At 35.9% G+C, this 288,358-nt stretch overlaps 13 protein-coding genes, 3 long non-coding RNA genes and 2 other non-coding genes across 28 annotated transcripts in view; 8 read left to right on the top strand and 10 right to left on the bottom strand.

The window, feature by feature from the left end:
- Nucleotides 1-91,767, bottom strand: part of jarid2a (jumonji and AT-rich interaction domain containing 2a) — a 96,875-nt gene extending 5,108 nt beyond the window's left edge. For both annotated transcript variants that reach the window (XR_012391635.1, XM_001345849.9), the window contains exons 1-17: nt 91,203-91,767; nt 59,658-59,781; nt 53,031-53,175; nt 43,974-44,143; nt 35,361-35,537; nt 27,753-27,907; nt 20,694-21,657; nt 10,987-11,465; nt 7,850-7,942; nt 7,635-7,753; nt 6,024-6,094; nt 5,791-5,905; nt 5,590-5,695; nt 3,145-3,327; nt 2,932-3,056; nt 272-449; nt 86-193 (exon numbers count right to left, since the gene is read on the bottom strand). Coding sequence is in view for 1 of the 2 variants with exons in the window: in XM_001345849.9 (XP_001345885.4) it covers nt 86-193; nt 272-449; nt 2,932-3,056; nt 3,145-3,327; nt 5,590-5,695; nt 5,791-5,905; nt 6,024-6,094; nt 7,635-7,753; nt 7,850-7,942; nt 10,987-11,465; nt 20,694-21,657; nt 27,753-27,907; nt 35,361-35,537; nt 43,974-44,143; nt 53,031-53,175; nt 59,658-59,781; nt 91,203-91,247 (3,357 nt within the window). In the remaining variant the exon portion in view is untranslated. The remainder of the gene's footprint in view (nt 1-85; nt 194-271; nt 450-2,931; nt 3,057-3,144; nt 3,328-5,589; nt 5,696-5,790; nt 5,906-6,023; nt 6,095-7,634; nt 7,754-7,849; nt 7,943-10,986; nt 11,466-20,693; nt 21,658-27,752; nt 27,908-35,360; nt 35,538-43,973; nt 44,144-53,030; nt 53,176-59,657; nt 59,782-91,202) is intronic.
- On the top strand, nt 91,300-92,875 carry LOC141378060 (uncharacterized). The gene is made up of 3 exons (XR_012391647.1): nt 91,300-91,445; nt 92,169-92,216; nt 92,802-92,875. It is a non-coding gene; the product is annotated as an uncharacterized lncRNA (long non-coding RNA).
- Nucleotides 92,876-98,666: 5,791 nt separating this feature from the next.
- Nucleotides 98,667-104,161, top strand: zgc:136493. Its single transcript, NM_001045249.2, has 6 exons — nt 98,667-98,896; nt 99,013-99,388; nt 99,477-99,648; nt 102,929-103,107; nt 103,185-103,281; nt 103,610-104,161. Exons 2-6 carry the CDS (start codon nt 99,016-99,018, stop codon nt 103,761-103,763), a joined length of 975 nt encoding a protein of 324 aa, NP_001038714.2. The 5' UTR covers nt 98,667-98,896; nt 99,013-99,015; the 3' UTR covers nt 103,764-104,161.
- Nucleotides 104,162-105,224: 1,063 nt separating this feature from the next.
- Nucleotides 105,225-112,379, top strand: pard6ga (par-6 family cell polarity regulator gamma a). 2 transcript variants are annotated; one of them, NM_001130659.2, is made up of 3 exons: nt 105,225-105,698; nt 107,297-107,519; nt 109,481-112,374. In NM_001130659.2, the coding sequence occupies exons 1-3, from the start codon at nt 105,633-105,635 to the stop codon at nt 110,383-110,385; spliced, it is 1,194 nt and encodes a 397-aa protein (NP_001124131.1). In that variant the 5' UTR covers nt 105,225-105,632; the 3' UTR covers nt 110,386-112,374. The 2 variants fall into 2 exon arrangements, with proteins under 2 accessions (NP_001124131.1, XP_073780580.1); XM_073924479.1 differs by lacking the exon at nt 107,297-107,519 and having other exon boundaries at nt 105,376-105,698; nt 109,481-112,379.
- Nucleotides 112,380-118,021: 5,642 nt separating this feature from the next.
- Nucleotides 118,022-125,201, top strand: adnp2a (ADNP homeobox 2a). The gene is given in 4 exon segments (NM_001098265.1): nt 118,022-118,271; nt 118,596-118,713; nt 121,714-121,806; nt 121,949-125,201. Coding segments are annotated over 3 exon segments (2,889 nt in total). The 5' UTR covers nt 118,022-118,271; nt 118,596-118,605; the 3' UTR covers nt 124,637-125,201.
- Nucleotides 125,202-130,875: 5,674 nt separating this feature from the next.
- rbfa (ribosome binding factor A) lies at nt 130,876-134,611 on the top strand. Its single transcript, NM_001089485.2, has 7 exons — nt 130,876-131,144; nt 131,232-131,262; nt 131,398-131,565; nt 133,534-133,646; nt 133,723-133,807; nt 134,012-134,088; nt 134,157-134,611. The coding sequence occupies exons 1-7, from the start codon at nt 131,128-131,130 to the stop codon at nt 134,521-134,523; spliced, it is 858 nt and encodes a 285-aa protein (NP_001082954.2). The 5' UTR covers nt 130,876-131,127; the 3' UTR covers nt 134,524-134,611.
- Nucleotides 134,612-137,568: 2,957 nt separating this feature from the next.
- On the bottom strand, nt 137,569-158,472 carry zfat (zinc finger and AT hook domain containing). 3 transcript variants are annotated; one of them, NM_001423169.1, is made up of 16 exons: nt 156,605-156,772; nt 155,383-155,544; nt 154,727-154,990; nt 153,157-153,333; nt 152,913-153,069; nt 149,976-151,234; nt 149,450-149,682; nt 149,285-149,369; nt 147,547-147,696; nt 145,838-146,011; nt 144,543-144,631; nt 144,325-144,463; nt 143,637-143,761; nt 142,191-142,311; nt 140,875-141,023; nt 137,569-138,384 (listed from the first exon to the last, which is right to left on the bottom strand). In NM_001423169.1, exons 1-16 carry the CDS (start codon nt 156,621-156,623, stop codon nt 138,157-138,159), a joined length of 3,531 nt encoding a protein of 1,176 aa, NP_001410098.1. In that variant the 5' UTR covers nt 156,624-156,772; the 3' UTR covers nt 137,569-138,156. The 3 variants fall into 3 exon arrangements, with proteins under 3 accessions (NP_001410098.1, XP_073781282.1, XP_073781281.1); XM_073925181.1 differs by lacking the exon at nt 156,605-156,772 and adding an exon at nt 158,298-158,472 and having other exon boundaries at nt 137,764-138,384; XM_073925180.1 differs by lacking the exon at nt 156,605-156,772 and adding an exon at nt 156,519-156,549 and having other exon boundaries at nt 137,764-138,384.
- On the top strand, nt 156,332-159,054 carry LOC141378064 (uncharacterized). Its single transcript, XR_012391652.1, has 2 exons — nt 156,332-156,907; nt 157,106-159,054. It is a non-coding gene; the product is annotated as an uncharacterized lncRNA (long non-coding RNA).
- Nucleotides 157,113-157,200, bottom strand: dre-mir-30b (microRNA 30b). Its single transcript, NR_030041.1, has one exon. It is a non-coding gene; the product is annotated as a microRNA 30b (primary transcript).
- Nucleotides 157,381-157,508, bottom strand: mir30d (microRNA 30d). The gene has a single exon (NR_030043.1). It is a non-coding gene; the product is annotated as a microRNA 30d (primary transcript).
- Nucleotides 159,055-161,089: 2,035 nt separating the features above from the next.
- Nucleotides 161,090-181,961, bottom strand: dync1i1b (dynein cytoplasmic 1 intermediate chain 1b). Of its 4 annotated transcripts, none has more exons than XM_005158117.5 (17): nt 181,799-181,961; nt 180,607-180,731; nt 180,411-180,525; nt 177,567-177,708; nt 174,843-174,902; nt 173,900-174,015; nt 171,710-171,796; nt 171,462-171,624; nt 171,128-171,227; nt 169,485-169,610; nt 168,915-169,061; nt 167,477-167,590; nt 167,253-167,386; nt 165,796-165,940; nt 165,558-165,698; nt 164,490-164,615; nt 161,090-161,688 (listed from the first exon to the last, which is right to left on the bottom strand). In XM_005158117.5, the coding sequence occupies exons 2-17, from the start codon at nt 180,712-180,714 to the stop codon at nt 161,575-161,577; spliced, it is 1,938 nt and encodes a 645-aa protein (XP_005158174.1). In that variant the 5' UTR covers nt 180,715-180,731; nt 181,799-181,961; the 3' UTR covers nt 161,090-161,574. The 4 variants fall into 4 exon arrangements, with proteins under 4 accessions (XP_005158174.1, XP_009290519.1, XP_009290520.1 ...); XM_009292244.4 differs by having other exon boundaries at nt 177,567-177,657; XM_009292245.4 differs by having other exon boundaries at nt 177,567-177,624.
- Nucleotides 181,962-183,787: 1,826 nt separating this feature from the next.
- On the bottom strand, nt 183,788-202,571 carry tbc1d31 (TBC1 domain family, member 31). 2 transcript variants are annotated; one of them, XR_012391636.1, is made up of 23 exons: nt 202,239-202,571; nt 202,001-202,147; nt 201,293-201,408; nt 201,034-201,212; nt 199,643-199,794; nt 199,403-199,562; nt 198,942-199,142; nt 198,198-198,365; nt 197,005-197,084; nt 196,747-196,893; nt 192,918-193,051; nt 192,674-192,807; nt 192,384-192,563; nt 190,367-190,599; nt 190,122-190,274; nt 189,893-190,028; nt 187,838-187,930; nt 187,455-187,595; nt 187,108-187,305; nt 184,844-184,989; nt 184,467-184,617; nt 184,189-184,281; nt 183,788-184,107 (listed from the first exon to the last, which is right to left on the bottom strand). XR_012391636.1 is itself a non-coding variant. In XM_689914.8 (22 exons), exons 1-22 carry the CDS (start codon nt 202,307-202,309, stop codon nt 183,962-183,964), a joined length of 3,213 nt encoding a protein of 1,070 aa, XP_695006.1. In that variant the 5' UTR covers nt 202,310-202,571; the 3' UTR covers nt 183,788-183,961. The 2 variants fall into 2 exon arrangements, 1 of the variants encoding a protein (XP_695006.1); XM_689914.8 differs by lacking the exon at nt 184,844-184,989.
- Nucleotides 202,572-203,731: 1,160 nt separating this feature from the next.
- On the bottom strand, nt 203,732-212,893 carry si:dkey-29h14.10. 2 transcript variants are annotated; one of them, XM_073925415.1, is made up of 6 exons: nt 212,813-212,893; nt 206,202-206,234; nt 205,971-206,103; nt 205,827-205,877; nt 205,443-205,577; nt 203,732-205,173 (listed from the first exon to the last, which is right to left on the bottom strand). In XM_073925415.1, exons 1-6 carry the CDS (start codon nt 212,852-212,854, stop codon nt 204,974-204,976), a joined length of 594 nt encoding a protein of 197 aa, XP_073781516.1. In that variant the 5' UTR covers nt 212,855-212,893; the 3' UTR covers nt 203,732-204,973. The 2 variants fall into 2 exon arrangements, with proteins under 2 accessions (XP_073781516.1, XP_001340673.1); XM_001340637.9 differs by having other exon boundaries at nt 205,971-206,234.
- Nucleotides 208,842-212,190, bottom strand: LOC141378059 (uncharacterized). Of its 2 annotated transcripts, none has more exons than XR_012391644.1 (5): nt 212,120-212,190; nt 210,790-210,891; nt 210,595-210,665; nt 209,203-209,387; nt 208,842-209,037 (listed from the first exon to the last, which is right to left on the bottom strand). It is a non-coding gene; the product is annotated as an uncharacterized lncRNA (long non-coding RNA). The 2 variants fall into 2 exon arrangements; XR_012391645.1 differs by having other exon boundaries at nt 208,899-209,037; nt 210,599-210,665.
- Nucleotides 212,894-213,330: 437 nt separating the features above from the next.
- On the top strand, nt 213,331-223,318 carry prelid3a (PRELI domain containing 3A). The gene is made up of 7 exons (XM_686634.8): nt 213,331-213,484; nt 215,499-215,667; nt 217,493-217,582; nt 217,704-217,774; nt 218,072-218,174; nt 220,588-220,664; nt 222,527-223,318. The coding sequence occupies exons 1-6, from the start codon at nt 213,453-213,455 to the stop codon at nt 220,648-220,650; spliced, it is 528 nt and encodes a 175-aa protein (XP_691726.1). The 5' UTR covers nt 213,331-213,452; the 3' UTR covers nt 220,651-220,664; nt 222,527-223,318.
- A 2,970-nt stretch (nt 223,319-226,288) lies between these two features.
- Nucleotides 226,289-239,597, bottom strand: fbxo32 (F-box protein 32). Its single transcript, NM_200917.1, is given in 9 exon segments — nt 226,289-226,942; nt 227,026-227,169; nt 228,965-229,147; nt 230,778-230,962; nt 232,958-233,051; nt 238,311-238,403; nt 238,484-238,533; nt 238,618-238,727; nt 239,359-239,597. Coding segments are annotated over 9 exon segments (1,071 nt in total). The 5' UTR covers nt 239,481-239,597; the 3' UTR covers nt 226,289-226,852.
- A 7,383-nt stretch (nt 239,598-246,980) lies between these two features.
- On the bottom strand, nt 246,981-253,484 carry klhl38b (kelch-like family member 38b). The gene is made up of 4 exons (XM_686705.9): nt 252,711-253,484; nt 250,306-251,659; nt 250,117-250,222; nt 246,981-248,785 (listed from the first exon to the last, which is right to left on the bottom strand). The coding sequence occupies exons 1-4, from the start codon at nt 252,734-252,736 to the stop codon at nt 248,496-248,498; spliced, it is 1,776 nt and encodes a 591-aa protein (XP_691797.2). The 5' UTR covers nt 252,737-253,484; the 3' UTR covers nt 246,981-248,495.
- A 12,235-nt stretch (nt 253,485-265,719) lies between these two features.
- lratd2b (LRAT domain containing 2b) lies at nt 265,720-267,158 on the top strand. The gene has a single exon (NM_001017837.1). The coding sequence runs from the start codon at nt 266,056-266,058 to the stop codon at nt 266,866-266,868; it is 813 nt and encodes a 270-aa protein (NP_001017837.1). The 5' UTR covers nt 265,720-266,055; the 3' UTR covers nt 266,869-267,158.
- Nucleotides 267,159-288,358: the final 21,200 nt, after the last annotated feature.

Here is a 288,358-nt window from a genome sequence, read left to right as displayed (position 1 = left end):
TTAAATTTTATGGGACCTTTAATACGTTTAGATTTTATCTTCAGATGCTACTTTAAAAAGTAAAGAGCGTCGGGTCATGAAGTACCTCAGAGTAGCGGAACATCATCTTGAGGCCGCGGGGAGACCTGCGTTTCTGGATGTAGCGGAGCGCACACTCCAGACAGAAAACCACATTATCACTCTCATGAACCACCTGTGGATGAACACACAGCATTCAGAACTCCTGCTTCGGCTCGTCACGTGTGTAATGAGCTTTACCGTGGTACTTTACCATAGAGAGGTAGCAGAGATGCTGGCACACTTGACAGCGTCTGTCGGCCGTGTCTTCAGTGAATCTGGAGCGCTGCTGCTTCCTCCTCTCTGTAGGAGATTCACAGTTTGTGCCGTATCTGGCAGACAGACGGAGCCCAGCCTCAAACAGCTCCCTGCGCTGGCGAATCTCTGCATCCCTGAACACACACACACACACACACACACACAGCAGCTTTACCCACAGCTAACACTATCTATTCTAATGTATGTTGGATCTTACGTTTTGTAGTAAATTTTCTGTAAAATGCTGGTGATAACATTTCAAATGTAAAAATATTAACAGATTTATTTTTTGTTATTAAATTTTATATTAAATTATTTTATAATTCATTAATATGAATGTTTTTATAATTATAATATATAATAATTGAGACGCTGTGGAGCAGTAGGTAGTGCTGTCGCCTCACAGTAAGAAGGTTGCTGGTTCGAGCCTCGGCTGGGTCAGTTGGCGTTTCAGTGTGGAGTTTGCGTGGATTTCCTCCGGGTGCTCCAGTTTCCCCCACAGTTCAAAGACATGCGGTACAGGTGAATTGGGTAGGCTAAATTGTCCGTAATGTATGAGTGTGAATGAGCGTGTATGGATGTTTCCCAGAGATGGGTTGCAGCTGAAAAGGCATCCGTTGCGTAAAACATGTGCTGGATAGGTTCTTTTTTGCGTGTTTCCATTACTTTTAATTTTTAAGTTTTAGTCATTTCATTCGTTTTTGAAAATGTATTTAATAATAAATGTTGTTCAATGTGTAATATATGTTTTATTTAAGGTAATTATATTTAATTATAATAATCCTGTTCTGTATTGGAGGTTGAGGAAAAATTATTATTATTAAAATATTATCTATTCCCCAGTAATTCTGTTGTTAAATCAGTATAATTACATTAAACTTTAAATGTAATCATTTTAAAATTGTACATTTTTTATTACTTTTTAAAAAATGTATTTAATAATAAATATTGTTCAAGGTGTATTTTACCTCTTTTACAAGATGTAAGATAAGCCGTTGGTGTCTCCAGAATGTGTCTAAGGTTTCAGCTCAAAAACCCATCAGATCATTTATTCTAGCCTTCAGAATCTGCCCATATTGGTGTTTGAGTATACTGTAGCTGTTTTGTAGCCTGTGGCTTTAAATGCAAATGAGCTGCTTCTTCCTGCCCACCATTCCCACATGCCTGCCTGCTTCTCATGCGTTATGTCAGATGAACAGCAGTCAATGATAGAGACAGACGTGGATGAAGCTGAAATACTATTCATTCGTCAAAAAGACCAAGTAAGTTAATTTGATGTATTTGTGGTGGAGTTTATTCAAGTCTTTCTGAAATGATGAGTCTCACACACCATTCAGCTGTGGTTATTGTAGCGGTTAAGAAATACAAGGCGTCTTTATTACAAACATGATCTGTTTTAAAAACGTTTTAAACTTATAAAAATCATAAAGAGTTGTAACAACTATTTAAATCCTATTTTAATCCTAGTTTATTTGAAAAAAAAAAAAAAAGTTTTGTGGACATGTTATTATAGAAACATGGCATCTGTCAATCAATTTTGTGGGTGGAGAAACCACAATCCTACATCACGTTGCGGTGGGCCTCAAAATGTGAGGGATTTTGATCCTATTTTACCATCAGTAAATTTAAAAAAAGAGTGTTTTTTATCACTCCAATATGACTGGACAAACTATACCTGCACACCGTTCTGTCCAAACAGCTTAAAAAAGGTGATTTTCATCATAGGTGCCCTTTAATTGTACTTTGACGAATGGTGTAATATATTTAATATGGACAATATTTCAATCTTTTAACGTATTAAAACATATTTTTAGGGTCTTCATCGAAATAGGATCTATCAGCAATTATAAGAAAGAAAAAAATGTGTGAATGTGCTCTGATTTGCTCTAATGAATAAATAGCACAGTGCAGTGGTCCAGCAGATCATAATACAAATAAATGTTTGTTAGTTCTTGTCTTTTTGACTATATTTCAGTCTGATCTTTTGTCATCAACGATACTGATTGCTGACCTCCATTCAGAGCATCTGCGATTAAGCTGTTTATTTACACTGAATGAAGAGACATCAAGCACTGACAACATGAACTGTGGGTCCGTCAAGTCACGTTGGGTCTGTTGCTTTGGCAGATGCTGAAAAATGTTCAACTTTAAGCACAACAGAAGTGTCAGCCAATCAGATTGCTTTACGCAAATATTAGTGCAGATGCTAGCTATCCCATACTGGAGAATAACGGTACATTCAAAGAATGATTGTTGCTGCTTGTTTAAACTACTTAATTAAAATAAGCTGGATCGACACAATTTATGAGTTTTTGGGGGGACAACTTTATTGTTTTATGTTCAGTCCACTTCAATTTGTAAAAACAATTAGGTTAACGTTATCCATTTGTTTTGGGACAACATAAAGGAACAGTGCGGAATCCAGCTTTTTTTAGTGTATAGATAAGATAGAGGAAAAGCTTGTTATCTCGGTTGGTAATTGCCCAGTACTTTATGATCAATATTTATACACTACTACTAATAATAATTAATTATAAGTCTTTTTTTGTGTCAAATTCCAAGATGGATGTGGTTGTTGTGACAATAAGAGTCCAGTGAGAGCAGATTTCCACAAACCTGAGATCTCTGAAGAGACTGGAGACGGCAGTCATGAGCTGCTTGTTGTCCCGCTCACATGTGGTGATCTGGTAGAGCAGTTTCTCTGTTGAAAAAGGCTCCTCAATACGACGCCGTTTCAGATCCTGCAAAGCAAACGCGGCACCCGAGTGTGAAAGACTGGCTAAAGCTCACTTCTGAAAGCAGCTGAATGAGAGGTAAAGTGTCAGTCACCTTAGCTGCCTCATAGCCCAGTTTCATCCACTGGAGGTTGGCAAAGTGCATGGTCTCTGAGACGCTGTAGCCACAACACACTTTAGCCACAAACGTCCCTGGGAAACAAACCATGAACTGGCCACTGTGTTGCACTGTCCGGTACACTTTCACCCCTTTACGACGGAGCACCTCTGGAGAAATCTGAGGAGGACACAGGAACATCAGCTCAAAACATTCTCTTTACAGATTACTGAAAGATGAACGACTTAAAGTGGATCTATTATGCCCCTGTTTACAACATATAATATAAGTCTCTGATGTCCCTAGAATGTGTATATGATGTTTCAGCTCAAAATACCACATAAATCTTTTTTATAACTCTTAGAAACTGCCCCTTTCAGGCTTTTGATCCAAATTGTGTCATTCTGGTCACTCTCACTTTCTGCTCTCTGCCCTCTTTTCATAAGTGGGAGGAGCTACAAATGCCAATGTGTCAGCATAGTGTCAGATTCAAAAACAAGACTAACGTCCTACGCTAATGAGGGAGAGATCGTTACATTCCCCCTCTGATGACATATAAAAAGGAGACTGTCGATGAGTGTTCCTGCAGACTGTTTTAAAACAGTTTATAAAAAATAAAATGAATCCATTTCTACCATTAGAGGCTAGCTTAATTTACACACTGTGGCCACACAATGGTTTAAACCCCTTACAAACTTGATTTTTGCATAATAGGTCCCCTTTAAGGAAACATATTTTGTGTTTCTGTAAAGAAAAATAAATGTCCTTACAATTAACTTGTAAGTGGGAAAAAATGATGAACCATGACAGTCATCCCCTTTTGATACAATCCAAGCGTGTGTAAGCACTTTTAGCTCAAAATTAATTCAGCCCCGGTGTTTCAGGGAATGATACAGGAAGTCATTTTTACCAACATTGATCAGGTTGTATAACCAAAGTCCTACTTGATGAATTACGATGATTTGTAATAGCATTAATACTGTAGATATGGACTAGTGTCTACTCACCGACTGAAACTAAGGTGTGCAGTATGAATGTAATTTTTGTATATTATCGTCTTTTTATATTTTACTTATCTTTTTTATTCATTTATTTTATTTATCTTTAGTATGGAAAGCGAATTTCCCTTTGGGATTAGTACAGTCTAAACAAAAAAACAAACAAACAAAATGATGGTTTTGTCATAAAATTGAGCAGATTACAAAATGTACTTCTTTCCCCCCTTACAGTGACAGTCAAGCGATTCTAAAATGTTATTTCTGTCATCAATTTCTGCAAACACAAACATATTTTGATTAAATGTCAATTTCTTTCATACAATAAAAGTCATGCAATGATTTTTGTTAATAACATTTCTGCAAAGCATAAGAGAGTATGTTTTGAAGAAAAATATGATGGTCAACATCAAGGGGTCCTGAAAATATACATTCTATCATCCAAATTTCAGTTTTCAGCAAAACACAAAAAGAATTTTTAATTCCTCACAAATAAATTCATTTACATCCAAGAAATGTATTTTTTGCCATCAATTATTGCAGAACACGAAAAAAACAATCATCTTTATTGAAAAAAATGTCTATTTCTTGAATACAGTGAAGAAGGGTTCAGAAATAAACGTTTGCCATTACATTTGAAGATTTTAACCCATTTGTGCCCAATATTTTCTAAATGTTTATGTATGTGGCCTTGCTAATAGTGTCCTATATGAACATGTTTTGCGTTTATTTTCTCCAGGCTTTAATTATTTTCTAGAAAATCGTATTTTAATATGTAACAACTATATTTGCTCGTGGGCAATAATGTTATTAGCACCCTCCAATAAAAAATTTGTGAACAAAAAATATTTTTAGTAACATGTAAATTGCCTTATTTAGGAGAGTTTGCCTCCATTTTGTATTCTGGAATTAGGGGTAGAAAGTTGAGATCCTCATGTGAAAGAAAGCAAATCAATTTCTTTTTTTCTTTCTTGAAATCTTTCATTTGGTCGTTTGCTTGCATGTCATTAGGAAAATAAACATGGATAACATGTGGAAAAATTACTTAAATTAAATGGAAAAGGGCAACTATATTTGCCAGGTGGTTTACATGGGTTACGAATACGAAAGTAAAACAAATGTGAAAACCATCAGAAACCATCAATATGAAAATGTGTATTGAAAGACATATATATATATATACATATATAACAAAGTAAAAATATACAACAAAGTAAAAACAACAAATAACTTTGTTAAAAATAACAAAGGTCTTAAAAATGTTTGTGTTTTTTTATGTGATTTACTTTAATATAGAGAATAATGTTCTTCATGGATCTTTAAACAATCTCCCTGTGTGTTCCAAAGAAAAAAATTGACATGCAGGCGAGTAAATCCTCATCAAAGAATGTGTATTTTGGCTGAACTGCCCCATTGAGAGAGAAAGTAAACAATGTTGATCTCTCACCATAATGTTCCTCTCCAGCATCTCCAGCCCTGGAGTGCCGTTAGCCTGTAGCAGTGTGTGAACTACTTTATCAAGTTTGGATTTCTCTTCAGCTGGAATACAGTACCTGAAGACAAGAAGCACAGTCACCATCAAACATGCCCAAACATTCTGCTCCACCCACCTTCATCTCATTTCTGGCAGCTGTAAATAAAGACTCACCAAATGCAGTCAGCACCAGTGTGTAGATAATCAATATACGGAAGGCTGTTCTGGTCCCGACACCAGCATGAGGTAGAAAAGACCATGCCTATGTTCAGCCAGGGGATGGTCACCCCTTCAGACAAACACACACGCACACATTCATTTCAGGATGATGATTTAACACTTGATCGTCAAGGTGTTTTATTGCATGCGTGGAATGTAAAGCTCTCAGGAAATGGTTGAAATGTTACCTGGCACAGCACCAAGATGACGTAAGATGGATCCTGAGTTATTGGAAAGGACATTAAGATTCCATCCATGCCTTGAGAACGAGACAAACAAATCAGGGGAAAGCAAACAATGTTTTATGCACAATGAATTTAATTAATGAACACTTTACAATAGATCTTATAGGATAGTTTACCCAAAATGCTAATTTTCTCTCTATTTTAATCAAACTAAACTTTTGTGAATTTCACTCTTCTGTTGAACAAGATATTCTGATGAATGCTGAGGGAAAACAAAGTAGACAAAGTGGAAACAAAAATTACAATAAAAGCCAACAGCTGTTTTTATCCCAGCATTCCTAAGTATACTTCCTGTGTGTTCGACAGAAGAAAGAAACTCAAACAGGTGTGGAGAAGGAGTTGTTTTAAACACATTTAAATGAATAATAATTGTATTTTATTGTGGTGTAATTTAGTTTAATTATACTACCAGACAAAAGTCTTGTCGCCTATCCAAGTTTTAGGATCAACAAATAATAATTTGACGTCTAGTTGATCATTTGGTATCAGAAGTGGCTCTCATGAAAGGCAAAGGCCTTTAGATCACGCCTATTTGATCAAAATAAAATATGATCATGCCTTGATTTTTGATTATTTATTCAGGACAACAAGGTCAGACTTTGGTGAGACAAAGGTCTTGTCACTTAACAGAAATAATGTACAGTATAGAATATAAAGTCATGCTGCAGTAGAAATAGGATTAATATTTTGTATGACTCCCATGAGCGCTTGGAGGACTGCATCCACACATCTCTGCAATGACTCAAATAACTTAGACCTCGGATTAATAAAGGGACTAAGCCGAAAAGAAAATGAATGAATAAACATCAAATTTCTCAAGAGTGATTTAATTTTTTTTAAGGGGACATAAATAATTCAGCTAATATTGTACTTTGAAGTAGCCCATGTGATTCAACAACTTCACACCAAAGAGAGCTGCGAAACCAGCAATTTAGTTACGAGGCGTTCGCTAAACACTGCAGACTTCAGCATCTGACAAGCAGAGAGGAGCAGAGTGTAAGCTTCCTTCAAGCTGTTGTATTCACGCCTCAATCTGTCATGCAGTTAACATTATTAATGCTAAAAGTGGATTCCTTGAATTATGGGGAATGATAGTTCTCTCATTTAGAGTGACAAAAACTGTAGAAACAGCCCTGGCACTGAGACACTGAATATCCAGAGTTTTATATAATAATAACTATTTGTCAATCATACTAAACCATCTCACACTCACACATGCTAGAATTAAATAAAATAGGTTACAGGCCAAATTGCCTGTAACACTTCTATTTACTCGTCAATGCCATTTTTTGCACATTTGGGACAGCTTGAGTGGTGTTCATTTTAGGCTGTATCAGTAATTTTTTGTAATCAGTGTAATTATAATGATCTATTTTTTCATACAGTACATCGTGATGTTACTGGATATGTTTAAAATGCTAACTGTGTTATGGTATTTTCATGTTAACAATGGTTAATATATTGTGAACTAACCTGAACTCTGATAATAATATAATAATAATATTAGCACCTACAATTTAATTGTAAAAATGTTGACCTTTTTTTAACTCTTACTTTGAAAATGGCTCAGACTTGCCCACAGGAAATCCACTCCCATGAGTCTTTGTGTCAACTCTTCCACAGTGCACAGCAACATGGCTTTCCTTTTCATCAACCAATCGCCAGTACTCCTTCTGTAGATGTTGACAAAAACAAGAATTATTATTAAAAGAAAATATACATTTCACAGATTTCCGCTCTTGAAAGAAAAATCTGGCAGTGAGACGCACCTCGACTTCAGCCGTGTCCGGCTCTTTGCTGAAGCACATGTTCATAGTGTTCCTGGCTGCCCTGAAGAATGTTGTCAAAGAGAATGATTTCCCCTGTGGATGACAGACAAACAGTGAGCATCTACAACAAACACTGACCATCATTTACAGCAGTGCTTCTCAACCACGTTCCTGGAGGACCACCAGCTCTGCATATTTTCCATCTCTTCTTATCCGAGGGTGTCCAAACTCCGTCCTAGAGGGCCGGTGTCCTGCTGAGTTTAGCTCCAACTTGCTTCAACACACCTGCCAGGAAGTTTCTAGTGTATGTAGTAAGAGCTTGATTAACTGGTACAGGTGTGTTTGATTAGGGTTGGAGCTAAACTCTCCAGGACATCGGTCCTCCAGGACTGAGTTTGGACACCCCTGCCTTAACCAAACAAACCTGATTGAGATCATCAGCTCATTAGCAGAGACTCAAAGAACTGTAATAGGTGTGAGACAAAGGAGATATCCAAAACATGCAGTTTTGGTGGTCCTCCAGGACTGTGGTTGAGAAATAGTGATTTGCAGGAAATACAAGTCACACCAGCTAAAAATTGAGAGAAAAACCCCACAGATAAGTTGCACTGGAGTTTCCACCTTATTTTGGCTTCTAATGTATTATATTGCTAGAAGTAAATAACAGATGGCTTAGTCCCTTTAATAATCAGGGGTTGCCACAGCGGAATGAACCGCCAACTTATCCAGCATATGTTTTATGCAGCGGATGCCCTTCCAGCTGCAACACATCACTGGGAAACATCCATACACACATACACTACGTCTATTCAGTTCACTAATAGCGCATGACTTTGGACCATGGGGGAAACCGGAGCACCCAGAGGAAACTCACGCCAACACGGGAGAACATGCAAACTCCACATAAAAATGTTAAATGAGTCAGCTGGGACTCGAACCCTCGACCGTCTTGCTGTGAGGCATCAGCGCTAACCACTGAGCCACCGTGCCTGCTACAAACATTTGTGTTCATATTTAAAATATATTATGAGTCATAAACAGACATTAATCTTTGACATATAAGAGAGGTCATTGTGCTTTACAACATCCTGATCATTTCAGAACTCAAAACGTTCAGTCCAAAGACACGGGCTTACTAATACAGTTCCAGATGACATCAGGAAATACTCGGTCGTATGTTTACTTCATTTTACTGCAATTTGTTTACTATGCACAACTCATTGCTGGGTTTTCACAAAGACTGAACAGGCTCATCTGGGTACTAAACTATGAAATATGTAATCTGTCAAACAGACGTGCAGAAGTTTGCATCAGTGGGCACACTGCAGTCCTGAGATTCAGTGGGTAATGTTGGAACTTGGAAGCAAATCGTTTTTGACTCATTTTTAGGTGGACCTGCAATATCAAGCAGCTGAAAATGAATGAGACTGGTAGTCTTTTCACATTTATCTGGTCCTTTGCACACTTATGGGAAGAATAAAGCAAATAAATACATTTGCACTTGCCATTAGGATTTTTTTTTTCAATCCGATCGCAAGTGTAAGATGCTAAATAAAGCTGCAAATGGTGCTTTAAATATTAAAGTTCATCCACTTTTGACCAATTCTAGAGGTGGTAAAAAATGACCAGATGGCTTTCATAGAGTAAATTGCTGATGTGGCTGAAGCTGGATTTATACTTTCGCCTGGCACTGCATCACACACCTCCGCTAACTGCGCGCACACCTCACAAAACAGACAAGGCTTTTTTACTTGCCGCATTTGCCATTGTGATATTCGTTAAAACTACAGGGGGCGGTCAAAAGGAACTGACAGTAAAGTCAGACGGATAAACAGAGAAGTAGAACGTTTCCGGAACTACATCATATTATTAATATCATTCAATACTTAAAACTAATAATTTTTTAAAATTCTTTTATTGATTATATAGATTTTTATAACCAAACAAATTTTTTTTATCAAACTTTGATGCATCACTTGCTTTTTTTCATGTCTCGGACAGTTTTACCTAATAAAGTTTATTAAAATTTTATTGACAACCGAACATGGGTTGCTCTACAAAAATATATAAAAATTATATATATATATATATATATATATATATATATATATATATATATATATATATATATATATATATATATATATATATAATTGTTATTTATTTATTATGGCAAGAATAAAAGCAACAACAACAACAAAAAAAACACTTAAAAATACAGATTTATCTTTTTGATTTAGCTGATTTTAAACAATTTAGAATTGTTGATTGATTTCAACAATTCACACATTACTTTCTGTCCTCTTCTTATGCTAAAAAAGGCAATGATGGTCCAACATTCCTGACCATTATTACCAATAAAGCCTAGAAAAACAGGCCATCAGTATATTGTAAACCGATAGGTTCAAATATTCCTTTCCAGCTATCAAAGAAATAATTTGTTCCTTAATTATATTTTTGTAACTATTAAATTGTTTTATATTCACAATTGTAATATATACAATAGTGTAAAACCTATGACTGAGGGAATAACATATTTCTGTAACTGCGTTCATTTCTGTAACTACGTGTTAATGGCCTCTTTTGTTTTTTAAAAACTTATTCTTCAGGTTTTTCCAAACTTTTTAACAAAAACTTTCCTCCTTTCCCACGGCTGTTGCTATTTCTAGCCAAGAATATTTGATCATCTGGTTATCTCTATGATCACGGATCATAAAGAAGCCTGTAGAGGTGTACTGTTTCAGACAAAATCTCTTCAGAGTGTTTCATATTCAACTCAAATTTCAATTCAACTCAAACATGGCACCGCGCGCACTGTTTGCTCAAGTCTCAAAAAATGGTGTGCGCACCGCCAGCCGAAATAATGTCACGTGCACCCAAAGCGAATTTCCACAATGATATCACACTCGCTGCGCGCACTCAAACGAACTAGCAGACGCATTGAGTATAAACCAAGCTTGAATGTGTTTGAACAGTCATAAAAACCTACTGTACTTTACCCCTAACACACCTGATAAATTGATGAAGAGACAAAATATAAGAATGAAGTGTTTCTGTTAAAGCTCATCACAAGTGGTCACATTGGTAATTCACAGTTCATAAAAATACACCTGCACCTAAAAAGACAGCACACATACCCTGTATATGCACTTGTGTTGTTCACTGATCATCCCTTCTTCCTCTCCTCTCTTCTCCAGTCTCTTCTGCCGGGTGCTTTTGGCCGTGGGGTCGAGCTCTCGGAGGTGTTCTCGCGCTCCGCTTCGGTGCAGCGCTCCGTTCACCAGTCCGTTTTTGGGCTCACAGCGAGGAAGCTGCAGAGCGGCATGCTGGGCTATGTCTCCCTGGCCCTCGAGGGGCCCGTTTCTTCTCTCCAGGGCCTCCTTCTCCGCCAGCACCTCCTTCTCCAGCTGTGCCCTCTGCGCTGGGGTCAGGGAGTCGTAAGACAGCAGGTACTGGCAGTAAGCCTCCTGGAGCTTGGCCAGCCGATCCTGAGCAGAGCGTGGGATGCCCAGCAAATCCGCCAGCCGGCCCCACGTCTTCAGGTCTGTCACTTGCTGCATGCCTCCCATTTCATTAATGATCTGGAAGAATCTGGCCAGGTCCAGCTCGCAGCCACCTAACAGGAAGCAGAAGAACACGCATACATCACCACATGTTGTTGTTGCTTAATTTTTAATGAACTTTTATTAAATTATTTTGTGCTTAGACTGATTAAACTCTTAACTGTCAGCTCCAGTTTTTGAGAATTATGTAAAAATGATATGTTCAACTTCAATTGTTGCAAATCTACGCTCGGTGCAGATTTAAGCTTGGTCTCATTTTAAATTAAAACACAAGTCAAAGTGTCACTAAAGTGATGAACCTATCATTACATTTATTTAAATAATAAAACAATAAATGTATATATTTTTTATTCATTTATTAATTTTCCTTTAGCTTAGTCCCTTATTTATCAGGAGTCATGACAGCAGAATAAACCGCCAACTTATCCAGCATATGTTTTACGCAGCGGATGCCCTTCCAGCTGCAACTCGGTACAGAGAAACACCCTCACACTCTCACACTCGCACACTCATACACCACAGCCAATTTAGTTCATCCAATTCATCTTGATGCATGTTTTTGGACTGTGAGGGAAACCCACACCAACATGGGAAGAACATGCACACTCAATGCCACTCACACCAGCAACCTTCTTGTTGTGAGGTGATAGTGCTAACCACTAAGCCACCGTGCACCCATATTTTATTATATTATATATAAATTAGTATGTATTTTACAAAATCAAAGCACACTATTTTAAGAAAAATTTACATTCCAAATTTGAAGTAATTATCTATTGGGTGCAGTACAAAACATCACCCCCAGATGACTTCCAGTCTCTACTGGTGAAAATATAAGGGCCCACCATTTTTGTAATAGTTTGAGCAATTTGAAGTTGAACTATATTTTTTTCATACTTCTCAGTTTTAGAGTAGTATGGGGAGTTCGGTAATATTAAAAAAATAAAATTATTAACCCCAGTTGAAAACCTAGAAAGTGTGTTATAGCTGGTGCTGCATCACTAATAACCTTTTTTCCATAACATTAAAACATGTTTAGAATATTTTTCCTAAAAATAAATTTAATTTTATACCCACGTATATAACTTTCTTTCTTAAGCCGAAGAGAAATTAAGCTTTTGGAGAAAAACATTGCAGGATTTTTCTGCATCACAAATGTACTGGGTTAAACATTCATTTGAAGCTGCCTAAATATGAATTGTGAACCTTAAAAATGGTCTATGTTAGGTCCTGATCAAATACATTTGACAAAAAATTTTATATTTTGCTTCAAAACCTTGATTTCCCTACAGCTGGAGAAATAAAATCTAAATTTTTAATGTCCCGGGCGAGAGTAAATAATCAGGAAAAATTCATTTCTGAACATACAGTAGCTAATTCAACACGTTCATCAACATTGCTCTGTACAAATGATGGTTGCAAAATCTTAAAACGGTGATAAAACACCAAAACCAATTTTTTTGAGATGCTGACAATTATATGTCCCATGTTGCTAAAAACACTATTAGGACCCATATATTTATTTTTTTGCGAAGTTTTGAGCAAATTCGTTCTTCTGGTTTAAAAAGAAATTTTGAAGCAAAGTCAAGGCGATGAGATCATTGTGTAAATTCCAGCGTGGAGATTGGTTGTCTGTACCGGCCTTTATAAAGTGACGTCATTGAGTTTTTAGCACATCAGTTCATTAATTGATGAGAAAGACTTGGTTCGAACCAATCAGCGCGCTCTACAGTGAACGAGGTACAACTTCATTAATATGCATGATATAGAATCAAAGACTCATTTTACCTGTTACAGTGTTCAGAGAGACGTCACGTTGTGTTACCAACTGTAATTTAAACAAATAGTAGAAGAATTGTTTGGAGACCTGGGTCATCAGTGTTGCGTTTATAAATGTGCCACAATGAAGGTTTTGTTTCTATTTCCCCACGATAAGAGCACAGCTCACATGTGGACCCACATGTGTGGATTACAGTGGTCTGCTACTCACAACAAAAAAATGTTTGTAAAAGAAACTTTTATTAAAAAAAGCAGAGGTTCCAGTTCATGAAAGTTAGTTAGTATCGTCAGCGGTACTCTTTCAGTTTTTAAAAACATACCTTAGTCAAAATGATTTAGTTACTAAGCTTACATTAATATCACTACAATATTATGGGCTGAAAATTCTCCACTTCCACACAGCTCTCCTATCCACTAAATGCTGCTCTCTGAATCACTATCTATCTCTCCTGCGTCTGTGTTTCTGCTGCCGCTGTGAAAATCATCTGTAGTGCACGTAACAAAACTCCCCTTTTCCTGCAAACCCTTCCCTGTTTCGCCACTCGAAACTCCAAAAAGCTAGACTCAACAATTTTCTTAGCTTTTCAAACTAGGGGTATGACAACAGCCTGCTGAGACAGGAGGGGTTTCATGGCCCTCTAAAGAAGGTTTTAAATTTACTAGCAGCTATACAATATTTATAATTTCGTTTATTGATATTTTATCTCTTAGATTATTGATATAGGATATATTGGTATACATTTTCATCGCCTCTTACTTCATATCAGTGTCTATTTGTCCCCTATAAGCAAGTCTAATTGTAATATGATGCAAAATGCAAAACTGCACAAACAGTTCTCTTTAAAGTCAAGTCACCTTTCCCTCTGATTGGACATTTCTCAGAACAGTTCACACAGAGAAAGCAAGCATTCCGTATAACTTTATAATGAAATGTGTGCACAAATACCACATTAGTCATGGCATTCAAATGTCTGGTCACTGTCTGAGTGACACACAGAACTAAAGAAGGATCTAAGGTTGGCAAGAAGACAGCAGCGCTTTCTGGCATTGCCTGACTATGCCTGTTCAGTCAACAAGAGGCCAGACTGAGTCGTCTATCTAGATAAAGTCTTGGCTCTAGATGAATTGTTCTATCTCATCAAAGGATGCTGACTTCGCTAGCGTGAGCTCGCTAATCGCTCCAAACTGGACAGATCACTGACTGAATGACCAGTAAATGTGAACTTAAAGGGATAGTTCACCTTCAAATGAACTTTTATTCACCATTTACTCACACTTAAGAAGTTCTAAACTTATAGATTTATTTCTTCTGTTGAACACAATACTAGATATTCTAAGGAATGTTGTTAAAAAAGCAGCCATTTTAGGATCAAAAATATTATGGAAGTCAATGACTGCTGCATTCCAAAATTCTTCAGAAAAGCTGCCTTTGTGTTTACAGAAGAAAGAATCTCAAACAGGTTTGGAACAAGTGGAGGATGAGTAAATGATCACACAGTTTCATTTTTATCGCGAACTATACCTTTAGAATACAACAACAGGGATGGGCAAAATTATATTGAAATGTATTTTAAAAATAAAATACTAAATATCTTAATTTTAGGTGTGTCAAAATTACAAAATACAGCAGGCACAATGTGTATCAAAATACAATATAGTATTTTATATTTTAAAAATACTACAAAATACTTGTATAAAGGAGCATGACATTTCTTTGCAAATCTTCCATCAATTAGACATATTCAATCAATCCCTTCCCCATTAAACTGACAGTAAAGTAAAGTGATAGTGAAGTAAACAATGTTTGATAGCAAATGTGGCCAAATGATAATTATACCTGTTAATATTTTTAAAGGGTGTTAAATTAAGAGTTCTTTTAAATGTGTAGTTCACAGAACATTTCAGTTTTTGGGGGCTATTGAATTCTACAATTCTCAATGTAAAAACTGTATACGAAGTTTTTGATTATTAAATATTTGTGTTGCATATGTTGTGACATCTTAAGGCCTACATCTTTCCTCTTCATGGACTCCAGGACTTATTTTTATGTTGTTTTAACGACAAACATTTGGCATCAGCAATCCATCCAAACCTGCTACTGTATCAGTATACTCTTTCTCCTAAGATTCTTTCAATACGACTTTAAATAGAAGAGTAAATAACATCCAAAGCACCAATCAGAGGGTGGATTTATATGATGTCTTGATGTAGATTTTTCACAAAGTATTTTACAATATTTTTAAAATACAAAAAAAAACAAGACACTGAAGAATTTTGATACAAAATATCAAGCCATTTTCATAAACCTTATCAAATACAAAATTACAAAAAACTATTTTGAATTTAAAAAAATACATATTTGAAATACATGCATCATACATACTGCCCATCCCTGACAACAAGTGAAGACAGATTAAATGCTACATATACATGTACCTGTATACAGAACAAAACACACTATGGAAACCCTTTACTTGAAGGGGTGTTTGAGTGTTCGTGTTCGAGTGTCATGAAACCTTTTTTATTCATGACATGACATGATTTTATGCATGTACTGTGAGTAAGGGTCATTCACTCAGTTATGGTGTCATTTTAGAGGTAAAGATGACATTGTTTGTTATGAAAACATGACAAAAACACAGCCTGTCCTTATCTTTGTCATGACTTGTCATAAATCCACATAAACATGAGAGTCATAAGTAGAGCTGCAACAACGAATGTCTGGCACTGAGCCAGAGAGAGCTCGCTCTGAGCACAGCTCTCAGTAAGGGACCATCGGAAAAGTGCTTCTTTTTTACATTTTTTTCGAAAACAAAACCAACTTAACCCCTGCTGAGAAAGAAGTGTCATATATTTACAATTATGCAGCGTTTTAACCGGCCAATACTTAATTTATGTTTTAGACATGTAAATTGAATCTACTCTTCTCTAAGCTCACCAGCCACTTATTGTATGTATTTGGGGAGTAACTGGTGAATTTACGTGCTGAATCCTGCGTCTTCTGCTTTTGATGAAAGAGGCAAACTTGCGACCGTAAGTAAACATGGCGACGACTAGTTCATGTTACAGATCACGATCACACGTTTATGTAAACTGGTTAAACTTCTGTTTGAGATTATAACTCATTAAGATTTTTTTTTTACTCAATTCACAAAGAATTTAACTTGTTTAAAGCAAACAATCACTTTATTTTGAGTTTTTTTTCTTTTCCTGAAAACAAGAAATTATTTCTTATGCTATTTCATGTGTCTAGTATTTATCTTGATTTAAAAATATTTGGATATTTGGATTGAAAACAGGACAAAACTGCTTAGTTTTTTTTTATTTTATTATTATTAACATTATTGATATTTTAACAGCTCAGGGATGAGCTTTTTTGAATAAACGGTTGGAAATGCTTTTTTAAAAAAATCTGATTTATCGATTAATCGAAAAAACATTCGACAGATTAATTGATTATTAAAGTAATCGTTAGTTGCAGCCCTAGTTATGAGGCAATTAAAATTTTGTCATGCATTTTTCTGATCAATTTTTCAGTGACCAAACTCTGTCTAATTATTTAGGAGCGTCATTAATATTTAATGAAATTTTAATGACAACTTCATCATGTACTACTGTCGTTAGAAAAATACAAAAAGTATATTAATGACACTGTTACAAAATTCATGACATATTTATAATGGCTTCATGGCAATCATTATGACAAGTTTTGTTGTCTTTGTAACATCAAGTCGTCGTGTCAAAGACAAAACATTTGACAATTTTAATTGTCAACATTTTAAGAGAACAAGTTGAGATAAACATAAAACTTAATCTTCAAAGCTGTTTTTTCCTCTTCTATTGTTATTTGAAATATAAAAAGCATATTTATTTATTAAGCATGGTGGCGCAGTCGGTAAAACGTTCGCCTCACAGCAAGAGGGTCGCTGGTTCGGCTAGGTTAGTTGGCTTTTCTTTGTGGAGTTTGCATGTTCTCCCTGTGTTCGCCTGGATTTCCTCCAGGTGCTCCGTTTCCTCCACAGTCCAAAGACATGCGGTAAAGGTGAATTGGGTAGGCTAAATTGTCCATAGTGTATGTGTGTAAATAAGTGTGTGTGGATGTTTCCCTGTGATGGGTTGTGGCTGCAAGGGCAACCACTGCGTAAAACATATGTTGGATAAATTGGTGGTTCATTCCGCTGTGCAACCCCAGATTAATAAAGGGACTAAGCCGAAAAGAAAATGAACGAATGAATGAATGAATGAATAAATAAAGCTAGTGCTGTTGGTATATATACTATATATATAAATGTGTTATAAACTTTGCTGCTTCAAAAAATGTTTGTGCCAGTGTTTGGTGCACACCAGCTGCTTTCCTAACACACATCTGATTTTGTACAGATTATATTTTGCAAACATTTAATGATTTTGCTCTGTCAGAAACATTGGATAATTCAGGAGATTCATGCTGCTCATTTCCTCCATGTAATTGATATATATTGCCAATATGAAAGCCATTGATATTTATTGCCAAATGCCAATAGATTCACGTAAATACAATATTGGCTGATACCAGTGCCTGATACATCAGTGCATAAATACAACAAAGGAAACGTATTTATGTATCTTGTTCATCAGCACAAAGACTTCTGGGGAGTTATAAATCATCAGACTGAGGTCTTTGGTGATGGTGAGCCACATTCACATATTAAACTGAAACAGCGGAGGGCAGTTTTGATCACGTCTTGTCTTCAAACACAAAAGTGAAAACATTAATGTCTTTGGACTACTGTGTTATTGTGGTAGAGCTGCCCTACAGTGAATCATATACTTCAACACTGACATTTCTATTGAACTGAACTGAATCATCACTAAACAAACCAGAACAATAGCAGCGTTCTGCTCATCAGTGTGCCTGATGTATTGAACTTGCTTCACTAAGATGAAACTTCCTCCCTGATTTCATATTATTGCTATAAACAGACACAATCTCCATTGAATAAAGTACTATAGAAATTAAATAACTTCACTTGACTGAGCTGTTGGTGTTTGATTTGATGGTCATTGTCAATGAAGCCACCCTGCAGGCCTGTGCCTCAAAACTACTGACACTGGCAAAATTTCATCTGAGGCGAAACTTTACTGCAACAGTCATCAATCACTATAAAAAAGACTTTAGAGTCTTTTTTATAAAAAGACTATTAAAAAAAACTATAAAAAAAAAGACTTTTTAAAGATTTAAAGTGCTTTTAAATGTGTATTTTTGTTCAATGTGTGATGAAATTTGAACTGAATCCTGAAGACAGTGTGGGACATATAGCAGCTCCTCGTTCTGTTTAAAAAACAGCTAATAGTGATATGTTTGATCACAGCTCTGCCAGTAAGAGTAGATGAGCTCAAGCCAATATAGCAATCTGCTTGTTAAAGGGCCATGACACCCCCCACTTTCTGTTAAAGTCTACTTCAGAATTTTTTCAAAAGATGCATGAATAATGGGCGTGGAGCTCTGCGAGCATCGGGCAGGATTGGGCGTGGCCAGCAGGGGAGAACGTGAGCGAACAACTGTTGTTGTCAGTTAGCTCACAAAATGAGACAAACAGTGAGGAGACGCATGAGTTTATAGTCTACAAAGTTAAAATGCAAAGAAATGAACAGTAATTTAAATGCTACATTTGTTATTCGTAATTTCATATACAGACAACCACACTTTATATCATTATAAAGATGTGTGTTCATGTAAACACTATAAATGAGGACTTCTCCCTCAATCCCCGTATCCAGCAGACTCAGTGCAGCAGGTCTCCTGACCTGTCTATTTTAACCATTAGCCCTGCTGGTAATCTGGAGGATTTAGGCAAACACAGCAGCACAGTGATGTGTCTGAATGTGAACAAACTCCTGATAAAAGACAGCGTGCGCCATTCTCTAATTCTCGTGCTGCTCTTCCGACAAAAATGCTAGCAGCACACACACAGCTTTGCTGTATGATCGGCCCTGACAAGATCGCGGGGAAAAACATGCAACAAACCCCGTGGATCATGGAAACAAACGCATATGAGCCTTCATGAATGGCTAAATACTGTGCCGTGGTTTCCGTGTCTCTCAGCTCGGGCTTGACACTGGCAGGTCTGGCAGGTCTCATGAATAATTAAGGAGCCGGCTCTTCTCATAGGATAAGAAAACTCCGCTATGAATAATAATGAGAAACCGACGTGTCATCATTGCACTTGCAGTACTGCGCTACGTCGCCGATTTTGATCCCGCCCCAAAAATCATTTTAAACCCGGAAGCTGAAATTAGCTGACAAAAGCTCAAAATTATCCAGTTTTCCCCACAATTAAAGTTGACAGGTGCTAACATTGTCTTAATTGGAGCTCAACACACAAACATCTGTTAATATAAAAAAAAGTTCTCCGGGGTGTCCTGAACCTTTTACTATAGTATAATGAAATATGGCTCCAAGCCGCTACTCATTTGAATTAAGAAAATATTCGTTTATGACCACTTTTTAGGCGGATCACACATTAAAGTGAATTTTATATACGATTATGGTGTACACAACCGTCTCTAGACTTGCCGCATCACAGACATCAATATTTTAACAACTTATAAAAAGTGAATCACTTTCTGGCCATCGAATATTAGGCAAGGATGTATATTTTACTATTGTGATTTTCAAAAGTATTACATCACTTTGCAAACGTTTATTACCATTTGTTTTGTCTCCCCATACATTTTGACAGAGCACTTGTAGCTGAAAGCTGCTTCGCGTGACTTCACACTTAACGAGCGGATAGTGCCTTGAAGTGTGCAGGGCATGTCAAATACTAGAAAGCATTTGATTGGTCAGAAGATTTGATGAGAAATTGAAGAATGAGATGATGTCAAAAAATGATCTATTTAGGTTAAGTTCCCCATCTAGGGAACTTCAACATTGCTTCTAACCAGAACTTCTGCGCTGGGGGAACACCACTTTTATATGCGTATTTATGCACATGTAAAATCAATTTAATTAAAAGAAGCAATGACGTCACCACATGCGTGCACGCAGCGACGTGAACGTCAGACCAATTTAAATTAGCTTGAAAGGAGTAACAGGCAGAAGAAAGTATGGCGGAAGACACAGTGTCTCGTTCTCTCTCGGGGAACTATGGTTACATTCGTAACCAGAGATGTTTTGTATGTTTATATCTTCTTAATGCGAATGTTATTAGTGTTTTGGAGCACACTAGTTTATAGATATCCTTAAGACTAACACACTGATACTAGCTTTATTTGGATTTCACTTGGACAAAGTGACCAAATCTTCTCCTGAAGAAACATCCACCATCCTGCAGAATTTAGGTACAGCCAGAATTCAGCAGACCTGAACAAGCTAATCGAGGTCTTCAAGATTCTAAAAAACTTCCAGGCAAGTATGTTTGGTGCAAGCTGGAGTTGAACTCTGCAGGATGTTTTAGACTCAGACTAGCACTATTGCACAGTGCCATCAAATGATATGGATTTAGTGCAACACTTCCTACCTATAAGTGGAGGCTCCTCCATGTTGATGCCTTGTGTCCGCAGGTGTCTCCTGATGCAGGCCAGCCGCTGTACATTGGGGCCCCAGCGTCTGCCCAGCTTGTGCACATGCTGCACGTATGAGACAAAGCGCATCTCCTCTTTAAGCTTACACTCGGGACGCCAGCCTGCTGGCGGAACAACCCGGAACAACCCAAACGCCTCGGCCTGCCCCCGTGCCAACTCCATAAAAGTCAACGGGTCATGAAACTCATGTGTGTTGGGATAAAAGACGGGCAGCTCCGTGATCTCGGCACTGCGCCGGCCTCGCTCCTTGGGCTCAGATGAGAAGGGCTCAGTCATATTTGAAGGATGGCCTTGTTTTAGAGCATTGCTTGTTCTGGGGGTCTCTGATAGTTTGGGGGAGTTGGCTGGTCTCAGAATGTCTCGTGTTGAGGTAGTGGGGCTGTTCTTGGCCAGAACGCTGGCTTTGCAGTGCATCTGTTTAGTGAACATGAGCTTCCCGGCCGATGCCCGTTTGGGCCGCTGTGATCCCGCCGGTTGCGGTCTGGCCTGCGTCTCCTGAGCTGCTTTCCTACTGCGGGTCTCCAAAGGAACCACGTGCACCTTGACCCTCTTCACCTCGACCTCTGCTCCGGCTAACTCCAGCTGCCTCTTTGACTGCCGAAGTCCGTTTCGTCTCGGGGGGAAAGTGTCTGTCCCACTGAGCCGTCCAGCGGTTGCTGGTGATAGCACCTGTTTTTGCATCTTGGCGTGGCTGGTTTGGGCTTTTCCTGAGTTGGAGGTCTGAGAGTGTGTGTGTGTGTGTGTGCTCAGGCTGAGCTTGGCCTCTTTGAGCAGTCTGGCTTTGGTGTACGTCACGTGGCCCTTGGGGTATTTCACAGCTTTGGTCGGGGGAGTTCGCAGTTCTCTCGTCTTTCGAGAACTGACGGCGGAGGCTCCCGATGTCCCGTTCATTTTGGAGGCCTAAGGGATGACAGAAAAGCTTCTTTTTAGTTCACTCACACACACAACAGTAAACATGTATATAAAACACATACTTCAAGCTGTTGTGTGTCATTTTTTACTTTTATCTAATTCAGGGCTGTTATGGAGTGCTGCTGTTAAAACCCAAAGACCAATTCCCTACTGATTCCCTCATTTTCTTTCATTTTTTTGGACTAAAATATGATAAATATTTGATGTTTTGCACTACATCATACACTGGACACATTTTATATCCTAAATGTTCTTATCTACGTATTTATTAAAAAACATGCATTTTCTACAAATTCGTTTTTTGTTTCGACAATTTGACTTCAAAATTAGAAAACCACTGGTTAATTTGTTTTGGCACCATGGCTGCAGAACCCTTTATGGGTGATAAGAAAAAAAATTCATTACTTGACATAAGAACTGAAATAAATAAAAGGCCACATTTCTCAATTCAATTTAGCATAATTGTTATATTAAAATAGATCAAATGTAAAATAAAAATAAAATAAAATAAAAAACAAAGTGCTTGGCATAACTGAGTACACCCCATTTTGAAAATTAATATTTTTCTCCATTTCTTAGTGAATATAGGCAATGCATTTTGTTGCATTTAAACAAAAACATTTATTAAACAGATATATTTATTACAATAATATTTGAATCACCAAACATATTTAAAAATTGAAAGATAATACAATTAAATTCAAGCAAAATATTGCAAAAAAAAATTACAACTTAAAAATTTTCAACAACATTTTTACAGATTTTTGCTTCTCTTGATTTTACCTCTTTTTAAAATTTATGTTTCATATTTTCCTATAACATATAAATTTGGGTGTTCTAGTTTTTGGCCTGTTATCACAAGTTATTTTTGTTAGATAAGCTCCAGATTTGGCTTCAGTATTGACTAATCTAATGTATTTGCACAAATATTGTACAGCTTCTTATTAAAAATATGAATTTAAAAGATAGATTTGTAAAGGGGTGTACTTCTATACGCTGAGCACTGTGTATATAACCCAATTCAATATTAATTAAAATTAAATAGGTATTTACCAAAACAAAACACCAAAACAAAAATTATATAATTTAAAATGTGGAAAGTTCGTAGAAAATGCACTTTTTGTATTCATATTGGTTTCATGTGATGAAAAATTGTAGGATTAAAAAAAAACATGTTTAAATTTTACTTTAATAACCACCATGTTCTTTAAAAGTAAGAATATACTTCCCTTGCATCTTAATATTTTTCTTTAGTAAAATAACAAAAAGAAAAAACACTTTTGAAATAAAATATTAATAAAAAATGGGAGCTACTAAACTACTTCAGCACAGAGGAAGTGTAAGTAATTACTGTAAAAGAACTGCAACCCACAAACTCCACAAAAATGTGTGTCATGATTTGTTCAGGATGGTGTCAAGCGCATAAACTACACTGCATTCCCTCCCAACCGAAAACATCATCGCTGTGTTGATAGTATCATATCAGCAGAACATGAATTACAGCCAAAACCTGAGAAGGCTGTTGTACAAGCATGCATCACTTCCTCAAATTCAACTATGTCCTCTTAGGAAGACTGTCCTGTTCCACTAGGGGGCTCAATGGAGCCGTTATTTCATTCTTGGAGGAACTCATGCACGTGACCCTGGCCATGTACTATGAATCCTCCATCTGCATGCGGTGGGGGATGGGAGGCGATTCATTTGTCTCCAAAAGCAAAGTTGCTGACAGAAAGCACAACAGTTCCACCAATAGCCCAGCACGCGGAGGCCCAGTCGGTGTTTACTGAAGCCGGTCAGAAAGCCGGTCGGTGTGTGGCACTTCCACACTCCACTGCTTTGGGCTGTGAGAGGGGGGTTGGTGGAGGACAGATGACATCATGTGTTGCTATAGGCCTGATGCAGGAGAGAGTCGGGACGGGTAAAGCTGCTCTAACAGCCCAAAGGACTCTCTGGCAGGAGGGGAGGAAATTTTGACGAACACTCAGCAATGGGTCTATAAAGTCTGCTGTTTCCTCAGTGTTCAGTAACGGTTGAGTTAGCAAAGGTAAATGACGAGATGTGCTTTGGGATGTAGCGCTGTAATGGTGTGTAAAAACAGGACATTGTGTTTTTGATAGACTGTTATGTGCTGTGTGTTATTGAAAACTGTTTATTTTACATAAGAAATTGTGAGCACCTAACAAGGGGCATCTGTGATCAATTCTGTTTTATCTTTATAGGACAAAAATTGTTTCAGATGTACAATTAATAATGTAGCAAACTCTTTTATCCAAAGCGACTTACAAACAAGGACAAAAGAAGCTCTTTATTGTTGTATCAAACATTGAAAGTACACTAATCACAATAATTCATATTACATTTATACCATGATTTACACTCAAATGTTATTCAGCGTATTAACAGTAATATAATAAATGTAACAAAGAAAAAAGCACAAAATCTATCCAGGCTTATTTAAAAAAGGAACGATTGAAGGTATATTAAAAGGCTAAATGTAGGATTTTTTTGCAATTTTAAATAGTTTTATTCTTTGCCACTATCATTCAAATCACTGGGATTTACTTGTTAGTCAACAAGATACTTTTAAGCATTTAAAATACACTAACCGGCCACTTTATTAGGTACCTTACTAGTACCTGGTTGGACCCACTTTTGCCTTCAGAACTGCCTTAATCTGGCATAGATTCAACAAGGTACTGGAAATATTCCTCAGAAATTTTGGTCCATATTGACGACAGCATCACGCAGTTGCTGCAGATTTGTCAGCTGCACATCCATGATGCGAATCTCCCGTTCCACCATATCCCAAAGGTGCTCTATTGGATTGAAGTTTGGTGACTTTGGAGGCCATTTGAGTACAGTGAACTCATTGTCATGTTCAAGAAACCAGTCTGATATGATTCGCAGCAGCCTGAACCGTTGATACAAGGCAGGATGGATCTATGCTTTCATGCTGTTGACGCCAAATTCTGACCCTACCATCCGAATGTCTCAGCAGAAACCGAGACTCATCAGACCAGGAAACGTTCTTTCAATCTTTTATTGTCTAATTTTGGTGAGCTTGGCCGAATTGTCACCTCTGTTTCCTATTCTTAGCTGTCTTCTGCTGCTGTAGCCCATCCGCCTCCAGGTTCGACATGTTGTGCGTTCAGAGATGCTCTTCTGTATACCTCGGTTGTAAAAAGTGTTTATTTGAGTTACTGTTTCTTTCTATCAGCTCAAACCAGTCTGGCCATTCTCCTCTGACCTCTGGCATCAACAAGACATTTGCGCCCACAGAACTGCCACAGACTGGATATTTTCTCTTTTTCAGACCCTTATCTTCAAACCCTAGAGATGGGTGTGCACGAAAATCCCAGTAGATCAGCAGTTTCTGAAATACTCAGATCAGCCCTTCTGGCACCAACAACCATTCCACGTTCAAAGTCACTTAAATCACCTTTCTACCCCATTCTGACGCTCGGTTTGAAGTGCAGCTGATCGTCTTGACCATGTCTACATGCCTAAATGCATTGAGTTGCTGCCATGTGATTGGCTGATTAGAAATTTGCATTAACGAGAAGGATAAATTTTAAATAAACACAGACTTTATTTCACATCTATTTTAATATTTTAGGTTTTTGTTTATTTGAAGTAGACACCTAATATGCATTAGTATAATTTAATTAATTATAAATAATATATTTTTTCTATTTTTGAAAAGACTTTACCCCCTAAGTCTGCAGCTAACAAATGCCATTTCTAAATCCAATATATATATATACAGCGCCATCATGGATGAGCAAATTCAATTTTACGTTCATCAGGGACTCAGTAAAGCTGAAACAGCACAATGACAGACCATTTCCACATCACGACCCTACGCCTGGGAAGGAAGTAACAACTTTATAGACGCAGTCACTATAGTCAATCTGAACATGTGGTCAGTTTCGCCGCTAGCCAGCTCGAGGGACGACTGAATGATTTTAGACAGATGCTGAAGAAAGGCTTTGCGGTTGACCACAGAAATTTTGAGTCATATTTCTTTTTGTCACGAAATAAGGTCAAAATTATGCATAAAGTATTTTTGTTATGTTGAGATCAGAAGTGGGTCACTATCCAAGAACTGTACTTAAGTAAAGGAGTAAGTTCTTACAGAAACCATTAGTCAAGTAAAGTTATTAGAAGATAAGATATGGGATGGGAAAAACTACTGAAACCAAAAACACAGAAAACACTGCCTCCTCGATACAAATATAATTGTATAAAAACAAAATTGCATTATTTGAACAGACAAAAATGATGTGAATATGCAGAAGTTTGTATTAAAAAAATTATGAGAGGAATGTTGCTCAGGGTAAAAAGCAAAAGTTTTGGCATTAAAAACATACTCAAGCACCATGGAATCTAGTCTTAAAAACACGTACAGTATTTTTTAAAAATGTACTCAGGTAAATTCAATGGACTACATGTAGCTTGTTACTACTAAACACTGGTTCATACTAAACAAAACATTAGGGTTGTTCTGGTTCTGATACTACTATCGGAGATGTCACCAATACCACAACAATGTTTGGCATTAGTATCAGCAAGTACCCTTAAACTAATATATTACTATTTTTTTAAACAACACATAGTTATGCCTGCTGTCCATTAGCTAACAGACAAATAATTGAGTTTTGTGTGACCAGTATAAGTTACTGTTGCACTTTTTTGTACTTTTGTATTAAAAACTGAAACGCTTTTATTTTACAAATTGGGTTATCATTTTAAAGAGATCAATTTCTTGTATTTTTCAAATAGAAGTTATTATATTCCTACATCACTGTCCAACACAACCTAAAATCAACCAAATACCAACGTAATTTGATGTTGTTACTGGGCGTCAAAATAAAGTTGTCCTTAGACGCTGGCTAGACATTGAATTTTGGTCACCTGACATCATGACCTACATCTAACCTAATATTAAAATGACTTACAATGTTGTGTGCCTGTGGTGGTATCTTAGATAGTAAAAAGTACTGTAGTTTACTGTAGAAGCAAATCATAAAAAAGTCAGAAGCACACCATAATATAAAATAATTCAGATAATTCATACAGGACTAGTTGAATTTACTGTACAGCTGTAAATACAGATATACAGGACCAGGTATCAGATCAGTAGCAGGTATCAGTACCAAGTATCGGAATCAGGAAGGAAAAAAAGAGTATCGAAATAAAAACATCTTTATAAAATGTTTCTACAAAAAAATGAAAAAAACAAAAACTAAAAATAAAATAAACACTACAACCAAATCAATTCAAACAAAAACACACTAAAACACAGAATGAAAATAAATACACCAAAACAAATGTCTAAGAAAACAAAAGGTAGAGAAATATTTACTTATTTATGAAGTTTATGAAATAACAATTTTTTAGAGCTGGGCAAAACATTTATTGTGATTAATCCCATTTAAAATAAAAGTTTATATTGACATAATATACAGTATGTGTGTGTACTCTGTATATTTATTACGTATATCTAAACATGCACATATTTGAGAAAATGCTTATTTATATTAAGATATATATGTTTATTATACTAATTATATATACATAAATATCTATGCAAAAAAGGTTTTGTATAGTTTTGTTTTATGTATTTTTGTTTATTACATGTAGATCATAAATACATACATACATATATATATATATATATATATATATATATATATATATATATATATATATATATATATATATATATATATATATATATATATATATATATATATATATATATATATAATAGACACACACATCTTTTGTCAATACAAACTTTTATTTTGGATGTGATTAATCACGATTAAACATTGCCCAACACTACTATTTATACATATTTTTTTGTTTTTGAGAGTAAAACAAAAAAGAAGTTCAATTTGAGCTGGAAATTTGCCAGATGCTGATTATCCAATCTGCAGTTGATTACATTAACTCCTTTTCTAGTGTAAAAAAAGGTGTAGATTTTGAGAAGAAAACTGTTTTTGAGACCACAATAAAATCCAACTGATGTATGTAATATCTATACAGAAAATGCGAAATAAAATAAAATAAAACCCTACCTGTTGTTTTTGTTCTTGCACTGCTCTGTTGGGTCGTAGATTGTGTGTAGTGGAGCTTCTAGCTGATGCTACAGGGTGTTTCTCCTTCCCGTCTTTCCCTCTGGCTCTCAGACTGCTCTCGCGCACCTCAGCAGCTCGTGTCTGTCCATTAAACACTGAAAGAGGAGAGAAAAACAGATCTGACATTCAGTATGATTTGGTAGTGTATGTGCTAGAGCTGAACAACATTAGAAAAAAAACTGACATTGTGATATTTTGTTTATTCTACAATATATATATTTATTTCGATACACTAAAAATTGAACCACTATGAGGTTTATTGTTACTGTTTGTAACCTTTTGATTTTAATTCATTTGTCCGTTTTTTTTACTGAATGTGGTCAGATTTCTTAGAATCAGTTTAAACCTGGTAAAATCGAATACTATTAGATTTAATCAGTTAAAAAACACGAATATGATATTTTTGACTGTTTTCTGGTGAGTTTAACAGGATTCAGGTACAGAAAGTCAATAAAATGCTTTTTTTGTTCATTTGATTACAAGTGGCATTAAATACAGTTATGAAAAATTCTAAATGTTTTGCACCGATTTCAGTCACACACAGGTAATCAAAAACACAAATGAGTGGATTGCTTTAACAGTGTAAATGCTAATGTGGTCAATTGTGTACAAAACAGACACAAAATACCAGCTTCACTCTTTCGACCTCATTCTTGAAAACTACAGAACAGATTGTTGAAGTGCACTGGACAGATGGGGTTTAAACTGTCCAATTAAAAAAAAATAAAAAATTATATATATATCAAATAAATGTTCCTTTAGCAGTCACAAACATTAGAGCATGCATGAAACCATTGTTTTTTAGGATCATTTTCTGTTCTCAGGCAATATAAAAAAACCTCTGGCTTCATAAATACCAGAATAATAAATGCAGCCTTAATAACATCTCTAAATGGGGTCACTGGTGTGGAGAAAACTAAATGAATGATTGAGCAAGTAAAAATCCAATGGTTAAATCATTGAAAATTTACAGCTACATATTTACCTTCTCTCTGAAAAAATTAATCAGTAAAAAAATCAGTATTTGACTATAAATGTTATTTTTCTAATTTTTTTGTATTTTTTTATTCTTAAGTACTCTAAATACTCTCTAGAATAAATTAATGTTTTTATCCATAAGTATAACTGATGTATTTAATTACAAAGTTCTAAAATACTTAAATGAGTTTAAATGTATATATAAATGTTAATTCACTCTATTAGAGTATACTCTATTTATTAGTAGTATACTTCAGTGGTTCTCAAACTTTTTTCACCAAGTTCACCTCAGAAAAAAATTGTCTCTCCAAGTACCACCATAATGACAGGTTTTAAAATACTGTAGTGTAGCATGCCTAATTAAGCAGCTGCAGCTCTGCACAGTTCAAAAACCAGGCAGATTAATTCCTGTTATAAAGAATATTTATTATTTTCACCACTTTAAACATTATAAATGATTTAAACATTAACTGTGCTTACAGGTAAAAAAAAAATTAAATGTGCTTCTAAAAATTAACTAAAAGTTGTACTGTATATAAAAAAGTAAAAAGAAAATGATCTACTTAAGTGTAAAGTATTAATATACAGTAGCCTATTCATCACAACCTGGAAATGTTCCTTGGACCTAATAAATATAGGCTAAATGTCATCATATTTATATAAAAATCTTTTTGATATTTTTTTAAATAGATGTTGCATGTTTTTATGACATATTTGTATATCTCTGAAATCTAAACATTAACTTGTATTTTTAAATATATGATTTGAACTTACATGTTTAAGTTAGATCTGCTTACTGTGCATTAGAGTAGGCTTTGTGTGCCAGAAAAGCAAGTCATTAAACCATAACTGTCAACATTGGCATGCAAAAATATGGAATATGCTCCGCTACAAATATGGTGAGGAGATTAGCTTCAAATGATAGAATACATAAAAAACATTAGAAAATTGAAAAATAAAATAAAAGGTTTAGCCTATTACAATCAATTTTCTGATCACATCGATGTTATTGCATGCGTCAAAGGGTTAAAAGTGTGTTAATTTTTTTTTACTTTAATTATTCATCAATTGGATGATTTTGTGCCTGTATACTGTGCGTGACAGTGCTTGATGGTCATATGCATTGAATTGACTGATAGTTTCCCTTCATGGTTACCAAAACCAGGTGATTTGGTTCTGTAGTGGAAAACGAGGCCAGTTTTGAGGCTTTCAGCTGAATGCTCCTGCTGTCTCTGACCACTCTGCTTTCCACTTTCTGTGCACTTGACTTGTAAATTACTCTTATAAAAGAAGACTGCCAAGCTACTAACAGAGTCTGCATAGAGGCCTGAATTTATGGGATTTTAAAGCTCAAACACTGTAACAGCAAAGCTGCTTATAGCCCTCAAACTAACATCAATAAATCACCAAAACAGTAACACAATTGCCACTAAAAGCGCCCACTTTTTTAGAAACAGCCGTGTTGTTTAAGACCTAAAGTTTTGATTCTGACTGTAAGAACAACTTAATATCGCATGAAAAATGTAGTCTAACAGATTTTCATTCTTCCCAAGAGCCACCCACATCGCAGTTGGACAAAAGCAGCAAAGATTTAGAAGTTTTGAGCCTCCATTAACTAAACAGATGGTGAACAGAGAGTCCAATGTTAACACTAAACAAGTATTGAAATGCTCTTTGGGTCACTTTGCTAAATGAACGCTTCTAGAGGGACCAACTTATCGCTCAAACAGTCTGGAGCTCGGCCAACGGCGCACATAAAAGTGTCATATTTAGCGTGTGGTCTCGTACAGTATGTAAGACGACGTGGCTCTAGTTTCGCTGTAATGTACGGATGCTCAACATGACTCCTTATTTCATTGCGGAGCACACAGAGTTGCCTCTCAACGCAATATCACACATACAGTCAATCCAAAATTAATTCAGACACTAAATATCCTTTTTTAAAATATATTTTTTTATATACTTTTTGTATGTACGTGAGTATAGCTGAATAAACTGAAATATTATATCTCAAATTTTGCAGAAACTGAACAGTCACTGCATGTTTCGCTAGAATGTGATTGACAGCAGCACGGGAGACTACAGGCAGCGCTGTAAAAAGTGATTAGTTGACCACTGCCTTAGTTATTAAACAAACTATCTGCATGATTATAAAAGTTAAGTCAATGGGTTTACTGATTTATTTACTGATTTATCAAATTGTTGCTTTTAAGTCAATCACTTTTCTGAAGTAGAGTAACTAATCGCTTTTTTGAGTGTGTTATTGAGGCCTGACAAAGTATTGATAGTTGTGTAAATATTGTCATTAATATTTTTGTTTGACTGTACTCCATTACATACTGCATCCTTCAATCAGAATATCTGACATTGATCATTTGTTCTGACAAAGTTCAACTCTTGAGTTCTAGTGCTATTTTATTACCATTTTAGAAACTATAGTGCATAAACTGTGTAATAAACTGACATGTTGAATGAGTCTGATTAGGTTTAGCTTTGGCTGTACAGACTGAATTGAAAATTGAAATGATGCTGTCAATTGGCAATTAGGTCAGACACGGGGCTAACTAATTAGGGCAATGAGATACAGATACAATGTTGCTGACCATTCTCAATAATAAAGTAGCCAAGCAACTATGCTCTTCATTATTATCAATATTACTCAAAAAGTTAATCAACAGCATCACAATATTAAATAAACGTATTATTAATGTTTTTTTAAGTGCCCATAATATCAATATTACTCATTATCATGTTGTATAGTATTACTGAATATCGCCATGCCTAAAGTGTACCTCATTTCAGTGCATAAGTGTCATCTTTTTATGACAAAGCAGGGTTTCTACAGGTTTCAGCAATTTTAAGACTTTTTAAAACCATTATGAATGAAATTTTATCCAATCTAAGTTAATTTTATAGTTGAACAAATTTATGAATACAATAAAAATAATTTAATAATAAAAAATTTAATAATTTATTTAATTCTATTCATGCTTCAAACTGACACCCAGAGTAGAAGCATTTTCGACGGCCAGGTCAGCTTCCTAGGATAACTTATAAACATACAGTATGTTATTGTAAGAAAAATAATTAAACCATTATTATGAATAGAATTAATAAAAGTTTTATTATTTATTTCGTATGGGTGTTGGCCAGATTTGGTAGCTAAACATAAACAAAAAGTAAACTAAAACCTGTTTTAAAAAGATTTAAGACACAACACAATATTTCAGTCAATTTAAAAAAAATTTTAAGGCCTCAAATTTGGTTTTTGAGATTTAAGACATTTTAAGACTTTCCAAGGCCCTGTGGATACCCTGCAAATTATTTAAAATTGATATCCCTTCTGTAAAACTTTAATTCTTTGAAAAATATCAAGTGTGCCTTTAGGGTGGGAATTTGTTTTTTCAGACCTTTAACAGTTTATTACATTTATTATTATTAAGATACTATGTGGCTTAAAGTGCAATTGAAAAACTTAACTAGGTTATTATATTAACTAGACAAATTAGAATCAGGTAAGTTATTGGACAAAAATGTTTTTTTCTGTGGACAATCTGTAGGGATTTTCGTAAAAAATAAAAATTTTTAATAATAAGTTTGATCTTAAAACTGTTTATTCCAGCCAAAAAAAAAAAAAAGACTTTAGCCAGAAGAAAAAAAAAACACTGTAAAAACACTGCAAAAATGCTTTTCTTAAATAATTTTATCACAAATCGAAAAACAAGATTATTTAGCTTATCCCATTGGCAGATTATTTTGCTTGATTTAAGAAAAAACTCACTTAATTTTGGCCTATTATTTCTTAAAACAAGACAATATGTTTTTTTTTTTTTTTGTCTAGAAAATGCTTCTTGATTTAAGAACTTTTAGATATTTGGACTAGAAACAAGACAAAAAAAAGCATTTTTTTTGCAGTGAATATCCTCACTCTGTTAAATATCACTTCAAAAATAACTGGAAAGAAAAGAAATTTAATAATAATAATATTAATTTAATTTTGACATCTACTGGATATTTATTGCAATCCTCCTACTGTTGCTTTGTATTTTATGATTATATTATGTATTTATAGTAATATGATTGATTGTTATTATGCTTAATGTGTTTAGTTTTCTCCTTCACCCTGAATGTATCTAAAAACATATTTCAAAACTGGATTCTGTGAGCCAAGGATGGCATGAATTTAAGAGAAATGTAAAATGCCTGAAAGCTGTTGCCAGTTTTGGAAATTAATGTCATGCTTCTCCTGGAGGTTGAATGTGACCTGAAGCCCCAGTGATGTGTGTGCCGGCTGTGTGTTTTGTGGACCCTCAGACGTGTGCTGAGTGTGTTGGGTTACTGGTGTTTCAGGTTACACTGCAGATTTTGCTGAGTGGGCAACAGGGTCCGGTTACAAATCCAGAGTCGAAAAAAAACGGGGCAAGAATGCAAAAGACGAGGACGAAGTGGCATTCAGCACTTTATTAAATGGATTCTCAGCTAAATTCAGCTTGGCCTGCTTTCATCTGTTTTCTATAATTAGGATGTGAATCTCAGGAGAAAGAGGAAAACAAGCACAGTGATCAGTGAAGTCATTAATAAGCAGACACAGCATATTTAATGTGAAAAATATTAATTATACAGATAAATAAAGCTAAAATAATTACATGAATCCGTAATATAGCACATTATTATAATATAACAACAACCTATCTTTTAACAAACATAAACATTTATTTGTAAGCAAATATTAAAGAAAAAACCAAATAAATAGTTCTTTCTTTATTTACACACTAACTTTCAAATGTTGTTATTATTTATTATCAAATGTGTAATAATATCATGTCATTTCAAATCACAATTCATGCTTCAAATAATTTTCCTTCGGCTTAGTGCCTTATTTATCAGGGGTCGCCACAGCGGAATAAACTGCCAACTTATCCAGCATATGTTTTATGCAGAGGATGCCCTTCCAGCCGCAGCCTAATACTGGGAAACACCCATACACTCTCGCATTCACACACTCGTACACTAATAATTTAATAACCATTTAATAATGAACCTATTACAGTAAAAACAAAACTATCTAATTTATAACAGAATTACACAAGTTTTTGCCTTGATTTGCTTACTGATGTCCTCTGCAAAGTCCTTTATGTGTAACAGTATTGAAAAAAGCAGATTATTTACCAAATTTACTTGAAACATTTCAGTTTGCTTTTTTGTAGCTAAAAAGGTTACGTCAAATTAGAAATGATGTTGTTAAAGGCAATCGCCCCAACCCTTTCCATCAATCTTAGGGTGCTTTCACACTGGTCCGCACCCGAGTTTGTTTGACGTCAGAGTTAAGTACGTTTAGCTAATAAGAACGTGTCTTCTGAACTCGGGTGCTCACCCATAAACCATACCCGAGTCCGCCTGAAAAAGGGGGTCTAGGGTACAGTTTGCGTGAACTCAGGTTTACTTCTGGTATAAATGCAACCGCACCAAATAACCGAAGTGAACCGCCAACTGTACAACAAACTACTGTTTTCATAATGTTCATCACATACGTTAATGTACCTTGGTGACAATCGGGACTGAGCCAGGGCAAACACAGTGATAATGTCTACCTGTCTCCTCCAAAAACAACTTCTGCAGAGAGATGTTGACAGACGTGTGATGTTCTGAACGTTTTAAATTTCTTTGCAGCAGACATATACGAGTCGCTTTTTGTTTGTCCAAGAGCAAAAGATTCAATAAAAGCAGAACGACCGCGATGTGCGAAATGTGGACGCCTTTCCATTTTGGTGCTTTGCTTTTGTGGCCGTCACCTAGCAACAGCAGCTCAATGACGCAAGCGTACCGAGGTTCAGAAGGAAAAAAGACAGTGTGAACACAAACCAACCGAGAAAGTGGCAAGGGAGGACAATCGAACTTGGGTTTGGTCTAGGCAATAGAACCAAGTGTGAAAATACCATTTCTCTCCTCTCAGATGGGATGGTGGGCCAAATCAAAGGTTACAATGGGCCAACTTTGGTCTGCGGGCCCTACTTTGGGCATCTCTAATCTAGAGTAAGTGTCCATTTTTGGAAATACTCACATGAAATACAATTCTGTGAGTTTTTTTAATATCAGCGTTTACTTTAATGGATGCAGCAAATGTTGAAATAATAAATATGTTGAACAAGATAAATGATATATGCCTATTTTTAAGATAGTAGAGTGATTAATCCATTTTTTAAAACTCTAATCTATTGACAGCCACACTGCAACTTTTGGATGTGAGCCCACAATGAATGCCTTGTGTTATATGGACGGTGCAGCACAAATGTATCTGACAGTGAAGGCTGTATATAGTCACGACTCATTAACTGTATGGTGTGGAAAAAGGCAGGATCATAACTCACCTCACCGGAGGCCTTAAATGGAACCAAATGTCCAGCCTGTCTGCTACTGGCAGCGCAATAATACACTACTACACACACTACATATTAAAATTGATTGTAAAGGGCTATTTTAAGGGTAAATGGATAATAAAATGCAAAGCTAGATCAGTTTGTAAGAGTAATTGTGCATGTTTGTAAATATTCTGCTGGTGTGGTGAAGTACCATGACCGTTGGCGATGCATTTGTTGGGTCCTTTGCTCTTGCGTGGAGTGGACTGGCAGGAAGCAGGGGCGTGGCTGGCACTTTCTTCTTCCTCTTCCTCATCCTCTTCCTCATCCACATCTTCATCATCTTTAGCGCTACCAAAGTATGTCATGTTGCTGGGCAGCGCAGAAGAGCCTGAGCCAATGAGAAACGGGGTAAAGGCAGAGTGAACAAGTGTCATGCAGAGAGAGAGAGAAGAGTGTGAAACACAGTGGTGAGTAAATCAGATTTTGATATGATTTAGTCTTCATATATGTTGGTTTGAAATGAGCCGATATTTTATTTTCGAAGAATGTAAATTCATACACTACAGTTCAGCTGAGGAGAATGGGATAGTACATTCAAAAAATGATAATTCACTCACTATTTACTCTCCGTCAAGTAGTTCCAAACCTTTATGAGTTTATTTCTTCTGTTGAACACACAAGAAGATATTTTGCTGAAAACTATTGACTTCTATAGTGGAAAAAATAAATACGGAATGGTACATGGTCAATGGTTACAGGTTTCCTACATTTTTATAAATATCTTCTTTTGTGTTCAACAGAAGTAAGAAACTCATAAAAGTTTGAAACATGTAAAGGGTGAGTATATGATGAGAATTTTCATTTTTGGGTGAACTGTCCTAAAGTTGTTTTTAAAGATGTTTTGAATCAACAAGAACAGTCACTGATTGAAAGAGTCTACAAATAAAACTCAATTCCTACAAGAAATCTCCAGTAAATAAATGTTGTTCTTTTATATTCTAGATATTGCCACAGTATAAAGTAAGTCCATAAAGTATTCATAGCGCTTCACTTTTTCCACATTTTTTTGTTATAGTCTTATTCCAAAATTAAATTAATTAATTTCATCAAATTCTACACACAACATCCCATAATGACAGTAGCAAATTTATTAAAATTAAAAAAAAAACTGAAAAATCACATGTACACATTGCCGTGAAGCTCTAAATTGAGCTTACGTAATATTCTGTTTCTACTAATCACTCTTGAGATGTTTCAGCAGCTTAACTGAAGTTCACATGTGGTAAATTCAGTTGATTGGACTTGATTTGATAGACAAGATTGTCTCTAGGCACAAGACTGGAGAATGTTATAGAAAAATTTCTGCTGCTCTGAAAGTTCTAATAAGCACAGTGGCCTCCATCCGTAAGTGGAAGATGTTTGGAACCACCAGGACTCTTCCTAAAGCTGGCCGGTCATCTAAGCTGAATGATCAGGGAAGAAGGGCCTTAGTCAGGAAGGTGATTAATAACCCTGATGGTCACTCTGTCTGAGGTCCAGCGTTCTTCTGTGGGGAGAGAAGACCCTTACAAAAGAACAATCATCTGTGCAGCAATCCACTAATCAGGCCTGTATGGTAGAGGCCAGGCCAGACTGAAGCCACTCCACGCATGGAATTTGAAAACACGTAATGGAGAAAACCAGTCATCAATCATCACCAGGCAAATACCATCCCTACAGTAAAGCATGGTGGTGGCAGCATCATGCTGTGAGTATGTTTTTCAGCAGCAGGAACTGGAAGACTAGTCATGATAAAGGGAAAGGTGAATGCAGCAATGTACAGAGACATCCTGAATGAAAACCTGCTTCAGATTGCTCCTGACCTCATACTGGGGCGACGGTTCATCTTCCAGCAGGACAATGACCCAAAGCACACCGCCAAAATATTAATGGAGTGGCTCTACAACTACTCGGTTTATGTGCTTCAGTGGCCTAGCCAGAGCCCAAACCTAAATCCTATTGAACATCTCTGGAGAGATCTCACTATTTACTCAACCTTGGGTGGTATTAAACATTTATTAGATTATTTTTTTCTGTTAAACACAAAATAAGTTATTAAAAAAACAGTTACTATAGACTGCCATAGTGAGAAAAAATTGACTATGGAAGTCAATGGCTACAGGTTTCCAACCTTTTTCAAAATATCTTCTTCTGTGTTTAACAGAAGAAAGAAACTCAAACTGGTTTGAGACAAGTGAATGATGACAGAATGTTCAGTTTTGGGTGTGCTGTCCCTGTAAAAACAGCATTAAATGTTTTGGGTGAACTAACCCTTTAAACCGAACCTAACAAATCTAAACACACCCTAAGATTCTGCGCAGACATTGTCTCTGAGATCACAAAAATGAGAAGATCGCATCTGAAAACTCAGCTGTGAGCATTTGTAGAGTGTGCAAATCTCTGTTTAACCTGACCATGTGCATGAGAGAGAGACAGAGAGAGCTGTTAATGTGATGGCGAGCCCAGTCCAGAGCTCATCTCATGTGTTCCTGATCCTCACTGAAGGGTTCAGCGCTCACAATGGAGAGCCTGTTCAGCTTTATTCCACATTCCCTCAACAGCCATTTATCTGCACCCGAGTCACTGGGTCTGTAGCGTTTGCATGTGCTGCAGCATGTGATTGTGTGTGTGTGAGTGTTTGGAGGAGGGGGTGGGGAAGACTGCTGAAATAGACAGGAGAAGCGGCCTGTCTGTTTTTGAATCAATCTTTTTGAATTCTCCAAACAAAGTAACTAATAGAGCGTTACATTTATACCACATCCTGATCCGATCTGCTGTTGTTTGAGATCAATGGAAATGAACTATGCGAAGCCTTATTAGTGACTGGTTATGAATGATGGGCTGCAATTTCCAGGTGAAATGAGAGCGGAGCTGAAACGGCGAAAGAAAGGATCTCTGGGCCCCCAGATTATGGAGAAAGGCTTTTTAGGCCAGTCCTCCATGATCAAGGGCTTTAATAAGGGCTCCCGGGGGCTTTGAGCGACCCGCTATTGTTCAGATCTCAAGAGGAAACCGAACGATTCTTCGATTCCTCTCTGATAATGCCAGGGGTTTTTAAGAGTGAATATTAATGAACGTGATTCTCATCTACTGTTCTGTAGCAATGCAGCTGATGTAAGTATTCAAGTGTCACTCTCATTAATTATCATGATGGATATAATCTGGCGAGAGGTCTGTGTTTAGTCCTTGTATTCTGTTATTTGCTCATGATGTCCTCTGATTTAAGTTTTTCCTCGAAGCGAAGTGTGACTTTGCTTCAGGATTGTTTTGAACCCAAATCTGTTTTTATATCTGTCACTCTTGGTTGATAGAGAATAAAATGGAGAGAGAGAGAGAGAGAGACCAGGAGAAAGAAGAGAGACATTATTCGTAATAGACTTGGATATGAGGAGTTACCGGTTATATTATATTATATTATATTATATTATATTATATTATATTTTATTATATTATACTTTATTATATTATATTATATTATATTATATTATATTATATTATATTCATTAATTTTCTTGTTGGCTTTGTCCCTTTATTAATCCGGGGTCGCCACAGCGGAATGAACCGCCAACTTATCCAGCAAGTTTTTATGCAGCGGATGCCCTTCCAGCCGCAACACATCTCTGGGAAACATCCACACACACACATTCACACACACTCATACACTGCGGACAATTTAGCCTACCCAATTCTCCAGCACCGCATGTTTTTGGACTGTGGGGGAAACCGGAGCACCCGGAGGAAACCCACGCGAAGGCAGGGAGAACAATAGACAGCAAACTCCACACAGAAATGCCAACTGAGCCGAGATTCGAACCAGTGACCTTCTTGCTGTGAGGCGACAGCGCTACCTACTGCGCCACTGCCTCGCCCCTATATTATATTATAACATATTATATTATATTATATTATATTATGTTATGTTATGTTATGTTATGTTATGTTATGTTATGTTATGTTATGTTATGTTATGTTATGTTATATTAATAGAAATGCTCTCGCTAAGTATAGTAGACATTGCTTTAATTATGTTGTTTTGTATTACTTTAAGTCGTTTGTGATGCAGAGACACACAGTCAAGTCTTTTGTTGAACAGATTCACCACTTTCGACGCTCATAGATGTGCATAAAAATCATCGTGCTGCACGTATTTGGAGGTTTTCTGATGGTATCAGCTTTTGTGCAGCGGGGGGTGGGGGGGTTGTATCTTTAATAAACTATGACAGTTTGCCTTCATTGAAAAGTAAGAATGATTAGTAAATCCATATGGATCAGTTCCTTAAAAGTGACGTCGCGTCTTCAGTTTTGCGTTCAGGCATGCTTTGCATTCAAAGTTCAAGCGTACCTCGCCAAAGCCCAACTAAACCACGCTCTGGTAAACCTCTTCCAACCAGGCCAAGACTGGCCAACTGAACCCTGCCTGAACTCGATATGGAGCAAACACACTTGTCAAACTAACCAGGAAATGCACCCGGGCATGGTTCTGATAGCCTAGTGTGAGTACATCCTAAAAGTTTTAGGGCTGCTAAAATATTTTATTCTGTCAAGAAAAAAACAACAACTCTTGTGCTCATCAAAGCTGGAAGAATGTGGTTACGAAAAAATAATACTGTGAAATATTATTACAAATGAAAAATAAGGCTTTATTTTTTTTAGAGATTTTCAAATGCAATTTATTGTTGTATTTCCAACAGCCATTATTTCAGTATTCTGTGTCATGGCATCTTTCAGATATCATTCTAAAATATTGATTTGGTAAATATTTGAAATGATTATTGAAATAAAAATATTTTTTTTTACAATTCATTAAATTTTTTTCATGAATAGAAAGTTCAAATATTGTTAAAATAAATGTAATAAAAATACAGAAGAAAAAGCTTTTAGGAGCAGACCCCAAAATAAAATGAAAGAAATAAAAGTGTTGAGTGGCCACTGATGAGTGACACCTCAGCATCTGGTGAATGAGAAACAGCAGCCACTACTGCGTCTGAATTACAGCTTATGACATCCTGCACATCAGCCTTGACTTATGCGACACTACAAGCTCTGCTTATATTTGAAAAATCCATAAACTCATCCGCACTCTAACATTTACGTGTGCACTCGGTTCTAACCCAATAACGAGAAAGGGTTTGATATGATGAGCGGGACGGATAGAGACGGGGAAGAGATGTTCTCATTTACATTCTTTATGTTTGAAAATCCATTAACCCACTTTGCCCTCAGCCAAGAGTCCATGGCAAATCCAATCAGTCTGTTCCCTGTCTTTACACAGCCGTGGGTGAGAGTAAGACGAGAGATGGAGAAAGTTAACCTGTTCAAAAGAGCCAGGGAAATGCGAGAAGGAATTTGGGGAGAGAGAATAAGTGAAAGTTTGACGTTAACTTAATTTGTATCTTCTTCCAGGTCTGCTCTGCCAGAAAAGATGAGGAGGAAAATATGACGAAGGACTGAAGCAGAATTTATATATTTTAGCTGTCACCAACGCAGACTGTGGTGGTATTATCGCTGTTTATATGCACAAATTTCTATTTAATTACAGGAGTTCTGCTCCCAAAAGTCAAAAAGTACATCAAAAGTGTAAGTGGAATAGTGGTCAAGTGTGGTCAAGTGTAAAGACCACAAGTGTGAGTATTTGGATGGGCCCACTCACATCATTCCTGAATGAATCAGCCTTCTGGTGAAATCAATTGAATCGGGACAAAGATATTGACTAGAAAACAACCTGGGATTTTCTAAATGTATAGGTCACTGCTTAGGACTATTTGAAAGGCAGCTCTAACAGCAAAAATAGAGCAGTATTTAAGCATTTTCACAAGTTAAATATACTTCTATACCTTAGATTCCTATAGTAACTGGTGTTCATCTGTAACCTGTTGGTAAAATCCTTACTCATCTGACAAACTCAATTTAACTGGCTGATAAAATATCAGACTTTGAAGAATTGTGAGTCATTTTAAAGTGGCTGAAACAGCAGGTTTCCTCAGACAGCAGGTTGTCCAGATGAAGGCTAAAGGCATGCAGACCCTTTCAGTTATGGCAAGTTGATAATTTAAATTTGTTTTATAATGTCACTGATTGTTTTAAGTCCCCAAATCCTTTTAATACCATGAAAGAAGTGTGAGAAAGTGTGAGAAGCCATAATAATGCAGAGGATGTCAGCGAGCAAGTGATTCAACACTGTAGCGGGAATTACTCACCGCTTCAGAGCTGAACAGAATAAAGATCTGTCTCAGCATACAACGTCTTGAATTTTAAGCTATCTTGGACTGAATTCAACCAAAAAAAAAATCAATAGGGCAGACTAACCTTTGATGAGCAGTGTGTTGTGTAAAATGTGTTTTTTATCACTTTTGGAAAAAAAAACCTGCATATTAGTAATTTAAAAGATTCTGTTATCATAAAAAAATCATCCTAATGTCTCGTGTGTGTCTCATGTGAATGCCAAGTGCCATCCAGTTAAAAACTAATGGATGCGACTGCACACACTTGACTAGAGACCCTGCACCCCACAAAAGTGTTTACTTGGTTTCATCATCCTGGAACGGTTTGTTTTTTATCATTGACAGAATATAGATTTGTTAGAGCACAATATTTTCAACGCAATCCTACAAAAATAAATAATGAAGTATTTTAAACCTTTAACCTGTAAGACAAAAAACAACCCACGGCAAGTGGTTAAAAGTAACTTAGTTCCGTGAAAAAAACTTTCAGACTTGGCAACCCTATACTTTAGTGATAAAAGCTTGTTTAATGTGTTCATTTAAAGAAATGGCCTGAACACATCCTGCTCATTTCTGACTGCTTCAGTCAATCTATAGAAACTTTAGTAGTAGTAATCATTCTTTGTGCTGAAATCGTTGCTGTTCTCTAATTTAAATCACTGTGTTTTCCACTAAATAAAAGGGTATTATTAAAAATTACTTTTTTTTGGTAGAAACTACTATAAAAACAGTTTAGTCCCAACAACAACAAAAAAACTTTGAACAAGACTATATTATTTCTGAAATAATCACGTGTTCACAAATTGTTTACCAATTTTTATCCACATAAGAAAAACGCTCAGAGAAAGCAAATTAAGAAAGTAAATATTAATCCTTAATGGATGTAAGAAATGTTTTTTTTATTTTTTATTTTTTTCTCCTGTTGCGCTCAACAAACAACCAAATAAACAGAGAAGTTTCTCATGACCTTAAGGTTATTTTTACACCTTTCTCCAAATATCAGGAGGTAAAATATTGACCCTCAAGCATGACCAAATGACCAGAGAAGGGTTGATCTTGACCTTAAGGTTAACTTTCCCCAAATTTCAGTAGGTAGAATATTGACTATCATGCTGACACTACAAACCTCAAATTTGTGCTTTGCAATCAGAATTAATGTGCACCTACAGTAGCTGAGAGAGAAGGTAAGCCTAATCAATTCACTCTTCTGTCTTACCTAATAGGCTGACCTTTGGCCAGCACCCACATTTTGACTTTAAAGGTGAGGGTTTCCTGCTGAAACATTGGAAACCCAGCTGTGGGATAAGTGCACATCACCCGGCATTCTCGGACACATGTGTTGGCTTTCTAATGTGACTGCAATGGGCTTCCCAGTCTTTGAAGAGGAAAATGATGGCACACCTCTGAGGTTGCATATACTTATATCAAATAGCTTGGGGTTTCATTATCTGTCTTTTTATTCATGTAATCCTTATTACTCATCTTCATTTCGCATTTTATATGCCTTTTATGTAATTTTGTTGTATTTCGATTAATGATATTCACGATTACGATTCATGATTATTGACTATTATTGTGATAATTGATATCAGCTGTGTGTACCAGCAATAAACAGTTGTATTGCTTGATTAGTATGGTGTATGGACCGTTATTGGTGCCTTCTCTTGTCGATTAGCACCACACTAGTCTCACTTGTATAAACACAAACCATGCTAAAACCTTTTTGGTATGCTGAAACATTTTACAAACATATTGTTATTATTATTTCTAAAGTTTGGGGCATAGAAAAATTTGGAAAGTGAATAATATATTTGAAGTGAATATATCTTTCATTGATCAGATTGTGCCACTAAATTTTTTCTTACATTAATTTTCACAAATTATCAAACTAAGAAATGTAGGCAAAGAGCCCTGGTTTAGTAAATAATTGTATGTTTGAGCAGCAATCAAGGTTTTTTTTTGTTGTTGTAGATAATATTTCAAACGTGACAGAGATTTGCATATGCAAGCCAATGCACGAGAGAACAGGCTCTTGTTTGTTTTTTACAACTTCAAGCACTGGTAACAAATTACCATGAGAATAGTTTAATAATGAATTGTTGCACTTGTAATTTCTAATTTTTCATAAATTCATCCATGTGCCACCTCTGAAATATTACTTAAATCATTCCTAATGTAGACACCAAACAAGCTCAAAACAAGCAATCTACATAGACGGAGCAAAATCTAAATTAAATTAGTACACAACCCCCACAATTAAACCTCACTGGACCAAAGTTTCACTCATGAATATTAAAAACACAACATAAACCAGACTTTATCTCTCATAAGCTGCAGTTCTTCCTTACCACTATAAACTTGACTTTCTCTCTTGAAGAGTTCAAAACGAACTGAAAATGTACGCCGGGAGCTCGTCCAAGGCACAAACACAGTAAATAACAGCAGCACACACCAGAGAGTCACCTAAACATTTGCCAGCAATAACCAAGACTCCCATGCGAGAGATGAATTCTGAAATCTGTAAACATTTGGAGAGTGGAGGGAGTGAAAAGATAAAGACCCACCTCTCAGACAGAGGAAGGTGAGGAAGTCTTCCGTTTTGGGTTTGCGTCGTGTGAGATGGTTGAGCAGGGCGGCAGGGGTCGGGCTCAGGGCGTCCAGCACCTTCAGCGGGGTGGCGTTTGGTGAGCACGGATGAGACTGAGCAAACTTCCTCTGAGCCTGCAGTCTTGGCCTGGTGCGAGGAACAGGGAATTAGGGAAATCAGAGGATTAGTTCTGCTAGAAATGAAAATGGCGTCATTATTTACGCATCAATCTGTCATTCTTCTTTTATTGAGCAAGTTTAAAGGCATTTATCGGTTGTTCTTTTCAAATCTGCTTCAGTAAATGCGAATCGAACTTTGCTTTTGTCTATGTCACACTAAAAGATTTCTCTGTTTTGAACAAAGCACTAAATAATAAAAACAATGTTTACCAGTGAATTTACTACAAATCATGTTTGACTACTTGTTTTCTTCAACCTTAAACTACCTCTTTTGCACTATATCTTGCTCAATATTGTTTTGTCTTAAGCAAAAATACTTGAGTTGTCTGTCTTAGGTTATGTCTATAGTTGAAGTATTCATTTAAAGTATAGGTTAGGACAGCACAATATATTGTTTGAGCATCGATACTGCAATGTGTGCATCCGCAAAAGTCACATCACAGGATTACATTATATATTAAAGATTAAAAGATAAAGAAAATATTATTTTAAATTGTTTATGCAATGAGGACCATGTTATTTTACATTTGATGTTCAAGTTCTGTACATGAATACTGTTAGACACCCCAGAAAACAATAAAGCAGTCATCGTTTATTTGGTTTTGCTTATAATTTATGCAGATACGTTGCATAGAAAAATACTTGATCACCCCAGTCGACCTAAATTAATGAAATCGTTTCAAATAGAGCTATTCAATTCATATAGTGGAATTATATTTATATTTTTTCTTTCACTTTCGCCAATTGGTGAAGTTTTGTTCCTCGACACTGTTGCCACTGACTTGCTTGGTTTGGGACTTGTGGAGCTGCGCATCGATGGATTTGCTCTTCAGTGTTTGGACTTTCAGCAGTGAAATATAAACCACACTGAACTGCACTAAACTGAACTTCAACTCTGAAAACTAGACTGACACAGTTTCAATCTACTAGAACTTCTAAAGCATCGTTTCCATCCAACGAGTCAAAGCGAACAAAATCATCACTTCCTGATTAACTGGCACCAAATATCAACAGTAAAAACTGCATTTGCTGCAGTAGGAGAAGCTGCATCAATCGTTTCTAAATGAATGCGCCTCAGAAGACAATCCTGATAAGCAGTGAGCGCGCAGTGGCGTTTGAGGGTGTCAGACGCGGAGCTAAGGCGCTCTTGATTCTGGAGGTCATTAATAATATAATAACATTAATACTGAAATGGTAAGGCGTTTTATAATGACCAAAACAACATTTCAGATGTTTTATAATGTGCTCAGCCTGACGTTTTATCCATTCACACACATTTTAAGCATCACATGATCTCTTTTAACAAAATCACATGACCTTTTTTATGACCTTTTTTATTAATGCGCATGCTGGAGTTTGTGCGGTAAAAGTGTCCATCGCAGTTTATGCGCATCTTTTCTTATCGAATAAAAAGTTTATCCTACCCAGCTAGGCGCATAAGTTTTTTATGCGCATTTTCAAAATTTATAAGCATCATGGCATTTCTATCAACTGTTTTTTTAATGCGCGTTTGCAAAATGCGCATAAAGTAGGTGGATGGAAACATACCTTATGTTAAGCTGTTTTGACACAATATACATTGTAAAAGAGTTGTAAAAATAAACAGGAATTGAATTGAATTATGCAATGTATATAGCAGAAAATCAAAATATCGCAATGTCAGATTTTTCCAAATATCGTGCAGCCCTAGTATATGTATTGTTAGTAATTATTATAGTTAGATTGATGCTCCAGTGTGTTACTTATGTATAGGTTTAAAATGGCTCTTACGTCCAGTGTTATGTTCATATATATGATTATGTATTTTGTAGCACTGTGGTCCTGCGAGACAACATTTAGTTATACAGTATGTCCACACATGTATTGGAATGACGATAAGGGCCTACTCACACTATGCCATCCGTACCGTGCCCAGGCCCGTTTCCCGGATCGTTTGAGAAGTGTGAGTGCGCTGAATCGCGCTCAAGCACGGTTCACTTGGCCGGCATAATATATTTGCAGATATCTCCAATCCGATTTCGTACTAGTACAATTGTAATTGCAGATATGTCTAATTGTCATTCTGACTAGTCTAATTATAATTATGACTAGTCAAAATATAATTAGAGATATCTCTAAATATATTTATGGATAGTCAGAACAAGGTTTAAATGCTAAAACGGCTTGCCATACGCTCTCACTCAGTAGCACAGTGGAGATTTCTCTAGTTATATCGTTTCAGTCGTTTGATATGCCGTCAAATATTTCGCCAAACAGTCCTTAGGGATGCGGGGACACGCAGTCATCCGCCACTTTTGGCGCTCATAAACAATCATAAAGCCCTCGTGCTGCAGGAATGAGGTGGTCTGCTGAAGGCGCGCAGCTGTCATGCTGTGAGGAGTTTGCGTCTTTAATAAACTACGGCAGTTTGCGTTCACTGAACAGTAAGAATGATTAATAAATCCATATCAAACAGTCCCTTAAAAGTCACGTCTCGCTTTCGGTTTTGGGCTTTGGCGCGTTTTGCACTCACACACAAGCGTACCGCGCCAAAGCCCAAGTGTACCGCGCTCAGGCACACCTCTTCCAACCGGGCCAGGGCCGGCCAAGTGAACCGTGCTTGAGCGCGATTCAGCGCACTCACACTTCTCAAACGATCCGGGAAACGGGCCTGGGCACGGTACGGATGGCATAGTGTGAGTAGGCCCTGAGTACGGCCTAAAGCTCTTAACAATGACAATTGTCATCTTGGAATGACAATAAAATTGACTTTAACTGGAGTTGAAGATGAGAAAAAATAATCATAGAAATTGAGAGGTTTGGTTTTCTTTTCTTTTTTATGCAATTTTGATATGTCCCTTTGATTCAAATTCATTCAATAATTTTCTTTTTAGCTTAATCCCTGTATTAATCAGAGGTTGCCACAGCGGAATGAACTGCCAACTTATCCAGCATATGTTTTACACCGCGGATGCCCTTCCAGCTGCAGCCCAACATTGGGAAACACTGTGGGGGAAACATGAGCACCCAGAGGAAACCCACACAAACACAGGGACAACATGCCAACTCAACTCAGAAATGCCAACTGACCCAGCCGGGGCTCGAACCAGTGACTTTCTTGCTGTGAAACAATCATGCTACCCACTGCGCCACCGTGACATCCCTTGATTCAAGTTGACACTTTAATTTAATTTTAATAGTGAATGTTTTATTGAGGCTGAAAACTAGTATACAAACTATTTTTATAATCCATAAAAGAGACGGAAACATTTATCTGAAGCCCATTTTTAAAACACAGCATGAAACCACATTTGAGTTTAAGTTTGCAGGCAGAAGGACAAATATATCAAGTAAATTACATTATGCTAATTTGTGCCTGTGAAGGAATGAATCGCTGTCATTTTAGAAGAATTATCGTAAGTAACATGCCGGGCCCTCCATATTTTTAAATAATTTTACCTTTCATTTGAAGCCTCGTGTTTTATTCAGTTTTATTTTAGCACTTAAGTAAAGAGTTTTGGGAATCCAACAAAAAACAAAACAAAAGAGGCAGAGTGATCTGAATCACACCTTTAAAAAAATATCCAATTCTACAACTTTCTGTACATTTTGGTTAGTAGAAAGAAGAAATTATTAGGTAAATTTAAGTGTCAATTTGAATTAAAGGGGTGGCACAGTGGCTTGGTGGTTAGGACTGTTTCCTCACAATAAGAAGGTCGCTGGTACGAGTTTGCATGTTTGTGTAGGTTTCCTCCAGTTGCTCTGGTTTCCCTCATAGTCTAAAGACTTGCACTAAAGGTGAATTGGATCCACTAAAATTGCCTGTAGTGTGTGTGTGTGTGTGTGTGTGTGTGTGTGTGTGTGTGTGTGTGTGTGTGTGTGTGTGTGTGTGTGAGAATGAGTGTGTATGGGTGTCTCCCAAAACTAGGTTGCAGCTGGAAGGGCACCTGGGGTCCGTTCTTCGTACCTCGCTTAAAGGATCTAAGATTATTTGGCAGATCCTGGATCTCGCTAATTTGGTTCTTCAAACAAGTTCGCAAATCAGATAAGAATGTCTGGATAAACTGATCTGAGATTGCTGCGTGTGTTGTGAAGGACAGATCTATCGATCCTCGAAATCATGATCAGCAATGCAACGATTGGCTGACGGCACAGCAGCGTAATGACATCATCTGATTAATATTCAATTATCCATGTGAGCAAAATTACATCAAATTAGCAGTAAACGGCTTGTTAAATATGACACGCAATAACCTTCCACATTTGTTGTGAGCTGCAGGCTTTACACTTTCATGTGTCAAGAGTATTCATCATGTATTTCAATGCAAATCAATGTATTTAGTTCTACATTTAGAAAAGATTTTCTTTATTATAGTAGCCGTTTTTTTAATCTGTGTAAAGAATAACTGGTTGTTTACAAAAACCTTTTCATATTGGTAAAGGTGTCTGCAACTTTTGTGAAGCATCAAATCACTGGCATATTAACTGTCAAAACATGTTTATGACTGCATAAATGTATTATTGCTTTTAAAAAAAGTCACATATTGTGCATTTCTATTATACACAATTTGTACTAAAGCGATCTAAAAAGTTCATATCAATAAGTTTTCTATTTGCACCACCAGGTGGCAGTCTTTGTACTTTCATTTCGAGGGTGCAGATTGCATACGTTTGATTAATATGTATAACTTAATTTATTTTATTAATGACTAAAACTTTATATATATGGTTAAAATATGTACCATTTTCCCAAGTGTATAACTACTGTAAGAAAATATCAGAATTGGGAACATACTTTCTGTATTATCTTTGCTTGAACTAAGCCGAGCTAATCCTGTTTATATGAATTGAACCTGCTCCCGATCAGGTTTGAGCTAGCAGAACTGTTGCTATGACAACAACTCTCGGATCAGCTTTGAAGAACGAAACAATCCTGGATCGTGCCAAATTGTCAATATCCAAATCCAGCTAACTGAGTAATCCACGTACGAAGAACGGACCCCTGATGTGAAACACATATGATGGAATAGTTGGTGGTTCATTCCGCTGTGGCAACCCCAGATAAACAAGGGACTAACCCGAAGAAAAATGAATGAAGGAATGAATTTTATTCAAAGAGACTGCATTACTGTATTTTCAGAAGACTTTAGAATCCATGAGAAGAAAGCACTTGAAATTGAAAAATAAATTCAGTTTATTTCAAGTAGGTATCACTGCAGCCCAGAGATGTGGGAGAGATTACACTGCAAGTAGGTTGGATTACCTCCAAGTGGGAGGGGTTTACGCCATAGATGGGCTGGGTTTAGGTGGTTTGGGTGAAGTAGACATTATTAAAACACATCAGGTTACTGTGAGGTTGGGTTTAGGGTTGGGGTAGGTGTAGACATTAATAAAACACAACAGTTACTGTGAGGTTGGGTTTATGGTCGGGGTAGGTGTAGACATTAATTAAACACAACAGTTACTGTGAGGTTGGGTTTATGGTTCGGGGTAGGTGTAGACATTAATAAAACACAACAGTTACTGTGAGGGTTAGGGTTAGGGTTAGGTGTAGATATTAATTAAACACAACAGTTACTGTGAGGTTGGGTTTATGGTTCGGGGTAGGTGTAGACATTAATAAAACACAACAGTTACTGTGAGGGTTAGGGTTAGGTGTAGATATTAATTAAACACAACAGTTACTGTGAGGTTGGGTTTAGGGTTAGGGTTAGTTGTAGACATTAATTAAACACAACAGTTACTGTGAGGTTGGGTTTATGGTCGGGGTAGGTCTAGACATTAAAAAAACACAACAGTTACTGTGAGGTTGGGTTTATGGTCGGGGTAGGTGTAGACATTAAAAAAACACAACAGTTACTGTGAGGTTGGGTTTATGGTCGGGGTAGGTGTAGACATTAAAAAAACACAACAGTTACTGTGAGGTTGGGTTTATGGTCGGGGTAGGTGTAGACATTAAAAAAACACAGCAGTTACTGTGAGGTTGGGTTTATGGTTGGGGTAGGTGTAGACATTAATAAAACACAACAGTTACTGTGAGGTTGGGTTTATGGTTGGGGTAGGTCTAGACATTATTAAAACACAACAGTTACTGTGAGGTTGGGTTTATGGTTGGGGTAGGTGTAGACATTAATAAAACACAACAGTTACTGTGAGGTTGGGTTTATGGTTGGGGTAGGTGTAGACATTAATAAAACACAACAGTTACTGTGAGGTTGGGTTTATGGTCGGGGTAGGTGTAGACATTAAAAAAACACAGCAGTTACTGTGAGGTTGGGTTTATGGTTGGGGTAGGTGTAGACATTAATAAAACACAACAGTTACTGTGAGGTTGGGTTTATGGTTGGGGTAGGTGTAGACATTAATAAAACACAACAGTTACTGTGAGGTTGGGTTTATGGTTGGGGTAGGTGTAGACATTAATAAAACACAACAGTTACTGTGAGGTTGGGTTTATGGTTGGGGTAGGTGTAGACATTAATAAAACACAACAGTTACTGTGAGGTTGGGTTTATGGTTGGGGTAGGTGTAGACATTAATAAAACACAACAGTTACTGTGAGGGTTAGGGTTAGGTGTAGATATTAATTAAACACAACAGTTACTGTGAGGTTGGGTTTATGGTCGAGGTAGGTGTAGACATTAAAAAAACACAACAGTTACTGTGAGGTTGGGTTTATGGTTGGGTTAGGTGTAGACATTAAAAAAACACAACAGTTACTGTGAGGTTGGGTTTATGGTCGGGGTAGGTGTAGACATTAATAAAACACAACAGTTACTGTGAGGTTGTGTTTATGGTCGGGGTAGGTCTAGACATTAATAAAACACAACAGTTACTGTGAGGTTGGGTTTATGGTCGGGGTAGGTGTAGACATTAAAAAACACAGCAGTTACTGTGAGGTTGGGTTTAGGGTTGGGTTAGGTGTAGACATTTATAAAACAAAACAGTTACTGTGAGGTTGGGTTTATGGTCGGGGTAGGTCTAGACATTAATAAAACACAACAGTTACTGTGAGGTTGGGTTTAGGGTCGGGGTAGATGTAGACATTAAAAAAACACAACAGTTACTGTGAGGTTGGGTTTAGGGTTAGGGTTAGTTGTAGACATTAATAAAACACAACAATTACTGTGAGGTTTGGTTTATGGTCGGGGTAGGTGTAGACATTAAAAAAACACAACAGTTACTGTGAGGTTGGGTTCATGGTCGGGGTAGGTCTAGACATTAAAAAAACACAACAGTTACTGTGAGGTTGGGTTTAGGGTTAGGGTTAGTTGTAGACATTAATAAAACACAACAGTTACTGTGAGGTTGGGTTCATGGTCGGGGTAGGTCTAGACATTAAAAAAACACAACAGTTACTGTGAGGTTGGGTTTATGGTCGGGGTAGGTGTAGACATTAAAAAAACACAGCAGTTACTGTGAGGTTGGGTTTAGGGTTGGGTTAGGTGTAGACATTTATAAAACAAAACAGTTACTGTGAGGTTGGGTTTATGGTCGGAGTAGGTCTAGACATTAATAAAACACAACAGTTACTGTGAGGTTGGGTTTAGGGTTAGGGTTAGTTGTAGACATTAATAAAACACAACAGTTACTGTGAGGTTTGGTTTATGGTCGGGGTAGGTGTAGACATTAAAAAAACACAACAGTTACTGTGAGGTTGGGTTTATGGTCGGGGTAGGTCTAGACATTAAAAAAACACAACAGTTACTGTGAGGTTGGGTTTATGGTCGGGGTAGGTGTAGACATTAATAAAACACAACAGTTACTGTGAGGTTGGGTTTATGGTCGGGGTAGGTGTAGACATTAAAAAAACACAGCAGTTACTGTGAGGTTGGGTTTATGGTTGGGTTAGGTGTAGACATTTATAAAACAAAACAGTTACTGTGAGGTTGGGTTTAGGTAGTTTGGATGAAGCAGACATTAATAAAACACATCAGGTTACTGTGAGGTTGGTTTTAGAGTTGGGGTAGGTGTAGATGTAAATAAAACACAACATGTTACTGTGAGGTTGGATAAAGAGTTGGGATAGGTGCAGACAACCATAAAGCACAATATTAGACTCCAAGGTATTAAATAAATAAAAACTCCAGCTTAATACAGCCTACTTGGAGCTCAAGTCCCACCCACTTGGTGCTGGCCGCGACTTCCGTTTATACCCTTCTCATGTATTTTGGTAGGTAGAAGGATAACTGTATCAAGTAAATTACAAAATCTGATGCATTCATTTGTGCATTAATATTCAAAATAATAAATCACTGTAGTTTCCTAAAAACAAACTTAAATTTATGTGTTGAAATAGGCCATTCCTTCTTTTATTGGATTCAATCTCTGACTTATTCCTCTTTTTTATATAAAATGCCTCTAGTTTAATAGCTACAGTTTATTGACTCAAAGTCCATAAAAAGGAAAAGGACAGAAGCACAATGATCTGAATCATTTGGTGGGAAAAGAGATGCTAATCTAATCATACAGAAGACCTGCGGAGGGAAGCACTTGGGTCTGATATATAAAAGCTAAGCAAAAAGCCTGACTGTGCAAGTCATTTTTAATTGGCCAAGAGCATATGTTGTGCTTTGATGCTTCTTCCAAGCACTTGATGTTCAAACAAGAATCAACCAAGCAGGATATCCATCATTGATTAGCTCAAAAACCAGTTACATTTTGCTGATGAACAATCACTGATTCAACCTAGAAAGAAACATTATATCTTTTACCACTGAAAGATACATAAAGGGATAGCATTTCAGTCCATTCACTGCTATTTTCCCACTTAGTTCATGAATGATGATTTATTCATCCATTAAAGCTCTTTTTAACCATGCACTAACACAGAATGACACAAAACCACAATAAAGTGCAGGTCTAAGTAAACTCACTTCTTCCTGGCAGGCCCGTCCATAGAGAACTCATGGTTGCGCTCTTTGCTCTGCACTGCATGCTGGGTCCGTTCTGACTTACAGCTTCCCACAAACAGGCCAGCTTTAGTGCCCGATCCATTCAGATGACCATTAGCAAAGGAGCCTGGGGAAGGAGATGTGGTTCAGATATAAACAGGCAAACATGAACAGAAAAGCAAACAAATTCCTCCATGCTGTTCTTAAGCCGATCTGTTCGCAAGAAATAAACTAATCCAAAGGGAGCAGAAACACTTTAAAATGTCTCTGAAATGGAGAAGAGGATTTTTCAAATCACTAAGTGTAAGCACTGTGGTGAACAAACATGAGTGGACACTCAGAATGAACTGACAGGAAATAAAGAGCAAAATCAAAGTGTGTATAGTGTCCTGTTACGTTTATCTAAGATTTCAGTGTTAAATTGGGCAAAAATAAAATAGATAAATAGAAAATAAATAGTTCATCTATCCCCTTACTGATTTCGCAATTGCAAAACGTGATCATTAATTGAGAATAAAAACTATGGATCTCACAACATGTATGGGGCCCTAGAAGAAATATAGGTGACACACCTCCTTTTTAAAATCGTACATTTTCGTACGACTGAGCTTCCACGAACTAGCCACTAAACTGACAAAACGTAAAATACTTATGGTTCCTCATGAGATCGTAGGCCCTATTAGAATGGCTCTGTTTATTATTGTTCTGAGTTTGGCAAAATGACTCAACAGCGCCACCTATGCACTTTTGACAGAGTGGTCCCCAATGTACATTTCACACACACATGCAAAAATTTGCACACACCTCAAACATGCCAATGCCTACAAAAAGTCTCTTGGAGCGAAATCTCACAACTAACAGGAAGTTAGATATTTTTAACTTCCTCTGACAAAAAAGGCCATTTCCAGGCTTTGTATTTCTCCTAGGGATTTTAGCAGATCAACAGCCAAAATTGGATATTTTCATCTAAATGTCTTAGCGATGTTAAATTGTGAAGATCTAGAGTTTTCGTCAAAGGGCGTGTCCGTGGCGCTCTCAGAAATGTTGATGTTTCACTACGAAACAGAAAGTTGTTATAAGACATGCATTGTCTGATCTGCTTCAAAATCCATACATTTGATTAGAGTCCTGACCTGAACACGTTTAATGTCAATATTCAGTTACTGTTATAGCGCCACCTGCTGGCAACAGGAAATTACATGTTTTACAGTGTAACAAATGCCTCCTAGAAATTTTAATATTAAATAATAATTTATTATTTAATAAATTTATTAAATTTTATTTATTATCGAGTCTATTTGTCAGTATAATCCAAAGCCCTTTGTGATGTTAAATTGTAAAGATCTAGAGTTTTCGTCGAAGGGCGTGTCTGTGGCAGACTGAGAAAGTTCAGTGTATCGCCGTGGATGAGGAAATACTTAGAACTCATATACTTATAATAACTTATAACCGATTTGCCTGAAAATTCACATGTTCAATGATATTACTTTCCTAAAGACATCTACATGCCAACACTGAGTTACAATCATACAGCGCCACCTGCTGACAGAAGAAAGTTTGGCATAAATCTCTGATTTTTCTTAGGATTTATTTATATGTATCAGCTCAATTTATTATTGTCCGCTGTTCTCTGTTATCCTAAGGCCACCGGGTGGTGGTGAGCCCGGGTGCGAGGTCCCTTTCATTGCTGCTTGCAGTTTTAATTATAACATGTATTTGGCCTTTGTGTACGTTTAATTGCATTTTGTTAAAATTTCAAGTATTATTATATAGTTATATTTTATTACTAAATATATTCATAATTGTATTTAAAAGTTATATATTTATATAAAAAATAACTGAAAATAATGTTATGTTTTGCTAATAAATTCTGCGAAAAAAGTATACACTCTTAATGCCAAAGTCAGACTACTTCTTAAATAAATGTAGTTAATTAATAAAAGCACCTACGGTCCACATACTGAACAATAGTGTAGTTTTATTTTATTTAGCTCTGTTCATTTTTTGTCCAAATAATAGGAATATTCACAAAATAGAAATAAAATTATCTGAAAAACTCATTTGCAATATCTGTTCATGTATTGCATTTTATATTTTATGATGCTTACATTTACATGCATATTGTATAGAAAATACATCTATAGACCATTTTGAGGGTGGTCAATGGTCTCAACGTATTTCCTGTTTTACATTTTTAATAACTATAGTTTCTGAAAATCCAAAAAGATAATAAATAATGTTATGATAGCTGTTTTAACATTAGGTTGTGATTGAATTGTCTCTTATTACAGTTATGAAATAATTTGTTAACAAGCAGGAAATGTTCATGGGCCAATGACATGACCACATTGAAATGATCTCTAGTCAATGATACAGTTTATGATATAGAATGATATTTAGCATCTAGTTAATATTTTGTATTTTAGAATATATAAAATCTACATATTTGCAATATAAACAAGTAAATGATGCCATTATAAATAAAAAATGCAAGACTGTACAGGTTAACTCATCACACAAAATTCAGACAGATGCCTGATATAATTACAGAGAATATGCAAGTCTCTTTGAAATCCAGCACTATGCTTTTGATTCCAAACTAATTTGAGAGGAATCCTCAAGTGTGACTGAAAGCGCATAAAGCGGTGAGCTCACGAGGTGCTCTGCTCATGCCCTTGACATTCTCTGCGAGATGATGCACTGCGCCATACAGAGCCCAGCAGGTCACCGAGTTCAGTACATTACAGCGCACTCAGAGCCCTGCACAGCCCATACAGAGACTGCATTATTCAGGACAGCGTTTACTTTGCTCACACATTTTCAGCGCAATCATAGTAGAACAATAATATTCCTAATGGACCGTTGAGAGAGGCTGTGGAAATACAGAAGAGTCCCATAGTGATATGTGCTCCCCTGAGTGTGTCACAGATGCATCGTCTTAGAATCTAAGGTGAAACAGTTCTTCAAACACCTTTAAATTTCACACTAAACTGCACATTCCTCTGTATTTGATGATTAAAAAAAAGTTAAACTGAAGGCAATTTTTCTCCATTTTGATTAGCAAAAACACTGGAATGTGACTGATTTGATGTGATTATTTATAGGGTCATTGGTATGTGATGAAACATTAAACATTTATAAAACTGGCTTTCTAAAAGCTAAAATGGCATTCATCATACGAGTTTGTAAATGTGACCATGGTAAAAGTTCTGCTCATGAATATTAACTATGCCTGGATATGTTGGAAAGATTACCTGGCAATATCAGTATGAAGCTCATTAATATACATGAGCTTAGTCATCGCCATCACAATCCATCAAATATCTTAAAACTCACCATTGAAAAGAAGATTTTCATTAGGTTTTCTAGTAAAAATACATAAACGCTCTTAAATCATAATACAGCTACTGTTATTGAGAACCAAATGGAGAAATTTATCAAATATGGCAAAAATTTGTGCAACTATAAAAAAGCACTGATGGGTGTGGAAATTTCTGCAGATGATTTACAGACAATTCTCAAATTAAAGGACAAAGATGTAAGATCTCACTTACTTATCAACCAACGCAATAAGCCCAGCACAATTTAGCACAGTGGCAAATAAACAGAGCCGATGCTCATAATGTGCAGATGATCTATTATGACCAAGCACGGCACAATGTTTTTTTTTCCTCTACAAAGAGCTACAAAACTTATGGGGGGGCTAAAAAAATAATCAATATTCTTGATCCGAAAGTTAGTCTATTTTATAAAAAAATTGATGACAGTGGTCTCTCGTTCAGAAATCCACAAAGTAGTCCGCTTGTCACAATCACCAGCAATCCAGGCTTGTAGATCGCTGGGAATCATTCACTTTCACACAGGACTAAATATCTGTCACCATATGGACTACAAATCCTGTCATGTATCACACATTCACACCTGTTCCTGTTTTCCACTGATTGATAACACACACAGCTGAAGCTGTTCAGGACGGATTGCATGGACTTCAAAAGCAGCACAGACACACACACAACAGTTGCTGAGTCTTGTTTATCTGTCATTGTGAACATTACGACACATTTTCCTTGCCTTGCCGTGTTAGACCCTTGGTTTGTTGTATTGTTTATTCCTGTCTGCTGCCTGCCTTTTGACTATTTTATTCTTATCTTATTTTTTATAATTTTTATTATTTGTTTTCATTTTCTTACACTTGTCTCTTTTATTCTTGTTTATGTAAAGCACTTTGAATTGCCACTGTGTATGAAATGTGCAATATATAAATAAACTTGCCTTGCCTTGCCATTTCGCCTGTTTACTGACCACAACTCTGGATTTTCTGTATATCTGTTTGCCCCTGTGTTGATCATTGCTTGCCTGACCATTTTCCTAATAAAACCTGCATTTGGATCCTCAACTCCTTTCACATGACCCTGCTTTATTTTTATACGGAACGCATTCTGTATTGTATAGGTAACATGACACGGGAGATTGATCGACAATGGTCTACAGCCAATCAGGACACAGAATATAATGCGCTGTAAAAAAAGAAAACTCATATTGCAAAAAACTGCAAAATCTTCAGAAATGGACATTATACATGTGCTCATCTCGCACGCCTTATGTTCACTAACAGTAATCCATATCTGAATGTATTTATGTGAGATAGCGTTTTTGACAGTTCAGGTTCAAGAAGCCTGTCTGAGAGGACTATAAGCAGTGTTTAGTTTGTAAATGAATAATTTCTGGAACAAAACCAGAAAATAAAAGTTACAGTGACTGACGTCCACCACACAATTTCAGTTTTCTTGAAACATGATGTCCTTAATTGGTGATAGCACAAAAAAAGAGCATCACATTTCTGAATGGTCTTTAATTATTTTGTTGCCCTTTAACATTAAATGTCAAACATGGACAATAAAAACATTCTGCTATCCTGATAAATATCCTGATTTCCTGCTGTATTGATCAGGCTCATTTTCAGATTTACTGGTGGTTTTAAAGAATGAAAATATGCTTGACTCATATCCTCTCTGCCATTTTAAAAATACAAATACTATTTAGACAGGCCACTATGTCATTTATTTTGCTGCTCACTGCGCGCGAAACAATCACCAAACAATGAGAGTGATTGTAAACATAAGAAAGATGATTGGCTGAAAATACTGTTCAGGGTCAATAGTTTAACGTGACTTTTGCTTTAACATGTGAGTGGTGACTACCATTATGTGTGCGTGCGCGCACAGTCCACACAGGCTTCGGTTGCACTCAATCACATTCTCTCTCTCTCACACACACACATGCAGGTATTCACCACGCACAAGTTAATGCTGGATCCATTAAAATATATAGAAGAACGCAAAACACGAATATTTCAATATTTGACTTTTTTGGAACAGCATCTGGCAAGATCAGGCTCAAATTAAGCAGTGACTATAAGATCATGCTGGTATTTTGAGACTCACCAAAATTGTTTGTTCTAATGTGTCTTTTAATTCCTAAGGTAATTTCAAAATTACACATTTGGCAAATGATATGTTCAGATGATGTGTTCTTATGCTATCTGTTCTGTTCTCCACCCAGCATCAACAACTGCAGTAATATCAACATTTAAAACTAATTTCAAACAATGCTTAAGTTGTTATTCAAGCAACGACCAATAATTTATAGAATGCAAAAGATACTACATCATATTGCACGATTGATTTAAACGCTCTCCCCCCATAAAATTAGCATCTGACCAAGAAACTTCTACAAATGCAAACTCAGTAAGGCCAGTCGCAAAAATAGCTCCATGCTTTTTCAGCAATATTCTGCTGTGTGTGCTTAATAAATACCAACAATATAATAACTAGGGATGCATTAAATATTCGGCCACTGAAAAAATTCAGCTAAAAATGGCCCAAAAGTGCACTTTGGTGGACGTAAGATTTTTTATCATGAAACAACGCGGCCGAAACAGTATGTCATGAGGATGTAAACAGAAATCAAGGCTTGCACGTGGTGGGTGAAGCAACATGTGTTTTCTGTTCTGATCCTCTGCACTTCATCGCAACTGTCTTTGATCGACGATATAAGACCATTACTATGCACAAATAAAGCTGCATGCACGAAATGATCCAGACCAAGATGGAAAGCTGAAGTAGTGTGTGCACATGATGTAGGCCAACAGTTATATTAATATTTATACAATATAGTTGTAATGATATTTATATATGATCAAACTAGTGCTAGTGTTCAACTTAATCAAAACAGATCCTTAAATTGTTTTAAATCCGGTTTTGTAGTTCGGGCCCAAATAAATATTTGTTGCATTTTTAAATTGTTTTTATTTGCTTTCCTCTTTTTTTGATTTTCGGTTTCGGCCGAGAATTTTTATTTCAGTGCATCCCCAATAATAAAGACCAAAAAGACCATTCGTTGGAGCAGGGAGTTAGTATATCTGGCCCAAAATGTGATATTCTCCACATATCCTTCCCTGAAGGGGTTCAGAACGGCAGCTAAAAGCAGCAGTGTCAGATGTTGAGGGTCAAGGAAGTGAGTTCTTTGCTGCAGCTGCTCTAAAGGTCAGTGTTTATCTGTAGTCTCTAGATCTCTGAAAGCACTGCTCTAGGAAAGAGGAAAACTCACCATTAACTCTTCCAGTGCCGTTCTCCACTTTACTCTTCTGAGCCGTTTTAAACTCTTTAAGTGAGAGGTAGAGCACCCGGCGGACCACTCTCTCTTCTGACCACGGGATCCCATCATTATCATCCTGCAGACACACACACAAGAGTTCATGTAAACAGAAGTGTAAAAATCGATCATTCAAATGAATTTATTCAGAAATGATTCATTTGTGTGGATTTTAGTAAAGAAACAAAAACAGACAATAAAATGTAATTATAGCTTGCTGCACTGTTCACTGAAATATATCTGACATTTGTAAACACACTGAAATTCTGGGAAAACAACAATTATGCTCGAGAGTATAAATCACAGGAGCTCATTATTAGAGTTATTATTAGTATGAATAGACTTTTGCTCATTTCGATTTAGCCTATTTCTGCTCCAAGCTCTCACTGATTTCAGACCTTGCATGGTGTGCATCAATCAAGATCCAACACTGACATAACAAACTAATCCAATTTCGAGGAAGTAAACAATCCCATCATCATCTGGCATGAAGGAGAAAGTTCATTATAGAGCGGTAAGAACAAAACAGATAACCTAAAGCAAAAACATGTGCTCTCTAAATAAACATTAATTAGCTAAACAATTGGAAAAACCCATGTGATTTTATTACAACAAATAAAAGAACTGACAAACACTGAATATGGACAGGAGAAGAAAAAAAAAAAACAGCACAGAGGACTGACTGTGCTATAAATAGTGCTGTTGGCTGCAGTTTCTGAATTCCAGCACGTGTCAGAAAGCCTTTTATTACTAAATGCTCTGAAAGCAATCACAACAAATGCGGTCAGTGTTAGTATAACACTTGTTCCCCACAGAAAACCCTGTAGTAAGACATCTTTCACATTAGGTAGCTGAATGACCTCACTGTTTTTCACATTTCTCTTAAAGCCTCAAAACAAAGCTCCAGTAATGTGATCACTTATAAAGTGTTAAACTTTTAACATAACAGTTTAGTGACTTTAAAGGACATGACTGAGAACAAGCTTGGAAAAGACAACAAACTGTTAAGTTAATAGCATTCAAGTTTTAATGCCAAGGACCCACAAATATCTTTTGGTTGATGATGTGTTAAAATGTGTTCTTATTTAGTTTATATTTATGTGTTTTTAATAAAGTAATAATGCTTAATAATTTGTGTTTCTCTGAATGTAAATCTATCATGTTGCCTTTTTTAATAACAGACTGTATGTTTTCATCTTTTTAAAAGTTATGTGTGAGTCTTTCAATTGTCCTCAGTGTGAAAGGATGGATGTCAAAATAATATATTTCCTCTTGGAAATGCTTCAAATGTAGAAGATGCTAGAAAACGGATTTGCAAATAGTTGAAGACAGTTTAAACAAACAAGCTGTTGAGCTTCAAGGTAAAAAAAAGGCACCAACTTGAACTGGATAATGAATCAGATTCAGAAAGAAAACGAAAGAAAAAAAATGAAGGATGGAAGGAAGGTAGAAAGGAAGGAAGGAACCAAGGAATGAAAGAAAAAAGGATAAATGGAGACAAAAAAAGACATGAAGAAAGATAGAGCCAAGAAAAATAGAGGCTAAAGAAAGAAAGAAAAAAAAAGAAAGAAAAAACAAAGAAAAGAAAAAAGAAAAGAGTAACAAAGGAAAAAAGATGGAAAAAGGATGTGAGGATGGAATTAAAGAAAAAGGAAAGCAAACATGGAAAAAGGAGGGAAAGAAGGAAGAAAGAAAACAAAAAAAGTAAAAAAGAAGATAAGAGGATGGATGGAAGGAAAGAAAGAAAAATGAAAATAAACAGGAAAAAAAGAGGGAAGGAAGGAAGGAAGCAACGAAGGAAAGAAAGAAGGAAGAAAGGAAGAATGGAAACAAAAGAAAGACATGAAGAAAGATAGAGCCAGAAAAAGAGAAAAAGAAAGAAAAGAAAGAGAAAAAGGAAAGAAAAGAAAAGAATAGAAAGAGGAAGGAAAAGAAAGGAGTAATGAAGAAAAGAAGGACAATAGGATGTGAGGATGGAAGAAAGAAAAGAAAAAGGAACTGAAAAAAGGAAAGAAAGAAAGAAAGAAAGAAAGAAAGAAAGAAAGAAAGAAAGACACGAAGAAAGATAGAGCCATAAAAAAGAGAAAAAGAAAGAAAAAAGAAAAGAAAGAAAGAAATGAAGAAAGAAAGAAAAAAAAGAAAGAAAGAAAGAAAAAAAGAAAGAAAGAAAGAAAGAAAGAAAGAAAGAAAGAAAGAAGTAAAAAAGAGGATGTGATGAAGGAGGGAAGGAAAGAAAAGGCTAAGTAAACATGAAAAAATGAGAAGAGAAAGAAAGAAAGAAAGAAAGAAAGAAAGAAAGAAAGAAAGAAAGAAAGAAAGAAAGAAAGAAAGAAATGTCCTCTTGAAGCATCTGTTCTGTTAAGCTTGACACATCACAGGTCAAGCACAGGAATGCTGTGCAGTGGTGTGTGTATGTGTATGTGTGTTAACATGAACACTGTGAGCTTTTAAAGCACCAGGCTTTCATCAAGACATTTAATATTCTTCATATCTGCTGTACTGCTATCACAACAAATCAGACTTATTTCAGTCAACTGATCCTGATCACAAGATTGACAATTAAGCTGTCCTCCCCCCAGCGCCAGTGACTTGAAATACTGGAGCTGATTATATCAACGTGAAGTGTTTGACCTCAGTTCAGGGCCTCCTCACGGCACAGGAGGAAAGTGCCACTCTCTGGGGAGCTCCACAGGTATATTGTGGCGCTCATGTGAAAGTCCCTGTCAGCGCAAACCAAAAACAACATGACATTTCACAGGTAGAGGCCAGGCTGTATTATTTATGAGATTATGCATGTATGGGCCCACAAAAAAAGACATTAGAAAGTGGAAGCCACCATTCTCAGACTACTAGTCAAAAAAAATAAATGATTCCCTGACCTTCTAGAAACCTCATCTGTAATTATGATTTAAAAGAGTCCATTATTGTGTTAACAGGTTTGACTTCCTTTAGGGCCTAGTGTTGCTGTGTATGAAATAGATCTGCATTTCCAAAGCACAAAATCCATTCCAAAAGGAGTAAATCTCCACATCAGTAAGCACTGCTTCTATACTCTAGTTATCTAACACACTGAAATACCTGCAACTTATTACATTCAGGTAAACATGGCCAGTTTTGTTGTTGTTGTGCATTTGATATTATTTTGTTTGTCTTTGACTCAATGTGAACCAGCACCTATAGTGAACATGATACTGTTTTAGATCTGCACCAAAATAATTGGTCTGAGATTGGCTGAACTCTGGAGTGGTGAGAAAGCAATCCAACCCAATGAACCAACACAGCAGACTTTATCACACTGTTAGAGTCATTAAGCGCACCACATGAAAAATAGCACTTGTTTTTTTAATGGCTTTCAGAATAAAAACCTGGAAGTGACTAAGACGGCGAGATCTGCCAAATAAGACGTTTGGTCCAAAACACATAAAAATACCAGCAATACTTGATTACATCTTTCTTGATTTGATGAAGTAACATAACTGCTGCAAAGAAAGTCACAAGGTCCTGTGAAATAATAATACATTTTTTAGATGTTAGTAAGAGTATTATTTTAAGGATATCTATTAGCTAGTGTACTCCAAAACTGACAAAACTTGCGCTTAGAAGATATTAAACTGATACAAACATAATCAACAATTTTTTTGCGTCATACTTCAGTTTCTCATCAAATCTTCTGACCAATAAAAATGCTCTCTAGTATCTGACATGACCCGCCCCGCCCCGCCCCTTCAAGACACTTGGTAAAATCTACAAAGGATACATGGCTGGTCAAAAGCGCGAGTCTAGAAAGGAAACAGCTGCGGATTCGCACATCAACATAGCATCATATTTTTAAGGGGAGGAGCTACTCTATATCCCACCAAAGAGCTTAGAATGATCAAAAGGCAAAACTTAATAGAACATTGCAACAGCAGCACCCAGCAACAGCCCCTGATTCCACCATTTTGGAGTGAAAGCGATCGGCTGTCCATTGGATCTTATTGCTGTCGCGATGGCAAGCAGCTCCTTTGTTTTTTGTTTATTTGAAAAGCGCATTAAAGCTGAGATGCAACCTGAAAGACAACTATACAACATGTACTATCACAGTCATCAGCACTTTTAAAAGTTATTTTACAGACTTATATTTCTTAATTTCAGTCGATACAATATAATTCCGATATTGATATGGACAATATTAAAAACACAGGAAAATCTACCAAGAACGTACACAACGGATGTCTGTACCTACAAATGTCTGCAAACTGAATATGCAAAGTCTATAATAATACCTCCAGGCTCTTATAACTTTTTTTTTTTTAATAAAAACAATACAAAAAAATATTTTTCACTTTTTATTTGTATTAGCCTTTACAAACAAGAAATGTCAAATAAACTATCAAATAAATAAAACTCTCAGACTGCGCTTTTTTATTTATATAAATAATATACAGACATAGTTTATAGAGGTTAGCTTGACTAACGCGAACAAAAACTTTTATCAGCGTTTTTTTTTGTTGTACATGCTGAATGTTAAACAATCAAAATAATACCAAAATCTTACAATTATGACATCCACATCGTAAAAAACAAAGAATAATAATTATAATAACAAAATCAAAGAGTATAGGTCTTTATGCTTTGCGTGTATGCGCAAGGAGAATGCTAAGAACTTCTGGTCGGCTGCTGATGCATATAAACTGTCATATTTGGACAGCTTTGAAACAATATTTTTAATCTATTTTATTCCCTTTTAACGTCTTTGAACTAATACTGCTGATGTACAGCGCCACCTCCTGAACTTACTTTAAAAAAAATGCGATCTAACAAGATGGAAAACAACTGCTGTGAGGCATTATCTCCTTGTTGTCAAACGGCATCTTGTGCAGTTTAAATGAAGCCTTGTCATCGCTAAAGTCAACATTTTCTCTTTCTTTCAAATATTTAACCAACCAAAACAAATGTAATTCACCAAAATGTTTGACATACACAAATAGCCTACTGTACTGTCCCACTAACATAAACATAAACAGCTCACGATTAGAATCAACATGCAAATCAGCCAGCAGAGTATCAGTAACAGACTTTAATTGGTCATTTTTGTAAATTGTATAACTTACACACCTGTTAAGTTTTATGTCAGTAATCTGGTTTGCTCTAGTATTTGCGTGTGTGTCTGTGTGTGCGTGCGCGTGCATTGGAGAGCCGCTTAGCTAACAGCTGACAGGTCGGGAACACACACACACTGTATTTCTGGCGGCAGACACGTGAACTAAAATAAAGTTTTTCTCTCTCGCTTGAACCAAATCTGACAGATTATAACGGCGTTAACACACACCTTTCAAAGTTGTGTGTCACAAAAACACTCCATAATCCACTCAAAACGCTATTGAAACTAATTTTCAGAGAGCAAATTACCTGTTGTAAATGTTGCAAACGGAAGTTCTAAACATTCTACCGGAAGACACTTGTCGCTATGGTGCCCTCCATGCAGCTGCCAAGAAAAAGGTCTATATTAATATATGGAACCACATACGCTGATTCTGCACATTTGACTGATAGCTTACCTTTATTTCCTATAATGTATAAACTTCTTGTATGTTATACTATATCATGAACACATCTTCAAGGAGAACTGTCTGTCTTTAGAAAACTTTAGGTGGTATTTTCTGGTTTTGAAAAGAGCAGTAATGGTTTGTTTACAGAGGTAACCTAGAAAACACTATATCACTATGATTAATAAGCACCACCTGTTGGAAAAGAGTGCATCTGCATCTCATTCCTATCGACTGCTGTTTCCATCAGATGTTTTTAGTAGCAGGCCAGCAGTTCCACAAAACTGATGCAGACCCTTCTGTTTTTGCTTCAGTTTTCGAAATTTTACAGGCTAGTTTAGATTAAAAACTGCTCATGCTGCATCTTTAACCACTTTCCCACTATCAGTCAATTGTTACATCATTACCTAATATGCAACACACATCTGACAGGCAGCTTTCTGTTTGTGCACTTGGACATAACTCATTAATGAGAAGTTTAAACTGACAAGATTTCAAAAAACAATGATGGCTGAGTAACTGAGTAATGGCAACACCTTCTGGTAAGGGCATGAAGAGAGGCACTTCATTTGCATTTAAAGAGACTCAAACTGCTTTTTTTTCTTTACCCAAAATTAGAGAATGCAGAATGAACAATAAACACAATAACAATAACCATTGTGTATTTACTTTCAGCATTTATATCACAGGTGGCAAACTCCAAGTTCCCGGAGAGCTGCAGCTCCGCAAAGTTTAGTTCCAACCCTAATTAAACACACCTAATCAAACTAATTGAGTGTTTTAGGCTTGTTTGAAACCTATAGATAGGTCTGTTGAAGGTCCTCCAGGAATTCAGTTTGACACCGCAAATGTATAGCATAATACGGTCTTAGAAACAAAGTGATGTGCCAAATATCTAACTGTGTATTCACAGCGAAAGCAGCAAGAGCATCAAAGTAGCCGGAAGTCATTCATTTTCAATGGGAGCTGGCGGTGATAGGTGTTGAGGAGGAGCAGCGTGGCGCATCTTTGCCGGTCTGATCGTCGAGGAGAGTTGAAATCAAGTCAACTTTATGGTAATAAGCTATGACGCGGTTCAGCGGCAAGCAATCAGAATAAAGAAGTCCACCGCTTGAGAGGAGTTTAGAAAAGTCAGTCCTGTCAACTTTGATTACGACGACAGTTGTTCCCAAGGGTTTGATTATTGCATTATTGCGAATTTCCAATTATTTCATACATATATATATATATATATATATATATATATATATATATATATATATATATATATATATATATATATATATAGTTTTTTTTTAAGCGGGAAACTCATGCAACAATACAAAACAGTATTGCTGCTTCAGAATATTTCGGGCATATGGACACATTTTGATAAAGTGGAGCAAAGTCACACCACACACAACTTGATCTTCCATAATTAAATAAATTTGATAAAAAGTGCGCAAAATTTCCACACAGAAAGCATGTTTTTATGCGGGAATGTAACTAGTTTGCAGATATGCTGCAAAAGCTCCTTTCAAAACAAGATCAATGTAGTGAATTTTGACGCTCTTGCCGGCGAAGTTGTACGAGCAGACAGCGTTGTCGCCAGGGCGTCCAGAGGGAACTTTGACGCTTTCACCGCCTCTGCTGTGAACACACAGCTACTGTCACTATTGATGAATTAATTGAATATTTAATGAATAAAAGTATTGATTTCTTTCAAAAATTATTTCTAAATATACATATACTATCATATATATTGTGAAAAATGTGTATTTATACTCTGAAATGTCTTCAAAGTGTGGTTTTCTTTTTTAGTCATGAGACTGATAGATGGGTCTATATCCCACTAGAATAAAAAGCAAAGCCCGTGAATTACTGGCAGACAGAGACTTTCTGGATTTAGGGCCAAATTCACTGATTTTATGCCAAGACAAGTCCACTGCCAATTCTAAAATGAAATTTGCTTGCTTGATGCTTAGAAATTGACAGTTAAGTGACTGATTCTAGGATATCCTGCTCTATTATTTGTGCAAGCAGTCTTTGACAAGCATCATTAAAGAAGTGCAACAATATAACACCACTATTTTCACTAAACATGCCTGTTTATACCAATAATACACAGAGTATCCTGAACTGATGTACATGGAACTTTCCATTTAAGTGATCATCTGATATCAACGTATTAATGGGAGATAGCACATGAGCACAATATCTCTGAAATCAAATAAACAGAAGATTCATGCTGCTCATTTAACTGTCATAATGAGTTCCTTTGTGAAAACAGCTCTTATGCATCCCCCTTTTAACCACATCAGCTGGCTATTTGTGTGAGTGCGGTGTGTTGCTCCGAGCAGCTCTTACAATTACACCAGCATCTCTCAACACACGCGTCTTCAAGCCATGAGCTGGCTTTTATTACACTGCCAACAACCATGTCAATTATTGATAAAGGTGTATTGTGTCTGAAGTCATGCGGACGAGTCTTTCAGAACAAGCACAAAGCAGATCTGTCATGATAAGCCACATATGGCAACATGGCAAATAAATTAAATCTTGATTATATTTTTTCAGGAGATTCAAGACAACACTTTCTAGTCAACTCAAAACATAACTGCAACATTATTAAAGCAACATGCAAAACCATCTGACTGATAGGTCAATGTTTTAATGTAAATGACACTTTTTACTGCATAGTGTGGCATGTTTGTTTGTTTTGGTATACACTTATTTCCTGCAGCTGCCATTTTAAAAAACGAAAGTGAGGCTGTGGTGGGAAGAAACCCGGAAGTATAGGATCAGCACTGTTAACATTGCAACAATATGCTGCTGACTACCTCCAGCTGTTCCCGCAATTTCAAAATGCAGATATGGTGTAAACATCACTTTAATATCATTCAGTTAAGTTTAATTTAATCAATTAAAAGCATATTAGGCATTAAACAGCACCACAATCTATATATGTAATACGCTTAAGTGTCCTCCTGGGCTTCAGTTCATGGCATCAGGTAAACACTGTGGTTCCCTGCTTCAGCCAATGTAACCCGTTGAGCGATAAAACAATGCAGTCCTCTGTAGCACACCCTTGTGTTGTCTAATAGTCATCAGTTCACCGCTCTTCACCGAGTGCAAACACAGATACACAGACGCTGGAGCATTTTAAAGCCCTAAAGATCAGTTGATTCATCAGCTGATTACTCGTTTGTGTTTGTACTCGATAAACATCGGTGACGTGCAGTAAACTGATGACCTGTCTGTTGAGCGCTGGTGAATACTATGGCAAATGAGTTTAAGAATATGCTCAACAGTGCTTAAATGTTAGCGGGAAATGAAAGGTTATTTTATACATTTCAGTACCGAAATTCAGTATAATGATAAGTTTAACATAGCAAAAAAAAATCAGTTCATTACCTTGAGTTTTGATAAATGCCATCTAAAACGTGTGTTTGGGAAAGAAAACGTTAGCCTAATTAGTGCCATTTCCCTTAACTTAGCTGAAAATGAGGTCCGATATCACTTTTTATTTTCACTGTCCGTTCAGAACGGACCTTTGGGTCACTCGGAAGGCGGTGAAATTATATACTTGTGTCACTTACTCTTCGCTTATAAGATTTATAGCCAGGAACACAGATCCAGGCGCCATTCCTGTGTGACTCCAGGTGATACTTCTGGGTTTCTCCCCACCACAGCCTCACTTTCGCTTTTAAAATTGTAGCCGCGTGAAATCAGTTTATGGCTCACTTTTGGGGTTTTTTACACTAGTGCATTGTACTTTTTAATACCACCTCATGTGAGGATCCAAGCGAGCAAAACGTAACAAATAAACACTGCTGATCACCGATTGTTTTTTTTAAATAATCATCACTACTAACGCAGACAGGCCATGTGGTTTGTTTATGTTGTGTTTACAATGATGTCACAGCAGTAGGGGCGACACACCTACAGCAATAATCCCAGTCACTTAAGTGTCGAGGTTCTCACCAAATGTCAAATTTCCTGCCATTTATCAATTATAAAGTTGAATTTCCATGACCTATAATGAAAAACGGGCAGCAGCAGTGTTGATTAGTCACTCTGGAATGTTGTGATTCTGCCGAACTTAACACAAGATCAAGGAAGCCTGAAATGTTTTTAATTGCCACATATTTTCTGTGGATTTTAGCCAGCCAGGAGACTGTTTAAATTCGTTCTGCTCCATCTGCATTGTTTAATATCAAATAACAATTATATGGAGTATAGAAAATTCTCATCTGGTGTGAGATACCTTGAGTTGTCATAGACATACAGCGTTGCATTTCTCCTTAGATGTGTGACACACTTTGGATGTTTCATGCGACATTATTCTAACGTGCATTCAGTCAAAGCCTATTTGACTTCAATATTTGGAATAGACCTTTTAAAACTTCAAGATCTTCCAAAAAAAAAAAAAAACTTTAGGAAGCCCTGTGTAGTGGAAAAGCAAACTGAGCTGAGCAAAACCAAACCAAAGCAAGCTGAGCATTGCTAAACCGTAGCATGCAAAGGAGAAGCAGCTGAAATGACTAAAAGTATAAATCCGGTATAGACTAATAATTAACAGTAAATATTTAGTAAAACAAACTACCTTTCAGCATTCACCATCATGAAAACATGAAATGGCAAACTGACAACACCTGTTCTCGGAGGTTTTTGGATTCCACTTTCCACTGTTTTGTAAACATGCGCTTGACAGATTGTGATGTTTACAGCTTGTGTTTTTGCACATGGATCAACATTATGAAATAGTGGTACTCATATCAAAGTTCATTCAAAGTCTCATAACCTGTGTTTCTTGCCCAATTACTTTCAGCATCTCCAACACTATTTCATGGCAGTTCATATCTATTTTATGTTTAGCTCAACTATAAATTCTTATTATCTGCTCCTAGTCCATTGATGGTTACTTTTGCAACAGGTCTTCACAGGGGTTTCCTTTTTCTATGACTCAATCATTTTAAAATAAATCAATAAGAACACACATGTTTATAGACTTATGAATGAAACTTAATGAGTTTTTTTTCCATTCTAAAAATAGTGTTTAGTGTGCAAAAGGTGGTAAAAGATTGAATATACAAACACAACACTGAAGCACTTCAGTGAAGCACATCTACATAAAAACAACTCTATTAAAAAAGAATCTGGCTGATCTGAGATCTGATTTTAGAAACTGCTGATCTACTGGGATTTTCATGCACAACCATCTCTAGGGTTTACAGAATATCCAGTCAAAGGAGAATGGCCAGTCTGGTTGGAGCTGATAGAAAGGCAAAAGTAACTCAAATAACCACTGGTTACAACTGAGGAATGAGGAGAGCATTGCTGAATGCACAACACGTTGAACCTTGATGCAGACGGGCTAAAGCAGCAGAAAACCACACCAGGTGTCACTCCTGTCAGCTAAGAACAGGAAAATGAGGCTACAATTCGTACAGGCTCACCGAAATTAGACAATAGAAGTTAACACGTTTCCTGGTCTAAGTCTTAATTTCTGGTGCAACATTCAAAGGGTAGGGTCAGAATTTGGCATCAACAACATAAAAGCAAGGATCATCCTGCCTTGTTTCAAAAGTTCAGGCTGGTGTTGGTGGTGTAATGGTGTGGGGAATATTTTCTTGACACAGTTTGGGCCCATTAGTACCAATTGAGAATCGTGTCAATACCACAGCCTACCGGAGTATTGTTGCTGACCACGTCCATCCCTTTATGGCTACTTCAAGCAAGATAACACACCATGTGAACATGACAAAGAGTTCACTGTACTTAAATGGTCTCCACAGTCAACTGATCTCAATTCAATAGAGCACATCTGGAATGTGGTGGAACAGGAGACTCACATCATGAATGTGCAGCTGACAAATCTGCAGCAGCTGCGTGATGCTGTCATGTCAATATGGACCAAAATCTGAGGGTAATATTTAAAGTACCTGGTTGAATCTATCCCACGAAAGATCGAGGCAGATCTGAAGGCAAAAGAGGGTCCAACCCGGTACTAGTAAGGTACCTAATAAAGTGGCCAGTGAGTGTATATGAGATGCTAAAACCTATGAAGACTAGTAATGTTTACTATTTCATGTACGTATAATGGGCGTCACAGTGATGGTTATGTTTAAGGCTGGGCATTCATGCTTAATTTATCAACATATCGGCCCTTTTTTAATGGAACAATTCATTTATATTCAAATTAGCCACCAATTCACAAAGCCATATTAGGTTGGTGACTTGTTTTTTGAATTAAAAAAAAATTGTAATATGTTTGTTTTTTGACATGTAACTTTTTGCTGTCTGTTGCATATTTCCAATGCATCTATTAGTAACATCTGCTAACATTTCTACTCAAACCATGATTCCTCAAGAGATAAAGCTGCTGCAAAGCATAATCAAATAAACATATCCACTTATAATCAACTAACCATAGTTAAATTGAAAGAACTTTACTTTTGTTTACATTTGTAGCCTAAAGCCCTGATCAAGTTAGGCATCAGAACATCAACAAAGAGCAAAAACCAAACAAAAACAGACAAAGTGAGAGGAATAATGGCAGAATAATAGGCAGCAAAGCGAGGACTGTTTAATTGTGTGGGTTTGATTTGCATACAGATAACTTGTCAAACGCCTTTTATTAAACATGATGGCTTTAATGACTAAATTGCTCCCTTATGGATTGGGCAAACTTGAATCCAAAAGCAACTTGTGCTACAATCGGGAAAATGGATGCTTTAATCTTTACCTAAAGTGCAGGGAGCAGACGGAGATTCAGGCCAGCAGTAGTTGTGTCTGAGCTCTGCTTCACACAGATCATATTTAAACAGGGCAGCAGGAGCAGACGGGCCTGCCAACATATCAAATCTGACCTTGCTACCCATCTGTCTCAGACCAGTCACTGGCCTCTCATTTACACACACACACACGGCTCACTTACTACTAATGTTAACAAAAGCAAGCTGGCATGAAAGAAATAAAACGGATCTCTTATTTGCCCAGGACCAACAAACTGATGTTAAACCTACACCGGCTGGCCTATCAGCACAGTACATGCAAGCAATCGATTGTAAAATAAATAAAATAACTGACTGTCATAAGCTTCTCAAATAAGCCATTCAACATCCCTCAAAGGCACACATCCATTGAGATCACAAAGAAAAACCACCTACTCAAAATGACAAAATGAAATCTTTTCATTTCTGAAAAGCTACATGAACTGGAAATGAGTTCACAAAGACAGAAATGCAGGATACGGCTCTGGAAAGGAATGAAAAGGCCACTTCAAAGGTATTATTGTTTCTACAGATTTGCCATTAATAAGTATGTGTTTTGAGTTCTTTTTGTGTTTTGAATAAATGTATTATTGTTATTAATATTTATTATTATTCATACTGTCTTGTTATTCTGATAAACATGTTTTTAAAATAGTAAAAACAAAAAAGAAAATTCACTTATTATGAGCAAATACAAAGAGCTGATAATAACCATGAAGTGCTCTCTTCATTTTTTTCTATGTCCAGTGCTGTCAAAATATCCAGCCTTTTCATATCAAGTCAATACTGGAATTTCAGAAATGTTATTGTGCATATTTTTCTGCACTACTCAAAGTACCAAATACATGTTTGATTAAGTGCCTGCTGATAGGAGGCTGCTTTTAAACACTTCTGTATCCATTTGTGTAAGGACTCTGTGAAGTCAATAGGGGTCTCTTTGCATCATCACGTACTTTAGCCACATGTTTGTTGAGCATGTGAACACAATGGTGTTTGAGCTTAGTCAGTAACCTGTGCTCTGGGTCAAACAAATTGATATCAGCTTTGTTAACTGCTTTTTGATCATCCGCAGCTATTTGTTGTTACCTGTGATGTTGAGGTTTTTAACTGTGTTGCAAACTTTAATCTTATATGTTTAATGCACTTCACACAATATTTGAAGGCAACATAATGAAGTACAAAAAAAAGAAAAAACTACTCTGTGGATTAAAATCTATGAGTTGACCTTTTTTAGTTGGAGCAAAAGCCTGTATTATATTGTTTTTGCTTTATAAACATTTCTGTTGCATTTGAACACTCCTGTTATTCAGCAATCTTTTAAACTGCACTGTAAAGATTTATTTTTGTATATAGAAATGAACATTTTGTTGCACTGAATCACTGTTATTCATAACTTTTTTTCAACCCAGGTTTATTCTGAAAACGTAGTCCTGTGGACGTTTCTGGAGATGGCGAAAAACGTCTCGATCTGCGAGAGGGCGGTGTGTGCGCTTTTTCACATCTCAAATGTCTTCCGCGAGTGCCGGCGCTGTTCTCGCGTAAACCTACCAGAGGCCACTATCGACCAACTGAATGACTGAATAATTGACTGGGTGACCGACCAATCGACTCACCCTCCTCCTTCCCTAAACCAAACACATATTACAGATTGACCCGCCCGCCCGCTTACTTCCCTTAACCCAGCCAACGATTTATAAAAGCTGTCCAGAAAAAGAAAAGCCCTCGTCTGATTTTTACCACGTTTTCGGATTTTACCACATTGTCACCCTGTTGTTCACTCATTCATTTCATTTTTTGGATTCTGTTTTTGTCTTCCCTGATTTCTGGAACCGCTCTTCCCCGGACTCAAACCCGGTTGTCGACCCGGTAAGCGCCAAAAGGAACAGCGTCATACAGCCCTGTAGCGTTCGCCTAAAAAAATTAAATGCAGCCATACGTACCTCCGGCTACATAATTTGCAGTCTCCAGAAACGTCCTCTGGACTACGTTTTCAGAATGACCCTGTGTTGACTTTTTCAGTTTGAAATATAACTGAGCCTTTAAATGCCATTTATAAAGAATTTACAAAGTATAAATAGATGAGCTCACAACACAAATGGAATTTGTGTTAATAAAGCATTTATTAATATACACAGCAACTATTACTATATGCCTGACAAAATAAGATGTGTAATGTTCATTTGAATAGTTTATTTATGATTAACTTAGTCCTTAAACTGCTTAAATAACTGTTTTGAAAATAATACAATACTTGATGGGCGAAGCAGTGGCGCAGTAGATAGTGCTGTCGCCTCACAGCAAGAAGGTCGCTGGTTATGGTCAATACTTGATTTAGTAGTGACATATTAATCATTAACAAAAGTATGAAAATGCAATCATGCACATGAGATATTCTTATAAGTAAATAATAGAGCATTTGTAGCTGAACTTATAAACTGCTTAATAATGTGTGTGTGTGTGTGTGTGTGTGTGTGTGTGTGTGTGTGTGTGTGTGTGTGTGTGTGTGTGTGTGTGTGTGTGTGTGTGTGTGTGTGTGTGTGTATATATATATATATATATATATATATATATATATATATATATATTCTATAAATGTAGAATTACTGCTTTACAAAAGCTGAACTATTTGCAAATGCTTATTAAAGATTCATAGTTTGCAGTTATTATAAATTGGAAACTTTGCTCTCAGTGAAATCTATTTGCTCTGGAACTGCCCATCAGGGTCAGAGATATCCTTAACTAATTACATCTCATGTTTAATCACCACCGAGATATATACCAGAGCCAGAAGTAGATTCCAGAATAAGTGTCCAAAATAAGAATGCTCTAGGCAGGGTACATGAGTGCTGAACAACCTCTGAAGCCCTAGAGCTGTGAGGTTGTGGCATCTCCAGAGCTGTCGAAACAAATTCTAAAATAAATAAACCATATAAGTGAAGTCTAAACAAGTATATTCTGGTCTAAAAATAATTACCCATAATAGAAAACTATAGTGAGTTTTGTCCTCCGACCATCACATACGCTGAGAAAAGCTAAAGACAAAATGGTGAAATAGTACAAATGGTGAAATGGTACATGCTGGTAGAACAAACAAGAAAAAAAAACACTGCATTATTCTCCTCTTCAGCATTGCATATCACATATTCAATTGTTTCTGCATATTTTAAAAATTCTTGGATTTTGCATTCGTTTATCAGTAAGACTGATTGCAATAATTTAACTTTTTTTGTTTTTTATTAATTATTCTATATATTTTGTATTTTATTATCTTTCATTTTGTACATTAGATATTGCTGACAGGCTTAAAATGTCTTATGGCATACACAATTATATATAGTCCAGGCTTATTCTGAAAACGTACCACTATATACATTTCTGAAGAGCGCCAAATACGTCCCAGAAGCTACATTTTTTGCAGTTATTGTTTTTGTGAATCCACCAAAGGCCACTGTGTATGCTTTTTAATATCTCAAATTTCTCTTGCGAGTGCCATTTGTAGGGACGTCCCAATAAAACATTTTAACTTCCGATACGATACCGATATTGCATCCTTCAGTATGAACCGATACCGATATAAATCTGATATCAGCACAAATCATGAATACTTTACTTTTACCTATTTTGTTAAGTGGAATGTATGAACGGCTAGATCAAACTGAGAACAAAAGTCAGCAACAGTATGGAAAAAAATGACCAATTTATTAAATATTGGTTGCATAAATGTGAACCTTTTACATAAGAATATATATAAAAGTATTAAAGAATAAAAATTAAGACCCTGACAAATATCTTAATTGAATAAACAAAAATATATATTTTTAAAGTGCAAAATACTAATTAAAGGTCACTTCAGTTATTTATTTTTTAACATCAGCAAATGGTAGAAACAGCTGAGAGCAGGAACATAAGAGAAAAAAAGTATTGTTACTTTAATTGAACAACTGCTAAAAGTTCATTGTCCAAAGTTTCAATTTTACACACAGCTTCTTGATGAATTTGTGATCAAGTTGAGCTGAAAAAAATATCTTTCACACAGTGGCGCAGATGTAAGGTATTGTTAAGTTAATAAAAATGTGCAGTATGGTTAGTACAAACATTTACATGATCAGATCTATTAAATCTGTATTTGTATTATAAGAAGATTATGGCTGAATCAATGTTCCCATACATTATTAATTTTATAATAATACATATTGCGCATATTATCTTTAATATAAATATACTTGCAATAGCTTGATTGATACACACCTTTTCTCCACATCACATGAAGTAATGTGACTTTTAAGAATAATTTTATTTATCAAAATTCATTATATTTGCATAATATATTGCACATATTCCACCCTACTACCCACATGGGAAAAGTACGACAATGTAAATAGAGACAGAACTGCAAACTCATGTGCAAAGCAGACACTGTTATTAGAGCACTTTATCTTTCTGGGCTTTTTAAAGAAGAGTTAAATATGGGAATGCCTTTAATTAAATTTTCCTATTGCGCCAAAAGTAATACCATCCACTTTTTAAACTGTAATGGCCCTCAGCACCAGAATGACTTCTTATTCTTATTTTAACAGACAATTAAAACAACAAAGATGTTTAGCATTTAACACCTTTTACATGACACTGGTCCTTTCCAGTGTGTTCAAGTTAAAAAATGAAATAAAGAATAAGAAATCCACTATTTCACTCCTACTATCTATGTGCACCACTGAAAGGTCAAATCTGCTCCCTCTCTAGTCTGGTGCTGCTGAGAGATTGAGATGCACCGGCCAAAGTTTGCGTATAAAGTAATGTAGAAACGCAGCTAAAGAAAGCAGAATCCTGGATATGTTAAGCGATTTAGAAATCTTGGCTAAATGCATTTTTTAAGTGCCAAATAGAGGACATGTCCGGGAAAAAGAGGAGGTATTTTCACCCTAAATAATGAGCTGGATCAGTCTATTTAGTAAAAGGCTTTTCTTTTTCGCGTGTTCTTGCACTCTTCTCAAAGCTAAAGTCTCTGTGGGTCTGCACCGGCAGAGCACGCGACTCCGTGGCGGAGTATTTACACGCACACAAAATCAAGCCGCTGAGGTAAAGTCTTATTATATCACACTGGATGCACCACGATATGCCTTGACCGAATTGAGGCTCGCACGATGTGTGCTACGTCGCCATTCGATGCCTTGTGTTGCTTAGCAGCGTATACAATAAAATCTAAAGATCGCTTGACGTGAAGTAAATAAACCAGTAACGTTAGACGTGCTGTTGTTGATAGCGTCAGCGTGTGCTACCGTCACAATAGATTTCTATCGTAATACATCATAACTTAGTGTGAAGAGCATGTTAAATATTAGACACTTTGCTAGCAAGCAGTGTTGTGATCACGTGGGCTTTGCACGCTGCCTCTGAATGCTGCTGGATAGAATAGCTGTAACGGAGTTAAGAGCACATCGGACTGCTTAAATCGAAGATTTTTAACACAGTCCGATATAACTTTTTGGACTGATATCGGACGAACTTCCGATATAAATATCGGATCGGGACATCCCTATCCATTTGTGCTTGCTGTTCTCATGTAAATCCACCAGAGGTTGGCTGACTGACTGATAAGCGATCAATTGACACACCCTCCTCCTTCCCTAAACCCAACCAATAGTGTTTTTAAAAGCACCGATTGACCTGCCCACTCACTTTCCTAAGCCCAATCGACAGTTAAAAAAAACTATGCAGATAAAGAAAAGCACTTGCCTGATTTTTACCACGATTTCAGATTTTACCAGATTCTCACCCTGTTATTTACTTGTTTATTAAATTTTTCGGCTTTTTTTTTTGTTTAACCCGTTTTCTGGAATCGTTTGATGGACTCGAATCCCCATCATTGTGGTCAATTCTTCTCTGCGTCTCAAATATGCCGACGTACATGGCGAGCCACTGGACAAACTGGTAACAGTAGCAATATTTCCATCCACCTATTTTTATGAGCATTTTGCATTTGCATATAAAAAAACAGTTGATGGAAACGCATACATTTTGAAAATGCGCCTTAAAAAACGTATGCGCATAACTGAGTAGGATAAACTTTTTATTTGATAAGAAAAGATGCGCACCAGCTACGATGGAAACACTTCTACCGCACAAACTCCAGTATGCGCATTAAAAAAGGTCATGTGATTTTGTTATGAGATCATGTGATGATGAAAATGTGTGTGAATGGACAAACCATTATGCTGAGCACACTGTAGGGTATAAACGGGTATAAACAGGCAGTCCAGAATCGTAGTCGTATAAACAGGCAATAAGTCGTAAGGCAGGCGACTAAACAGGATAACAAGGATAAGCAAGGCTAAGATCAAGATACGGGAAGACAAGACTAGGAGAACGCGTTGTAATGTCATCAACAGATTCACAAGACTAACAGATTAACAAGTGGTTTAAGTAGTGAGTGCAATCAGTCTCTGACAAGGCTCAGGTGGTGAGAATGTAATCAGTCTAGATGAGTGAGCATGTGTAAGTGTGATCGGAGAGCATGTATAAATATGTAGTCCAGGAGAAGGCGGAAGTGTAGTCCATGGTTTGTTGTGTGGGAGAACCAGCAATCTATGACGAACGATCGCTAGTTATCGTAACAGTATTAGTGTTTTTATATTATTAATGAACTCCAAAATCAAGAGTGTCTGTGGTTCGCGTCTGACACCTTCAAATGCCACTGTGTGTTCACAACGTGTCAAGTCACTTATTAGATGAAGAAAAGATTGACGCAGCTTGTCCTACTGCAGCAAATTCAGTTTTTACTGTTGATATTTGGCCCCAGTTAATCAGGAAGTGACGATTTTGTTCACTTTGACTCGTTGGATGGAAACCCTGCTTTATTCGCAAATCATTCATTCGATGATCCAGTTTTGCACATAAAGATCATTCGCATTTTTGGATGGAAACATAAGAAAGCAGTCCATATGGAGGTAAGCGGTCAGCTGGTAAGCATGAAAAGCAATGGCGTCATACCGCCCCATATCGATCGTTTTAAAGACAAAATGCAGACATACTTACTTCTGGCTACATAATTTGTGATCTTCAGAAATGTATACAGGACTACGTTTTCAGAATGAACCTATGTTGATTATATATTTTATTTTTTCCATCAACAAAAATCTGATGGAAAACTCAGAACACCAAAAGTGCTAAATGAACAAAATAATGAAAACCAAAAATAACTGACAGCCTACACCTCTTCAAAAAAATAAACAAATTAAAAAACGCTGAACTTTATGCTTACATTGCAAATACATGTTTTGATCTTCCCAGATTCAGCAACACAATCTTCACCAACTGTAAAACCACAAAGGACTCAATGCTCCAGGGAGTTCCCACAAACCTGCGCCCATACAGGATTCGCTTATCAAGGACACTTTGTTTCCAGTGACAACAGCCTCTACACATTCACCTCGCTGTGAAGACAAATTGCTGCAGACAGAGCCAAAGAAGCACAGAGCCACCCAATGACAGTCCCCTCTCCTGCCCTGACAACAGCAGAACGCCAGTGACAAACCTGGATGCTTTACATTCACACTTCCCTCCCTCCATCTCAACAGACATAATAACAATACTTGCTTAAACTGAAACTAATGTAAAACTCTGTGATCTCCCATGGCATTGTGTTTCCATCAGAAGATGCAAATCAAAAGAGATTTCAGCACCCTCAAGCCAAGACTGTTCAGTTGTTGATCGTTTTGCTTCAGTGTATCCTCAGGAGCCACTGAAATTCATTTTGTTTTGTCTGTATCTTTATGACTCTCAGAGTGCTATTGACTTGAATTTTATGAATCACAAAAGATCACAGTTTTAGTGTCTTCAACGTTCTACAGAGTGGAAAAGAAAAGATTCACGTTGGGTGGCCTGAGGTTTATTATATTATCCTCAAATTTTACAGGGTCTTTTCTTTTCAAGACTTTTTAAAGACCTTCTCAGAATATTTTAGGACCTCATCGCCACTTCAAGTTCTAATCAGCATCAAACCTGACCTAACTAACAGTTGTTAATAAACAGTCGTTAATAAAGTTGTAGTAAACAAATCAATGGTGCACAAACATGGAACAGAACTCAGATAAGCTCGGAAGAAACAAAGCTTGAAAGAATAAATTATGCGGTTGTTTTATATCGACAGGCTTCAGCTAATTTTTAAACTCGTCTTTCTCTAACAAGGAGTATACGCAAACTTACATTTTTCCATTTTGCTGTCTGTTTTGCTCTTTGGTTTCACTCATAGACTGGAAAAGATATGGATGTAGTATCTGCGACTTACCCATGAATTTCTGAAAAGCACGAAAGAAGCTACAATTGGGCATGGCCAACCTGCGTCATTTTGTTTGCGCGTCATCACTCCAACCGAGGGTAACCAAATAAGGGCAAAGAGCGAAGTGGAGCTATAGGCGCCTGTTAGTATTTTGAAACACTTTAAACTTCACAATCTGTGACTTGTTTGTGTTCTGACTAAATGTGCTTGTTTGAACAATATATCAGTAAAGTGTTTAGTCCTTCAAAAACACTGTTCTAATACTTTGAGCCACTAAACAACATTGTTCTTATGATGCTTTTCCACAGCAGGAAAACGCCAATTATTTTCAAATACTTCAAATATGGTCTGTGTTAGTAAATGCAAGGCTATTGATGAAATCCAGGCATGACATTTATGACATTGTTTCAGATGACTGTTTTAAAGCATACAGTTAATCAATCTGTCAGATTCTGGAGTGCATTACAGGTATAAGGAAAATTATAAATAATAAATTATCTTAAATTAAACGAACACATTTTAGATATGGAAATAGTTCCAAAAAGCAACTGACTGTGTAAAGCCACATAAATCAACACAGAAATACGATGTATATTCCGAAATCAGCAGCAAATCATCTGGAATCAGCTGAGGTGAAGTTACGGCAACCATCGAGACATAGCTGTCACTCAAGTGGCCACGCCTTCCCACGTTTGACACAAATTACATGACATCACCCAGACAGAGGAGCTTGGCCGGATGCGCCCCTGCCCAAACTAATCGCATGGATGTAGTACGTCATTGTTAATATTAGGAGGAAAATAAATAAATTTATGCTTTTTTGGAATCAAACACTTTGGACAATGCTTGAATAAAATTTAAGACCTCATTAAAACCTGTTTAAGACTTTTTAATACCTTTTAAGGGCCTAAATTTTCTCATAATTAATTCATAATTGAATCAACTTTTAATACTTTTTAAGACCACGCAGACACCTTGTTTTAATTGTGGCCTGAACTATCCCTTTATCTTACAATATGATACGATGCAATGCAACTTTTTGACAGACTTTGAAATTTAGTATATATTTTTTATATATCCATAAGCGTAAGCCAACAAAACTGGCACAAATTATCAACAATAAAAAAAGTTGCTGCAACCAGGAGAAAACCATAGTGATAAAAAGAGGCTGATTAAAAGGCAATTGTCAGATGTTTGGCAATAAACCTTGTAAGACATAAAGAAAATTAACCAAATCGTTGATGAAAAACTAAAACAGCATTTTGCATGGTGTCCAATGAGAGTAGTGTTCTAGAAAGTCAGTTGTTCAATCAAATGATCTGTTAAGACAAAATCACACAAGTTTTTTTTTGCTGTGCGTCAAAGAATGTATTTGATAGCTCTGACCCTGCACCACAACCCCTTACAGGAAAGTTTTCTGAAACAGATTTTTTTATTAACTAAAAGCTGAATACACAAGTTTTCCAATACAGACTCATTCTCGTTACGTACGCCTTTATACATTTTTGGAGAGAGCAAAATACATCCCAGGAGCTATGTTTTTTGCCGTTTTTGTTTTCGCAAATCCACCAGAGGCTTATTTCTAGAATATATTTTGACTTCTACATGCAATGGGCAAACTGGTAACAGCGGAAAAGCTGTCCATATGGAGGTAAGCGGTCATTTTAAAGACGAAATGCAGCCATACGTTTCTCTTGCTTCATAATTCAAGATCTCCAGAAATGTATATAGGGCTATGTTTTCAGAATGAGCCGCTGTTGGAGTTTTCATGCATTGATGTATGAAATAAGACTAAATTTGGTGTCTAAATTAAGTGCCTAGTCATGCACTTTACTAATAGAAAACTATGTATTAAAGCAAAAAACTAAAAAATATCTTCATTTACTTAATATTCTAATGACTTGTAGCAAAAATTAAATATCTATCATCATTTTGTAAATCAAGCAGTGTATAGCCAAAAATAAACCTGTCCAAAAAAGACTGATTTGTGATCACAAATGTGTTTCTAATGTACCTTATTGCATAGCTTCTTATAGCATAAAATCCGTCTATCTCAGTTGATGTCATGTGTTTTTCTTTGTTATTTTTGCATATTTTGAGATGTTGCACCATAACATTTTTATTTAGCAGATGCTTTTATCCAAAGTGTCTTACAAATGAGGAAGGCAACATTTGATCCTTTGTAAAGAGGCAATGTATAGAGAAAAATACAATTGTTATGAAGTCTGAAAGTTCAAATGACACTGGTGAAGTCAGCTTGCACTAATTTTCATCCATGTTTCATTCAATCGAGGCTATGAAGTGAAGAGTAATGTGCTCACATCCTAAGCTGCTTTGTTTACAGCAGCAAACAAAGAGAGTCCCCTCAGAAAGGCATTGATACTCTAAACTACATACTATCAATCATTAAAAACAACATTTGCTTGTCAAAGTTTTACCGGAGCCTTTAAACATCAAATTGCCATTTATGAAATCTGAGAGTATCATCTCTCAAAAAACAAGTGAAAAATCCATTAAATCAATAGACAAACGCCAGACACGTTTCTTGATTAAATATCGGATTTCAAAAAATGCCACAGCAACAACTGTCCCCAATTCAGCAAGCTAAAACAGTGCATCTCCTTGGGGTTTGGGATGACTGCATCAATTAGTGCACAGCTGGACACGTCTGAGACGAAGGCATGAAGCAGCCATTACAAGCAGCCTGCAGTTTTTACATCATCCTTTGTTTTATTTGAGAGTGATAACACAGCCACAGAATTTCATTACACAGATAAAACGCAACGAGGCTGTATGATTGCAGACAACACATGTGATATTAATCATATTTGTAGTTTAGCTCATCACTTCGGATTATTAAAATATAGATTAGCAGTGTTGACAATACAAATGCTCATGTGGTGTGTATGTAAATAATAATCAATTAATTTGAGTTATTTAAAAAATGTAAAGAAATAATAATTGTACACCCATAAAAGCATATTAATCACAAGCAAAATCTTTAAAACATAAAAAGACTTCTTAATTTGAGTAAAATCATGTTCCATACTCAACTAGATATATTTATGTTCAAAATAATAAGTTAATTTATTTATTATTTATTCTGAAACAGATACACATCTGATCTACACTCATAAAATATATAGCATTCATTTATTCATTTTCTTTTCGGCTTAGTCCCTTTAATAATCTGGGGTCGACACAGCAGAATGAACCACCAACTTTTCCAGCATATGTTTTACGCAGCAGATGCCCTTCCAGCTGCAACCCAGTATTGGTAAACACCCATACACACTTATTCACACACTACAGGCAATTTAGCTTATTCAATTCACCTATACCTACTGTCTTTGGATTGTAGGGGAAACCGGAGCACCCGAAGGAAACCCACGCCAACACAGGGAGAACATACAAACTCCACACAAAAATGCCAATTGGTCCAGCTGAAACTTGAACCAGCAACCTTCTTGCTGTGAGGTGACAGTGGTAACCACTGAGCCCCCATGCCATCAAAAAATATAGCTTAGGTTACCAAATGGTACTTAGGCAATCAAAAACTAACAAAATGGTCAAATCTATATTAGTTATATCTGTGCAACTAACCAAAATTGAATCACAATCGCAATTTAAAATGTTGCAATTAGCTAATCGCAAGAGGCTGTGATATGAAATATTTATGTATTATTTCATTTCCCCTGCCCAGAGCAAATGCGTGACTGTCGTCTGTGTAGTCTAACTAGCCAGTTGAGTGAGCACATTTTTGTTCTGCCCAATCAAAATTGCGCAACCAAACTATGTGGAACACCCACATTAAAATAAACAAACAGGAAAGTGCAAGATAATGGCATTTGATGCTTCAGAAGCATTAATAAACAAATTAATGTATATTTAAAAAACAGCATTGGTAATATGGGAATATTTTAGTTTCTAAGTCATATTGGTCATTTTTAGAAGCTGTTGCAGGATTTTTGCCACGGCTTACAGATATTTAGCTGAAGTTTGACTACAAAATTAAACCACAAATCAAATCGCAATATCTATCAAAAAAAATAAAAATACAATTAGATATTTCCGCCAAATTGCACAGCCCTACTATTGGTTCAACGCTTGAAATGTAAAACATAAATGATCTAAAAATTATGCAAAACATGAAGACGACAATTAAACTGATCATTCATTTTGGGATTTTTATTTAAAAAAAAAACATAAACTTATCCTAATAAGATGCATACAGCTGAGCTTGTACATTTGTTTAACTGTTCTTGAAAAATAATCACAAGTAATTAATGATCAGACAATATTAATAATGTTGACAAAAATAAAATTAGATCAATATAACAAATCAGTGAGTGACATCAGTGGCGATTCAATTCTGTTGTTAGGGTGTTAAATTACAAATCTGACCATATTTAACTCTATTTTACCGTGTCAGCAAGCATCTCACATAACACATTAATATAATTAATATAACAATCCACTCCACAAAATAATTACTCTCTAAATCCATGTAGTCCATTAGTATTATTGTTCATTACTCATGTAAATACACATGCAAAACGAACACTGTTAAGTGTTTCCTCAGGCCCAATATTTCAAACCACATGTAGAAACAATACAGGGCTCGAAATTGCGACCATTTTGGTCGCATATGCGCCCGAAAATGAATCTATGCGACCTCATAATATATCTGGGAGCATTAGTGCGACTGCAGATAATGGTTGTAGTGCGACCTGTTTTGATTTTTTTGTAAAAACGTGCTGAATCGCTCTTCCCTGCTGCCGCTATATTGGTTCATATTAGCTGTCATTTACTCAAGGTTTTCCGCTGTCAGATGACAGGGAAGGAGCTTTTATGACCACGGGAAATGCAAACGGCTGAAGAGTGAAAACTTAAAGCACACAGGTTTGCAAACCCCACCTAAAGTTGAGGCGCAGATGAAAGCGATCATGACACGTCACGTGGTGAATAATGATCCGCCAGCTGAGATCAATCGAGCGCGCTTCTTGGAGAAGGCGTCCGAATCTCCATGCGTTGCATTCACTGCGTGTTCAGCGCAAATGTCCGCTAAAAGTCAAATCTAATACTAAACACATTATCGCCAAAGAAGCTCGCCTTTACTAAGTTTACACTGAAACTGCGGCTCATAACAAAGACCGGTATTGCGCCGATGGTTAGCGCAAGAATCCTGCTCTGCCTGCGCATAAATTGGGTCGGCTGACTCGCCAGCTTTTCCACTAACACAGAAAAATGAAGATCAGCTCAGACTGAACCTTTAAATTGACACAAACTGAAACCAAAACTTTTAAAGAGTGATAGAAGTGAGACTTTACTTACTTTCTCTTGTCTATTCTTTCTTGAGGTGTATATTATTTTTATATTTATTTACTGATGACTGCTTTGCAGCTTTCATCATTGAATTGAATGATTTATTATGATCTTTTGTTTGTTTTGTAGCAGAAATATTATTTATTAAATTGACGTGCATATAAAAACAACAGTACAAAATAAATATTTCTTACTGCAATGCTTCATTTTTGTTTGATGCAAACTATACAATTATTTTTCATAAAGTAACAGACTTTTTATAGTAAATAACCTACATTCATGCACATTCAAGGCAGTATCATAATGAGAAATGTAATTCATTGTTACTATTATTGTCATTTTTTATCATCATTAATATTCTATGGCCTAATTATTAGACATTCCTTTTGGAATTATTGCACACAAATATCAATGTCTTCGCAGCATTAGTTAGATAGTTGTTTCTGTGTTTTGTCAGTCCTATTAATGTTGTTTTAAAATACAAAAAATCCCTTAAAAAACTATTTGCAGCGGTGCTCATTCATTTTTGGTGGGTGCTCCTAAATTTTTTCTGGTGCTCCTAAAATTTTTTTGGTGCTCCTAAATATTTGAAGTTGGGAGCACCGGTGCTACCAAGTAAAAAAGTTAATTTCGAGCCCTGCAATATATCATGAAACCCACAAGTCTGAACCAAGAATTATAAGGCAATCCACTGACTAATGTGAAAAAACATATTAAGATGAAATACATTATGTTTCTGTCATTTACATGTACCAGAAATGTCAAAAAAATATATATACTTATATTATAACAGAAACCGATTTAAATCACACTTAATTACGAAGAAACCTGATAAAATTTAAATTACCGTCTGGTTTCTTTCCAGTTAAGCTACCGAACAAAACCTGTTATTCAAGATTTCCAAAAACACACAATATTTGCGAGATAAAAACCCATTTAAAGCGAACACTTCAAACGAATTAGCCTTCATGGAGTTTGTGAATGTAGCACAAACCTAAAGTGGGTCAGTGTAGCATGGGCTTTACTTCTCTGTTACTGACTGAAGCAAACCAATGCCAAGGATGAGTCCGAAACAGCTAAACAGTATATCAAATATCTCTGACTGCTGAGGCCAAAGAAAAAGTGCGGGACACCAGCGCTTCAGTTTAGATGGCCATCTCTGGCATATGAGGCAGGTCTGTGCACACTGTAAACACCCAGCGATATATATCTGCCAATTTCTGCTCTGTTGTCACATTAAATAGATTTGTTTTCACATATGGTGCTCGGGAGAAAGCGTGAAAAACGATTTCTTACAGCTTTCCCTGTTTTTACAGCCTGTTCATTTACACTACACTTTGGTAATGATACAATAATCCACAGTAATAATGTGTGCCGTAACCTCACCTAATCCTGAATGACATTATATAATATTCTCAAACCGAAAGAATGAGATCAAATCGCATAATAGGAAGTGTAACAGCCGAGATACTGTGTAAATGCGGGTCGCTTTACAATGAAAAGTGACATATCAACAGTGCTGTTGATTCATGCAGTCATAATCAGAAATCTCTTGATCTCTGTGTTGATTTAGTAACCCTCCATATCCGGTTTGGCAAGAGAGAAAGAAGAATGTAAAACATTCTCAGTCTCAATATGCATAATGGGCTATTTATACTTATAGCCTTGAGTTTTCAAGAACAGTGGAGGTTTATGCTAAGCTTATTCATAAAATGACCTTCATATTGACGACTGATTGATTTTAGCATGAAGCGCTAAATGTGTGTTTGTGCTAGTGTCTCCTCATGTGTAAACATCTAGATGTAGACAGCTGTATTTTATCCAATGAATTGTGGTGAATACTGACTAAAGTCAAAGCACAGAGCATCATACAAAGAAGCTATGGTCTTTAAAGTGATCATTCCCAGCTTCACAAAACCAAACTGAATGTTCAGAGCTTGTACTTCCAGCCATGCAGCCATTAAACATCAAAGAACTGATGTAAACAAAGACTTCAGACAGCAAGCTGAATGAAACAATAACCCTCAAAGAACAACTCGTAAATTTGAAACTAGTCATCAACTTATAATAAATAAAAGTTCTTCAATGACATTTAAGTTCCATGCAGAAACTTTAACATCCATAGAAACTTTTAATTTCATAAAAAGTTTTCAATAGAGAGTTCATTAGATTTGTTAAAAAGGACAAAATGGACCTTTTAATCTTCCTTAGGTAACCAAAAATGGTTCTTCTAAAGGCTGATTTACACTTTGGAGTTGAGTGATCGCCGTGAACCATAGGGCATGCCTTGCGCGTAGTGGTGCATTTATACTTCTGCATGCTGTTTAAGTTGCTCTGCAATAACACTTTCAAAATGCTATCTGGCAGTGGGACTTTAGATTGCTCTCTGTTGATTTTTTTTCTGAATTCTACCTTAATGTACAAGTATCTCAAACTGGCTTATTCAGAGGCGGGAACCAGTGGACGTGCAACAACTTTATCAAGACAAAAGTTTCTAATTGGAGCTACTTCATGGAACTCGACACTCACTTGTCAACAGACACTCGTTTCAACAGGCTCGCTCCACTCCCACAGCTCTCAGCCCCACCCACACTCGTCACCGATATCAAGCCGACCAATCACAGAGCTTTGCTAAGTGTTGTCGCAATATGTAATGTCAGAAGGCAAGGGGTATGTGATTAGGGTTGTCATGATACTGGAATTCGATACCAAACGGTACTGAAATGTGGTGCAGTAAACAGCTGTGTTTTCGATAAACGGATGAGCTTTACAGCCAATCACAATCATTTCTGTTGAGCACATAAACACAATGGCAAATCAGTGGTGTTTAAGAACGTGCTCTACAGCGCTCAAATGTTCGCGATACTAATTTGTATGGAATTCCAGTATTGCAACAAAACAGTGACAAAATGAGCATTAAGTAGATATAAACTTTCAAGTTTTTAGTTTTGTCACTTACAGCCAAATGAATCAACGACCGATGTCAACTCTGTTTATCAAATCTTCAGACCAATGATATGCTCTCTAGCATTACCTCCCGCCCCTTCAAGACACTATTGCTGTTGCTAAATATCTCTTATTTATGTACATCGAAAAGCATTCCAACCGAGGGTTCACCAAAACACTTGCAAATCTAAGAAATTAATAAACGCCTGTTTAAGATTCATTGATGAACTATTTACATTTGGTATTAAGATGCATTTTAATTAATCAACGTTAAGAAAAAAAAAGCCAACTCTTGACCACTTTCAGAGATAGTGGAAAATGCATTTTATCAGATTGCTCAAAACATGCAGTCAAATGGATTTTAACATCCACAAAAGATCACCTGATACCCATTTACTGGCAACTATCATTATGGGAAATGTTGTAAAAAAAGCCATTTATACTTTGCTACATTATACCAGAACGTAAGGATTATGATCAAAAATGTGGTTGTCATCCATATTCTTTTTACTCACCAGCGTTGTCAATGCCTGTAACACTGGTTTATTCACTTAACAGGATTTGTGTGTTGCACTAAACTCTGAGTTGGATGGTTGACAAATCTGAACAAGCAGGCAGGAAGGCACACATTTCATACATTAATACCAGGTAGTTGGGAAGGTTACTATAAAAATGTATTTCACGTCGATGAGTCAGAATTCTGTGCTTTCATAATAAAAAAACAGTATTTTACTACAGATTACAAAATCCACTCTTTAAAAAGTCATTTGTAACATACATTTTCATCAAGGTTAGCAGCTTAATCTAAATACTTTGAAATATTAATAAGGTCTTTTTCCTACATATTATTTTAAATCAGTTTTCAATGAAATGTCTATAAAATATAAATAGATGATTGGTTTACATTCGTTGTACTTATTTTGTCTTCAGGGAACATGGAAGTATTAGCTGCTGAAAGGCAGTAAATAAAATGTAAAATTGAATCAAATTAAAATGTAAAACTGTAGTTAGCATCCTGTTTAAAAGTTTACACCCCTGTTCTCAGTGCATTGTGTTACTTGGTTGAGAATCAGTGAATGTTATTACTTTTAGTTAGGGTTTTATTTGAGACCCTCAGTTGTCCTTGTAAAAAAATAATAAAAGTGAAAACTACACTGTCACTGTTGGAAAGTGCTACAATATACAGAAGATGCTGTAAACTTTCTGAAGGAAAGTATCCAGTTTAACTGATCGGGACAAACAAAGGATTCATTAACAACTATCACAAACATAAAATACTTTAGATCATCCAGGTAACAATAGATAGTATTATTTAAGAGTATGCAAGCTTTTGATTAGGATAATTTCTAGATATTCAATAATCATTTGTGCCTTGGTGAGTATAAACAGCTGTTGTGTGAAATAGTTTATTCAGAGCACTAAACAAAATAAAACAAGCAATTATACGATCCTGCTTATTTTATTGTAATGATTACAGTTTTTTATATTCTGCAGGGGGGGTGTAAACTTACGAGCAGAATTGTACCTCCAGACAAATCAAACAGATTTAGAAATAAAAATTAATAGGCTGCAACCAATAGAAACCTAAAGAAATAAAATGGCATTGCCTTTTATACACAACCGTTAAGAAGGGGCCAGTGGACCTGCTATGATACATACTTATAATACAATTATTACAATTTAATAGCTTTGAATTCTTTTTTTTTTTCTTAAAATTTTAGCAAATTTGTTCTGTTTTTGTCATTTTATCATTTGTTTCATATATCTTTAATTATGAATAATATAATTTACTAATTAAACAAATAATTTTGAATAATTTAATTTATTATTTAATATAGGCTACATTTAGTTACCTCATTACATCACAATAAACTAAATGAAATTAGTGTATCTATATACATTTATTTACAGTAAAAAAAAAAAAAAACATTTTATTAGATAACATTAGTTCAAGTAGTCAAAATGTTTACTTTTTAGTTAAAGATAACTCTAGCCACTGATCAGGATATCACATATGATGGACAAAATAACTAAAGAAAGAGCTTGGATTAAATCAGACCCGAGTGAAAGCAGAAGGGGTGGAGGACCAGTTTTAGCATATCTTAGCAATAAAGAGGTCAGTCTGCACACAGCACACAAACAGCAGGAGGTCAGAGAGAGGCTGTAAACCACCTCAGCCCTTACCACAACACAAGCATCTGCCCACGATTTGACAAGCTAAGTTCTTGTGACATTGAAAAACCGACCAAGACACACGTACACACACTTACAGAATGACGACCGCAAACACACACACGACCACAAACTGACCACGGTAGTGTCGCGAGACGGTCGTCTACATCGACAGGAGCTCCTTTATGACAAACCTGACAGACAGTGGAAACAAACACAGACACCGGAAATGCGAAACGTATCAAGGTACACTTCAAAAGCCCAATGCATTATTTGGGTCAACAGCGAGATACGCATCGGCCAGCCCGTCCTTAACCCTTAATTCACACTGAAGATGGTTCACGGACTGCTCGTTTATAACATCTGACCCAATTCTGTCAGCAAACCTGATGTTACCTTAACAGGGGGGAAACAGCGGTGTGATTAATACAAATTACAAGGCAGATGCCACTAAATTCGATGGTCACGTAAAGGATTAAACGACAAAATTTGCACTTACAAATTTCTTTTGAATGATATTTCTCTTCGGCCTTTCCCTACTCATTTTGCCCTCCAGGTTGAACTCATTAAAGGTCAGACGGCCACATCAATTCTTATTAAGAAGAAAAAATCTTTCCGTTGTTGTAGCACGTGATTATTTAAATCCCTGGTAGCAAAATGTCGAGGTAGGCAGAGAACGTTGTATCCCGGTCGATCGGCGTAGCCTGTCTTTCTCTTTTTCACAGCCCAAGACACGACAGAGGTAAAAGAATCCAAATCCGAAGATCCATGGCGATTAAAAAGGGTCTGTGTGAAAAAAGCAGCGGCAACATTTCCACCGAAACGAGCTGGAATAGCCAATCTTCCATTTGAAAGCTGAACGGCGTATTGTCAGGGCTCCCCGCACCACATTCTTGCAGTCAAAATAAAAGCCAGCTTTTGGCTCCCATTCTCGTAGCTCGTAACGTGTCGTTTACTGTTACATTATGCGGGTACAAAACGGCCAAACGCACCGATTTGAAAAATCTGGAGTTGGTTTTTGCCTGCCGCTGTGCTCCCTCATATTGTGTGAACTCAATGGCACCGATGTTAATGCGACCTAGTGGCGTCTTTCATAGGAGGATCCGTCCTATCATTCACCCTCAGCACGTTTAGCGGTACATTTAAAAAGGCTGTCTCGAAACACCTCACTAATCTGGTCTTTTAACATGTTTGAACTTCCTTTAGCCCTATGGATTCTGAACTATTATTACTAAACGGTATTTGACTGAGCTGCCAATTGTAATTACTGTATAATAAGTTCATGAAAACAATTATGCATAAAAAAGACTGCATTCTTTCAAATAGGGGGGGTTTGCAGAGATGGAATAGACAAAAAATATTTGGTTCCTCAAAAAAAAAAGATTTTCTTTGTGTCAAAAACTTTTAAAATGTGCTTTTTTTATTATGAAGAGTTTTTTATTATTATTATTATTATTTTTTGCAGGAATGGAACCGACCATAGAATCAGGGGTGGACTTTGCCAATAAGCAAGGTAAGCAGCGGCTTAGGACCCCGGGAAATTAGGGGCCCCAACCAATGTCAAGAAGCCTATATTAATCATATAGCTATTTTACTAAATTTCTATCATACACTCAAAAAATATTTTTTACATGTTCAAACTACTTTATTAAATGAGCTGAAACAACACAATCTTTCAGATTTCATTGGGACAACTTAATTTTTTAATGTTCAATAAACATAAATTTGTTGAAAGTGTTGAAAAGTTAATGGATTTGATTTTTTGGGGACAACATGAATGAATTGTGTGGAACCCTGCATTTTCGATAGTATATGTTGCAAAATCTGTCTTTAACCAATAAGATTTTAATGTTACTTCTTTTCGAAACTGGGGCCCCCATGAATAGTGGAATGTTTCTTCAATACTACACACGCAAATATTAATATCTAACCACAAATATGGCTATTTAATTGCACATAGTTAGTTAGATAATTGTTTTTTTGTTGTTGTTGTAAGTTTATTGTTTTTAATTTTACATTAAGAAGATAAAAGTTCATGCGACCCATTGCTTTTTCTCATGCTGAACGATTCATCATTCTCCTTATCTATCAACCAAAGAAGGACTCAGTTGGAGGTCAGTTGTTCTGACTGCTGCTGCTGCACAAAAAAAAAAAATACTAAAAATATGGCTGGATTCATCTGCTCCAGCTGATCCTGGAGTCTCTATCTACTGGACATTATTAGTTTGGAATACACTACAGCTAAAATAAATGATGCCAGTAAAAAAAAACTGTACAATTTTGGTTAAATGAGAGAGACTGTCTGATGTTTCAATCCTGATTTTGTACCTTTTATTACAGTATTACTGTTTTTATTTTATTTATTTTTTTGTTGTGTGGATCTCAGGCTTTGTTCAAAATCAAAACGTCAAAAAATGTCAACAATAAAAGAAAATAATCATAAAAGAAGATAAAAGTTTCACTCAAAATATATTTTAGCATGCAGTTTGTTTACAAAGAACAAACAAACAAAAAAATAATCTATAGAGAAAAAAATATCCTCAGAGAAAGAGAAAGTTTTGAGTTTCAGTGCTTGGACCCCATAACAGGACTTGCTTACAAATCACATCATCTAATTAAAGTTAGAAACCAAGTATTATAATACTCATTTAAAATCATGTATTCTGATTAATTTCGGGTTACTTTTAATTACTTTTGTTTAGAACAATTTAATTTGATTGGGATTTATATTGATACACAAAAAAATGAAAGAGGGACAAAATCACAAAACAATAACTCAAATCAAAGACGTGTAAGCTTTTAAATATTTTATTAAATTATTGAAATGTTAACTTAATTTTTTTGATAATTATTTAAGGCCAAAAGAGTTTAACTGATAAGTAAATTGAGGCAATTTCTTCATTACATGAACAAACATTAACAGAGATTATATATATATATATATATATATATATATATATATATATATATATATATATATATATATATATATATATATATATATATATATATATATATAGTAAGTTTTACAATAGCAGTGTTTATTTATTTAACTCTTTTTTTTTCATTTCATACAATGGATTCTAATTATTTAATCCAGATTTGAGTCTGTAAATCATGCAAAATAAAAAGCACTTTCATTTGCCTTCATCCTGATTCATTTGCCAATATCAGATTGAAATCAGTAGTGTCAATTTATCATTTATTTCTAATCAGTAGCATATAAAATGAAAATGAACATAAATGCGACACAATTCACATGGAAACCCTTAAATGCTTTAAGGGCACACCCTTATAGACACTGATCCACATCTGCCAGCATATCCCAGAATGCATTGTACTATGCCAATGTTGGTGAAATCAAGGAGTCTTTAAGGATTATAGCAAACCCCTCTCTGTGATAATCCATGGATTATTTCTAAAAATAAACGCACCGATCAGCAATTCCAGTATATGGGGATGAATCTGATGGGGTATTTTCCTCATTACAGTGTGCAGTGTTATGAGTCATTCATTTTGCGTCATATTCTGTTATTTATTTGTACAAGTTTGTTCGATTTGATTTAGTGGACACTATGCAAGCGGACTTACAAATGAGAACAAGCAATTTATCAAGAGCTAACAATGTGTGCATTACCATCGAGTTACAAAAATAACAGAGAAAAGGGACATTTATTATTGTCATTTTGATGTATAATCTCCATAATGCTTAGAAAACAGTACAGGCTGCTTAATTTCCAGCTGTTGTTTCCTTTGCGTTTTTATTAGCTGGAAATGGTGCTGGAATATTCCTGATTGTGCAGCTGTAAGATCTGCTGAAGTCTAGTCTTTGTCTTTCTAGCAGGAAGAACGTTATCATTCAGCCAGAGCCTGAGGGCAGATAGGCCCCTTTAATTGGAACAGCGTTAAAAATAACCTCAAGAGGTATCAGGGGCATATCACAGCACAAGTGCCCATTTCATTACTCTAGAGTTGTAAATGCCAACAGGAAAATCAAACTGCAAGATATCGGTAATGGTTTTTGTCAGATGATTAAACCAGTGTACTACCAAACACTTGAGGAAAGTAGTTTTACAATGCCAAATGCCATAGTTACAGTGCTCAGTACAATTAAGTACACCCCATTTTAAAATTGAATATTTGTATAAATTTTTCAGTAAATATAGGCAATGAATTTTAAACAAAACATATTCATTAAACAGATATATGTATTAAAATTATATTTTAGTCATCAAACATATTAAGAAATTGAAAGTTAATACCATTACATTCAAGCAAAATATTGCAACAAATTACAACTTACATTTTTCAATTTATTTGCTTCTATTGATTTTTCCTCTTTTTAAAATTTTGTACTTAATATTTTTCTATAACATTTAAATTTGGCTGTTGTGGACCATTCACATACACACACCGGCGACGCAGTGGCGCAGTAGGTAGTGCTGTCGCCTCACAGCAAGAAGGTCGCTGGGTTGCTGGTTTGAACCTCGGCTGAGTCAGTTGGCGTTTCTGTGTGGAGTTTGTATGTTCTTCCTGTGTTCGCATGGATTTCCTCCGGATGCTCCGGCTTCCCCCACAGTCCAAAGACATGCAGTACAGGTGAATTGGGAAGGCTAAACTGCCCGTAGTGTATGAGTGTCTGTGTGTGTGTGGATGCTTACCAGAAATGGGTTGCAGTTGGAAAGGGCATCCGCTGTGTAAAAACATGCTGGATAAGTTGGCGGTTCATTCCGCTGTGGCAACCCAGAGTTAATAAAGGGACTAAGCTGACAAGAAAATAAATGAATGAACTTTGTGGACCGTTATCATAAGTTATTCTGTTAGATAAGCTCCAGATTTGGTTTCAGTACTGACTATTGTATAGATTCCTATTAAAATATGAATTTAAAAGATAGATTTGTGAGGGGTGTATTTATATACGCTGAGCATTATAAGTATTATTATGACCAGTCATTGAATCACAAGAATACACTGAAACTTCTGAGTGTTTATGGCTGATATCTACACTTCAACTTTGTCAAATCAATAGTGTAGTTAACTCAAAATTTCCTGAAAGTTAATTTTACTCATTTGAAAAGAGTTTTGAACTCAGTGTTTAAGGTGATGTGTTAATTAAATACCTCATTACTTTAACTTGAATGAAGTTCACAGTACACATCAGGATTAGTTTTTGAACTTAAATGGTTTGTTGTGATTGGTTTTTTCAAATGGTTTGAGTTACCTAAGCTTATTGGGTTTTAAGTTTAGGATTTTTCCCGTCAGTTAATAAAAAATAAAAAATAAAAAAAAAATAAATAAATATATATATATATATATATATATATATATATATATATATATATATATATATATATATATATATATATATATATATATATATACTTATATATATATATATATATATATATATATATATATATATATATATATATATATATATATTAAAATAATATTGAAGACGATTGTAGCATCGTTAGTTTTGTTAAATCACATAAAATGAGCTTGCTGCAACGTAGGCATGGGCAGATTCTGACAGTATGATAACCTTAGATAAAAACATCACGATTTCACGGTATTGTAATTACTGCTCTAAAATATGTTATTTTTTAATGTCTGGGTAAAAAACTAAAAAAAAAAATTACACAATATAGTTTAATTTGAAAAACATTTAAATTATTTTGAAACAGTGAACAAGTCTGGCTAAAAAATTCAAATAAATTATTGACTTGTTCTGTCTGTGTAAGTTTCAAAAACACAGAGTTCTTTACACTTTGAAACAGTATCTTTGGATATCTTTTCTGCTATAGATCCTGCTGTCCTAAAAACAAAAATAAATATCTAAATAAATATCTAAATAAATAAACAAATAAATAAACTTTCATAAAAAAAATCGTTCACATACCATAGAAACGGTATAGCAGAAAACTTTGGCAGTTTTAAAACTTTGACTTTTCCATACCGCGGTATAGCTTGAACGCTAATCGTACCATGCCTAGTGGTACGGTACTGTATACTTTTTTCTTATCAGTTAATTTTGAAAAAGAAAACATTGTATTAATCTTAGTTTTGTTAAATCATATGAGCCTGCTGCAGTTTGCAAATCAAGACCATTTTCTCCCATTTAGATCTAGAAAATAGAGTTTTAAGTAGTGTATTTATATACATGAGTGCTGTAATTCACCACTAATAATGGGCCACCCTGCTGGCAGGGAAATCAATTCATCTCTTTAAAACATGCCTGTCCCTGGGGCAGAGTCAGAGATGTAGGCTAATTGTGAAGCACTACACTTTGAAGAGAAGTGCTCAACAGAACAGAAAAGATTTTTGGTTGATTGCCAAACCAAGCAAACTCTCAAGGAAGAAGTTTTCGTCACAAAGAATGGACACAGTTCAAGTTGGCTGAGATTGATCTGCTGTAAAAGATCGAGAGTGTTTGCATTGTTTGCTTAAAGGGCTGGTTATTTGGATTATTTATCTATCACTCTCATTAAAATATAACCGGCTAAACCTTTGCACACATACTGTATGAGAAGTGAATAATAAATAATTATGGTGGACATACCTTTAACTGTAGAAGATGGACTTGGGGTTTTTAGCACAAATCAATAGGGAATCAGTGTGTTATGGCCAACAATGAAACAGTATGTAAAAGAACAAATATTACACCTTGTTCATTAAGACTGTACTCAGATTTAACACTAAGTTTTTTTTAGAGTTCTGTATAGTAGAAATAAAAACATATTTGCTTTACTGGAGCTTCAGTATAGTGAATTATTTTGATGTTGCTTTCTGATGCAGAATCTCTTCATGTGGATTTTCGAACAGATGGAGGCCACAGGAAAGCTGGAGCTGTGCTACAGCCATTAATAGCCATCTACTAAATGTTCTGCAATAAATGCAGTGTCCCTCAGCACCAACACAACCACCAATATATATTTTATGTCTTTATTTTGTTCAAATCTTTAGCAATTAAGCCTCCACCTGCTTGGCACATCAGTAATATAATTACAACTGTTATAATGCTGCATAGGCGACGCAGTAGGTAGTGTTGTCGCCTCACAGCAAGAAGGGCGCTGGTTCGAGCCTCACCTGAGTCAGTTGGCGTTTCTGTGTGGAGTTTGCATGTTCTCACTGCGTTCGCGTGGGTTTCCTCCGGGTGCTCCGGTTTCACCCACAGTCCAAAGATATGCGAAACAGAATTGGGTAGGCTAAATTGTCCGTAGTGTATATGTGTGAATGAGTGTGTATGGATGTTTCCCAGAGATGGGTTGCAGCTGGAAGGGCATCCGCTGCTTAAAAACATGTGCTGGATAAGTTGGCGGTTCATTCCGCTGTAGCGACCCCTGATTAATAAAGGGACTAAGCTGACAAAAAAATAAATGAATGAATGTATGAATAATGCTGCATATAGAAATCTTGTCACACTAAGAATTTATGAATGGGATTCATATGAAACATGTAAAAAATCCCTTATGAAGATTAACTGTGGGTTTTATCACAGTTGTAAACATGTTTTTGTCAGATTGATTACCATATTTTACCACAAAGATAATGGTTAAACTATTAGTTAGTGTAGCAAAACCATGGTTAATTGTGATTACTTTTTTACTATAATGTTTTTATTGGTCTGTTCGTTGTAAAATTTTCATAAGAGATGACAAGTATCAATGCCATGGTTAATTTGGGGTGAACATTAATGAACTACAATAACAATTGTTTTGTTTGTGGTTATTTTTATTAAGGAAGGAAATAGTTCAAATAATAAAGCCAAATGTAAAAATAATAATGCTTACAAATGAACACATAATGTCCATCAAACAACTACATAAGCACCTAATCTTTCTTGTGAATGAAATGTGTAACAAGTTACAGTACTTTTTTTATGACCATTTCACAAAAGATTCATGGGCTTCTCACTCCCCCTTCTGGTCATCTGAGTGACTAGCAATTTTGTGACGAGATACGAAAACATGAGTTAGAAACAGTTTCAAGTAGCTTGCAGTTTTTGACAGTCGCCTTTTTTGGAGGGGTGGAGGCTTGACTATTACCCACTAATGATTTATAGGAAGTCGTACCTTTGGTCTTAATCGGTGCTTCATTAACCACATCTAGTACCTAATATTTATATGTAGACACATGACAGTCATACGTTTCCAGGGTATACACAGGCTGCGATCGACTGTCACGCGAGTGGTAAGGCTATATGACAAATAATATTTCAAATAAGATGTTTACAAACAAATGTGCTAGCGTGCTGTTTTTTACAATAGGCTTTAGCTCATGTATGCTAATGGCTAATATTCTCACAGGTTATGGAGAAGCCATGCATATTAACCAAGACACTTGGAGCTCCTGGAAGCATCTATAAGTGTTTTGAACCTTGCATCGACAAACACTTCACTATAATCCCATACGAGAGGTTTGTACAGAGGAAAGAGGACTTCGCTGCCAAAATCCAGGCAGTGTTTTCGTGGGGTCCCAATATTAATGTTGACCGAGACCTGTTACAGTCTTTGCCGAACCTCAAAGCTGTCATTAATGGAGGGGTAGGAGTGGACCACCTTGATATTCCTCTCATCAATAGCTTTGGTGTTAAAGTGTCCAACACTCCTCATGTAGTGGATAATGCTACTGCTGATATTGGCATGAGTCTGATGTTGGCATCTGCCAGGAAGATTATTGAGGGTGAGAATTGAGACCAGTTGTTCAGTTGGTCCTGTTTTCATACTTTTAAGTTCATTGTGATTATTTTTTTTTTTTGGTTTCTCTTTAGGGCAACATTTTTCCAAATTTCGGGAGTCTGATGATTTTCCAGAGTCCACTATGGGCACTGATGTTAGCGGGGCCACTCTGGGCATCATCGGCATGGGGAGAATTGGGTACAAAATAGCCAAGAGGGCTCAAGGGTTTGACATGAAGATTCTTTATCACAATAGAAATCGAAGGTGAATATTTTGCACTTTTTTATGTCTCATTTTCTGTTCTTTTGGATAAAAATGATTAGTTATTGCTTAACAATAAGACTTTACTATTTGCTTTACTATATGCAGTGTCCAGTCTGAATTATAGTTGACATGGATCTATGGCTGTGCGATTTAGGAAAAATATCTAATTGTGATTATTTTTTAAATAATTTTTGACAGATAATGCAATTTCAATTTGATTTGCAATTTGATTTTGTAGTCAAGTTTCAGCTTAATGATGTGTATCGTAGCTTTTTACTGCTAAAATGCAGAGTGTTAGTTAAAAGAAAGATAGTGTAGCTTATTATACAAATAAAAAAATTAATTATTTAAATACAGAACACTCAGCAAACATGGCTAAAACAACTCTGAAATTGTACTTTGCTGTTACTAGCTATCAGATTGAGTGTCATGGCAGTACTTCCAATTGACTTTTTAGCTAGACACTACTTATATAGCTGCCTGTGGTATTTTTTGAGGTGCTGTTTTGTTGTATTTCCTTGTGCTGTGGCAACAATTCTTACAAATTAACTGTTTTTGTTCAGTGTCTGTGACTTTCAAACCAAAATGTTCCCATATTCCCACATGCATTTGCTCTGGGCGGGGGAAATTAAATAATACATATATATTTCATATTGCAGCCTTTTGCGATTAGCCAATCTCAACGTTCCATATCGTGATTGCAATTCGATTTCGATTAATCGCACAGCCCTACCAGGAACTATAAAATTGTATGTCATCACTGTATTTATATGGAATTTATACAATTTATGTAGAATTAAAAAAAAAAAAAGTTTTTCTTAATTACACTTTTTAGGCCCTGTCATACACCCGGTGCAATGCGGCGCAAGGCATGACACAATTTCTGTTTGTTAGTTTCAGCTTGGCGCACGAGTCATTTTGACATTTTGCGCCACGCTTTTTAAATAGCAAATACATTTCCGCTTATATGTGTGCCCGTAGGCGTTCAGGTCTAAAAAAGCAGCTGTGTTATGGCGCATTGCTGGCGCTTTGCTATTTTGAGGAGCTATAATAGACTGTTTAATAGACCAGATCAAAGCTAGTCTAATATCCAGCGCAGACCGCGTTAGTTGTGCGCCTGGTTTACACATTGCTTAATACAGACAGAATGTACAGCAATATGCAAATATCTTTACAAATGAAAAAGAATTAAAGGATTAAAATATTACAAATATGATTATTTTCTAGACTACATAAATATACAAACCATACTTTCATGCCTTCCTTATCTCGGGGATCTTTTTCAAATTATTCATAACAGTTTGCTTTTTTCATTCATTCATTCTCTTTTCGGCTTAGTCCCAATATTAATCGGAGGTCGCCACAGCGGAATGAACCGCCATGTTATCCAGCACGTTTTTACGCATCGGAGGCCCTTCCAGCCGCAACCCTAATACACTACGGACAATTTAGCCTACCCAATTAAACCTGTGCCACATGTCTTTAACCGTGTGGGGGAAACCTAAGCACCCGGAGGAAACCCATGTGAACACAGGAAGAACATGCAAACTCTACACAGAAATGCCAACTGACCTAGCCGAGACTCGAACCAGCGACCTTCTTGCTAAGGTGACAGCACTACCTTCTGCGCCACTGCGTTGCCCAGTTTGCTTTTGTATAATGTTATTATTAGTAGTAGTATCATTTATTATATGCATATTTATATTTGTTTTGATAAAAACAAGTTTAGATTTGTCCACCTGTCAGGTTTTAGACCATATGGGGCACAGCATGTGTGTTTGGATATAACTCAGTTTTTTGATTACACTTCGTTATTATTGTTAATTTTTTTGTTTGCTGGAAATTAGAACTGAATTTAGAAATAGTTTTCAAACAAATCTTTGCGCTTAACAAACACAATTAATATAGTATAGGCTAATGTATGTCTGTGTGTACAACACGTTTCCCTAGCCACGAGAGTAAAAGTGAAAGTAAAGAATGAGGAGGCTCATCTCTCATTCTTGTGCTGTAGATGGTCTGTTAAACTGTTTTCTCGCTAGTGCAGCGCTCAGTTTTTTCACTTACAAAGTCCATCATGTAAATAGCAAATGCGCCATGGCGCAACGCAACTGACTCTTAAAGGCAATGGAAGATGAGACTCTGATTGATTTATTCTCAAAGCACACCTATAACTCATTAAGAGAATAACCTCAACCCTGTTAGACCATGCGCCACAGCGCAAAGCTGATTTTTCCGTCCTTAAAATAGCAAAAGTGGATTCTGACATGCCTTTAATGATTTTGCGCCCTGCACTTTGGACTTTGCGCATGGATCGTCAAAATAGAGCGCAATGTCTTTTTGTGTTTCTAGTCCAAATATCTACATTTCAAAGCAAAACCATTTTTTATTTAACCCACTGGCAGATAATTTGACTTGTTTTTGAATTAAAAAACTTTGAAAACAAAATTGAAAAACTATTTGAAAACAAAACAATACTTTTTACTCTATTAAGAATTTGTAGATATTTGTACAAGAAACGAGACAAAGTAAGAAAAGCTTTTTTTTGGTATCGTGTTTATTGAATTTCTGTACCTGAACACTGTTAGACTCCCCAGAAAATCATCAAATAGTGCTATTCAAACTATCTTGGGAAACTATTCATATTGCAGAAAAATAAAATATCACAATATCATTTTTTGCAATATTGTGCAGCTGTAATTTACACACAAAATGACACTCAAGCAGTGCTTCAGAGACGCCTTGCTTATTTTTTAACTCAACTGTGAAAAAGGATACACACAGAATTGTGGGATATTCGAAAATTGTACCTTTCTGATATAAGAAAAGAAGCAGAATTTGGATTCGGCCTTCAAAAACAGCATTTTAAAGCTTTCAGACACAGCCCTTAAGAAAAACATATTGGCAAAACAAAATCCGTGTGGCTTTTGATGATACACTGAGCATTTATGATGTGAAACAAATTGAATCAAAGGTAATAATGTTGTAATTAATGTTCAGTTTCTTCCTAAGATTGACCGTTTTGCTTCACAAGGCCACAGTATATTGTCAGGAGCAACTGGTAGTTAATTTAATTTTGTTTTGTCTGTATTTGTTTTTCACTCACAAAAGTGCCTGTAATTATTGACCTGCATTTTATAAATCACCAAAGACAATGGTTTCAGCTACAAATCTTTAAAGTCACCCACATATTTGGCTTGAGGGTGAGTAAATTAACACCAAACTTAACTGGATGAACTGTATTCTTTAATTAAAATGTAAATTCAGTGTTTTCTATGTTTAGGCCTGAGAATGAAGAGAGAGCAGTTGGCGCCACATATTGTGCAAGCATGACTGAGCTACTCCAGAGGTCAGACTTTGTCATGGTGGTGGTCAATCTGTCCCCACAGACGCACAAACTGATCAGTGCCAAAGAGTTTGCCATGATGAGACCCAATAGCACCTTTATCAACATCAGCAGAGGTAATGTAATATTCTGGAACAAAGCAGTCCTATTAAAAGCAACCAGACTCATTTCAGAACTACCTTTCTTCTCATAGGTCTAGTAGTGGACCAAGATGCTTTAGTGGACGCTCTCCTGAAGAAAATGATCCGAGCCGCTGCTTTAGATGTCACTTATCCTGAACCACTGCCCCGGTTTGTTTTTGCTAAGCACACCTTTTCGTTAATTGCATTTGGTTTGGTCAGCAATGTTATTAACAGAGCTGCTTGGAATACACAACTGTTTATATTCCTGCCAAACCGAAAGTCCTTCATTCTAACATTTTGCAAGCTCTATTATTTGTAATACATAATTAATAATATAAGACCTAGATGGTGAATAAATAATCAAATAATTATGGGCTTGTTTATGAAGTTTCTGTTACATATTTGCATTGAGAGCCATACAAAAATCATTCAACTGAATCATTAGTGTGTAAAATGCTGTAATATAATGACATGTGTTCTGACCTGTTATATTCAGGGATCACCCCCTGCTGTCCTTCCCAAATGTCATCGTCATGCCTCATATAGGAACACACACGTTGGAGACGTCTCAGCTCATGGTGGAGAGGATGGTGACCAATGCTTTGGCCATTCTAAACGAAGGCCAACTTCCTGATGAAGTCAAGGCATAGAGCCAGCTCACACAGCCATCTGGCCCTCCTGTTTTAAACCAGCAAAACAACAAAACTACTCCAACAGAAACGGCAGTCATTGCATTTTAAAGACAGATAGTGTAATCAGCAGTAAGCGTGATTATGTTTTGTGATTTTAAGTGTTATATACACAACATTAAAGATTGTGTTTGAATAAAGAGCTTATTAAAAGTTCATGTATTTGTGTCCAAAAAATATCTCCCATAATTGTAATCATAAAAAAATATCAAAACACTCGCTAGGGTTGGTTTTCAATGAATGTTGGTCAATTATGGTCTAATTAACCCAAGGGATGGTTTTGTCAATATTTTACCCACAGAATATATTTTTAGAATTTGTAAGAATTATTCAAAAATAAATTTCACAATACTGAAAAATGTGTCTTTTCATAGTTTTTGTACTGTATAAATGTTTTCATATCAATTATATAATGACTTTTTTTTTGTTGCATCTTTATTATGGGGTTATTACTTATCTGTTACTATATAGTATCACTGACTATATTGCTAGGTAAAACTGTATAATCTGGATTACATAGTTTACATAGTCAAGTTCCAAAAGTGCAGTGTTTGTAATTAGAAATTACATTTTTAAAATGCTCATAATCAGATTATAAGTACATCTTATGCATGGCATGATCACAGCTGATTCATAAAATAAGTTTGTTTTTGTACATTATTGATTGATTCACTCTCTGAAAAAAATATTATTGCTGTGTGTTCAAACTACTTATTTAAAATGTGCTGAGATGTCTTGAGTTTTTTGGTGACATTTTAATTGTTTTATGTTCAATCCACTTAAATGTGTATTCATTCATTCATATATGTTTAGGCTTAGTCCCTTTATTAATCTGGGGTCTCCACAGCGGAATAAACCACCAATTTATCCAGCATACGTTTTGCAGCGGATGCCCTTACAGCCGCAACCCAGCACTGAGAAACACCCATACACTTAAACGTGTAAAACACTTTAATTAATTTAAGCAATTTATTTTGGGGCAACTAGAAGGAATTGTCTGGAGCCCAACAATTTTCCACAGTGCTCTAATCATATTATTATCATATCAGTGCGGTCTCTAAAATATTGCACTGCATCTTTTTGTTTAGCTTCATTGTTTAAAAAATGGCAGTGTTAATGATTGTGATCAGCATTTGCAATCTGTGATTCAGAATTTGAAAACAAATGTTAAAATATAAGCAAGTTGTGTTAAAAGTCACTAGTTGCGTAACCTAAAAAAGAACTCTGTATTATTGTATCATTACAATTTTCATCATATAATTTGTAATCATTAACAGACTGCAGTTTATAAATAATCTCAGCTGTCACTATGTAACATCTATAGTATTCATATAAAATTTTCAAAGTGATTTCTATAAATATTTGAGTATGAGGGTAGTTTTATATATTTAATAGTTATGTGTAGCTAATAGATTTTGTGTTGGTACAGCATGAATTGTGTGGAATATTGCATTTTTATAGTGTAGCTCATGATAAAAATGTAGGCTATTATGACATATTATGTCATTTTTCCTGCGGAGAAATGAGGACAAGTGTCCATGTATTGAGGGGGGGGAAATATGATGCAATAAAAATTCTTTTTGTCCTTGACCATTTGTTTAGTCAGCACGTTTCACAAACTCAATGTTGCATGTTTATCCAAAATGAAGAAGCCTATTAGCCGCCTAATGTCAGGAAATTATGTCATTGTTTCCGTGTTGTCCTGTAGTTTACAAGAGCTTCGTCCTGCTTTTCCGCGTTTTGAGGGATGCGAGTCCTGCTGAGCTGCACAAACCCGCGCGGTGTCTGTACAGCGGGACTCAGTCCAGCGCTCGCCGCTCACCAGACAACATGAACCGGCCGATCAGAAAGGCTCATTCGCTGCGCTGCTGCTCGATGCTCGAGGTCAAGAGTAAAGTAAGTTTCTTTATTCTCATTACTGATAGCTGCAGCGTCCGTTTCTGTTAAACTTAGGGTATTTTAGTTTAAATTATAACTCGCTCTTCATCCTTACTTTTCAGATATGTGTATATATTGTCCCAATGCTTATTTGGGTTTCTTCAGCACCCATCAGACTGAAGGGAAATCCCTTTAAAAGACCTAAACAATCAAAAACGCAAACACAATATCCAGAAGCAGCACACTTCTGAAATATGTCCATTGTTTCAGCTGATTGAAAACTGTCCAGGTCTATTTCTGAAGCTCACAGTAAAAAAACTTTCAGGTCATGAATTTTCATTTTGAAAAAATAAATAAATAAATAAAATTGCCTTATAAAATATTAAAAAAAAACATTGAAAATGATCATAGTAAACTATAAACCCAAGCAAATAACTAATTGCCGATTTATTACAAAATGACTAATTTCAAAAATCTTAATATAATTTAATTTAACATGCAAATGATTAAATCTAAATAAATAAAAAAGTAATTAAAACTATATACACACTGTATTTTTTAAAGAAAAAAGTCGAGAAATACTTTTATACAATTATATAAAGTTGTTGTATATAAATGTGTAATAGAAATTGTATAATATAATATAAATTGTTGTATATAAAGTCAAATTTATTAGCCCTCCTGTGAAGTTTGTATTCTTTTTCAAATATTTCCCATGTGATGTTTAACATATATGAACATACTTACAGTATTTTCTATAATATATTTGTTTCTTTTAGAAAAAGTCTTATTTATTTTAACTTGTCTGGAATAAAAGCAGTTTTATATTTATATATTTTATAACCATTTTAAGTTCATTATTATTAGCCCCCTTAAGAAGTATTACTTTGAAGAATGGCAACAAAACACACAACTAATGACAAATAACTTGCATAGTTAACAACAACCTAGTTACGATCTTTAAATTGCACTAGGCTGAATACTAGTTTCTTGAAAAATAACTACAGTAAAATATTGTGAATGGTCATCATGACAAAAACAAACATTAGAAATTAGTCCTTAAAACTAATATGCATAAAATGTGTTAAAAAAAGATATTCTCTCTGGGAAAAAAAAGAAAATTTAAAAAGGATGTCTAATAATTTTGACTTCAACTAACTAATTGTTAAATTGTTAAATATTTATTAAAATAAATAACTGCTTTCTTATTGTATGTTGTTTCAAATGAAATTATTACTCCAGTCATTATTGTTTTTATTACAATTACCATTAATAATAATTAATATTACAGTGATTTCTGAAGGATCACGTAACTCTGAAGACAGGACTAATGAAGCTGGAAATTCATCTTTAAAATTACTGGAATAAATGATGAAATTACATTATAAACTACTTTTGAATAGTTTTTTTATTTACTGTATTTTTGATTAAATAAATGCAGCCTTGGTGAGCAGGAGAAGCTTATTTTAAAACATTCCTACTGACCCCAAACTTTTGACTGGAAGTGTATATATATTTACACACCATTTTGATTTTCCATTAAATCATAAATGTGATTATGCGTTTATTCTTGCCTATATTTTTAATGCAATCCACCCGTGTGCTTCGCTGTCTAGTATGGTGCAGAGTTCAGGAGGTTTTCCGTGGATCGCTACGAGCCTGGCAGATATAAAGACTTCTACAGACTCATAGTGCGTTTACATCAGCTATGGCATACGGACGTGTTTATCGGATATGCAGATGTTCACGGAGAGCTGCTGCCTATCAATAATGATGACAACTTCTGCAAAGCTGTGAGCTCCACACAGTCTTTACTGCGCATCTTCATACAGTTGCGAGGTACAAGCTCAGAAATACCTGCAGTTTCCTTTTAAATACTGTATGGTCCTAACATGCACATATACTCTTACCTATTGTAGCAGCAATATCAAAACATAATACAGTATTAAAACTATTGCTGCCTTACATTTTTAAGTTGAATCAAATTAACTTCACAAGTCATTTGAACTTAATTTAAACATTAAATTAAATTTTGTAAAAAATGAAACTTAGATATAATTTGTTTATTTTACTGACTTAGAATTATATAAAACGTTGTAATTTATTGATCATATTAATTTTTTACAGTATGTAGCACACAGTACTCTCACCATATTGTATAAAAATGTAGATAAAATGTATATATTTGAAGTGATGATCTTAAGATGTCATTTTAAGGTCTTTAATCAAGGAAGATTTTATTCAGGTTTTATTTTAGTCTGCTTCAGGAAGAAGGAGGAATAGCAAGAGGAAGAAAAAGAAGGCTTTTATCTAGTTAGGAATCATGTACTCGAGTATAATTGCTTTGTATTCCCCTGTGGTGTGTTTGTTTGTTTGTGTGCCAGACAGATTATCTTGTTGCTTTTCGTCCCCTGCGATCTTTAGCAGATTTTGTTGAGCTTCCTGGGTTATTTGGAAAAATTCTCAAAATAGATATACCATAAGAATAAACAAGCTGAATATTTTTTTATAAAGTGTTACTTGAGTAAAAAAATTTTTTGAAAATGATACATTTGTAACGTTTAAAACTTTAATTAGTGTTTTTAGTGTTTTAATTAAAATATCAGCACAGTAAAATACTTACATCTGAGTTGAATGTCTAATTTATTGAAAATGCAAAGTTTATTTATTCATTTTCTTTTTGGCTTAGTCCCTTTATTAATCTGGGGTCGCCACAGCAGAATGAACCGCCAACTTATCCAGCATATGTTTTACGCAGCGGATGCCCTTCCAGCCGCAACCCATCACTGGAAAACATCCATACATATTCATTACACATTCATTCACACACACACTCATGCACTACGGTCAATTTTTAGCATACCCAATTCACCTGTACCACATGTCTTTGGACTTGTGGGGGAAACCGGAGCACCCAGAGGACACCCACGCGAACACAGGGCGACCTTCTTGCTGTGAGGCGAACGTGCTACCTACTGTGCCACAGCCACAGTCACCAATACAAAGTTTTTATATTGTATTTGTATTACAGATGCGGCCAGACAGAAACATTTTTTGCTATTTCTAAGAACTTGGTAAAAAAATCTGCGGATTTATGCGGAATGATTTTAAAAGTATCATTACTTAAAACTTCATTTATATTTTAAACTTTTATTTAATGTTTCGAGGCAAATCTAATTAGATCCACTTATTTGGTAAACAAAGCAAGTCTCTCATATAATTTATCTACTGAAATATGGAAAATATTACTTTACAAACTGTATTACTTAGTAAATAAATCATATGAACATTTTAATATTACTAATACCACAATAATAGTAGTGAAATTAATTTAAAAACTGAATAAATATAAATTTACACACATTTACACAAGGAAATACACAGACTCAGTGATGAGCTGAATTAATGTGTATGGATGTTTCCCATAGATCGGTTGCGGCTAGAAAGGCATCCACTGCGTAAAACGTCTGCTGGATAAGTTGGCGGTTTATTCCGCTGTGGCGACCCCAGATTAATAAAGGGACTAAGCCGAAAAGAAAATGAATGTATCAATTACAACAAACAATGAATACAAAATGCACATTTCAAAGCACTTTAGGGGAACTTTAAATAAATAAAAACTAAATGTTAAATGTTCTAACTCAAGTTTCTATGGACATCGTCACAGCAAAATGGGATGAGTCTAAAATACAAGTTTAGAATGAATTAATTGATCAATCATAACTGTACAGGTTTGTTATATAATAATCTACAATAATAGCAGAAAACACTTACCTACTCTATTACTTCCCATTTCCCAGAGGAAGCAGAGCAGTGCAGCGCCTGTCCTGATGACATGACCAAACGCAAGAAATCCATAAGCCACAGAAAACCAGCGTTTCAGATCAGCAAACCACACAACTTCCGTCCCGTTTCCTCCATCATTGATGTGGACCTCGTCCCGGAATCCCACAGGAGAGTTCGCTTGTACCGGCAAAACTCAGACCGTCCTCTTGGCTTCTTTATTCGCGATGGCACCACAGTCACCGTCACTCCATACGGCCTGGAGAAGCGCCCAGGGGTCTTCATCTCCCGCATTGTGCCCGGCGGACTGGCAGCCTGCACGGGTTTGCTAGCCCTCAACGACCAGGTCCTGGAGGTGAACGGTATCGAGGTTTCAGGCAAGACTTTGGATCAGGTGACGGATATGATGATCGCCAACAGCCACAATCTCATCATCACAGTCAAACCTGCAAACCAGCACAACAACATCACTCGCAAAAGCTGTGCTTCTTCAACAACGGGACATTATTTCGAGAGCACAGAGTCGGTTTGCTATCCCGGTTTGCCAATGATAATGAAAGCCTATGGTTTTAATGGCTCGGAGAGTGAAGAAGATGTAGATTTGGTCATCGAGAGGCCTGTCAAACATCAATATTCATCTCCACATGTTAGCACTTCATACAGGCCTCAGGTTGCTCCCGGAAGGCCGAATTCACTCCTTTCAGCAGCGTCTTTTCGCTCTCAACCTTGTCTTGCTTGCACTGGACACACCGGGCTAAGGAGTGTGAGCGACAGGCAGGATTATTATGGGTTTAAAGCGGCCATCAGACAGGAAAGCTGCAGCTCTGGTGATGTTCGCAACTCATGGCAGGTCGATCTGAGTTCTCATTTACTCCTGCCTCAGGGGGCGATGGAGGAGGACGGGATTGTTGTCTTTTTGTAGAAGATAAACCTTCTGGAAGGACGACACCAATTAGGGTTGAGAAATGACTCTCAGTATATATAATTGCTGTTGGAAAGGATTGTTGTTTTTTTCTTCAAGGCTTTGCATGTTTAGCTCGCATGTCTGGTTTTTAGTCATACATTTTAAGACTCTTTATATCTTAAAGGAGACCAATTAAAAATCAGGCTATGTAAAAGGCAAAAAAAAAAACTTAAATTTGTATTTCCGGTAAACCTCAGTAGTTTACCGCATGTTATTTTACGCTAAATGTCTGTAATTTAACGGCCGATATTTTACTTTTTTTTTTTTTTTGGCACCCTAGCTACCGGAAAAAAACATAAAATAACAGATTTTTTTTACAGTGTAGTCTTGATAGACTACCTTCTTCTTAGACACTTCTTTTGACTTCACAGAGATTACATGTTGTTTAAAACCTGCTGTTATGCTGATGTGCAGGTGATTGTAGCTCCTCACACTTTTTAAAAGAGGACTGCGAGCTCAATCTCATTTGAATTTAAAGTGACAGACACAAAAACGGCACATTTTGGATCATAGCCTAAAAGGGCCAGTTTCAAAGAATAATAAAAAAAACATCTGAATGATACTTTGAGCTGAAACTTTAAATACACACTCTAGGGTCATCAGAGACTTATTTTACATCTTGTAAAAAGTGGCATAATAGGTCCCCTATAAAGAAGACTTTTTAAGCATTAAAACAAAATAGTTTCAAAAAAACATCTCTTATGCTGATGGAACATTATATCACATATATTTTGATTCTTTTTGCTGTTTGAAATACTAATGTAGACACTTTACATGTATTTGAAATGCTTTCTAATCATGTGTACATTTTATTTGATTTTTGTACATTTCTTTGACCTATACATCACAAACACATGCAAAAAGTCACTTTTAAAACTGTTTTACAGGGATTCTTTCAAAGCAGCGATATAGGATGAAACGGGAAAGTAACTTGAATCAAAAAATCTTAAGATGTGGCAAATCCAAAAATTTCTAATTTAAAAAGTTAAATAATTTTACAATTAACTAATTAATTACCTAATGAAAATTGTGAAGTTTCACCTAAAAATCTAAATCATTTTCTCCCAGACAAAAAAATAATAAATCAGACAAAAAGACAAAAGAATCATCTAAATGTTTGTAGAGAAGAAATAGAAAGATAGAAAGATAGAGGGATAAAAAGAAAATCATAAGTAACAACACGAGCGTGAGAAAACGATGACAGAATTAAAATTTTCTTATATTTGAATAAACCAATTTTGAAAAAGTTTTACATTTAATTAAACTAAATGTTTTAGCTATTTTCCATTAGCATGCACACATTACATTATAATGTCCATTATTTTTTTTATTATCTAATTTTTTTAAAGTATCCACACAATCAGATTTATATATTTTTTCATATAGTCCACAACAATATATATCTATTTTACAAAATAAAATAGACTGCACACAGGAATTAAGTTTAATCAAGAACTGTGTTGTAATAACGGGAACTGAAATGTGACAAAAATGATTTTGTCAGCAGATGTCTGAATGCATTTGAACAGCTCTTTATAACATGATTAAATCACTTTTTAGTGTAAATTGTACTTGCATAAACAGATTCTCATGTACATCTGTCATGGCACACATTTATTTTTCAATTTTGTATCAGACCAAGCAATTCAATGCATAATTCAATTATACATCTCTACAAAATCATATTAAATGCCTTCTTGTTGTAGTTTTATGACTTATTCTTGCTTTTTGTATTTGCTTGTTTTAGATTTGTTTCTTGTTTTTCTGTTCTTGATTTTGCTGCACAAAATAAACCTACTACTGTCATCATTCATTCATCACTAAAATAGAACTGACCTGTACTGTAGAGTATGAACAAAAAACAGAGTCTCAAATTAACTGTGTCTCACAACAGTTCTAAAAGTTTGGAATAACAACAAAACAATAAAGAAAATAAATAAATCTGCCATGAACATTGTGGTGTCTGGATGACTTAATGACATGAAATGTAAAGGATACAAAACTTTTCTTACATATTCAGATATTTCTATGCTTGCAAAAACAGCTGTTAGTGATGAGTAGAAACATAAGAGATGAAAGAGACGCTTTGATAGAGAGTTTGAAGAGGTCTAGGATGACATACTGAAGTGGGTCATTTCTCTGCTGACAATAAAGGATGGTCCAGATGACACTTCTTACCAACTATTATAACCGAAAGCTGGAAGAAGCCAGGGAACGTAATATTCAAAGTAAGATATTCTTCGCCAGCAAAAAAATATGGCTTTGGAGAACAACCCTGACGGACTGCCCAAATGTTGATTAAGATTTTCAGAGACATACTGTTCTACAGACTATCATTTCAAAGATATACTCAAGTACAGTGCTCAGCATAATTGAGCACACCCCATTTTCATTCATTCATTCATTTTCTTTTCGGCTTAGTCCCTTTATTAATCTGGGGTCACCACAGCGGAATGAACCGCCAACTTATCCAGCACGTTTTTACACAGCAGAGCCCCTTTCAGCCACAACCCAGCACTGAGAAACATCCATACACGCTCATTCACACACATACACTACGGACAATTTAGCCTACCCAATTCACCTGTACCACGTCTTTGGACTTGTGGGGGAAACTCCGGAGCACCCAGAGCGAACACTGGGTGAACACTGTCACCCCACACCCCATTTTGAAAATGAATATTTTTATCCATTTCTCAGCAAATATAGGCAATGTATTTTGGTGCATTAAAACAAAACAGATTTATTAAATAGATATATTTATTTTAGTAGGTAAAACTACTTCTATTATAAAGCCACGGTCACACTCCACTTTTCGCTCCATAGACTTCCATTCATAGGGATGCGAATCCGGCAGACCGGAAACACAAGCACGTGCGACAAGTTTCGCATTTCGCTGCATTCAAAAGTTTAAACTTGATGAATTCTTACCTACGTAATCACATCAGGTGATTGCATGAGACCATTACTTTAAATTAGAAGCAATCGCTCACTTTTATTAATAGCTAATCATATTGTTTAACCCCACCCCTTTTCGCAGCGCTATAAGGCAAAATTTTGCAAGCACAAGCTCTAGCGTGACCGCAGCGTAAGTCGCTTTGGACAAAAATTACTGCTAAATGACTAAATGTAAATGTAATTTCCATGACTTTTCCTTGTGGGTTTTTCTATTTTTCTGTTTTTCCAAAACTTTTCCCGGCCTTGAAAATGCCATGTCAAAATTTATGATGCAAGCTGAGATTACATCACTTAGAAGGGTGGGGTTAGGTGACCCCATTAAAAAGCATTGGATGCAGCCCAGATTGCACTGCACCATGTCTGCATCCAGACCTCTCTCATTTTTCCATGACCATATAAACCTTGTACAAATGATTTTTCAATGTTGTGAACTCAGCATCTTAACAATGTTCTTTATCAATGTGTTTCTATACTGTATAGTATAGTATAGTATAGTATAGTATAGTATAGTATAGTATAGTATAGTATAGTATAGTATAGTATAGTATTGTGAGTAGTGTACTGGGACACTGTAGATGATCTCCCTCTGCTGGCGACTTTTACAAAAACAGGGTTTGTGCATGTTTTATGAAGGTGAATAAGACTTTTTGAGAGGTTTTTTAAAAAGCATGTAAAGGAAATGTAATTAATCATTTGAAAGAGACAATACGTTCTCTATATGTACATTTATACGGTAGAATATAGAGATAATGTTTACTGAACCACCTGATCATTCATTCATTTATTCATTTTCTTTTTGGTTTAATCCCTCTATTAATCTGGGGTTGCCACAGCGGAATGAACCGCCAACTTATCCAGCATATTATATATAACTTATCCAGTTATGCAGCACATGCCCTTCCAGCTACAACCCATCACTGGGAAACACCCATACACACTCAATTACACACATACACAACGGCCAATTTAGCTTACCCAATTCACCTATAGTGCATTTCTTTAGACTTGTGGGGGAAACCGGAGCACCCAGAGGAAACCCACACAAACACGGGGAGAACATGCAGACTCCACACAGAAATGTCAACTGACCCAGCCGAGGCTTGAACCAGTGATCTCCTTGCAGTGAGGCGATCGTGCTTCACCTGATCATACTGCACAAATTTGTTTTTCAATCTATTTTTTTTGTCACAAACATCTAAACAATCGTAAACATCTTTCATGTTGATTATGAAGCTTTTTATGAATAAACAATTCAAGAGTTCACACTTAGCTGATGATTGATAGTAAAGCTAGTTTGGCGTGCTGTCCCGGGAAAGAGCCCTGAGCTTATAAGATCCTCGAGCCCTGGGCTCCCTCCCGTTGCAAGGCGAGAGGGGAGTTTGAGCTCAGGTAGATCTCGATGACTCCCCTTCTTGCTTGTTGTAGCTAAGTGTCAGATATGTATACTGGAAGGTGTACTCAGAGGTTAGCTAATGTATTTTGATTAATTGTTTAGAGTGCTTGTTTTTGAACTGTGGGAGGAAACCGGAGGACCCGGGGAAAACCCACATGACCACGGGGAGAACGAGCAAACTCCGCACAGAAATGCTGTCTGGTTTGGAAAGGAATTAAACCATTCCATTCTTGGGGCATTCTTGCTGTGAGGCAACAGCGCTAATCGCTGGCCACCGTGACGCCCGTTTGAAAGGAGGGAAAGTAGGGTTAGGTGGGGAGGGGTTTCTTCGAGACGAAGATATTGAGATGAGAAAAGTCTGGTTATTTATAGTGAGTTAAGGATCGTCTGATAGGATAATCAGTCATTAGCTAAAGTTGGAACAGCTGCGAACAATCATAAGCACGTGATCCTCTCGAAATTTGTTTATGAATAAACTTCACGAACAAAAATGTACTAATGGGCTCAGAAAAAGCAACATATTTCAAAGGTAATTTTCCGATCCTATTGACAGACCTTTTAAGCACAAGCTCACTAAATGTAGTTCAGTTGTTGTTCATTTATATGTAAACTTTTACATTTTTTACCTGAAGTAATTGTAGCTTGATGTTTGGATATTTGCATAAGGAAATACAGCGAAAGCACTTTGACCATACTTTACATTAAAGGGATATTCAGTCATTCATTTTCCTTTCGGCTTAGTCTCTTTATCAATCAGGGGTCGCCACAGTGGAATGAACCACTAACTTATCTAGCATATACGTTTTACGCAGAGGATGCCCTTCTAGCCGCAACCCAACACTGGGAAACACCCATACAGTCATACATGCATACACTACAAACAATTTAGTTTATTCATTTCACCTATAGCGCATGTCTTTGGACTTGTGGGAAACGGAGCACTCAGAAGAAACTCACGCGAAAGTGGTGAACATAAAAACTCCACTCATAAATGCCAACTGATCAAGCCGTGACTCAAACCAGCAACCTTCTTGCTATGAGGTGTTCGTGCTACCCACTGTGCCACTGTGACAACCATTAAAGAGATAGTTCACCCAAATATGTCAATTCTGTCATAATTTACTCACCCTCAAATGGTCTCAAACCTGTTTCTTCTTTCTTTCTTTGAGTCTCCACAGTATTTGCATTTCCTACTATGGGTGTCAGTGGTCACAGGCTTCTAACATTCTTCAAAATATATTCTTTAGTGTTCGACAGAAAAAAACAAACTCATAAATGTTTGTACCCACTTGAGGGTGAATAAATGTTCCATTTTTGGGTAAACTATCCCTTTAAACACTTCCGAGCCAGTGATAAAAACAAAACCCCCTTCCTTCACATCACAGAAAATGTTCATGACATCATTAATCAGCTAATACAATCAAAGACAATTCTAAACTTGAGCTTTAAACCAGACGTGCCCAATCTAGGGCTCGTGGGCCAAAGTTGGCCCATGGAAACCTTTGATTTGGACCGCCATCCCATCTGAGAAGAGAGGGAGAATGATGGGAATGGTTTTGAGATTGTCAATTCAAATTTAATAAAGCCCTTTGTTTGTTTGTTTTATTGTTAAAAGCTAACTGAAGTTAAATGTTTACATTAAATGATTGTAAAACATGTCAATTAAATCAAATTTGTTTAAATGTACACATTGTCACCTGGCAATGCAGAGACTTTGGTGAGCAAATCAAGTCAAAGGCAGATTCTGCTTGACTAGTGTATTCAGCATTGAACTCCACTGTGTTATAAATGGGATTGTTTATTTATTTTAAAGTGCATTAGTTCATACGGTTTCAAGTAATGTTTTCTATTTTTATAATATTATGAAATAAATAGGGAAATTACCCATGGCAACTTTAATGTAGGCCGTCACGGTGGCGCAGTGGGGTAGCACGATTGCCTCACATTAAGAAGGTCGCTGGTTCGAGCCTCGGCTGGGTCAGTTGGCATTTCTGTGTGGAGTTTGCAAGTTCTCCCCATGTTTGCATGAGTTTCCGGTCTCCTATACCACAAAGTCATGTGGTATAGGTGAATTGGGTTAGCTAAATTGTCCATAGTGTGTTTGAATGAGAGTGTATGGATGTTTCCCAGTAATGGGTTGCAGATGGAAGAGCATCCGCTGCATAAAACATATGCTGGATAAGTTAGTGGTTCATTCCGCTGTGGCTGCCCCAGATTAATAAATGGACAAAGCTAAATAGAAAATGAATAAATGAATGAATGAATGCATGAATGAATGACCTTTAATGTAATACAGTTTACTATATTTATCTTGAGCCCACGGCTATCAGTGATATTCGGTTTTTGGCCCTTCATACAAAAAAATGTAGACACCCCAGCTTTAAACAAACACATAACTTTCTGATCAGGTCAATTGTCCTTTTTATTCTTCCCGCTCATATATATAGTTAACTTGACCACTCAAAAAGTTAAACAGCAGTTGACCCTTTGCTTTTGACTGTACCTTACTCCAAAAAGAAAAGCATCTTCAGTAAACTTTCATCAAACTTTCAAAACAGTTGAGAGAATGAGAAAACCCCTTTACACTAAAAGACTTTAATTAACGTTAAGACCTCAGAGAGCAAAATGCAACCATTACAAAATATCTATGCGATCACCAAACATAACCAATTTAACAATACCATCTCCACTTCACATGGCATACATAAAGCTTCATTCTTGCACCATTTAAATGAAAATTTAAGGCAACAATAATGTCCCAATCTTTCTCTATATATCCATTCTATAAGTTTTCCTAACTGACAGTTTAGCTTGACCAACTCTGTTCTTTGGAATATTTACCTGGGTCTCTGCAGCATCCATTCAGTGGGCCTCTTGAGCCGTGAGCAACCATCCAAACTTTTCCTCAGAGCAAATTTAACCAACATGCTGTGCTGATGTAAAAGAGCTCCTAAAGTCCATCAGATAATACACTACTCATAATAACAGTCCCTTCACATACTATCAAACCTCCACCCATCAATCAATCCACCTTCCCATACCAGCAGCATCCCCAAAGGTGAAGATCCACAGGTGTGTCACCACCATCATCCCCAGGGGAAAACCACAGCCCTGCTTTATGACTTATTCCAAAAAACCAATGACCATCACATTGATCAACTTCACAAGACCAGCCCACTTCTCTCCCATTGGTGGAAGTGCACTGTGCAGTATGTAAATCAGAAAACGTCACTTCCCGTCTTCCTGTACGCCATGTTTTTTCAGCAGGAGTGGGCTGATGTTTCAGTGAGATTTCATCAAAAGTGGGCAATCCTGCGCTCGGTTCGTATTTCAGCAGACCATCGTCAGTCCATCGGGAAAGGCGGGTCGAGCGCTACCTGGACGCTCCGGACGATGAAGTAGACGCTTCAGGAGCGCGCGCCTTACTAGTGACGCCGGAAGAAAACGGACGCGCGCAGACATTTATCCACTCATCTGTGCCAGAACACTGAAGGTAGACACTGATTCAGGATACGCCTCATAATCATTCACACCCTTCAGTTTATCAATGACATGTCCTGGCGTCTCTTTAAGTTACAAACAACTTTAAAGACACGAGTTGTTTTAATAACAGTAGTGGTTTCTGATCTGAAATTTGGCTTGCTAGGTACATAGTTACAACTAGCTGTGTTTATTATAACTATGTTATAGCTAGGCCTCAGTTTATTTCAGAAGTCGCTTTAATCTGTTCACTCGCATTTGAGGCTGAATTTGTGGTTTTGTGTTTATTCATATGACGGAAACAAACACTTCGTTTTATATTTAATTTTGATTACAGGTTGAGCAAAATGTATCAGATTCCAGTGAAGAACCTTACAAAACTCAGACGACCGAGGAAACGGGTCAAAAGTATTTTGTGTGACATCGGGATGCAGCAGTGCCAGGATATGCTGGAGGTAGAGTACTGTAGATCTGATCTTCTGATTGGCTGGCAGATTTTCCTGATGACGTTTTACTGTCTTCTTGTTTTGGTTCTTTACTGTCTTTGTGCTTTCACCAAATAATTTTAGTTGTTATCAAAGAATACTTGAAAATATTGTTATTAAATACTGAAAATTTAATTACAAATCAGCCCCTCCAGCGTTTAGTAAGGACTTAATTTTAATATAGATTTGCTGCCTAAAATTTCTTATTATGTGATTGTCTCTTCTTATAACTAGGGCCAGACAGAATCTGCGGACATTTTTTTGCTATTTCTGCTTAGTCTGCGGATTTATGCGAAATGATTTTGGGAATATCATAACAAATAACTTAATTTATTAAATAAAAAATAATACGTTTTGTAACTTTTAATTAATGTTTACAATGCAAATCCAATTAGATCCACTCATTTGGTAAACAAACCAAGTCTCATATCTACTAAAAGAGAGAAAATATTACTTTTCAAACTGATTGTAAATAAATCACATGGACATTTTAATATTACTATTATTAAATCACAATAAAATTAGTGAAATTAATTTAAAAACTGAATAAATATAAATTTATAATTTATAAATTTAAAAACACAAGAAAAATACATAGACTCAATCATGGGCTAAAAAAAATCGCACAGAATCCGTGTGGGCCTGCTTATAACTTGCGGCATTAATTCAATTCTTGTGTTTTGAAACTACATAGTCTTGTAAAAAGTAATTTTTTTATGCAAGAACTATTGAACTAGGAAAATACTAGAGGATCTGATAAACAATCAACTTTTTTTTTACCTAAAAGTGTTTTTATTGAACATTTTAGATATGAAACATGCAGTTCAAATATCTTTTTCCTTTTTTGTCTTCTTTTTTTTTTGCACAACAAACAAAACTTATTGCACACATATACACTGAGAATCTGTTAAAAATATATGAATAATATTAAAATAAAATACAAAAAAATAATAACATGAAGTAACATATTTCACTCTTATATGTAATAGGGAAAATAAATAAATAAAATAATAAAAAAAATTAAAGGGGAAGGTTCTACTCTTCTAAGATAATTGAAGAGTCCACCTTTATGTGAACTACAGTGCATCCGGAAAGTATTCATAACGCTTCACTTTATCCACATTTTTTTATATTACAGCCTTTTTCAAAATGAATTTATTTCCATTATTTCCTCAAAATCTACACACAATACCCCATAATAACAATGTGAAAAAGATTTTTGAAATTGTTGCGAATTTATTACAAATAAAAAACCTGAAAAATCACATGTACGTAGGTATACACAGCCTTTCTTGTGAAGCTCTAAATTGAGCTCAGCTGCATTCTGTTTCCACTGATCAATCTTGAGATGTTTCAGCAGCCTAATTGAAGTGTGCATGTGGTAAATTCAGTTGATTGGACATAGTTTTGAAAAGGCATACACCTGTCTATATAAGGTCTCAGGGTTGACAGTGCATGTCAAAGCGCAAACCAAGCATGAAAAGAAAGGAATTGTCTGTAGACCTCTGAGAAAGGATTGTCTTGAGGCACACGGCTGGGGAAGGTTAAAGAAAATTTTCTGCTGCTCTGAAAGTTCCAGTGAGCACAGTGGCCTCCATCATCCGTAAGTGGAAAATGTTTGGAACTACCAGGACTCTTACTAGAGCTGGCCGGCTAATAACATCCCTACAGTGATCCCTCTTGACCTCAGACTGGGGTGACGGTTCATCTTCCAGCAAGACAACACCCCAAAGCACACCGCCAAAATATCAATGGAGTGGTTTCACAACAACTCAGTGAATGTCCTTGAGTGGCCCAGCCAGAGCCCAGACCTAAATCATATTAAACATCTCTGGAGAGATCTGAAAATCTGCTGTACACTGTTGCTTCCCATCCAACCTGATAGAGCTTAGGAGGTACTGCAAAGAGGAATGGGCAAAAATTCCCAAAGACAGGTGTGCCAAGCTTGTGGCATCATATTCAAAAAGACTTAAGGCTGTGATTGCTGCCAACGGTGCATCAACAGAGTATTGAGCAAAGGCTTTGAATACTTATGCACATGTGATTTTTCAGGTTTTTTATTTTCAGTCAGAAAATCTTTTTTTTCTTCACTTTGTCATTATCGGGTGTTGCGTGTAGAATTTTAAAGAAATAAATTAATTTAATCCATTTTGGATTAAGGCTGTAACAAAAAAATGTGGTAAAGGTGAAGCACTATGAATACTTTCTGGATGCACTATAAAATAGGTTGCCAAGTGAGAAAAACTTATCAGTACAATCTCTTACAGTATATTGTATATTTTCTAAGGTCTGGTATATTTTAAAACCTACATTGTCCAACACTGCCTTGACCTCTAATTTTTTTTATGAATTGTTAAATATTTTGCATCCAATTAATGTTTATAATGATGTGTAAATAAGTCTTAACTCACTTTTTCGGGTTTTGTTTTGATTTATGGATTAAAATGTTTTAACGAAAACTTCTTAAAGTCCTCGTGATTAAAAACATGTCCGGAACAGTCACTGTTAATAAGGCTGTTTATATTATTTTTATAAGTTTAAGCAAAATATTATATTTTATTGATAATCCACAAAGATTTAAAATTTTAATGAGAACTTAAAATCCCTATGGGAAATCCCTATGTTGGAGTTTAAGCAGAATGTTATATTTTAATGATATTAAACACAGCATATAATCATGAGGACACACCCACTATATTACCTATCCTGATATTTAAGTAACTATTTTTTTTAACATTTATCAATATCAATCAATATTGAATATTCAATTATACATTTTCATTTCCAACTTTTTTTGTAGATGATGGCAAAAATGTTTATTCAATCTATGGATGTCTTTTATTTATAATGTTGTGGTGTAAAGCATTAAACGTGATTTTGTTGTGTTGTCTTTTTACACATAATTATTATTTTTTATTTTTACTCTGATATTATTATTTCTGCTGATGATTTTTCCTTTATATCCCTCAGACATATAAATGTTTTGATGCTGGGGATGCAAGCTTTGACAACACAGAATGGGATGATTTCACTGACGGTCATGTTGGCAAAAAGAAAAAAAAGGTGATTATGTACATATTGTAAATTTGTGTCTGTTTTTAAATGCATTTGGCACCTCTTTATGCTTTACAGTTTTCCACTGTACGCATTATTAATAAACGTAATTCAAGCCCATATTAATTATGATGTTGCCTTCCTTTCTCAGTATCCATACCGAAGCCAAAGTCTGTGCTGCAGTCTGTGTTGGTACTCCAGCCGGTCGGTGCCCACATTCAGAAGCCACATCCATCGCTGTCACTGGAAAAATCTGGATGGGGCCTGTTTGTTAATGTGCCCCTACTGCCCATTTGTCAGCTCTCCAAAAGTCACAGAACAACACATTCAGTTTTTCCACATGCTGCCATCAAGAGCCCATCAGAGCCACCCTAGCCACACTTTGGCCCACACACCGAAAACCATATCAGTTACAGTTTCTGCTGATGCCGCTGACGACAGATACACTTGCGCGACCTGTGGTTATCATGACTCTTTATTGTATGTGATGAAGAAGCACGTCCTGGTAAACCACTTTGCTACGTTGCTGGATCGCTACTTTGGCCTTGGGTCGGAAAGTGCACCAATGGCTGGTCCGCAGATACGTGATGGCACACCTGTCAAATATCACTGCAAACTGTGCAAACTTCCAGCAGAGACCATTGAACATTTACTGTACCATATCTTGAGTTCAGAGAAGCACAAGGAACTACACTGGCAGATAATGCCTTGTATAATTGAAAAAGAATGCATGAACCAAATGGTTGGGCTACAGAATCTGCTGAACCTTGCACCTAAATCGATGCAGCCGGTCACGCTGTTTGCAAGACCGAACTATATTCCACAACAGACTCAACAAACTAATGGAAATGGCACAGTTCTTCTGGCCGGCCCAAGCAACGCGGCTGCTCTGTTTTGCTCTCCTGGTGCAGGCCAGATGTTTCTGTCTCCACAAACTCAAGCTCTGCTTTCAGGCACGACTGTGGCTGCGCTTCAGAATGCTCCGCATCCACAGTCCCCTGGCGGGATGTCCCAAGTTCTGCCTACCTCTCCAGTAGTCAAACCCCTCAATATGGTAATGCCAAACATGCCGCAGAACACACCCAAGACGTTACCCCTCACTATGACTGTGCCCAGGCTACCACCGCCCCAGCAAGGACCGCAGGTTCTTCTTCCTCCTGGCGTCCAGGTCAACCTCCCTGGCGAAATGGGTGTACGTTCACCATTTCTTGTTACTCAAGGTCTTCAGCTGAACCAGTCGGTTCCAAGAGCTCCCCTCATCACCTCGCAGTCTGTGCGTCTCATTCCCACAGGCAACAAAGTCAACGGTGTCCCGACCTACACTCTAGCACCCGTTCAAGTGACTGTTCCCGTCCATGGCGGACCCCCTCAAATGGTATTAGCGCAAAACCAGATTAGCCAGCCTCCAAATTCAGCAGTGGTAACCCCAGGGCTTATGCCTCCAGTTCAGAGGGCGATGAATAAAAATTCCAGACCAAATGAACTTGCTGTGCAGGCGCCGTTTTTGAAAAAACATGATAATCAAACTGTCAAGTGCCTGAGGTGCAAGATTTTACTGACAGAGCAGGGTATTTTCCAGCATTTGTTGCACGGCTTGAAGTGTCTGTTCTGCCCTCAGATGTTCTACTCCTTCAAGCAGATAATGGAGCACAGCAAGAAAGAGCACAGTCTGAAAGTCAAAGACAACCGACTTTACATAAAGGAACAGTTTAGTCTTGACTGTGATGATGAGGGCAACCTCATATTCAGCACTTTTAATCTGAACACGGATGTGCCTAAAGATCTGCTTGACAACCGAGAGCTTAACCTTGCACTGGTCACCAGCACTAAAGACAAGATTTACATAAAAATGTATCCAGATAAGGCAGAATACACAACTATGTTGAAGTCGGCACCAAACGCCTGTCCGTTTTGTCAAGTAAAGCTCCAGAACCCTGAAGACTACGAGCTGCATCTTCAAACGAAACACCATATCGTTCCCACCATCCATGCAATACTAAAAACACCTGCATACAAATGTATATATTGTTTTGGGGTGTATACTGAAAAATCAACACCTAAAACCATCTCCATTCACGTGCAACGGTGTCGTTGTGCTCCTAAAGCCATCAAGGAAGCAGAGAGGAAACTGAATCCTGATACATCTGAATCTCACGACGGTGATGTATGCAGCTCTGTTCAGATGCCTGCTTCAGAAGTGACCTTCCAGGGGGCACCTGAATTTCCCAAGCCAAAGAAAGAAGCTGTCACGCCGAGGAACAGAAGAAGGAACACAAAGGCTTCCAAGACAGGAACTCCAGTCCCCGAAACCCCAGTTACACTGGTCTTGGAACCAATGGGAATGGAGAGGACGTCGTTTGAGGACAGAAAAGACTTCCTTTCACAGTACTTCCACAGAAAGCCATACGTGACAAAGACAGAAATCGAACTGCTCGCTTCCCGTTTGTGGATAAACAAGGCGGACGTGAAGGCGCACTTCAACAGCAAGCTCACTAAGTGCTTGAAAGCGATTCAGAAAAAGAGGGTTTGCGTACGTCTCGGGTTCAAAATGATTGAAGTGAACAAACTCAAGCACAATCTCTTCATTCCTGAGGTAAAGCCTGTTAAAAGAAAAGACCAAAACGAGGTAAACCTCAGCAGCCTTGTTCCAGGGGTGACTGTTAAAACAGAACAAGTGGATGCAACGACACAACATCCCCTCTTCATCCCGGAGGTACCAGTAACTATTAAAAAAGAGGAGGAAGTGTGTGAAATTGATCATAGCTTCATCATCCAAGAGGTGACTGTTAAACAAGAAGAAGTGGATGAAATGGAAGATGCGCTCTGTACAAATGGCTAATGGTGTTTTTAGATTAATTATGTTTGTATGCAGCATGTTGCGAAATGTTTATTTAAAAATACTTGATTCACACTTATAAGGTGGTTTGCCTCTGGGCATTGGAGTATGTAAAAAGAGGAACCTACAGCAAAGACTTTACAGTTTTGTAATTTCGTTGTATATAGTTCATATGATGATGACATTAAAAGTTTTTTATTATATATCTCTATTGCAAGGAAAAAAACAACACTCGGGTTTCCTATCTTTTATAGTCATCCTTGTTTAAAACACCTGTAATTTAAATTTGAGGACATCAGTAGTGATAAAGTACTGCATTTAACATTTTATGAGTACTGTACAGAGAATGAAGACTTGGTTAACTAACTATTATTACTAACTTGCGGATTATGCAGCATTTCATAGCTGTATCACTGTGTCCCTGTAAAAGGGACACTTTGTTGTTTTCATGTTAATTTTCCCCCTATGTAATATACACTGTATTAATTTCAGACATGTGGAAAAAAAACAAGTGCCTCCGTCTTATTTAAAGTTTGCAGTTGTATTTGGCTGTTGGAATAAACGTGACTAAATATTACAGATGTGTGGTTTACTAGAGATAAAACTGGTTGTGTTTTGATATGCCTGCGGTAGGTATATAACGATGTTGAACAGGAAGATATTTTGATGGGCACTTCAGAATACAGTGAATGTTATTTCAACCTTTAAGCATATTCAGACGATTCATCACAGCACCAAAAAAAAGATTTAAAGGTTGAATTTTTTATCTAATTTTCTATTTCTGTTTTATAGCAGAAAAATGATATACAGTTGAAGTCAGAATTATTAGCACCCCTTGAATTTATTTATTTTTTATTTCCCAAATGATGTTTAACAGAGCGAGGACATTTTCACAGTATGTCTGATAATATATTTTTTTTATTTCAGCTAGAATAAAAGCATTTTTTAAAACCATTTTAGGGTCAAAATTGTTAGACCTTTTAAGCTATATATTTTGTCGATAGTCTACAGAAAAAAAAAACATGGTTGTACAATAACTTGATTAATTACCCTACTCCGCCTAATTAAATTAATGAACCTAGTTAAGCCTATGTCACTTTAAGCTGTATAGACGTGTCTTGAAAAATATCTAGTCCAATATTATTTACTGTCATCATAGCAAAGAGAAAAGAAATCAGTTATTAGCAATGAGTTATTAAAGCTATTATGTTTAGAAATGTGTTAGGAAAAATATTTTTCTCCGTCAAACATAAATTGAGGAAAAAATAAAGAGGGGGAAAATAATTCTGACTTAAACTGTATATATTGAAGTCAAAGGCTACCAGATTACGACATCCTTTAAAATGTACTCTTGAATTTAACACTCAAACAGGTTTAAAACAAGTGGAATGGAATTCGGACGGGGCAAAGCAGTGGCGCAGTAGATAGTGCTGTCGCCTCACAGCAAGAGGGTTGCTGGGTCGGTGGTTTGAGCCTCGGCTCAGTTGGTGTTTCTGTGTGGAGTTTGCATGTTCTCCCTGCGTTCGCGTGGGTTTCCTCCGGGTGCTCCGGTTTCCCCCACAGTCCAAAGACATGTGGTACAGGTGAATTGGGTAGGCTAAATTGTCCGTAGTGTATGAGTGTGTGTGTGTGTGGATGTTTCCCAGAGAAGGGCATCCGCTTCGTAAACTTGCTGGATAAGTTGGCGGTTCATTCCGCTGTGGTGACCCCGGATTAATAAAGGGACTAAGCCGACAAGAAAATGAATGAATAGAATTCGGACGTACTACATCCAACATTTTGTCATGGTCACTTAACCCACCTGCGTCAGTTGCGTCGCTTCACTCCCATTCATGAATTTGCTCGCAGGGCATCATGGGATAGCGCAGCGTGCATGGGATGCGCACTTTAGAATCTCGCCAGAAGTAGTAAGTCATCCGGGTACTTCTCAAATACTGATTTCCGAATTCTATGAATTCGGACATACTACTTGGCTTACATACTGATTTTAATGTAGTGTATAGTATGGAAGTATAAGGTTTCGGACGCAGCCTTAAATTTTTTATCGGAAATAGCAAACCATCCAGGAACCTCTGGCATACTCTTTTCAACATACTATGGTTTGGGACATACTAATTCTATTTTCAAACACTATTTAGGATGGATAGTATGCAGATTGGGACGCAGCAAGAGTGATAAAGCCAGATATGAAATAGGGATGGTTAGGAGGCCATGATGGACAGAGTCAAGTGGTTAAATTTTGTTCAGGATGCCAGGGTTAAACCCCTACTCTTTTTCAAAGGACATCCTTGGGTTTTTTTTTAATGACCACAGAGAGTCAGGACATTGGTTTAACGCCTCATATAATGCCTGTTTAGACGGCGCTCACTGAGCAGTATAGAGTTCCCATCAATAAACTGGGGCATTAGGACCCACACAGACCGCAGGTTGAGCAACCCCTGCTGGTCTCACTAACACCACTTCCAGCAGCAACCTAGCCTTCACATGTGGTCTCCCATCCAGGTACTGACCAGGCACAGCCCTGCATAGCTTTAGTGGACGACCATGTGAGAGTTGCGAAGAGGTAGCTGCCAGCATAGAAATAGAAAATGTACTGTTTTTACAAGGACGTAAATGCTAAATCAAACAACCACTGCAGCATGTTTGACAATATACTTCATAAAAATTTTATTACATTTTTTTTATAGATGTGACGAATATAATTAATGTTTAAAAGCAATTAGAACATACTATGAAAATAGTGAGGAGTTCAACAAGTGTATTCTAAAGGTAAAAAAAAGATTCTGTAAACCTGTAAATATTTAGTAAGAGTAAGGTGCCATTCCTTGTATAAAAAATATGATTATGACTTTTTCAGAGAAATACACCAACTCAGTCCTATCTTTTTGTCAGTATAGTATATGCCTCAGTTTCTATTTAACTATGAGATTTAAATAATGCATTTTATAATGCATTTGCTGGATTAGCTAGTCAGATGTCATTATAACCACACTTTTTGATGTAATAAAATATTTCCTAATAATAAATTGCAATAAAAAAATTAAAACAAGAATATTTTTTAAAATACAAATTTGTTAGATAATATATCATTAGGAATAATGGCAGTCTGTTAAAGTTTTAAAAAAAAACTGTAAGCCACTATCATTTTTTAGACAAAAAACAAACTGGCAAGCACATTGTACTATCCTTAGTCACAAAAAAAACTAAAACAATAATAATAATAATAAAATGATAATAATGATTTCCTTAGAATTTTTCTAGCCTCTTTGGTAAAAAAAAGTATACAAATTCCTGGATATCAACAATAGCCACAATATATTCAAATTAATGTAACATGGTCTGCTTCCGGTGCTTCACACCTTTTTATTGCTCATTTTTTTTTCAGAAATAAGGTCCAAGATTTAGAATAAAAGTTCCCTGTAAAATGTTTTCTCTGTTTAAAAACAATACAGTAGTGACAGAAGACTTCAGTCCCACCGAAGCAACAGCCGACAGTGGATTCCGTTTGGTCTTAAAGCCTTTTTGATGGATTATTTTCATTATTTATGATGACATAGCAGTCAAAATAGGACAAATGAGCAAATGTATGGGACAAATTCTGGTCCTTTGTCAATGAGGGTGGGTCTTCTGAACCCCCCTGGCTACAGGCCTGAAAGGTTAGAGCACATGTTTAATGCTTATAGTAAACATGTTTTTAATTGAATTTTGGCTGTAAAAGCGCACCTACAGGTGTTTTAGGCGCAGGTCAGATTTTTTCCAGGTCATAATTTATTTTGTTTATATTAATTATGTCTAAAAAAATATTAGACCTTTCATCTGGAATCCAGACCACCTTCTGAAGTGGTTTGAGCGATCGGATATCTGATCAGAATAAAACGAATGAAGTGAGCAAACAGCCTCAAAAACACAGACGTGACAGGAATATATATTGAATATAAATGTATTAAATTAAAAATATAATAAATATAGTATATAATATTAAATTACTTAAAATAATTAAAAGGACAAATTCTGGACCCTTTGGCCGTGGGGGCTGGTTAGTTCGGACCCCCCCCCCCCCTCCACCTCTTTGCGGTTTGCGTACATAAACGCAATATTGCGAAAAATATTACGTGTTTGTTACTCGAAATGTGCCGCCGAGCAACATTCCAGTGAACACTGGCACGGACTGGCGCCCGGTTAGCTCGTGCACTCCCTGGAGCGAGGCAGTTTGTATAGGCAGGGAACAATACAAGCCCTGAAGACCCTCAGGGAAACACGGGAGGCCGGTAGAGGGACCCCGCTCCAAGGGTCATGGTGGGTGGGAGCAGCGGGGCCCACTCATCGTCTATTTTAAACTATAGTGTCAAACTTTAGTTTACTATAGATTAAAATGGAAACCATGGTAACTGTAATGTTTTACCTATGTGTCTGACTGTTGTAATGTTTTGCTTTGTTTTTCAGCAAAGTTGTTGAGCAAAGAAGGACTATTGAAGACAACCGCAGGCTATATTTATGAGCGTGCACATTATAATGTTTCCGTGCTGTTTTCTGAAAGTTTATCTTGTTTAGATGAGTTTGTAGGTCAAACAAAATAAACTATACTCTATCTGAACACCTGTCTCGAGTTTTATGTGTCCTCTACAGCAATACACTGTCATATAAGTCTGTTGAATGCATTTGTATGCAACATGGTTTGACAATAAAGTGGTCTAACAAATTAATAGTTGTTATAAATGTACCTTCATTAGTCAACATGTGGTGTAGGTAATGAAAAGTTAATCAAAGAGGTCCTAAGACATAATGGTAATGTTATGGTTGTTACATAACTGTATTATTATTCTGTATGTTTAAAACCAGCAGAATATACTATATATTTTACATGTCATGAACTTACTGTTATTTAAAAATCTGCTTAATAAAAATGTCCTAAGACAAGAATGAGCATTGTTTTGGTTTTATGTCAAACAACTGTAGGTTTTAGGTTGAATATAGCAGGTATGGGCTACCTATATTGGTAGTCAGAGTTATTTTAATGACCCAAGTCAAGTAAAATGTCTCCTACTCAAGTACTTTTAGCATGCAAAAGTCAAATTTAAGTATATAAAATACAGTTTCCAACAACAAAACTTTGTCTTGTAAAAATGACCATTGAGTGGGGAGAAAAAAATAGTTAATGTCAAGTTAAATATATATAAAAGAATAACAAGTTGTCATAATATTTAATCATATTGCATTTTTCTATACATTTCAATTAGACTTTTTTTTTCTAAATCTAACATTGGTAAATTGGTCCCAGGTCAATCTTGACTTTGTCTAATAAAGATGAGGTGTATCTGAAAGGAGATTGTCCTATGTTCACATTTTTACTTTTGTTTTGGTTTTCTGTTTGAATCTGTGCGCGCAGAATTCCGCAGATTTTTAGCCCATCATTGATTCTGTTCATTTATATGTGTAAATGTGTCTACATTGATTTTTATTCAGTTTTTATTTTTTTTTACAGTAATATTATTTACTAATTATGAATTATTTACAATACAGTTTGTAAAGTTAGATTTTCTGTCTTTTAGTAGATATATTATACGAAAGACTTGCTTTGTTTACCAGATTAATAGGATCTAATTGGATTTGCATTGTAAACATTGAATAAAAGTTAAAAAGGTATTACTTTTTATTTTATATATTAAGGTTTTAGTTGTGATACTCCTAAATAATTCTGCACAAATCTGCAGATTTTTTACACAATTCTGTGCAGAAATGTTAAAAATTGTCCACAGATTCTGTCTGGCCCTACACAGAATAAACCATCATTAGACAATGACTTGTTTAATTAACCTGACTTGCCTAATAAACTTAGTTAAGCCTTTAATTAAGACTTTTATTTCACTAATTTCATTAGTTTTAAAACGGATATTATCTTAATTATTAAAACAGCATATCAATTATGCAAATGTATTTAGGCCTTACAAATACTGTACCAGTGAAAGAAAGCAGTTTGAGTTTGACTGATAGGCTTCTTGAACAAAGTCTCCGATGTTAACCATGTTTTATTACCTAAAGGTGTAGTAAGTTTACACCACATTTAACCACGTTGCAAAACCTAATAATTGTGATTTGACTACAATAATCATGTTGTTTTGGTTTTGTTTGTTGTACAACCATGATTACATTTTGAAGAGTTTTGAGACATGACTAATATTATGAAAATGTTTCTAAAAGCGCCGGCGATCGACTTTATCTGAAATCAACTTTTACAGCCTTGCTTTCAGGCAAGTTTAGTCGATTCCGAGTGTCTATATCGTGAGTAGGAGGTGATCATGTTGGCTGTCAGGAGAGTTTTTTGCGTTAAAGAAAAGACATTTATTCGACATGCCACTGCAACAACAAGCGTTTTGTGTACAGTGACAGCGCGACCCGACAGACTAGCTAACCAGCGCGTGTCCTGGTCTGTTATACATAAAGAAAGAAGCCTTCACACCTCAGCCTGTCTTTCTGGAGCTAATAAACTGATGAAGATGCTGGCTAAAAAGAAGTAAGTCTGTTAATAAATGTTAATATAGGTGCGGTAGTTTTGATTAGGAAGACTAACGTTAATGAGCTTTATTCTCGTTCTTTATAGGAAGAAACATTGGTACGATACTCCTCTACGTGTAAGCGTTTGTTTCAACATTTACTAATACTGTCTACTTCAGTATATTTTCTTATGAAATATTGTAATGGCTTGTTAACAATAATGCTGTAATTACTCTGATGAACATCTGTTTTTATGCACTTTACACATCCAGACCACAGATATCAGTCAGTATGGCTTTCTGAAGCCCCCAAAACGAAATGTGGAGGACAGTGTTCGTGTGAGGACTCTAAACATCATCATCTACAAGACAGTGACAGACCTGCTGAGCTCCTATGAGCTCAACTCCGAGATCAGTGCCTACAATGTGGAAATTTCCAAAGTAGGAACACAACCTTCTTCTTTCCTAGCATTCAGTAAGAGGGGATAGTTCACTAAAATCCTGTTTTAAGGCCTATTATTTAAAAAGGGGTATCAGGAAATGTCTGCATTCAGATTTATTTACTGTGTTACAGAGTTAAACTAGTTTATTAAAGTTCGTCGAGACAAACTTTGAGCCTGGCTTGAGAAAGCCTGTTGGTAATAGTTTAACTAGTTTAAAACAGTTTAAAAAAAAGGATAGATAGATAGATAGATAGATAGATAGATAGATAAATTAAAAGTAGATAATTAAAATAGTTTGAAAAATACAGATAGATAGATTCAATGTTAAGTCAATGACAGTCACTTGCAAAGGAAGTCTATGGGACAGTTGCTAGGGTACAGTATCTGGTTGTTAGGGTGTGGCTAGAACATTAAAAGGCCATCAGTGATTGGCTGCTTACTAGACTAAGTTAATTGAGCTCAGCCATTAGTCTGTAGGACCGTCCGATGCTGAGTTAAGAGCTCACAAAGTTTGATCCAATGTTAAGTCAATGACAGTCTTTTGAATGGAAGTCTATGGGACAGTTTTTAGGGTCCCAAAAGTAGTTGCTAGGGCATGGCCAGAAAGTTAAAAGTTCATCAGTTATTAGCAGTTAGGTAGTTTGAGTTAAATGAGCCCAGCTAGAAGTTTGTGACAGTCTGACGCAGAGTTATGAGGTCAAAAAGTTTGGTCCAATGCTAAGTCCATGGTTTTTTTTTTGACAGTCCTGGGATGTTTTTCGGAAAACCGAAAGTTGGATCAATCGTAAAAGATAGAGCACACAGAGTCAGACCAGTTTGGAGGTCTGGTGTGAGTTTGGTGGTCATAGCTCGAAAGATCTAGGAGGAGATAGAGTTTGATTTTTAGCCCCAGAAGAAAAATAGGATTTTAGTAGTCTGTCTTGCTTTCACAATACAGCCTAATTATCATGCAAATCATAGATTAATACACGTAATAAACGTCTACTATGAGAAGTGGCCTCATATAGCCATTTTTCATAGTACAATGTGCAAGCACCCATCAACAAGCTTAATTCAGGATAAGGAAGTCACTGCAGGACTACACAGGGATGGCAGGAGAATGGTTGCAAAGAGTGTGTTTGGGTTGTTAAGGAAAGTTTATCTTGTTTAGCCATAGTTAATTGAAAAAGTTTTTAATTCTTTAGCTGACCCCCTGATTTAGACCGCATAACATTTGTATTTTTCCTGGGCGACATGTCTGGTTTATTACGTGACACTGCATAGACCCATGCACTGCAGTGGTGACTTTAGATATCTGTTGTGAATAATACACATTGTCAGATTACATATCATTGCCATCTTCCATAAACATCAGCTTGTATTAAACGAAGCACAAATGTTTTGTTTTGCTAATAAACAGATGTCAGCAACACAAATCAGGTTTAAATTTAGAAGCTGATCCGGAACAAACTGAACATTCGGATTGTTCGCTTTATGAACCAGCCTAGACTGATTACACCAGTAGATTTTCTTTGTCAAAGCGTTAAGAGTTCATAGTTTTTTTGTAATGTCGCATTTAAGGCACTTCCAGAGTGAATTGGAAAGCTGTATTTTATAAGTATTAAAAAAAACAAAAAACGTTTTTTTAGAGAAAAGATGGATGCAGTGTTACTCTATAGGTGCTCAAGATACGAGATCACACAAAATGAGTACGATACCCCCCCTTTAATTTTCTTCTTGAAACAAACAAAAATATTTTGAATAATGGAAACCTGTTTGGTTACCAGTGACTTTCATTTTATATAGTATAACAAAACAGACATTTCTCAGATTTTTTAAAATAATAAGACATTTCACAGAAGGTAAAAGTCAACTTGGGGTGTGTGAATAAGAACAGATTTTTTATTTTTTGGGGGTGAACTGTCTCCTTAATTTCCTCATTATTTTTTATTTTTGTATTTCCTTTAACTATTTTTCTTATTTTAAGGTTTCACTAACAAAAGATTTCTCTGCTTGTCGAATATACTGGAAGACAAGTTTATCAGCTGAGCAAGACCGTCAGACTCAGCAGGCCTTAGACAAATGTGCTCCTCGCATACGGTATGAATTTTTTCGTAGTCTGTTTTACTTTTAATATATTGTAGCATATACATAACTTGGCTTCTTATTTATGCAGGCATCTTCTTGTCTCTCACCAACTCATTGGCAACGTTCCTCCTGTGGTGTTTGTCAGAGATAAACAATATGCTGTTGTGACTGAGGTAACCAAATCACAAATTGTTGATACCTCTACAGGAAATTATGCATCTTTTCTGCTAACCAACGATTAATTTATTTGATCCAACTCATCAGTTTTTATATATTATTTCTTTTTAGATTTTTTTTTCTGCTTATTATTATTATTATTTATTATTTTATTACTTCTTTACTCTGGTTTATATTATTTTTATATCTATTTATATCAGATTGAAAACCTCCTCAAGCAAGCAGATTTTGGTCCAACTGAAGACAACATAAATCATTCAGCCATCAGTGATAAACAGTAAGAACTAAAACTAAAACTACCTACACTTTATATTATAAATGTCTAATTTGTGTGCTCTTCAAAAGGGCCAAATTGCAGCCTCTGGATTCCAGTGATAAGAAACGACCCGTTTTGTTCGGTGTTGATCACGACGCTCTGCACAAACAGATTGAAGCCTATAAACGAGAGAAAGGAGCGAGAGACTCGATCATAGAAAATCCTGCTGCAGGAAGACTAACACAAGAGCAGCTGGACACACTAGCGAACATTAGAAAGCAGAAACTCATAGAGAAAAAGAAACAGAAGTCCAAGCGCATGAAGGATGATGATATCAGCCCTAAAGATTTCCTGTTGTCCAGAAGCCTTGAGAAAGAAGAGCTAGACAATGACGAGGACAGACTGGAGGAAAGCCAAATCGCAGAGCTATTGGAGGAGGATGACCGGAGACGGTGAAATTAGTGAGGAAAAAAATCATTGGAACTAATAATTTAAAGTGTGATCTGTATAATAAAGTTTGAACGCATATATGTGCATATGGTGACCAGGTGTGTGTAAGTGATGATTTCTGTGTAATTTGCATAAAGAGAAAGATTATCTATAATGATCAGAACACTTGAAATTAAATTACATCAAAATAGTTTAAAACACGAACAAACGAAAATTCCCTCATCATTTGAAAATTGTAGAACATAAAATGAGGACATTTTTAATAAAAAGTCACCAAGTTGATATACACTTCGTGTTCTGCAGGAGAAAGGATGTTTTAAACCCTGGCTAAAAGGGATCCAAGATTACCGTGTTTGCTTTCCATGCTCTTTGGAAATAACAGTGGTGAAAAGAGTACTAAAAAAAACATACTCGAGTAAAAGTACCATTACTTGCCCAAAAATGTAGAGCGAGTAAAAGTATCTGTTGTAAATATTACTCAAAGTATGAGTAAAAAGTAGACCTTTCAAAAGTACTCAAGAGTAGTGAGTATTACACAGTATTACAAGCTGATGCATTTACATGTAATTTGTGGATGTGTGTAAACGTAACGTACTGTAGTGCATTTAGTTATTGGCCAGCAGGCACACAACATCATAAAATGTTAATTATGGATTAGATTAGCGTCAGCTGACCAAAATTCAACGTCTAGCCAGCGTCTAAGGACAACGTTTTTTTGTTTGATGTCCAATAACGGCACCACATGATGTTGATATTTGGTTGATTTTAGGTTGTGTCTGATTGACGTCATAGTGGTAACCAACACAACGTCAAGCTGTAACATCATTAGACATTAATATTTGGTTGATTTTAGGTTGGACATTGCCGCCAGCCTGACGTTGGGTTCTGATGTCAACCTGATTTTCATTTCCAAACAAAATGCAATGTCCCTACAACGTTGGGGTACAACATCAATCAGAAGTCATGTTGACGTCTTGTGCCTGCTGGGTGTTTAAGGTCATTTCGATCAGCATACAGTAAACAAATAGATTTGGGACATTTTTTTGGACACGTTCAATACTTCGAAACAGTTTGCTGCAATTATAAATTGCCACGATTTGAGGTAGTTTATTATGATGCAACTTACCTTCTTTGATTGGACAGGAATCACAGGACTGATTTTTCTAATCCCCATAGACAGAAAAATATTAAGTAGTGGAGTAAAAGTACCAATACAGCACTAAAAATGTACTCAGTGGAAAGTAAAAGTCCACGTTTCTAAAACTACTTAGTAAATTACTATTCCTGAGAAAAAACTAATCAACTTCAGTGATTTGAGTATTTGTAATTTGTTACTTTACACTACAGTTAATTAATCACTAAAACAAAATTCGCCGTGATTATATATGACCAAAACAGCTCCTTTATCCTTGTCGTAAACCATGAATAAAATCTGCAGCAAATAATAATAATAAATTCCCAAATTAACAACGCTGATCCTTGATGCTTTCAAATTACACACTTCCCTATTATGAAAGTGAGCCGAATGCCGAGTGACTCCCAAATGTATTCATTCATTCAGTTTCAAAAATTAATTTAAGATATTTAAAGATGTAATCTGAGAGCAACAGTCCTGAGGCAAAGTTCAGAAAAGTTGTCAATATGGTACATGCTCTGCTGTAGTCATACCAAGTTCTAAACCACTTTTGAGCAAAAAGTAAAACGACTTTGCTTGTGTCTTCTGTATTAGTTCAGGGTACATGTTAATTAAGGGTGACATGCCAGTTTTGTGTTGCACTGCAAACTCTAACAATAATATGTCATACTGCTTGTAGGAAATGTGCATCATGAGCAGTGTCCTGACATTTTATTCTACCCATCAGATTATGCTACCTTCACTGTATTTAAATTGTTTTGAGGTTGTGGTTAGGGCAATATTACAGCTCCATATCACACTACTCCACATTAAAATTTACACTGGTAGCAAAATGTGATAAGTAGCATAGTGTGTCATCAAAATGTGCTAGCTAATTTTTGAATGGAAGGTAGGACAACTTGACAAGGTTGGACAAATTGACAGAACACTTGACACGGAAAACAAGGCAAAAGCGAAAAAAAAAGTGTTTTTACAGCTTTTATGTCGCACAGAAGTGTTCATGGAGCTTCCTATGGTTACAGTTAAACCACTGTTTTGACAATTTTTCTGGTTTCTTTTCTTAACTTTCAACATCTCAGTTCTGTTGCTGTCTATAGAGCACAGGTGTCAAACTCAATTCCAAAAGGGCCGCAGCTCTGCAGTTTAGTTCCAACCCTAATTAAACACACCTGATCAAACTAATTGAGTCCTTCAGGCTTGTTTGAAACCTACAGGTAAGTGTGTTGAAGCAGGGTTGGAACTAAACTGTGCAGAGCTTCGGCCCTCCAGGAATTGAGTTTGACATCCCTGCTATAGAGAATGAGAGAGCTCTAGGATTTCATATAAAACGGGTCAGCAACCCTTTGTATGGGTTTTATATGAGAGACACATTTGGCGGTCAGTTGCTAAGCATCTAGCATTAGCATATCAATGATTCATTATGATGGTTAACTGTAAAGAAAAATTTTAGGGTAGAGGTGAACTGGAAGTTCTTACCTCATTTAGCTCAGAATTGTAACAATTTCCAGCTAGTATTGAACATTGAACAGAAGGTAATGTTTTAATTCATCTCACCATCTCTCCTTGCAGAAAACTAAATGTTGGAGAGAAGGGGTTAAGGATATTCTGCTCAAACCATTAAAAGTACATCAAAGAAGAAAGTTCATTCCAGAGCAGAAGAAAATCTTCTAATTGTGTTCTGATCTTCTAATCTTCTAACTTGTTTTCTGGTGAATAGACCATTTTGAGGAATGTGAATAAAAACAATGGTTCTAACACATTTCCTGTTTGACATTTTTAATTTCTATAGCCTCCGAGAATCCAAAAAGAGCCACATATTGATAAATAATGTTATAATAGCTGTTTTAATATGAAGTTATGATTGAATTGCTTCTTGTTACAGTTATGAATAGTTTGATAACAAGCAGGAAATGTTCATGGGCCAATGACATGATCTCTTTTAAATGGTCTATAACCAGAATGAATGAATTGTTCACCTTGATGATGAGCACAAGCTAACAAATTCAATTGTCAACTTAGATTTCTTGAGGTTTTAAAGTCAGTATTTTTTCCTTTCAATATCAGTTATGAGTTGGTGCAGTGTTTCAATAACACAATCAACACAGCAAGCATTAAATGAATCCATTTACTATTATAATAGCCATACACTGTATGGGGCTCTTATATAAAAAGCGTGAAGAAGGTCAGAGTCACACAGTAACTGTCAGATACATACTTACGCTTACAGGCAATGATAGTGCAAGAGAAATATTCTGATACCTAAAGTAGCTTCTACTTCATGAGACTTTGTCTACTGTGAATGTGTCATGATTTTTGCAAAGGTAATAAAAAAAATTATTGCTCTAAGTACAAGGCACAGCACGCTACTCATTCTTTCAGATTATTTACAACTGTGCAATATACTTTCCTATAGTCTGTACTACAGTCATGGCAGCAATATTTTGCTCAAAAATGAAAAAACAATTTACTAGCAAGCTAGCTCCTATGCATGGCTTTAATAATGTTTATACCGTGGTCTCCTCAGTCTGCACAGCCTCCTGAACTGCTTCCTGAACGTAGACTATGAACTGGGAAGCGTCTTCTCCCTGCGTGTAAACTGTGACTGTTTTGATCCCTTCCATGTCATCTGATGACACCACTAGATGGTGCTCTTCTCCCAGACCCACGGTAGCCTGCTGCAGTGCATCCTGTATCATCATGGCATGATTGCTCTGAGGCTCCTCTTCCTCCACCTAGAAGGAAAAGACAAAAAAAGGTTATTAAAAAGGAGTTGTGTATATATAATCTCAGATGTAGAAGACTGAGAAAAGCCTGACGTATTACAGTTTGAAAACATGCTGTAACTTCCAAATTTACTGAAAAAAAAAAGATTTAAATAAAACACAAATTTGCTGATTTCAGATAAATATGTGAACACATGACTGAAACTTCACATGTATTTTATAGAGGGTGATTAACTAAACTAAACATTTAATATGGTGAGCGGATGATTTTTTTAGAAAGCTCCATGAGCAGTTTTCCTCTGGGTGCTCCGGTTTCCCCCCACAGTCCAAAGACATGCGCTAAAGGTGAATTGGGTAGGCTAAATTGTCTGTAGTGTATGTGTGTGAATGAGAGTGTGTATGGGTGTTTCCCAAAGATGGAATGCAACTGGTAGGGCATACAATGCTTAAAACATATGCTGGATAAGTTGGTGGTTCATTCCGCTGTGGCAACCCCTGATCATTAATGGTACTAAGCTAATAAGAAAATGAATAAATGAATCCATAAAAAAATGGAGTGATGAAGGGGCGTTCACTTTAGTTAGTGTGAAATATTTGTTATGCTTAACATCTGCAAAGTTACAACACTTAAAGTTTAATGCAAAGAAGGGCTTTTTTTTCTTTTAAAGAATTCACTTTTAAAGGTCAACAACAAACGACTGACAGGAGCTACAAGAGCTGTGTCTCATTTCAGAGGCTGCATCCTCCGAAGGCGAGTCCTTCGAAATCCACACAAGCCAAATCAAGCAATTTGAAATGAGATGATCTTGCCTACAGAGGATGGATCTTGTCTCCTAGAAAAACAGTAACAGCTGCCTGAATAAGCGGTAATAAAGTGGTTTTAAAACTTATTTTAAGTGATCTGAGGGTAAAGCAAGGTTTACAGAAGCGCGAAATACATTTCCTTTGATCTATACATGTACACATAAAAAAGCAAACTGTCTATAAAATCACTTTTTAGTAAGACATGTCATACTCTTTTTGTTTTTTAACACGTGTTTAGATATCAAACCTAATTTATAGATTCAATCCGGAGTTTTCTTTTTTAAAACATCCTGTCGTTATTATCGTGCAAAGAATCTTGTGATGTTCGACCGCAAGGCTGCGAAGGATCCACCGGTTGTGTTCTTCATTAACTGGGAAACGAAGGAAGCATTTTGAGGCAGCAATTGAAAAGGCCTTCAAATTTTATGAAATGAGACAGCCTTCGTTGGGTCGCGATGAAGACTCAGCGCCCTTTGAATGCATCCTCCCTCTGAAATGCGACACAGCTAATGAGCCTCCTCTTAGGTTTGTGACATCATAAACCCTACAATTGACATGAACCCAATTTCTTGGTCTGACGATTCTAGACAACTTGCACTCAGTGATTAGCCAATCAGAGTACTCTGGGCCAGCTGACTAATCAGAGCCCATTTCTTTCGTGTATTTCTTTTATTTAATATAAATAAATGATAACAGAGGCTGCATGGTGGCGCAGTGGGTAGCACGTTCGCCTCACAGCAAGAATCTCGCTGGTCCAAGCCTGGATCAGTTGGCATTTTTGTGTGGAGTTTGCATCTTCTCCCCGTGTTCATGTGGGTTTCCTCTGGGTGCTCCGGTTTCTCCACATGTCCATAGACATGCGCTATAGGTGAATTGGGTAAGCTAAAATTGTCCGTAGTGTGTGAGCGTGAATGTGATTGTATGGATGTTTCCCAGTGATGGGTTGCAGTTGGAAGGGCATCCGCTGTGTTTACACACTGCTTCCCAAAACTTCATCATAAAAAATTTGGATTGGGTTTTAATTAGTGTTTTCATAACTATAGAAAGTAAAAAAAAAACTAAATCTAGAATTGGATCTGACAAATCAATCCACTTCATTTCGCAGCACTGAGAACAAACAAAGTGTGGAATATAAAGACAGATTGTGGGGGATGGTTGAGAAGCACTGCTGTGGTATGCTGGTTTTAATACCAGCTGTGTGCATGTTATCTTACTGTATGTTATATATATCTTTGACAAACTGCTAGTTCTTGTTCAGGATAAATTAAATTCAATGAAAACAATATTATTTTTTTTAAATAGTTAAGGGGATTTAACCTTTATTTTTGTTATGGGAGAATGGAAAGATGGAACAGGAATGCATGGAGAGCGGAGAGAGTGAGGTAGATCAGCAAAGACCTCGAGCCGGGAATCAAACTTGGGTCACCGTTAGCACCTGTGCTATGTGTTTTTTTTACGATGGATTCAGTATTTGATGTATTGGTGCCAGGTTTCTGTGCAAACCGTTTGAAAAATAATTAGGATAAAGAACATGCAAAAACTTAGCCAAACTAATTTTAAGCAATGGGAAGAGTGAACATGGCATACTGTGATATCAGTAAACAACATTAAATACATTGCGGAAACTCTTTCATTACTAAACAACAGCAGATCTCCAAAAGTTCCTTCACACATAAATGCTGGTGAGAAACGCACCTGCTCTACAACAGTGACTGTGCCAGGAGCCATTGCCACCACAGAGGCCACAGTGGCATCGTGATTCTCAGAGCCCAGCTCGATGATCTGCTGGAGAATGTTGACTGATGCTGGATCTAGCCTGTCTCCTGCTGCTGCAGACACAACACCTGAACGCACAAGTATCACTTCAGAAAACATCTTGACAGAAATTACACAACTGTTCAAGGAAATACAGTGGAGGAAATAAGTATTCAACACGTCACCATTTTTCTCAAGGTGCTTTTGACTTATAATTTTTACCAGATGTTTATAACTAATAAATGAATGGAATTTGTTTAAAAATTAACCTAAGTGTAATTAAATGATATGACACAGGAAAAAAGTATTGAATAAATAAAAAAGGGTGATGATGAAAAAAAAGGCAGTGAAAGCCCAGACAGCAGCTGAAATCACTCAGAAGTTATTTAGCAACCCTCTGCCCTTCCACAGTGTAAATGAATATTGGCTGCTTTAGTCCAACATCTACATTATCAGGATGATGAAGATGAATCCAGAGTGGACATTACAGCAAGAAAATGATCCAAAACACAGCCAAGGAAACTCTCAAATGCTTTCAGAGAAAGATAATAAAGCTGTAGAATGGCCCAGCTAATAACCTGATTTGAACCCAATAGAGAATACAAAATAAAGATCAGTCTGCATAGACAAAACCCACAGACCCATTAAAATATTTACTCTCTGTTGAAGCCTGTAAAACAAATCGGCACCTTGGAATTATAAGGTTCTATCTGTATGTTTTTGAGATTTAGAGCTTTAAAGTTTTTGCATTCCATAGCAGACAATATGTGTGTAACATTAGCTTTTTTCAAATAAAAAGTCTTAAAATGTAAACAACTTTTAAAACACATACCATATTGTAAATAATTTGTCATTTAATAAGAATTTGTCAATAAGTCAATGAGAACCTTATAATTCTAGGGTGAAGAAATCACACCTTAGCAATGTATGTGACTTCATTCTCCATATCTCCAGAGGTGACTTCATTCTCCATATGAGAGGTGTCTTTAAGCTGCCATCATCAAAAAAGCCTTTTATATGAAGCATTAATTACGTTTCAGTAGTTCAGAACTTTCTACTTGTGTCATTTCACTGCTATTACACACAACAAATTTTTCCTATTTTTTTAGTTATGTTATATTTTTATGTTTGTATTGTTTAGGTTTTTACCAAAATCTGGTTCAATTCCATGTCAACATCTTTTGGAAATATTATTCCCAGGAAAAAACATGACATGTTGAATACTTGTTACTCCACTGTAGGTAAACATTTTGTACCATTTTGTGTATTGAATCGCAGGTCCTGCAGAGCTGATACAGCCGTCTCAGTTCCTTGTGGATCTTCAGTCTCAGCTATATGCAGGTACTGCATAGTCGGCTCCTCCACTGACTCCACTACCTGGGGGGACAAACAATTATATATATTCATTAATTCATTTTCTTTTTGGCTTAGTCCCTTTATTAATCTGGGGTCGCCACAGCAGAATGTACTGCCAACTTATCCAGCATATGTTTAACGCAGCGGATGCCCTTCCAGCTGCAACCCATCCTTGGGAAACATCCATACACACACATACACTATGGACAATTTAGCTTACCCAATACGCAAGTTTTTGGACATGTAGGGGAAACCGGAGCACCCGAAGGAAACCCATGCCAACACAGGGAAAACGTGCAAACTCCACACAGAAACGCCAACTGACCCAGCCGAGGCTCAAACCAGCAACCTTCTTGCTGTGAGGCGAATGTGCTACCCACTGCACCACTGTGTGGCCCAAAATTATAGTATATAAAGCAAGTCTATTAGTTTTTAATTCTAATATAAAGAATATGTCAGGACTTAGGGCAGGGATGTCAAACTCAATTCCTGGAGGGCCGCAGTCCTGCACAGTTTAGTTCCAACCCTGCTCCAACACACTTACCTGTAGGTTTCAAACAAGCCTGAAGGACTCAATTAGTTGGATCAGGTGTGTTTAATTAGGGTTGGAACTAAACTGTGCAGGGCTGCGGCCCTCCAGGAATTGAGTTTGACATCCCTGACTTAGGGTAATATAGAGTCATTCACTGGTTCATAAGTTAGAACATAATATGAATATTTTAGTTAATGACATTGATCATTTTTGCTAAACCTAATTATTATTTATACAGCTTCAATGTTTAACAGAATTTTTTAAAATCAGATCTCTAAAAACAGATTTAAATTTCATGATTTAAATCTGTCATTTAAATCATGAAACTTCATTTTAACATTCTGCAAACATATTTAGTGGTAAAACATTTACATTTTTAGGAACAGCTTTTTTATACCCCTATTCAAATTTTACCATGGAAAAAAACGTACATAAATTTCCTTCCTTTATACTACTATACTTTAATGACTTTCTACTGTATAATGGTGCTTTATTTCTGCCAACTAACATGTAATCCATACAAATACTTAAAAAAAAGCAGAAAATGATAAATAAATTAGGCTTTTATCACATGTAAACACACATATATGGAGTGTATCATTTTAAGGTAAACAGCTTTGTGTCAATTATCATTTAAACAGAAATTAAAGCCTAAATTTAACCTGTGCATTACATAAAGAGATCACATCTCTTCAGAATACTTGGCTTTAAACTGTCTTATTCATATGGAACAAATATAAGACACCTTAATAACATTTTTGGATCTTAAACGTTTTGGTTCAGAATTTAACATGCAATTATAATGTAGACTCGCCTCCCACTGATTGAGACCCAGACTGTCAGTCTCCACCACCTTCAGTCCATGTTTGCTCTTCAGGTGTCGATTCATTTCCCATTTAGTGCCATAAACATAATTGCATACAGGACATTTCACTCCACCTGATAACACAAGCACACAAACTTTTCAATTACTGAAGCAGTTTAAGACAACATTGCAAATCTTATTGCAAAACAATAAACAATAATGTATATGGACGTTAAAAGGATATTAAAAATAGAAATTCTGTCATTATTTGCTCATCCTGAAGTGGCTTCAAACCTTTATTCACTGAACAAAAAGGGAAGATATTTTGAAGAATGCTTGAAACCTGTAACCATTGACTTCCATAGTATTTGGTTTTCTTTCTACGCATGTCAATGGTTACAGGTTTTCAGCTTTCTTTAAACGATCTTCCCTTGTGCACAAACATTTGTGTTTTTTTCTCTTAAACACAAAAGAAGATATTTTGAAAAATGTTGTAAACATTTTTTTTTGTCATATTTATTTTTTTAATTTAAAATGAAAGCTGCCAGTTGCCATCACTCCCAACTACAAAAATATCTTTTCTGTTTTAATTTTTTTTTGGAAGCTTTCATAGTGTAAAAAAATAAATATGGCTTAAAAATATGTTAACAGCATTATCCCTCTAGGTCTGGTTTAATCCTGAAGAGGAAGCTCTTGCCTTGCTCTGTCACAGATTCAGAAGCAGATGCCCCTGTTCCAGCATTGATGTACTGCATGTTGGGATGTTTCTTGTTATAGTGTCTTTTCAGCGAGCCTGAAATGTTGCATGAGTAGTGGCAGTGTGCGCAACGGAAAGGCTGTGAAAAGAAAACACACTGTGCTTGTAGGACAAACGACAACATTATACAGAAAGAAAGAAGTCTTTTGAGGCATTACTTTAAAAGAGGCATGTTGCTCCATGTGACGAAGGAGATGCGGCTTCAGAGCAGCAGTGAAGTCACACTCAGTGCATCTGAACTGTTTTCCTACAACATAGAAGAACATTATTTGTACATGTAACAATAAATACATTTTATATTGGATGAGTGCAAAGATTAATGATTTTGTTTTAAGTATTAGTTTATTGTTATATTTTACATTATAGTTTGTTTAATGAAAATCAGAGTATAATAAATTTATTTTCAATTAAATGTATAATGTATTGTTGAAGTCAAAATTATTCGCTATCCTGTAATTTTTTTCTTTTTAAAATATTTTTCAAATGATGTTTAACAGAGTAATGAATTTTTCACAGTGTTTGCGATAATATATTTTCTTCTGGAGCAGTTTTTTTTTGTTTTATTTCGGCTAGAAAAAAAAAACAATTTTTTACATTATTTAAAAACCATTTTATGGTCAAAATTATTAGCCCCTTTAATCAATATTTTGATTAAATTATAGTAAAATAAACTATAACGGTACCTTTTATTTTTAAATGTTTAATAATTCAAATACAATATTTTTTATAATTTTTATCATTTTTAAGTACTAGATGAAGCCTCCAAATCGAGACACAGATTCAGATTAAAAACAATTTAAAAATTACAAATGTAAACATAAGCTTTTACAATAAAAACATATGAAGAGTTTAGATGCAAAACCTCCAAAAGCCATTTGATATTTTCTTTTAAAATGAGCATTTTTTTACTTTTGTGTGTTGGCTCAGTAATTTTACATCTATAGTGATGGATAAGTTCTTTTCATTGCCTTTCAAGTGAAATAACTGAACATAAACAGAGGTTGAAATAAATTCTCTTTTTAGAAGAGTTATTCTCATTTTTCAGACAGCATTTAGAGGTTTTTGCATCTGAACTTTTCAAGTTTTATAATTATATTTGCAAGTTATATAATTTTTTTGTGAGTGCAAAATCAACTGTTTAGTATGCTTTAGTATGCATGAAGTTTTCTCCCAAAACTTATGGCATTATTTGCTTCATAAAAATATTCAAATTACTTTGCTGCAAAAATATAAAAAAAATCTTCCTTTTTTAAATCTCTAGAACCAATTGACTTGCAAAATCCTTAAGGGATTTGATTTTGATTAAATACACAGCACTTTAGGGAACATAAGAGACTTCTTTAAAAATAATGATAATACTAAAGTTTACAAAGTCAAAAAGATATTATGAAAGTATGCAAAATAAGGGAAGTTTATGTAGCATGCTGTCTAAAACATGAAGTTCAATACTCACCGTCTGCTGTGTGCATAAGCTTATGGCTTTTCAGAGTGCATTTGGACTTGAACTTTTTCCCACAGAGGTCACAAAGATGTGTTTTCTCAGTGTTGTGTCTGTTCATGTGAGCTTTGAGGTTGCTCTTGCTTCTTGAGGCATAATCACATTGTGAGCATTTAAATGGCTTAAGTCCTGGAGACAAAAAACAGAACATAATCAATCAATAGACCAAAGCAGTCTATTTAAAGAGATAGTTCACCGAGTATAAACATTTACTTTATGAGTTTTCTTTTTCTGTAGAACCCAAAAGAAGATATTTTGAAGAAAGCTGAAAACCTGTAACTATTGACTTCTATAGTTGGAAAACAAATACTATAAACAAAGTCAATGTAATGTAATGTGCATTCATATAGCGTATTCATTGCGTATTCAAGCACTTCACAATCAAGTAGCATCCACTTAGATGATGTGATGGCAGCCACAGGACAATGGCCCCAGTGTGCTTACTAGGGCTGTGCAATTTCTGCTTGTAACGATTATAAAAAAAACATTAATCGAGATAACCGATTATTCCATCAAGTACCGCCCCCTTTCCAGTTGTACACGTGTGAAAACTCTTTGCCTCTGCAAAGCTCAGTTCCACGTGAAAATGACTAAAAGCATGTGCTGTAATGTAACTTTTGCAGCACGGGATGCGCATCATTCATAATTTTAAAAGCCCAAAAGAGCACGTGCTGTTGTGTGTGTGCGCGCCGTGTCTGGCCTCGGACAGGTAGCGTGTGTGTGTTTGCGCGCGCGCCGCGCTTAGCCTCGGACAGCAGAGCACACACACATCTAACGCGATCTAACTATTCTTAAAAAGACAGCATGCTTCTGCCGATTGTTTTTATTATTAATCAATAATAAAATCCAAAATACAGTGAAGATGCTTAAAGCACAGTTTAAACAACAGATTTAATAACTCATTTATAAAAACTGATTACTTTTATCTTTGCTATGATGACAGCGCATTATATTTTACACATTATATTTATAGATATTCTTCAAGATACTAGTATTTATTCAGTGACATTCATTAATGAAATTAATGAAATGACAATTCATTAATTTGGGAAAATATATAAGTCATTGTATAACAGTAGTTTCTTCTGCACACAATCAAACATATATATTGCTTAAAGGGGCTAATAATATCGAGCTATTATAGGTTTCAAAATATTCAAACCTGCTTTTATTCTAGCTGAAATAAAACAAATATGCCTTTCTCCAGAAGAAGAAAAATGTATAGGAAATACTGTAAAAAACCCTCTGTTAAATATCATTTGTGAAATATTTATGTATAAAAATAAATTCACAGGAGGATGAATAATTTTGACTTCAACTGATAATCGTTTTGAATAATCGTGATTACAATTATGACCAAAATAATCGTGATTATGATTTTTCCCATAATTGAGCAGCCCTAGTGCTTACCACACACCAGCTATATGTGGAGTCAATTTGGTGGATGGGCATGATTGGAAGGTCAATATGGGTAAGGGGCCGATTGAGGGAATTTGGCCAGGAAAATGGGGTTACAGCCCTACCCTTTACCAGTACGCCATGGGATTTTTAATGACCACAGAGAGTCAGGACCTTGTTTTAACATCTCATCCAAAAGACAGCAAGAGAACGATGACATAATTTTCAGTTTTGCGTGAACTCAGAGTCAAATGTCATAACCCCACCTTCATGAGCCCATATGTGCTGCTGAAGGTCAGCGCCATTCCTGGTGAAGAAATAGTCACAATATGGGCATTTGGATGCTCGTTTCCCGATCACTCCTTTCACATGTACGCGTATCCCCAATGCCTCCGAGATGACGTTCAATGGCACATCTACAGTGGAAATCAAAATTATAAATGCTTGATTTATTCAGAAATAATAAAATATGCATTGGTTAAACATTTTAGGGAATATACTTGTGGTTATACCATGCTAGCAGAACACACAAAAAACCTCCACTTAAACACATTTTGTGGAAAACAGTGGTTAAAGATTCCAAATAAACTTTCTAAAGGTAAGAGCAGTTTAAAAAATTGTAGGCCACTCTTCTGATAAACATATCCATCTGTCTATTTTAATGCACAAAGTCTAAAGTGCATGGCACAAAAGCATTGTGGGCATGTCTGAATCCACTTTTGCTATTTTAAAGATAGAAAAATACACTCTGCGCCACGGCACATGGTCTAACAGGTTTGTGCTTATTCTATTAATGAGCTATAGGTGTGTTTTAAGCAGAACTTGCATTAAACCAATCAGAGTCTCATCTCCCATTCCCTTTAAGAGTCAGTTGCGTCACGCCATGGTGCATTTGCTATTTACATGGCGGATTTTGTAAGTGGAAAAACAGTTAAACAGGCCACCTGCAGCTCGAGGATAAAAAACATGCCTCCTCCATTTGGTCTCTTTACATTTACTCTACTCCTTTACTTTCGCGGATAAGGAAACAGTGTTGTACGCACTCCACTGAAGACATCCATCAGCCTACATATACAATTTTGTTTGTTGAGAGCAAAGATAATAATGAATAAATGAACAATAATAACAAAGTGCTTTCAAAAACATCCAAACACACGTCCTATTATACGTCTCCAAAACCCAACAAGTGGACAAATCTAAACTTGTTTTTATTAAAACAAATATAAATAAGCATATAATAAACAGCACCACTAATAATAATAACATTATACAAATTGTCATGAATAAACTGAAAAAGCTGCACGAGATGAGGCATAGAGGCAGTGGTTTTTATGTTTATATGTAAAGATATCTGTGTATTGCTGTACATGCTGTGTGTATTAAGCAATGTGTAAGCATTTGAACCCACATAGGCGCATAACTAACATGCTCTGCGCTGGACTTTAGACCTGCTTTTAGATGGTCAAGGGCACAGTCTATTTTGGTTTCTAAAAAAGCAACGTGCCTACAATGCGCGTTAAAACAACTCTATTTTAGACCAGCACGCCCAGGAGTCCCCAAAGTGGTGCAAAAGTATTTGCTTTTTAAACAATGTGGTGCAAAACGTGAAAATCAGGGTCGCGCTGGCCTGAAAATAGCAGCAAATTGCGCCAATACATGTCTTGCACAGGGTGTATGACAGGGCCCCTACTGTCTGAGGGTTTCAGTCACTTTAAGACAGGTTACCAACTTGCAAAGTGAAGTCTGCAATGTTAGGCTGCCAGTTAGCTAGGATTTGTCAGATATTTATAGAATTTGCCACCAGGTGCCAAATTAACATTAATAATGGTGAGAAATATGAAAGTGAAGTTTTCAAATAGCCTTTTCAAGCGAAATATATTGTGATTTGCTCAATTATTCTATTCTATTCTGTTTTTAATTTGGATCTCCACTGTATATAATAACAACTCATCTATTAGTTTCATTCATGGCTATTTTGGTTCCAAGTGTTTAATTTATTCTTACCTGGATGATTGATCTTGGTATGAGCTCTAACTTTATCCTCAGGAACCGATTCTTGACACACTGGGCACGTAAAACTCTTTTTGACCTGAAGATGAAAAATACGATTTTTGCTAATAAAGACATTTTGCCAATATTTCCAGAATAAATATAGTCTTCAAAACTCACTATGTCCGAGTGGGTTTTGAGATGAGCCTGAAGCTTGTATTTATCAGGTGTGCAGTATTGGCATCCTTCAGAGGGACACTTCAGCAGGATGTCTGAATGCCTCTGAATGACGTGCCGCTTCAGGCAGTTTTTCGTGATGGAGGAATAACTGCACTGAGAACAGTAATGGAGGTGCTCTCTCGTGTGTGTTCGCACATGTGTATTGTAGTGCACTTGGTACCAGAAAAGCTTACCTGTTGAGGGAACATGACAGAGAATTAAAGAGTTAGTTGGTGATTTAATATAACGCCAGCATCTTTGGCTATTGAATCAGTTTTCAACATTTCGGAAACATCTTATTTTGAGGTTAATGAAAGAAAGAATCTCATACTGGTTTGGAGTAAACAATGACACAAATGTCTTTTTGAAAGATGCTGAAATTATCTCAGTGGATCTTCATTACTATTTTATGGACAGTGTCTTACATAGAGACTATGATACTATTATTATATATAAATATTTTATGTAATGTATGAGATATCCATACCACAGTATTCACATTCAAGATCTCCGTACACTTTCCGAATCCGTTCAAACACTTCCATGTTAAGCTGTCGTTTCTGCATCTGTTCTAGGATCTGTTTGAAAGCAGATATTTCCTCTTGCTCTGAAATGTGTAGTTCTGCATTAGCTTGTGTAATTAGCTCATTTTGATGCTCCTCTGGGAGCTGCTCTGGGTCTGTTTGTGCATTTTCAGCAACAGTTTCCTGAACAGGAGTCTGTTCTTCTTTTGTCACGCTGCTCTGCACTTCAAGTGGTTCATCTTGAGTTATTTGCGTATTTATGGCATCTTCACAGGCCATCTCTTGCGTTTGCGCAACTGCACATGTATCCATCTCTTGCGAGTTCTCTGCGAGAAGGTCCGACTCCACCACTAAACTCTCCGAGCACTGAGACTGAAGGTCTTCTTGAGCCATACAGCTCATTTCAGTGGTCAACAGCTCCTGGGCATTGAGCTGCGACAGCTCCTCTGTGATTTTAAGCTCATCCTGACTCAACATGTCCTTTTGAATGTCATCACCTGGCTTAAGCAAGCAAAAGCTGGATTTGATGGAGTCTGCAAACGCTGAAAGCTCATCCAACTCCTGATGGAGCTCTCGGAGATGCAACCTCAGCCGAACAGAGCTGACAAACTTTTCCTGGCAAATGGCGCACACATAGATGAAGGGATGCTTTCGGATGTGGGCTTGCAAGGCTTGGTATTTTGTGGAGCCGTGATCGCATAACTCGCAGCCGAAGGGTCTCTTGCTGCCGTGGACCATCATGTGACGGTCACGCTCCAGCTCGTTCTTAAACTTCCGGTCACATATTTCACAGTTGTACAGAAGCTGCCTCTTGCCTTCCCTGGTCTGAAGGCTGTATTCTTCGTAGGATTCCTGCACTTTCTTGTCGCTCATATCGTGAGACTCGCGGATGTGTTTCAGAAGGTTTTTGACGTCTGAGTATTTCTTCTTGCAGAAGCGGCAGTGCTGCTTGATCTTCTTGTGCACTCGCTCTACGTGCACTTTGAGGTGTCCTCTACTGAGGCAGTTAAACGAGCAGAGGTCGCAGCTGAACTTCTCTCCGGTGTGTTTGCGCATGTGAACACTAAGATTAGCCTTTATGGCGCTGGCGTAGTCACACTGCATGCACTTAAAGGGTTTCTCGTTGGTGTGGATTCTTAAGTGAGCCTGCAGTGAATGTTTGAACTTGAAGACTTTATTGCAGTATTCACAAGTGAAGATTTTAAGCTGTGTCTGTCCTAACCTGTGTCGAAAGATAGAGTTTGTTAATATCAATTTGATCAATTATAGACCAATACAAAAAAAAACACAATAATTACTTTTTTGACCAAATAAATTTCCACAATGTTTCCAATGTCTTAAATAAAAAATACAAAAACAAGTTAAAAAGAACCTATTCAGTCCTTTTATAATTATTGATTAGGGACGTTAATAAAGTTAGAGGTAGATTAAATAAATGACTGAGTATGTATGTAAGCACAAAAAATTAATAGTACAAAAAACAAAAACACAAAATTTTTAAAAAATCTACATTTACCACTAGAATTTTCATGATTTAAAAAAAAAAAATAAATAAATAAATCAGTAGTCATTTCAAGCAAATAACATGACTAGAAATATATATGTATTTTGTGTGCATACTATTTATATACAGCTATGCAAACAATTAAAAAATTCCTTGAAAATTGAGCAACTAATTTCTTTGTGCTTCATTCAGATGAGTGGGCTTGACAAACCACCTGTAGAAACACTCTTTTCTCTAATGCACCTGACACTTTATCTAAACTCCATCTTACAAGAACTCAATAATGAAAACGATGTTTACTATAAAAGTACCACAATCATGTTGCACTTCTTGCTTCAACCTTAAATAACTATTCTGCACAATATTAAATATGAAATTATTTTTAAAAAATGAAATTATTAGTAGCACCTTTGTCCAGCGAGACAAATTTCGTTCCTCTGTATATCCACACATGTAGGGGGATGACAATAAAGCTCGACTTGACTTGATTAATTGAATTTATTAAGCATGGGTTTGAGTATAATGTTAATATTTGTTTTATTCTATAGCCTTATAAAATGCCTTTAAATTTCCAAGAAAAAAAAATGTTTTTTTTACATATTTATTTAGATTTACTATATTTTACCCCAGAAAATAACAAATGGCCAGAACAACAATTTTCAAATATTGTGTTTAAAAATCTGAATTATTCAACCAAAAATTTATTTCTTAACAGTCCTAAAGTTAAAAGAACACACTAAATTATAAGACAAATGAAATATGTGTAAAAATATCACATATCAATATTTAGTTAAGTTTAATTTTATTCAACAAAAAAGCTTAGAGAGAATCTTATCAGTAATTTATATTATAATAATTTAAAAGAAATGTTTTACTCTCATAACTACATGCCTATACAGTATATCAAAAATCCAGGGACACTATTTTTATTCATTCATTTTCTTGTCGGCTTAGTCCCTTCATTAATTCGGGGTCGCCACAGCGGAATGAACCGCCAACTTATCCAGCAAGTTTTTACGCAGCGGATGCCCTTCCAGCCACAACCCATCTCTGGGAAACATCCACACACACACACTCATACACTACGCACAATTTAGCTTACCCAATTCACCTGTACCGCATGTCTTTGGACTGTGGGGGAAACCAGAGCACCCGGAGGAAACCCACGCGAAGGCAGGGAGAACATGCAAACTCCACACAGGAACACCAACTGAGCCGAGGTTCGAACCAGCGACCTTCTTGCTGTGAGGCAACAGCACTACCTACTGCGCCACTGCCTCGCCCCACACTATTTTTAATGGTTTTCTAAAATACTGCAACTACATTTAGTATTTTACAATTCTCTTGTCTAGTGCTTCAAAACCAGCACTATATTAGTAAATCTAAAAACATGAACCTGTTTGATTTGAGAGGCTCTCCATAAGCAGCCTGCTGAATGGCATATTCTTGATATCCTCTTTTAATCGCTGCCTCCTGAGAAGCTGCAGTGGCGTCAGTCTGAGTAGACGGTGGTTCAGCTGGAGTTGCTTCAATGGGAACAATCTTCGAGGCACCTACGACAAAACACAGAAACTTACAGTCAGTGTCAGTGTTTCATTCAGTGCTCAGAGCACCTGACAGACAGAGCATGTGTATCTCACCAGGCATGGCCTCGTGACTGGTAAGGACTACACTAATAATAGGATTTTTGTTGCCGCTTGTTGATTCTGCGTCCTTTGCACTGGACACCTTATCTGTCCGCATCGCTCGAGCTTTCTTTGGCGTCCGCTCTCTGTCTTCCTCTCCATCACTGATTCTTCCTGCATCCACATTATGACCTACAGACAAAAAAATTAATAAATATATTTACACATGTGCATGATTTCTTTTTTAAATGCATAAATAGTTCCAAGCAATTACTAGAAAAATCTACACTCCGTCCACATTATTAGGTACACCTGTCCTATTGTTCGTTAACACAGATTTCTAATCAGCCAATCACATCACTCATTTAAACCGAGCATCAGAATGGGAACGAAAGGTGATTCAAGTGACTTTAAATGTGGCATGGTTGTTGCTGCCAGACGGGCTGGTCTGAGTATTTCAGAAACTGCTGATCTACTGGGATTTTCAGCCACAACCATCTCTAGGGTTTACAGATAATGGTCTGAAAAAGAGAAAATATCCAGTGAGAGGCAGTTCTGTGGAGGCAAATGCCTTGTTGATGTCAGAGGTCAGAGGAGAATGACCAGACTGGTTCGAGCTGATAGAAAGACAACAGTAACTCAAATAACCACTTGTTACAACTGAGGTATGCAGAAGAGCATCTCTGAATGCACAACACAGCCAACCTTGAAACGGATGGGCTACAGCAGCAGAAGACCACATCGGGTGTTGCTCCTGTCAGCTAAGAACAGGAAACTGAAGCTACAATTTGCACAGGCTCACCAATATTAGACAAAAGACGATTAGATGACCCCCTTTATGACCACAGTGTAACCATTTTCTGATGTCTACTCCCAGCAGGATATTGTCACTATGTTATAAAGCAGGAATCATCTCAGACTGGCTTCTTGAACTTGACAATGAGTTTACTATACTCATTTGATCCACCAGATCTCAATCCAATAGAGCACCTTTGGGATGTGGTGAAACGGGAGATTCGCATCATAAATGTGCAGCCAACAAATCTGCAGCAACTGCATGATGCTATCATGTCAATATGGACCAAAATCTCTGAGGAATATTTACAGTACCTTGTGTTACCTCCGAAGGCAAAAGGTGGTCCAACCCGGTACTAGTAAGGTGTACCTAATAAAGTAGCCGGTGAGTGTATATACTATATAATAGTTATGTAATATTATAGTCAGCTAAAATACTACAAAAAAAGACAATATTTACCTGAAAAAATAACATGATTGTTAACAATTTTATAAATAATTAATTCCATTAAATATTAAATTCATTATATTAAATTTACTAATAACTAACTGCCATTAACAAATATGTAAACAACCATTTCAAGTCAATTAATAGTATAGATATTAAATGGACATTTCTATAGACATTCCCATTATTATGTCTGCTCTTTGTCTTCCATCGCAGATTTTATTTCATCAGAGCAGTTCAATAAAGTTAGCAGATGACATTTTTGAGATTTCAAACAGAAGAATGAGATCACACATAAATAAATGGAAATGTCTATGGAACCAACATAACAAAAATTTGTACCATTAAACTCTTCTTCATCAGCAGCGTCTTTCAGTCCTACAAAACAAATGTGTTTGGAGATCTGTCGCCGGTTGCTGAACATGCGATTGCACTTCTTGCACTCCAGATCATTGGCATCCTCTGTCTGCTCTTTAGCTGCTGTAGCCGGCTGGCTTTGACTGGACTCTTCTTCCTGCAGACCGCACGTGTTTTTCTGGACCTTTTCTAGTTGGGCTTTCTTAGTGGAGCCTTTGGGTCTTCCACGCTTTCTTTTCACAACGACTTCTAAAAGATGTACAAAATGACAATTTTGTCCTTCAATGTTTTTTTTTTAAACATAAGCCTCAAACTTAATTCCTGGAAGGCCGCAGCTCTGCACAGTTTTGCTGCAACCCTATCAAACACAGCCGATCCAAATAACCAAGGTGTTCAAAAGAGTCAGGAACACCTTAATTAGCTGGATCAGGTATGTCTGATAGGGTTGGAGCAAAACAGTGCAAAGCTGTGGCCCTCCAGGAATTGAGAGTGAAACCTGTTTTAAAATAATACCGTCTGGATCATATTATGAAACAAACTTTAAATTGCAATAAAAAACTCTGGACTGACATTCATTTCATTGTTTAGATATCAGTAATGCATAATGCAGGTGCTCGTGTGCTCTCTTTATAGCGGTTTACCTGAATTCTGGGTCTCCTGAGTTGTTAATGGTTTAAGTGCTATAATGAAGGTCTCAGGATCTCCTCCTTCACTGGAGTGAGCCTCAACAACATGAGAGAGCAGCAGTGTTTTTTTGGGAGAGAACAAGTTGCAGCCTTTGCACATGAAGACTGACGAACCATCTGTCAATGTAAAAATAATTATTATATTTATCAAATGATCCTGTAACGTTATAACTATGAAACGAGTTCAAACAAAAATAAACATTATGTCCTCATTTACACACCCTTTAATTGTTTCAAACATTCATGAGTTTCTTTCTTATGTTGAACACAAAAGAAGATCTTTTGAGGAATGCTGGAAACCTGTAACCATCGACTTCCATAGTGTTTATTTTTCCTTCTGTGGAAGTCAAAGGTTACAGGTTTCCAGCTTTCTTCAAAATAGATTATTTTTTGTTTAACATAAGAAAATCATGAATGTTTGGAACCACTTGAGGCATGGTAAAAAGTACATTTTAATTTTTTTGTTCTGTAATCTCTTTAAGCAGGTTGTAAATATTACAGCAGGCTCTAATAAAATATAATGTGAATTAATATTTTTATGTGTTTTGTTGTGAATTTACCATAAACCACACATTTTTATTATTTTTTGATAGTTTTTTTATGATCTTAAACAACTGTTTCTTAAAGACCTGAAGGAGTTCGGAAGAGTTTAGATTTTAAACCATTTCAAATTGATGTTAATAATCAAATATTATGGTCATTACAATGTTATTTAATCATAAGCACAACACATTTTATTTATTTCACAAGAAGTAATCAATCAATACGTTTGACATGTGTAACTGTCACATCAAAGATTACTTTATCCAGAGCAAATACATGTTGCATAGTGTTTATTGATATTTTAATGCTCCCATTCTTTTTCCTAAAAGAGAAACAAATCTCTGCCCTTCGATTTTTCTAAACACAAGACCAGTTTCGTGTTTTTCTCTTTGACACTTTGAACTAGTTTCTAATAAACAACGTGAGGTTTAGTTTAGAAACGCTGTTATTTCAACTACCAACTACAACCATACAGCTTAAATTTTAAATTCAATATAAAGCATCGTCTAGCAAAAGTTACTTTTGCAAGTGCAAGTCGCTAGTTTTACCTAGTTTGTCTCCTATGGAATCATCAGAACTAACGTTAGCCGTTTCCTCAGAGCGCAGTTAGCCTAAAAAACGTCTTTCTGCTTACCTGCTTGCGCTGTATCCATTCTTTTTAAATCAGTAATGCATAAAAACACCTCGGAAATATTTCTGATCTTTGTTCTTACAACTATCGAGCCATTTTAAAGCATTCATTGTGCTTAAATTACTTCTTGCAGGGGTTTCTGTCGAATCTGCGACAACAAATATGGCGGATGGATCTTCGTCTTCACGCAGAAAGGCGTCTGTGAAATAGAGCGCGCCACCTGCTGTCCGGAGTTCATTTGAGCTTAGAGGTTAAAGTCGCTGTGCTCTTGAAATCAAGACATTTCCAGTCAACGACGATTATAAGGTAACATTTAAAGGCTATTGTGTTTGTAAATAAATACAGCGACTAGGCACCTCAACACGAGCATCAAACTAATAATAATAACAACAAACTGCACTCAAATTACAGCTTAGATGTGTTTATTTGGATAAAAAGGTGTTCATTGTGGAGTAAAACATTTAACAAAACAAATACATGTATATAATCTTTATTTTTCCTCAGTGAGGAGCTCCAGACAGTCACAGCAAACACCCTCCGCCCAGCCTCGTCTGCAGCTCACAGCTGAGTGTAGGATGTTTACAGCGACTACACTGGAAGATGAAAGTTTACCACACAACACTCACGACAGCTCAGCAGATCCAGATGCCACACCTGTCAACTCTTTAACACAAACAAACAAACAAAACATGTACACTGTTCTTTCTTAATAATGTGTAATTGGGTTATGTAACATTTAAGACGCAATACTGTTTAATTACACACACACACGTGATAAAGTAATACAAGGCGACAGAACTGGACGATGACAGCAAACATCCAACTGAAAGCTCGTTTTCCGCGTAGCACAGCTTCCAGTCGGGGATGTTTACAGGCATGAACAACCAGTTATACCCATATACAGCACACACAACACAGATAATGCCATACAAACAAACATGTGTGATGATAAACTGACTGCAAATCAAATAAATCAACGAATAAATATCTATGTGGTGGGTTTGCTGCCCCCTAGAGGTCAAATGAGAATTAAAAATACAGCAAAAGCCGAGTTGAAAGTTAAAGGTCCTCTCTCCTTCACGTCAATGACAAAGAGACCGCGATGAGGATGAAGACCTTGTAAATCTGCAGTGTCTATTCACACATTTTAATAACAACGACAACGTAAAATGTGTGAGTCTACCCAAAAAATATCTTAATATTTAAGTTATTAAAAAACATCAACAACAGCTGGATAAAGTGCAATCTCTGCACAGGAGCATCTCCATAAATAACAGCCATATGCAGCCCGAGTTGAAATGTAAAAACACTCGTATTTGCACACTGACATTGGTTCAACCTTGTTTCTCTGCTTGGGAAAAAGAATTGCGGGACGGTCTCGGCTACTAAATACCGCACCGGAGGAGTTGTAATAATAAGAAGAACTTGTACTAAGTAAGCCTGTGTGTTGCTACCAGCTACCAAGTTGAGTGAAGAGGAAGCAAGCAGTCAAGCCGTAGCAGCTCTGCATTTTTCCCGCACAAGAAGCGATTTGAACGCGAGCAGGCGTCTAACACAACACTGATAGTTAGCAAAAGTCATTCTGCTTTTACTCGGAACAACACGGCACGGCTAACTAACGGTAGCTTTGCTCTACAGCTCTGCTCCAATTTGCAGACAAAACTAGCATGGACTGTCCTTCCCGCCGCACCAGTACCTCGTCACATATGGGTATCCTGTTCGAATTAAACAAAGCGCCGCCGTTCAAGAGATAACGCGATTAAACCACAATTATTACTGTGATTTCCTCCGGCTTTTGCAGCAGAAAAAAAACCCTTTAGTCTCCGCCATTCCGAGCCTGTTTCCTTCCGTCTCTGGCTTGTCTTTAGTTTGACCTTTAGTTACCCGACACTAATATTGACGTAATTGTCATGGTAACAGGATCCCGCCTTCTACGTGCGGCCGTGTGCGTCCATGAAAGTTGCTGATGATGGAGGAAAAAAGCCTGGATTACAAGAAATCTCTTGTCATTGTGATTAAAGATAACAGCTTTAATATCATCGAAACGATGCGTCATTGATATTCAAACTTTTTATCATCCCACTAATACTTGTTTAAATTATTAAAACTATGGAAAGCCTTTTAACGTTTGCTTTTAATTCTCTAATTTCATGCTACTGGTATTCTTTACTGATACATTTTCTTTTAAATGGTTATTTTGTTTCTAGTAGCCTACCTTTTACGTGATATTGGCACTTTTAATTAGATATTAGGTGTCATTGTTTTACTAAAAGACAAGTTATCCATTAGGTACTATATTATGCACTATTAATCATTAATTTACTACTTGTTATTGTAATTCTTGTTTTAAGGCACTCGTGGTTATTCAACAGTAGCTCTTATTTATTAGATACTCATTTATTAGGTATTAATAAATATTACATATTTTTAACTGAAAGCTTTACAATAATATATTTGTGCATATTAGTCAGTACTGAAGCCAAATCTGGAACAAAAAACTTGCGAAACTTACTAATTTTCTTTTCGGCTTAGTCCTTTTATTTATCAGGGGTCGCCACAGTGGAATGAACCGCCAAATTGTCCAGCAAATGTTTTACGCAGCGGATGCCCATCCAGCCTCAAGCCATCACTGGGAAACACCCATACACACTCATTCACAACGGACAATTTAGCTTATTCAATTCACCTATATAGCATGTCTTTGGACTTGTGGAGAAAAATGGAGAACCCAGAGGAAACCCACGCAAACATGGGGAGAACATGCAAACTCCACACAGAAATGGTCCAAAAACTTATAGACGCAAATTTATGTTATAGAAAAATATTAAATACAAATTTAAAAAGAGGAAAAAATCAAAAGAAGCAAAAAAAAAAAAAAAAAAAAGGAAAAATTTAGTAGAAATTTTGTATGTAGTAATTTCTTTTAGCAATATTTTGGTTGAATTAAATTGTATTATCTTTCAATTTCTAAATATCTTTGGTGACTAAATGTTATTTTAATAAATATATGTTTAATAAATCAGTTTTTTTTTAAATGCGACTAAATACATTGCCTATATTTACTAAGAAATGGAGAAAAATATTCATGTTCAAAATGGGGTGTACTCAATTTTGCTGAGCACTAAATAACGCAATGTATATTGCAAAAAAACTAAATATCACATTTTGTCAGATTTTCCAGTATCTTGCAGCCCTAGTGACTAATAAATAGCGGACTTTTCAGATTATTAGTGACTGAACTATTATTGTTACTGGATCTGTCATTGAAATATCGACTGTTATGTATTTTAATGCAATTTTTGTTGTGGATATTATAAGATTAATTACTCAGTATTAGGCCCACACGGAATCTGTGCAGGCAGAATTCCGCATAATTTTAGCCCATCATTGATTCTTTTTATGTACTTGTGTAAATGTGTGTAATATCTATATTTATTCAGTTTTTAAATTAATTACAGTAATATTATTGACTAATATGAAAACATTTATATGATTTATTTACAATACAGATTATGAAGTAATATTATCTGTCTTTTAGTAGATCTATTATATAAGAGACTTGCTTTGTTTACCAAATAAAGAGGATCTAATTGGATTTGCATTGTAAACATTAAATAAAAGTTAAAAAGTTATTACTTTTTATTTAATATATTAAGGTTTTAGTTATGATTCTGCTAAAATAATTCAGCCTAAATTTGCAGATTTTTAACAAAATTCTGCGCAGAAATAGCAAAAAATGTTCGCAGGTTCTGTCTCTACTCATTATTCCAGTAGTGAGCATTCATTATTTACTAGTATTTATTTGTTAGATACTAGTACTTATTTTTTAGCATCTAGTACCTAGTTTTTACTAGTAGCTATTCAAAATACTAACTCATTTATTGGACACTCCTTTTGTAATTATGACCTTACTAAGTATCAGTGTCTTATGAATAACTACTCATATCTAGGCATGGGACAATAACTATTTATGTATACCACAGTTTGAAAAAGTCAAATGTTTTGTTATACTGTTCCTAAGGTATGTGTAGGATTTTCTTTAATGCTTTTTTGTTTGTTTGTTTGTTTTTTAGGACAACAGTATCTCCAGCAGAAAAGATATGCAAAGATGCCGTTGTAAATTGTAAAGAAATCTGTGTTTTTGAAACTCATGAAGACAGCAGAAGTCAATGATTCATTTAAATTATTCAGCCTGACATGTTTACTGCTACAAAATACTTTAAATGTTTCTCAAAATAAAATATATTATGTTCAAAGGGGATTTATTTTTACCCAAACATTTAAAAAGAATATATTTTAGAGCAGTAATCACAATACCAAGATGTTTTTATCCAAAGGTTATCATACTGTCAGATTTTTATACCGGCCCATGCCTACTCATATCTGATAAATAAATACCAATATCTAACAAATACATGTAGTATTGTTTAAAACAGCACTAGTAACTAAAACGTACTAGCACTGCTTGTCATATCAAAAGGCAAAACGTGAAACACAATGACCTTTATTGTAAGTTCACACTTGTTAGTTGGTGTTAAATTATACACACACACAATGTAAAAGGTCAAAGCGAAAACAGTCACATTCTTAAGATTTGCTGTAATTTAACATCATAGCCAATACATTCACCATATGGCCTTGTATATTGACGTATGTAAAATAAGCTGACGTTAATAATTCCAGCTCAGCAGTTTTGACACAGTACAGGCTCACTCATATATAGTCACTGCAAGCCCTAAATATACATTAGTCCAGGCTCATTCATTTCATCTTTACCTGTGTATGTTTGTTCTGGAATCACCTATTAGCACTGGAAGAGCAGTTATTGTATTAACACCCATGCTATAAATAGACTTTTGTAGGCAAAAGGAAAAAACCTGTGATCACAGCAGGGTTGATGTGTGATTCACTCAATTCAAGCATCTGCTTGTGGGTATCTTTTAACTGAACGTGGAGGTGTGTGTGCGCGTGTCTCAGGCTGGCAGCTCCAGAGCTCCTTCTTCCTCTCCATCCCCTCGATTTGCTTGAATTTCCATGAGCGTCCGGCCGAATTTACTCCAGTCGTCTGTATGTGGCACTGCCAGCTGCTAAAATAGGAACACAAACAACTTCTGCTTAATGCTAGAACAGAATGAGTGACTGGTGAAGCTTAACCTGATCTGTCTGTGTTTTCGACAATGAGTGACAACCTGAGCAGCATCATTCTGTATAAGCTGAGAATCATTTATTTGGGTTAAACTAGAAGATAATTGAGCAAAATAAAAGGTCACTTACAAAAGTGTCAATTTTTGCTATTTAAAATTTTAAATTAATTTAAATGATTTTAAAAAAATATTTGGTTTAAATGAATGAGTCAATATTTACTGGATGAATCAGTATTTTAGTCATCCCCTACTGCTGAAACAATGTTCTTGATATCATTTTTTTACCAAGTAGCTTTCAAAAGTGTTTTATTTTTTCAATAGAAGCTTTTTTCCATCACAGAAAATAAAATATAGTTAAAAATTATCTAACTCTTTTTTTTTTTTTACATATATATATATTTTTTAATTCTCTTGAAGATTTTGCAGTGACGTTTTATATACAGTTGACGTAAGAATTATTAGCCTTCCTGAATTATTAGCCCCTTATTAGTTAATTTTTTCCCCCAATTTCTGTTTAACGGAGAGCAGATATTTTTCAACACTTTTTTAAACATAATAGTTTTAATAACTCATCTCTAATAACTGATTTATTCTATCTTTGTCATGATGACAGTAAATAATATTTTACTAGATCTTTTCAAGACACTTACAGCTTAAAGTGACATTTAAAGGCTTAACTAGGTTAATTAGGTTAACTAGGCAGGTTTGAGTAATTAGGCAAGTAAGTTATTGTATAGCGATGGTTTGTTCTGTAGACTATCAAAAGAAAATATAGCAGCTTAAAGGGGCAAATAATTTTGACCTTAAATATTTTTTTTTTAAAATAAAAAACTGCTTTTATTCTAGCCAAAATATAACAAATAAGCCTTTCTCCGGAAGAAAAAATAATATCAGACATACTGTAAAAATTTCCTTGCTTTGTTAAACATAATTTGGGAAAAATTTGAAAAAAAAAATTCAAAGGGGGCCAATAATTCTGACTTCAACTGTATATATTTTTGTGACAGCATTTATCAAAATTTATGGCATAACTTGCTTAATTCTTGTGTTTTGGATTGAAAGACTAAGATTTCTGAGGACTCATTCTACTGACATAAACCATACCAGCCACTCAACCTCTGGATTTTTCATTTTTCAGACTTAATTTATTTACTTATTTTACCTATTTAATTATTTATTTTTATTTCTTTATTCTATTTTTTTTTTTGTCACCAGCTAAATTATGTTGTAATTGTTATTTTGTTCATTGACTCATTGTATGGGATTTATCCGAGTGTTGTGTGTGTGTGTGTGTGTATGTGTGTGTATGTGCGCATGTATGTGTCTCTTTGTGGTTGTTCTTAAAAAATCCAATAAACTTTAAGTATAAAAAACAAATTCTCCCAAGGTTGTTAGTCAGTCAAAAAATAATAATAATAATAATAATAAATCTTGTGTTTTGTTGTGAAAATACACTAAAATCTTGTCAAAATGTCCTTGTTTTGAACTCAAGAACCTTTGGAATTGGGCGAAGCAGTGGCGCAGTAGGTAGTGCTGTTGCCTCACAGCAAGAAGGTTGCTGGGTCGCTGGTTCGAGCCTTGGTGTTTCTGTTTGGAGTTTGCATGTTCTCCTGTGGTTTTCCTCCAGGTGGTCCGGTTTCCCCCACAGTCTAAAGACATGTGGTACAGGTGAATTAGTTAAGTTAAATTGGCCGTACTGTATGTGTGTGTAAGAGCGTGTATGGGTGTTTCCCAGTACTGGGTTGCAGCATGGAAGGGCATCTGCTATGTAAAACATATGCTGAATAAGTTGGCGGTCCATTCAGGTGTGACGACCCTAGGTTATTAAAGGGACTAAGCCAAAGGAAAATGAATAAATGATAAGTTTATATTATTCATTCATTCATTTTCTTGTCGGCTTAGTCCCTTTATTAATCTGGGGTCGCCACAGAGGAATGAACCGCCAACTTATCCAGCAAGTTTTTACGCAGCGGATGCCCTTCCAGCAGCAACCCATCTCTGGGAAACATTCACACACACTCATACACTACGGACAATTTAGCCTACCCAATTCACCTGTACCGCATGTCTTTGGACTGTGGGGGAAACCGGAGCACCCGGAGGAAACCCACGCGAAGGAGATTATGCAAACTCCACACAGAATCGCCAACTGAGCCAAGGTTCGAACCAGCGACCTTCTTGCTGTGAGGCGTCAGCACTACCTATTGCGCCACTGCCTCGCCAAGTTTAAATTATGCAATTTATAAAATAAAATAAACATCTGTTTCCTAGAATTCCAACTTGATATGGCAATTCCAATCTATAGTCTTTCTTCCAGTATTTATTAATTTTTTTATTTATTCCCTTTGCTATTTTTAATCTTTCAATTCAGATAATATAAGTCTACATTTTGTTAGTTTCTACAGTCATTGGTTTCTACTTTCAATCCAGTTTTTGCTAGTATAGACATGTTTGTTTCCAAACTACTGTATAATATGTTTATCTCAGTACTTCTGTGATAATCTGACATTTTGTAATGCAGAATCAACATTTTGGTTGAAAAAACAGATGATGGGTCACAGCTACTCAAGACATCTGCTTTCTCTGGCTCAAACACAGATCTGAATGTCAGCTGTGATCGTACTTTTTTAAGAGTTAAGAAGCTGAATCATTCTTTAGGCTACACCGGCATTAGAATCAAGATCCCAAACAATTAATCATACAGCTGCAGCATAATGTTCACAATGTACAGCAGGTATTATTACCTCTCCCACGTCATAGATCCAAACACGACCCTCTGAATCCCCCACCGCCACCTCTCTGCCACCTGATGCCCATCTGACCCGATTCAGGGCACATCCTCCCTCCACGCTTACACTGGCTGAAGGCACCTGGTGGACACATGAATTAATTCAGATCGAGCACACATTTATTATCAAGTAAGGGCAATTTGGAAACATATTAAGATAAGAGGCCTTCTTTCACATCTTTTATTTTTTCTAGACAATAGGTGTTACTTATTTTAGCACATTTATTGAATGGTGATGTTATTACTGTATTGCTATTAATTCTGACTTTTCATGTGAATATTTTATATCTACATCTAATGGTATATCTAATATATTTTCATTAAGTTGTTATTATTAACTGATTCCATAAACTAGATGTACAATTCAAGCATATTCAAGAGTTTTTTCATGTACCGAATCAGCATATTAGAAGAATGATCTCCTTAAAAGGATCATCGTGGATCATGGAAATTCATCTTTAAGAAATAATCACATTTTAAAATAGACCAAAACAGAAAACATATTAAAAATAGTAACACTGTTTCACAATATTAGTCTTTACTGTATTTCTGATTAAATAAATGCAGCCTTAACAAGAATAAGAGTCTCCCTACAAAAACATTAAACATCTTATTAACCTCAACATGTTGAATATATGCACACAACATGAAACATTCAAAGTATTGTTTAGTGTACAACATTACTGACAAATTCAGGTAAAATATTGTGCAAAAATTACATGACAAATTACATCTGGCAAAAGTTAACCTGAGTATTTTCCTGCCCCAGGTAGGAGATCCTCTTAACCGAACATTAATTAGTATACAAAATAAAAGGTCCTCTTTTTTTCTTAGTATGCCGGTTAAACCACATTTCCAAATTTCCTTTGACAATATTATCCAGTCATATTGGTTTGTTTTGGGTCAATTTTAAATTTCCACAACTAGCACTAACTCTTGGGGATCGATAGTATCTCCCCCAGACCCATAAATGTTCCTCTTGTATAATATAGAAGAGTTTGTAGTGAGCTGAGGTGCCCCTAACCTCTGTGTAATTGTTAAGGTTCCAGAGGTCAAGACGACCATTTCCATCAACTGTAGCGAAGAGTGCTGGATGAACTGGAGACCACATGACATCATATACGTAGTCTGCATTGTCTTCAAAGGAATACAGGGGCTTGTTATGCTGTCAGAGAGATGGAACAGTCATATTCAGGATGCAAAGTCAGTGCCAAATGATCAAAATACCCTTCAAGCAATAGACAGGCTAAAACAACCCTTACTTTAGTTGACCACAGTTTGACTGTCCAGTCAAATGAGGAAGTGGTAAAGAGATGGGAGAAGTCAACCGGACCCACAGCATTATGGCAGCTGATTCCAGTCACTGGCCCCTGATGCCCATCAAATATTTCACCAATACCAGCCTTACTGTATGGAAAATATGGTTACATGACAACATCAATATGGTTGATTCTTTGAAGATTCTCTACTATGTTTCTTTGGATAGTACATTTATACTTAAGATAGCCTACTACTTCTGAAAACACATTTCTAATCCAATCCCCTCCTACAACGTTCCAGCTATAACTGCTAAACTCATGTTAGCCATTTAGACTGATCTGAACTTTGTAACTGATCCACCTTATGGTCTTAGCTAGCCAAAGTAACTGTGAAAACTATGGAACTTTTGAACAAAATACTTACCATTCCCAAAGAGTTTAATCTACTTCTATCCAGTTCACAACCTTTAGATCTGCATCATTTAATCAAACATGCTAATTCATTCTAGCAACATGATAAACATCCTAAAAGCATTATTGAAGCATGAAACAAATTCAGGTTAGCAATATGTTAACCATATGCTAGTGATGTGTTACGTAATAATACAACAAACATGTTAATTTATGTTAAAACATGCTAGCAACATGCCAATTATCATTACATATGACAATTAGTGTTCAATAGCCTATGTTATCCCATGCTTTAAACAAGCTAGCAACTACACTAATTCATGCTAGTAATGTTAATTCTTGCTAGCAACATGTAACTGTATGCTACAAATGTTACCAGCATGAAAATTCATGCTATAAATATGCTAACTGATGCTAGTAACATGCTACTTCATGGTAACAATTAGCAACTTAATCCATGCTAGAAACTTGGTCATTCATATTAAAAAAAGCTAACAGCAACTTTATGATGGAAACATGCTAGCAATGTGGTAGAACATGCTAGCAATTTGATGCTAAAATCATGACAATTCAAGCTAAGAAACTGGTAAACATACAAGAAACATGTTAGCAGAGATGCAGAGTCATGCTAGCTACATGCTAATTCATTCTGCTTATTAAGACAACATCAAATATTGCATCAAGTGTGTTTATAAGTATTGAGAAAGCTCAAATTAGGATTTAAGGATCAGATTGAACTGGGATGTACAATGACAGAAAACAGCTAATGCTGCAAGATATTCTGAGAAAATTAAAGCATTTTTGGAACTTGAAGGTAAATAATGTAGGAGAACCCCTAAAACAACTTCAGAACCTTTAAAATAGCATAATAATAGGGGCAGTAACGGCAGTTATAAAAAAAAACATTGCTGCATAAGCTCTAAGTCTGTTATTAAATCAGAAGGTAAGGTATAACAACAGGTTTATTAGGTTTGTCCAATTATATTAAGAGCTTTCAATCATACTAAGTGTGTAGGTGTATAATATGTTGAATTGCAGGAACCACTGACCTCCCATGACGGGATGCTGTGTAAACGGTTCCCTCCTCGCTTCCTACCACATAGTTATTGACGTCGCTCGCAGGGAAGGCCATACAAGTGACTGCCACAGGCTTTGACTTGTTGTAGATCAGCTCCATACTCTCCTGTGAGCAACAAAGGACGCTTCGTGTTTTATTTTCAGCCGAATCTCAAATGGCAATAATTCAATTGCTCTAAGTGTGTTATCTGGACACCTGAGGCTGTGAGAGCATGTCCAGACTCCAGGAGCACATCTTGCCATCTGTAGATACTGTAATCAGATTGTTGGCATTTTGTGTTCCCACCACATTCACACAGTATACAGGATGCTGCAATAAATGGGTCAGATTACACACTGAATGAGTAATGAAACCTAGAATATATGTGACAGTTTTGAAGTCTTTATTATATTATGTTATATAAGGGAGATCATGAGAAGGATTCTTTAAAGGATGGTTAGACTTTGCGAAGTGCATGTAAAATCCTTTAACGCATGGCAAGAAATTGATTATCTCACTTATTCCATGGTAATTTGCCAAGTAATAGACAAGATATATACCCTATAATTATAATTCTATACACTGTAATATGTTATTGAAATGTTTTTATTAAAAAATATTAATAACTTGTCAATAAATAAACTGTGTCTTGGGAAATATGGAATGAATTTTTAACATCTCTCACCTTTCCAGCCTTTTCCATAATAAGATATATTCCCTAAGCAAAGTTTTGAAAATCACACCATGCTTTATTATACATTTAAATCTACACTCACTGGCCACTTTATTAGGTACACCTTACTAGTACCAGGTTAGACCCACTTTTGCCTTCAGAACTGCCTTAATTCTTCGTGGCATAGATTCAACAAGGTACTGGAAATATTAGATTAAATAAAAGGTTTTGGTCCATATTGACATAATAGCATCACACAGTTGCTGCAGATTTGTCGGCTGCACATCCATCATGTGAATCTCCGCTTCCACCACATCCTAAAGGTGCTCTATTGGATTGAGATCTGGTGATTGAGGAGGCCATTTGAGTACAGTGAACTCATTGTCATGTTTAAGAAACGAGCCTGAGATGATTTGCTTTATGCTTTATGACTGGAACTAGCCATCAGAAGATGGGTATACTGTGGTCATAAAGGAATGGACATGGTCAGCAACAATACTCAGGTAGACTGTGGCATTGACACTATGGTCAATTGGTACCAATGGGCCCAAAGTGTGCCAAGCAAATATCCCCCACACCATTACACCACAACCAGCAGCCTGAACCGTTGATACAAGGCAGGATGGATCCATGCTTTCATGTTGCTGATTCTGAGTTAGAATTTGGCATCAATCAGAAATCGAGACTCATTAGACCAGGCAACATTTTTCCAAACTTCCATGCCACAACCATGCCACGCTCAAAGTCACATAAATCACCTTTCTTCCCCATTCTGATGCTCAGTTTGAGCTGCGGCAGATCGTCTTGACCATGTCTACATGCCTAAATGCATTGAGCTGCTCCCATGTCATTGGCTGATTAGAAATGTCCGTTAAAAAGCAGTTGGACAGGTGTACCTAATAAAGTGGCCAAAAGTGTATGTTTAATTAGTATGTATTGTCGTATATCCTCACATGACTTGACTTGAATTGGTGCTCTTACAGTGTGTGCAGTTGCAGATAGAGGTGTCCTCTGCACCGGGGTCCTTCTGTGACTTCGATTGTCCCACATTGCAATCTGTCCTGAATAAGTGCCTCCAATCACCAGATTGGGATGAAACTGAGCAAAGCCGACTGACATCACTGAGGACTACAGGAGAAAAACAACATCATGGGTTGAAGGTACCAGCAACTACTAAAAGTGGCTACTTTAGACAGTTAACGTTCTGGTACAGATGACGTCAGCTTGCCCTTTATCAAGGTCGATTTGCACAAAGGGAGCATGCAGAACAATAACATGAACAATAAGAGTTCATTTATCAGTGACATCAGCGCAAACAAAGAATGACGTGCATTAGTGATGCAGACAACATTCGAAAGTTGAGCTCCATTGTTTGTGAACTTTAATAAAAGAAATTCAATTTAGATTCTGGCTTTTTCATTAAAAGTTGATTACTCGCACTCATGCTCAACATATAATGAAAAATGTGATTAAAATATATTGAAACGCAGCCGAAAGGAACAATATTGCGGGTGTTGGAGTTATTTAATTGGAAGCAATGGGAATTCAAACCTGACAGTGGAAAATGTACTCAGGGGTCGCCTTCTTAAACTTCATATTCCAGACAAGAACAACTCCATCTGGCTCATGAGGCGCATCCTCATTAGTGTTGTACGAGGCCACGAGCAATTCGGGATACTGCAGGAATGACATAAGAGAGAATAAAGTGTGCCATATATCAATATAATTATGCGTATCACACAAGAACTGTAGATGCACTAAATTTAGTCTGTTTCTGGGGAGGTTATATCTGCATCACACTCACACATGCTAATTTAAGGTAAGATACTGCAGTTTTTTTTGGCTTTTTTTTATCTAATACAAAGAAAATATTCGAAATACAGTTTTAAGTGTTTCTTTTGTCACACTTTACAAATGTGTGTCTCTTCTTAATATGTAATACTTTAATTATTTTTAAAGGTTGTTTTTTTCTGTATTGCAATTAGTCTTCACTTCAGCACACTTACACACATCAAACCAAACGTTTTTATTTATACCTATATTCTGAAGGTTTTTACAGAGAGATATATATTCATACATGATATATTATTTCGATAATATACAACATTTTCTTCTACACAAAAATGATTCAATGCTGTTTTTTTCTGGCTGTTTGCAGCATTTTTATCTGAAAAAACCCTTGAATTAAATATGTAGAGGGGGGTCAGACTTTTAATATATTTCTTTTACAGTTCAGCATCAAAACGTCTTCTTGGAGCTTCATATGATTAGTTACACTGAAGTCACATGGAATGTTTGACAATTTTTTTTTTTTTTGGACATAGGTCTGAGGAACGCTCTTGGGGCCACAGCCATATCACCCTGCAGCAAGGACTGGTTACTCACTGAAGTTAAGCAGGGCTGAGCCTGGTCAGTACCTGGAAGGGAGACCACATGGAAAAAACTAGATTGATGTTGGAAGTGGCTTTAGTGAGGCCAGCAGGGAGCATTCAATCTCTGGTCTGTGTGAGTCCTAATGCCCCAGTATAGTGAAGGAGACACTATACTGTAAGTGAGCACCGTCTTTCATATGAGACGTTAAACCAAGGTCCTGACTCTCTGTCGTCATTAAAAATCCCATGGGACTACTCGTAAAGAGTAGGGATGTAACTCCAGTGTCCTTACCATATTTTCCATTCATCGGCCCATACCGATCATGGCGTCCCAAATCATCCCCATCCACTGAATTGGCTCTATCACTGTCTTTCCACTCCACCAATAGCTGTTGTGTGGTGAGTGCACTGGCCCCATTGTCCTATGGCTGCCATCGCATCATTCAAGTGAATGCTGCACACTGGTGGTTGTGTGGAGAGACCCCCCTCTTTGTGATTGTGAAGCACTTTGTGTGTATGACCATACACGATAAATCCGCTAACTAAATACACATTACAATGCTGTCTATGGAGGGTCAGAGAGCTCTTGGATTACATCTAAAATAACTTAATTTGTGTTCTGAAAATGAACGCAGGTCCCGGAGGATAGGAAGTTATCATTTTTGGGTGAACTAATCCTTTAAACTCTGCCTCATTTGCATGTGTAATAACTTGTAACACAAAATGTTTACATGGGGATGTATGGGGATAACTACTAGATTGTTTCTACCCCATTTACCTGCAGTATCTTGCCTTAATGTTAATGTTTTATAAATAAAATACCTGTGGTGACCAATCCAGGGAAGTGACGACTCGATGTTTGGACCAATGCTCATCATAGAAATGTCGGTTAAAAGACAAGTTTGATCCGGCTTGCAAGTCCCTGATAACAAAACATACCATTGCATTCTTGTTCAATCATCCAAAGCAATTTACAGTAGGTTTCCCAGGAGTCACTTAAGCTTGAGTGCAACTCTTGAGTTTCTGGGTCACCTTATTAAACCTGATTTCAAACCACCATCGTCTAACGTGAGGTTAAACAAACCTTTCTAGTACCGTCTAATGAATAACTGTAATCATGTGTATGTTTGGCTGTTACGTAAGCTTGCGTTCTGACCCTTCTTTGTCCTCCATATCTCGCCCGCTGTAGTCAAAGAAAATGTCCTTGTCCTCGGCCAGCACTCGCTCCACCACACGGATGCTCCGGTCGAAGAAAAACAGGAAATCCTCCGAATGAACAATCTGCTCTTTCTCCTCATTGGTCAGTTCTCTGGGATGAACTACAGCACACATTTAAATATGCAGTAATGTTAAGCGCCTTTAATTGTAATATTAATTTAGGTTATAAACTGCGATTCTTCTTGCCTTCTTCTACTTCCTGAGTTTTCTCCTCTTCCAGCTGTTGTGACGCCGGCTCAGATTTGGGCACTGACAGCTCCTCATCGTCTTCTTCTGTAGAAAAAACGTTTATATTTGAATACACTGTTAGTGGCGGAGCTTTGAGGCTTTTTGATGTGCAAAGTCATATTTAATGTTATTTACAAGTGAAGACTAAATGTTTCATTCATTCATTTTCCTTCGGCTTAGTCTCTATTTCAGGGGACGCCTCTCTAGATTCACACACACACACTACGGCCAATTTAGTTCATCCATTTCACCTATAGCGCATGTCACTGGACTTGTGGGGGAAACCAGATCACCCGAAGGAAACCCACACCAACATGGGAAGAACATGCAAACTCCACACAGAAATGCCAACTGGCCCAGCTGGCACTTGAACCAGCGAAGTTCTTGCTGTGAGCTATCCACTGAGCTAGCGTGCCACCTTTAAACATAATATTTTGATTAACTAATTTCTCATGTCTTATTTATTTTATCTTTACCATGATGATATGAAGTTTCGCTTAAAGCACAATTTATCTAGGTTAATTAGGTTAACTAGGCAAGTTCAGTTAATAAGGCAAGTCATTGGACAACAGTGGTTTGTTCTGTAGGCAATCAAGGGGAAAACAATTACTTAAGGGGGCTATTAATATTGACCTATTAGCTTTTAATTAGAGTTTGTTTTTTATTGCAGCCAAACTAAAAGAAATTTCTACAGAATTCTACAGAAGAAACATTATAGGAAATACGGTAAAAAATGTCTTTGCTTTGGTAAACATCACTAGAGAAATCTTTCATAAAGAATTTTAATTTCACTTTCCTATAATATTTTTAACGGGGCTAATAATTTTGTCAGGTAAAGCTTTAGTTGTTCTGATTGGCCGAGATATGATATAAACAAGATCCTACTGGTTGTTGCAAAAAAAAGGGAGGGGCTACTTATGTTTTAGTAGAAATTATGTTATGTATCATACAAATTGTTTAAATTCGGGATATTATGTACCATTATTTCCAGCAGAAAAATTAATTTGATGGAATTCAGAAACAACTTAATGCTAATTTAGAAATTAACTCATCAAGTGCTTTGTAGCTTTGCAAAAAGTTTAAGCTCAAACCATAACTTATCAGAGGTTGAAGGCTCTATTTTGACGATCCATGCGCAAAGCCCAAGTGCAGGGCGCAAAAGCATTAAGGCTAGGCAGAATCCACTTTTGCTAATATAAGGATGAAAAACTACGCTTTGCACCGCTGCGCATGGTCTAACAGAGTTGAGCTTATTCTCTTAATGAGTTATAGGTGTGTTTTGAAACCAATCAGAGTCTCATCTTCCATTCCCTTTAAGAGTCAGTTGCGTTGCACCATGGCGCATTTGCTATTTACATGATGGACTTTGTAAGTGGAAAAACTGAATGCTTCACTAGCGAGAAAACAGTTAAACAGAGCATCTACAGGCGAGAATGAGAGATGAGCCTCCTCATTCTTTACTTTCACTTTTACTCTCGTGGATATGGAAATGTGTTGTCCACACAGACATCCATTAGCCTACATAATTAATTTTGTTTTATTAAGCGCAAAGATTTGCTTCAAAACTATTTCTAAATCCAGTTCTAATTTCCAGCAAACGAATAAATGAACAATAATAATGAAGTGTAATCAAAAAACTGAATTATATCCAAATAAACATGCTGCGCCCCATATGGTCCAAAATCTGACAAGTGGACAAATCTAAACTTGTTTCTAATAAAACAAATATAAATATGCATGTAATAAATAATACTACTACTAATAATAACATTAAACAAAAGCAAATTGTGTGAATAATTAAATGAATAAACTGAAAATACCCCCCACCCCCGAGACGACGAAGGCATGGAGAAAAATAATAATTTTTGTAATATTTTAATGCTTTCATTCTTTTTCATATATAAAGATATTTGCGTATTGCTGTACATCCTGTGTGTATTAAGCAATGTGTAAGCGAGGCGTACAACTAAGGCGCTCTGTGATGGTCTATAGACCTGTTTCCCTTAAAAAAGCAACGCGCCAGCAAAACGTCAAATCTTGCGCCAATCTGAAACTAGCAAACAACAATTGCATTGCGCCTTGCTCCGCATTGTGCCGGGTGTATGATAGGGCCCTGAAAGTGTGAAATGTGTAAGATAACCTCTTTACCTTCAGGCTGATTTGATGCGACAGGGGTCTGTGTCTCTTTAGAGTATGTCACCAGCTCTTTTGGCATGAAATCAATCTGAACAATTTTTGATGCTCCAAGCCTCTGCATCCTGCACCTAAGAGAGTAAGCCAAAATGAGATTGTTAAGGCATTTATAATATCGCCCTATACTGCTTAGAAGCTTCTATTGCTTAAAGGGTTAGTTCCTCCAAATTCAAATAAGAATTCTGTCATTAACTCCTTACCCTCATGTCATTTAAGACCCCAGAGAGCCTTATTCATCATCGGAAGCAAATTAAGATATTTTAGAAGAAATCTGAGAGCTATTTCATTCTCCATAGACAGCAACTGTCCGAGTCCAGAAAAGGAACCAAAAACATTGGTCAAAACGTTTCACATGACTACAGTGGTTCAACTGTAATTACAAAAAGCTCCAAAAACACGTTTGTTAGCAAAATATTTGCTATATTTATGAAAAATATTTTTCATTCCTTTTCTGAGCTATGAACATCTCAGGTCCAATGTTGTCTGTGGAGGATGGGAGAGCTCTCAGATTTCATCTAAAATAACTTAATTTGTTTTTAGAAGATGAATGAAGGTCTTGGAGTATTTGAATGACAACAGGGTGAGTAATTAATATGAGAAAAAAAAAATTTTGGGTGCACTAATCTTAGTTTAACTAATTTTACGACACTCAATGTGTAGTCACATTTCACATGCATAAAATATCCAATGTAAATAGTTTTCAACTTTTCTTTGGTCAGCATGTAAAATATGCAATACTGAATGTGAACACGAATTAAAACTTCACACTTGGGAGGAGTGACTGCAACATTTCACAGAGAAACAGTAAATGTATGCACACCTTTAGGTTTTTATTTTACATTTCTTTATTGAGACTGTTCACTATATCATCTTTAATAATTGGAGGTGGAGGTCTCACCCATGAACAGAATCTGCAAGAAGCTGAAGAGCTGAGGGGTCAGTGTCCCACTGCAACGTCCTGAAGAGGTCAGTAAAATAAAGAGTCATGAAGGATAAGACTACGAACATGCATGATTAGGTCTTGCAGCTTTACCAGCAGCACATATCCCTTTTTCATGCATAATTACAGGAGATAACACGCTGTCTCTTAGATGAAATCACATATAGGCTGTGGCGCCACACTCTCGAACATCTACGACAGAAGCACATCCACTGATGATGGGTGACCCTTTAACAAATGCCTCAATCTAACAACAGTAACAACAACCTTACCGATATCTGATGTCCCCATCAAAAGATGTTGGGAAAAGAAAAAACAAACAACAAACATCAGATTTGGGATTAAAATTTAATATTAATAATAATAATAATATATGTTTCTTTATTTAACAAGTTAAAACCCCATTGAGATCAAGATCTCATTTACAAGAGTTACCAGGCCAAGAGGTCCGCAACACACGACTTATGAAGAAAAAAAAAAAATTAATATCTAATAGAAAATTAATATAATATAAAAATACAGTTTAGTTGTTCAGCTTTACCACATTACAATATGTTAAAAACACATACATTGAGAAATAGATTGTTGTTGTTTGTAAAAAGGATAGAACGAGACGATGTAATTGGGATAATAATAATAAAAAACATTAGCCAACATATTTGTAGTAAAAAATGAAGCTAAACTTTGCTGAAGCAAGTCTAATTAAACTGTGCTTTAAATAATAATGTCCAATAATATTCACATAAATTATCTAATTTCCCTGAATTTAAACAAAGTATAGTGAATTTTATTAGATTTTTGATTTGATTTAAGCAAATTATGTATAAAATAAACTACATCAGTCTGAAAGCTCACATCCTTTTTTCTACATTTTTAAAGAAATAAAGATGATAATATTGTGACAGACAAAAAAGCAAATATAAAAACAGTAACACCAAAGATCCAAAAGCATTAAGACTTTTTTTTGACTGCTGTGCGTGATTTTTTGAATATTGTAAGAAATTCCTTCCTAAAATATATGAAAGCAGCTCAAAATACACTCACTTATATTGTGTGAAGTAAATAAAATCATGATTATGAAATGAACTGGCTCCTAATTGATATTACACTCCCTGACAAAAGTCTTGTCGCTGATCCCAGTGGTAAGAGCAACAAATAATAACTTGACTTCAATAACTTTGCAGAAGGTAGATTTTTCTGATCATCTGTTGAACTGCATCCCAATCATCACAAATACTGCAGAAGACCTATTGGAACCCGTTTGGACCCAAGATTCTTACAGAAATCAGTCAAGTTTAGTAAAGGACAAATCATAGTTTAGGGTTACTGTACATTCAGTATGGGGCGTGTGAGAGATTTGCAGCGTGGATAGCAACATCAACAGCTTGAGGTATCAAGAAGTTTGTGCTGCCCATTATATTACAAACCACAGAACAAGGCAAATTTTTCAGCAGAATAGTTCTCCTTCTCATACTTCAGCCTCCATATCAAAGTTCTGAAAGCGAAAAATGTCAAGGTGCTCCAGGATTGGCCAGCTCAGTCACCAGACTTGAACATTATTGAGCATGTCTAGGGTAAGTCAAAGAAGGCATTCAAGATGAATTCAAAGAATCCTGATGAACTCTGGGTGTCCTGCAAGAACGTTTTCTTTGCCATTCCAGATGACTTTATTAATCAGTTATTTGAGTCATTGCAGAGATGTGTGGATGCAGTCCTCCAAGCTCATGGGAGTCATAAACAATATTAATTATTTTTCCACTGCACCATGAGTTTATATTCTATACTGTACATTATTTCTGTTAAGTGACAAGACTTTTGTCTAAGCAAAGTCAGACCTTACTGTCCTAATTAAATCATTAAAAATCAAGGTATGATCATATTTTATTTTGGTAAAATAAGCATAATCTTCAGGTCTTTGCCTTTTGTATAAGCCACTTCTAATACTAAATGATCAACTAGAAGTCAAGTTTTTAATTTTTGTTTCTAAACTTGGATAGGCGACAAGTCAGGTACATTGGAGAATAAATTTATTCTTTTGTAATTTTATTTGGGAAATACAGATTCAAGATTAAATTTATTTATACATTTTGACATCTTTAAAAACAGGCTGCATGGTGGTGCTACTCATTATTCAACAAATTAAATTGTAGATTATTACTCTCTTCTTTTCCTTCCTTAAACCTGAGACAGACTTCCAGAAATCTTCATACATAACAGAGGTTTAAAACCCCTTTCATTAAAACACATTCACATATGTGGCCCTGGACCACAAAACCAGAGCAATAGCTAAATATAGTATATGAGTGACGCCAAAAATTATTTGAATATTAAGTAAAGATCATCTTCCTTAAAGAAGAATTTAGTAAATGTCTGACTGTAACTATATTAAAGCTCATTTTAATGTGCATTCCTAATCACTTCATTGGGGCAACTTTAAAGGTGATTTTCTCAGTATTTAGATTAGTTTTGAACCCTCAGATTTCAGCTTTTCAAATAGTTGCCTCTCGGCCAAATATTATACTAACATAACAAAACAAACATCAAAGGAAAACCTATTCATTCAACTTTCTTTGATGTACAAAGCTAAATTTAAAAAAATATTACACTTGGTTTTGTGGTCCAGGGTCACACTTCATGAAATACTTCAAATTGGTTTCAAATGTCTTGTTTACAATGTCATACCTTTCCACTGTCCCTCCATCTATGGACTCCTGGCTTCCAGTTTCGCTGGGTGGACTCACTGATTGCGAAGAGGGAGACATAGGGGTTGGGACTAAATAATGAAAATAACAGGTATCCCATGTTAAAAGCTGCAGTGGCTGCACTGATGGCCAGCAGTGGCAGACACAGGCAAACCAAAATCAACAGAACGGATTGAAATGGACAAATCAAAGAGAACAAAATCCAAAAGGAAAAACAACAGGAGAGATTGTCAAGTGAATTTCACTTCTCTCTTTCAATGTTAAAATTTTTTAAATGATCACATGTAATCAGTTCATCATCACAGTTTTACAGAAGACACAGATCTGTTTGAGTTAGTGAAGTGCAGTTCAAAAACAGCAACGGTGCAAATGACGGGTTTCGGTTAACTGTATATTTAAAAAAATGATCTTACATCTTTATATTTGTGTAATACAAACTGTAGTATTGAATCTTTGATCTAACATAGCCGTAAACACTATACAAAATCAGCAACATCAGAAAAAAACTGAGCAAAGAAAAGCCATTCGAGATCCAAAAGACTGACTCAAATGAAGCAAGGCAACATGCTCTTTATCTGTAACCACTCCATACCCTTGTGACAATGAGAAGTGCCCTCGACTGCTCTGAATGTACACTTTCCTAGTGCTTCTTAGATAAAAATATATTTTTAAAAGCAGTCCTTGTAGATTAAGACAGCATTTAAAGAGAGTACATGTTCATGACTGTTTCTTATCACACTTAAGTACACTTAAAAGTGCATTTATGATGTTTTGACTAGCATACTAGAGCTTTTTACTTTACAGTGTCCTTGTTGCAAATTGTATTTACTTGCTATAGCAGTAGCAGTACATTTTGCATAATTCCTAACACACAATAGCCCTAAATCAAATCCTAATGTCATAATAATACAGTACTTAAGAATTTCATTGTTTAATCTCTTGCTTAACATTGTAAGAGATTTAGGGTCAGAGATTTAGGTAAATAAACCTTCAGAAGAGGCAGGAATCCTTATTTACAATTTTGTGGTTTTATGGTTTTGCAACAACATGAGGATGAGGATGAATGAAACCCCCATAAAACAATGAATTGTGAGTTTGTAATTGAATGGCATCTGAAGACACATGCTGAATAAGATGAGTACATTTACAGTAAACACTGTAAAAAAAATGCTGAATTCCTCATAATCAATGTGTTGAGACAACATAAAGGAATCAATAAACTTATTAGTTTTTTTTTCACAAATTTAGTTAGATTGAACGTAAAACAGCTAAAATATGAAGAATTGTGTTGTTTCAGCTGATTATAAATAAGAACAAACAGCAAGGGTCATTTTTTAAAATTTGACTTTTTCAAAATTGCGGTGAACTATTTGAGTTGGACAATAAACACACTAAACTACAATTAATTGTGTTTAATGTAATTTATAACCATTGCAAAATTGCTACACTGTAAGATATATCTCTTAATTAAGACATTTCAGCCAAAAAAATATACATAGCTGATGATTCATGCCATTTTTATATTTATGCTTTTTTTTTGCCTGATGGGACCTTGATCGCAGCTGTGATGTTTTGATTGGTGTTTTTAAAATTAAAGTGATTTAAATTATATTTTAAGAAGCTGAATGTACTGTGTGGGGCGATCAAGTAAAATTATAATGTAAAATAGCCAGTACTTTTTCCCTGCTATTTTATTGATTTTCTTGTTTTACTTATGAGAGTGAACAATAAAAAAGCTTTTAATTGATTAACAGCACACAACATGACAAAAGTCTTGTCGCCTATTCAAGTTTTAGAAACAAACAAATAATAACTTGACTTCTAGTTGATCATTTGGTATTAGAAGTGGCTTATATGAAAGGCAAAGGCCTTTAGATTAGGCTTACTTTACCAAAATAAAATATGATCATTTATTTAATTTAAATATAATAATTTATTTAGGACAATAAGGTCTAACATAAATAATGTACAGTATAGAATATAAAGTCGTGCAGTGGAAAAATAATTAATATTGTTTATGACTCCCATGAGCTTGGAGGACTGCATCTATACATCTCTCCAATGACTCAAATAACTGATTAATAAAGTCATCTGGAATGGCAAAGAAAACATTCTTGCAGGACTTCCAGAGTTAATCAAGATTCTTTGAATTCATCTTCAAAGCCTCATCCATCTTACACCAGACATGCTCAATAATGTTCATGTCTGGTGACTGAGCTGGCCAATTCTGGAGCACCTTGACCTACTTTGCTGTCAAAAACTTTTATATGGAGGCTGAAGTATGACAAGGAGCGCTATTCTGCTGAAGAAATTGCTATCTCCAATGCTTTGTAATGTAATGAGCTGCATAAACGTCTTGATACCTCAGAATGTTTATGTTGACATCCACTCTTGCACTAAGTTATTATTTGTTGCTCTTACAACTGCCATAAACGACAAGACTTTTGTCAGGTAGTGTACATACAGGGCAAATTATAATAAATCAAACCTTGCTTTTCATGAAACAGTACTTATATTTTTTGTTTAGTTTTTTTGTAGATTTCAATCATTCTAGCAACGCTTATTTGTATTTTTTGTAAAAAAAATTTGACATGTTTATTACTTATTAACAGTAACTATTTTATAAAGTATATTAAACAGTTAACTTCTTTTTTACAAGGGTAGCGTGAAACCTTATAAAAATATGCTGTAGCTATAAAGGCTGCGGAGTGAGATGTAAAAATGTTCTCTTTTATACATTACAAAAAGGGTCCTGATGATTTTTTTCATTGTGTCATTCAAGCAGGAGCAATGCACATTAACTTAAATGTTGTGTATGGTTTACCTAATGGTGGTTCAGGTGAAATGCCAATACTCTGCAGAAGAGCCTCTGTTTCTCTTCTCTTCCTGTCTAGATCTGAGTCTTCGGTCACATTCTCAGGCCTCTGAAGCATCTCAGACTGCATCACAGGTCAACCAATGAGTGCCACCAAATAATATTCGCAGAAATAGCTTTTAGATCCAACAAAAGAAGACCTCACCTCTTTCTTCTTCCTCTCTTCCTCCTTTCTTTTCTTCTCCTCTCGAATCTGGGCTAAGCGCTGCTTTTTGCGCTCAAGCTCAGCTTTCAGGTCACTTCTATCAGCCATCTTCTCTGTCGCTCGATCTGTGTGTTGTATGAAGTTTTAGTTTTAGCACATTAATGTGGTCAGGCTTCACCATGTCACACAAACTCTCCATGGGAAGAGACTTGAGAGGATGTGTTTTGGGGTCTAATATTTAGTAAAGGTCTGTTCTGTGCCAACATCATGGTGAATTATGATTGTTTGGCTGAATTTCAGTGGACGATGTTCAACATTCAGCTTCATTTGGATATATATAGCCTTTGTATAGAGGCCCATTAGTTTAATGGACACAGAAACCAAATCTTAACAAACTGAACATAGAAAAACAACATCTACAGCAATATGGATTTATTTGAATAAAACATCACATTTGTTTTATTCTGTAAACTACTAAGGATATTTTTTATCCCAATTTAAAATGAAAAGTTGTAATTCACATTATTTTTGACCAAAAAACAAAACAGTTGTCCTTTTCAGACATGTTTATGTTCACATTTAGACACCTCAGAAGAGTTACGAAATCAATATCAGGTAAACTAATCACAACTAATCTAAACTCTTTTCATTTTTATATAAAAAAGGGGCTTTAAATAATAATATCTTATTTGTAAATTGTAAGAAATATCATCAGACCTTAGGAGAATAAAACAAATAATAACATTTTACTTCAACCTATACCGTTACTTTAAAAAAATGCAGATAGTCAATATGCAGAATGAAATATTTAAAACTATTCTAAAGCACACTAGGAACAATAAAAATACAGAATATTAACAAATGTACATATTAGCATCAACTGTATTAGATTAAGTATTTCTTAAAAGTTCTCTTTGTTGAACTAACGTTATACATCAATGGAAATCAGCGATGTGTAATAAAAAATTAGCATTATAATACACACGAGCTATGCAGTGACAGAATAACCTGATTCCGATAAATGCACTTGACTGACTAGAAGTAACAAACGAATACACAAAACCAGGCAGTTAAAACAACCTTTTTCATTCACAAACGTTTATCTTTGCATTTCAGTGAATGAAAGCCTTAATTCAGCCCGCAACAAAGCCTGTGGTAAGCTGTAGGGTATAATAAAATGACTTTACTGTACCGTCTTTATGTCGACACAACCAGGGCAAAATCTGCAGCGCACTCTCGTGTAAATGCTAAAATAAGAGATTACAAATCTACACATGAGCATCAACAGCTACATGAAAACACAAAGCATCATCAGATCACTTCAGTCTCATCAGCACCCAAAAGCCGGAAGTGCTCGATGCCTGCCGATACGTCATCAACACCTCCCAGCAACAGCGGGCAGCGCCTCGTCGTCTGAAAGAAGTCCGTGTGGCGGCGGTTTCAAAACAAGGTGGAAAAAATACCGTCAAACACAACAGTGCAGTTCCTCTGTGTTGAAAAAATACACTATAATTTAGATGGAAAGCTCTTTAAGATGTCTCTAGTCGTTTGTGTTTACATTTTAAAATTTACATGTATTTTTCTTTTCAATTTCTCAAAACATAAAAAAACTTGGTTATTTCGCGGTTTTCTCAATTTGATCAAATACACGTTGATTTAAAGGGACAGTCTACCAAAAATAAAAAATACACAATTTATATTCTCCCTTACGTGGTTTTGAACTGATGGTTTATCTTCCGTTGAACAAAAAATAACATATTTTAATAATTCTGGTTTCTGGCACCCATTGACTTCAATATAGGGTTAGTCAATAGGGAAGAAAATCAATATAGGGAAGTCAATGGGTGCCAGCCTTGCTGAAAAACAACCCAGCTTAAACCAGCCTAGGCTTGTTAGCTGGTCGACCAGCCTGGTTTTAGAGGGGCTTTGACCATTTCCAAGCTGGGAAATGACCAGTTAATACCAGCTTGACTAATCAAGCTCAAGCTGGTTTTAGCTGGTCATCTCCCAGCTTGTCCAGCAAAGACCAAAATGGCCAAAACCTCTGTAAAACCAGGCTGGTCGACCAGCTAACCAGCTTAGGTTTACGCTTTTTTTTTAAAGCTGGGAGTAACCAGCATTTTTAAAAATATCTTTCGTGTTTTACAGAATTTAAATTTAATTGAACAGAAGAAAGGAACAAGGGTGAGTAAACGATGACAGAATTTACAGCATTAGGGTGAATCCCTTTAAAAACTCCGCTGCTCATCCGTTTGCACTGGCTGCCAGATGCTGCTCGCATCAAATTCAAAGCTCTGATGTTTGCCTACAAAGTGACTTCTGGCTTTGCTCCTTATCTGCTCTCACTGCTGCAGATCTATGTGCCCTCCAGAAACTTGCGTTCTGTGAATAAACGTCACCTCGTGGTTTCATCCCAAAGAGGGAAGAAATCACTTTAGCAAACGCTCACGTTCAATCTGCCCAGTTGGTGGAATGAACTCCCTAACTGCATCAGAAGGGCAGAGTCACTCGCTGTTTTCAAGAAACGACTAAAAACTTAACTATTTAGTCTCCACTTCACTTCCTAATCTGCAATTGCCTCTCTGGATATACCACTAACTGTACTCAAAAAAAAAAAAAAATTACTAATACTTTCCTTCTTAGACTTTACAGACCTGAAACTTGCCTATAGCATTTATTCATTGTTGCTCTTATAGTTGTGTAAATTGCTTCCTTGTCCTCATTTGTAAGTCGCCTTAGATAAAAGCATCTGCTAAATGACTAAATGTAAATGTAAATATGAGATGTACCCAGGCAACCAAAAATGTAGTATTGTAGCAGCAAAAAAATAAAAATAAATAAATACTCAAACATAATTGAATGTAAAAACTTGTTGGCTAATATATTTAACCACAACAACAATGGTGAGGAGAAGTCTGTTAGGTTGTAATAACTCTCCCCAAACTCTTCCTGATCTATCTGAATGAAATGCCTACTTTACTACATCCATTCAGCTCACACACACTGTTGACACTGTTGTGTCATTAAATATTTGATTTCTCTAGGAACTGCATCACAATGTGAAACAAACTAATGGTCACATCTGCTGGTTCATGAGGGCTTTAACATTTTTTATATTCTGGAACAATATCTACACCAAAATTCTTTCAAATTAACAGAAAATGTAATGAAAATAAGCAAATACATTAACTCATTTTATTACACTCCAACACATTTTCAATTCTTAAATAAAAAAAATAAAAAAATATATATACAACAGGACATTTAACTTAAAAATATGAATAAAAAAAAAGAAAGAAACCACATCTTCAGTCAGATCCTTTACTACGTTTTTACACACACTACTCCAGTGTGGTCAGTGTGAATGTATGGAGCTGGCTGAAGCTGAGATAAAATCAGTTGCTCTGGCTCTGGCTGCTAATTTCATCCTCAGTTCTCTGATTTCCTGCATCAACTCCCTTTCCTTTGAGTCCAGCTCCCCTCTGTTGCGATCTAAAGAAACTATAAAGTAGCACACATGAAAGAGCTTTATTTATTCTGCTTGGTCATGACACACTTATAGTTTATACTGATCATACTCACAGTCTGACTGATTGTTTGAAGAAATGTCAGTGGGTTTGTACAGAAGCCCTCTGGACGAGCAAGGAGATCTACGTCTCTTTTCCTTCTGAGGATCTGCAACATACACATTACAAGATATTCCTAGCAAATCTGGAGGAATGAAAACGAACAACTAGAGTAACTCTAGCTGAACAAACATTCATATAAATGATTCAGTCAAGAAGTAATTGTACAGTAGTTGATTGCATTACTCCGTTTAACTATATTAGGAAAGCTTTATTATGTTTCTCTCAACTTACTCAGTGAATCATCAAGGGTCTTGTGTGGTTTGCTGTGTTGCTCGATCTCTTCTGTTTCCTGTGAGATAAATGACCTCGGCTGAGTGGTAACAGAAGTAGCCGCCCATCTTTTGTCCTCACGTTCGGCTTGTTTGGCTACTATATCATCCCACTAAAAGCATACCAAAATAATGTTAAAGAACAGTCACTTTTTAGAATGAAAGTGAAGTGCATTACTTAACAGTCTGTGTACTCGCTGTATCAAAATAAAACAATAAAGGCCACATTTACTAAAACTGTGAAAAAATTGTGTGTGCTCAAAAAAGCAGTTAATGCAACTGGAAGTTCAGCACTTAATAAAAAATAATAATAATAAATCAAAGTTTGAAACAACTTGCCAATGGCTGGTGAACAACTTTAAAGGGTCATGAAACCCCCTTGTTTCAGCAGGGTTTTTTCACGCCTCTACTTTGGAAAAAGTCAGGAAAGTGGGCGTGTCCAGCTCTGTTTAGGGGGAGTGTCGGAGGAGCAAAAGAGGGAAGGTCTGTAAAAATTTGCATAAAAATAGGAGTGTCGGTTTTGGCACGCGCCGACGTTCACAGAGGCAAAACAAACACACACACACAGGGGAAAAAGACAGTGACTGTGTTTACATGGAAATCAGTAATCAAATTATTTGACAAATTATTAAATGGTGGACTTGAACTGCAGTTTGGCTCTTTCATTCAGGAATTTTATTCATGCCCCTCATCACAAACAAGATTTTTGATTCGAGGAACTGCTCTAAGCGTGTATTTTTCATACAATGTTTGCAGCAAATCCGGATCTCACCATTTCCACATAAGAAAAGCTCTCGGGTAAACAATGTTCCTTAGACACGTATTGTTGTCGTGCGTCGCGTGCACTGTAATCCACAAGTGAGTCCAGCTGCGCTCTCATAGAGAGAAAATGAAAACAAAACCTTCACTGCAGCAAATTATAAAAGCAACACTGCACGCTTGTTTTGGCAACACATGTCATCTCTCTGCCGTCTGAACACTGTAACAGGTAACAACAGACTTCAAAGCTATCATGGATATTAATGAAGTTGCACCGCGTACACAATAGAGCGCACTGATTGGTTTGAACCAAGTCTTACTCATGATTAATGCAGCACACTCAGAGACGTAATAAGGCACTCCCAGGTACAGACGTCCAGCCTACACGCTGGAATACACGCTAAGATCTCATGGCCGAGACGCAGCTTCAAAAATTAGTTTCAAACCGGAAGTACGAATTTGCTCAAAATAACGAAAAAAAACAGCCAATTTTCACTTTTTAGTGAAATATATGTGTCCTAATAGTGTTTTTAGCAGTGTGGGACACATATACGACTGTCAACAGCAAAAATGAGTTTTGGGGTTTCGTGACCCTTTAAAGGGGTGTATTTTTAAGGCTTGGTTGTGTTTATAAGATGTAAAGCAATGTGTGCTCATGCCTCATTTGTACAAAATTCACCTTATGCGGGAGGTGAATGCACATAACCTGACGCGCTTGTGATCTCACTAACCTGGATGTATTTTTTTGTAGTCCCCAAACTTTGTTTGCTGTAGGTTTTGTAAAGCTAACTATGTAAAAGCCAATGTCTCCCTTTGCATTGAACTTTGAGCTCATTACATTCAGAGATGTTGTTTATATTCAAATATCTACATTAAACATGAACTAAAGTTTAAAATATGATATCCTTGTGGACCACCCCTTTAAACTACTACAGATCTACAGCAAATGTGTTATAATTATATATGTGGCTGTCTTCAATGTAAAAATCTATAGTTCATTTCTTTGGTTTAGTCAATCGAGGTCAGATGTCAAGTAAAACACTAGATATATTTGAGTTAAATTATAAACACTGAAAAGCTGCATTTATAGACATACCTGAAGTGGACTTCTAATTAAAATAAATACTGACACTGTTTTTCATGTTTATATGAACAAATATATAAATTAAAGTGACATAGCCATTCAACTGAAGTTGGTTGTTAAAAGGGGGGTGCAGCCCCCCCCCCAAAAAATTTTTTGGGGCTGCCTTTGACAGAGATAGTCTTTTCAAATTTGATGTAACCTTTCGTTTCTTTGTTTTATTGCTGAGCTAAAAAAAGTCAACTGAAACTCAATGATTCAATTAAATGTTGTAAATGAAAAAGAATTTTAACATGTAAATACTGTCACTTGATAAATGCATAAGATATCTTTATAATATAAATTAAGGTAAAGTCCGAAGCTGCTTGACTGGTGTATTCCGCATTGAACCGTATTGTATTTTAAATTGAATTGTTTATGTTTTTACTGTAATAAATACTGTTCTAGACCAAACACACAAAAGCCGACTGAAAAGAGAGCCACGTTCTGTGCCTGTGCAAGAGAACGTGTCTTTTGTGCGAGAGGCAGTGGTCTGTTTTGTCATTCTGCAAAGGGAAACTGAACTTTCGACATGCACAGACAAAATGTAAACGAAGCAGAATCATGTACCATTATCACAGTAATCGTCATTCACCATGGAGGGATCCACTCGTTAAAATATGTCTAGAACACACCAACCCAACTAGCCGGACCAACAGACCAACAAAGCCCAACGGCAGACCATCGGTTTGGTGTGTCCTGGCCCTCACACTTCATTTCTCACCTGCTTTCCCTCCACTTCCTGCATTAATTGGACTACTTTATCCTCTTTATCGCGTGTTTGTTTGCCGAGGTTCACAAGTCTCTCTCTTTGCTTCTCCTGCCTCTCCTTTGCCTCTTCCAGTCTCTTGATCACCTCAGCCTGCCAATCAGCATCCACCTCCATCTGCCCCGCCTCCGCCAGAGATTCCTCCACCAGCATCTGAAAGAGTTTTAATCCTCATAATTAGTCTCATCAAAACTGCCAACATACAAGCAGAAAGAAGGAAAATGCAGAAAGGAAACAAGCAGGGGTGGAGGAAGATCTCAAACAAAGATAATCATACACATTCCATAAAAACTGCAGCATACCTTCTGGTTTTTCTGGCTGATATCTGCATCTGCGAGAATGAAGTTTTGAAATGTATAATGGTCAGCCTCAGCCCTCCGGCTCCTCGTATCCACCTCTGCTCGCACCTCTTGACTCACTCGCTCTTGCTCTCTGGCCAGTTGCTAGTAGGCCAAAAATAATGATCAGGATATGGATAAGCACATAAGAGGTCCACCTTCCGAACCTAATTAAACACACCTAAACCAGCTAATCAAGGTATTCAGGATTACAGGCCACCTCCAGGTAGGTGTGCTGGGCAAGCTGGAGCCAAACTCAGCATGAAGATGGCCGTGCTGGATAAGGATTGGACACTCCTTGTGCATTAATTCTACAGACATTTGCCAAGATTTTAATGAGGGCCAACCTGTTCAAACAGTTGTCTCTGGGCATCCAGTTCCATCTGTCTGACTTCTACTTCTTGAACGGCGGCCGCTGTTTCCTGATCGCGCAACGCCATCTAAGTACAATACAAATATACACAAATGTACCAACCTTTACCTCAAATGATTTTCATTAAAAAAAAAAAAAAAAAAAAAAGCTTATTGTTCAAGAAAGATTTCTAAAAAAAAAAAAAAAAAAAAAAAAACATTTTCACCAAAAATTCTAAGCATGCCATATACCATCAGCAAATTACAAGGATTTCTGTAAGACCATGAGACACTAAAGACTGGAGAAATGGCTGCTAAATATGTAGCCTCATCATCACACAAAAAACGTAACATATTAAATAGAAAACTCTTCATTTAACTTGGAATAATATGGACCAATAAAAGGGATTTCAACTACAGTGTAACAATACGTTAAAGAACCAAGTCATATTACTTTAATATACATGTACACTACCTGACAAAAGTCTTGTCGCCTATTTAAGTTTTAGGAACAACTAATAATAACTTGACTTCAAGTTGATCATTTGGAATGAGAAGTGGCTTATATGAAAGGCAAAGGCCTTCAGACTAAGCTTATTTTACCAAAATAAAATATGATCATGCCTTGATTTGTAATTATTTAATTAGGACATTAAGGTCTGATGTTGCTTAGACAAAAGTCTTGTCACTTAACAGAAATAATGTACAGTATAGAATATAAAGTCATGCTGCAGTGGAAAAAGCATTAATATTGTGTATGACTCCCATGAGCTTGGAGAACTACATGCACACATCTCTGCAATGACTCAAATAACTGATTAATAAAGTCATCTGGAATAGCAAAAAAAGCGTTCTTGCAGGAAACATAGATTTCATCAACATTCTTTGGATTCATCTTCAATGCCTCCTCCCTCCATCTTACGCCTGACATGATCAATAATGTTCATCTCTGGTAACTGGGCTGGCCAATTCTGGAGCACCTTGACCTTGGCTTTCAGGAACTTTGATGTGGAGGCTAAAGTATGAGGAGAGCTATCCTGCTGAAGAATTTGCCCTCTCCTGTGGTTTGTAATGTAACAGGCAGCACAAATGTCTTGATACCTCAGGCTGTTGATGTTGCCATCCACTCTGCAGATCTCTTGCACACTCCCATACTGAATGTAATCCCAAACCATAATTTTTCCTTCACAAACTTGACTGATTTCTATTAGAATCTTGGGTCTATGCAGGTTCCAACAGGTCTTCTGCAGTATTTGTAATGATTGTGATGCAGCTCAACTGATGATTCATCTGAATAATCTACCTTCTGCCACTTTTCTAAATGTTCAGCTAAAAGTCAAGTTATTATTATTTGTAGCTCTTACAACTGGGATCGACATCAAGACTTTTGTCAGGTAGTGTACTCACTATATGGCTATGAGGGTTAGGTTTAATGAGGGTTCATTGCAAGCAGCTAAAAATCATTTATTGTTATAACTATAGCAAGTAGATGGAACATATACAACAAAATGCTTTTGAAAAATTGAAAAAAAAAAATCAAAAATCATAATGAAGTGAAGAATCATTAATTTACCTACGATTCATCTTGTGCGTGCTTTTATTACCTTTCTATTATTATCTTTTTACAATGTATAAACTTTAAAGGGGACCTATTATGGTGACTGTCACCCTTAAATTTAAATGAGATTGTGCTCCCAGTCCTCTTTTCAAAAGAGGGCGGAGCTAAAAATACCTATGTGTCAGCATAGTGGCAGTTTAAAAAACAATAACTTTCCCCTTCTGATGACATGTACAATGGGAGAATGTCAATCAACGTGTTTCTGAAGACTGTTTTTATGAAATGTGAATAATAAATAAATTATAAAAAATAAAATAAATATTTTAAAATAAATAAATGATAAAAAATAATAAAATAAATAAATTATAAAACATAAAATAAATAAATATATATTTTTATCATGAGAAGTTGGTTACATTCAGTCTGTTGGCACAGAATGGTGTTTAAACCCCTTATAAAAGTAATTTTTGAAATATAGGTCCTTAAATTAAACCTTTCTCTGAATCTCATCATCAAGTCTCTTGAGGTGTACTCTGCGCTGATCCTGCTGGTGTTTGAGAAAACGTCTTCTGGAGGAATCAATCAGACTGAGTTCCTTCACCTTCAGCTCGCGCTTCATGGCGGCCAATCTGAGCACAGTAAAATACATCAGGTGAACCATGAAATGACAACACATGAATCTAGTCATTAGTGAGAGATCAGACACATGATGTGAGTCTCACCTGGCTCTCTGTTGTGCGAGTTTACTCTCCTCTTCCTGTAGGATTAGTCTCCGTTGCTCTTCTCCTTGCAGAAGCAGCTCCTGCTGTTTATACCAGGCCTCAAACTCAGCCTGCTGTCTGACCGCCTCAGCATGCAGCTTCTGAACCTCCTGTCTATACAGAGCAATACAAGTACAAAGCCTATTGTAAAAGCTGCATATCATTTGAAATGATCAGCCATATCAGATTTTCAAATGAATTTGCACCTCTCTCTCAGATATTCCACTTCTTGTTGGCGGATCCTCTCGCGTTCTTGAGACTGGTACTCCACTATGAATGTGGGGTATTTGTTGAAGACAGGATACTGGCCCTGAGTCAGAGGTTCAAAATCATTCAGCGCAGAGCTAGGATGGATGTCGGCAGGGGTTCTGTCCATCAACCGATAGGTTTCCTTCAGCATAGCACCAATGTCCAAACTATTGCGATGATGGAAAAAGTACTACATTGGGGAAGATCAACATAATAATAAATGCATGTAATGTCTGCATTTGTTTTGAAACCTCTATAACTACTGTTAATAAACAGCTTAATAATATTCATTTTACCTTTGAAGATGTTGATGTCAATAATACTTTTAAAGTTCTTTTCCTTTGTATTGTTATTTTTTTATTTTATTGTTTTTATTTTTACTATTAATTTTATGTATTTTCATTTAACGCAAACTCTAGCTTGTATATAGTTGTCGCTAGATATGTATGGTGGCTTTGTTCTGCAATAATTAAATAATCACACAAAAAAATAAATACTTTTAAAGTTTTTCAAAAATATTTGATGATCATCAAGGCTGCCTCCATTCAATTAAAATAAAGTAAAACTATTTCAATTTAACAAATTATTATTTGTCATTTACAACATAAACTATCAGTTGGTCAAAGAAGGAATGTTCTTATTTATTTTTTGGGCAACACAAACCAAGAATTTTACTTCAGAAGAGTTAAAACAATATTTGTTGGAATAATTTCTTTTTCAATCACATCAAATAAACATTATGTTATTTTAACCAATTGCCATTTGTTTTTAATTTGAAATTCAGAAGAAATGTTATCACACCTTTATTAAACAACACAAATGTTAACATTGCAATCAAACCCAAACCCTATAAATCTCCTTATAAAGTGGACAAAGAAACTGAGAATTACACACACACACACACACACACACACACACACACACACACACACACAATTGTTTGTTTGTGTGTGTGTTCATGAAACATTTATAAACTTATCAAATTTTTTCCTGAATATAAACAGATCTAATAAATATCTGATATTATACCTCAAAATCGTTTTTGTAAGTACAGAGCAGTACCGGTGCTCTGCAGCTTTAAAGAGCACCCAAAACTGAAAACTCAGTCATCATTTACTCACTGTTCACTTGTTCCAAACGATTTGTTTCTGTTCTGTTGAACACAAAGAATGATTTTAGAAGAAAGAAACCTGGAACCGTTGACCGCCATAGTATTTGTTTGTGTTCAATAGAATAAAGAAACTCATTAAGGTTCAGAAGCACTTAAAGGTGAGTAAATAGTGTGAAATTGTTCATTTTTAATCCTTTGACACTAAATTGGCCAGTGTTTCAGTTTTAATGTCCAACTCTTGTATATGTACAATTGTTTTTGTGCTTGTATGTGTATATACACTACCGGTCAAAAGTTTGGGGTCAGTTTTTTTTTTCCTCTCAAGGTTTTTTTTAAGGAAAATTATTCTGTTTATCAAGGTGGCTTTTAATAAATGTAAAAAAATATATATATAAATTGTTAATGTTTTATTGAATATATAAATATATATTTTTATTACTTATTTTATGAAGTTTCAATTGAAATTATTACTCCATTCATTATTGCTTTTATTACTATTACCATTAATAATAATAATAAATATTAGAGTGATTTCTGATGGAAAGACTGGAGTAATGAAGCTGAAAATTCATCTTCAAAATCACTGGAGTAAAGTATTAAAGTATAAACTACTTTTAAACTGTTTTATAGAGCAATAACATCTCACAATTTTACAATCTGTACAGTATTTTTTGATTAAATAAATGCAGCCTTGGTGAGCAGGAGAAGTTTTTTAATAACATTTAAAAATCCTACTGACCATAAACTTTTGACCGGTAGTGTACATGTATTTATTTATTTATTTATTTATTTATATTTTTTCATAAATTTAGGTGAAATTATTTCTGAATATAAAAACACATTATAAATATCTGAAATGATACCTCAAAATCTCTCTTGTCAGTGCAGAGCAGTAGCGGTGCTCGGCAGCAGGTGACATACGCCACCACAGCCATTAGCAGGAATGAGGGATGATTGGAGAAAACATTGTCAAATAGCTTCAGCCACTCTTCTCTCATCAGAACCTCAGAGAACAGAGTTTCTAGAAGAGGCCACGCATACAGCTGGAGAAGAAAAGCACAGTGTGGAGGGCATTAGCTGCAGTTTGGCTTCAAAATAAAATTCTTTGGAAGTCAAAGTCTGTCACATAAACACTTGTGTGGACGTGTTTTACCTGTGAGGTAACGCCACAGGCAACAAAATGCTGAAGCAGCTCTTTATCATGATGGGCCAGCACATTCTCAGCCAGACTCAGCACATTAAGCGGAGGGTTGGGAAAATACTCAAACCAGTGCTGGCACCAGTTCACTGCAAAAGAGCAATTCAAGACACTAAAAGTCTCCCAGCTACGGACTGAACGTTTGAATCAACGCCAGAGAGAGAAGAGGTGCATCACCCAACACAACAACACCACCTACCAATGACAGTGGCCACTGCTTCAAAGCAGATCAGAGGATTGTTCTGGAACAGCTTGACGAATGGGAAGGCCAGCAGGGGGACATAATCAGTCTCACCGAAGACTGCAGCCCAGTGAGCAAGAGCAGACAACACTCTGCAGAGTTAAACCAAAAGACAAATATTTATGATACTCAAATGCAAGTTAGAATTAGACATTAAAGTATGGTAGGAAAATCTATAATACAAATAATACCCAAAGAACATGTTTTTACGAGTGATAAATCTTTCCAAGTGTATTTCGCTTGACTATGTATGAACACAGGTGGCTTGACACACATGAACTAGAAAGATTTATTGCTCGTCCAATGTTTGTAAAGTTAAAAATACTGTTTTAAGTCCCTCAAACAAAGTGCTTGGCAACATTTGCGTCAATTATTTTGTCATCTTCAACAGGTTATCATTCTTGTTCCTTCTCCAGTTACTTTCTGACTGTGAGACAATGACACGGTTCAGTGTTGCCACCTTGTGGATTAACTAATTTGTGCAAAACAATTGACAGCACAAGTATGAGATGTGCATTTATGATTAGTAACGTGGTTACCAATATAAATGACACACTTATTTGTAGATAAATGGACAAGATTTTGTTCATAGGGAAATACCTAATAAAATAATAAGACTAATATTAACCCAAGCTCATAAATAATGTCTTCTTTTTTCCAAGAGCTCTATTATGGAATTAGGAACAATGTTTCTTTGTATCCCCATACCTCCCAAAGCTAAAGAAGTACATTTTACAATATTTAATGATATTTACCCATCTTCAGAGTTTCTTAGGCATAGATTTAATTTTGATCACAACAATTGTACATTCTGTGAGGTTGACATTGAAACGACTGCACATTTATTTATTTTTTAAATGGTTATTAGGCAGAACCTTCTAGTCTGATTCATTCAAGTGGTTAAAGGTTTCACTTTATTTGTACTCCCGATTTATTTGGTTTATTAGGGAAAGATGTTAATATTCAATTTGTATTGAACAGTATTCTAATTTTGGAGAAATGTAATAGTCATAAATGCAAATGCCTTAAAACAAAACCACAACTTTTCCAAAAGGAATTTTAATTTTTGGTTATACTGTTAATCTTTAAAGTTGCTAAAATCAAAATGTGGAAGAAGACTTCCAAAAAATTATTAGAAGACCCGATAGTGTAAATCTTTTTTTTTCTTTATTTCTTTTAGTTGTGTTTGTGTGTCTATTCTATGGTTTAAGGGTATGTATTTATATTAATATTTTATTGATCTGATTATTATTTGTGCTCTGTTCTATAAATGTAGATGGAAAGTTTTTTGTTAAAATAATGTGCATTAAAGGGATAGTTCACCCAAAACTGAAAACTCTGTCATCATTTACTCACTCTTCATTTGTTCTAAAAGTTTTTCTTCTGTTTAACAAAAAAAAAGAATTTTGAAGAAAGTTGGAAACCTGTATCCATTGACTGCCATAACACTTGTTTTTCATACTATAGAAGTTAATAAATACCAGCTTTCAGCTAACTTCAAAATATATTTCTTTATTCAACAGAAGAAAGAAACTCATAAAGGTTTGGAACCAAGTACAGGTGAGTAAATAGTGTAAAGGTTTTCATTTTTTGGATGAACTATGACTTTAATTGTTTGTACAGTTAGAAAAATCAGGGATCACATTTATTGTGGGTATCCTATGCACCCCGGATCATCCATTGTACGCTGTATTTCAGCTGTTGCCATCAGGACGTCGTTTTAGGGTTCCAATATGAGTCCAGGGGGGGAGGGGGATGTATCTACATACTGATGTATGGATGTTGTGTGGTAATATTTTATTAATGTGTATATGGAACATCGCCTGTGTTATGGTACCTGGTTGCAAAGTCTAAGTCTGTGATTAGGAATGGGAGATTTGCCATTAAAAATGATCACAATTATTATTTTTCATTTCATTAGTTATTGATAATTATCATAAATAAAAATGCTCTATTGTTTGTCAAGTTTAATGTCAGAATTTGTGCATATTAACTTGTTTAAAGGTATATATGGCACTAAAAAGCAGGCCCATCTAGTTGATAAATTATTATGTATGTACATATATTCAAAACTATATGTACACACATAGTGTATTATCATTTCATCACAGGAAAATAATATCAAAATAATTAAATTATTTTTTTGTGATTTAAATGTATGCGCAAAACTGGACTATCACATAAAAAGAGATGCAAATAAAGCATCGTCTTTATTTAATCACTTCCTGATTAACTGGCACCAAATATCAAAAGTATAAATATAATTTGCAGCACTAGGAGAAGCTGCATGAACTTTTCCTTCATTTAATAAATGACTTGCGCCTCAGAAGACAGTATGCCAACACGCAATAATAATAATAACAACAATACTGAAATGGTTATGGCATTTTTGAATAACCAATGTTTTTTTCATCACATAATCTCTTAAAATAAAATCACATGACTTGTTTTAATGTGCATTGTTTCCATCGTAGTTTATGTGCATCTTTTGTTATTAAAATAAAAAGTTTATCCAACCCAGTTATATGTTTATACACACACACACACACACACACACACACACACACACACACACACACACACACACACACACACACACACACACACACACACACACACACACATATATATATACATATACATATATATACATACATACATATACATATATATATATATATATATATATATATATATATATATATATATATATATATATATATATATATATATATATACACACGCATATGTTTTTATGAACATTTTATGCACATATCCAAAATGCGCATAAAAATAGGTGGATGGAAACATAGCTAATGAAATATGTGTCACACTCTAGAACAGGGGTCTCAAACTCGCGGCCCGCGGGCCATTTGCGGCCCTCAGTGCAATATTTTGTGGCCCGCGCCGACCGCTGTACTCTGACAGAATCAGCGGAGCGGGGAGAGAGAGCGCTCCCCGCTCCGCTGATTCTATCCGTACACAGCGCGCTTGTCACTCTATGCGCGTTGTCGCGCGCGTTCTGATCAGCTGTGTTGTCGCGCGCGTACTCAAGAGCGGTGTTATCGCTCGCGTACTCAAGAGCGGTGTTATCGCGCGCCTACTGAAGGGCGGGACCGAGGGTGTGTCGCGTCGCGGGGGCACTTTTGATCATTTTGGAAGGGCACTTTCTATGCAAGACTGAAAAGAGTTGTGCTCTGTACAGGTTGAGCCCTATGTGTGCACGTGCCTGCCCTGCATCTTATATATATTGATATTATAGGTAGATACAGACTGGTACAGACTGATGTGACTGGAGTGGGGTGGGGGTGTTTTATTTATACATATATACGCCTTTTTTTAGGTGAGGGAATGGAAGTTTTGAGTGAGTTCCCCCACTTTTTTCCCTAGGACTTCAGTAAGTCAAATTACAGGTCTAGACTTAATGATGATCATCTTCAAGCCATACTGAGGGTCTCAACTGCTTCCGCTCTAAGGCCAAATGTGGTTCAGATTTGTGAGAAGAAGCGCTGTCAAGTCTCTGGCAGCAAGAAGTAGGCAAAATATGCCATGTTCAGAAGAACTGTTCATAATCTTCACTCATTGTTCTATTAATGTTCAGGACACTTCATGTTCAGAAGAAATAATTAAAACTGTTAATAATGACATTCAAGGCCTTTTTTTTGTGAAATCCCTTATGCGGCCCAGCCTCACCCAGACTTTGCCTCCTGCGGCCCCCAGGTAAATTGAGTTTGAGACCTCTGCTCTAGAAAGAATAAATTGGCTTTAAATAGTCAACTGATTGAACCTCTGCAGGCCTCTTTGTAGTTTGTGGCTTTTGATGGGGTACTGCTCCTGAAGACACAGGAAGGCTGAATGCAGGCCTTTATCAGTCAAGCTGCTGAAAGCTGCATGGTTCTCTGGTAAACGCAACAGGGAACGCCAAATAAACATTCTGCAGATGAAAGAACAAATATACATACAAATAAGCCACTCATGCACACTAGAGCACATTCAATCGACCATGCTGTATATAGCAGCTTTAGCACGACATTATTTACGTTACCTGTATTTTGCTGGATACTCGCCAAACTCTCTTAGCAACGCTTGTAGTCTTTTCTTGCTTAGGCCATTAGGCAAATCATTCTGCACAAAACAGATTGAGTAGACATAATAAAGTCATAAGTTGAGGTAAGTTATGAAAAACAGTGCTTCCCACACATAGTTTTTAGTTTTTTTTGCCCAGGTATATTAACAGCCCGCCAAGTATATATATATTTTTTATTTTTTACCAATATTATCATCCTTTTACAATTTTTTGAATCCGCCCAAGAAAACCAAACCCCCTCATTCGATTACCAATGGAAAATCTGCTCATTGTGTGTGCATGAGAACTGTCAACAACACTTCCTCACACTTCCTATCATGTGCTCTGCACAGACCCACAGAGATGCACCTTTTTGAGGCTTATAATACGTCCTGCGACTCTGGCCGGTGTGTGTAAATCTCCTAAAATGTCCAGCAGTTGACTTTTGCTTTCTAAAGTTGATGCATTTTTGCATTACACTTTTATTAAAAACTACTTTCCGCTTGGCTTTACAGCTGACAGACTGCAAAGCCGCGAGACTGAGAGGAAAAAGTAACTATTACATTCTTTGATCTAAATGATTAAAAAATCTTACTGTATACTCGGAGAGGACGAAATGACATCTTAACTGCCGGCAAAATATATGTACAACATTCGAAATGCTCAATTATTTGCATTACATTTTAGAGATATTGACTGTTTTTATTAATTTCTCATGTAATTTGCTGTATATGTTATTCATTTGAGGATGTTGATATATTGCATATTTTATACATCTCTAAAATGCTTTGGCAATAATGTACTAAATTTAATGACATTAAAGAAACCTGAACCTCGAGAAAGTGAGAGAGAGCAGTTGTGTGCAGATTGCTCCTAAAAAGCATAAAAATAAGAGAATTAGTGGATTTCTTATTTATTGCAACAGCCTTTTTAAAAACTTTAACCCATTGAAAAGAAACCGTGTATAACAAAGTCATAATAAATAAAAATATTGTTAAAAATCACATTCTTTTTTTGTGTCACATGTAGTTAACGATTTATGTGCAATGGTTAAAGGATGCGTTTCAATCCTCCTACCACCACAAGTACATTTCAAGCCTGCGGAAAGCACTGAAAAAGCAATACAAAATTTTCATGTGGCCAAAAAAATGAAAATAGAAAAAAAATAGAACCTCTTTGTCATCCAGAGTAGAAACTGAAGGTGGTAAAAGTTTGGATTGGATTCTGCGTCCTGATGTTTTCACAGCGCGCTGACCTGCCCCAGTGTTAACCTTCATTTTCAGACATGATCCATCACTGATGTTAACTTTAGTGACCCGTTTCAGCAAAGGCTGAGGAGGCTGCACAAACAACAACAAATACTGGACTTTGCAGCATGAAATCTGATTTGAAAATCAATTGATTATTTTCCAAACCACATATAGAGGAATAAAAACTGATTCTGTTCATGTATTTACAGATGTCTTTAAGTTTAAATACATACATTTGGCACCTTATTACCAGCAGTTATTTAAAATATAAGCAATATGCTAGTAAAAAACTAAATTAAAATTTTTTTTTACATTTGTCGGCATTCTGAACATAAACATTGGTAAGCGGTCTAAGAAATATTTCTTGTTATCAATGATGAAAGCAGTTGTGCTGTTTAATAGTTGATGAAAACTTTTATCTTTTAGGTGTATCTAACCCTTTAACATGCACTCCTCAAAAATAATTTTTTGACTCACATCTTGGATTGAATAATATACTGACACATCTCTAATAAATAGTAATAAGCGACTAAAATAAGATTGATAGCCTATGGATAGAAGGTCAACCAGGTGGCTATGATGCCTGATAAAGGGTTATTGTGTCTAAGTGTAATAACTAACAATTAATGAAAAACTTTCAATTAATAAACATGAAGAGTAATTTACCTTACTGATTTCTGTGGTGAGACTTCGCACATCATAGATTTTAATAGCTCCACTGTCCATCACTGCGACAATATGGTGACCTTTAGGACAAACAGTTGCAGAGCTGATTGCATCCTCGTGGGATCCGATTAAAAAGAGCTGCTTGCATGACTGGATGTTGACAAAGCGCATGATGCCGTCTTGGCTTAAAACACCTAGAGTCTGAAGAGAGAACATTACAATGTGTTTTCAACAATAACCTTATAACATGAATCTTAGATGTGAACTTTTCAAATAAGGTTCATTATAGTTATAACAGATATTGTTACATATTAGTTATTCTTCTGACAAGAACATAATACATTCCAATAGACCAAGTCCAAAGAGACTGTGCATTGTAAAGGCATGCAGTAGATTTTAAACGAGTATTACAATAAAGTAAATACTAGGGCACAATGTTAAAGTTGCAAAGGGATTAGTACCTGGTTGGATCCGTCATCAAAACTATCTGGCAGGAAATCCAGATATCTTACTGTCTTGACATTTGAAGGCATCTGAATTACTCTGATGAGCTGTTGACTGTCCAGACACCACAAGTGGACAAGGTTGGATCGTCCAGCAGCAGCAAGTGTTTTTCCATTTCTACAATGGACCATAGTTATTTCATACAACATGGCATTTGCCAGTTGACCAATTTCCAAGTTCAAATCTAACAGCCTTACTGTGTAACAGCAAAAGTCCTGTAGTGAATTCTGGGCCCATTCTGTGGAACAGGCAGTTGATATTTGCAGAAGAGAGTGTCGGTCTCCCAAGCAAAAATGGAATTGTCGCTAAAGCAGCTAAGAATGGTGTTGCTGTGTGGGAGAAAAAACACCTGCAAAAAAGACACAAGAATGAGGGACTGATTCAAAGGGCTGGGTAAAAAAAAAGAATACTTTAATAATAAATAATCTTCAATTTAACAAAAGATATCGATGTTTGAAATCCACCAATATGATTCTTAATATAGCATGCTTTGGTTCAGATGATGTGAATCTTAAGATTTGTTTTGTTTAAAGATGCCATATAATGAAAATCTGGATATACCTAGGCATAGCTAAATATTAAATTTTCTTTTCGGCTTAGTCCCTTTATTAATCTGGGGTCGCCACAGCGTAATGAACCGCCAACTTATCCAACACGCTTTTTACACAGCAAATGCCCTTCCAGCCGCAACCCATCCACACACACACTCATGCACTACGGACAATTTAGCCGACCCAATTCACCTACACTGGATGTCTTTGGACTGTGGGGGAAACCGGAGCACCTGGAGGAAACCTACGCGAACGCAGCACTATCTACTGCGCCACTGCATTGCCAATTACATGTTCAGTACATGGATATGACATACCATGAGGCTCAAATATAATTCATTCCTACAAAACACAGATCATTACATTGCACATAGGATCATCAATATGCATACCCCAGCATTTAATTGGCCACAAAATGTCCTAACGACATTACAGCAATGATCATTTTCCTTCCATATTTTTAAGTTTATCTAAGCTTTTTTTTAAGTTTTTTAAGTTTTTCTACTTTGTAAACAGGGGATGCAGGAAGATTGAAGCCTGTTAATGTATTGTGCATACATTTTGCCAAAATGTGTATTTTTATTTAAGCTGTCATATTTTTTCCTCAATTTCCTTTATAAATATTCTTATCTAATAAGATACAACAGCTCCAAACAGGACTCACAACAAACTCATTTACTCAGGGCAAAAATACACCCATTCATAATTATATTTAAAAATACACTCTTGGTTAAAAGTCCTCTATTTTCAAAAGCATAACTTTTGTTTTCTTTATTTTTTTATGTTTTGGTACAATTTAATCAGATTTGACCAACAGAACAAATAGGCACTCTGCAATTGAGCACTGCTTGACAAATGAAATATATATCATGTATGTAGGTTTATTTAATTATTTAATATTTAATGCTATAGCAGTGTTTCTTTTGTATGCATACACTGAAAACCTAGGTCAGTGCTTTTTTTAAGCATGTATTATGTTGGAAAAAAAAACATTTATTTTTAATTTTTTTTTATTTTCACAATAAAACAACACTAACCTTTTGTATGCCAACCGACTGACGAACATTGAGCTTCCTCTTTCTCTGGAAGGTGTCGAGGCTCCAGAGCTGCGCGGTGTCAGAAGACGTGCTGATGGCGAAGCTGCCTGAGCTATGGATGGACAAGGAGGAAACGGCACCTTCGTGACCCCGCATCCAGCTCACGAGCTGCCTGGTGTCTGCAAACAGGAGATCATGCTGGTTAGAGCAGCTCAATCTGTGCATGTCTTTGTGAGACAACTGTACTTATGTGTCTCACCTTTGTCAAAGCACTTGATGGAGTAATCAGCCAGAGCAACCAGGAACTCAGTGGTTCTTCTTAAATTGAAGGCTAAAGCAGTGCATGCCTGTCCTGTTTTCTGGACAAGCTTGAATCTGATGAGCGATGATGTGAGAGATATGAAATTACATGATCAACAGGTCAGAAAAATTTATTATAGGGAATGATCACCCAAAGTGTATTTACACAGCCTCCACATTGAGGTGAAGTTAATTTTCTAATTACACATTCAGATTTTGTTCTTAATAATATCATTTTAGAAAAGTACTGCTTATACTAAATAGTGAAATCCTATTTACAGCCAATGACTTTCAAAGTACATTAATCAATCAGTCAAATAAATAGTGCTCATGTTGTTTTGAAGTCATACTTACATGTGATTTTAGACAGAATATTTAAAGTACCATGGTAAACAACAAAGGGTGCATACTACACATTGTCACTGAATGAATGTGTGAATATTACACCAACTTTACTTTAACGTCCTCCACTTGTTATTTTGAAGAATGTTGAAAACCATTATCTATTGATTTTTTCCTATTAGTGATGCAATGACTACAGCTTTCCGACATTCTTCTAAATATCTTCTTTTATGTTCAACAGAAAGTCACTTGGATCCACTTGACGTTAAGTAACTGTTCATTTTTGGGTGAACTTTCTCTTTAACATGGGACATATAATGTATACCTGTTTCTGCAGATGTCAAATACATATATATTCCCATGATGATCACCAGCAAGAAACGACTCTCCGGTGGTGTCGAAAGCCACTTGCAGGAATCGAACCGTCTTGGTTTGACGAGCAGACGAGTTGCGGATCACAGTGGCCAGAACGCTGGAAAATACATACATAACGTTACATAACGTTATTCCTTTCAGTCTAATGTCATAGCACGTTTGCTCCGAGATAATTATGGCACACTTACCCGTTTTTTGATACTGATTTTCGGTGCCATATTTTCCCGTCTTCTCTTGACCCGATATCTGTAACTTGCATGTTTGTTTAGCATGGACTGAGATTCTCCAGCAAACATTACTCGCGCCTCACACGCACATCGCAGCGGGAAATTCAACTTTCCGACATTCACTAAAAACTCACTGTCGTGGTTGTTGTTAAACCTTATTCCCGCGTCGAGAATAATTCTATTGATAATACGTGTTTATGTTAGAAGTTACTAAGGGATTCAAATAAAGAAAGAACCAAATAGCAAGATGCAAGTTTCAGTTAGAGGAAGTGACGAATGTAAATAATAGCTGGGAATGGAATTGTGGGTATTGAAGTTGTTTAAAAGAAATATCACGTGACCTAACGTGAAAAGCAAAATAAAGGTAACGTTAGGCCTATAAATAAACAACAGTATATATAAGATAGATTGATACATTTACACATTTAATTGCAGAAATCAGATTTTATGGTGATTACTCCAATCTGAAACTTACATTTCTAAATGTATTTTAAAATAAGAAATAATTAATTACAAAATAAAATATATGCACTCAAGTTGCCAGGAAAAAGTAAAAAAAGACATTAAATCAAATTTGTCAAAATAAGGAAAAATCTTTTTGGAAAAAGAGTTTAATATTTTGAACATATAAACTCATAATTGCAAAAAAGTTAATTATTGGAAATCTAAATGATAGAAAACTTAGAAATAGTGAGACAAAATAAAGTAAAAAATAAAGATTAAAGATTGCTAAATAGGTAAAAAATAAAGATTGCTAAATAGGTAATAAAGAAATAAAGATTGCTAAATAGGTAAGAAACGTAAGAATGATGTGAAAGAACTAAAAGATGTTAAATAAAAATGTCAGAATTGTGAGGATTTTGAGGTGACAAGTCACAATCACCTCTTCTATTTCTCCTTTAAATGTTTGGTTCCTCAAAAAACTTTTAAGTAAAAAGTTCCTTAAAAAATCTAAAGTGTGAAGAATTAAAAAAATGATTCAAACCTTATTATTAATGTAAATGGCAACAAGAAATGAAATTATTAGTGCCAATAAAGCATTCCCTAAAACAAATAGTCTCCTCTGCAAAAAAAACAAGAAAAAAAAACACATTTCATATTTTTTTAAGTAACACAAAACATTCAGACAATATGTCTGCCATTTCTTTCTCCTTCTAAAAGGAAATGTCTTTTGACTAAAGACTAAATGAAGAGTTGAGATGCAGAAAACCTCTCAATGTTGTGTGATATTGTCTTCTAAAATTAGCATTTCTTTTGCTCCTGTAGGTAGGCTCAGACATTTTACTTTTATAGTGAAGAATAAGTTCTTTTCATTGCCTTTAAAGTGAAATAACTGAACATAAACATGGGAACCTGATAAAAATGCTCATTTTAGGAGAACATTTCAGAGGCATTTAGAGGTTTTTGCATCTGCAACCTAAAGTTTTTACTCCAAAATCACAAATGGATGCATATTTTTCTCAGTATAAAAAATAAGACTGTTTTATTCATAAAAATAACTTTTTTTCCCACAACAAAAAGATTGAATCTATCACTATTCTTACAGGAATACACAGAGACATTATAATAGAATAACGTTCAATACATCATAAGAACAGATATTACTAGAGCAGGGGTCACCAACCTTTATGAAACTGAGAGCTACTTCTTGGGTACCGATCAATGTGGAGGGCTACCAGTTTGATAAACACTTCTCAAATAACACATTTGCTCAATTTACTTTTAATTATACTTTGTTTTTGGTAATAATTAATGATATTCATCCATGTGAAGACACTTATCATGTTAATGATTCTCACAAAAGTTATCAACAATGAATTAACAGGGTAGGAAATACCCTGTATTTAATGTATCAATGTGCAACACTTTATTTTTATATATCTCTGCAAATATTTACATTTTTAAATGATTACTTCTATATTAGATGAAGCTTACTGGTAAGTGGCGCTACGGTGAGCTATTTTTAGAACAGACCTGCGGGCAACACATGTGATCCTCGCGGGCTACCTGGTGCCTTCGGGCACCATGTTGGTGACCCCTGTACTAGAGTAAACAGGGGCGGATTGAACCAATAAGGTAAGTGGCTGCTTAGGGCTCCAGGAACTTTGAGGGCTCCCAAATAAATACCTAGAAGTATAAAAGATTCCTATAAATTATGTATAACAATGTTTTCTATCATATTTCGTATGGTGAGGGTCTAAAACTTTTAATTTGAATGTAATATTACATGTTTGAATTCAATCTAGGAGCAATCCAGCAGTCAAATCACTAAAGATTTAGTTTTAAAAACGAAATAGTTCATCTTAATTAAATAATTTCATAGGTTTTACAAGGTGCTTTACATGTTATTATTATTATTTTGCATTAAGATAAAATGTAAAAAGCATACAGAGCATCTATGTTCGCAGAGAGCTTATAAAAAGACTACATAATACATTATTACGATGTCAGCCAGCATCTTTTCAGATACTTCAGCTAAAACAATAAACATTGCTGTACTCATTAAAACATGAGAAACATAGTTCAGTTCAGTATCAATCAGGAAAAAAAAACAGTTTCAGCTCATAGCACAGAAGTGTAAAATAAGCTCTGCCTGAGCACCAAAGCATCGGTCAAAAGAAGGCATGTTAAATATATCCTTCCAGTGTACAATCATAGGTCGAGCTGAATTTCCCCTGATCACCATTTCACACCTTTTAACTGATCATGTCAGCCTCAGTCTCTGTATTTTCCTCAACATCTGAGTCACAGCTCTCTGTGACCGTCATGCTGTTGTGGTCCCCAATAATGACATACTCCATGCTGGATTTCTCCACTTGAATGATGCTGCTGCCACTTATTGTGTCCTGCGGTGGGATCAGCTGATCATGGCTCTGAGGATCTGCCGTTTCTTCCTCTGTTTTGAAAAAATAAATAAGTAAAAATTCATTAATGTATGAAATAGTTCACTTGGTCAGCTTTTTGATATCTAAAATTATACTACGTGACTAATCCATGTGAAATACAATAAAAAGTACACCGAATAAATATACAAATCGCAGAATGATGTTACATATGCAATTAATGAACAAATAATGAAAGTTAAATAAAACTGTATATTGAATTAATTAATTACCATTATTTAGCTTACATGTATAAAATATAATACTCTATATTTCCTCTTACCGCTGATTGCATCATTCTGAGGAAGCAGAGCATGCTGATCACAGGCAATGCATTGGTTATTGTTGTTCCCAATAATGCAGTTGCTCAGGGAAGAGTTTTGTATGTTTATAATATAAGGTGTAAATTGCACTTTATCTGTAACGAGAAGACCAATAACACACACATCATTATAAGCGACCACAAAACACACTAAAGGATGTGGGAGAGCAAAACAATGTGCCTAGTTATTTTGAACAGTGGGCTATAAGGTAAAGAACGTGAAGTAAGTGTATTTATTAACCCTAAAGAGGAAGTGCTAAATGAATTCACCACCCTGACACTTCCTAAAACAGGACAAAGAGAAAAGTGTATAGCATATGATGCAAAGTATGCAAATATGTTTACCTGAGAGAGGAATTTCCTCTAAATGTTGATGACCCTCGTCACTAAAGTGTGCTTGATGACAACAAATGCATAAAGAAAAAGATGAATAATCAAGTCAAACGGCAACAGAGATCTTTTTTTCAAGGGAATACTGTACACACTAACCGGGAAATCCAGTGACATTTTCATACAATGCTGGGTTGCAAAGTCCAAGGCAACTGAGAAAAGAGCTGCACGCATTTTGTCCCTTTTTAATGACAATCTGAATCAGTCTGGAGGCTTTCTGCATGTCTGTGGACTGAGATGTAATAACCTGTTCTTCATGTTTGGTGATTTTGTTGGATCGGCACAAACAGCAGGACATCTTCTGAACTAAAGGCCCAGTCATATACTTACTGAGGAAGCCCAAATATTGCTGTAAAAGCTTTTCTGCAGAAAAAGAAAATAAGGAAGATGGTTTAAAACTAAAGAAAATTTTGAGGCAACAGTATAATATATGTATGTTTAATGCTCAAATGCCCTGACCATAATATGTTCGTAAACAGGGCATCACTTAGGAACAAAAATATATGAGCAATTTTATGCAAATGTCGACCTTGACATAGAAAAATAAATTTTCTGTAAAATAGCGAAACCCTTTCTAGGTTTTTTGTGTAGGCTTGTATTTTACAGTACTGCGAAAATACTCTAAAGTGTCTCTGTCAAAGTTTTCAAACTATAATATTTGATTTAACAAAGTCACACAAGTGCCAATTTCACATCTGTCACATCCATAACGGAGAGATGTCACATCCATAACCTAGCTTTTTCCTCATAAATATACATAGGTCAAATCAAATAAAAACAGGCGACATGGTGGAGCAGTAGGTAGTGCTGACGCCTCACAGCAAGAAGGTCGCTGGTTCGAGCCTCCGCTCAGTCAGTCTGCGTTTCTGTGTGGAGTTTGCATGTTCTTCCCGTGTTAGCGTGGGTTACCTCCGGGTGCTCCGGTTTTCCCCACAGTCCAAAGACATGTGGTACAGCTGAATTGGGTAAGCTAAATTGTCTGTACTGTACGAGTGTAAATGAGTGTGTGTGGATGTTTCCAAGAGATGGGTTGCAGCTGGAAGGGCATCCACTGCGTAAAACCATATGCTGGATAAGTTGGCAGTTCATTACACTGTGACAACCTCAGATTAATAAAGGGACTAAGCCAAAAAGAAAATGAACGAATGAATAAATATAATCAATCATGTTTGTTCTATAGAGAGCCAACTCTTATCTTTTTGATTAGCATTGTTTCTTTGGGGTTGTACAGTTTAATTCACAAAATTTCTACAAGTGTGTTGTATACTGCAAACTTGCAGACTTTTTTGGTCACATCCATAATGTATGTTTATTTTCCTCATTTGAAATATCAAAATGTTTACAGATTGATATTTTTCTGATCCCTTAACTCTGTACTTAATCATTATTTAAAATATAAACCGATGTTTCAATGCAATGTTAACATATACTTTCTATGAATTTGTTTTTTGAGTTTTTACTGCAAATGTCACATCCATAACGTTGCACATATTGTGAAAATGAAACATCTTTATCTATCAGTCTAAAAATGCCTAAAGGTGTGCTTGGAAAAAACAGCAAAAAATTGTTGTAGTTAAAAAAGCTTCTTTATATGTTTTTGTAATATTTAAACTGCATCTTTGATGACTAAATGTTACATATCATTTTTAAATGTGCTCTATTGTGAATAATACACCTCTCCTGTATTTTTTGTTAACAAACAGGACATAACGATGTGTTCTGCTTCCTTATTATCACAAACAAACAAACAAACAAACAAACAACAACCCAGATAGCAAAATACACTCGGGCCAGTTCCGGCTAGATTGTCGCCTGCCGGAGACTAACCCCTCGGCCCAACTTCGGCTGCCGGACTCGGGCCGGATGCCTGTGGACTCACTGCCCGATTCCGGCCCGAATCAAGCGGGCCAGATGCGGCCGCCGTAAGCGAGCCGACGCTGCGCATCCGCGCCGGAATCGGCGCGAGGGTAATGTGCGCTGCGGCCCGGAGCTGGCGCGACTCCATATTTATACACCTTATAAAACCTTTTGGTATTACATTGGTACTTGATATTTGGTATTACAACCATTTGAATTTATATAACAGCAAACACAGGCTATAATGTAAACACAAAGTGTAAGCACTGCGTTTAACCTTTGAATAAAGTGCAAACTGCATACATATTCTGTAACGAAAATAATCAGACAAATGACAAAATAAATAAATGTTAAACGTTTATTGATTGCATGAAAAAAATAGTACTAAAATTATATAAATAATTTTGTAGTGCACAAGAATATCAATATAAAAACAACAATAAAACAACACAATAAAGACACACAGAAAGATTTAAACAAAAAATCTAAAAATTACACACAAACACAGATGTTTTTTTAAAACAACCCTGTTTTCCCAATAGACTTGAATTAAAAATTTGTAAAAAACAGCTAAATTTTATATAAACCTAAATATAGAAACCAATTTAAGATATAGCAAGAAACATCTTAAAAATACCAATGACAATCCATAAAATATCCAAGTCAAACTTGTAAAAAGTACTGCAGAATTCTGAAGAAACATCTTGAAACATTTTTTAATAAAACATTAAAATAATAATAAACAAATATATATATATATATATATATATATATGTATATATATAAATATATATATATATATAATTGCAGAAGTATAAAGTCAAACTTTTTTTTAAATAAACTTGAACAAAAGCAATTGCACAAACAGCAAGACATGAGTGAGATGATTATACATTTCATATATATACACGTCTTGTGCAATTTTATATTTATAATTTTATTTGTATTACGTTTATTAAAAATGTATCAAGATGTTTCTTTAGAATTTGGCGCACACACATACATACATACATACATACCATACATATATACACACACACACATATATATATACATATACATATATATATATATATATATATATATAAATGCAAATGAAAGAAACAAATTGTTCAAGTATCAGGGAACATCCTAATACACATAAAATGTTGTTTAAAAAATAAAACAAAATAGTGATGTAGACATTTGACACATTAGCTTTCTCTTCTTTCTTCCTCCATCCCTGTCAGGGGCAAGTTGTAGCTACCTTGTAATGCATTTTTCCACTTCTTTATCAGTGGCGTGGTATGGACATTTGTCCTCACTCCATCTGTGATTAAAAGATAAACAGATAATTAGTAGTGAACAAGTACTAATGTAAAAAAAAAGAAAAAATTAGGAAAAAAGTAGGCTACCTACGAAGCAAAAAAAAAAAACAATCAAAAAAAACAAATAAACTTAAAACACTTTGAAATTAGCAAGAGCTTGAACTTACCAGTTTCTTCATTTGTTCAGGCTGCTCCTTTAGTTGATTTTCAAGCTTTTCCAAATCAAATTGGCCAAAGGAAGGTCAAATGTGTTTACATCTGGAATTTCATCACGTCTGTTTTGGTTTTGTGAGAATCAGGCCCAGCTGCTGCTTTATGACGTTGCATGATTTTAAAACTTCAGTCAGTCGTGCTAAAAAAGAAAAATAACAGATTAGTATAAATCAACCTGTAGCTTATTCTCATACAACTTCTGTAAATACAACAGTGGGTTAGACACTGCTGATATTCTCTAGTTGATCTTTACTTTCTAGCTGCATTAAACCTTAACAAATTTAGTGATGTCTTCAATTCTTACAAAGACATCACGAGATGCAATACGTTCTGACTTGATCTCAAACTGCACTAGAACAAAGACTGTAAATGTTCATAGGTGTACTGCAGGAGTGTCCAAACTTTTTGGGTCGAGGGCCAGATGCAAAAAAACAAACGTTGTCGCGGGCCAAATTTTACATACATCACACAGACACGTGTATATATATATAAATACAGTTGAAGTCAGAATTGTTAGGCCCCCTAAATTATTAGCCACCGTTTATTTTTTCCCCAATTTCTGTTTAACAGAGAGTTAAACATTTTTTTCCACACATTTCTAAACATATTAGTTTTAGTAACTCATTTCTAATAACTGATTTATTTTATCTTTGCCATGATGACAGTAAATAATATTTGACTAGATATTTTTAAGACACTTCTAAACAGCTTAAAGTGACATTTAAAGGCTTAACTAGGTTAATCAAGTTAACTAGTCAAGTTAAGGTAATTAGGCAAGTTATTTTATAACAATGGTTTGTTCTGAAAACTTAAGGGGCTAATAATTTTGACCTTAAAATGGTTCATAAAAAAAATTCAACCGCTTTTTATTCTAGCCGAAATAAAACACAAGTCTTTCTCCAAAAGAAAAAATATTATCAGACATACTGTAAAAATGTTCTTGCTCTGTTAAACATCATTTGGGAAATATTTAAAAAAGAAGAAATAAATCAATGAGGGGCTAATAATTCAGACTTCAACTGTGTGTAGACAGACAGACAGACAGACAGATAGACAGATCGATAGATAGATATAGATAGATAGATAGATCATAACAAGAACTGCTGCTTAATTGAATGCATGTAATAGCGACACCCGGTGGTTATTTATTGAATTACGTTCATTTTTGTATAGCGAGCCAGATTCTATTGATATTTATAAAAAGCCTCGCGGGCCGTAGTTTGGACAGCCTGGTGTACTGGAATGTACAGTATCTGTGCATGTTGATGGTGGTCTTAAGATTTCTGCCATAGTCATTGATGGTGATGGTACTTGTGGTGCTGCATTGATTTCTGAAATCTTCATACCTGCCTTTTATCCAGCCTCTTTGTTCCAAATAATTTTTCTTCATCATGGTATAGATGTGTCCATACTGTCCCTTAATCAGATACATTTACAAAACAAAACATCACTTTAGTATAGTGCCAGGGCAAAACTCACAGGTTGTAATAGATCAATGACATAATGTTGACAGTATGTGTTTAAAATAATTGCAAACAAACCTGTTCTGTCTTTAGATGTATGACAGTCATCGTCCTCATCTGTCTACCAGTCAGAAATCACAGTTGCGTGTGGATGTTTGAGTCGAGCTTCCTCATATGCATCTATAATAAAACATCACATTGTTGTTAACCTCCCGTAAAGAAAAGTTCAAATCCTGAAATACTATCAAAGTTAATTAATGTATATAATACCTATAGTGTAAATAATCAGTACACAGAAGGTTGCACAAGATTTATTCGGAGATTCATGCAGAGTGACAGCCTTATGAATCTGAGACATAGATTTGTAAGATGGTCAAGCACATGCATTATTCTGTACCCATGAAGATTAACCTACCATTGTGAAAAATGTTTGATGATGATAGCCAATAACAATAAACCATTTCAGCTGTTTGTGAAGCAATTAGTAATGTAATGTCTGAAAAGCTCAATCTATGTTGAAAATGTATCAGCAGTTTACAGCTTATGGACTTTTAGCACACAACTATAACATGCCTATTCACGTTCAAAAGAGTGTGCCATTGACTTCTTTGGTCGTGATGTGCTGCAAAATGATCTCACTAACCTTTGTTAAACAAGAACAATAAGACTTAACCAACAAATATTGTTACCCATTCATTTAAATCAGAACTTATCACTGTCAATAACATAAAAAAAAAAAACATCAAAATCTGCTTTAAGATGTTCAGTTTTATATTAACTGACCATTACAGCTTGAACAAAAGATATAATTGATTCACACATATGAATTAAAGTGCATAGTAATATATTTCTCTTGGATAATTTAAAGAGAATAGTAAACAGTCGAGTTTCGATCATTTTCGTGACTAACTGCATAAACAAGATAAACAATAATATTTTATTAATCCAAAACGATTAGTTTTTATTTACACAATCACAGAATTAATACTGTTGGATAAGTATACGCCTGTACAATGATTTTTTCAACATCCACGGTTCTTTATAATGTTAAATCAGGAAAAAAAACACGTTTTGCCATGTTAGTTAATGGATTCGTCTACAGAAACTTTCTTTAACGCAAAGTTAGCATACACACAAATTCGTTTCATGTTTCTTTAAAATAATTAAAATAGTTTTCAGTTACTACACACGTTACAATCTAACATTGTGTAAAAGGAAAAGGAACTTTCAGACGTGTTTGTAACTGTTAGCGTTAGCATACATTAGCTCCAGTCGTGTTTCTTAAAGCAAGTTACATTTCGTATCAAACTGTTTTAAATTACTAAACGCTGTTACAACCAAACACCGTGGAAATGTTTTAAGCTCTAAATTCGCTAATTATACAGAACACAAGCAGTAAAAAGCTTACCTTTCTGACCGGACTCCACGTGAATCTTTGAAAAACCAAACTTTTTCTTCTTGTGATCTTCGTGCCATGGTGGTTGACAACCAGCTTTTCGGAGCATTACCGCCACCGTCTGGATTGGAGTTTGGATCATGAGTTTAGTCACGCATGTGTTTATTATGAAACCAACTTCTGCTTTAAAAAAAAAACAGTCAGCACAGGAGCGTGCTATCTCAAAAATAAGCGAATTTTACATAGTTTTTCTCGAGATGACATGTATAATCGATTTATAAATAATATTGTTTTGTTTGCGTCTAAACATTGCGACCATCCACACTATATTCTTTTTTTTGTTTTTTGTTTTTTTGCTATCGTACCATGAATATTTTCTCAAATTATCATTAAACGTGGAGCTAACAGATTACTAGATAAAATAAGAACTTAATCGGTTGCCATCAGCCGAGTCCTTGCAAGAAGCGGCCAGGATATGGTTGACCGGAATCGGGCCAGTGCTTTACAGCCGCATCACAACCGCATGTGCGCGAGCGAGCTGCGGGCCGCACTCGGCCCGGATAACACTCGCCGATGCCGAGTCGGAGCCGGAGGCGCCGGGGGGCAGCCGAGCTCGGGCCGATTACTGCCTGCTATCTGGGAACAACAACAAAGAGTGTTAAAAAGTGATTGACCAAACGAGTGATTTATCAGTTCAAAACTTACCAGGAGATAAAACAACCGTGCCGTCCATCTTTTAACAATCATCAAAAATGCCAACACGTCAACTGAAAGCGTTTTTTTGATGGCTTATGAAAACGAAACCGCTCATATAAGTTACGTAGGCTACACGCGCATGCGCGCTGAGAATGTAAATTCCAGAATGAATTCCCCCATGTTTATTGAGTCATTCTGGCGAGCTGTTACCGCAACCTTTAATAATATGTAAATAATAACAACAACATATCAGAAAAAAACTTTTAAATATGTGCCTATCGATAAATTTATTGGCAACACATATTTTAAAGCACGTCGTTTATCAAATGAAATGTGAGATTAGTTTATATAGTCTTATAAATACAGACGCACGTTTGAACGAATTAAATCTTATTTACTAACTATAACATCGCCTTTGCTCGTTTGTAGCGCAACACTGATATTTCAAGCCCTCTCCAAGCGTCAGAGGCTCAGAGCTCGATCTCTATTGGCTCAGTTGGCAGTTGCTTTTGGGAAAGGGAGGATCCGCTGCACTTGATGAGATGAGGAGCATCCCAGAGCCGGTAAAATGGGAGCGGAGCTTGAAAATATGATTGTATGAGATGTACAGTCCACAGTTGTCTGGAGGCACGTATAAACTGTGGCAAACATGAAGATTTGGAGCACGGAACACATATTCAGGTAGGCAAAGCCGCGTTTGGGATGAGTTGAGCGCGCGCGTGCACAGATTCCAGCATCCTCTCTGTCGTTGCACCCCGTTTCGTTTTAGCTCTTGGAACGGGAAAGTCACATAATTTATTTAGACATTTTTTATATGTTTTTAACTATTAATTTCTATATGCTTGTAGATAACTCATTTTTCAACAATAGAGGTGAATAAGCATTTATTTGGGCCTAGCCGGTTGCTTTTCTGTCACATCTCTGCGCAGTGCACGACTGCTACTCATCATCACGCCTTTTAAAGGGATAGTTCAACCCCTTACACAGAAAACTCACCATGTACTGATCCTCAAGTCAAGTGGATCTGAAGAATTTTGAACCAGTTAACATTCACACCCATAGTATTCGGGGGAAAAAACAAACACAATGGAAAGCGATGGCTACCAGTTTCCAACAATCATTATAATATCTTCTTTTGTGTTCAACAGAAGAAAGCAGTTCAAACAGCTTGTGACTGAAGGGTGACTAAAGCATGACAGAATATCTGTTTGAAACAAGTGGAACTCACTCAATTACGTAATCTAGGTTTTAACATGAAGTTGTGTAAAATTATTCAGTATTTTTTTCTTTTGAAACAAATTAATTTAAAAACTGATGACTATATGAGGTAGGGCTATAAAATTTATGTCAATTACAATAAGCTCTGGACTTTTCTACTTTGATCTATGAGAGGAAAAATGTTATGTCATTTGATGGACCCGTTAATTTTTGTGGCTTCAGTCATTGTTGGGATACTTTTTTTAATCTGGAGGCATTAATAATTTATATCGATGTATAGCCTATATTGCTATAGTTCAATATAGAAAATAATTATCAAGATTTCGTTTTTGCCATTTTGCCCAGCCCTAATATGAGGTTAAAAAGCAGCATTGTTTGCAGGTCTCTCAGCCTGATAAGAGTGTTTTTTTCACTGACATGAACTAAACCAGCAGACAGGAATTCAAATCAAACAAGCTAATCAATTTAAAGCAGTTAAAACATCCAAATCAACAACTCTGTGTTTTTGTCATCAACATATTTTGATACAAAACCCAAACAGAATTGTGCAAATTCAATATATTTCCTAGTTTCCACTTGCTTTTACAAAGATAATTCACTATAAGGAAAAAGCACAGCAAAATCCTCAGAGTAAAATGTACTCAGTTAAGATAGTATTTGGTCTCTTTCTAGATTGAGTTAATGTTACTCAAGTTAATGAGACAATAAAAGGATTAATTAGGTGAGGACTGAGCAATGATGATGAACACCTGCTGTTAATAAGCAGAAACACAGATAAGAAAAACAAAACCGGCACAGCCTTAGATGAAATCAGCTGATGTATAATACACTGAATCTCAGCATAGGATCAGCTTGATCAATAAGCAACTCCACAAACAGCAGCTTTACTTATTACTTACGTGTTTGCCCTTATTTAAAGAGGGACCAAATACTCACTGAACTGAGTAAATTTTACTCAGAGGATTTTGCTGTGAAATCCTTAATTATAAGGAAATTAATTATTTTACAAAACTTTTTTTCCCTCTGATAGTAGCTACACTGCAGTTATTTGACAATTACATTTGGTATTAGATACTATGTGAGCTGTTTGATGCAACACAACTGGTTTGCTAGGCACTCTATCAAACCAGCTGACCAAATCGCCTTAAACTAAGATCTTATTTTAAAACACTATCAATTTAGTGTCTATGATTTAAGCTGAATTGATCACAATCTCAAAACATTGATTAAAATGAATAAATCTCAAACAAACCTTTATTTTAGGGCCCCAGTCTCTCTTGTTTCAGACGTGATGTCTGCTGTTGATAATAGGATTACATGGGCAAAGTTCTTCCTGCTTATAATGAAGTTAGATTTCCCTTGAATGTGGTTTGCGTATGAGGTCATTGACAGTATATCGAGATCATTGTCAATATATGGAGGTTCCTCATGAGCTACTGTAAGCTGTTGTCATCAGCTTTTGCCTGTATTTACACAGCTACCCCTGGGAGACTGTGATCAAAGCAGCTATGAGGAAGTATCCTAATCCAATGAACCCTAGTGTTGTTGGCGTGGATGTGCTGGACAGGAACCTGGACACACATGGACGTCTGCACAGCCATCGGCTCCTCAGCACAGAGTGGGGTCTTCCAGGGGTCGTCAAAGCGGTTAGATGATGAGCTTCAATAAATGTATTGCTTACATGTCTATATAATGTAGCGTTAAAGATACATTTTTCACCACTAATGTTTATTATAATATATACACTTACTAGTCTCACTTTGCTGGAACTAGATTAAATCCCCTTTTTCAGAATGTCTGCCTTTATTCTGTATGGCACATTTAACTGGTTGTACTAAGTGGTCTAAAGTTTGCCCACAAAATCTTCCCCACTATAATATATGATAATACAGGGCAGGAGAGATCTGTGCTTTCAAGTTCTTTAGTCACATGATCCTAATGTCATTGTAGGGGCCTAAGATGCATTAGACCACATGACCTTTTTCCAATTTCCTATTATTCATTTTTGGTCCTAAATGCATTGATTTGCTGCTCTGTGATTGGCTGATTACATATTTACGTTAGTACCACCAGTTGTGTAACTAATGGAGGGGTCATTGAGTGTATGTTAAAACTAAAGCTAATGACTTAAGCTAGTTTTAGCAATATTAGCAGCATGTATTATCCGCAAAAGTTTTTAATTCAAATTTGTTTTATGGCATCATTTTATAGTTTACCAAAACATCGAATTATATAAATTAATCAACAACATGTAAATTAGGGCTGCACAATTTATCGTTTCAGCATCGATATCGCAATGTGATCATTCACAATGGTCACATCGCTAGTATATGCAATGTTGAGTCTGGTTTATAATTTATCATTTCGCAAGTGTTTTTTAATGCCTGAGACTGTTTGAAGATTTCAAAAGCAGTCAGGCATAAGAAAATGTACTGTTTGTAACTTTGAAAAATGAACAACGATTAATTTGCTTCTCTCTCTATAAAAAACAAAAATAACTCCTACTCTAGCACTAAATTCTTTGAGCACAAATAAGTTACTTTGAACAAATAGCACTTCTCAAATGTATCATCTCTTCTTGGTGAATCGCTGAAAACCTTCTCAATTGTAAGTCGCTTTGGACAAAAGCCCCTGCTAAATGACTAAATGTAAATGTAATGTATTTCATTGAATTGTTTATAAAACAAAGATTATGCAGTATTATTTTACATTAAATTATTCAATTAATGTATACCTGATTACAATTAGACTCTTTGGAAAACAATTTTTATTGTTTTTTATTTTATTTTATTTTATTTTATTATATTTTATGTTTTTATTTTATTTTATTGCTGTTTATTTAATTTAAAATTTTTCTATATTTAATTTTTTTCTATGCATGTTTATTATATTTTATGCTCTTCCCTACCGCTAAACTCTTTACAAACATTTATTTAACTCATCTAGTGAAATTTTGTATATATTGCAATATATATATAGCAGAATAAAATTTTTTTGTCATGTGTCATTTTTCCAGCATCGTGCAGCCCTATTGTCCGTGTACTCTAGGGTAAGGGTTAGGATTAGTTTAGACTTAATAATTATGGATCATTTACTGTTATTACTACATTATTAACTAACTATTAACTAATACATTTAACTCAATAAACTACTAATCTGCTGCTTATTAATAGATAGTAAGTTTGTAGATGGGTTTAGGTACTTGAGTAGAGTAAGGATGTAGAATAAGATCATACTTTATAACTATTAATAAACAGTTAATAACATAATCATAATAACAAAATAATAGTCAACATGAAATAAGCCTGTAGTTAATAGTGGGAATTAGTACATATAGTAAAGTGTTACCAAATTTTCATTATAAACATTGTAATGGTGTTAAAAAGTCTTATTCGTTGACTTTCATCTACCTGGTTCTTTAAAAAGGCACCACTTACACAACTTATCTTAAATCTTTTTTTCTTTTCTTAGATTTTAGGGACAAGTCGAACTGTCACGTATGTAAAAGAACATTCTATTGTCGACCCCGAAGAAAAAAAAATGGAGCTTTGCTCAACAAACGTAAGTGTTTGCTTAGCTATTGACAACTGCAACAACTGTTATTGCAAAACAAATCTATGTTGTTTGATTACCGGAAAGTGCTTAATTTTAAACTGGACTAAATACATCTCTTTCCCTTCAGATAACCCTAACCAATTTAATATCAGTTGATGAAAGGCTTGTCTACAGGCCTCATCCAGACAATCCAGAAGTGTAAGTAAAGGATCATTTTATTACATTTATATGAATACACATAGAGTATAAATTGGCGCCAAGCCTAGGACAAATTGATATGTCACTCTTGATGTTTAAGCATTCTGCATAGTTGTGGTTGGAGATTGTATAACGTTTAGTATGTAAGTATAGTCTGTTCTAATGGTCTAATTTAAGTTGTTCGATCAATAAAGGCAAATATCTGCTCATCCCTTTTGGCCACTACTGTAAAGCCAACAAATAATATATCAATAAGTTCAATACCACATTGAAATGATGTTTGTTGTACTTTTTCAGCACTGTATTAACCCAGGAAGCAATCATCACGGTGAAGGGTGTCAGTCTGAGCAGCTACCTTGAAGGACTGATGGCTTTAACTATGTCAGCCAATGCAAGAAAGGTAGACTGCTGTTTTACTGGCAATTGTGGTTTCCAGAAGGATTGTAAAATTGACAAGAGTAACGTAATCATTAACCACAATGAAGCTAAAAAAACTAGACCAACTGTTTATTTATTGTAGCACTGTTTACTTTAATAATATTACAGTAGTTAATTCTGTGAATGTAAGGGTTCCCACGAGTCTTGGAATTTCATGGAATTTTAAATTTTAACACACATTGAAAGACAGGAAGTTTCTTTTAATATATTTTTGTCCAAGTCATGATATCAGTTCTTTTTTGTTTGTGGTTTCAGATATTCGTTTTAGTTTAATTGTTCTATACCATCATTTTGGTTATGATTAGGTTATTTTTAATCTTCAGGTCTGTATTGCCTCCTTTCATGCTTATCAACTGGCATTTACTGAATGTCGATTGGAATGTTATCACTCGATTAAATGGGCATTCTTAGTGGTTATCAGCTGATAGATATGGGCCGGTAGGGGCCTTTTGTGCCTTCTTCAGCTCAGAAGGCTGTTATCATCCTCCCACATGGTTAATCAGCTATAGATCATACATGGCTGCGGCCAGAAGTTAATGAGAATTATTTAATAAATTGTATTTTAATATCTACCCCTACCCAACCCTAAACCCAACTGTCACAGTAATGTAAAAACAGATCTGGATGTGGAGTCTTCTCTATTAGTATTGCTGATTAACCATGTGGATGGCGCAGTAGGCCCCTACTGGCCCATATCTATCAGCTGATAACCACTGATAACGCCTATTCAATCGAGTGATAAAATTTGTTGCGGGTGTCCCCAGACTGTTCCTAATAATTAAGGCTAACATGTCAGGATAATATGCGTTTTAGTGGCTTTGGCTTTAGAAAGACCACTTCAAAGAATGGCTATTAAAAATACTTCACAGATAAAATGTATGTAAAGTTTGCAAAACTACTATTGAGCTGTCAAATATGGGAAAGTGAGCATTATGCAGCAATGCAAACAGAAAGTATCTTGGATTATTTTCAAAATCTGAGCTAAATTATCCATCGTTGTTCTCATAGTGGCTAATACAGTCTTGCAAATTAACAATCAAGCTAAAATCATTTTAATAGTATGTGAAACACAACAGTTCATTGTCAGTCATAAAGATTCAGCTTGTTAGTCTGTGAAAGTCAGGGAAAAGTCAGGAAATTTGATAATTGGCTTGAACCCTGAAATTTCTGGAAAAATGATTGACACCCAACCCAGCAAGCATTTTTTTAATAATAGATGTCTAATAGACGTCTAAACATAGTCGTCTAGGCTAAAACAAGGCTAAAATTGGGCTGTCAGTAAAAATTTAATAGACGTCTAAGAATAGGCCAAAACTAGACTAGTCATCAAATAAACAGAAATGAATGACTATATATAAAGTCTATAAACTACATATAACTAAAGTCTGTCTAATCTGTCTACATGACAACTAGTCTAGTTTTGGGCTATTATTAGATGTCTATTAGATTTTCACTGACAGCCCAAATTTAGCTTTGTTTTAGCCAAGCTGTCTATTAGATGCCTATTAAACACACAAATGTTTGCTAGGGAGTCACTTAGGCTCAAATACCATTATATCTCAAATCTCTTGAAAATATTTGCTACCATTTAATAACACAAATAGTATTAATTTGCATTATTGAAGCGATTCCCAGCTAGCATGTACGTTTGTTTAAACGACATGTAATAAACATCCAAACACAGACATCTTTGCTAAAACAAGGCTGAAATCGAATACATGTATAACTATTGTCCATATATAGACCAGTCATCACACAGACAGGAACGAATGAATGCACATGTGCTGCCTGTTTGATGACTAGTCTATTACGTCTGTTTCACACATAATCCACCTGCAGTGCATTTGCGGTGTGCAGTACGTATGCATGCTGTTTCTATTCACTTATTTATCTATGCCATTTAGCAAATATAATACACAACACACCTCAATTATGAGTATATATGATGAAACTCCACAGCAGTGCAGAAACAATATTTGGACATCTATTAGACGTCTATTAAGCATAAAATACATTGCTGGGTTCTCACTGCGTTTGTTCATAATGTAAAAAGTATTAATCTGACCACATTTTTCCAGAATATCCCTCCAGACGTCATGCTGTATCATGTGCTCACTACACACTACAAATCCTTGATGAAAGCTGGCTACTTTCATCCTAAATGGGAACTTAGTAGTTCCTGTTTTTCTGATGACCCAATCAGAGAAGGACCATAAAAAAGCAACAGATATGACGTGGTTTTGCCCTTATCTAGCTAGATGTGAGGTAGTTTTAGTTTATATTTTCAGGAATAGTTTCACGTCTCTACATATGAAGGGTTATACTGTAAGCATCACACAGCCCTCTAAATAAAAGATGAACTTTGTTTGTCACAGGGATGGGATGCCATTGAATGGATCATTCAGAACTCTGAAAGGGAGAAATGTCCTTTTGTGTGACCTGTATTGAACAGGTAAGGCTTCATCTAGCATCTGCTTTTGGAGGCCACAAACCAGTTGTTGACTTGATATGGATTAGAACTCTGTTTTGAAATAAATTGTAGCATATAGCAAAACATAGATGAAATAGAAATATAAAAATACACAGTATACATATTTTTATATGTTTGTATTTATTTATTGATCGATTGTTTGATTTATGTTTTTTCAGGGTGTTCACTGCCACTAAAAAAAAGCCGTAAAATGTCTTCCACTTCAAAAGCTAAATTCAGTGCAATGTTTTGTTGTAGATCCTAAATTGCTTTAAATGGTTCTTCATTTTTCTGTCCTAGTAAATCGATATAATATCTGTCCAATCACAAAAATCCATCTCAATAAAACTTTAATTTAAGGTTCGTATTTACCAATATGGTCTTACTTTCTCGATTTCTCTATTTTATTTTCTCTATTTTCAGTTTGTTTTAGTCTTTTTTGCATATTTATGACAGCCCAGATTGTTGTGCATACATTTAGTTTATTTAGTTATTTAGTTATACATGTAGTTTAGTTAGTCATAGTATAGTTTTTATTTTATTTTCTTGTCAAAAAGTAAATTATGTTGGGAAAAATATATGTGTACAACTTGGGTTTACTTGTTTTGATAGATTATTTAAAATATATGGCCAGGAAAAAATTTTGTTTGTTTGTTTTGTTTTGTTTTGATGGGACAAGTAAAAATCTTTTTCGCGAACTCGATCTGGCCCTTTGAAAAATCCTTAGCATTTAGTCCTATACAGAATATTTCTGAAATTTTTTCATAATGGTCTTAAAAGGTTCTTAAAAATCTTACATTTGACTAATTGAAACCTGCAGAAATCTTGTTTTTATATTATTTAGACAATTCTGACTTCATTTATTTCTATTCTGACTTCATGTTTTTAAGTTTTTTCTTTATTCCTTTCAATTCTATTTAAATTATGATTTTCTAATTTAAATACTGACCTAATTTAAAAAATTTTGGACTTTATTCTTCTTTATTCTTTTCAGTTCTGATTTATTATTTTCAATTCTGACTTTATTCTTTTCAGTTCTGATTTAATTCCTTTCAATTCTGGTAATTCTGACTTTATATGTCTCTGATTTGCAACTTTATTTCTCAGAATTCCACATTTATTTCTATAAATTCTGACTTTATTTTTTGCTTGTTTAATTCTAACTTCATTTCTGACATTTCTGGCTTCATTTCCTAACTTTATCATAATTCTGACTTTATTTCCTTCTATTCTGACTATTCCTCACAGCAAATAGGTCGTTGTTTAAGTCAGTTTGAACATTTCTGTATGGAGTCTGCATGTTCTCCCGTGTTGGCATGGGTTTCCTCCGGTTTTCCCCTACAGTCCAAAGACATGCGCTGTAGGTAAATTGAATAAACTAAATTGCCCGTAGTGTATGTGTGTGAATGCAGGAGTGTGTGGGTGTTTCCCAGTACTGGGTTGCAGCTGGGGTCACCACAGTGGAATAAACCGCCAACATATCCAGCATATGTTTTACACAGCAGATGCCCTTCCAGCTGCAACCCATCACTGGGAAAACCCTTACACTCCCATTCACACACATACACTATGGATTTAGCTTACCCAATTCATCTATACCACGTCTTTGGACTTGTGGGGGAAACCGGAGCACCCAGAGGAAAACCACACGAACACGAGGAGAACATGCATGCAAACTCCACACAGAAACGCCAACTGACCCAGCAGAGGTTCGAACAAGCGACCTTCTTGCTGTGAAGCGATTGTGCCACCATGACTCCCTCCCAGGCTATCATGTTTTAAATATACATTTACTATTATATCTACTACCTTTCTTCAAATGTCTGTTTTGTTTGTGCTTTCAGAGCCCACAAATGAGGAACTCATGATCAGCAGCAGCTCTGGAAGCACATCTGACTTCACCCAACTCTCTTTCTGTTGATGTTTGCATTCAAAGGTAGTCCAGTTGTTTCTGCATGCCATTGGGTTCAAGACCTCATGAAGTTGCACTATTACAGACAAAACCGTATAGAGTTTTGAATGTCGCTACAAAATGTAAAATGCAAATGCACTGCTCTGACTACCTCTCATTTTAGTTCTTTTAAAGTCATAACAGGGGTCCTGGTACCAGTTGGATGTTTGTAATCCAGTACTTTTAAATTCAAATCATGAAAAAATGAACAATTGTAATTATTTTTATTATGATGTCATGAAAGGGAATGTGATTTAATCTTTGTTTGAAGTTTGCATGAGTAGTCTAAAAGTGTATTTAACACGAAGTCTAACTCAAATGTGTAGAACAGGTCAAAAAGTCACTTTGTAGAGTTTATTTTGGAAGAAAGTGCTATATTTAAAAGGGGCTTGTTATGCTGCTTTATAATGTACACATTATTAAGATTTCAGCTTGTTTGTAAGTCTGTTTGTTTGTTTAGTAGAGAGATATGGGCGAATGCTTATTTATGATTTAGGCTAAAAAATGTCATTTATTATTTTATTTTAAAATGCTGGTAGCATGTTTGCTTTATTTTTGTGGGAAAAAGTTACAAAGCATTTGTTAAATTATTAACTGTATTTTATTTTCAGTTTAATGTATCAAATTCATTTGTTTTACATTTGTAAATTTTATGATATTAAAAAATATAAAGCTTTCTAGCAAACAGCTTTTAGGATTTTTTAGAGCCCCCTATTGGCAAGACGATTAAAAAAAAATTATATATATATATATATATATATATATATATATATATATATATATATATATATATATATATATATATATATATATTTTTTTTTTTTTTTTTTTTTTATAAAAGTTTGGGGTCAGTAGGATTTTAAAATAAGCTTCTTCTGCTCACCAAGGCTGCATTTATTAAATCAAAAATACAGTGCAAATTGTAAAATGTTATTGCATTATAAAATAGTTGTTTAAAAATTGTTTATAATTTAATTTAATAATTTATTCCAGTGATTTTACTGGTGATGAATTTTTAGCTTCAAATATTTATTATTATAAATGGTAACAGTAATAAAAGCAATAATGACTGGAGGAATAATTTCATTTGAAACTACATACAGTAAGAAATCAGTTATTTAAAACTGTAATAAATATTTAACAATTTAACCTTTTTTACATTTAATAAATGGCGCATTGATGAACATAATAGTTTTCTTTAAAAAAATACATGAAAAAAACTGATCCCAAACCTTTAACCGGTAGTTTAAATATTAAAATATATTTATATATACATGAAAAAAACTATTACATTTTACACTTGAAGTGGGCAGACATACGTTTTTGTTAGTTTTCTTTGTAATTTTTTTTTACAATATTTTATTTCCTGATGTAAAGAGAATGACTTCCTTTTTGAATTTATTTAAAATATATCAAATTTGATTTGTATAAAATTCTGTGTAATGTACTGAAATGGTCATCAGTGTCACTGTTCATTTTCATTAATCATATATTTAGATAATAGCCTACTAACATTGTGCAAATCTACTTCCCCAATGATGAAACATGAAATCTAAAGCAGAAAGTCTCCACAGTTTTAATGAATGCTCCATTAGTGCTGCATGTTGTTACATTTTCTCTTAACTGAGGCATTTTAATGCATTTATTTATTTTCTTCTTGTCAAAAGGGGCAAAAGGTCATGAATAACACATACTAATACATAAATAAATCTTTTATATGTTCTTTTATTAACATTACAAACCCTGATTAATTCTCCTGTGTGGAGGATGTGGTGTTTATTGCTTTTCGAGAAATAAAAAATAAAATAAAAAAGATTTTCTTTGAATGTTTTTTTGTGCATGACTTAGTAAACATTCATTTTCCTTTGGGTTAGTCCCTTAATTCATCAGGGGTTACCACAGTGGAATGAACTGCCAACTTATCCAGCATTTGTTTTACACAGCAGATGCCTTTCCAGCTGCAACCGAGTACTGGGAAACACCCATACACATTCATTCACACACACATACACTAGCACATGTGTTTGGACTGTGGGGGAAACCAGAGCACCCGGAGGAAACCCACACGAACATAGGGAGAACATGCAAACTCCACACAGAAATGCCAACTTACACAGCCGAGACTCGAATCAGTGACCTTCTTGCCATGAGGCAATAGTGCTAACCACTGAGCCACACCCTTAGTAAACATGTTTCCTAAAATATATGGTACAGTAATCCAATCAGGACCTTCCTAAAGCCACGTTTGTTGAAAACGCCCTAAGAAAAAATCATCCAATCACAACCAAGCATTCGACAACCCTGTGATATTATTTTTATAATGATTTATATAAGACACATACGAGAACACATTTTCATATTTTAATGTTGAAATATTGTGTAACTCATCAATTAAACCAATCTAACGTACAGACACATTTTAGTGCACAATCATGTAGTGCTTTGTGTGATTCACAGCATTGCTGCAAGTAAGTACAACATCCCAAAATTACAAAGAAGTATTGTAGAGTTTACAAGAGTTTAACATTACCAGAGCCATCACCAGATATATTCAACTCACATTTTACACGAGATGGCAGTAAAAATGCTGCAAGACAACAGATGTGATTTATTTCATTACCAGCACTTTTGTTTTTGTATGCTGGCATATGCTACAGTTGAAGTCAGAATTATTAGCCCCCTTTAAATAGGTGATTTTTTTTAATAATTCCTAAATGATGTCCAACAGAGCAAGCACATTTTGACAGTATGTCTGATAATATTTTTTCTTCCGGAGAAAGTCTTATTTGTTTTATTTCAGCTAGAATAAAAGCAGTTTTGAATTTTTTTAAACATCATTTTAAGGTCAAAATTATTAGCCCCTTTAAGGCTATATTTTTTTTTTCGATAGTCTACAGAACAAACCATCGTTGTACAATAACTTGCCTAATAACCCTAACCAGCCTAGTTAACCTAATTAAACTAAATACGCCTTTAAATGTCACTTTAATCTGTATAGAAGAGTAAAATGATAAAATAAATCAGTTATAAGAAATTAGTTATTAAAACTTTTATGTTTAGAAATGTGTTGAAAAAAATCTGCTCTCCATTAAACAGAAATTGGGGGAAAATAAACAGGGGTTAATAATTCTGGGGGTTTTAGAATTCTGACTTCAACTGTATATATTTACTCATTTGCAGATATATTATATCTAGTATTTTATGTCAGATGTGTGGTTTACCCTAAATGACACAGTAAGCAGAGACATTACTAGTAAAATAAAAAAATTAAATAGTGTAAAATGCATCTATTATTCATAGTTCTTTTGTCAATTCCCTTATAAATCTGAATGCATATGCATTTGCAATAGTATCTGGATGCAGCCTTTATGATGCAAGCTGAGATTGCATCACTCAGCGATGCAATGTCAGACACAATGCACACAATGGAGTGAGTGACGTCACCGTGATGGGTAGGGTTAGGTGAGCCCATTAAAAAGCATTGGATGCAGCCCAGATTGCACTGCACCAGGTCTGCATCCAGACCCCTCTCTGCATATGTTTTGTTCAGAAAGAACCATCTGCAAATGAATCTCAAACACCTTTTAAAATATGTTTTTGACCGCTGAGAATAAGGCACGTTGGATGAGTTATGCTTTTGAACTGTTTTAACATACTTCTGTTTTTATTGTGTTTAAAAAAAAAACCCCAAGCATGTTTAAATCGCAAACCACTGAAAATATCAAATGTATAAAAAAGTGAAAAACAAAAACAGGAGACTTCCTTAGAAAAGTATTGCACACCAGTATTAAGGCCATTTTGGTAAACATTCCCATATCATGCACTTGCTGAAGCACCAATATGCTATCTGAAGTTCAAACAAAGAAAAATCGCTCGCGCTGACAAATATCGAACCTATTTTACATTCACAGAAGAGACCAGGGCAGCATTTTTTGTTGTATGCACATATTACTCCTTTTTTCCAAATCTTCAATTTAGAGTAAACAAGATCCATGCTAAATAAATAAATAAAACAATCTTTTTAAATAAACAGAGCATGTTTTCCCCAACGCAGCTTTTTGGTTTTTCGTCGTGCATATTTGAGTACATTCAGTTTCCAAACTCCTCCACGTAACACAGGCATCTGCTTTTAATGCAAGTCGTCTTCTCCCTGCCTCAAGTCATCCAGGAATCTTTGCACTATTGACACTATGTACATCATGGCAGCAATGCAGCGCTGCTAAAACTTGAAGAGGTTGATGAAACCCTGTGGAGACACTGCTTTGCAACAGCTCTCTGGGTTATTGGCAGTGCAAGGATGGTCTGTATCCTGAAGAGAGAAAAAAAGGAGAATTCTGTTAGTGCCAAAAAATTGGCTATAGACAGTGACCAAAAAATAAACTAAAAGCTCACCTTCCAGAAGAGGATGTGGCAGTGTGTGCAGAACTGTAATGTGTCGCTGTACTGCTCTTTGTGAGGGTAACACCGACACAGCTTAAAATACATCTTTTTCCATTCCAACTGCCCTTTATCTGAAACCATGAGGCGCTTGCGGATCTGTGAAAAACATGGCAACTTTATATCAAATCATGAGGCTGAACAAAAAATTATGTAAATAATATGATGTTTCCTAGTTAATGGTCATGCACCCATTTACGAATTTCACTTATTTTTATTTTTGATTATTAATGGCTTATTACTAAAAAACATAAAGACTCGTTATTTTGGTTTAATGTGCCACATTAAAAAGTGGTCGACCAATAAATTTAGCGCTTTTGTTAACATGCTCTGGGCTGCTGAATTTAGTCAAACACTATTTGGTGGTTTTAAACCTATAGGAGCTTCTTTCTTCTGTTGAACAGAAGAACAATATTCTGTTGATATCATAATTTGCACGTCAGTTTCTAATGGAAACCAACATTTTTCAAAATATCTTCTTTTATGTTCAACAAGAGGGAAAAAACTCAAAAGATTTCGAAGCATTTGGTGATTACGTGATAAAGCAAATTATCATTTTTGAGTGAACGACCCCTTTAAAAGAAGGTTAAAATAATGTTAATACAGTCATTTCTGTCACTTATAACGTTTGGAAACAAAAAAAAGACAAGAAGCTGCACAAGAATTATCATTTCTAGTGCGCACCCATCACTCAAACGCAGTATACCAGGGCTATTCAATTAGTTTATCATGGGAGCCAGTTCATGAAAAGCAACCCAAATGAAGGGCTGGAGAGATATGACTTACAATGCGAGTGATTACACAACAGCCTATGTTGTATTTTTGCTCCTTAAGACACCCATGTTGGCTTTTTTTTTACATTTAAATGTTAATAATATGTTGTATTTTGAAACTACATAATATCAGTGCATTGTACAATGTGGCAAATGTATTTCAAAGCACATCAAAATCAGTGCATCGCATAAGTAGGCTTCTTCTACATTTAAACTCATTCATTTGTTGTGTTTTAAACTGCATAACAATTCGAAATGCAACAACTATTGATTTTGGTTGTGCGATTAGAGTCCGAAGAACAATCAGGGTTTCGCAGTTATCACATCTCATGTAAATTTAAGCTTTATATTAGGTAGGTATTTAAATGATTACATACATAATCATTTTAATAATTTGTCTAGCACATCTTTTGTTTAGATTGCGCCATATGTTTTCTACTGAGTGCGCCTGGAAAGGTGCGAGTGCGTCACTCCACTTGCGCATGCATATCAACATATATTCTTACATATTGGAAAAAACAAACATGTGCATGGAAAAGATGCGATATGTGAAATGCCCGCTGCTTTAGATAATGAAGTGTGCGTGCGTATTAGCCTTGGTGTAGAAGCTCGGAACTTTGAACTAGTGCACAGTTGGCATAACTGTGTTTAGTTGCAGCATTTTCATTCCGTGCAACAGAAATGCGATGTTGAGAAGCCTTTAAGATTAATTCAGTGACGAATTTAAGCGACTATAGTGAAATCGGCTTATCTTTACATCCCTATTATCGATATCAGTGCATTGTAAAAAAAGGCCTTTTCTACAAACATATTTAAATGTTTTTGGCTGCTTGCGCCACTCGTTTAATGTCAAGTGACTCGTGCTCTGCACAGCCTTCAACAGCAGCTCGTGCTGTATTGAACAGACGCACAGCACTTCATAACTATAGCTGCTGTTTTTCAACTAAACTAAATTTATTTTTGATGGTCACACTATTTGGAGGGCCGGAACAATTGCCTCAAGGGCGAGGTTAAATAGCAAAATTAAAACAAAATTCTATTAGATAATTTCAGATATTAGATAGCACAGTTAGTTTTGGATAAAATGTGACACTGCAAATTAAAAAGCCACCATCATGTACCTGTCTGTCTGTGAAGTGATACTGGCAGAGCTTTTTCCACAGCAGCCGATCTTCTGTCAACATACTCAGGTCAGGACACACTTGACCCAGACTGACCAGATCTCGTCCATCCGAGAGACGCTGCATGATGTTGAGCTGTAAACTCACTGGCAGTTCCAGCAACGTCATCCCTGTGTTTTTGGGCTGGACAAATGACAGCAGAAGGTCTCGGTTTACATTTAGGATCTGAACAATTTCAGGAGATTTGTTTGCTAAACTATGCAAATATAAAGAGTTTTACAAATATCCACATATGTAATATATTCAAAGTACAATATACACACATACATCATGAAAGTACAAACATTTTTCATGATTATCATGATTATTACACTGCTCTCTCGAATACTTAATTCTGATTGGTCAACCCTAATCCAAAGTATGTTATAACAGAAATAACCCCTCATACTAATAACACCAGTTCATCTGGGTGCTAAAACATAATGTTGTTATGTGAATACATTCATATCCATATTTATATGATTGTCTTATTTATATGCCTAGGGTTGTTATTTAATGTCGTTTGGCGCCATCTTGAGATTGAAAAAATACACAGGTTAGTTTATCCTGCATTCAGCTATTTTTGATAGTCTAAATCTTGGTGGTTGTTTTTGCAGAATAAAGACTTTTACATAAGCCCGTCAGGCTTTATTCTGCGAAAACAAAAATCACAGAGATGTCAATTAACAACATCATTGCCCAGAATTAAAGGAAAACTCCACTTTTTTTTTTGGGGGGGGGAGGGGGGGGGGATCTCTGGGTCTGGTACTTTTAGCTTAGTTTAGCATAAATCGTTCAATCAGATTAGACCATTAGCATCTTGCTCAATTTAAGGAAAATATGTAACAGTCAATATGGCGAATTAAGCCACGCCTACTAGTACAATCATCGATCGATATACACTGATGTTTCGCAGGGGGCAAAGCTTAGAACAGACGTGTGCTTTGAAAACACTTTATGTGGTCAACAAACACACTGGAATTCCAGCAAATTCTTGCTTGACAGACATAAGAAAAATATCCAAATAAATGCTTGAAATCTGTACTTTTTTATATAATAATTATTTTTAGGGGTTTTTACCTTTATTGTATAGGACAGTAGAGAGTATTGACAGGAAAGCATGGGGTACAGAGAGAGGGGACGGATCAGTATAAGACTGCGAGGTGGGAATCTAACTCGGGTCGCCGTGAGCACCGGAGTGCATGTGTCGACGCACTAACCACTACACCACTGGAGCAAACTAAATCTGTCCATTTAAATGAACCAACTACATTTAAAAACAAACGTTTTTAGGTTTTGTGATATTTATTAAACGAATGTGAGGTACAGTCAGTCATGTCAAACCCACATCGCATGACAGCAATTACTCAGTGTGCATGCACATTAACTCGAGCAACCTGAAAATATGCAGATTTAGTTTGATTCTGACATTTAGAAATGAAACTTATGAGATGGTTGTAGTTTATTGGCGATTCCAAATATGCAATGTAATCGTAAGCTTGGCAAACATTTTTGGAGAATTTGATGTCTCCCCATTCAGACAGAATGCTGAGCATACTGCCCGAGAAGTGTTTCAAAGATGGCCATCGAGTGAAATAACTGGCTGAATGTATTTAAAAATGGTAAAACTCAACTGTTTAACTCTAGGAAATTTGTAAAAATTTGTTCCTTTAAAAAAAGAATAATAAAAATTCAATCTTGCAGGTTTGGATTCTGGAATAAATTACACCAGAACTTTACATTATGGTTCATATACACTTACTGACTCACTCACCCTGTTGATCTGAATGTTGTCTAGCTGCTGCTGCCACTGCAGTATGTTCTCCATGCGATGCACCCAGATGTTGATGTTGCCCACCAGCACAGACTTGCCCATGTCCTGAACCAGACTGCACAGAGACGCATACAGTGTCTGCAGAAGTTCTTTAATCGGCCGGACATTTTGCTGATCATCGAGAACTGCGGAAGAGTGCAAATGTTTAGTTAGTTAAATAAAGTTCAAGGACGCACAACATAATTGGTTCAACAGTGTTGACAGGATCTGGTGTGTGTTACTGGAGACCTCATGTCCATGCCAGAGGCTTTCATAACACATCAAAACAAAATACCTTTCTGTTATGATTAAGACGTCGCACACTAATTTATATGGTAAACTGAGGAATGAAGAGAGCTCCAGGTAAATGTGGCCAACAAGTGAGCAATCTGCTTTCCTAAAACAACCTGCACCTTTGTTTAGCTGAGATGACTTTTGGTTTACAACACAGCTGAGGTTCTTGTTTGCTCTGTGAAGCTTGTTGTTGTTGTCGTTTCGGTGCAGACAATTATATAAATCTCCATTAAGCCATATTTTCGTTGAGAAGCTGACCAAGCTCACTAAAAAGTATTTTATTGCAAAAGATTTCGGACAACAGAATAAACAGATATTCTGTTATGGCAGATTTGAGCCTAATCTAAAACACAATTTTAATACAAATGTCAGAGTAAAATTTAAGAATGAAGTACTAAGAAAATGGAGAAAAAATTGCAGAATATCATGAAAACATATTTAATGCACGATGAGTCATGAAATTAGCCAAATTTCACATGAATTCTACAAGAATTTAAATATTTTATTTTATTAAATTCTAAATGTTTCTCAGTTCCAAATTGAGATTTATACAGCATCTGAATGCTGAATAAATAAGGATTCTAATGATGTATGATTTTGAGGGATAATTTAAAGGTTCAAATATCAAAATACTGATAAAATTCTTCTCTAAAGTCGTCCAAAATAAATTCTTAGCAATGCATATTATGAGTCAAAAACTTAGTTTCATACATTTATGGAATTAAACTTTCTAAATGTCTTTAAGAAAGATGATCTTTACCTAACCTTCTAATGTTTTCAATTTTTTTTAATTCTATAACTTTGATTCATACTAGGTATTTTATTGCGTATGTCCACAAATATATGCCAAGCAACATAAGACTGGATTTGTGGTCCAGGGTCAAATACTTCTAAACATTTTTTTATAAATAATGAATTTGTATTTTTATTATTATTATTATTATTATTATTATTATTATTATTATTATTATCATCATCAAACAAATAACAAATATTTTACAAATTTTAAATGCTATATATTTAAAGCATTGTGTGAAAGTAAATATTTTATAAATTATTTATTTACTTGCATTTTAACTCAATATCATTGTTTGTTTTAAAATGCAAACAAAAATATGCAAAAAATTAGTTTATATCATTACCACAAATTTTTTTTTCTGATTTTTTTATTAACATTTTGGTAAATAAAACAACTATTTCGCAATTAAAAAAACAGAGACAAATTATCATTTGTCCAACAGAGCACTCCGCCCCACTGCACCATTTCTATACAATACATTATGCACATTTTTAATCTGTTTTACATCAAAATACCTTTATATGGTCCCTCATCTATTGTACAAATATAGGCACACAATGAGTTACAATAGGCTTAGCAAATATAAAATAAAGAAATAAAATAATATAAAAAGAAATTAAGATAAAATGGAGGGAAGGAAAAAAAAAAGTGAGAAACAAATAAACAACGGTCAAACTGTAAATACTAAGTTTGGATCCATTTGCTCTATATATGTCAGCATTGGTTGCCAAATTAGATAACCTTTTTGAATGCAAAATTTTGTGGAGTACCGAATCTTCCCCATTGTACAATGGTGCATAAGATCCCAAATCCTACAATTCATATTTTAATGCGTGATAAAAAAAAATATATATAATTTCCATTAGAAACATTTACAAAGTTATAAAAACATCTGGCATAATTCTACAACTTGATAGAGAAGTAGAATGGGGGAAAAATCTTTTCATGGGGCCTCAGGAATGCAAGCTGACATTCTTGGAGTTTAACGGTGTCTATTAGTTCTCCAAATGAAGTGCTGAAGATGTGCGATACCAACAATAAAGCGTACCTTTCTGCACAACCCTTTCCAGAATGTTCATGTAGTTTTTCTGTGCCACTCCACTCAGAGAAGGCAGTTGGGACTTGGCGATGAGCTCCAGCAGCTGAAATGTTAAACATAAATTTGAGAGGTCAGACTGAGAGACTGTGTGTTCCAGCATTACTTACAGACTGTTATATTCCACTCTCTTCAGCCTTGGCAAAAACAAAGGGCTCAGAATTGGGACGCTCTCTTTCTCTCTCTCCCCCCTCCTCACACATTCACTCTGGCTTATGTCTGTTATTGAAGTTCAGACACAAGCAGATAAGCAGCATTACTTCAAATGCTTTACTGACTGTAAAACAAAGAGTGTGTAACTTTACCATAACTCAGCTTGTGTTATAAATGCATGCGATCAGTTTGACAACAACAGAGGTTGATATTGTGATGTTAGGACAGCCAAGAGCAGATATTTGTGTGGTCAGTTTGGCATGACTGGCATGTAATATCAGCACTGTTTGCATCATGGAGCAAAAGTGACCCACACTCGACCCAGCAGCATGTGAGCATTGTTATACCCCCTACACCCTCCACAGCAAGACCCTGATGACAGATGCTAGGAGGATTAACATTTAGGGCTAGGAAGATTTTAAACATTTAATATAAATGTCTCTTATTTAGGTTTACGGAGGCTCTATTCATGTTATTATTGCTGACTATATCTTTTTTTAATAATTACTGAAGAAAACTGAAATGGTTTATGATTTAATTTGTGAAACAAAAAGGAGTTACAAATAAGTTAAAAGTAATAAAATGTAAATAATTGACTATGTTTTTCTATTTTAATACAATTTCCTTTTTTCAAAACTATTTCCAGGCAAATTTGGAAATCTAAGTCAGTGATTATGATCAAACATTGTTTTGTAATTATTTAATAAAATAAAAAATAAAAACAATACAATATATTATTAATTGCAACATATTTGAAACAATAAATTTTTCATTATAAACATTTTTAAAATGCTAATTAGCTATTTGAAACACTTTTAAGATTAAAAAGCTGCATCACAGCTTGAATAAATTTTTGCATCACAGCAAAAATATGAAGCAGCACAACTTCACGATAAGGCTACTTGAAGAAACAAAACATTTCTTTAATGTTGCTTGTAACATCGTAATGTTTCAGCTCAAAACACCCATCAGATTATTTAGTAAACCTTTTTAAATCTGGGAAATTTGAGCAGTTATAGCTGTTTTTGTTGCCAGTGCCTTTAAAGCTGATTCTCTTTAAGTCCACAAACCAGCATTGAAGCCTCTTATTTTAAAATTGTACTGAGTCTATGCGGCTGTGATGATGAATTACGTAGAAATTTTGCTGTCTTTATTTCCAACATGCACTGTTTTAAAAACATTTTAAACATGTAAAACTCATTCTTGAGCATAATTGATGAAGATTGATGATCACAGAGAGCTGAACAGATCTGTTAATCCCAGTTGCATTCCGCACATATTCTTGTAGACAGAATTATACGTGTTACTATGGAGACATGTTAATACGTGTCTGTCAATCAATGCGGTGGGCAGGGAAACGGCCCACTGTCGCAGTGGGCCTCAAAATGAGAGGGATTTGGATCCTATTTTAACGTCGAAAATGTAAAAAAATAAAATAAAAAAATAAAAAATAAAAAGAGTTATTTTCTTTATATGATCGAAATATGACCGTGGACACACTATATCTACACAGGTCTGTCCAAACAGCTTACAAAAGTTGATTTTCATCATAGGTGCCCTTTAAAATTAATTACGTTAAATATCCGACCCTTTGACATTTAGAAATTATATAATCTACTGATGTTATTTATATCGGTGTAATGTTTTGCCACAACAATGTCATTCAAATGCTATTTGTATTCTCATATATAAAAAAAAACACATAGCATAGTAATTTATAGTAAATACGCACGATATTGGAAAAATCTAAGATTGTGATTTTTAGTTATTCTGTGATATATATTGCGATATAAAAACAATTTCACCAGATGACTTGAATATCTCCATTTGGAAAGAATTTATCATTTTAGACTGATTGGGGTTGGGGTGATTCTGTAGGAGGAGCAAAAAAAAAAAAAAAAAAAGATGAAATACAGTGTTTTGTCCTTTTCCGAGTATTCAGGTACAACAATTGAATAAAAAAAAAATAATAATTTAATCAAAATACATATTATTGAAGTTACAAACAACAATTCTCTGCAACTCTCACATGGTCACCAACTAAAGCTAAGCAGGGCTGTGTCTGGTCAGTACCTGGACCACATGGAAAGCTAGGTTGCTGCTGGAAGTGGTGTTAGTGAGACCAGCAGGGGGTGCTTAACCTGTTATCTGTGTGGGTCCTCATGGCCCGGTCTCTTGATGGGGACTCTATAGACTTTTTTTCTTAGAAAGCAAAATTACTTATGTTTTGCGTGTATGCGCAAGGAGAATGCTAAGAATTTCCAGTCAGCAGCTGATGCAAATAAACAGTTACATTTGGACAGCTTTGAAACGATAGTTTAAAACTATTTTTCCTGCTTTTAACATCTTTGAACTAATACTGCTGTCGATCAGCGCCACCTCCTGGACTGATGATCATTTTTAAAAATGTGATCTAATAGGAGGCGAGGCAGTGGAGCAGTAGGAAGTGCTGTCGCCTCACAGCAAGAAGGTTGCTGATTCGAACCTTGGCTCGGATGGTGTTTCTGTGGAGTTTGCATGTTCTCCCTGCCTTCGCTTGGGTTTCCTCCGGGTGCTCCGATTTCCCCCACAGTCCAAAGACATGTGGCACAGGTTGAATTGGGTAGGCTAAATTGTCCGTAGTGTATGAGTGTGTGTGTGGATGTTTCCCAGAGATGGGTTGCGGCTGGAAGGGCATACACCTTACTAAAGTATGATTAAAAAATAAAAACATAGCCTTTCCTATAAATTACTAGTGTTTTCTCATATGGGTTAGAAGCTCATTATTAAAGACAAAGTCATACTGATTGGTTACAGGGATTTGACATGCTATGAGATTACCAGATTTACGAGTAGTCTTTTTTTGGTCATATGTAGTCTCATATAGGTCTGGTTTTCCATCCCTACTGAACCCGATCTCTGTAACTGAGCTCCAACGCAACACCAGCACAAGGCCAGACAAGCAAGAGACAAACTGTAAGATAAACCTGACACTACGGTGTCTCAACAGCACTTGGAAATTTCGAGAAAAAAAAGGGATGAACGCTTGAAGCACTCAAGTGAACTTCAGTGACCGAAGTACAAAAGTCCCAAGTAAACATCTTGATCCTGATCCTGTGTTTACCTTAAGTGAACGCAAGGATTCATGACCCAATTTCTCCAGCACCTTTAGCTTGTCATAGCTGACTCTATAGCACAGTGGAATCAAGTGATCGGATCAGAATTCAGGGTCACAATGCAGACAGTTAGAGAGAAGGGCTTTGAGGGGGAGTTAATGGCCATCGAAGTCATTTGACTTTCCGTTCTGGTTTCATATGCTTTCTCAAGCTCAGCTGTCTGCTAGGACATTTTGTGACAGTGACCTCGCCGTCACACTGACCAGTGTTTTTCTGCTCTTGGCCTTTGCTTTCATCAATGGAACAAGTCAACCAAGAGGAACATTCAGTCATTAGTGACCCTAAACCAACGCATAGATGACCAACTTCAGTTCAAAGGCTCCCATTTACTACAGGTGTGAGTTTACAAAATCAGGCTACAATGATACTGTTTTTGCTAATTACGGGAGTTGTAAAAGGAAAATTTACTGAAGTGCGGTTAAACACTAGGGCTGAGTTAAAATAATAATAATAATAATAATAATAATGTGTAAATCCTGCAAATGATTCTTTGTGCTTGCTTTACTTAGTGATAGTTCACCCAAAAATGTAAATTCTCTCATCATTTACTCATCCTTAACTTGTTCCAAACAGGTTTAAGTTTCTTTCTTCTGTAGTGCACAAAATAAGATATTTTGAAGAATGTTGGAAAGCAGCAGCTATTGACTTCCACAGTAGGAAAAAAAATATGGATGTCAACAGCTGCTAGTTTCCAACATTCTTCAGAATAATATGTTTTGTTTTGTGAAAGTTCCCCTTGAGAGGATGTGAATACTCTTTGTACTTCACTTATCCTCCTGTAGATGTCACTATATTTCGAGTTGGTTCACTCACAAAAACAAAACAAAACGTATTGTCCATAGCAAGTTGTGCCAACATGAGCTAATTCTGTATATTACAGATGTACTAGGTGCTTTTTTATGTTTCGGTATAAATATTTCGAAATTCACTTGTAATTTTCAGCAAATTAATAAATGAACATTAATAATGAAGTGATTTCCAAACACGTGTCCTATTCTTATGCCCCAAATAGTGACACATCCGTCTCCAAAACCCGACAGGTGGACAAATCTAAACTTGCTTTTATTAAAGCAAATATAAATATGCATTTAATAAATAATACTGCTAATAACAATAACATTATACAAATGCAAATTGTCATGAATTAACTGAACAAGGCATGAAAGAAATGTACTATGTGTACAAATTGTACTATGTGCTCTGTGCAGTTTATGTGCATGTTAGTGATTCTTTTTTTTTTTTACCTTTTTTTTTGGTCCAAGGAGAAGTAAAAGTAATCAAACAAATGTGTGGGTGTGATTTTTTATTTTAAATAGAAATGTGTAGTTTGTTTTTATAGTTATTTCAGCAACCAGCAATCCTATTTAATCTATTTAAATATATATATATATATATATATATATATATATATATATATATATATATATATATATATATGTCTTAATGAAATACTAATCGAATAGATACAGAAACTAATCACAAACTAAATCTAATCAAATCAAAGTGTGAAATTTATGATACCATTAAAATAGCATTAATTGTGGAGATGGCTAAATAGGACTCCCTGTTCTTTCATATGCAATTTTCCTTAAGTTAATTTCTTCAGTTCAGACTATAGAGTTCATATTTGAGAATTTTGAACTGTAAACAGTATCTGATGATAGCGTTGCTTTATCATTTGTTTCCTCACCCATTTTAATTGAATTACCACATCACAAAGTACAATATTTATATTTATCACCGCTCAAGTTTGCTGTGATAATCTACACTCAGTTACACTCATATTTCCATAACTAGAAACACTGCAAAAATGCACACAGAGACATATGTGCATCTGCTATGAAACAGCCCCAGAGGCCCTCTTGTCTGGTGTGTGATGATAAGAATGAAAACAGTAGCAGATACCCTGAGCACAGGACCTAACCCTTCCTTCTTCATACGCTAAGCCTGGCTATAGTCACCATTCACCTAGCTATAAACAGACAGTGGAAACTCACCCTTACGACATAATTAAATCGCCTGGTGTCCTTGATGGCACTGCAGAAGTCCAAGCGATTGAATGCTTCTCCCAGAGTACAATATCCATGACGCTGTGAGAAATGATCAAAGAGGAGTTAGTGGACTGTTTGTTCACACTGAAACCCAGGAGGAAATCATTAACAGATCTTACCTCTTTGGTGCTCCCTTTATGGACATAAATCCATTTGTCTTTATAAAAATCTGAAACAAAGCAGTCAGTTAAGTTTTTACACTAGTAGACACCTCACATCTTAAAAAGTCATGAGACACGCTGACGACACTTACATGGAATTTTTGTGTTGTTGTTCAGCAAGTCCTTCTTTCGCTTCTTTGCAGCCACATCATAATTAATGCTGAGGATCAAATTCTCTTTGTCATGCTCTTCCTTGCAGTAGCTGAAAACAAAGACAAGTGCTTTTCGTTTAATATCATGTTAAAGGTCAATTATGCAAGTAATTGATATGCAAATGTAGTCATTTCTCGTCTGCATTTACAGCAACCGTTCTAGAAACAGTATATAGTTCCAGGATCTGACCTGTCCTATGGTCACTATTAATAGCAAGGTGATTAAAAGATGATGAGCAAACACAAAGGCATTTTGTGTTTACCACAGCAAGCTATTTACTGCAGTGCTGCATCACCATCTATAAAGATAGATATTTATATACAAATTTACGTAGACGTATGCATGTTTGGTTCAGCAAATTACTGGTCACACTTAAATAACACTTAATATGACACTTCATGGATTATCAAGCTAAATAACGTAATACGTAATCAAATAAATACTATATATAATATAAACGCATTTGAAAAAATGTTATTGAACAAATATTAAGCAACAAACATCTCACGACTGTAAAGTGAATCTGCTGTCAATAATTATATTAGAAATGTCTGTTTTTGGATTTGACGCAGATCTCGCGTCGACCTGCAGTAAACTACGCCATTTGTTTGATGATGCTCTCAGTGTTGGTCAACGGAGGATATCAGGGCAAAGACTTGAAGTGCAGATTAAACACCGACCTCTTCCTCTCCAAAACATTGTTATTCGTCTCGTTGTCATCTTTCGTCGTTTTTTTCCAGCCGTCCTCTGTTTTAACCCAGCTTTGACCAGGAGACCGCCAGTCTTGTCCAAGAAACGGCATTGTCAAGAACCGAAAACGAGCGACAACGAAAGAAAACCAACTAATGTTAAACTTGAGAAGCGGTTTAAGTGCTTTTCTCGCCGCAATATTAAATCCCACTGTGTCTGAACGCGTCTCTGATGATAAAAGTGCGCAGCTGTATTTATATTGTCAGGAGGAGAATCCGGAAGTTTTCCTGGCCCCGCCCCCTCTGGACGGCGCTTTCCAACACGTGGCTTTGTTTATCATCTTCCTTAATATTGCAAAACCTCAGTAGAAACATTATAGCTCGTAGAGCTCGGATCCCTGCCGGATCATCTGTCCTCATGCGCTTATGAAATATCATACACGGTAAATTCAATTTGATGAGCACAAGATTCTTATTCAAGTTCACCGTGTTAAACAAACAACAATAAGACTGTTCAGAAATGCCCAGACAAAAGCTTAAAATAGAAAGAAAGCCCTTCGGTTTAGATTATATATTTGAACAAGATATTAATGTTATATGTAATGCTGCCATATAAAAAACAGATAGATTGTAGGCCTAAGTTTGGGATATTGGAAAAATAAGACTATAATACACAAGATTAACCTTTAATCAGAATGGTGTATCGCCTACATATACTATAGTACAGTTGTCACCAAACTTGTTCCTGGAGGGCCGGTGTCCGGCAGATTTTAGCTCCAACCCTAATCAAAGATACCTGAACAAGCTAAGCAAGGTCTAACTAGGTATACTTGAAACATCCAGGCAGGTGTGTTGAAGCAAGATGGAGCTAAACCCTGCAGGGACACCGGCCCTCAAGGACCAGGATTGGTGACCCCTGCTATAGTATATGGTAGTAGGTACTACAGTGTTTTTGATACATTCTACAGTAAAATACATGAAGTAGTTCTTGCACATAATCTAACTATAAATGCAAACAAGCGACCAAATACCTAATTGTTTTCCAGCTTCCAGCACCTAGACTGCAGCTCTGCACAAGAAGTTTGGCCAGAGGAGAATCGGTCGTGCACAACTGATCCTGGTTTCTCTCGAGGTTTTATTTTCCTTCACTTTTGTCAATTGGTAAAGTTTTGTACCTTGTCAATGGCTTGCTTTGTTTGAAACTTGTGGAGATGCGCATCAATGGGTTTGCTCTTTAGTGTTTGGACTTGCAGCAGTGAATTTTAAACCACATTAAACTGCACTAAACTGATATTCAACTCTGAAAACTGAACTGACGCAGTTTCAATCTTCTATAACTTCTATGTTAAGCTGCTTTGACAAAAAGTGGCAAGTACTATAAAACATACAGTACCATGCCCTTTACTATAATTTGGTTAAAAACACTAGTATTTACTGTAATTTACTTGTATTTTGACTCCATAGAAGTGGGTCAAGCAAAGGCTGATTATCCATTATGAATAAAAGCATACGTTTTACTTTATCACTAAACCTGCTAGCAACAAGATCAGAGTCTAAGTGACCTTCTATTTAGATAACACCATTTTGTAAAATGAAACTGGTAGAGAACTGCGCTTCACACCGTAATAAGGAAACATGATCTTTTGGAAATCGATTTCATCAATACCTGTTCACTTTTGTTTGGTAATGATCTGCATACTGTGCGAGAAATGTGACCCAGCTGCCCTACATTATGATGTAATGAGAGCTGATGGAAATGGGAAACTAGCAGCGTCCTTTTATCATTTAATCTCTTTAAGTCAGACGTACGAGTTTCTCTGTGTTGATTGTTTCTTTTCAGACACTTTAAATCTTATCAGCTTGAAACAGTTGTGTGCTTGGACCAAAGGATTTGTAGGATGGGTATATTAGCAGTGCTTTACACTTCCTTGAGGCTAAAATGGACACTATATTGTTTGCAGACCCACTGGTTTCATTTTACAACAAGATGTATTTACCTGAGACATGACTGACACCTAAAAAAATGTGCCAATGCCAGTAAATGTATACAAAGTAAATGGGAAATTCAAGTTTGGCACATAGATACATCCAAATTGGTCAAAGACAACATGTCTAAACACAAAAAACTTATTATAAAAGAAAGAGGTTATAATGCAAGTAAAATAAAAAGATTTTGAAAACAAAATGTGAAAACATTGGTATAAGTTTGTTCCATAATTCAACATTTTTTTTTTTGTAAAAATAAAACAACACTTGGCGAGGCAGTGGCGCAGTAGGTAGTGCTGTCGCCTCACAGCAAGAAGGTCGCTGGGTCGCTGGTTCAAACCTTGGCTCAGTTGGCGTTTCTGTGTGGAGTTTGCATGTTCTCCCTGCCTTCGCGTGGGTTTCCTTCGGAAGCTCCGGTTTCCCCCATAGTCCAAAGACATGCGGTACAGGTGATTTGGGTAGGCTAAATTGTCCATAGTGTATAAGTGTGGATGGAAGGGCATCCGCTGCATTAAAAACTTGCTGGATAAGTTGGCAGTTCATTCTGCTGTGGCGACCCCTTTTAATAAAGGGACTAAGCTAAAAAGAAAATGAATGAAACAACACTTCATCGAAGAGCTCAAAGGGATTATGTTTCAAAATTAGAACCTTTTTGCTGGTTAAACATTATAAGAAATATTTCAATAGAGTCAGTTTGCATTGAATGATTATTGTTTTAAATATGCCTGAAATATTTTTTGTTTTGATTTCAAAACTATTGCAATGCTGGGTTACTTTTTAATGGGTATAGTAGTGTAATATATTAGAGTCTGAAAATGTAAAATAAAAAATATAATATAATAGAGTATATAGAAAATAATGTTGGAAAGTATCATTGACCCAACCACATACAGTATACACTCATTGGCCACTTAATTAGGTACACCTTACTAGTACCGTGTTTGACCCCTTTTTGCCTTCAAAAGTGATTGAATTCTTCATGGCATAGATTCAACAACTGGAAATATTCCTCAGAAATGTTGGTCCATATTTACGTGATAGCATCATACAGTTGCTGCAGATTTGTCTGCCACACATCCATGAAGCGATCTCCCGTTCCACCACATTTCAAAGGTTCTCTGTTGGATTGAGATCTGGTGACTGTGGAGGCCATTTGAGTACAGTGAACTCAATGTCATGTTTGTCGCCGTTGTGTCCACATAATCGCCGCTCACTGGATATTTTCTCTTTTTCAGACCGTGGAGTGGTGTAAAGTAACTAATTACAAACACTCAAATTTCTGTAATTGAGTAGTTTTTCTCAGGAATTTTAATTTACTTAGTAGTTTTAAAAATGTGTACTTTTACTTTCCCTTGCGTACATTTTCAGTGCTGTATCTGTACTTTTACTCGACTACTTTCCTTCAGCCTGCTGTCACTACTTTATTTCTCCTGCCTATTGGGATTAGAAAAATCAGTCCTGTGATTTCTGTCTAATAAAATCACACATTGAAAGTAAATTGCACCATAACGAACTACCGGTACCTCAAGACATGGGCGATTTTATAATAACAGCAAACTGTTTGGAAGAATTAAAAGTGTCCAAGAAGATGTCCAAAATCCTTACACGCATTGACTCTTTAGACTGTTTAGATGCATTACATTGATAAGACGATCACAGGTGTTTACTGATGACTGAAATGGCCTTAAACAACCAGTAGGCACAAGACGTCAACATGACGTCTCACTGACGTTGCATTTTGTGTGGAAATGAAAATCGGGTTGACATCAGGACTCAAGGTCAGGCCAATGTCAACGTCCAACCTAAAACCAACCAAATTCGTCCAATGATGTTACAGCTTGATGTTGTGTGGACGTTACCACTATGCATCTATCAGATGCTGGTTGCCATACCTGACGAATAAATGTCAATATTTGATGTCAGTATGACGTTGGGTTAAGATGTTGGCTTGACGTTGGATTTTGGTCACTTTCTAACACAACCTACAATCGACCAAATATCAACGTCATTTGACATCAAAACAATGTTGTCCTTAAACGCTGGTTAGCCACTGAACTTTGGTCACCTGACATCACAACCTAAATCTAACCTAAAATTAATGTCTTATGATGTTGTGTGCCTGCAGGGCAATAACTTGATGTTCTACAGAATGTTACGTTTACACACATCCACAAATGACATGTGAATGCATCAGGTTTTAACAGCGTAATACTTACTATTCTTGAGTACTTTTAAAATATCTACTTTTTACTCATACTTTGAATAATATTTACAACATATACTTTTACCCTACTTTCACTACATTTTAGGCAAGTAATGGTACTTTTACTTGAGTATGATTTTTAAGTACTCTTTCCACCATGCACTGCCGTTTATCTAATCTCATTAGCACAGCGCTGAAGTAACCTGACTAGTCTGCCGCAGAGCAGAAGGCTCCAGAACAGGCCTCTTCAATGCGCTTCTCCTGTCTGTTAGATTTTACTAGATGCAGAAGGTCACAGATGCCTCAGCGAGTGACAGAGGAAACAAACATGTATCAGCAGGAACACATGACAAGATGCAGAAGCACATGCACAGAGTGTGACTGACAGTAGAACATTCATACAGAGAACCATGTTGCTTCATAGAACCTACTTCATGCTTTCCAAGAAGCTGTCTGTTTAAAGCAAGAACGACAATTCACTTTATAGAAGCAGAAACATAGTCTATAGTAAACATATGATGCTAATATAAACAATGTGTTTAAATCCCAAAAAAATGACATCAATTATTAATGGAATAACCTTGATTTTTTTAGATGAATGATTTTGTATACATATATATAATTTTATATGTTTACCTAATCACATTTTTTCCACACTACATTTTAGAAACATTACCAAGCAAACATTCAGGCAGATTTCCAGTATAAATGATGTTCTTGCAGTCTAAACTTTTTAAAAAGAGAGATGTTTGAAATGTTTTACAAACATTGTGACTTGAAACCCATTTCATTTGCTTTTCATTCCGATGGTTTAACTGCACATCAGGAAGGCATTTGCTTGAATTGCGAGGCAAATACATTCAACGTGACATTTGTTCCTCTCTTAAAATATCTTTTCCCAAGCCATGCTCACTGTTTGGCTCTCAGCTCGGGGACAAGTGCTATGAGGGGATTTCCTACACATGTAGATGGCTGGATGACAATCATATTTCCATTTTATGACTCAAGTTATATGAAGGGCTCAGCATTTTTCTGCTGAACAAGTCAACAAAATGCTAATGGATGCAAAATGTTCTTGTTGATGGAATTGTCTGGAAGTGTTTATACACGATCACACACTCTCACAAACACACACCTGTTCCTGTTGCTCTTAAACTGATTTCATCATTCCCTTAGGTTCACACTGTGAAATGTTTCAGTTTACATCCTGGACCAACAAATCTGTGACTCAGGCCAGCCACATGATTCTGGTGGTGTAAAGTTCTCCCTTGTTTGTTTCCCAGAATAAGGTCAGATCACAACCTATGGTCTACAAGAACTGAACCCCAACCTGCCTGATATAACAGGACAAGCTACAGCATAAAATGTTCACATATGAACAAGTTTGATGAAAAGTAATCAATGAAAACCCCAAACAGCACATGCAATATACTCTAGATTCCACTGTTAATGGAGATTACATGTTTACTAATATTTGTTTCATATATGGGTCAGTTTGACTCTCTTCTGTGGAATGTGTAAAAATGTTATGATTAAGGTCATTTTGGTTCTTTTAAAGCAATTTGGGGTTAAATATGGACACACCAGTAGTTTGGTTAAAAATTTAAATATAATTGTATTAGTCTTTTTATCAGTCATTGCAAACTCCCAACAGCACATGTAATACATTAAATCAGGGGTGCCCAAACGTTCTCTTATGAAGGGCCTAAATCCAAACTTGATTGAGGCTAGGGGACCAAAGGTAAATATAGTTGCCATGGGTAATTTCCAGATTTATTTAATAATATTAAAAAAATTATATAATACAGCACATATTCACTTATTACAATAAAAACAAAAACAATCTCATTTATAACAGAATGAAGTTACACTAGTTTTTGCCTTGATTTGCTCGCCAATGTCTTCTGCATATCCTAGTTACATTATTTACATTTACATTAAATAATGAAGTTATAAGTCACATTATTTACATTTACATTTAGTTGAAACATTTAATTTCAGTTTTCATTCTTGTAGCTTAGCAATAAAACAAACAAACAAAAAATTAGAAATGACTATCATTTTGATAGGCAGTCTCCCCAAACTTCTCCATCATTCTAACTCTCCACTCAGATGTGATGGTGGGTCAAACTAAAGGTTACAATGGGCCAACTTTGGCCCTGCTTTAGGCATCTGTGCTCTAGATTCTACTATGGATTTGGTTGTCATACTCCCTAAAATGCTGAGTTCTTTCCACCCAATTTTGGGTTAAAGGTGGAAAAACCCAATCTTTAAGTTTAATTTACAAATTAGTTACAATTTTCAACCCAGTATTTGGAGTTGTTCATAATTGACCCACATTTTGTTTAAAGCAAATGAGCATTCTTAAGTGTGGACAGATGCAAAATTCAATAAAAATATTAGTATTTGTGTTATTACAGTAATGTGATAATATGTATTCTTTGAAAACTGGGTTTCCCTGATTTATTAATTTACTTTTTCATGTTGTAATTTTAGTGAATTGAATCATATCCCAAAATCAATTTAGGTCCTATGGAATATTGCAGTGTTATTATGACTGAATAATCCACCAGTTTTCAACTAAAACCAGAAAATGCAATTTGGCCAACTAAAAACAACAACAGCAACAAAAACCTCCTGTCGAACCTATTTTAAAAATCATATACAGAGTAATACATGTGTGGGGTTTTTTTTATAGACCCTTGAGAGTAATTATACAAGAGAAATGTGCTTATTTATACCACATGGTCATGTCGTTTACACTATTAAAAGAGATAGTCAAGTTTCTGCATGGCTCATCTTTAGTCTGCAATGATTCACCGTTTCATGTCTGGGCATGAAGACACCTGCTACAGTGCAACTGAGAGAGACAGAAAGACATGTGAGAGCAATAACACACTCACACATGCATCTCTCACACATCTGCTGCTTTACACCTTCCGTGGCATGTCATTTGATGAGTTTAATCTCTTATGATTAATGCATTATATGCATATTGTTGGTCACTGTCAGCATTACATAACAGTTTACATATTTGTAATTGCATATTGTTACAAATGGAAGATATAATACATAGACATTATCAAATTACAGAGCACAAATGTATTTATCTGATGGAGATCATAAAAAAAAATTGCCATGAAAGGTATGACTCATCGGAAATTGGAACAGTGATTTAATCACTCCTACGTTGTTAAATATTTTCCATATGATTGTGGAAGAAAGAAATTCATGTAAGACAACTTAGTGTTTTATTGTTCTCACAATGAAGGTGGGATGGGTCCAATTTATTTTCCCCACCTCCACTGAAAAGTCTGAAAAACTGATGACAGGATGTTTCTCTCTTTCTCTTTCTTGCCTTTAAATTCTATACAATCAGATAAGCCAACAAACTGATGACACTCAAATGAAGCGTACTTTCTAATGAAGGATTTAATAGACAGTTTTTATTTATAAATATTCTACTCAGTTAATTTCTAACAGATTGTAACTGTTACAGTATATATTTAAAAAAAACAAACACACATACATTCATAACCAATTTGCAAAATAGAGGAATGTGAATAAACTATTGAATTTCAAGTTCAAAACATTTCAAACTCTTCAGGTTCATGGGTAATGTGTATTTTGTTGTGTAAATGTATGAAATTGTTCATGTCTTACTTGCTTAATTTGATATATCATCCAACATTGGACTAGTTCTGAGTAAAATAACTAATAATAGTTGATAAAATATCAGAACTTCCCACGTTCAAAACGCAACCACCTAAAGAGAACTTTATATTGCTTGTCTGTTATTTGCATTTTCATTGCATGTTTTCTCAGTATGATCTATCAAATACAGTGCAGCAAGAATTTCGGTTGGAGACAGACATATTTTACACTTGCATTAAAGGGCACCTATTTTACCTATTTTCTTGATTTAAGATGAGTCTTTTGTGTACCCAGAATGTGTCTTTAGAGTTTCAGATCAAAACACCCATCAGATTATTTATAATACCTTTCAGAATATTGCATTTTCTGCTTTGAACACAATGTAGATGTTTTTGTTGCCTTTGTCTTTAATGCTAGTTCTCCCTGCCCACCATTCCTACATTCCTGTCAGAGTGTGCCTCAATCTCCGCCTCGGCTGTGTCAGATAAACAGCACAATGACAGAAATGAAGAAAGCAGATTTGACGTAACGTTTGTGAGAAATACTACAGTAAGACCCTTCCCAATGGTTGTTTGATGTATTTGTTGTGGAGTTAATTCAAGCCTTACTGCAATGATGAGTCACATTTACACTCATCATCGTTATAAAGTTCACGCACACACACAGGCGCACACACACACACACGGGAAATGTGACAGGATAACAGTTAATATCCCCTGCTGTATGATATCTGTTATGTTTACGTACAAAATAATCCTGATTTAACATCCACAAACCAGGATTGAAGCATTTTCTTTTATAATTGTACTGACATGCGGCTCTGCTGATAAAGTAAAGACAGTAAAATCACTGTAATTCATTACAAACATGCACTGTTTTAAAAAAGTTTTAAACTTGTAAAACTCTTTCTTGATCACATTTGATGATGATTGATGATCACAGAGAGCTGAACAGATCTTTTAATCTGAGTTGCTGTCCCCATGTCCTGTCTTGTTGATATGAATAAACGCGTTACTACAGAGACAAGTCAATACGCGAGTCAATCAATTTAGTGGGCAGGTAAACTGCACTCCAACATCATGTTGGAATGAGTCTTAAAATGGGAGGGATTTGGATCCTATTTTAATTTCAGGAAATAAAAAAAAAGAGACTTATTGTCTTTTAATCACCCCAATATGTCTGTGAACACACTATACCTACACAGGTCTGTCCAAACAGCTTATAAGAGATGATTTTCATCATAGGTGCCCTTTAAGTCACTAACCAACACTTGACACAAATGCAATCATGTCGGCAAAAACTTATCAGAGAGATAGACCAGAGGTACTGAGCCGTGGTCAAATAGCTTGAATGGCAATTTCCCCATTGACGTCCATGCGTCTGTCTTAGGGTCGAAGCAGTCAAAGCTGTCTGAGTCTTCTACACGCTCGTGGCTGTTGAAGAAACGGCCTCCAGTCACGTAGATCTTGCCGTTCACAACCGTCGCAGAGTGATGCATCTTCCTGGCCTTCATATTTTCACATTTCTCAAATGTGTTGCTTTTTACATCATAAGCTACCATTCTTCTTGTATAGCCTGTTAAATGAATTAGAAATACAATGTTAAAGTTGACATCAAACAGAAGTTGTGTTTTTTACCATTATTATACTGTTAAATTAGCTTTATGCTTGAATTTTAAAAACTATTGCTATAAGCAACACCGGTCGCTGTTAATTGAACTTTTTAGTGCACTAAAATAAGAAAAATAGATGAAAAGGTATTGGTGTTGAACACTTTCCTCTCAATATCTAAGTTTCCATCTAACTACATAATAAATATTGCATAAAACATTCAATAAAAACATGAATAAAGCACCGTTTCCATCCAATGAGTAAAAGAACAAAATTATCCCTTCCTGATGAACTGGCTTCAAATATTAAAATATAAAACGGAATTTGCTGCGGCAGGAGAAGCCACTGTGGGCCTTTTTTTCTTATATAATAATTGCTTGCACCTCAAAAAACGAAATGCAATGAACAGACAATGGCTTTTGGAGGCACAAGACCGCTCTTTGGGAGAGGTCAACACAGTTCTGGGAGGTGATAATGCTGAATCACCTTGATGACAGATATTGGCAATAAGATTTTAGAAGAACCAAAACAACATTGTGGTATACAATGTAGTCAGTCCACTGGGTTGTCCATTGATGCTGTCCCATTGATTGTGCCCATATTTGTTATAACATAGTAAAATCAAGTGATGTTGAATGTGTATCCTAGTCAGTTGTGTGCATATGTTTTTTTATGTGCATTTTAGCAATTCCATTAAAAAAATATTTATATAAAAATAGGTGGATAAAACATAGCTATCAACAAAACACAAAAGAACATGACAACAGTGAAAAAACAGCAGTTAAGAAAGCATCTCATAATAGCAGTTTGAATGTGTTTGGAGAGTTTGTTGGCATCATGTTGACCAGTTTGGCAAGTTTATATTTATATCAAATTTTTTAATGTATATTTAAGATTACAGACTATATATTTTTGGTTATGCGAGACTATGGGATTACAAGTGCCACATTGGAAATACTCACTCCCGAATTCTAAGATTCTCTCATCGCCTGATAATTTAAGAAAATATTTATATCAGGGTTTTTCAAGACAGGAAGTGAAGTTGGTGAGAGATTGGGATGGGATTGTGGAAGGTTGAATGAAATCTTTGGATGCCCATAGTGCAATGGCACCATATATCAACGCACTGCCCACAAGGTTTTCAGCCATGGTCAAGGATTTTTAATTTACTCCCATGTTGATAGCCCTGATTTATAATAAACTTCACTTCAAACCTTACTAAAATAAGAATAGTAAAATTTGATTTCAAAATCCAGTTTGCTGGAACTATAGTCACAATACAACAAAACTACTTACCGCCTACAATGTAGATTTTATCATCAATCACTGCAGCCGGTGCACAAACATTCTTCACTGTCCTGTTTTCTATCCTGCACCACATATTCCTTCCAATGTGATACACCTATCAAGAACACACAGCTTTAATCACTTTAACATCATTTCAAATTGTATTCAGTTACACCAAAAAAACGTAAAGGATCAAACCTGAATCATTCGCACTGGTTTCTGCATAGCGTCTTCCCCACCAAACACGTAGATTCTCTGGTTGTGTGCGGCTACAGCAGGATGCAGAACTGCAGTGGGCATTGGTGCCATGGCCTCCCATTGGTTGAACATAGTGTCGTATCGCTCTACCTCATTAGACAGCTGTCCATCAGCCCCCAATCCACCCAGAACAAAAATAAAATGCAGGTAGGTGGCGCTCTGATGGCCGTATCGGGACGTCAGCATGGATTCTCCCATTCGCCACTGATTTGTTTTTAGAGAAAGCGTGTAGACTGTGTTGCTGGGTGTGCATTGGCTTCCTGATTTCATTGTTAAGCCTCCTAGTACGTAAAGGATGCTGTGCATGCAGACATAAGCAGGCCTGTAGAGCCGAAGAGGAATCTTTGCAAGCCATTTCCAACAGTGAGATTGTTCATCATAGAGTAGCGCCTCACGGGATGTCTGTTCACCATTCTTACGACCTCCAACTACTACAAGCCCCTCTTTACAGTTCTGACGTCGTGGCGTCCTCCACAGAGGCTCAAGATCACCAGGACAATGAGTGCCGACAGAAAACAAAAGGCGACGAACGGATTCGATAATATCTGTGCATAAAGATGATGACTGAACTAGAGGGTCATTGGCAATGAACTGGAAAAGATAATAAGGGTGGACGTGTCTCAGTCTCACGCGACGGAACAAATCGTGTATGGTGCCATGTCTGGAGAACGGATCATGGTGGATCCAAGCAAGAAGAGTCTCAAAAACTTGCTCCTCCTCAACGCACAGCTTATCGTCCTCCAAGTAACTCACCAGTTCTGGCAGTGAGAGTTCGCAGAAGTCCTCAGAGACCACCACATCTGAGAAGCTCTTAATGGCCAGCTCTCTCGCTTTTTCATGCAAGCTGGAGCAATGCAGGATTTCGGAGAGGCGGATCATGCTCAAGCAGTTGTCTGCACTGAGTTGGGCCTGCAGGAAGGTCGAACAGGCCTCAAAAAGCCTTCCGTACTGAAGCATCGAGGCGGTCTGAATCAGGGGGAGAACCAGCTCCATGCTGATGCTGATGGACCCTGTGTAGACATACTCCACGATCATTGCGAGGATTTCATGAGGAACTCCTTCAAGGTTTATCCTGGACTTCTGGGTCTCTAGGAAGTTGCTGCAGAACATGGCATGGAAGTAGGGGCTGCTGGACACCAGGACATTGCGATGACATGGGATCTCCTTGTTCTCAGAGCACAGAACAACATCAGTGAGAATTCTGTCCTTTCTCAAGGTGTTCAGCTCCAGTAAAAGGTTGGAGATCAGGTCTTTGTCTTTAAAATGCAGAATTTCTGATACTGGACCATCTAAGCTGTGGGGAAAAAAACAATCAAAACATCTGTAGGTATGACATTTGTCACCTTAATCACAAGCAGTGTTACTAGTATAGATTAAAATGTATGTACAAAAAGATTTTTTTTCTGTAAAACTACTGATTTCTTCCATATTTATGCCATTTAGACCTTCATTTTTCATCAAATAACAAAACTTTTTCGTCCCCATGTTTTTAGACATTTATATTTAAGTTTAGACAACTCAATACCAGCGATTTAAGAAACCAATATTAGTCCCTTTATTAATCTTGGGTCGCCACAGCAGAATGAACCACCAACTTTTCCAGCAAATGCTTTAAGCAGTGGATGTCCTTCCAGCTGCAACCCATCACTGGATAAGAACCATACACAACATACACAGACAAATTTTTTATCTTACCTAATTCACCTATACCAGTCTTTGGACTTGTGGGGGAAACCAGAGCACCCGGAGGAAACCCATGCAAACACAGGGAGAACATGCAAACTCCACACAGAAATGCAAACTGACCAAGCCGAGGCTCAAACCAGCGACCTTTTTGCTGTGAGGCGATCATGCTACCCACTGCTCCAACGTGCAGCCAAAATCCAATATTACATCTCAAAACTTTAATTATGTATTTATTTAAATGTTAAAACAAACCAATAAATATACGTATCCTTTTAAATGATTATGGTACACTTGAGCATAAGTGTAAATTAGTTTTATACTTTAATTAGTTGTGAAATGAAGCAGCTCTGCTATTGTTTGTGCACCACAAAATTCAAAAAGAGCATATTTTTATTCATCTGCATGTGAATGAAGGGATAAAGAAAACTATCCCTCTTCACTTTATTTAATACATAAACTTTTGTTGCAAAACACTTATTTAACAATTCTGCAAGTTCACCACAATCACATTTATCTCAGATTTTTTCCAATTTCTTGAAGACTGACATATAATGACAAGCAAACAGAAAACTCATGCATCTCTCCACAATCTACAGGTGCTGCTTTGCAGGCAAAGTTTCTGCATGGTGCACTGATGTGTCAGCCATATCTTCCCTTACCTTGTCTCAGCTGATTTGAAGCACATTTTAGATAGTCCTCTAAATATTAATCGACCGTCAAACCTCAAGCAAAGTTCAAACTCGTCCTTCTGTTTTCCGAAACTTCTGAAAGTTCTTCACTTTCTCAGTTTGGCAGGTGGATGTTTATAGAGACCGAGGCGAGCACGGGTATGTTATTTGTTGTTGAGAAATCCTTCGAGAGGCCTCAATGTACATTCCAGTCTCCCTAAAAATAGAAACCTCTCCTCTCTGTCAGAACTGCTGGTCCCGCTAACACCTCCTCACCCCTTCTGTTTTTCCATAACACAAGTTTCTTCACTGTCTGCATAGCATGTCTGCATTGCTCCACCACCACGTGTGTTTGTTTACCAAAGCTGTAAACAACCCCACTGCTGCCCGAAAGCTATTCTGAGAGGTTGCTGGATACTTGGAAAGACCCCCATTTCTAAGATAAGCCCATGCTGTGTTACTACTGCAGCCGTTGCTAAACACCGGGATGATGAAGGCTTTAGGATGAGGAGACACAACAGCTGAAAGCTTTTAAGCCAAACATCAGCAGGTAGTCTATAAATTGACAGGCATTTGTTCGGACACAGAATTGCTAGTTGTAGGATACAAAGTTGCATAAGAATCTATAAACAAGTACAACAGTTTAAAAGTACAAAACTTAACAAATGAATGTTAATTAAAGTCGTAGTTTTCATTTTTTTAACGATTTTTAAAGATGTGGTTCTTTGCAAGTGAACGTCTGAGGCCCTTCAAGAAAATGGCGTTAGATCGACAGCGCCATCTTGTGTTATTTCACTGCACTGAGGTGCATTACGCAATACTTGCACGTGTGCTGTCATCTTTTTCACATGCTGTAAACTGAAAGGTTTAACAACTTCAAATGAATACGTTTTCATGTTTCCTTACGATAATATTAGAAGAGTAGGAGAGACTTTACTTTAAGGTCAAATCAAGCAAAAAATGTAGGACTGCATAATATTAATTTTCCAGAATGGGCTTTGTTATTTGTGAGATCTGAAATAACAATTATTACTAGTAAAAATTCAATTGTTGATATCAAAAATGTAATTGTTGATATCAACAATTGAATTTTTGATATCAACAATTAACTTTTTGATATCAAGAACTAAATTGTTGATATCAAGAATGTTAATTGTTGATATCAAAAATTGAATTGTTGATATGAAGAATACATATCCTGGAAGGGAATAAAAGTAAAAACGGCTTGCCATAGGGCTTTGGTATTTGATATATCAATTTATGATAAAACCCAGCTACAAGAGTCTAAAAATAAAAAGAAAAAAAATTTTATAGAGCAATTATTTACAATTGCACAATCTGATTACTTTATGATAACACTAGTCAAAGACAGTAATTCATGGAGTGCAAAATTAACAGCTGTTCATATGATGTAGTCATCGCACAGCATTGAAGTTTACATTTCTTTTAAAAGAACCATATTTTCAATTAATTTTGCACTGATTTAAGTAAAACACAAAACAACATTTTTTGTGCTTGAGTGAAACATGGATGTTGGGATTGTCTTTTCTTTATAGTTTAACCTGTTGGAAAGTGCTCAAAAAAGTAAACAGTTTTTTTCTACAAATATTTTTCAACATTTAACCCCTTAAACTGGACCTCTTTCTTTCTAGAATCCCACATTTATTGTTGATATAATGTGCTAACAACAAGGTCATGTGTTTTATTTGTTGCTTTTCAAGTTGCATGTCAATTGCCAAATGCAAGAATGTGACACAAATTAGTTGAAATGAGACTAGCATTGCTATCTACAAAACTCTTAAACTCCTGAAACACAGTGACTGAAAACTAGATTGTCAGGTTAAGAAATTCATGGTAAACAAATTTCTGCTCCTCCCTACCCATTGTAGGACTTAAAACGAATGACTTGAGTAATTCCTTTGAACTTGTCCTGCAACACCCTTTGTGGTTGGCAGGCAGTGCAGTATATTAACATTAAAGTAATGACAATGCCTTTGATGTTCTATAGCAGACATCTATCTATCTATACATTTGTATATCCATCTCTCCATCCATCCATTCATCCATCCATCCATCCATCCATCCATCCATCCATCCATCTGTCCGTCCATCTGTCCGTCCATCTGTCTATCCATCAATCAATCTATCTATCTATCTATCTATCTATCTATCTATCTATCTATCTATCTATCTATCTATCTATCTATCTATCTATCTATCTATCTATCTATCTATCTATCTATCTATCTATCTATCTATCTATCTATCTATCTATCTATCATCCATCCATCCATCCATCCATCCATCCATCCATCCATCCATCCATCCATCTGCACAGTTTTCATTAAAGAATAATGGCAATGGCATTCTCGCATGTTGGATCTTAAATTCTTTACAGCTGTCTTTTATGAAAATAAGTAATCCCTTGTCTCTTGGCATGTATCCTGAAGTGTAAAGTGTCAGGAGAGCTACTAGTGCTCTAAAACTAAAGCCTGCAGATACTTCTCATTTCCTGCGAGGTACACAGCAGTGCTGACTCTTTTCAGCAGTATCCTCGTTTTACTGTAAATCCGCTGTGTATATTTGTTAATTATCTCATGCTAAGCACTCTAAGCCTCAGGGAGAGCATCAACACTGATCTACACTGCTCATCATAGCAGGATTAAATGAAGGGTAAATAACAGTCAAACAACAGACTGTCATGACCCAATATAATAATTATATAAATGCATTTATTTATTTATTTATTTATTTATTTATTTATTTATTTATTTATTTATTTATTTATTTATCATTATATCATGATTATGGTGATCAATGTAAATTGCAGATGAAAAAAAGAATGACAATTTAATAAAGTAAAAATGTTTCCACATATTAATATATCTACTTTATTACTATAAAATAATTACTTATAATTTTTTTAAATTATTTTTTTTTAATAAATTAATTAAATTATATAATTTTTAATTAATTCAATTTTCATTTTTTATTAATTTTTTACAATTGATTAAACTTACTAAAAAGATAAGTTTCCAACAAAGCAGACCCAAAACACAAAATATAACTTTAAATCTATATACTTTGCCATTATATTCAAATCAATAGGTGTTTAACAGCAAAATACAACGAAATTTAGCAAGATCACTTATTCTTTTACATATTTTAGTGAGTATGTATGTTTTTGCATAAATGTAACCCTGAAATGGTTGTTTGTTACAAAATTATTGGAATATTGAATGCTGAAATACATGTTGTCATTGTTGTTGTTTTTTTAAGTAAGACTATACCCTTAAACTATAGTTTAAGAGTAAATGACTGCAGAGGCAGATGTTGAAAAATAAGCAGTTCATTCTTCTGTTCTGATGCTCCTGCCAAGATTGCTCCGCTTGTCACTTTGTTTCTGATTTAGGCTATTTGGGACTAAAATAACTGTCTAGAAACAGTGGGAGCCAGCTGATAGTCTGGCAACAGCAATCCTCAAAACCTTTCTTGTCTTGCTAAGAGTGTTGCTCTAGCTGGGTCTACATCTGGTCAACATTCACTCTTTGGCACCCCCTAGCAACTCCCTGTGTATATGCACATCTGAAAAGGTTGTAAAGAGTGATTTAAAATATTCACAATAATTTTTTTATTAATACTTTATGCAGAAACCCACCTATATAAATGCATATAAATATTTTATTAATTATATTAAAATGAATATAATGAATAAAATCTAAAATACTGTTTAACATCTGTTAGTGCTGAGAATTGATTATTTATTCAAATTTATTTTGTAAGGCTCTGTGGTGTGATAGAAAAAAAAAACCTTAATAATGAAACAACAATCTGCATCAAAAAATCTAAGCTCGACAAAGGAAGTTATATTTAGTTATACAAAATTAACAAATTCTGGCATGTCATTGGTTTTAAAACACTCTTTACCATCATGTTGTCTTATGTATTTTGGAATCTAGAATGGATTCTTGATTCAGGTCACAGAATGACCTCCGATTCTTATTTTGGACAATAAGGTGTCTCCTGGCATGCAAATACCTACAAGCAATTAGGTTTAGTTCACAGGTAACACTTATTTGAACATGCCAAGAAAACAAAATGAATGTAAAATCATGTCAAATATCTACACTGTAAAAAATATGACCAAATAGTCCTGACAGCATATGTTTTAGGTCATTATAACCTATTAAACCAAGTTAATCATGCTCTAACTTAAGTTTATAAGTTATGCAAGCTGATTTAAGTCAGTTCAATGTTTAAGTCAATAATCAATGTTCAATGGACTCATAAGGTTAATTTTATTCAGCTTAAAATGTTTAAGCAACCAGGATTTTTTACAGTGTATTTTACACACACATGCACACACAACATCTGTATATATTAAAAAACAGATATAGATATTAGATAGATGTTAAATGCATAGGCCTAATGTATATGTTTATTAAACTTGTCTTGCATGTAAAAGCCTGCATTGTGCTTGTATACATGTTGTTTCTGCATGATTTATAAAGACAAGCCTTTGTACATTACAGTAATTGGCACTAGCCATCAATCACGAGAAAAGCAAAATGTACGTGTACTAGAATGAAGGCCAGATTTGAAATATATTATGCCACAATGCCTGATGCTTTCTGAAGAGCACTTTCATCTTGTGTTTCCTATAATGGACTCCTTTGTGATCATTTGGACAACAAACCATCGTAGTACAAGAGGCTCTCTCTATAGCAAAGACAATTGAGGATTATATTTGCATGTTGCTGTGGTATGGAGCATTCAACATTCATGTGCGTGTTTACAATATCGTCATATAAGATAGAATAGTACAAAATACAATTTACCTATTAGGACTTACAAGCTGACCTGTAAAAGATCAGTTTGACATTGATATATTACGCAGTTTGCTTCACTCATGCACAAATTTAAGGGAACATAGCAAATAGTGAGATAGCAAATTGGGTCATGGTGTGTCAGATCTGAATGACCTACTTCTTCCGGGGCTTTTTAAATTTATTTTTTATATATGCCCTGAAGAGAATGTGCTACTTTTAAAAAGTGGTGGCAAAAGTTTTGGTCACCATCACCACACAATACGCATACAGTTTAAAGTGTCTAGACAGAAGAGAAAGAGAATGTTTAAGGAAACCCTGGTGAAATCACACAAAAACAACTGGAACGTTCTCCATTAAATTGTCCACACAAAAGTGTCTTTATAATAAGCAAATATCTCCTAAATATAAGTGTTATCAGTGGTATATTTTTTGTGTTGAAAAATAATTTAAACAGATGTTGCTAAAATGAATGAATTGAATTTTACATTGTAATTTAAAAATATCTCTGTTTTGGAATGATGGGAAAAACATTTGAATATCCCTCATATTATATCCATATATTCCCCATTTGGCTTTGTACCCAGATTTCCCCACTTAAATTAGGAGAATTGGATTGCAGGAGTGGAGTTTTAAAGGTTTGTTGGACTTTTCAGGAATGCTTACCTCTGAAATTGTGAAATCATTTGAACAAATTAGAACAGAGTTTGATATTCCCTCTGAAGACTTTTAAAAAATATAACATTTTATAGAGTCTCTATTAAAGCAAAACCAGTTTTGTTTTAAATTATCGGAACTAGAAGAAACCATGCTCTCAGTCAGTTTTTTCAAGAGCTCATTTTTAAATTAAATGCCTTATTAGTTTACTCCTATTACTCAGTTTATAATTCCTTGAAACCATTATGGCAACAGGACCTATTTAATCCAATTCAGCTTCATTTGTATAGCGCTTTTACAATGTAGATTGTGTCAAAGCAGCTTCACATAAATGGTCATAGTAACTGGATCAGGGTAGTTCAGTTTTTAGTGTTTAAGTTCAGTTTAGTTTAGCTCAGTTCAGTGTGGTTTGAATCATTACTGAGAGTCCAAACACTGAAGAGCAAATTCATCGATGAGTAGCTTTTCTGATCCTGAACCATGCAAGCCAGTGGCGACAGCGGAGAGGGAAAAAAAATTCACCAATAGGAGAGTGAAGAAAAAAAACCTTGAGAGAACCAGACTCAGTTCGGCACGACCATTTTAATTTCTCTGCTGGCCAAAAGTCTTGTGCAGAGCTGCAGTTTCAGCAGTGGAGGCTGGAAGCTGGCCTCAGCGAAGACTCGTCTGTCCCTGGAGCGTCACTGGAATCAGGATACGGCCTGGTCCCGGATATGGACACCTTGGGATCATCTCGTTGCTGGTCTTGGATCCAATCAGTGACTCCGCATAATCTGAGGACCTCGAGATGGGTATTCCCAGGTGGAAATGGAGAATAAAGAGAATAATTAGCATAGCTGCTGTTCATAGTGTATATAAACAAGATGCAGAAACTTGTGTGGAAACCCGCTAAGTGATGCATTGAGTGTATGCCTTACTAAACAGATAGGTCTTTAATCTAGTTTTGAACTGAGAGTGTGTGTCAGAGCCTCGGACATTATCAGGAAGGCTATTCCAGACCTATAAATTCTGTTTAATTGGTCCAAGATCTGTAATGGCATTTTTCCAAAATATACCTCAATTTCCGTAAATGAACAAAATTGTAAAATTTTCGACAGAATATATTTTATGCTTGTTCATCTGCATAATATGTTTCTAGCTTGTTCCGACCTCTGTTTAGGTGCAAAACTTGTAAGGACACATTATTGTCATGTATTTTAGTCTACCATTTTGGAGAGGGGTTCATTCTGCAATCCAGGAGATAATTGGTAAACAATTTATTTTCTCCCCCTCACTTTTTGTTCAATGACATTCCTGAAGACCTTTTTGACTCAGACCTCAAACCTCTGTTTACGACTCTTACATTTCCGGCTAAGAAATGTATATTACTAAAATGGTCTACTTCTCAAATTCCAACTATTTTCATATGGATTTCTCAGTTGTCAGTCTTTCTTCCTTTGTAAAAATTAACCTATAATCTCAATCACTAACAGGACATATTCAGGAGACTTTGGGAACCTCTCCAATCCTTTCTACATAAACTATGAAATTTTACATTAAACATAAAACTTGTCAAACACATTTAATATTTAACATTAAATAGAAAAAGTAAATTTTAATTAAAAAAGTTATTGACAGAGCAGGATTTTAGTGTTGTTTTGGCATCACTGGAGAACTATTGAAGTTTTTTCATTCTTTTAATTAGGTATTATAGTTTTAATTTGAATTATATTTAGTTTACTTATTTTATTCATTTAATTTTTTTTACACATTTAATTTCAGTCAACTAAAACTGACCCGATACTATTTAATACCCACTGCCTGGTGTATAACTTTGTTTGACTTTATTAATCCCAAAGAGAAATTCACATGTCACTGCAGAACTCTCCATACTATAAGATAGATAAAATAAATGACTTTTAATATACAATCTGACCACTGTTGGTAAAAAATATTTCCTGCATCTTTCTCTGTAACACCGGGGCTGAATTAATCTTGCACTTAAAGAGCTTGCACATGCTTGGACCATATCAGAAAGGAGATGATTATCATGGTTCATCATACTGACAAATTTGTCCATCATACGATCATGTGCAATCTCTTCTACAGTGGGTAGTACACACCCCACAACACAACCTGCCCTTTTTATCTGTGATACAGTATGTGAGCATCATTTTAGTTGAAATGTCATGCTCCTCTAGAGGTCAGTGCAGCTCTAATGATCATTACTGTATGAACTGGAATAGAAAATATATTCTGATAGTCATCATGACACATAGGAATTACCTTTAAACAAAATAATTCTTTCACAGTGATCAGTAGCACATTATTGATCAGTAACCCTAAAAATGGTCTCATGTTCTTACTTTTTTTCAGCTAACATCCAGTCTACTGAGAGTCAAGACAGCTATTTATTAATTTACAGGAAAAAAATCAAAGATCTTGTAAGACAACAGAACTTCCATACAATAACGTTGGCATACCTTTGTGTACCTATTTGGGTCACCTGACAGTCTTCTCTGCCTTTATTAGTACTATTTCTCTTTCTGCAGCCAGTTTGGGCTTCATCGGTGTGACACAAACATGCACACGCCGCGCACCTTCAGCAATAACACACACCTTTGATGGAGAGCAGTTGCCTTTGGAAACCTAGAGAGAAAGAAAGAAGGGTCTTAAGGGGCTTTACTATTAGCTGCTTAAAATTCTTCTGATGTAACCAGTGCAAAGCCACTTGAAACAATAAACACACCTATTCCCGCTAGTGTGCCACTTTCACCCTGTTTTGTTTACTCTTGCTGATGTTGTGTTCCAGATGTCTTTTTTTAACAGTTGAGGAAACTAAATAATGAGTTCTTTCAGTGAGCGAGTCGATGCGAAGGCGGTGCTGTTTATCTTTATATCCACAGTGGCGGCAGACAGATTCATACAGTGTCACACATACTGACACGAGGCACCATGGCATTCAGAATGGTCAGAGAACAGGCTTCTGGGGTGAGAGGAACTTGAAAAAAAAGATCTCTGTAGAGTTTGAACACTCAGAGGAATTCCTGCGGTCACATTAGACCAATACTGAAATGTCAGGTAGTTGAAATTCCTCTGTTTACTCACCAGGATAGAGATGTGGGGTGTGTGGGGCTTTATAACTGTGAAAATGTCACCCTGAAGACTGATCGCTGAATCATGAGGAGGATTCTTTCATATTTGTCATTAATGTGGTGGACCATTATTCTGGTGCAACTTCATCTAGTGCATTATAAGCACTTAAAGCTAATCAGATTAAAGCTTATTAACAATATTATTTGATAGGCCAGTTTTGACCCGTGTTACAAAATTGTTTAATTGATTAATTAAACAATTTCTCATTTAGGCTAAATTTACACTTTGTTTTCATGTAAATGGTAACCATTTTTGCGTTTTGGACCTTACCTTGACAACAAAGACGTGGAAGTGGTGAAAAATGGACAAGCTCAAAACATTTGAGGCTTTTCCCTTTTCACCTGTATCTAGCATTGTCCCCCATGTGATCTGCTTAAAGAACTTATGATTGTGTCAGGTGCATTAAAGTAAAATGTACTCTTTTTTACTCGTTTTTACCCAACACCGTTTTAAACTAGAAAAAGAAAATATTTAGGCCTACATGGCAACAATGTTTGAGAGGCCTACAGTTCATGTGAAATCAAAATTTACAATGTTTGTTTTGCTAGTGCACATTGTTATTCTTTCAGCGAACAATTATTCTGTGCAAGTTTTTTATCAAAAAAAGGTTTGTTATAGTAATCTTCAAAGTTTGAAAGCTTCAGCCCCAAAAATATGACTATTTGGCCCCGTTTACACTAATACGTTTTAGTTTTAAAATGCCGTTTTCAGAGGTCTTCATTTTCCCCCATCCACACTGACAACAAGCAGCAGCATTTTAAAACCAAAAAGGCCTCTCCAGCATTTTCAAAATGCTGGAAAACTCTGGGGTAGTGTGGACGGAAAGCGCAACCGTAGCAAAACTAAAACATATTACGGGGCCTTAATCACACCCCTCTTATCATTAGTTTGCTTCAATGGAATAATGCACAAAAGAAAGCCCCACCCCTAGTCAATATACTGTTTCAGTTGACCCTTTACACTAGAATGTTATGACGTGTTTAACGGTCATCATTATCTTAAATTTTTAAAGTTTTTAATTTTTTTGAAAGTTTTTAATATTTTGTTTTGTAAACTATGAATATTTATATGGGAGCGGCGTGGTGGCCCAGTGGGTAGCGATGTCACCTCACACCAAGAAGGTCGCTGGTTTGAGCCTCGGATGCGTTGGTTGGCATTTGTGTGTGGAGTTTACATGTTCTCCCTGTGTTTGCGTGGGTTTCCTCTGGGTGGTCCAGTTTTCGCTACGAGTCCAAAAACATGCAGTATTGACCTTATTCTCCGCAGACGAGCGGGCGCTGCAATTTGAATCTTTTTGGCACGAGACTTCCGGTCTCATTCACTTACATTCATTTTTAGACATTAAAAACTGCTCGTTTCGCTGTTTGATGTTGCAAACTGATATTTCCTTGTTATATTATTTTACTTGGTCTGTATAGTCATGCAAAAATTTGTTTGTAGAGCAAGTAGTTAGACCGTTTTTTGCCGTTTATTATTCCTTGTCATTTCTCCCATAGGCGACTGAAACGGAAGTTCTAAGACAATCGCGAAAACAGGCGCACTTCCGCATTTTAGAATAAGGTCAATAGGTAAATTGGGTAAGCTAAAATTATCTGTAGTGTGTATATGTGTGAATGAGAGTGTTTCCAGTAATGGGTTGCAGCTGGAAGGGCATCTGCTGCTTAAAACATATTCTGGATAAGTTGGTAGTTCATTCCGCTGTGGCGACCCCTGATTAATAAAGAGACTAAGCTGAAAAGAGAATGAATGAACATTTATATGCGTTATGACTGTATTTTATCGTCTTTGCATCAAATTAGAAAAACAAATTACCCCTTGTGCGAGGTGTTTCTAATGCAGCGTCAATGGGGCTTGGTGTAAATCTGACGTTATTCTCTCCTCTGACTGCCATCATCATTTTTTTTTTCTTTTTCTGAAAGTCTTGATAACACCATCATGGAATTTTTCTTTTATTATTTCAGCAAATATGATTGCAAAACATTATTTATTGTATTCTCCCATTCACTGCGATCTAAGTTTACCAAACTATGACGCCTTCCATGTCATAGAAACCCAGAATTGTGAAAAGGGTCTATTGGAAGTCCAGTATATGGATGGGTATTATTGTGTTTGATCTATAGGCATGAGAGAGCTCTTGACAGCAAAGATAACAATGTCAGACTACAGGACTAAATAAGCACAGGCATGTACTATATCTGTAATAAGTGACATTAACATCTGGCATTGGCCTGGCGTTCGTTACAAAGATTCTTTTAAGAATTTTAATACATCACAATATTGTAAACCTACCATTAGGACCAGCGCATTCTGAGGACTGTGTTAAAAATCTGGTTACAAATAATTATCCCTTTAACTACCCCACCAAGAAAAAAATGTTTAGATTGCATTTCTAATGTCGCTAGTTAACACACTCAATGCATTTTTTTTTTCTAAAAATTAAAAAATTTCTAAAATATCAACCTCTACCAAATGGTTGATATGTCAGTTTATACCAGAATTATTACATATACTATAAAAAATCTGAACAATTTATTTTAAAAGATAAATAAAATAAAACATTTTTGAAAAATAAAACATCATTGTTTTTATTTGCTATAAAATATTTCAGATTCTCATTTAACATGTTTTCTTGTTTTTCATTCAACAGGATTATGATTGTTTTTTGTTTTTTTGATAACGAACAATGCTGTGTAAGCCATTATCTAAAACGGTCATTCTTTAATTGACTTTAACAGTCATTATTTAAAACAGTCAAAACATGGTCAACAATTTGTTAGAGTAGGCAGTCAAAGGGTTACAATGTTCATAAGTCTATTTGACTCGCAAGTCCACAGCTAATGGCAGCTCAATAGACCCAAACTCTTAAAAACATCAGGTTATTAAAACCTGATGGATGGACAATTTCAATAATTATGTGTTTTGGTACAATGCAGTGAATTATAAATATCTTGTTTTGGTGTGCTTTCACACAGCAAAACCAATACTGTTTTACAAGATTTAATACCTATAGTGTTCCTACCTACCTAGAAATCCAACATAATACAAGTCTAAAATATTAGAGAACCAAATGTGTCTGGTCTAAAGATACTGTCAGGAGGCTGTGGATTTTTTTACTGAGGTGCTGGGAGATGGACACTCAGTTTATAGCTGGTTTAACTGGTGATATGCCTTACGGCGACAGGCAGACGTCCTCGTGCTGAGGTGAGCAAATACATGGCAGACTTGTGGGCCAGCTGTTCTGTTAGGTAATTAAGAGCTGAAACACGCTTCTGGGCATGAGACGCCCCTGCAGTGGGCTGATGGACTGACAGCCAGGGGCTTGCTGTTTGCCAATCCACAACGCAGGACTATAAACACAGCAGTGGCTTTCAGACCCTCCTGCCCCGGACTGGAAATCACAAGCTGAAGTACCTCCAGGGAGAGCCTCTGAAGAGGCTGTCACTAAATTCAATGTGAAGAACACAGTAATGGACTTTATTTGGGGTAGACACCATGCTCAATTTTATACAAGTGATAAAAGGCTTGTGAAATTCAGAAGTACAGTTCATTCAGTTGGGGGTACTGTCTTAATTTGTTATAGCATATCTTTTTTATTCTTGTCAGAGGGATTTTTTTTTTTTTTTTTTTTTACAAAAAGTCTTTTCCATTGAATGATGTGTCCCTCACAGCTATTTTTAATTCATGAAGATTCACTATAACATCTACATTGAATAATATAGAGAAGTAGAGCATAGCACTAGCAATGCCAAGGTTGTGGGGTTGATTCCCAGGTAAAGCAAAAACTGTAAAATGTGTACCTTCAGTGGAGTATATCGCTTTGAGTAATTTCATTTGTCCACATGCTTCTTCACATTTTCCTCTCTTCTTATCACCAAGTCCTTTTCAGAAATGTTTTTCTTTAACCTTTTGTGAGCCATCCCAATATTTATTGTTCAAATGTATAACCAAGTAATAAATAACTAGGCTAATCTGCACTCATTTTAAATATAATGTCTTGCCTGAAAATGTCAACATATGAGTTTAAAGTTCAAATATCACGTGATACGCCAAGTCAATAAAACTGTTTGATAGGTCTCCTCAGCTATAGTATTTGACCTCTTTACACAAATAAATACTGTATAAGTTTAAGTCCTATGTTTATAATTTTATCAAAAAAGTAGTCACAATTCATGCTCTATAATTTAAACGTTAGCCTCTCAGAGTTTAATTTTTCAGTTTAATGACCATGTATCATCTGGCAGTCATAAATGTGCGCTGTCTCTTTAACTGCCCGTGCCTTGTGTAAACATCCCCGTGCCCGCTACTATTTCACACAGAGCTCTGCTACTGCCTCAGCCAGAACTTCAAAGAGTGTCGGACGCCGTCCATCACGCACAAACAGAGGAAATAACTCTTCAAACCCCCTCATTTCTCAACAAGAGACGCTCGCCGTCGGACTTCAGCTGTAGTGTCGGATGGGCTTCCCCCGTCCCCGGCTCGCACCAGGAAGTGAGCAGGTGAGACGCACCTGTTCAAAACGCAGACCGAAACTCAACATAATCTAAACTCCGGCAAACAATTTCGACAAATGTACGATATGCTACATAAATACTCCTCGCGGACATTCAGAAAACATGGACTTTGACCTGAACTGGGCTCCAAAGCCGGATTACGTGTTGCGTTTTTGAAATCTCCTCGACCTGTACAGGTGGGACGCGGAACGAGTGTCGGACGCTGTTATGGGGAATCAAGTGGAGAAGCTCACACACTTGAATTACAATGAATTACCGACAGCTGACCCTAATGGATTTGACCCAGAGGACGACGCTCCGCGGATCGGCGTCTCTTATATTTTCTCCGCCGATGACGACGAGCAGGAGGAGAACATGGACGAGACGGAGAATGAAGATGTCAAACATTACGACTGCCGGAACGAGCTGGAGTGCGCCGTGTATTATCGCGACGAGGTCATATACGAGCGGAATAGTCGGTTTGGTGAAGTGGGCACGCTGTCGCGCGAGAACTTGGCGAACAAGTGCAAAGCCGGCGACCTGGTGGAGTTCGTGGCCATCGGTCAGTTCCCGCACTGGGCGGTGTGTGTCGGCGAGCTACAGGTGGTTCATTTGCACAGAAACGAGATCAAATGCGACTTTCTTTTGGACGCGAGTCAAGGTAAAAGGGGCAGAATCGTGAACGAGCTGTATAAGTTTCGCGCGCTGAGCTCGGACGCGGTGGTCCAGAATGCCATGGAGCAGGTGGGCTTGAAGGAGCGGGACGTTTGCTGGAAGAACTCGGAGTGCTTCGCCGCTTGGTGCAGGTTTGGAAAACGCGAGTTTAAAGTCGGAGGCGAAATACGCATCGGTAAACAGCCGTACAAGATGAAACTGCAGCTCTCCGAGAAGAAAAGTCACGTTTTGGACTTTCAAAGTTTAGAGGATCTGATCGTGGAAAAGAGGAAAAACGACCAAATGGGAAGGGAAGCTGTCATTCAGGAGCTGGAGAATCATTTAAACTGCGCTGAAGAGCCTGGGGATGATTACAACTGTAACTGATGAATCAAAGAGGGAGGTTTCTCTGGTCTTGATGGAGGATATGGGTGTTATTTAAATCACCTCCAGCACAGCGGCTGTGGTGCAGTTTCATCAGAGTTTTCTGACAGGAGCACTTTTATAAATTGAACAAGTTTGAACAAGCTTGTTTTCAGTGACAAGGACACGATCATTCCCTCACTTTGTTGTATTCACATACAAGGGAACCGTTTATAAAAGCCTATCTCACTTTATTTGAGAACTATGTATTCCCTTGGCACATTATTTCAATAAACCTGAGTATTTTTTCTTAAGACTTTTTTTTTGTTATTCAGCTTTCATTGCCTCAGTGTGTACATGGGTCCATTAATAATTTAAGGGTTTCATGCATCAACACAATAAGTGTAATGCAAGACTTTTGTGTATTTTAATGTGTCCAGATTTATTTTAATCTTATTAAAAAACAATTAACCTAAAGAAATTTACAACTTTTAAGACAACAATAGTTTATATCAGCCACAAAAAAGTCCTGTTAGTTATATTCAGTAAATGTTCTTTTTTTTTCCCAACTTCATCCCTTTATCAATCTGGAGACCCCACAGTGGAATGAACCACCAACTTATCCAGCATATACCGGGAAACACCCATACACTCTTGCATTTACACACATACACTATGGACAATTTAGTCTACCCAATTCATACCGCATGTCTTGTGGGGGAAACCAATGCGAACACAATGGGAAGATGCAAACTCCACACAGAAATGCTAACTGATGTAGCTTGTTGTGAGGCGATTGTGCTACCCACTGTGCCACCATGACGCCCTACAATAATCATTTGATGGCATATTATGGATCACAGTGCAGCCCTAAGTTATTAATAAATCATCATTTTACATCTCTGCCACCATTCTTCAAACCACCAGGTTTCATACATTTGTCAGTAATAAAAATTAATATGATCTCTTATTTTTTATAGCTCAGAACTGTTATGTTGTCTCATTTTTTTGTACAAATGTATGTTACGCCGAATGATGATGATGATGATAAATGAAATGCTCAGTGATACACACAGAATATATTTTCATTTCAAATGTATTTCAGCTTTCGCTTCAGATTAAGTCCTCTATTTGGTTTGATACATGAATGTTTAATATTTATTTATTTTTTGTGGTGATTGAGCTTTTTCTGTCCGGAGATGACTCCAGATTCTGTCATATTTATTTCATGAGCATCCGAGCATTTAATGATGAAAAATATCCCAAAGGAGAAAGCCAACGTTCACTTGTGAATATGATTAAAATAGCTTAAGCAATAACCAAGAGTATAACATGTTCGGCTAGATGAATTTCTTCAAGAGCTCATCACATATTTTGTTTTCCCTGGTGACGTTTATGATTATATGGACGTTCCAATAATCATGTGCTATACAAAAAATGGCAGTGATTCCAATGGTAAAAAAAGTAAAACCCTTGTTTAATGTTCAAATGTATAAATTGTTATGTTTGGGATGAAAACATTAACTGAATTAAACTGCTGTAAAAATGCATCAGATAAATATTCTTTTCCATTTTTTTAAATAAATCTGTTAATCAACCTCAGTCCTGATCAAAACTACTAAATTGTTAGAAAATTACAGGATTTTAACTTTTTAATTGCCAAATTCATAAACGATGACCATGATTTGGTGGGGAAAAAACACACAGAATGATGTATTCTCAATATAAAAATTAATTGTGGACTGCATTTACCTTTTATCACAGTCTTGGACATGTGAACGATTAGGAACAACATTGGCTTGATGCACTGTTAGATTTTTCTTTCTCCCTAATTTACTGTTGGTGGCTGTTTTTGCTTTCCATTATAACCACATTAGATGGTGCATAAATACACAGGCTTTGTTTTTATTTAATTCTGAGAGCTGAGATGGATATTTTGACTTTCTCTGACTCATCAAGGTAAATAGGCAAAGGTCACACACACACTCACATACACACACTTTAATTAGCCATTATACTCCATGTAAAATGAAGAAACTAAGCCTTTATGCACAGGCCTATCTAAAGGGTTAATAGTACCAACTGATGTTCAACAGTAAAAATGATTTGACCTCTTCCCAACAGTGAAAAACACCAACAATCAAAAATGCATGATTATATGCTGTCATGGTTTTGTATTAAAAAAATGTGGTTATAATGGAAGTGAATGGGGCAAAAACAACCACCAACAGTAAAACGGGGAGAAAAGTTTTAAGTTAATTAAAAACAATGCATCAAGGGCAATGTTGTTACTAATCTTTCACATGTCCAAGACTTTATTTATGAGTTTGGCAGTTAGAAAGTTAAAATCCTGTAATTTTCTAACAATTTATTAATTTTGAGGTTGATTAACAGATTTATACAAAACAAAAAGGATATATATCATATGCATTTTTACAGCAATTTGATTAAGTGGACATAACAAAAGGATAGTAAATTTACCCAGATAGTTGTTGAGTTTTAAAACAAAAATTAAAAGTATTTCTTAAAATAGGTACTAAAATAAGACTTGTCAGCAAAAATCAATCTGCTAACTGAAAAACAGAAATAGTTATGGCCAAATTAAGAATCAAAATCACCCCAGAGTGCATGAAAACATCCCCAACAGTACATGAGGGTTAATAATATGATGAATAACCCTTAAACTGACATTAGGGCTCTTTTTAGTTGTTTTGTCTTTGATTATGTACATTAGAGTTTTTTGTTACATCTAATTTTGATAAATAATATTAAGTGCATTACTTTAGTGTCATGGATGTTAACAAAATGGTCTTTAGTATTTGTGTGAATGACACAGAGCACCTTCTCTATATTAGTGTTTCTCTAACAATCAAAACTTTCTGTTGTCCACTTGCTTATTTTTGTGTTTCTGTCTGTAACAATTGTTTAATGTGTCGATATTTGTACTTAAAACATTTGACTTTATTGGAAATTCATGAAATACAGTAGTTTACCATAATTGAAAATATTATTTTAGGGTTTTAACCGTATTGCTAATGGTAAAATTCTGGTAAACAAACTGCTGTTTATGCACTATACATATTACACATTTTTTTAATTTTATTTTTATTATTATTTTTTTTACAGTGTGTCATAATAAATAGTTAGTATGTTTGTAGAATAGTCACTTTACAGGGAGACAAGTTTTCGGTAAGCTCTAATCATCCTTAAACTTTTTCTCTGACTTTAATGTTGATAATAATGTGTGAATTTGCTCATTGTGTTGTTTTTGCTGCTCTCCTTTAGGGATTTAATATAAATCTGTTCAATAAGAAGAAAAGGGGCCATAACAAGAGAGAAATATGTGCTCTCTGAGTGTCTGATGTGCTTTTGTTTCATGATAGCAGACTTGAGATCCCCCCGGTTGCTAGTATCTGTGAGATAATGTTGCCCAGAGAAGGTTTTTGTTTAGCCAAAGTAGAGAGGATTTGTACAGATCTGCCGGAGAAGTTGACTGCGTTCTCAAGATAAGATGTACAGATGCTCAGGAAAGATAACCGCTGCTTTTTTGAAGTCTCGCAAACTAAGGCTTAATGAGATTTAAGTCTCAGTTTAAACTCATCTCTCATCTAATTAAACACACTGGCAGATTACGCTCAGATTTAAGCATAAAATCAAGTATTTTAAGTCGGTGTTAATCAAATAACATTGGCTTTTTACATAAAATAATTAAGCTGTTGTTTTATCAGTGTCACAAATATGCCATTAAATGAGCAAGATTCTCACACAAATGAAACTTTTAACTTTGACTTCGTTCCTTTTTTTAGCTTAGTCCCTTAATAATCAGAGGTCGCCACAGCGGAATGAACCACCAACTTATCTAGCATATGTTTTATGCAGTGGATGCCCCTCTAGCTGCAACCCATCACTGGGAAACACCAACACACACACTCAATCACACACATATCACACAAATCACCTATAACGCAAGTTTTTGGACTGTGGGTAACCACACAAACACGAGGAGAACATGCAAACTCCACACAGAAACACCAACTGACCCAGCCGAGGTTTAAACCAGTGACCTTCTTGGTGTGAGGCGAATGTTCTACCCTCTGCGCCACCGTGCAGCCCCTAATTTTAACCTGTATTTTATTAAAGATTTATTTCTTACTAATATAATAAAATATTTCTTACTTATTGAGTGACGTTTAATTAAACATTTCAGTTTTGCGGAATTAACTGGATCTGTAATCTGATTTATTAAGAGTTTTGTACATTTATTTTTACAGACACCTCTGTATATCAACACAGCATTGAACTCTAAATCATGTCTCCCTATGGTAATCATGTTCAAAAAATACACAGCACTTACTTTTTGACATTTATTTTTCTGTCTAAGACAAAGAGTGCAGGAACTAAAAATCTGCATGGTTAGGTTACCTCATTCATTTTAAATTCAGTCTAGTACAATAAAATTTTGAGTTCACGTAACTTGTTTTTATTAAATTCAATAAACTTTCATTAAAAATTTAAGTCAAAACTGCTCAATTTTACAGAGAGATGGCTGCTTTTAATGAGTCTCCATGATTGAAGTTAATCTGCAAATCCTCAGAGAAGAATTACATAAGGCAGCACAGTGACTTAGTGGCATCACAGCAAGAAGGTCACTAGTTCAAGTCCCGGCTGGGCCAGTAGGCATTTCTGTGTGGAGTTTGCATGTTCTCCATGTGTTTGCATGGGTTTCTTCTGGCTGCTCTTGTTTCCCCCACAGTCTGAAGACATGCGCTATAGGTGAATTACTTACTTATGCCCTCCACTGCTTCTGGGGAATGGGTCACCAAAGGTCGATCTCCTGAGGTATCTGTCCTGGGCCATTCTTTCTACTTTTCTCCAGGTGAAACCCATCCATGAGATGTCTACCTCTTGGTCACTTCATCAGGTGTTTCTTGGATGGCTTCTCTTCTGCTTCCCTTGGGCATTCCATATGAGAGCCTAGTGATGCTAGATGGTGGTTTGCATAGGTTGTGCCCGGGACTTCATTTGTGCCAGAACAAGCAGGATCTGGATCCGGCATCTTTGAAATAAGAGCCGGTGCCTAATTTTACCGATTCCCCTCCTCATACGCACAAGATGCCAGATCCGTTACCCCGATCTGTTCCAGGACCTCGCAATTTACAAATTAAGCCCTGGGTGTGCCTTATCTAACCCCATTTTCTCTTCCAGATTTCTGCTTCTACTGGGGGTTGACAGGTCCTCCCCCATAGGTTGGCGTTACTGATCTTATCGGGCCAGCAAATGAGTAGAATCTTTCTGAGACAGGTGTTGATGAATGTCTGGATTTTTCGGGTGGTAGTTTTGGTTATCCTCCAGGTTTTATCCCCGTACAAAAATAGTGACTTCGCAATGCAGTCGAACAGATGGATCTTGGTGGTCAAAGTAAGTTCTCTCAAAGCCCATGTTCTTGAGCTGGGTGAAAGCGGTTTTTGCTTTGCCGACTCTTGCTTTAACATCTGAATCTGTTCCACCCTGCTGGTTGATGATGCTGCCCAGGTTGGTAAAAGACTGTACCTCCTCTAGGGACTCCCTTTCAGGGTTACTGGATTGTTGGAGCTGGAGTTAATCTTATCAGTCTTGATCTTCTCTGTGTGAATGTTAAATCCAACTTGTGATGATGTGGCTGTCAACAAAACATCAGGTAGGCAGGTATGAATTTGAATTGAATAAGCTAAATTGGCCATTGTGTGTGAATGTGAAAGTGTATGGGTGTTTCCCAGTACTGGGTTGCGACTGGAACGGCATCCGCTGTGTAAATATGCTGGAATAGTTGGTGGTTCATTCCAATGTGTCGACCCTGATAATCAAGGGACTATGCCAAAAGAAAATGAATGAATGAAAGAGCTACACATCCTTTCCTTCAACACACAGTACATCATTTTGTGTGCAAAGCTATTATGGACTATCCTGGAAATGGTCGGACAACACGTAAACAAACTAGTCATCATCCTGTTCAATAGGGTGTTGTTTTACAGGACAGGAAATGATATCGTAAAACCGATTAGCCCTTTGCAGTAAGTTGGCATTACTTCACAAAGTAATCTTTGGTAATCTTTATGAAAGTTGTGTTTGTTCAGTATTGTTTCACTCTGTTACTTGTTTTCCTTCTAAAGCTTTCTTTTGGCCTGAGCTTGTTGGGTTGGTCGGATGTGGCTCTGGTTCTCATACCAGCCTGCAGTTGGATGGAAATGTTGGGATTGTTTACACTAGAAGCTCTGCTGATAAAACATGTCTGAATTCCAGAGAGAGAAAATGAGAGCAATCCATTTACTGACCTGCTGCTGCTCTTCTGACCCGGTTCAGCTGAAGGCAAACATGGCCATCCCATTTTTCAATTTTATAGTACAACAATGGCATTGCTATGTGAATTAGTGCTGTAAAATACAGGCTTAATTATCGGAAAAATTACATTGGTTAAAAAGCGGGCAAAAAAAAAACTTTCCCCCTAAAATAAATCAGAATTATTAGCCCTCCTAAATTATTAGTCCCTGCATATATATGTCTCCAATTCCAGTTTAATCGAAAGAAGACATTTTCAGCACATTTCTAAACATAATTGTTTTAATAATTAATTTCTAATAACTGATTTACTTTTTTTGCCATGATGACAGTAAATAAAATTTGACTAGATATTTTTCAAGATACTACCATTCAGCCTTAAGTGCTATTTAAAGGTCTAACTGGATTAATTAGGTCAATTAGGCAAGTTACGGTAATCAAGCAAGTCGTGGCATATCACTGTTTTTTTCTGTAGACTGTCGGGGAAAAAACCTTTAATGGGCTAATAATAATGACCTTAAAATGTTTTTAAAAATGTAAAGCTGCTTTACAAATAAATAATACAACTTAGACTTTCTCCAGAAGAAAAAATATTATCAGACATTCTGTAAAAATTACCTTGCTCTATTAAACATCAATTGGGAAAAAATTAAATAAAATCACAGGAGTGCCAATAATTCTGATTACATTATATAACAAAATAAAAAATAACCGTAGCAACAACAAAAAGAATAAATCAAAATTGAAGAAAGATATATGAATAAACAAAAAGATATTGAAATTAAAATAAAAAGGAGAAATAAAAGGTTAATAAAGGTATAGCAATAGTATTAATGTATTGTTGAACTAGTAATGCTCATTTGACAATTCTTAGAGATACTTATAATACAAATTAATTGTGATTTTAAATAATTGATCTTTATGTCATGTCACTATTTAAACCTTTAGATTGTACTCCTGGCTTGCATTTAAATTTTTTTTTAAAAATATAATATAATTGAGATATCGCACCTAAAATTTAGGCCAGAATGACTTTCTTTTATTTTTGTTACTTATATTTATACCCTAGACCTTTACAAACTGTTTGAAACATTTGACACTTGCATATAATATTCTTTATACAAAAAAAAATTAAAAATGTAATTCTATGTACACACTAAAGTAAGAGGACTCGTCTTTGACCCATATATAGGAGATTATTTGCATATATTTTCTTCTGAGGTCTCCTACTTGGATAAACCTTTACAGAATGTATTAATTACTTTTGATATAATTATATTTATATATTATATTGTAAAACTATCCTTATCACTAAACACTAAATCCACATTTATATTTTATATTTGTCCATAATTCAGCAGTAAACTGTTTTTTTTATACAGACATCTGAATGTCAATTAAATTTGTCATGTTTTAATCAATTCCTTACACACAAAAATATTTTTTGACGATATTCAACATGTGGCATGGTGGCTCAACTGTTGCCTCAAATCAAGAAGGTTGCTGGTTTAAGCCCAGACAGGGCCAGGAGGGATTTTTGTATTTTGGGAGATTTTTCGGCATGTACTCAGGGGTGCTCCAGTTTCCCCCAGTCCAAAGATGCGGTGGTAAACAAAACTGGCTGTGTGTGAGTATGCATGGGTGTTTCTCAGTAATGGGTTGCAGCTGGAAGGGCATCCGCCATGTGAAACACATGCTGGAATAGTTGGCGGTTCATTCCGTTGTGGACCCTTGATAGATAAGGGACTAAGCCGAAGGAAAATTGAATGAATGATATTCAACATAATACAAAGTTATATAATCACTATTTTCCAAAATGTTCTAATCTCACAAATATTGATATGCAGATGAAATAACAAATGAAAAGAAATTCTAACCATTTATCTTACCATACATGCATAATAATATACCAATATATGCCATTAAAATGATCTCCACAGCTCCAGTGTTAAGATAACTGAGATACTTAAGAAGACTGCAATTATTTACAGCTCTTTGATTTGATAACTATCATTCATTTTCATACTGATCTTGTTTTAATTCGCTGCTCATTCTCTGAAGTTCAAATGGATAACGCAATTATAATAGCTGCATAAAATAAAAAGATCCATTTCAATAACATTATGCTAATTCTTTTTAAATGCTCCATTCATGGGAAAAAGGCTAATAAAGCTGAATAATAAAGCGTATTGTCCTGCTGATTTTTTGCCAGCTGTAATTCCACTGCTGATGAGGGCTTGAACACGATGTGAGGGAAAAAAAAGCCCTTCAGGTTCACCTGACTGAAATAATCCTGCAAGAATTTGTTCAGGATGAATACTATTTCTGATTCGTGCATGAAGCTCACATATACAGAAAATAATGAACAGAAATGAATGTGTATTTTATTTTGTTAACTACTAACATCTAGGCACGCTCCTTGTCATTGTGATCGACCAACACTAAATACAAATTCTAATTCTTATATTTGATATCCGATAATGCATATAGCACATTTTCCCTTGATGTATGATAGTTAAGTGGCGATCTGGCCTTACCCAAGAGAATAAGAATGTTGCATATAATCCCTTAAACACAACTCTTATAACTGTCTCGTGTGGACATGTCATGGCCAGATGCAGCTTTACAGAACAAAATAAATAAAACAGAATAAAAAAAATGGTTATAAAAATGATTGACAATACAATTTAGAAATATTACAAATGAATAATCATTTAACATGTCTCACTAAAAAAAAAGTTTGGAGCGCATATTTGATGCATTAGAAGTTAAAATGCACACATATAAACACACAGTATGATTTCTTTACTAAAAGGATATTACAAAAAGTTATATCTATTCCTTAAACCTAGCAATTTTTAGATCATCGATGTACGATCTTTTCTCTTGTTCATCCAATCTCGTCACCATGATTTGCGCGGGCCTCATGGAGCAGCAATGAATTTGAGACTTGTGGAGATTCCAGCAGAGGTCAAACGGTTGGATGAGACACTAGTCACAGCAGCTCAAAACACTGCATATACAATTGGGAGCACATCAATTGCTCATGCCCCATGCATCATCTCTCCTCTCCTCTGCGTTTAAACTGTTGTAAAATCGTAAAAACAAACGCGAGTACCGATCGAGTAATAAAATGTGATTATCGGCTGATCCGATCTCTAGCCGATTGTTTGGAGCATCCCTACTAATATTATTCCTTCCAAATTCATAATAAAAATTGATTTAGGGGATTTTTATTTTGCAAGTGTCATGTTTTCATGTTTAGAATCAATTTTAGACGATACAATTTCAAGGCTTTAGGAGGTAAAATGAAGCAAAAACAAAAATATTAGTTATTCTGACTGTATAGATTTTAAGGCGGGAGGGAAATTGTTCAAAATAATTTAAACTTAAAAGCCAAGTAATCAGACCTTTATTAAATAAAACCAAATATTAATATAAATAATAATATTACCAAAACCCCACACAAACATCCAATAAATCCAGAGAAACTGATTATATTTAGGTAGTGTCTTATTTTTTTCTATAGTCTGTAAACAATTCTTTGAAAAACACAAAATGTAAAAAATATTTTGCCTAAGACTCTTTCAATCAAATGACATTTTTGGTCATCTCAACATAAATCAGTCAAACTGACTATTATGAACTATACCTGACTATATCTAAATATTAAGTTAACCTTTGTATAAGAAAAGACTATCTTGAAACCTGTTTAACTAATTAATGGTAATTAAATAGTAAGTGATTTTTTACAGTGTTTTGAAGATTTTTTTTTTATTGTCTAAAAGTCTGCAATGAACATGTCAACCTGTATAACCATCTATAGACATGTTTTTTTTTAGAAGAAAGGTGACAACTGGTGGTGTGTGTAGAATGGGTGTCCTGCTGAGGAATGTGTGAGTTCACCATTGTGAGGAGATGCTGGACAATGAGTTTATATGGTAAAGGTTGATTGTATATGTAAAACACATATATGAAGTTATATCTGTAAGAGGCTTTTATGAGAGTGAGTGACAAATTATAAACTTAATGTACCATCATGGGAATGTATGGGAAATACTCAGAAGTAATTGCATCTTTAAGAGATAACTTTGGTGTGAAAACAGGTGTTTGCATTGCAGGTGACAGGGCCCAGAATAACATGAACATCTAAAGATATGTTGAATCTCTCAGTAGAAGAAAAAACTTCCTAAAATGGTTGAAATTAAAATGAGAACACCTAGAGATGGGAGAAAGATTTTTGGAAAATATTCCAATAAAGTATATTCATAACCTCCAGACTGAATTTGATTCATTAATGGAACAGCCGGAAATCCAAACAGTTTTTTTTACTGTCAAGTAGTAGATATACTGTGAAAAAAAGTTTAAAAAGGACAAGATTAAAACAAGAAAGTTAATTAATTCAACACAGGCTCATTCTGAAAATATCTGTATCCAATAAAAATCTCTGTATACATTTCTGGAGAGTGCAAAATTCGTCCCAGGTGGTAAGTTTTTTGCAGTTTTTGTTTTCGCGAATCCAAAAGAGGCCGCTGTGTACGCTTTTTGAGATCTCAAATTTCTTTTGCAAGTGCCATTTGTGCTTCCTGTTCTGATGTAAATCCACCAGAGGCAGCTGACTGTTTGACTGACTGACTGAACGACTGACCGATCAACTGACCCACCCTCCTTCTTCCCTAAACCCAACCAATTGTATTGATTGACCCATACCCACCCGCTTCCCTAAACCCAACCAACAATTTTTAAAAGCAATCCAGAAAAAGAAAAACCCTCGTTTGATTTTCACCATGTTTTCAGATTTTACCACATTCTCACCCTGTTATTTACTTGATTTTTATTTGTATTTTTTTGTATTCTGTATTGCCTTTCTGCTTTTCTGGAACCGTTTTTCGGTGGCCTCGAACCCGATCATTGTGGTCATCTCCTCTGTGCGTCTCAACTCCGCTGACATACATGAGCATTCGTTTAAAAAATTAAGTGCAGCCATACATACCTCCGGCTGCATAATTCACAGTCTCCAGAAATATATATAGGGCTATTTTTTTCAGAATGAGCCTTTGTTGTAAAAATTTGACCACACAGGAAGGTGTGCATAGCAGATTGATTTACAAATATGTTAAGACAACGTTGGGCTAACCTCCAGAAACCTTTTCTATAAAATAAAAACCTTGGGTTTAGTTTTTATTTTCCAGGAAAGCATTGCATAACAACAGAGCTGCAGATAGAATATCTAAAGCTCTACGCAACAAATTAACTTCAGTAATATACAGTTGAAGTCAAAATTATTAGCCCCCATATTCATCCCCCCCCCAATTTCTGTTTAACGGAGAGAAGATATTTTTCAACACATTTCTAAAAACTGATTTATTTTACCTTTGCTATACTGACAGTAATTAATAATTTACTGGATGTTTTTCAAGACACTATAAAGCTTAAAGTGACATTTAAAGGCTTAACTAGGTTAATTAGGTTAACTAGGCAGGTTAGGGTAATTAGGCAAGTTATTGTACAATGACACTTTGTTCTGTAGACTTTCGAAAAAAGATACAGCTTAAAGGGGCTAATAATTTTGACCTTAAAATGTTTTTTTTTTTTTAATTAAAAACTGCTTTTATTTTAGCCTAAAAAAACAAATAATATTTCTCCAGAAGAAAAATATTATCAGACATACTGTGAAAATGTCCTTGCTCTATTAAACATTATTTGTGAAATAAAAAAAATAAAATGACTAATATATCTAATATAGCTAATATATCTGACTTCAACTTATTTAAATGTGAATCGGTCATTTAGTTTTGTAGTCAAAGGTAACTTAATACATTACAGTTTCACAGACGCTAATATTTCTCTGAAAGTAGAACGGCAGTCACTATTAGGCCTAAATACATGCAGCTTTCATTTAAAGGGAAGGAGATTATTCTAGTGCAACAAAGCTACACCTCCCAGCTGTGCGATGTGTTATTGCAATTTATTGTGAGACTAATTACATGGGATCATTACGCTCCCAACAGCAATCAGACCTCTCTCCCGCAAGCAAAAGACAGATTCAAATCTTTATACATTCAACGGCATGGTAAAGGGAGAGCGTAATGGAAAGAATTATTTTTCACAGCTGACACTGGTGTGAGATGGTATGAAGGGATGAACTGTATCAAAGCTCGGTCAGAAGGGTATTAACTGAAACTCAGATAAAGCAGACTTGGCTTTTGGGAGAAGTTAAAGGGTTATTTTAGTCTGAAAGGAAAACTGTCATCATTTACTCACCCTCATGTTGATCCAAACCAGTAACTTTTGTTTATCTTCAGAGTTTATCTTCAAATCCGAGAGATTCCTATTCCTCCTTTGAATTTCATATTGCTTTCATAAAGAGATCAAAATTTAAATCTGAACAGTGGTTTAATGCAAGTCTTCTGAAAAGGCCTAATCACTGTATAATATTTAATACTTAATTTAGGCATTTGGTCACATATAAACATCAGCAGACTCCAGCATTTAGATTTGGTCACAAAAACTCAACCTTGCTTACTCCGGCTGTAGCCGGAGGGGGGTTCGGGTGGTTCAAAAGACCCACTCCCCACTGACAAAAGTCCAGAATTGGTCCCATACATGAGCTCATTTGTCCTGTTTTGACTGCTATGCTTGTTAAAAAAATAACTCATCAAAGAAGGCTTTAAGACCGAGAAGAATCTAACATAAGTGACGTCACTTTTCATTTCTGACCTACTGTTCTGATGTTAAATTGAGAAAACATTTTACAAGTAACCTTTATTCTAAATGTTGGACCTTATTCTTGAAAGAAAAAAGGTGTGAAGCACCAAAAGTACATTTTAAAGCATATAAAAGTTAATTTTAGTACTAATTATTATAGGCTATTGTTGTTATCCATGAATTTTCAAATTTACTTTTTTACAAGAGAGGCTTGAAAAATTGGGAAGCTCTACATTATTATTATCATCATCATCATCATTCATTCATTTTCTTTTTGGTTTACTCCCTTTATTAATCAGGGGTTGCCACAGCGGAATGAACCGCCAACTTATCCAGCACATGTTTTACGAAGTGGATGCCCTTCCAGCTGCAACCCAACACTGGGAAAACACATACACTATTGTATTCACACACATACACTACAGCCAACTTAGCTTATTTACTTTACCTATACCACCCCTGCAGGCACAGGATGTCAACATGACGTCATATTGACGATGTACCCCTATGTACATCAACGTCGTGGGGATGTTGGATTTTGTTTGGAAGTGAAAATCGTGTTGAAATCAAAACCCAAAATCAGGCCGACGTCACCTCCAACCCGAAATCAACCAAATATTAATATCTAATCATATTACACCTTGACGTTGTCTTGACGTTATCACCGTGACATCTATGAGACATTGGATATTGATCACTTTTTCCAAAACAACCTAAAATCTACCAAATATCAATGTAGTTTGATGTCATTATTGGACATCAAAATAACGTTGTTCTTAGATGCTGCCATTTAATTTTCGATGCTAGACATTCAATTTTGGTCACCTGAAGACACAACCTTGATCTAACCTAATATTAACGTCTTATGATGTTGTGTGCCTACTGGGACATATCTTTGGACTGTGGGGAAAACCGGAACACCTGAAGGAAACCCATGCGAACAAGGGGAGAACATGCAAACTCCACACAGAAATGCCAACTGACCCAAACGGGGCTCAAACCAGTGACCTTCATAATGTGAGGCGGTTATGCTACCCACTGCACCACCGTGACACCTCATTATTATCAGAATCATGTATATTTTTTATTATTCAAGTGGCCAAATTCTGACTGAGGAAAGTTTAATGTGCTGGCCAGTTTGTTATTTACTTAATAAATGACAAAATAGGCTACTTAGCCTTAATAGGCAGTTTTTAATTTAAAGATTTATCAGATTCCTTTTTTCCTAATGATGTATGATAAAAAATTATACCATAAAAAATGGTTTTGATGTCCACCCAACAAGCTAATCATGAAATAAATAAGGTCTTAAAATGTCATTAAAATGCAGTATTTAAACTATAAACTTAACTTTGTAGTTAAATAAATATACAGGCAAAAAAGGTTCACTTTTTGAAAAAAAAAAAAAGATTTGTCCCTTTCACCAGACTGGCTACAGGCCTGTTACCTAACACAATAAATTAGGTTTAATCTTGCATGTCATTTGGCACGTGTGAGCAAGAACCAATGAGGTTTGTTTTTGTCAAGTTTGGTCTGTTCATCTTCACAAATCAGTGTTTAAATGTCAATAAAAGCCAAATCATATCTGTTCATCCTAAAATGTTGGGCTAACCACTGGAACCTTTTTTATGAAATAAAAACCTTGGCTTTAGTCTCGTTTTCTATGAAATGCAGCATTGCATAACAATAGAGCTGCAGACAGGATATCTGTAGTTCTCAGTACGACAAATTTACTTCAGTAAAATATAATCTTTCCATGCTATTTGAATGTGAATCAATCGTCTAACAAGTTTGGACTGTTCCTCTTCATGTATCACTGTTTATAGTATGAACAAAAGCCTAATTCTGTCTGTACGTCATAGAAAGTGATTATCTTATTGTTATTTATTTGTTATTTTTGTTCATTTGTTTATTTCTTTAGTGTTTTTTAATTTTGAAATATCAGTTTAAGGCGAGGGATGAAAATCTTTCATATGTTATTGATAATACCCTAATCTTTGTTCCAACGTTGAATGAAAATCTCAGTTTTGGAATGACAATGATTAATTAAACATGTAAGAAAAGAAAATGGAATAAAAACAAATACAAATGTATCCATCGGGTTTTTGGATGACATTGTTTACAAACTGGTCGTTTAACTCAGTCCCGATAAGGACTGGTTGACTTTTATCTGTTTAAGTTGGGAACAATAAGAGGAACGAGAGGAAATACCACTCCCTTCCTCGTATCCTAGTGAGATTTCAGACAATTGTTGGAAATTGCTGGGAAAGCTCAGGGACAGAAGAGGCAGAGCACTTAAGTCTTTCCTAAAAAGACAAGACTTTTTAGAAAATAAATGAGCCAAAGAACTGATTTCTCTTAATATGTTATTTGCATAATTCAAATTTATAATCTGTATACATTTAAGTGAACAATTAAAATTCAACAGACTATACAGGCCCATGAGGAGAGCAGACTGGGGAAAACATAGTCATCAATCAGGTCAACTCCCCAAGAATATCATCATATCCTCATTAAAAAATGAAAAAAAAAGCAAAGATACATTACCTGAGTCTACTGAATCCATTACGTGCTAATGAACAGAACCAAGACTCCTCCTTACAGTCTGTTCCAGGAAACATGTTATCAGAAGAACAGTTCAACCTCCAGGATTTCCTTGGCTGAAGAAACACTGCCGTACCAGTCAGATCCTTTCTCTCAAGACACTCTGTCAGAGTTTTCAGAAAGTCAAGGCCAGAACCGAATTCACTTTTTCAAAACATGTCCTCTGAGCAATTCAGCTTCACTGAAAACGTCAAATAGGAGTTTTTTAGATTTTGCAGTAAATTGGAATTAAAATTTGCTAAGTCATGTAAAACCAATGCTGTTTGTTGAGTATTTTTTAAAATCATTTGAATCTTTCTTTGTGAACCTATATTAAGTTTCACTACAATATCAAATTTTAAACTTTAGTTGATGTGTAATGTAGCTTTGTGAACATCATTATTGAATGTAATATGCTAAAAGTTCAACGGGAGACATTGGCCTTTACAGAGTTAGCTTAGCAAAGCCTACAAATAACGAAGTTTAGGGACAACAAAAAAGTGCATTCGGGCAAGTGAGATCACAAACCCTTCAGGTTACACGCATTCAAAATGCGCACACACTCTGCGTGGCAAAGGGGCGTGGCCAGAGGCACTGTAATGTTATAGCAGAGAAAGCTAAAATGCCGTCCAAATGCTGCTATTTCCACTGAGCTTGTTCTGTTTCTGTGTTTAGGCTTCCAAAGGACACAACACAAAGAGAGAAGTGCTTACAATTTAATTTTAATGATGTTCAAGAGAATTATAAAAAATATATAGCCAGTATTTGACAAAGAAGAGCTTCCAGAATCTCTCCCAGTTCAGTGCTGGATTGGGCTACAAACTCCTCAAAGAAGAAGCAGCTCCAACGAAAATAGACGAAGCTGTGGATTGTGAGCATTGTTAGTATTTTTATTTGTTAAAATTGATCTATCACATGCATAGAGTCTAGCATTAATGGTATGTTGTAACAAGGACGTAAACCATGATGTAAACGTGAAATGCTATTTGGCACCGTTAAAATTTAGCTACAAATTAATATTTATCCGTCAAACCTTGTAAGCAGCCACAATCTTCATTGTGTCCTCTTCATTTTCTGTCTAATTCAGGCTCACACTGACATGGCTACACTTACTGACGGTATTTAGCAGAGGCAGAGCGCATGCTAGTGACTGGACATGACACTTCTCCTGGTGATGTGGAGCCGTTTTGCGAATCACAGCACATTAAGTTAGCTGACCAATCAGAGCCTCTTGAGGGCGGGCTTTCAGAGAAACTAAGAAATATGACGTTGTTGGTGTTTTTTTATGTCGTTTTCAGGTTAGCTGAGTAGCTGTTTATAATCACAGTAAGACATATGAAATAATTAAAGGATTTTTTTTTTACAAATTAAGCAGGAGCATAAATTGCTTTGCATCTTATAAACACAACACAACAAATCCTTAAAAATACCTTTAAGCAATTTAGGCCTACTGGATTAAGCCATGCGTAAGAAGTGTAAGCTTAACTTAAACACAATCAAGTAAACACAGTAGATTTTTTTGTGTTTGCAATCTATATGACAACATATCTTAACAAGTGATGTAACGAAATGAACACACCTCAAATCTTGGTACACAATGAATGGTAAAAGTCAAGGCATTTTGAGCATGAACATGTCCTTTTGAATATGATTAGCTCCTAACAACAACAACAACAACAACAACAACAAAACAAACTGTTGAAAACGAATGCGGAAAATGTGCCCTAGTGTTTGATGGGAGCAAGTTATGCAAGTTTTTAGGGCTGGGCGATATTGCAAAAAATATATATCACGATATCATGTTTTATACAATTCGATATCAATAATTATTGAATATTTTTAACAATTTATTTAGGAATATATATTTTTTTAATTAACCACTTTATTTTAATTTACCAAGATTACTAAGGCAAATAATAGTCAAAAACAAAAATATTTAAACAAAATATCTCATCTATTTATAATAAAATAAACACAAGTGGTGGTAAGGTAGATCAACATCTGTAAGGTGTCAATCATAATGATACAGCAAACCTCAAACTCTGTAAACAAAACAAGTTATGATAATCAAACCTGAGCTTTCAAGTAAAGAAACCAGCCATCATCATTCAAAAACATACTGCAACATTACAAATTGTGAAGTTGAATAACTATGTTATACATAAGCTACAAATCTTTCCTAACATACCTACAAAATCAATGTTTTATTTAATTTGGATTGAGTACTTTTTATTTGTGGAAAAACATTGTGCAATTGCAATTTTGAGTGTGCTTAATGGAGGTGAGTGGGCTTAACAAACCAGCTCTAAGAAAACACTCTTTCTTCTTCGTGTGCACCAGACACTTTCCTACAAACATTCAGTTACAAGCACTGAAAAAACTAAATTCAACTGGTCAAGCACATAGAGTGCATCTACATAGAGTTGAAGTGCTTATTTTATCTCCATTTGTAAATCACTTGAAAATGAGTAAATGTACTAATGTAGAATTAGCTTTTTTTAAGCTTGTCTGAACTAAACACTGAAACTTACTACACTGTAAAAATATTTCTGCAAAACTGTTGCAAACAAATTAAATGTAGTAATGTTCAACTTAATTTGTTTGTTTAAATTCAGCCCAAATAAATTGTTAACAACCACTAACTTAAAAAGTAGCAAATCCAAGGAATCATCATAGAATCATTTTTTTATTTTCTTCATCACAGAATCCTTTTATCAGTAACCTTTGCTTTAACAAACACCAAAAGACCTCTTGTAGTCGTTTTTTTCTGTCTGGGATAGACAGCATGCTGAGTCATGACGAAACCTCAGCTGCTCATTCATGACATGATCTTCACGCCGGCTGCACAAGCATCAGATGAAGCTTTAAATCCATCCATTGCTCTTTTTTCGACGCAGACTTTGACACTCATCCTTCTCTTTGGTGTCATCTCCTGGATCTCCTCTAATCTTATATTTGCCAGCCTCCCCGTTCAGCTCCCTGATGTGCTTCTCTTCTTGATAATTTGCGGCCAGTCACTGGTGAGCCATTGATGTGGCCCCATGATGCCCAGCAACAGAGCCAGTGAATGACGCTCATTAAGACCCCATCTTAATACCCTTTCTGAAAGAGTTTGGCTGATTCATACGGTGTGATGAAGAACTCGAGTATGAGGAGCCATACAATAAACAACATCATAAACAAGCAGAGCTGGTCCTGTAGACTTCTAGGAGCCTGTAAGCAAAGCGTTGTACAGGCGTTTCTAACTGTGAGTTGAAATGATCAGTTCAAAATCAAAGAGAAAAGTAAATGATTATATTGAAGTTACTGTAGTTATTCAGTGAACGATTCTCTTGTTGTCTTGTGATTCTCTTGTCTGTTGTTTGATTAGCATTAAATAACTGAGTTACTTTATGACCAAATGCGAACAATCATTTATTTTCTTATAACAGTTTGTTTCTAACTGTTTATACCGAATGCTCTTTCTGGACAACTTCTTGGCTACCCTCTGACTTGATGCATGATGTAAGACGCATTAAAGCTCCAGTGCAAGTAGATGACTTAAAGCTGGTAACTAATTGAAAGTGGAAAAAGAGATGTTAAAATGTCAGAGGATTTCACTGTAAGAGAAGATGTGCTCGAGTTTTTTTTGCACAGCCACATTTATTTTGAGCTGGAGTACACATCATCATCATTGTCAGCGGTGTAAAGTAACAAATTACAAATACTCAAATTACATTAATTCAGTAGGTTTTCTCAGGAAAAGTAATTAACTAGGTAGTTTTTAAAATGTGTACTTTCATTTTCCCTTTAGTACATTTTTAGTGCAGTATCGGTACTTTTACTCCATTATTTTCCTTTAATCTGCAGTCACTACTTTATTTCTTTCTTGTCTATGGTGATTGGCTAAAGTGAAAAATCAGTCCTGCGATTCCTGTCCGATCAAATTACACATATAAAGTAAATCGCATAATACTAAACAACCTCAAGACATGGGCGCTTTATAAATGCAGCAAACCTTCTGGAAGCATTAAAAATGTTCAAGAAGATGTCCAAAATCTTAACACGCAATGACCCAAAGTCTGTTTATAGACTACACGTCACTGATGATAAAATGAAGGATGTTGACTGTATGATGACTGAAATTAACAAGCAGACTTATACAATCGCTAAATGGAACGAATGAAGAATGGAAGGAAGGGCCAAATGAAGGAAGGACCGAACAAGGAATGGAAGGAAAAACCAAATGAAGGAAGGACCAAATGAATGAAGGATTCAAGGAAGTACGGAACAAACTAAGGAAGGAAGGAATGAACGAATGAATGAATAAACAAAGGACCTAATGAAGGAAGAAACAAAATATGAACGAACAAACAAATGAATGAGCAAACAAATGAAGGGAGGAATAAAAGAAGGACTAAATGAATGAAGAAAGGATTCAAGGAAGAACTGAACAAACTAAGGAAGGAAAGAAGTAACGAAGGAAGGAACAAACAATAGAAGGAAGTTTGAAAGGAACGAACGAATATAGGAAGATCACTAAATGCACTACAGAATGTTTCGTTTACACATCCCTGCACAAACTGCATGTAAACGCATCAACTTTTTACAGTGTAATACTCACTACTCTTGAGTACCTTTAAAAAACATACTTTTTACTCATACTTTGAGTAATATTTACAACAGATAATTTAACTCTATTTTTGCTACATTTTTTGGCAAGTAATGGTACTTTTACTTGAGTAGGATTTTCAGTACTCTTTCCGTACTGATCATTGTTGTTATATGTTATATGTTAAGTCAGAGGTCAGCCAAAATGCTGTCAAGAATGTGCATTTGGCAGCCACCTGAAGTAAATGATCTGAGTTTATAATTTACAAAAAACAACCAAAGAAGACTCTTCATGCGTTAAAAAAGTTTAAAAGGTGTTGACCAAAGAAAAAAAAAACCTCACAAAAGAATGAAATAACTGAAGAAAAGTCTGCACACTCTCAAACATAAAAAAACACAACAAAAAACAACAACAAAAAATAACACCTGCAAGATAGCGTGTAGACTTCAGTTATTTCAATTTATAACTTTACAATTTTTTGTTGCAAAAACACATCAGTTCGCTTCATAAGATGTGTTTCGGCATATGGGGTGCTTTAAAGATGGATTTATTGTGCTTTTTGAAGCTTCAAAAAAATGGCCAGTATCCAACATCATTATACAGCACGAAAGAGGATAAAATTTAGAACAACTCCAAATGTCTGAAAGAAGAAAGTCATATACACTGAAGAGGATGGCTGGAGAGTAAGTAAATAATTTAGTAATATTAATATTTTGTTGAAGTATTCCGACCAATAGTTCGAAGCTAAAATAAAAAAACAGAATTTCTTGCACTGCATCAGCTTTGAGAGCAAGGGGGACACCTGGTGGTTTGGGGGCCCTACTCAACATGCATCCTGTGCAAATGAGAGGATCTTTTGCACAGAAAGCAAACATATTTTATGTACTGATTTTGGAGTTGTGACGTTGCATGAAGCAAACCTATAGCTGCTTTAAACACTTCAGTAAATGAGAAGCAGGAAAATGCGAGACGTTTTGAATTTGCCCCTTAGGCCCTGTCAGTTTGCGCCGCTCCAGTGTTCTGACAAGATAAGAGGCTGACCCTGTTACTGACTTTTTTCAGGCCAAGGATCATCAATGTGACACGTATTCGCCCAACTTGCTCTGACTGGCACTTTAGTCACACAACACTCCTTTACTCACTGCCGCTGAACAATGCAGTGCTCTCCACAAACACACACACTTACAGAGGCAGAAAATTACCAGGGCAAGTCAGAATCAAATTATCCAATCTATTTCCCAGCACTGGCTCAGGAAAACTAAAATTGGGTCAGAAACTTTGATAAACTTTTGATAGAACTATTTCACTTGAAAATGT

Source organism: Danio rerio, chromosome 16 (assembly GCF_049306965.1).
Source record: "Danio rerio strain Tuebingen ecotype United States chromosome 16, GRCz12tu, whole genome shotgun sequence".
NCBI lineage: Eukaryota > Metazoa > Chordata > Actinopteri > Cypriniformes > Danionidae > Danio > Danio rerio.
Note: the sequence above shows the minus strand (reverse complement) of the source record. Positions and strands in the feature narration are given on the sequence as shown.

Bases quoted from the DNA above. Each gene is read 5' to 3' on its own strand.
- zgc:136493 (NM_001045249.2), top strand. From the start codon at position 99,016: ATGGAGAAGCCATGCATATTAACCAAGACACTTGGAGCTCCTGGAAGC. The intron at 99,389-99,476 runs GTGAGAATTGAG...GTTTCTCTTTAG, and splicing joins TGCCAGGAAGATTATTGAGG to GGCAACATTTTTCCAAATTT. The intron at 99,649-102,928 runs GTGAATATTTTG...TTCTATGTTTAG, and splicing joins TATCACAATAGAAATCGAAG to GCCTGAGAATGAAGAGAGAG.
- pard6ga (NM_001130659.2), top strand. From the start codon at position 105,633: ATGAACCGGCCGATCAGAAAGGCTCATTCGCTGCGCTGCTGCTCGATG. The intron at 105,699-107,296 runs GTAAGTTTCTTT...TTCGCTGTCTAG, and splicing joins TGCTCGAGGTCAAGAGTAAA to TATGGTGCAGAGTTCAGGAG. The intron at 107,520-109,480 runs GTACAAGCTCAG...CCCATTTCCCAG, and splicing joins CATCTTCATACAGTTGCGAG to AGGAAGCAGAGCAGTGCAGC.
- rbfa (NM_001089485.2), top strand. The intron at 131,263-131,397 runs GTAAGCGTTTGT...TTACACATCCAG, and splicing joins GGTACGATACTCCTCTACGT to ACCACAGATATCAGTCAGTA. The intron at 134,089-134,156 runs GTAAGAACTAAA...GCTCTTCAAAAG, and splicing joins TCAGCCATCAGTGATAAACA to GGCCAAATTGCAGCCTCTGG.
- zfat (NM_001423169.1), bottom strand. The intron at 147,697-149,284 runs GTAAGAATAAAT...TTTCCACTGTAG, and splicing joins TACCAAGATCAATCATCCAG to ATGTGCCATTGAACGTCATC. The intron at 141,024-142,190 runs GTACAAAATGTT...TTGTGCGTTCAG, and splicing joins GCGATTCAATACACAAAATG to GTGTTGTGTCTGCAGCAGCA.
- dync1i1b (XM_005158117.5), bottom strand. From the start codon at position 180,714: ATGGCTGATAGAAGTGACCTGAAAGCTGAGCTTGAGCGCAAAAAGCAG. The intron at 177,709-180,410 runs GTAAACCATACA...GCTGGCCATCAG, and splicing joins TTCACCTGAACCACCATTAG to TGCAGCCACTGCAGCTTTTA. The intron at 165,941-167,252 runs GTCAGTGGTTCC...TTTTCCATACAG, and splicing joins ACAGCATCCCGTCATGGGAG to TAAGGCTGGTATTGGTGAAA.
- tbc1d31 (XM_689914.8), bottom strand. From the start codon at position 202,309: ATGCAAGTTACAGATATCGGGTCAAGAGAAGACGGGAAAATATGGCAC. The intron at 199,795-201,033 runs GTTAGTGTTGTT...TCTTTTTTGCAG, and splicing joins AGTCGGTTGGCATACAAAAG to GTGTTTTTTCTCCCACACAG. The intron at 198,366-198,941 runs GTAAATTACTCT...TTGTTTGTGCAG, and splicing joins TCACCACAGAAATCAGTAAG to CCTCCTCAGCCTTTGCTGAA.
- si:dkey-29h14.10 (XM_001340637.9), bottom strand. From the start codon at position 212,840: ATGGACGGCACGGTTGTTTTATCTCCTG. The intron at 206,235-212,812 runs GTAAGTTTTGAA...CTTTTTCTGCAG, and splicing joins CACGGTTGTTTTATCTCCTG to AAAAGCTTTTACAGCAATAT. The intron at 205,878-205,970 runs GTTAGTGTGTAC...GTTGTCATCAAG, and splicing joins AAATGTCACTGGATTTCCCG to CACACTTTAGTGACGAGGGT.
- prelid3a (XM_686634.8), top strand. From the start codon at position 213,453: ATGAAGATTTGGAGCACGGAACACATATTCAG. The intron at 215,668-217,492 runs GTTAGATGATGA...TTCTTTTCTTAG, and splicing joins TTCCAGGGGTCGTCAAAGCG to ATTTTAGGGACAAGTCGAAC. The intron at 217,775-218,071 runs GTAAGTAAAGGA...GTACTTTTTCAG, and splicing joins CATCCAGACAATCCAGAAGT to CACTGTATTAACCCAGGAAG.
- klhl38b (XM_686705.9), bottom strand. From the start codon at position 252,736: ATGTGCTTCAAATCAGCTGAGACAAG. The intron at 251,660-252,710 runs GTAAGGGAAGAT...TTTTCCCCACAG, and splicing joins TTCAAATCAGCTGAGACAAG to CTTAGATGGTCCAGTATCAG. The intron at 250,223-250,305 runs GTTTGATCCTTT...TGTTCTTGATAG, and splicing joins AACCAGTGCGAATGATTCAG to GTGTATCACATTGGAAGGAA.
- lratd2b (NM_001017837.1), top strand. From the start codon at position 266,056: ATGGGGAATCAAGTGGAGAAGCTCACACACTTGAATTACAATGAATTA.